The sequence below is a fragment of the Myxocyprinus asiaticus genome, chromosome 24 (assembly GCF_019703515.2).
Source record: "Myxocyprinus asiaticus isolate MX2 ecotype Aquarium Trade chromosome 24, UBuf_Myxa_2, whole genome shotgun sequence".
Classification (NCBI taxonomy): domain Eukaryota; kingdom Metazoa; phylum Chordata; class Actinopteri; order Cypriniformes; family Catostomidae; genus Myxocyprinus; species Myxocyprinus asiaticus.
Genome location: NC_059367.1, coordinates 36596283 through 36884640, shown reverse-complemented (window position 1 = coordinate 36884640; position 288358 = coordinate 36596283). Strand labels below are relative to the sequence as shown.

At 37.5% G+C, this 288358-nt stretch overlaps 11 protein-coding genes across 24 annotated transcripts in view; 2 read left to right on the top strand and 9 right to left on the bottom strand.

The window, feature by feature from the left end:
* Window positions 1-44201, bottom strand: part of LOC127415443 (intermembrane lipid transfer protein VPS13A-like) — an 81618-nt gene extending 37417 nt beyond the window's left edge. For 2 of the 3 annotated variants that reach the window (XM_051654166.1, XM_051654167.1), the window contains exons 1-47: window positions 43989-44201; window positions 42606-42649; window positions 41369-41411; window positions 40719-40814; window positions 37448-37549; window positions 37261-37370; window positions 36855-36914; window positions 34975-35034; window positions 34806-34886; window positions 34663-34720; window positions 34421-34548; window positions 34109-34215; window positions 33837-34008; window positions 31966-32028; window positions 31158-31290; window positions 30793-30887; window positions 28884-29026; window positions 28418-28619; window positions 28222-28336; window positions 26576-26712; window positions 26314-26446; window positions 25817-25934; window positions 25559-25703; window positions 23393-23477; window positions 23061-23230; window positions 22810-22966; window positions 22369-22448; window positions 22234-22293; window positions 21877-22063; window positions 20149-20265; window positions 19961-20064; window positions 19125-19292; window positions 18164-18471; window positions 17509-17656; window positions 16986-17127; window positions 15649-15773; window positions 15259-15428; window positions 14573-14799; window positions 13885-14216; window positions 11126-11479; window positions 6697-6798; window positions 6414-6566; window positions 5983-6241; window positions 2658-2818; window positions 2401-2504; window positions 1806-2088; window positions 1-15 (exon numbers count right to left, since the gene is read on the bottom strand). The exon at window positions 1-15 is cut by the window's left edge and continues 393 nt beyond it. In XM_051654166.1, the coding sequence (XP_051510126.1) occupies window positions 1-15; window positions 1806-2088; window positions 2401-2504; window positions 2658-2818; window positions 5983-6241; window positions 6414-6566; window positions 6697-6798; window positions 11126-11479; window positions 13885-14216; window positions 14573-14799; window positions 15259-15428; window positions 15649-15773; window positions 16986-17127; window positions 17509-17656; window positions 18164-18471; window positions 19125-19292; window positions 19961-20064; window positions 20149-20265; window positions 21877-22063; window positions 22234-22293; window positions 22369-22448; window positions 22810-22966; window positions 23061-23230; window positions 23393-23477; window positions 25559-25703; window positions 25817-25934; window positions 26314-26446; window positions 26576-26712; window positions 28222-28336; window positions 28418-28619; window positions 28884-29026; window positions 30793-30887; window positions 31158-31290; window positions 31966-32028; window positions 33837-34008; window positions 34109-34215; window positions 34421-34548; window positions 34663-34720; window positions 34806-34886; window positions 34975-35034; window positions 36855-36914; window positions 37261-37370; window positions 37448-37549; window positions 40719-40814; window positions 41369-41411; window positions 42606-42649; window positions 43989-44088 (6456 nt within the window). In that variant the 5' untranslated portion in view covers window positions 44089-44201. The remainder of the gene's footprint in view (window positions 16-1805; window positions 2089-2400; window positions 2505-2657; window positions 2819-5982; window positions 6242-6413; window positions 6567-6696; window positions 6799-11125; window positions 11480-13884; window positions 14217-14572; window positions 14800-15258; window positions 15429-15648; window positions 15774-16985; window positions 17128-17508; window positions 17657-18163; window positions 18472-19124; window positions 19293-19960; window positions 20065-20148; window positions 20266-21876; window positions 22064-22233; window positions 22294-22368; window positions 22449-22809; window positions 22967-23060; window positions 23231-23392; window positions 23478-25558; window positions 25704-25816; window positions 25935-26313; window positions 26447-26575; window positions 26713-28221; window positions 28337-28417; window positions 28620-28883; window positions 29027-30792; window positions 30888-31157; window positions 31291-31965; window positions 32029-33836; window positions 34009-34108; window positions 34216-34420; window positions 34549-34662; window positions 34721-34805; window positions 34887-34974; window positions 35035-36854; window positions 36915-37260; window positions 37371-37447; window positions 37550-40718; window positions 40815-41368; window positions 41412-42605; window positions 42650-43988) is intronic. The other variant, XM_051654168.1, reaches the window with a different exon arrangement.
* An 8532-nt stretch (window positions 44202-52733) lies between these two features.
* On the top strand, window positions 52734-57498 carry LOC127415457 (uncharacterized). Its single transcript, XM_051654216.1, has 2 exons — window positions 52734-53123; window positions 54880-57498. Exons 1-2 carry the CDS (start codon window positions 52929-52931, stop codon window positions 56566-56568), a joined length of 1884 nt encoding a protein of 627 aa, XP_051510176.1. The 5' UTR covers window positions 52734-52928; the 3' UTR covers window positions 56569-57498.
* A 597-nt stretch (window positions 57499-58095) lies between these two features.
* On the bottom strand, window positions 58096-81412 carry rnf122 (ring finger protein 122). Of its 6 annotated transcripts, none has more exons than XM_051654279.1 (7): window positions 81062-81412; window positions 75406-75480; window positions 73163-73319; window positions 68684-68729; window positions 68172-68213; window positions 67756-67838; window positions 58096-62004 (listed from the first exon to the last, which is right to left on the bottom strand). In XM_051654279.1, the coding sequence occupies exons 2-7, from the start codon at window positions 75425-75427 to the stop codon at window positions 61890-61892; spliced, it is 465 nt and encodes a 154-aa protein (XP_051510239.1). In that variant the 5' UTR covers window positions 75428-75480; window positions 81062-81412; the 3' UTR covers window positions 58096-61889. The 6 variants fall into 6 exon arrangements, with proteins under 6 accessions (XP_051510239.1, XP_051510244.1, XP_051510240.1 ...); XM_051654284.1 differs by having other exon boundaries at window positions 73163-73262; XM_051654282.1 differs by lacking the exon at window positions 75406-75480 and adding an exon at window positions 62115-62212 and having other exon boundaries at window positions 61866-62004.
* A 3528-nt stretch (window positions 81413-84940) lies between these two features.
* On the bottom strand, window positions 84941-89048 carry LOC127415483 (gamma-glutamyl hydrolase). The gene is made up of 9 exons (XM_051654264.1): window positions 88848-89048; window positions 88591-88705; window positions 86965-87015; window positions 86471-86555; window positions 86107-86245; window positions 85703-85809; window positions 85519-85612; window positions 85297-85434; window positions 84941-85214 (listed from the first exon to the last, which is right to left on the bottom strand). The coding sequence occupies exons 1-9, from the start codon at window positions 88948-88950 to the stop codon at window positions 85096-85098; spliced, it is 951 nt and encodes a 316-aa protein (XP_051510224.1). The 5' UTR covers window positions 88951-89048; the 3' UTR covers window positions 84941-85095.
* Window positions 89049-95877: 6829 nt separating this feature from the next.
* Window positions 95878-114472, bottom strand: LOC127415472 (DNA-directed RNA polymerase III subunit RPC4-like). Its single transcript, XM_051654246.1, has 9 exons — window positions 114337-114472; window positions 109223-109394; window positions 109073-109116; window positions 107156-107310; window positions 103379-103500; window positions 100929-101115; window positions 100372-100622; window positions 100013-100165; window positions 95878-96605 (listed from the first exon to the last, which is right to left on the bottom strand). The coding sequence occupies exons 2-9, from the start codon at window positions 109379-109381 to the stop codon at window positions 96489-96491; spliced, it is 1188 nt and encodes a 395-aa protein (XP_051510206.1). The 5' UTR covers window positions 109382-109394; window positions 114337-114472; the 3' UTR covers window positions 95878-96488.
* A 2828-nt stretch (window positions 114473-117300) lies between these two features.
* Window positions 117301-137390, top strand: LOC127415482 (phytanoyl-CoA hydroxylase-interacting protein). Of its 2 annotated transcripts, none has more exons than XM_051654261.1 (5): window positions 117301-117441; window positions 122988-123164; window positions 130679-130853; window positions 131252-131369; window positions 136394-137390. In XM_051654261.1, the coding sequence occupies exons 2-5, from the start codon at window positions 122991-122993 to the stop codon at window positions 136926-136928; spliced, it is 1002 nt and encodes a 333-aa protein (XP_051510221.1). In that variant the 5' UTR covers window positions 117301-117441; window positions 122988-122990; the 3' UTR covers window positions 136929-137390. The 2 variants fall into 2 exon arrangements, with proteins under 2 accessions (XP_051510221.1, XP_051510222.1); XM_051654262.1 differs by lacking the exon at window positions 117301-117441 and adding an exon at window positions 119585-119982.
* Window positions 137391-140660: 3270 nt separating this feature from the next.
* On the bottom strand, window positions 140661-142781 carry ppp1r3c2b (protein phosphatase 1 regulatory subunit 3C2, duplicate b). Its single transcript, XM_051654265.1, has 3 exons — window positions 142650-142781; window positions 142445-142524; window positions 140661-142341 (listed from the first exon to the last, which is right to left on the bottom strand). The coding sequence occupies exons 2-3, from the start codon at window positions 142456-142458 to the stop codon at window positions 141588-141590; spliced, it is 768 nt and encodes a 255-aa protein (XP_051510225.1). The 5' UTR covers window positions 142459-142524; window positions 142650-142781; the 3' UTR covers window positions 140661-141587.
* A 5548-nt stretch (window positions 142782-148329) lies between these two features.
* gins4 (GINS complex subunit 4 (Sld5 homolog)) lies at window positions 148330-164957 on the bottom strand. 2 transcript variants are annotated; one of them, XM_051654266.1, is made up of 7 exons: window positions 164610-164957; window positions 164030-164116; window positions 163809-163922; window positions 163570-163667; window positions 156845-156933; window positions 150676-150766; window positions 148330-150367 (listed from the first exon to the last, which is right to left on the bottom strand). In XM_051654266.1, exons 1-7 carry the CDS (start codon window positions 164706-164708, stop codon window positions 150271-150273), a joined length of 675 nt encoding a protein of 224 aa, XP_051510226.1. In that variant the 5' UTR covers window positions 164709-164957; the 3' UTR covers window positions 148330-150270. The 2 variants fall into 2 exon arrangements, 1 of the variants encoding a protein (XP_051510226.1); XR_007892941.1 differs by lacking the exons at window positions 148330-150367; window positions 150676-150766 and adding an exon at window positions 158230-158642 and having other exon boundaries at window positions 156849-156933.
* A 5249-nt stretch (window positions 164958-170206) lies between these two features.
* Window positions 170207-189102, bottom strand: arid5a (AT rich interactive domain 5A (MRF1-like)). Its single transcript, XM_051654217.1, has 7 exons — window positions 189009-189102; window positions 184265-184347; window positions 175645-175810; window positions 175011-175063; window positions 173068-173165; window positions 172650-172797; window positions 170207-172342 (listed from the first exon to the last, which is right to left on the bottom strand). Exons 1-7 carry the CDS (start codon window positions 189010-189012, stop codon window positions 171101-171103), a joined length of 1794 nt encoding a protein of 597 aa, XP_051510177.1. The 5' UTR covers window positions 189013-189102; the 3' UTR covers window positions 170207-171100.
* A 17111-nt stretch (window positions 189103-206213) lies between these two features.
* dbnlb (drebrin-like b) lies at window positions 206214-253803 on the bottom strand. 5 transcript variants are annotated; one of them, XM_051654225.1, is made up of 15 exons: window positions 253593-253803; window positions 246985-247040; window positions 238965-239077; window positions 236299-236373; window positions 235386-235532; window positions 232776-232853; window positions 232490-232645; window positions 231996-232046; window positions 225881-225970; window positions 225222-225336; window positions 221162-221254; window positions 215921-215992; window positions 215262-215380; window positions 214721-214796; window positions 206214-207825 (listed from the first exon to the last, which is right to left on the bottom strand). In XM_051654225.1, the coding sequence occupies exons 1-15, from the start codon at window positions 253673-253675 to the stop codon at window positions 207686-207688; spliced, it is 1464 nt and encodes a 487-aa protein (XP_051510185.1). In that variant the 5' UTR covers window positions 253676-253803; the 3' UTR covers window positions 206214-207685. The 5 variants fall into 5 exon arrangements, with proteins under 5 accessions (XP_051510185.1, XP_051510186.1, XP_051510187.1 ...); XM_051654226.1 differs by having other exon boundaries at window positions 225881-225952; window positions 253593-253802; XM_051654227.1 differs by lacking the exon at window positions 225881-225970.
* Window positions 253804-259711: 5908 nt separating this feature from the next.
* Window positions 259712-283627, bottom strand: ube2d4 (ubiquitin-conjugating enzyme E2D 4 (putative)). The gene is made up of 7 exons (XM_051654285.1): window positions 283367-283627; window positions 274994-275057; window positions 274741-274772; window positions 273474-273551; window positions 273257-273362; window positions 268426-268519; window positions 259712-264834 (listed from the first exon to the last, which is right to left on the bottom strand). Exons 1-7 carry the CDS (start codon window positions 283388-283390, stop codon window positions 264789-264791), a joined length of 444 nt encoding a protein of 147 aa, XP_051510245.1. The 5' UTR covers window positions 283391-283627; the 3' UTR covers window positions 259712-264788.
* Between the last annotated feature and the right edge of the window lie 4731 nt (window positions 283628-288358).

Below are 288358 nucleotides of genomic sequence, written 5' to 3'. Positions count from 1 at the left end.
AGAATCTTCATTGCCCTGTAAAATAAAATATTTTTTTTTTGTTAAAATATGTAAATATATATTTCATATCTGTTTTCATAAGCCTAAAAGCTTTAATCTTCATTTGAGAAACACCTTTTTAATGAAAAAAATTTACAAATAATATTATTATTTTTTAGATTAAAGCAAGGAATTAATTTTTTCCCCCTGACCACCAATTACAGCAATATTATAACATGAATTATAATAAATAAAAATGTTAAAATAATTAAACATTTTAAATACAAATCATTTCAGCTAAAAAAAACAAACATTGAACAACAGGCCATATTCAAACATATCAAAGCAGGCTATAACTCTTTGAAGCATTATTTTAAATGGATATATTTTGTAAAACTGTCTGTTACACCATGTCCTAGCCATGTGTAATTAGCGTGATACAGCGTTAAGCAATAAAACCTCTCTCTTTCATGTAAGACTGTGTTTTTGACTTATCCAGCTGTAGCAGTGTCAAGCAACATTTTGTTGATCGCTTGGTTTCTACTTCTGTGACGTCAATGGGCAACCCCACCCTCAATCTCATTAGTCTAAAATCCCACTCATGATTGTACATTAATAATAACATTTGATTGGCTTTGATTACATGCCGTTACGCAGCATCTTCGTTTACAGTACGACAAATTATATATTGTAAATGGAATCTTAGTTAGATGTCAACATTAGGCATTTGGTACTGTTTATATTTAGACACTGTTGTTGGTAGGATCTGCAGTTGTGATGGTTCGCCAAGTCTGGCGTTCGCCAGGTGGGACGATGGATTCTTAGATTGCTTTAATGTGTGGAATTAGCACCTTCAAAAATATAAAAATGTCAGCTAACCAGAGCAGGTGTTTATGTAATTAATGTGAAAGGTAGTATTGTCACAATACCAAAATTTCAGTAGTTAGTGCTGATATCAGTGAAATTTCATGGTTCTCGATACCAATTTCGATACCACAGAAAAAATATGCTAAGATGGTAATGTGCTACTGAACACACTCCTTTAGCATATTTAAACTTAAATTTCAATGTAAATAATAAATTAAAAGAAATGAGTGTTTCCTTGTGTTTCTCAATTATTATTATTATTTATATTAATTATTTTTATTAATATTACTACAACAGTGAATATTACATTTTACTATACAGTTGTAATATATTTCTGTTGCAATTTCTTCAATTTCAGGCATCTAGCTTTTATTTTGAATTGTTCTTTTATTTTGACGTGAGCTATGGATTTTGACGTGTGGTTTTATGGAAGCTTCACTTCTCTGAATAAACAGTTTGCTACATTTGCCAGTGTGATGGTTAAAGCGCAAATGCTGTGATTTAATTACATAAATACTGTATGTAGTCTACATGTGCTGCGTGCTTCACAGTGGATTAGTGCTCTGCTTTGTCATCTCATACAATCCGAATGATTCTCAATGTCTGTGGAGTTTCCAGTGTATGAACGCTTGGTTTCACACATTCAAAGCATGCAGCTCATGCAGACTAAGATTGCAGCCTTTCGCGATCTAATAATCACACTTGGACTTAGTAACAGAGCACATGCTAAAATAAGCGTGTGAGCATTTAGAAGTAGTCGCATATCAGTCAAAGAGCACGCAGGGACCGAATTATGTCGGTTTTCGGTACAACCGGTACTGCAGAAACACTGGTATCATGACATATTTTTTTTATCTTAGTACCGACTTGGTACAGTAGTACCGGTACTTTTGGCAACACTGGTGACAGGTCTAAATACAACACATCTGAGTCTGATGACAGGCAGGCTCATCTTGTACCTGTAACTTGAAGGTGATGGGGTATGGTAGCAGGTTGCGGAGGAGAACGCAGGGCCACAGGTGCAGAACAAAGGGCTTGTCAAACTCCTCCTCAGTGCTGTGTGACATCACAGAGTCTGGAAGAGGAACCATGTTGATCTTCATCATCCGAGCACTGTCTCTGTGATGGCAGGTCTTCTCCAGGCACTCTCCAGGTTTCTGAATCACCTCATTATAAGTGAAACCCTCAGAGTGCTTGTACTCCTCATCGCCTTCAACTCCAGGCTGCAGGTTTAGTTCAGCTCTGTAGGATAATAAAGACACAAAAGATGTCTAAAAACTGCAAGTTTATCTGTGTAAAAGTCATGTATAGATTAAAACCTAATTTTCAGTAGACATCCAGTAATAGCCAAAAAGGTATCATATGTTTTCAGAAGACTTAGTACACAAGTTATATGGGCTACTTTTATGGTGTCTTTTTGAGCTCAATAGTGGCACATAGCCACAGAGCTTCCATACTTGAATTGAAAAGAGCCGTAGGAACATCTCCTTTTGTGTATCATGGTTTGTCGTAGTATGAGTCCAAAGATTGAGTTAGTTGATTGCTGTAACTGACCTGTACGAGCCCAGTGGCACACAGAACTCTTCTGTAGGCAGAGAGACACCCAGGCACACTGAACCCTCATAAACTCGAAACGGCACTGAGAAGTGATTGATAATCTACAAAATCAATTCAAAACAATGACATCATGATCAATCTATCTGTCAACAATTATGTATTTATGTGTGTACTGTGTGCAGGTGTCATTGTCTGCAACAGAGTTTGTTTGCCTTTAAGCGTGTATGTGTTTGTGTGGTTGAAATAAAACCCACCTGGAAAGGAGAGCGGATCTTGACATATTTGCTCCCCTCGACAGTGTAAATCTGACAGACAAAGAAGCGTGTGACACCTGACTCTTGGTGCATGACGCTGTACATGCCCCGTCCCGTTTTGATTAGTGGGATGACACTTGCAGCAGTGTGACCAACTGGAGCTTGAGGGGAAAAAAAATTTACAAACTATTTTTTTTTCTAGCAATTTATAGGATTAAAATATACAAATGAAGACTAGATTTTTCCCGCAGAATAAAAATTGTACGTATGACCACTTAGAAAAGTAATAGTCATTTATGTCTTTTATCAGTAATAGTAATTTGTGATGTTCTATTTCATGCCTCCTGACCACCAGAGGGCGGCTCTGCCAATAGATATTCCTGCTGCGCATAGCGGGGAGCGAGACATAATACTAACAAAGAGACAAGTATTATACACCCCCCCAACTAAAGGGTATGATACTTGTCACTCCTCATCTTTTTCTACTCAGGTTTGGATCGAAGGCGGTACAGTTTGATAGAGCTTCATGTTTTTTTCCTTGACCTCTGTAAACTCCCCTAGAGCTTGATGACTGGCATATAGAATGCCCCTTGTGTCTCTGTCAAGAACAACTCCAGGAGGCCCCGTCAGCCCTCTGCACGCACTGCGCCTTCTTTGATGAATATGACACACTCTCTCATCTCCTATTCGCAGTGGATTCAGCTGTGAGTCAGTCAGGTGCAGAGCCCTTTTTAAGGGATGCGATCAGGTCGGCACTGCAAGGTTTGGGCTTGATAATCAGAGTTTGGACACCTTATGGCCATGCTTATACGAGCACAGCATAATGTATGGTCTGCTGAGGCACCCCTCTCGGATGCTTGTAGGTCCAACTACCTCTGGGAACTACCTCCCGTACATGGCCACATATTTAGACCCGTAGCTGCTGATGCTTTAGAAAGTCTAAACGGCAGCAGTTAGAACCTTGCAGGCTGGATAAATTTCCCCTGCAGGCAGATTGAAAGGGCCATCACGATCCAAGAAGGTGCAGGTCAAAGACTGCACCGATGGCTGGACTGTCCTCGAAACACCAACTGGCAGCATGGGCAATTGTTACCCGGGACACATGGGTCCTCTCTACGCTGACAGAGGGGTATCAACTGCAGTTCAGACATCTGCCCCCTCCGCGAACAAGGTTGACCCAAACAGCTGTAAAAAGTTCTGTTCAAAAGAAAGTATTAATGTCCAAAATTCATGCCCTCATGGCGAAAGGAGCCATAGAAGAGGTAGAATGTTCAGAGTGGATTGAGGGTTTCTGTTCAGTTTACTTCCTCGTACCGAAGAAAGACGGCGGTTTCTGTCCAGTGTTGGATTTGAGAGGGTTTAATTGTTACCTCAAGAAATTACCTTACACTTTGTTAAAGATATCAGATGTTCTCGAGATAGTTTCCCAAAATCAGTGGTTCACCATGCTCGATCAACGAGACGCGTACTTTCACATTCTGATAGTAGCGTCTCACCGCAAGTTTCTCAGATTTGCTTTCCAAGACCGTTTATTTCAGTTCAAAGTCCTGCCCTTCGGCTTATCTCTGGCAACAAGGGTATTCTCAAGATGCATGCAGGCAACCCTAACACCATTAATGGAAACAGGATTAAAGATTTTGCCTTACCTGGATCATTGGCTTCTCTGTTCTCCAATGCTGGCGTGCACTCAGGCAGACATCTCCGTGGTGCGCAGCAATATAAACACGCTGGACCTCTCTGTAAATATGGAGAAAAGCTCACTTGTTCCAAGCAAGTCCATTCAATTCATCGGCGTGGTACTAAATTCCTGTTCGATGACGCAATGCATTGGATCATATCAATTTACAAGAGCTGAGAGCAGTAATGTTGGCCTTGAGGCATTTTTTACCCCATCTTTGTGGCAAACAAGTCCTTGTGCAATCGGACAATGTGTCGATGGTGTACAATATCAATCATCAGGGCGTTACTCCCTCTATTTTGTCCCTAAAACTTGACAGTCTGCATTTTGTGCAGGGCTCTCCCGAAATAGCATCCTTGAGAGCTGTCCATTTACCAGGAGTGCTGAACATAATGGCGAATTTCCTCTTGAGATATCAGCTCGATCTGGTGGAATGGAGATTGCTCTCAGACGTGGTGTATCAAATTTGAGAGTGCTATGGCACAATGTCGGTGGACCTTTCTAACGCAAAGGAATCCACTCATTGTCGTATGTGGTTTTCCTGAACGAACGAAACTAGTGCATGAGTGGCAGAGAACTTTCTAAAAGATTATTCAGAATTTGCCAGATAAAACACCTCCTGTGTCCTCCTGTTCTCTCTTATTTGGAGGACTCCATGGCCTCTCCCTTTAAGGAAGGATTTATTGTCTCAGCTGGGGGGTCAGTTGTGGCACCCTCAGCCTCACAGTCTACAGCTCTGGGTGCCAAGACAGACTTAAATTTTTCGGTTCAGAATACGCTGAATAATATTAGGGCATCAACTAGAGCCTTGTTTGGGAATAGGTGGAAAATATTTTCTGCTAAATATCATCGCAATGCAGTGTTCAGTTGTGCTGATACTACAGTTTATGCAAGAACTGCTTGACAAAGGAACATCTTCTACGTTTAAAGTTTATGTAGCCGTGATCTCTGCACGACACAAAGGGGTAGGTGGGCTGCCCCTCGGGTCGCACAAACTTGTGTCTTCTTTCCTTCAAGGTGCGCACCGTCTTCGTCCATACCGAGCATTGTGCAGCTCGCAATAGGATTTAAACTCACTGTGTGTAACGCCCTTAGAACAGTTAACACAAGCTGAACTAAAGTGGGTCATGCTGATAACGGCTTTTCTGTTAGCGGTGGTTTCAGAAAAATGCACTGGGGAGTTTTATGCGCTTTCAGAAAACCTACAATGTTTGCGAAGGCGTTCGCAGGTACGACACTTTGGCCTAATCCATCTTTTCTGCATAAAGTATTGTCCCCGCAGTTAGTAAACCAAAAGATTTAGATGCTCCTCGTTCCTTGTCTCTCGGACAATGCTTGTTATCCGCAAGAGGTGGAAGAGGAGGAGTGACAAGTATTGTGCCCTTTTGGGGGGGCCTACCTCGCATCTCTTTGTTGGTTTTATGTCTAGATTATGCCTCAGCAGAAATATCCATAGGCTGAGCTGCCCTTTGGCGGTCATCCAGCATTCATAAAACCATAGTTACATTAGTATCTAGTTTCCATAGCAAAATGCAATTTCAGTCATTAATTTGTTTATTTTGAGAAATTTGTTATTTGTCAGGGTTATTATGGATATATGTTTTGTGTTAAATAAAAAAAAAGAAATGTGCTGTTAATCAGTCTTACTTGGCTTTATGTAGTTTTTGGTACTGAGGCTGGTCATGGCAGAGAACTGGTCAGTGGACACAGCTGTGAGGGTGTAGTCCATATTCAGACTCTCTCCATCCTTGAGCTCCACCACATGCTGTGTAGACTCTTTACCGATGGGCCTAAACACCTCGCTGTGCAGCACCGACACAGCCAAACCCAAATGATTCTTTACCACAAACGGAGCCTGATCTGTCTGAAAGCACTCTGCTGTCTGCTTAGTGGCCTCTGCAAATGCCTGCAAACCAACCAGAAGAAACAACTATCAGATACATTGTCTTTATTTAAATATACAGTGGGGTCCAAAAGTCTGAGACCACAAGTGAAAATGCTTCTGTTTGAAAAGGGTTCTCACTTTTTAACAACCTCAACATGCTGCGATCATCAATACAGCTAGTAAAATCTCTTACCATTCCTAGATTACTGAGCATGTGTAGGCCACACTTAGAGAGAGTGATGTTGAGCTGGTCTTTGCTTGTGATGCTGATGACCGTTTTATATTCAGGCACACTGCCATCCACCTCATCAGATATCCCAGAATACACTACTGGTTTCTTCTTCATCTGTGGTCATAAAGACAGAAAATTAGCATGCAAACTCTGAAAACCATTCATGAAAGCTTTGTAATTAATCAGAGAACTGCATAACTTTGAGTTTGTAATGAAGAGATTAAGAATGAGTTTAAAACGTAACCTTAAGTGCCAGTGTCCAGGGTCTAAACCCATCTTTGGCCTCATCATCAAGCGGTTCCAGCAGCGGCTCCCATAAACCCATCGTCTCATTATAATAATTCACCTACAGGAAACAAACAATATGTTACAAAAATATCCTAAAAATCTAATTTCAAATAATTTGTCCAGTGTATTATGAATGTGTTAGGACTCTACACACAACATGTAACCCTGGATAGTTTTTGTCTTTTTAAGCCTGGTTAAAGGCTCTCTTAGATTGGGATAAAAATCTGTACATTTTAAACAAAAACAAAAACACTTGTAATTTTGCTAGGGGGTTAGCAGCACAAATTTTAACCCTGGATTATGAAGCCCCCGTCCAGAGCTATGATTCTTTGCTTAAATGTAACAATGAGTGTGTTTCAAGTACATGCACATAACATGGTGATAATCACCCAAAATCCGAGCATACAAAAGAAAAAAAAAAACAAGAAAACGCTAGTTATGTACGTAACTGTGGTTCTGTGAATTCTGGATTACCGCCAGAGGCTGTGCTAAGCACTAGTGGATAATCGCAGCACCAGCTCAAGAAAATATAACAACAAAGTCACATCGTGACACAGACTGAGCTGCAAGGATATAAACTGCAGCAGTTCGGTGCCCAGCTTTGGAATGCTTTCTCGCACACTCCGAATGACAAGGAACTCTGGCGGTCATCCGGAATTCATGTTTCATTCCTCCTGACCGCCAGAGGTGCCCAAACTAGGGCCCACGGGCCATAGATGATGAAAAAAAAAAAGGACAAAAATTATAATAATAATAATAAATATATCAAGGGAGATGAACTGATCTCAATGACGGCAGTCGGTACTGAGACCATATGAGGATCCTGCAAGTTAGCTGTAAAGACTCGAGAGACCTGGTGCCGCCCTGATGATTCAGATGAAAAACCGTCAATGTGTTGTCGGATCGGACAAGCACATGGCGGCCTCAAATGACTGGTAAGAAATGTTGTAGCCCAAAATACACTGCATTCAGCTCGAGAATGTTGATATGCTCTAAGGCCTCTGTTGGCGACCAATGACCACCAATTCCCCTCTGGTTCCACGTTGCCTCCCATTCCGTAAGCGAAGCATCGGTTGCGATTACTTTCCGATGAGAAGGAACAACCCCCAGGGACACCCCGGCTATCAAAAACGGCAACCGATTCCAAGGTTTTAGCGCACGGACACAAGAAGGAGAGACAACAATCATTCGATGACAATGTCTTGCCGGGTTCAACCGTAAACTGTTGTTCCACCTCTGTAGGGGCCTGAGGTGCAAAGCTAAAGGAACCACTGAGGTGGCAGCCGCCAGCATTGCCATTAGCTGTAGAAGGACACCATAAGGAAGTTTTGCCCCCAGTCGGATTCAAGTGAGTAGAAGACGAATACTGTCTGTCCGAGCGTGTGACAATGTGGCAGACATCGTGAGAGAGTCCAGTGTCATTGCAATAAAGGTTATGGACTGCACTGGAACCAAACAACTCTTTGTTTCGTTCACAGTGAGGCCAAGCTTCTGAATGTGCTCTAGCAATATCCTGGTGTTGCATAGAGCATGCAGTCTCGTTGGGGCACAAAGCAACTAATTGTCTAAATAGGGCAGAATCCTCATACGAGCTCACAGATACTGTTACATCACATATCAGTTTCTGTTAGGATATGTGCATTCCTACTAGGACTTATTTAATGTTCAACAACGACAAACCGTGGTTTACAGCAGAGCTCAGGCAGCTTCGTCAGGCCAAAGAGGATGCTTACAGGGGTGGGGGAAAAGTCTTGTACAATCAGGCCAAGAACACACTAAATAAGGAAATCAGAGTGGCTAAAAGAAGATACTCTGAGAAGCTGAAAAACAAGTTTTCAGCTAACGACCCTGCATCAGTGTGGAGTGTCATGAAACAACTCTCAAATTACAGGACTCCTACTCTCAACCCTGTGGTGGACCAACAACTGGCTGAAGACCTGAATGTGTTCTACTGCAGATTTGAAAGGCCCAATATCACACCCCACACGCACTCTGACCTTCACTTCACACAAACACCAACACCTCCTGCAACCTCCCTCCTCCCCCCTCCTGCTACTCAACCTGCACTTAAGATCTGTGAAGATGATGTGAGCCGCGCCTTTCGGAAACAAAAGACAAGGAAAGCTTCAGGTCTCACCAGCGTGTCTTCGATCCTGTGTTAACCAGCTGGCCCCCATCTTCACACAGATCTTCAATAGATCACTGGAGCAGTGTGAAGTCCCATGCTGCTTCAAACGTTCCACTATCATCCCCATCCCAAAGAAACCAAAAATCACAGGACTTAATGACTACAGACCTGTCGCCCTGACGTCTGTGGTCATGAAATCATTTGAGAGACTGGTGTTGGCCCACCTGAAGAACATCACTGGACCCTTTCTAGATCCCCTTCAATTTGCTTAGAGCAAATAGGTCTGTGGATGATGCAGTCAACATGGGATTGCATCATATCCTGCAACATCTGGACAGACCAGGGACATATGCAAGGATCCTTTTTGTGGATTTCAGTTGGGCTTTCAAGACCATCATCCCAGCTATACTCCAGAATAAATTACACCAACTCTCTGTTCCCATGTCTATCTGTCAGTGGATTACCAGCTTTCTGACGGACAGGCAGCAGCTTGTGAGACAGGGGAAACTCACTTCCAGCACCTGTACAATCAGCACTGGTGCCCCCCAGGGATGTGTGCTCTCCCCATTACTCTTCTCCCTCTACACCAATGACTGCATTGCCAAGGACCCCTCTGTCAAGCTCCTGAAGTTTGCAGACCACACCACTGTCATCAGCCTCATCCGAGATGACGATGAGTCTGCATACAGACGGGAGGTTAAACAGCTGACTGTCTGGTGCAGTCAAAACAACCTTGAGCTGAACACGCTCAAAACAGTGGAGATGATTGTGGACTTTAGGAGGAACACCCCAACACTGACCCCCCCCCCTCACCATTCTAAACAGCACTGTGGCAGCAGTGGAGTCATTCAGGTTCCTGGGCACTACCATCTCACAGGACCTGAAGTGGGAGACACAAATTGACTCCATTGTGAAAAAGGCTCAGCAGAGGTAGTACTTCCTTCGCCAGCTGAGGAAGTTCAACCTGCCACAGGTGCTGCTGATACAGTTCTACTCAGCAGTCATTGAATCTGTCCTCTGCACTTCAATAACTGTCTGGTTTGGTTCAGCTATGGAATTAGACATCAGAAGACTAGAAAGGATAGTTCGGACTGCTGAGAGGATTTTTGGTTGTCCCCCGTGCCCCCCCTTCAAGAACTATACACTTCCAGAGTGAGGAAAAAGGCTGGAAAAATCACTCTGGACCCACACACCCTGCCCATTACCTTTTTGAACTGTTGCCTTCTGACTGATGCTTCAGAGCTCTGAGTACCAGAACCGTCAGGCACAGGAAGTTTTTTCCTCAGGCTTTCCATCTCATGAACAGTTAAATTGCCCCATTGAGCAATAACTGTGCAATACACAGTTTAATCTTTTTTATATTTATCCAACACATCCAACCTCTTCTGCCATTTCATTCCTCTGGGGAAAAATAAATAAATAAATCTGCACCGTACATAACAGATTTGTATTTGCACTGTACATAACAGATAACAGATTTGTATGAGATTGCACTACGTATGTGTATATGTATATATGTGTGTGTCTGTACGTATGTGTATAACTATTTTTTATTTTTTATTATTATCTATGTCTTGCTGCTGTTTTTGTATTGTTTTGTATGGTTGTACACTGGAAGCTCCTGTCACCAAGACAAATTCCTTGTATGTGTAAGCATACTTGGCAATAAAGCTGATTCTGAATAGTAACTATGTAACAGAAGATAAATACAAAAATAGTTGTAGGCCTTCAGGGAAACCGTTACCTAAGTGCGGTCAGACACCAGCCACCGGATAGTACTGAGAAGCACAGGGTGTCGCCAACACTAACAATCAATATAAAATAATATACACTCACGTATGATGAAAGATGAAAAAATCCATCCAAATAATGGTGTAAAGCGAGCGGTCACAGCTTGAGAGGGCGAATCCTCGCTACTCATTTAAACTGCACTGGACAGCGCAGAGAAGACAATGACCTATCATATAGCGAGAAAGTGAAAGAGGCTGGGTTTATATCCTTGCAGCTTGGTCTGCGTTACGACGTGACTTTGTTGTTATATTTTCTCGACCTATCTGGCTGGCGCTGCGATTATCCACTAGTGCTTAGCACCACCTCTGGCGGTCAGGAGGAATGAAACAGAATCATGTTTAAATAAGATATGAAATAATTAGATTACTCTATGCTGTTGATATCAAAACATAAACAGGCATGCATACAACACTGTTTCAATCAGTTTTTAACTATTTTAAGTGTGTCTATTTCATCATGATCTGACCTCCAGGTCCAGGTGGCAGTGGAGGTTAATGAGAGTGCTCCAGTTCTTCACGTCTCCTTGGAATAAGGCTTTGGCCAGCAGCATGGGCACTGTGCGATGACCCACCCCGGCCTCTAGCGTCACACAGATGGACTGGATATTGATTTTGAAAGACTCTCCTTGAGGGATGAGTGGAGTTATGGACTGGGTGACTTCCTCTCCTTCCTCCTCAAGGAACCAGAGCTTCAGATCTTTTAGGCTGCGACGTTCCCACAGATCCTGTGAAACAGGGCTCTCCAGCTCCTCAGGGGTCTCGGCTGCAGGGCTCACTGCTGACTGAATGGTCATGACTGTGTTTATGATGATGGGAGACACCTATGGAAAGAGGAAGACAGAGGTTTTCAATCTGACAGGACAGAAGTGGAGGCCATATTTTTCATAGCACTTAATTTTTTCCCCTGAAGTACACTTATGATGTTAGCAGGGCTAAACTAAGGAGTGAGAGAGAGTTTCATGCCAGTTGACGGAGTTGTCGCTTGCCCTATTGAATCTATTGCTTTGTTACTAAATATGATATGATTTTGGCTTTTGTTATGTATTTTAATGTCTTGCAAACTAAGAATAGTTCACCTAAAAATTTAAATTTTCTAATTACTCACCCTCATGCCATTCCAAGGTGTGTATGACTTTCTTTCTTCTTTAAGATTTTTAGAAGAATATTTCAGCTCTGTGGGTCCATTCAATGCAAGTGAATGGGGTCCAAAACTTTGAAGCTCCAAAAAGCACATAAAGACAGCATAAAAGTAATCCATAAAACTCTGGTGGTTTAATCCATTTTAAAAGCAACAAAATTCCCTTAAACTCTATGGACCCGCCGGCAGGTCAAAATGGGGGGCTATATCTCGGAAAAATACATGTAAAACGTTAAAGTATAGAGGTGTAATTTGAAATCTTAAAATCCAAACTTTTCAGAGGAAAATAACAAAATAAGATCTCAACATATTTGCGTTGAAAATTAGTTCCCCCCAGAGGTAATGGGGTAGAAATATTTATATAAAAATAAAAGTCCTTCACATTGCACATATATGGACAAGTCATATATTAAATGAAAGCTCTCACTCCCAGGAATGTGACTTTACTGTTCACTTTGTTGCCCTAATACCACAGTTTGAAAGATTTTCAAAAGAATCACAAAGTGAAATATTATTTCTGTAAGTCATCAAATACAAAGTCTTTTTTTTTGCTCCGATAACTGCTGCTGTAAGCCCCAAATAGCTAAAATATATACTTTATATCTGCTTTTACCTTAGGTAGTTCTATAAAAAAAAAAAAAAAAAAAAGAGCCTTTGTTTACATGTCTGCGTGCTTGCTTGGCTGAAAAATCCAATGTTACATCTTAGATTTCCAGAACAAAATATGCCATCCAGAAGGAAAAGCATGCAAAACAAATCATCACAATATATGTTTTCAACTATTGATGATAAAACACATTATAACATTGCAAAGGAGAGGATCTCAGCTTTCTAATGACACTTAAATTGAGCTTCTAGTCCACTCAGAGGTCGAGATATTTAATGAAACAACAAGGGTGATGTTTGAATGAAAAATTAGACTGAATGTCTTAGACGAGCACATCTGTGAGGGCTTAAATGCACTACAATGCCACCTACATTTCAGATCTGTATATTGTGATGGAATATGAGAGAAAATTTTTTTTTGTTCTAGTGCTTTCTGCTATCTAGTGGAATAAAATTAGATTTTTCAAAGTGAGGTAGAGTGAACAGAACCAGAATTACAAGATTACAAAGTTAGGACAAAAATCCTTAGTTCTTAATCATTAGATTATAAACACATACAATATTATTTATGAATAATTTGAGTCTTTTTTTATTTTATTTGGGAGATTCCCTGAAAAATGAGACAGATTTTTTGTTATTAGTCCACAGTATGTGTGAATGGTGAGCTTTTAAATTTGAGTGTAAAAAACTGTGGACGGCAGCCAAAAAAAAAAAAAAAACACCAGAGTTAAAGGGGTTAACTCAAATTTTCACTCTAAATCTTGACATCAGCAGTCTCCTTGGTTATCATGATTTCAAGCTGATTACACTTCCTCATGCCATCTAGTGCTCTGTGCATGTCAAGCACTAGTAAGTGTAATCGAGCTTGATATCATGATCATACCTCAAGACTGCAATTGCAAGATGTACAGTGAAAAAAAAGTTACTGTATATTTGGTCTGTTCTCACCCAAAATCAATTGGATTGCTTCAGAAGACATGGATTAAACCACTGGTGTCTTATGGATGACTTTTATGCTGCCTTTATATGCTTTTTGGAGCTTCAAAGTTTAGACCCTGTTGACTTGCACTGTATGGACCTACAGCTGAGATATTCTTCTAAAAATCTTTGTGTTCTGCAGAAGAAAGAAAGTCATACACATCTGGAATGGCAATGATAGCATTATTTTTGGGTGAACTAAGCCTTTAAAAATGTGGTTTTCTGTGATGTGTTGAACATTATTGTTTTGCGAATTCTGCCAATTTAAACTTTTCATCATGGTTATGTTATATGAGTAATAATATATGAGAAAGATAGTCTTGGAATCATCAGAAAGTATTAGTAAATAATTATAAGCCATTATAAGCCATTAATTTCTAGCAAAAGTGTGTAACAGAATTACATTATAGCTGCATAATTTCCAGATATTATTGCAAATTAAAAGCCAAGTAATTTCTTCTGTAAAGAAAACTGTTTAAAGGTAAATCACAAGTATGAGTTCACCTTAAGCGTGAGGGAGCTGATGGAGAGCTCGATGTTTTGAGGCTGAGAAGCTGATTGGCTGCTCTGGAAGAACACCTGACAGGGCTGCAGCACCGTCGTCACGTAGTTCTCACGCTTCTCTCGCAGGAACGGACACGCCACCACCTTCAGATCGGAAACGGCCGCTGTCATCGTCTGACCGCTGGGCTCGCTCTTCATCGTCAGCTCACACTGCGTCGTCATGACGAGAGCCGGAGCTTCAGCCCGTGTGAGGTCGGCCACAAACACAATCTCAGGATCTTTCACCACAAAGTTCATCTCAGACTTAGCAACCACTGGTGGAGCGGGAGCTGCTAACAAAGCCAAATACATAGCGAAGACAGACATTATTTTGATAACGATACAAATTTCCTGCATTTCCTGCGCACCCCTACACATATACACACCAGCGCAAAATAAATTATATTATCCTGAGTTTGCAGTTTGAATTGAACGTGATGTACAATTACTGATTATTTGTTAAGATAACAAAAGTCTAGTCAAAATGACACATTAAAAGTTTTAGTACTAAACTGTATTTATATATCTACAGTAAATGTTTCACATGACTGATTTTAAAAACTATTGGTAGATTTATCTTAACCTGTCCTGTATTGAACCCAAAACGATCCTTTCTTCTTCATTGTGGTGTAGATGAGCAATCACAAACCTGTGTCTTTAGAGGAACTGGCTGGCTGTTTGTTGCTCTTTGGAGGGCCTGAGAAGCCGTCTGCCATAGCTTTCCGAAACACATCAGCTACAGTTAGAAGGAACTCCATGCTGGCACACAGATAGAGGTCCTGAATCAAGGTGTCCAGAACAGTGCCGTCACGGCCTTGCTGATAACTCACGTCCACCATCACTTTGTCTTCTCTGCCCTGACGCATCGCCATCATCCTAAACCAGCAAGCAAACCAGCTGATCTAAACTATACTGAATTTTACTGAAAATGAGCAATAACTCTGATGTTAATCATATGGGGGAGAGGACATATGTTAGTACATGTTAAATTATATTTAAAGGGACTGTTTACTCAAAAATCAAAATTCTGTCATCATGTTATTCCAGACATGTATGACTTTCTTCCATGGAACACAAATGGAGATGTTAGGCATAATGTTAGCCTCAGTCACCATTCACTTTCATTGCATCTTTTATTCCATACAATGAAAGTGAATGGTGACTGAGGCTAACATTTTGCCTAACATTCCCATTTGTGTTCCATGGAACAAAGACAGTCAGGGTCTGGTTTGGAACAACAAGAGAAAAAAAAATCATTTTTGGGTGAACTATCTTTTTAACACAAAGTGTCTTGAGAGTGTTGAAAGGTTGTGATCTGTGTGTGATATACTGTACCTGGATGTGATCATTTTGACTGTATGTCTCTTGTCGTCCAGCAGGACGTTCGTAAGTTTGACGGAAGCTTTCATAGAGCTGTCAGAGAACATGTGCACTGCAGTGGAAATGGTGCCCAGTGTGAACTCTGCCAACTTTAAACTCTCATCATGGGAGTCTGGTAAATGGATCTGTACACAAACAGTTCACATAAACTCACAGCTGCATTTAAAGACAATAATATTGTAATAAACACGCCTTTATTATGAGTATAAAGACAGATTGAACCAGAACACAACACACATAAACTTTTTAATTAAACATGAAGCAATTACAGTATGCATAACAGAACCCATCAGCACATATAATCTAAAGATCAAACTCTAAGTTGAATGAAATGCATTGTGGTACCTCGTTGGTATCTGGGCTGTACAGAACCAGGGTCATGGAGTCAAACTTGAAGTTTAGTTTTAGAGTAGTCTTCAGTTTGCCTGTTTTATGGCCTTCCACCACTGCTGCGGTCACCACAGTGTTACCTACAAAACAGAAAAGTGTACTTTAAAAAAAAAATTAAAACTATGTCAAGTCCAGAATATCTGAAAACTGAATTGGGACATATGTGTAAATGAAAGATAACTATACTACACCTATCAGCCACAACATTAAAACCACCTGCCTAATATTGTGTAGGTCCCCCTCGTGCCGCCAAAACAGCACCAACCCGCATCTCAGAATAGCATCCAGAGATGATATTCTTCTCACTACAATTGTACAGAGCAGTTATCTGAGTTACCGTAGACTTTGTCAGTTTGAACCAGTCTGGCTATTTTCTGTTGACCTCTCTCATCAGCAAGGCATTTCCATCCACAGAACTGCCACTCACTGGATGTTTTTTGTTTTTGGCACCATTCTGAGTAAATTCAAGAGACTGTTGTGTGTGAAAATCCCAGGAGATCAGCAGTTACAGAAATACTCAAACCAGCCCATCTGGCACCAACTATCATGTCACGGTCCAAATCACTGAGATCACATTTTTTCCCCATTCTGATGGTTGATGTGAACATTAACTGAAGCTCCTGACCCGTATCTGCATGATTTTATGCACTGCTGCCACATGATTGGCTGATTACATAAATCGCATGGATGATAGTTGGTGCCAGATGGACTGGTTTGAGTATTTCTGTAACTGCTGATCTCCTGGGATTTTCACACACAACAGTCTCTAGAATTTACTCCGAATGGTGCCAAAAACAAAAAACATCCAGTGAGTGGCAGTTCTGTGGACGGAAATGCCTTGCTGATGAGAGAGGTCAACAGAGAATGGCCAGACTGGTTCAAACTGACAAAGTCTACGGTAACTCAGATAACCGCTCTGTACAATTGTAGTGAGAAGAATATCATCTCTGAATACTATTCTGAGATGCGGGCTGGTGCTGTTTTGGCAGCACGAGGGGGACCTACACAATATTAGGCAGGTGGTTTTAATGTTGTGGCTGATCGGTGTGTGTGTGTGTGTATATATATATATATATATATATATATATATATATATATATATATATATATATATATATATATATATATATATATATATATGCAAATCCATTTGGTGACACTAGTGGCACAGAAATTACACACTGCAGCTTTAAAACAGTGGATGTCCATTCCATTCAAGCATGCAAAGACTAGGTCACAGAAATTAACAGAAATTATGTTTTACTTAATCTACGCAGCACTGTGTGTTTTACCTCCAGAGCTCTGTGAATCTTTGGTAGAGACTGTGTCTTCTTTTTCAGAGCTGGATGAAGCTGGAAGATCATCAGATGTTTCTGACAAATTCTCACTCAGAGTCTTCAACACTATAGTCAGATCCTCTTGACTCAAGATCAGCTACAAGAAACACACAAACATATCAACGGACATTAGTCAGAGAAGCAGCACCATGTTTATTTTTTGGCGAGGAAAAAATGCTGTGAGGGATAATGTACAGTCTCTTTACAGTCGTTTAAATTGGTGTTGACATCTTTCCCAAAAAGAATTCCGAAGACTAAAACCTTCAGAAAACATGAGTTGTGAAAATGAAATGCTTTCTAAGACCTTTATAGAGTGCATGTCATTGTACAGACTGAAGTTTATCCCTCCCAGCCTCTTTTTCATCTGCGTAAAATTGACTATGGCTAAGGTTTTTAACAATATTGCTAAGGTTTATAACCGCTGCATACTACAAACTCCATCCCATACATCAATAATCACACACACATCTGCACTTACACTCATGGGTTTGAGGTGAGCACTGATCTGAATATCAGGGATGCTGTGATACCAGGAGGCAGAGAGATTGCGTTTGATTGACAGGTCCATATTGACTGGTTTGAGTAACTGAAGCTCACTTTTAAATTTTCCATCACTGAATGTGGTTCTGAGAAGAAAAAAAAAAGAAAAGACAATTAATCAAACAATAACAATGTAAAGAGGTGTTTCTTAGTGATGTTTCAAGCACTTTCACATGGATAAGAAATACTTTTGCAAAGTTGGCATATTCTGCATTTTGACATGGAACTGTATTCTCCATCTAGAACTATATATAAAAATAAAAAAATAAATAAAAAATAAAAAAACAGCATTTTGCCATACTTTTATAATTGCTATTTTAATGTAATTACATTTTATGACCTCTTTTTAGAGACAACATGGAATTTTTCGACTTATAAAAATACATTTGTCACATTGTCACACATTATATATATATTTTTATTATATTTTATTTTTTTATTTTTTTATGGTGACCAGGCTCAGCCCCTAAAAGATTTTACATTCATATAAATAATAACCTGAAATGTCACAGCACCTAAATATACAGTTTCCCTTATGCGTAACTACCCTTGTCCAAACACATAAAAAGCAAGATCTGTAATACTCTTCTAACCTGTACATTTTCAGATCACTCAGTCCCAAAGCCATGATGTCCATCACTGGAGGGATCTTCGTATGTGTTGGAGAGGTGACGATCTCAAAGTGGTTCTTTACAGTTACTAAACCCAGATCTGCCACAATGACATTGTGAGAAACAGAGGATTGTGGAAGGAAGACAACTGGAGCATTGATGTTTACATCCAGGGAGATACGAGTGCTTCTCTCTGCCAGCTCCAGGACACCTGTGGCTGCTTTCTCAGCTGCCTGAGCAGTCACCTCTGCCAAAGCATTTTTAGCCTCCTGGAAATTATTAATGAATGCCTGAATGAGGAAAAGACAAAGAAAGGGAGAGATAGAGACCATGAGAGAGATAAAAACATATGTAAACCGAGGCTGCATTTAATCTAATTCAAAACAGACATCTGTTTCTTCCACCCAAAGTCACATGATCCTTCCCACATTTGTTGCACTGTTATAAAGAAAAATGATATTTACTGGAAATCCAGATGAAAAAATAAATAAAATTGTGCCAATTCATTTCTATCACAATCATTGTCTGTTTCTGCATCACAGGGTGTACCCCAAAGTACAGTCTTTGGTCCTCTCATCTTTCTGAATTATCATTTATAGGGTATATAAAAACTCGTATTATTATCATACAGTGACCACATGATTATCTTACTTAATTGGACTTCTTTATACCATCTATTTGCATATTGAATTGCGACTGGTCTTTTCTTTCTTTAACCATATATTGCCACCTTTATACTACAAAGATGGCACAAAATCTGTTACATGAAACAAGATGTGTGCTGGGTTCTATGTAAATAGCATTTCATTTACACAGAACTAAAGCCTAAAATGTAAGTTTACCTAAAATGTTAACACTATTCCTTTATTATTATTAAACTAACTTTATTCAAATTCATAGTCAGGAAGTAAAATACAGTGGTACATGAGAGTGGAACACTCACCAGTATCGAGGACACAAACTTGTTGAGAAAAATGACCTGAATACAGCCCACAGTCAGAGCGACGCTAGTATCCACAATGTGCATGTCCGTGTAGGCGTCCCCCTCTGTGGCGTCCACATAATTCACCATGCGAAAATCAAACACCTCCTTGTCAGCGATGGACACTGCCTACATAACATAATCAATTAAACACATTCTCTCACAAAAAGTGAACAATGTCAGCTTATTTTTAATGATAAATTAAAACATTTGGACAGCTATGCTGTGAAATTATATATTTTTTTTAATTTTGTAACTTTTATCAATATTTAATATTCTTTAGGCTTTGATAAATTGTCATGATTTTCTTGGGAAATAAATATAGATATAAATATATATATGATAGATTTATAAAAAAAATAATGTAAATCTCATTGCTTAAAATATGCATTTAAGATATTGCCCTTAAACATCCAAGAAACTAATAGTAAAAACATACAAAATATCTAAAGCAATCTTTTTTATATATGGAAGAATAGTGGTAAATTGCTGCCAAATGCAGTACCATTTAATAAAACTTCAATTTCAGAGCGTGGACACAATGAAAAGGAATTTTAAAATATATAACGGATACACCATACAACGTATGTTTTTCTGTAATTTTGGCCCCAAAAATGAAATTTACTGAAAATGTGAAATTTAAATTGATGTGGTTAAAAGATTTCTATTTTTATTTTTTTTACTGTCTATTTTTGGTATATTATTTGTTTTACAGTCTAAAAATGTGTGCCAGTTGGCTATTGTGCCAATATACTTTCCATACTATGATTCGTTATTATAAGTTCAGCATGCTCTACCTTTTTGTATAAAGCCTCTTTGTCACAATCCAGAATGACAATGTTCTTCAGGTTAGCTAGAATCTCCACTGATTTCTTCATCATCTGAACTTCAGAAACCAGCCCTGATGTGAGAGACAAAATATCATTACATATCCCCTGTTTGTGTGTCTGTTGTGTATGAGTTTGTGTTCATGTTTGTTTATTACCCTCTATGCTGATCTCAGATATTCTGGCTTTCTCCCCTCTTATAAAGACCTTCAGACAGTTCATATCTGCTCTGATGTGCAAATTCACTACGTCCTCAAACTTTGACTTCTTACTGGCTGAAAGGAGAATCACCAAAAAGAGAAAAATGACAAAATGAAAGAGAAAAAAATTTTGTTTGAAAAATGAAAGTTTGGTTTTAAGCACTGCTATAATCCATGGACAGGAACATGGGAATTAAAGAACAATAAATGTTAAATGTTAAAGGGACAGTTCACCTAAATATGAAAATTCAGTCATTGTTTACTCACCCCTGTGTTGTTATAACCCTATATGACTTTCTTTCTTTTTAACACAAAGGGAGAAATTGTGAAAAATGTCCTCTTCAAGCTTCAAAAGAACACAAAAGTATAATTCGGAAGTCTAATAAATGATTCCAGGAGACTCATGATTTTTATGAAAGTATACGATAAGATTTGGTGAGAAACAAACTGAAATGTAATGTTTTGTTTAATGAAAATGTTCACTGAACGTTGATCTCCTTCGCGCGTTCACGATAGGGCACAAGATTAACAGTTCACGCAGCCCCCTCGCAACATTAGGGCATTCAAGCGAAAACTCATTTATATTTTTATTAAAAACAAGTCCGCCACAGCGATAGTGACAACAGAACACAATACAACTGCACACAAAACAGAGAACAGAACTTACTAAACATGTCTGAAGAGTTTGTAGTTGAAGAATTTATGCATTTCTATGCCCAGCCTTATTTTTTTGAACGTTTTTGGACCGGTGTTGGTTCACAGCAGACTGAGTTACCCACGCGATGCCGAAAATAGAAAACAAGTGATCGATAGAATGTACCGTCACTCGTCACTGCTGGTTAGGACAAAAACAATATATTACCATAGAAAATATATTGTACATTTTAATCGCATGTCATTTGCCGTCAGGTTAGGACACAGTGTGACTGTGGCTGCCTGTAGCCTCCTCTATGTTTTTGTTTGATTTACGAATACTCAGGAAGGGGTCATGACATGAGGAATAAAATTTTCCTTGATCTTTTGACATATAAGAGGTCATTGTACAATAAAAACATACTGCAAGTTTCAGAATGTAAAAAAATAAGGCTGGGCATAGAAATGCATCAATTCTTCAAAAAACTACAAACTCTTCAGACATGTTTAGTAAGTTCTGTTCTCTCTTTTGTGTGCAGCTGTGTTGTGTTCTGTTGTCGCCATCACTGTGGCGGACCTGTTTTTAGATAAACAAGTTTTCGCTTGAACGCCTCAATGTCACAAGGGGGCTGCGTGAACTGTTGCTCTCGTGCCCTATCATGAACGTGCACAGGAGATCAACGGTCAGTGAATATGTTCACTAAATAATACATAAGATTTAGGTTTTTTTCCTCACCAAATCTTATCGTATGCTTTCATAACAATCATGAGTCTCATGGAATAATTTATTAGACTTCTGAATTATACTTTTGCATTCTTTTGAAGCTTAAAGAGGTGCTCACCATAAACTGCCATTATATGGTATCACTGAGCATCATTTTTTTTTTTTTGCAATTTGTGTTAAGAAAAAGAAAGAAAGTCATATAGGGTTATAACAACACGTGTGAGTAAACAATTACTGAATTTTCATTTTTACATTCTAATCTTCTTTTAAATTATGGATGTACTCAGAGATTTTCATATATTACTTTCAATTAATAAATTCAAGTTTACTGGATTTCTCGGTAACAGCAGACTCCTCTAGTTTTGCCTCCTCTTCCTCTCCCTCTTCCTCCTTTGGAAGGACGGGCTGTGCTTCTTGCGCCTCTTTCTTCAGAGGTGGGAGGAGGTTATTCAAGAAATTTATAGAGTTGAGTAGCGCCTCAGTGTGCAGGTGCATGTCCAGTGAGGAGAAATTCACCTGTTACAAAGACCAAAGATAAATCATTTTCTTCAACCAAGACGACTGGAGATTCCTAGGAATTCCATTCTACAAAGCTTTGCTTCTAGTATCAGATAATTTTAAGCATATGATTGGCTGTCACATCAACTGATGAGAAATACTGAGGTCTAATTAGTGAACCAGCTTACCTTGATCAGCTGCTCTGTGTTTTTATACGCAGTTTTAAAATCTGGTGCATTTTTGTCAGCCTGAAAAAGAACAGAGTATCAGTGATAATGGGTATCTTTTTACTAATACTCGTCACTGTAACAGAGCAGTTTTACCTTGATATATTTCAAAGTAAGCAGATCTTCCACAGTGTTGTCCAGAGTGGTGATAAGGTTTACTTTCTTGTCCTCACAATCTTTACACAAACACACATAATTTGTCCATTTGAAATATATATATATATATAAATTTAGGGAGAGGGTGGAGGGGCATGTTTTTAGATCACCATCCTTTTTGCTCCTGGGACAACATCCCTATAATCTAATCTTTTTTATATATATACAATATACAGTTAGGCTTAGAGGCTTGAACACCATTTTTCATCAACCTATCATGTCCCTATGGTTTTAAGTGTAGTTGTTTTGTGGGTTGTGGTTGGAGATAGGGTTAGGACTCTATTTGACAAGAATGTTGTTTTGGGAGCAACAAAAAAGATATTGATCCGGGATCATGTCCGATTTACAGTAGCAAATCACAGTCACCATATGCACACTTACCCAAGTACTCTGAACACTCAAGGCAGATCTCACGGAGGAAGGTGTATGAGGACATATCAAAGGTGCAGAGTTTGAGTTCAGTCCCTAAACCATCAATAAACAAATGTAGAACAGTCACTTCCTGCCCCTTCGACAAGCGACACAGCTGAATGGAAAGCTAATGGGGGCAAAATGTGAGGGAAAGGTGTCACCTGAGTGAAAAAAATTCTTCAGATAATTTCAAATGAACCAAAAAGTTAGTCTTATCAGACCTTGTTGATCTCAAATCTCAGGAGGAACTCGGTCATATTCTTTTTGGGGTCTTTTAGCACCATGGAGAGACGCTTTTGAGAGGCAGAACTGAGCAGTGAGTCTGATGAAGCCTCAAAGAATGATAAATCTTCTATCGGTGAACTGGGAGCATCGAAAAACAACTCCTCCTCTGATAAAGACACACCAAAAATAAACAAATCACAATGCCGTAATATTGGATTTATAGGGTAGATTAACAGGGATTAATAGAAAGTTTTATGTCTTTCTCTGTAAAAACTGCACACAGAATGTTTGTATGAATACTGTATGAATGCGAGCATGTATGTCTGACCTGAGCCGTACATGATGGATGCACGCAGGTCATCTATGGCTGGTCTTCGGGGGGTGAGCTGAGGGGTGTTCCCTTGTTTGGACACCTAAAGAGAGCAAGTAAAAAAACATTACTCAGCTGTACACATACACAGACAGGTGCCCTCTTTAAATACCCAAACACAACAACACTGAATGGTCTGGTACATTTAAAATCTCATGTGTGGCCAAAACTAGACCTGGCAGAATCACAGAAATTGTGTGTGTAATAAGAGGTAATAAAACATCATGACGCTTCAGAATTAGTGATAGACCCATGTATTTTATAAGCTAGGGGTTTTCAAATTTTCGATGCAAAGAACCACCAAATATGATGATCCCCTTGCAAGGGACCCGCTTCCTGAAATATAAAAGCAGTTGTATATTTTCATGTATGAAGACACACGTATGTTTTAAACACATTGTTTGATTTTTTTTTTTTTTTTTTTAAAGTAAGTATCCATTGCAAGGAAGGAGAGATGAACATTCTATTTTTTTTCTTTTTAAATTATATACAAAACTTAAGTGCAGATTTGGCTTATTTCTTACATCTTTAAATTATCTAGCTGTCCAAAACAATCACAATTAATCTCATGATTTCAGAAAAAAACTTTTACTATTGTTCTTATTTTTTGTACTTTTTATTCTCACTTCTAAATTCACTTTTTCATTTTTTAAGGACACCCTGGTTTGAAAATCCCTAGTCTAAGCAGCTTAATCAGACGATATTTGGGCATTTTTTATATTATTGGTATCGGCTGTTAACCGTACCCTCTTGTTAGATTAAGAGAAATTGTAGTTCATTGTGTCATTTCCAAACTATACCGACCCCATTGTCAATGGATAATTCTGGTTCCCTTTTATAGAGTAAAATACATTTTATTTCAGCAACATCATTAATTTCAGCAGCACACCACATTTGCATTAATCACATTATATTACAGATAGACAGATGGAATCAAATTTTCCTTGATCTTTCCTTGATATTTTGACATATAAGAGGTCATTGTTCAATAAAAACATACTGCAAGTTTCAGAACTCAAAACTTCCTCCTCAAAGAGCATTTGTTGAAACCAAGCTACCAAAACGACTCGTTATCTACTTCCCCCTTGTGATGTCACACCATGGTAGACATTCGCAACTGACCACCTCTACAACAACACATCAAAGCTTAATCTACTTTATCACTTCTTTAATCTGCCCAGTAGAGGTGAGAAGTGACATGGCAAGAACAGAGCAGGTCAGTCAAGAGCAGAGAGCCAATCATAACAGTAGGCGATTACTGTCAAGACTTAAAGGAGAAGCAGCACCAAAACCAAGTGTTTCTGACAGACGGTCAGTATGAGGGTGGAAAATGATCACTTATACAAATATTTTTGGTGCAACATTTTTTTACTAATATTATAATTGTACCTCAATGAACATATTAAAATAATAAAATAAGGCATGTCATGACCCCTTTAACCTCTTCAACTCTGAAGCATTTTTGGGCCGCCGCCTGCAATTTTTCACACTCAAATTTAAATGCTCACCTTTTACACATACTCTGGACTAATTATTCATACATAATATTGTATATGTATACAATCTTATGATAAATATGATAAATGTAAAAAAAAATAACTTTGTAAGCATGTAATTCTGGTTCTGTTCACTCCACCTCCCTCCAAAAAGTCTTATTTTATTCCACTAGATCGCAATAATTTTTCCTCCATCACCTTTCATCACAAAATGCTGATCTGAAATGTAGGTGGCGCTCTAACGCATTTTATCCCTCACAGATGTGCTTGTCCATAGACATTCAGTCTAATTTTCAGTTCATGCAACACCACCCCCATTGTTTCACTGAATATCTCGGCCTCTGAGTGGACTAGAAGCTCAATATAGGTGTCATTAGAAAGCTGAGATCCTCCCCTATGACGTATAACATACAAGATTTGTTTAGCATATTTTGTTCTGGACATCTAAAATATAACATTGGATTATTCACACAAGCAAGCTCACAGACAAGTAAAAAATTGGTATTAGAGCAACAAAATATGTACAGTCACACAATTCAGTTCACAATGCCAATCTTGTCTAGGTGTGTCTATAAACTCAAGCCCATAAATATAAACACACACATTGTTGTGTTGGTAGTTGTTGTACCTTGGGTGTAACTTGTGGTGCTTTCATCTGTTGGGCAGGGCGACTCTCAGGAAGTGGAATACTGCTGAGCAATGCCAGCACACCACGCACTTTATCATCAGAGATCCGCAAAGAGAGCAGCGGGAGTTCACCGTAAATCTTAAACCTGAATACAAACAAAGACAGTAAAATTTTAAACAACCAATATTTAAAAACATTTTAACCACAAATCATATTATTTGAAAGAAACTCACAGCAGAAAGGAATACTCTTTCTTACTTGGGCATTCGCATGTCCGTGACCACCATGGCTCTGCTAAAGACCATCTTGAGGTCAACAGGCTCCAGAATGTGAAAAGCAGACTGCCTCAGTGGACGAGCCCTTTTCCAGTCACCACCTGATACAGCACAAAATGTATGTAACACATCCATGACATGTGTTAATGTGTGTGTTCCAAAATATAGTGAGCTGCCCAACTAGTATAACATTCTTAGGCATCATATGTGCCATTGCATTGAAATGATGGACTGGAATATTCATTAAACTTTTTCCTTTCGTGTTCTGCAGAAAACAGAAAGTCAGACAGGTTTGGAATGACATGAGGGTGAGTAAATGATGACAGAATTTTCATTTTTGGGTGAACTATCCCTTTCAACTCTATTGGAATTGACTGTGAGCTTTAGTCAAGTATGTTGAGGAGTGACATTTGTGTTTCATTTGGATAAGGATGCAGCTCACCAAGATTTGGGACAGAGCTATTGTGTGTGCCTACACACCTGCTTTGGTGTAGAGGAACTGTAAGCTGCTCAGCTTGACATCAAAGCTGTCGTAAGCTCGAGACATGATGTCCTCTATAGTGCTGCTACCCGCAGACAGCTGAGGCAGTCCAGCTCTGCTCTGACTGGACATCTACACACAACAAACACAGACACACACACTTTTTAAATGATAATGACATATACCACAGTATGGCCTCAATTCTTACACACATGCTAGAACTTAGAAGTGCGGTGTGCACTGCAACTGTTATACCTTTACCTGAAAATGACCCAAATCCAGAATGGCAAGGTTGTGTTTGGGGTCGTAAAAGCCGTTTTCTGGTACGATGACATATGAAGCCATTAGGTTTATCTTCAGATCAAGAACCTTTTGAGTCTCAATGATGTACATGAGGCCTGCAAACAATTAACAATGCTGTTTTGATACGAGCCACCACCTGATAACCAAAGATGAAAGGCACACTTTTGATAAATAAGAAATTAAACAGAGGAGGATAATCTGCAAATTCAGATATTTCGCTCTGTGTCGCAGGGCGTTTGGCCCAATTTGCAGCTTATTCTGGCCAAGAATCACCTACTTCGATGCAAGACTTAAGACCTTTATCAAGACCTGAACAAATAAAATTAATACCATATCCTATCCCCATACCAAAACAAACTCAAAATAAATCATGTATCACAGACTCTTACTTAAACAGGTAGGGGCACACATTCAACATGGCCTTAACATTGATTATCAGTAAAACAGGGCAGGCTATATGCAAGTACTCAAGACATGTTTTCCACATATATATATATATATATATCACATTAAAACTGGTTTATGTACCATTATATAAATAAATACAAATTAGAGTTTTTTTTTTTTTTAATTGGTAGCCAGTATTAAATGTTCTTAGATTTTTCTTCCTGTGATAGGGAGGGCCAGACAGAGGCTACAAGAGTCCAAATGTAATTAAATTCCAGATGCACTTTATGGTGGGGTTTCATTCATAATGTGGACTTTTTCAATTTAAAGGCACTTTCACTTTGAAATACACCGGTGACTCTTAATGTGATATGTTTGCGCTTCACTGCTTCCAGCTGCTCATTCAAAAAAATAAGGGATATAAAATGTGCACTCTGATAATAATCTAAAACGTATTACAATATAAACATTTTCATATTTCATCAACACTACATCATCATCATCAACAGGTGATCTTTAGTGATGGCTTGTCATAAATTTCTTCTTTTCATCTTCATCTTCTTCTTTTGTTTTTTGGCAATTTGCATTCTTCATGCATATCACCACCAACTGGGCTGTTGAGCAAATATGATTTATTTATTTATTTATTCTTTTCCTTTCATTTATCCCTCCTCATTTTATTTCTCATTTCTGCCCAGTAGGTGGCGATATGCACGAAGAAAGCAAACTCTTCTGAACTGTTTGAAAGTGAAGATTTATGGTAAAAAAGGACTTAAATATTGATCTGTTTCTCATCCAAACTTATCATATCACTTCTGAAGATATGGATTTCACCAATGGAGTCATATGGATTACTTTTATGCTACCTTTATGTGCTTTTGGAGCTTCAAAGTTTTGGTCGCAATTCACTAGCATTGTATGGACCGACAGAGCTGAAATATTCTTCTAAAAATCTTTGTGTTCAGCAGAGGAAAGAAAGTCACACATCTAGGATGGCATCAGGATGAGTAAATGATGACAGAATTTTCATTTTTGGATGAACTATTCCTTTAATTGGGTGAAACCTGGTTAGGAAAAATTAAACTGGATAACCTTTTATTTATAAATGTCAAATTTCACTTATAATTGCCTCAATTTCTACCAGTAAGCACAGGATGAGAATGTTCTGAGAAATGCATACTTTTCTATAAAAACTCATTGCACAGATGCACACCCACCTGTGGAGGTCTTGTCTCTGAACTGTTCCAGCTTCATGAGGGTGGCGTTAGTAAGTTCATCCAGTTGCAGGTCTTTAGGAGGCATGAAGAATGCTGACATACTATTCACTGTCATCTACAATAAATCACACACTTAAAATACACTTCATTATCTGTCCATGGGATAATACTCCTCTAAAGAGCCCCTAACACTTACAGCATCATAGATGATCTCCAGCGGCAGGGAATCTATATGCAGTCTCTGGTCTACACGCGTGTCCAGTGGGTTGGTCTCAAACATCAGGTTCAGAAGAGTCTTATCCTTCGCCTCCACCACATGACGTGGTGACAACAGGATGGGGGGCGTCTGGCCACGAGGGAGACCCGATACTTCAAACGATGACAGCTGGGCAGAGATCCTGACAGATAAACCAATACATTTTTTCATACAATATAATAGCAATAAATACAATTCATTCATTTACTGTTATCAAAGAATAATTCACCCAAACGTGATAACTTGTGATTGGTTACAAGAAGTCATACGGACTACTTTTATGGCATATTTTGCCCATTTTGGAGCTTGAGAAAATGTTTGGGGGGTGGGGGTGTATATTGTATGTAATAATATAGAAGTAAAGCAGTGATTATCAAAAATAAAGGTTGAGAAGAAAATACAGTACTTTATGGCCTGAGCTGCAGGTCTTTGTGTCAACATGGCTTTCAGATCAATGACGGACAGTTTGATGATCCCTGGCTTCTCTCGGCTCTCTTTGATTGACAGAGACAGACTGTGCATCTGGAAATGTATCTTCATACTTTCAAACTGCAAACACAAATAACAGCCAGAACTCAGGAGAGTGTATATGATTTAGTTATGAGATTGATGCTCCTCATCATAAACATTTTAAGTGTGAAGTGTCAATAGAATAAAAGAAGTAGGGCTGTCGATTTAACACGTTAATTCAGTGCGATTAATTATATAAAAAAATAACGTGTCGAAAAATTAACGCAATTAATCATGTCCCCAGACCGTTAATAAGGAAGATTCCTGAGCAATTCAATCTTGAAGTACCACCTGTTTTCTCCAGGGGGCAGTAAGCAAAACTTCAGCTGTATAGGCAATGCGCAGCTTTTACAGAGAACAAACCAAACCTTCAGCAGACAGATCAACACAAGGACGACCTAAAATCTGTGACTCGACGTAACCAAAGTGAGACGTTTCAAAAGCGTCCGTCTAATGCAGGTATACACTGATGGGTCCTTAGACAAGCCCTCATAATAAATCTCGGACTGATTGACAAATTCAATTGTAAAATGGATAGCTGTGAACAGAAGGCCAATGGTTGGCTTATGTTCAATAATATGCAAATAAACAATACATTGGATTCTAAAGCCACTTTTTGTATTGTCTTATTAATTCTTAACTCTTAAATATGTGCTTAAATATATATATATATAAATTATTACATCATTATATAGTGAATTGTTGTTATTTGAGGGGCTTTCTCAGCAAATATTTATTCATGCGATTAACTTCAATTAATTTAATTCATCGGCACACCATGTAATTCCATGTATTCAATTACAAATTTTAATCGATTGACAGCCCTAGTAAGAAGTTATATTTTCCATAAATCTAAGTGAAGCCTATTTTGGACCATTAAAGTTTTAAGAGGGCTTATTTTTTCCATTTTGCATTTCACATTATTTTCCAGACAATTATTTCATGATAATGACATTTTCTCCCCAAATGCTCATTATGCAAAAAAAATAAAATAAAAACCCATTACAGATTCTAAAATTAAATTAAAATAAATGTAAATGAAATTGAATACTTTCCAATTTAAATAATATACCATTACTATTATTATCAAGAAATAAGCTTTATTTTCTTTATGTAAAATATATAGATTTTTATATTTATTAAACTCGCATTGCTCTTACGTCATCCTTGAGGCATGCACTCGTGTCAATTGTTTGTGTCGGTCTCTCGCAACCTCGGGAGCGCTTCGCGTAGCGCTCGCTTTGCGCTGCGTGTCTGGGTCGCGATCCATCTTCATGTCTTAGGTGCCTGTTTCTTTGTGGCTGAACTCTCACGCAGATGTCCCATCTTGTTTTGTTGCCTGTTGCGTGCATCGCGCGGTATTTGCTTCGCGGTGTACGCTAAGGCTTTGTCTAGTGTGCGAGTGAATGGCATCGCTTTGTTGGCGTTGCCGTGCATTCTCGTCTCGTCTGTCGTTTGGCACGAGCGCATGTTGCCTTTTAGTTTCATTCATTCGTCTGTTCCTGTTGGTCATGTTCTCCTGTTTGGATACGTTTTTGATTTGTTCTGTTTGTTTTGTTACTTTTTGTTGTATTTAATAAAACCCATTCTCTGCATTTTTGAGTCCTGCCCTCTTCCTTGGTTCATGCGGAACGCAAACCGTGACAAACAGAGCCTGAATAAATGTCCCACAGACTGCATACAAATATTATCCATATAGATAAATCTACTGTATAAGATCATATACGAGGACTGACATTGACTTTGACATTGACTGCTTACAAATGTATTTATTTATATGTGCTCAATGATTGAATAACACTAACATGTTTTGGCAGGTTAGGATTGACGGCTGTCTCACTGTATCCGATGGCAGCGTATAGTTTGGCTTTCTCTGCAGGAGTCATCAGCTCATCAAAACCTGACAAATGTGAAACAGATGGATCAAATATATAACAGAAACAAAAATCTGTAGAATGGATTAAAGTGGTAAAATTCAGAGCTGAGAAAACTACAGTCTTCTTAGTGGTTCTTGAAAGGATTGTGATATTATGCCAAAATATTTAATAAAACAAAATAGTACATGAGTACAAAATGATGAGCACAACTTCATAAAGCGTTTGAATTCTGTGCAGGTCCAGTTATAAATAATTAAATAGTGAATGTGAGCATAGATTGAGCGTAGACAAACCTCCTGTTTTGATGTCTTTGTTTTGTGTACCGCTATCTCCAGACCAGTTCCACATCCAACCGAACCAGCCCTGTGACTGCTCTTCCTCCACCTTCACCCCAGGACGGCATATCCGCAGCCCCGCTTTTGAGGCCTACAACAGCAGTGATAAAATATGCAAAAGCCAAAAGGTTTTATTTGACCAAAATTATAAAAACAAACAAACAAAAGCATAGACAGGCTTAATACTTGTGATTCAGATATCACATAACAGAGGCTTTATTTACATTTATGCATTTAAAAGACTATCCAAAGCAACTTGCATTACATTCAAGCTGTACTGTAAATTTATCAGTGCATGTTTTCCCCAGGAATCGAACCCATGACCTTGCCTCTACCAGCTGAGTTATAGAAACACATTTCCAGTGATAAGAGCCATGGGCTACATTTTATTAAAGAAAAGAGATGGATACAATGATTTATACAATGATTAAAGTCTTCCTGTGTGTGTTTTCTTACTTAGCTATAATTTTATTACTTAGCAAAATACAAATTTGTAACCAGAACTGATCATAATCGGATAAAACCTCCCTTTGGGAACATTTTGGGACATCGTTATTTGGAAACAATGTATTCGTAAATTAAATTATGATTTTTACATTTTTACATTTTAATAATGCAAATACTTTCTGTAAGGGTCAGGGTTAGTTTATAGTAATTACAGTTAGCTTTCTATAAAAACAATACAAGTCTAGGGTATGTCCCTATTTAAATAGCTGAGCAAACGTGTGTGTGTGTGTGTGTGTGTGTGTGTGTTATGTAATTTCACCTCCATCTCAGCTTGCTGCCTTGCCATTGTGATGTTGAATATATCCAGAGTTTTTTCAGTCTCCTAATGGATAAACAAAATGAAAGCCATGTCAGTAACAAGATAATACTCAAAATAGAAGGAAGAAATAACAGCATGATGTTCTGGCTTAACCCTTAAGTTCTGTTCTGTTATATTTGACCGATCTGAATTTGTATTTTTTTTACATCATCTTTATATCATTCATCTTCACTTGTACTGTTCATGGTCAAATTTGCCCGACCATTGATATGAATGGGAAAACACAGAATCAAAATGCAGAACACGCACTCAAACATGAATTGTTCTTACTTTAACACAGCCACAGTGCAGAACACACCCACACCTATACACACCTACCCACACACACACACACACACACCCAGACAAACACACACACAAAAGGCAAAAATAAATGGAAATTAATGGGTGTTAGACTGACACAGCCACAATACAGAACACACACAAACACTTACAAAGTGGAAACCGTTTACCCTTCCGGATAAAACACTTCTTGTCATAAACAGTTCTCATGCAACACAAATAAAACAAATAGCTAAACTTTGAGAAATAATAGTCTTTTATAATGTCTCAATATATATCCAAATGCATAAATTGTGATAATATCTAGAAATTAAAGTTACAGCATTGAGTTACAGAGACCAAGAAAAAATAAAAGGAACACTGAGGCCACCTATAGGCTATACTTGTCACTGCTATGAATGGCAGCAGATTACCCTAATGCATGACACAAAAAATTGATAATAACTATGCAATAAGTTAGTTAAGAGGTGTGATACACAAAATGTGTAAAAATAATATATATATATATTATATGTACAGGAAATTATTATATGTACTACTCGAACAGTACAAGTGATAGCCCAGTATGAACAGAACTTGAGGTTTAATAAAGGCTGTTCAAATGAACTGTGATCTATTCTAAGTAGAACACGCCTCATTTTATACTATTAAAATTATGTATATATGACAATATAGTTAAGCTTAAAAATAATGTCTATCTATAAAATAACAAGGTGGTAATACCTATTTTGTATAATCCAGTAAAATAAGATCCTTCTCTTTCATTTTTTTATTTTAAAACTTATTTGGAACTTGATGGGCACAAACCAAAAGATATAATTTTTCATAACAAATGAATGATAAACTGGGCATCAATGCAAAGGCAGCTTCAAAAGACTCAAAACAGTAAATCTAACAGTGTAAAATGCATAGTTGTGACCCTAAATTCTGATTGGATGAGCCAAGTACGAAGTCGATGTAAAACAAATGTGAACGCACACCAACTGAATATATTAATGTGCCAAGATCCTATGTTGCTTGGCTTCTTTTATTAATCATGTATTTTATTTTATTGTTTTGTTTTTTTTGGTTTTTCTCCCCTTTTCTCCCCAATTTGGAATGCCCAATTCCCAATGTGCTCTAGGTCCTCGTGGTGGCGTAGTGACTCGCCTCAATCCGGGTGACAGAGGACAAATCTCAGTTGCCTCCGCGTCTGAGACAGTCAATCCACGCATCTTATCACATGGCTTGTTGAGCGCGTTAACACGGAGACGTAGCGCATGTGGAGGTTCACGCTATTCTCCGCGGCATCCACGCACAACTCACCATGTGCCCCACCGAGAGCGACAACCAAATTATGTGACTCTACTAACTCTAGCAACCGGGCCAACTGGTTGCTTAGGAAGCTTGACTGGAGTCAATCAGCACACCCTGGATTCAAACTAGCGACACCAGGTGTGGTAGTCAGCGTCTTTACTTGCTGAGCTACCCAGGCCCCCTAATCATGTATTTTTAAGGTCTCTCACTGAGCATGCTCAGTGCTCACCAACCTCAAGTTCCTTCAGCAGCCCCTCTCCAGGTTTCTTGGTGGTAATCTTGTTCTTATACAGCTCTCTGTACTTCTTTACATGTTGCCGATGACGACGGATGTGTTCCCATGACCACATGTGTAGGCTGGGCTTGATATTTACCTCCAAAACACCCGTGATCACATATCGCCACCTATGATGACCACATGTACATCAAGAGCTAGTAGAGGGGTTAAACAATCTCAATAGGAAATGCACTAATGAGAAAGACCACAAACTCCCAATGTACTTACCATCGATGAGCATTAGTGTGAACTGGCACATAGGGACGATACTTTCTGTATGGAAGGTTACGAGTCATCATATCCACTGAACCCAAAAGTTCCAGAATGCTGACGTACTAGAAAACACAGAAAAGACATATGGGTCATATATTCAAAAGAGATTGTAAAGGCAACATTTTGTTTCTTTTGAATAACCAGCACTGTTGAATTGTACACAATAAGAACAAGATTGTGTATTGAGAAATTAAACAGGGCCATTTTGGTTTTATGTTGAATAATAGTCTCAGGATTTAGCCACTTCAAAGCTTCATGCTTCCACACCTGTGGTCGGCTAAGTTCAACAGCCACCTCAGGCAGGTTGACCACTAGATCAACTTTCGGCGATGAGAAATCCACCTCTGAGCGAGGATTCATACGCAGCTTGGCATTTGCTGATATCGGACGAAAGACTAAAGAAGCAAAGCACATAAAAGTAAAGGTGGTTCAAATAAAACTCTTATTTCACTGATTAATCGCTATTAGATACACACTGAATTTTTAAATGAAAGAAAAGAACAACTCACTGAAATGATAATCCTGAGGGATTGAATTCTTGACATCTACACTGTGTTTCAGGCATCGCTATGAAAAATAAAAACATAAAAAAATGAAGATGGACCTTTTCCTGTGCCTCGAAGACTGATGAATTCTTGATTTTGAGACTCACCAAGGCCTCATCAGGGCTGTGGTTGGAGTAAAGTTCTGAATTCACATTCCAGTATGCAAACAGACTGTCCAGACGTACAAGCTAAACAAAATAATAATCAGTATTAGTCAATAACACCTAACTTTGCTACCGTGACATAACTGTAAAAGTGAAATGGAAATTTTTTTACCTTAAAAAACAACTTGGCCTTCTCGTCCAGAAGACAAGGGTTCCAATTCTGATCAGCTGTCTGGAGATTTAAAACGAAATGATTGCTATAAACAGACAGTTCTGGCTCTAAAATCTGATTGGATAATCTACATTCCAAAGCATTAGCTATTACATCGTAAAATGTCTCTTTTCATCATGACTAACAACATCATTGTACTGAGATAAAATCACTGTAATGTACAGCCTGCTTTTATTTAAATAAAACAGTCTATCTGGGTGAATCTCACAAAAACATGTCTAGGCTGCATTTCACCTTAAAATCAGAAGGAAAGAAATTATATTATATTTTGCACAAAGAAAATGAAGGCTATTTTTAGGATCACAAAGATGTGTATTCATTGTGGCATTATTTCCATTATAATTATTAAACAAATTCCCTCTAAATTCTTATTATCGTAATGAGTTTTTGTAATCCCCATTATTCTCAATAGTGATTCTCATTACTGTAATACAGTACATTTTCACTGCATTACAGTAAAGAATTACTGTAATACAATAATGTTATTATTTAAATTTATATAAAGTATAGGCAGTACAACAAATACTACCTTGATTAATACATTATAATTTAAACAACATATCATATAATTTTTTGCCATTACAGTAATAAGACTTTTTTTTCATTACAGTAATGAGATGACATTTCTTATTGTCGTGAAAATAATGTCACAATCCAAAAAATCTGACTGAAAAATCACAAAAAAACTTGAGCACAAAAATGACATTTTTTTCTTATTTGACATTATACAGATTATTTTAGAGTGTAAATAAGGAAGCTCCGAAAAATCACGTCAACTGTAACGAAGTAAAATTTTGTGTTGATACGACAAAGCAATCAAAAGTTATAGCATTACAAATATAATTTATCCTAGTGTTCAAAAATGTCTCCAAGTGTCTAAAAGCCTCTCCAAACAAATAAAACATAATAACTGTACATAAGAATTAATTACACATGCAAGCACAACAATGACTAAAGGTATGCTCTCTCTCCAAAGCATGCAGGCATCAGTAACGAGATCTCATTCAGCTCCATTCTGTGTCATTTGAGTCATCATTGAGTCTGTGTCATGTACTTGGTGACAGCTCCAGGTCACCATTTGTAATTATAATGAACGATCCTCTCTACTTGTATTTGGATGACTTCCACCTCTGGTTGCAGCAATCTGAATCTTAATACGATTGGTTTAGTGTTCCATGACGCTGGACAATGTACTAAATAATTTCCGATTAAGTCATCTGATCCAGGAAAGCTAACGTGTTTTTAGTCAGATAGCACATTGTGCTTCGTGTGTGTTCTCTAATGACCTATGGATTCGATTACGTTATTTATGGTATTGTTTTAAGGGGTAATGGTATGTGATATTTTATGTTCTATTTTTCGTGGAGTTATTAGCGAAAATGTGGCTTATAAGCAACACCCGTTAACGTGTAACATTTATGTCAAAGACATATACTGAGCTTTCCAATGACATATGACACATGGCTATTTGATCAGTTTGTTGTGTTTACCAATTACAGTAATATGTACAGTGCAAAATTATTAATAAATTATCAAAATGGAACACTTCTGATTTGTCTGCAAATTATAGTAGAGCTTCTAAGCTTTAAAACTATACCTATTTTGTTTTGGTCAAGACTGTAGTTATTAAGATTTTTTTTCTGTGCGGGCTCGGATTTGCTGGCTGGCAAATCCAAGCTTAAAGGGTTTTAAAATAGATTTTCTTCTGATTTTGGGGAGAAAAATGACCCAGACATGATCTTGACAAGTTTTGTGAGACTTACCCATATAGGTGATTTATTTGAAAAATAAATATTTCAAACATGAAATCTTTGAATTACCTGTAGACTGAGGTTCTGCAGGGACACTCCGAATGAGAGTGGAGCGTTTGGATTGGTGACCTGAATATACAGTTATGAACAACATTGAGAGAGTAGCAAAGGGCAAATTAAGAGGGCAAATACTGAGCAAATATGTATGTTAAAAAGGTGTTACAATATGTATAAAAACATAGGCAGACAGACACAAATGAACTCATATCACAGATATCAGTATATAAAATGCTTAAGTTCAAGAACCTGTAGGACAGTGGTTCTTAAGTTAGCTTTTAAATCATTTTTTTTAATGTGACTCGTTTTAAATCAAGTAATCTTGCAACCCCCTTAGAAGTTATCTGAAGCCCTCTAGTGGGTTCAGGAACTCTGGTTGAGAACCACTACTGTCAAGAATTAAAATCAAAGTACTCACGTCATCCTCATAGCGGACATGTATGTTGGAGATTTTCACTTGCAGGTTTTTGATCACCTGTGTGACCAGTTTCTCCACAAATGTATCCTGCTTCTCTGCCTTTGGATTCTCTGAATACAAAAAGACATGCAAATTTACAAACATAGACATCAGTCTCAGAGGAAAAATAAAATGAGCATTTCCCCACCTTTTTCTGCTGCTTTCTGTTTGGTCTCCTCGATTCTTTGCAGCTCTCTCTGTCGAGCTTCCTGTAGCTGTCTATCCTCCTTCTCAGCGTCATATTTTATACCTGCATAAAATTAAATTCATAGAGTCTGTTATAACAGAAAACTGTCAACATTACAAGCATGCAGTGATCCTGACTGACAAGTTTCTTTGAAGCCTGCCAGAGTGCCAGTCAAATTAAGAAGCCTTATTCTTAAAGTCAACATGGAAAGCAGTGCACAACCCTTTTTACTTCTAAATCTGACATATTTTCGAGTGCGATAGGATTTTCAATGAGACAAAACTTAAGGGCGCTGATCTAGTGTGCATAACAAGTGTATATTAAGTAAATATAAAGTATAGCAAAAAACGTAAATGGGGTCAATATTAATTTCACGATAACTTTAAATAAACATGAATATTATTTGAAACTGAAAGGTTGTTACTGATCATACAAAACAAATATTAATAACATTGGTTTTATTTTCTTTGCTGGTTACGCAGCCCGTAAGTTACTTCCTAAAAAGAGGTAGACCTTTATATAGTTTTTTCAGATTAATCGGTGCCGACGGACCTTTTCACACTTCTGCGTTTGGTAAACTATGGCGGTGATCGTGAAGAACAGTAATAAATAGTGCCACTACAGTGTGCCATTTTGCACAAATTGTAAAAGAAAACGTCTGGATTTGTTTTTTCACGAATTTACAAAAGATGTTGAACTTTGTACGGGCTTGGTGGGTTCAGGCAGTTAAGCATGAAGGAGATAACTTTATTAAACGAGGAAGCACTTTCATCTGTGGATAGTATTTTCAAGATGAGGACTTAGAGCAGTCGCTCACAGGTGGAACTGTAAAACGCTCTGAAATCTGAGCTGTACTGTCACGGTTTCAATGGAATGATTACACATCAAAACCGACACGACAGTGTGTGTTTGACAGGGTTAGAAGTCCATAAAAGGGTCCATGGTTGCTTTTTGAAACTATCGGTTATCAGCAAAAATAGGGGGCATGCAAAGAAAAATGCAAATATAACCAATAAATTGATTTTAAATCTATCGGCCGATTAAACGGTTATCGGCCTTTACCACCAACTTAGTTATAGGTATCTGTAAAATCCACTATCGGTCAAATGCTTCCTAAAATGGTGCTGACTGAGCACAACTAGGGATGCACTGATCGATCGACCACCAATCTAAATCGGCCAATCTTAGTCAACATCTTGCCTAGGAGGCCTGGGTAGCTCAGTGGTAAAAGACGCTGGCTACCACCCCTGGAGTTCGCTAGTTCACTAGTTCAAATCCCAGGATGTGCTGAGTGACTCCAGCCAGGTCTCCTAAGCAACCAAATTGGCCCGGTTGCTAGGGTGGGTAGAGTCACATGGGGTAACCTCCTCGTAGTCGCTATAATGTGGTTCGTTCTAGGTGGTGCGTGTGGTGAGTTAAGCGTGGATGCCACACGCACTATGTCTCCGTGGCAACGCGATCAACAAGCCACGTGATAAGATGTGCGGGTTGATGGTCTCAGACGCGGAGGCAACTGGGATTCATCCTCCGCCACCCGGATTGAGAATCACTACGCGACCATGAGGACTTAAAAGCGCATTGGGAATTGGGCATTCCAAATTGGGTGAAAAAGGGGAAAAAATACCCCCCACCACAAAAAAAAAAAAACATTGTGCCGAGATTCAAGGCCGATATTTTTTTCATTGCAGCACACACAAAATGACACATACACTGCTACTCTAATGAATGAGCACTTGCTCAGCCCTCGAAGCATTATGTTGCGGCCACTGGAGGGTGAATTGATGGCAATTCTAAGCATTAGCGAATTTACACTTTAAGAAATGCTGTAATTCAGATGAATATGCGGATTTGTTGTGTATGAATTGCATCAGGGGCTTACATCACAAAGTGTGGCCCACAAAGGACTAGAATGTGGCTTGCAGGATGATTTGAGGGGGAATAAAAATACTTAAACACATTCACGTTAATTTAGTTATAACTTGCATCATTGGTGGAATTTCTTTTAATTGCGCTCAACATTAAGCGCTCACAGATTCACGCCTATCAGCAAACGCCACGCATGTCTTCACAACTGTGCCATGACAACCCATCCCACTGTGAAGTTTGTGCAAGTCTCTCGTGGCAATAATGACAACATGAACCCGCATAAAGATAAATATTAGAGGTAATAACTTTTCGGTTATTTCCAGAATGATTGTTTTTACTAAGCAGGTTTGTAATTGAAAGTACAAACAGATTATTTGTGTTACTGTTCGATTTTAGATGATTTGCTCAAGCGTCATAACAAAAGAAATTAAAGTACTGTGCAAAAGTTTTAGGCACATAAGATGTTTCACAAAAACATTTGTCTTAAGATGGTTATTTATATCTTCAGCTTTAGTGTGGGAATAGGATATATAAATGTTAGACTCCCAAACATTAATTTTGGAAATAGAATAGAATAGAAGAACAGGGAGCCCTGCAACAAATGTCATGGCCCCCATAAAGCCCCCCACTGAACATCATGTCAGTCTGAGATTACATAAAGAGACAGAAGCAATTGAGACAGCCTATATAGATAAAAGAACTATGGTGAATTCGCCAAAAAGCTTGGAACATCCTATCTGCCAACAACCAAGAAAAACTGTGTCCAGGTGTACCTAGGAGAATTGGTGCTGTTTTCAAGGCAAAGGTGGTCACACCCAATATTGATTTAGATTTTTTATGTTTACTGGACTTTGTATGATATTAAGTGATAAATGAAAATTATTTATGGCATTATTTTTGAAGACATCCTCACTATGCAACATTTTTCACAAGTGCCTAAAACTTTTGCATAGTACTGCATATTTTATCCAAGTTTTGATTTTTGCAGTTAAAAATTACAAAACAGCATGCCTTTCTACTTCGTTGTGTTTGCTGCGCTCAGAGCCAATGATTGAATCTTATGAGCTGGTACTTTCAATGAATTTCTCCAAAGATTCGCCACCTCACGAGTTATTGGTTTGAATCCATCAAGTTAAAACATGTATTAACAGTTTGGCCCTCATACATTGAAGCTTAGTCCAATCTGGCCCTCGACCTAAAATGAGTTTGGCATCCCTGAATTACATGTATGAACATTAAGGTGCCCATTCTAAAGAGTTATTACTGTTATTTTGAGTTTTATTTAAGTGGTTGATTGAAGCTCAGAAGATGATGTGTAAAGAAAATAGTTCTGCTAGTACTGTTTTGCAGGTGCATCAGCTCTTACTAGCAGTAGGTACGATGAGCAGGTAGACTTCATCCAGTGTGGCCTCTACAGACTGAGCATACAAATTCTTCCAAGGGATTTTCAATTCCAAACAACCTGAAAAAAGACAGAAACACACAACCAAATTAGTTCAAACAAATAGGGTGAATTCCGGCTAATCAGGCCACTTTTTGACATTTATACTATATATGCATTCAAAAGTGGCCCAATTTACCTGAATTCACACTATATTAAACAATATTAGTGTAGTTAGTACAATGCCACACATGTCGCTTAAAGTCCTGGACCTCGAAAGAGGTTATTCCAGTAACTGATAAATATCTAAAAGTTGCTAGCTAAAATGTTTACTGAAAACAGTCAACACTCAGGGTGATGCACACTTAAAGCTAAAGTGTGTCATTTTCAAAAATGTATCCCAAACACAACCCCTATCTGCCACTGGTCGAAAAAAACAAAAAAAAAAAACAAAAAAAAAAAAAAAAACAGACTGTCCCAGCCTACACTCATGCCTTTGGTCATGCTTTGGAAAATCAACCAAAACATTGTTTACTTATCGTTTCTGCATATTAAGCTGAGATATGAAGAAAGAAAAAAAAAAACATCAAACACTTCAGCTTTAAACAACTGTGAATAATTTGTTTTTAGCTTACCTATGTGTCCTGCCCTGACTTTGAAAGGAATGTCCAGTTGACTCTGATTCAAAAATAAAAGTCAAATTAGGCAACTTAAACACAACTTCAAAAAGCTTAAATGAATCTTACAGTCAAAATAAAACAGCATTCACAACCAATTTTACTTCTGTAAAGTGAAAGAGTAGAACAGGATATTCAACAAGAACAAAAATGTAGGACAAGAACTGACTGCATCGTAACAAGTGGGCTTTTCCATACAATGGTAAAACACCACCTAAATATCTATTTGACAATCATTTTAGTGGCAGAACAAGCTTTTACATTTTGATGAAAAATAACGAAAAAAAAAAAACATTTCTTTGGAATAATGCACTCTGTTAAATCGTGCACAATTAGACCAGAAAAGAGTATTAAAGGAGTAGTGCATCAAAAATTATTCTCTCATCATTGACACCTTTATAATGTCTCAAACTTGTAGGACTTTCTTCTGCAGAACACAAAGATATTTTAATGGAGACATGATGTCTGTTTGTCCATACAATGCAAGTTAATGGTGACCAAATTTTCAAGCTCCAAAAAGCACACAATGCCCACATAAAATTAATCCATACGATTCCAGTGGTTTAATCAATGTCTTCTGAAGTGATCAAATCGATTTTGGGTGAGAACAGAATATAATTTTTTTCACTGTAAATTTTGTCGTTGCAGTCTCTAGGTTGATCATGATTACAAGCTCGACTACACTTCTAGTGCTTGACGCGTACTCAAGAGTGCTAGATGGTGCTAGGAAGTGTAATCAAGCTTGAAATAATGATCGCCGGAGGAGATTGCTGATGTCAAGATTTATAGTGAAAAATCAGACATATTTTGATGATTTGGGTTGCTTCTGAACATATAGGTTTAACCACTGGAGTCTTATGGATTACTTTTATGCTGCCTTTATCTGCTTTTTGGAGCTTCAAAGGTCTGGTCACCATTCACTTGCATTGTATGGACCTACAGAGCTGAAATATTCTTCTTAAAATCTTCATATGTATTCAGCAGAAGAAAAGTCATACACATCTGGGATGGCATGAGGGTGAATAAATGATGAGATAATTGGGTGAACTATTCCTTTAAGGCCAAGAATGTGTATTAAGAAAGTAAATAGGGTAAATGTTGGTTTCAGGTTGACTTTAAAACTCCTTTAATAGATATCCCATATAAAAGCATGACACTAAACATAATATTTGAAATGTATAGTATAGTCACATACCAAGGCATTTTCTTTGATTTCAAGGTTTCTCAATATTGCATCACCTGCAAAAATATTAACACAACACATATTTCTGTTAGGCCTTTCTCTAAAATGACACTGTGCAAAAATGTACATGGTATAAACTTTATCAGTGAGATAATGACTGAGACGCGTAGTATATCAGTGTTGTAAAGGGATAGTTCACCCAAAAATTAAAATTCTCTCATTATTTATTCACCCTCATGCCAAACCAGATGTGAATGACTTTCTTTCTTCTGCTGAACACAAACAAAGGTTTTTAGAAGAGTATTTCAGCTCTGTAGGTCCATTCAATGTAAGTGAATAATGGTCAGAACTTTCAAGCTCCAAAAAGCACATAAAGGCAGCATAAAAGTAATCCATACGACTCCAGTGGTTTAATCCATGTCTTCTGAAGTGATATGATAGGTGTGGGTGAGAATCAGATGAATATTTATGTCCTTTGTTACTATAAATCTACACTTTCACTTTCTTCTTCTGTTGTTTTTAGCGATTTCATTCTTCATGCATATTGCCACCTACTGGGCAGGGAGGAGAATTTATAGTAAAAAAATGACTTTTTGTGCTTTTTGGAGCTTCAAAGTTCTGACCATCATTCACTTGCATTGTATGGACCTACAGAGCTGAAATATTCTTCTAAAAATCTCTGTTTGTGTTCAGCAGAAGAAAGAAAGTCATACACATCTGGAATGTCATGAGGGTGAGTAAATGATGAGATAATTTTCATTTTTGGGTGAACTATCCCTTTAATTTCAGTTCTCCCTGCTTTCCACTGGACAGTATGCAAAATATGACTATATTAACATAATATGAAGCCAACAGTATATACAATTGCAAACAAACACTGATGATGCCAAGGACCTTTTTTAAAGTAGCGCCATCTTTAATTTTTGACTGGAATGAAAAGCTGTGAGGGAAAGGCTTGTGGTCTTTTCAATGGGTTGTACTGTTGTTTAAAGTGTTTTGGATCATTCTGCTGAGACACCTTTCCAAAAAATTTCAGTAGACAAAAACCTGTATACAGTGAATTCCACTGAAGACACATCTTTCCCTCACAGCTTTTCATTCCCACCAAAACTCAAATATGGCGCTACTGTGAATAAGGTTTATGGCTCAGAAAGCTTATCATAAGATAATACCAAGGTACTGAATGATTACCACATTTGTTTATCGATGTATTAGCATGGTACTCCAAGGTACTTCCCAACAAAATCGTCAGAGCAATATAAGCTTTTCATGCAAGTTCAGTATGATCAAAACACCCGCTCGAGTTTACACAAACACACTGTGAGCCTTGGATGTCTTATGTAGCAAGAACTATAAGCAAATGAAGCATTTGGTTTTGACACCTGGCACATTTACCTCCCCATATGCCGAGACTGAGCTGCGAGCTGTCGAGGTTCACCACGTAATCACCCAGAAACCTGTTTAAGACATCGACCACCACAGACTCGAACACCATCTTTATGTCCTATTCATGCAGCAGTCACCATGCTTTCCTTCGTCTGCGATTCGTGGACAACCCCAGAGTGTGGTTGTATTTACTGACTGCCCCGTTTCTTGAAATTAAAAACACTGGAGTATCTGGGAGGTTCTTCACTGCTCTCCCGGTGCGACACTACCCTCTGCTGGTAAATAAGTTCACTCGGCCGTCATTTTGGGTCGTGTCAAAGTCTCTCTAGCAAGTCAGTCCACTTCCGGCCATCTTTGGAACGCTCTCGGGAGGCTATTTCAGTTCATGACAGTGCAGCTCCTATCTACCTGAATGGAGAAAGACCGACATCTCAAAAATCATTGGTCAAGATTACGATCAAAGAACATATTTCAAATCAGCAATAAAATCTGACAATACTGGTATCATAAATTGTGATTCTCTATCTCATATTATGTAAAAAAAAAAAAAAAAAACGCAATTTTCCCAGCTTGTATAGCTAATACGCATGCGCGTTCTACTGTTGATTGACAGGTGATGTCTGTTTCTAAAAGGTGATTGGCTCTTTTAACTGTAAGGTGAGACTTCCTTTCTACATCCGTTGACCATTGAGCGCTCAGAGCTCCTTGGTTAAGCGTTCCAATTTATCCCGTTTATTTTAATAGAAGTGGCCCATCTCTGCTAAATTATCTCTAGTCGTGTATAGAAGGGATCCCTCTCTCGTCAATCTCGCGAGATTCTTACACGGCGGTAACTTGAAGTCTCACAGCAACGAGGAGCGCTCGTAAAAGATGATTTTAAATCGTCTGTTTATATGAACAGTCAGGTTTGATGATCAGTCTGAAATAAATATTTCACATAATACATTTGATAACTTTAGCTCTACGTCTGCTACTTTCGGTCATGAGATATTATTGGTCACTGGAGAAACACATGAATCAGTTCTGTCTTTAAGAGTTTGGCTGGGTGGTCTAGTGGTAACTAATTCGCTCCTTGTGTAAGGAACCCCGTGTATTAATCAGCTCAAATGTAACTTTATAATTGAATAAACAAAGATTTTTCGATTCGACTAAAAAGAAGCGCGAGCTGCGGAGCACAATCAAAATCTCCACAAGATTTGTTTGACATTTTCCAGTCCTAAAAGAGATAAACGTCTTTAAATAGCAGCTAGTTTTTTCACCACAAACACATTTTAATTAATGAATTACTATTAATATCAGTTAATTAAGTCATAATAATAGAATCTAAGATTTAAAGTAAAAATGTGCCTTAACGTGAACTTTATCAAAATATTACTGTATCCTAGAAACATGGGATGCTATGAGATTTCAAGAAGACAACATGATTTCTTAATAATAATAAAACATAAATACATAAGGCAGAGGCTATTTGCACTATATGTGTAAATATTAACATCTTCTTTGTACTAAGTGCAAATAGTGTTAGATACTATTTCCACACCTAATTAAATACTAACAGGGCATCACTGCAGTGTGTTTATTTAGAGTCCCACAGACACCCTACACCAATCTATAACCCTAAACCTAATCCTAAATGTCCCTTACAAAAATTAACCATGGTTTTAATGCATTAAGCATAGTATCACCATGGTATTTTATAGTAACCACTAAAACATGGTTACTATGTTAACTGCATATTTCTGTAATAACAAAAATGGTTAATTTCATTAAAACTATGGCTTCCGCTACTATGGCAATTACAGTATTACTTTAGTAAAACCATGGTTTACCCGGATCAAACCTTTCTCTCAACTCTCTGACCTTCATTGTGACCAAATCAACATTTATATTCATTATTTATTATTCTAAGTTGTATTCGGTGCTGGGTGTAGGCATGAGCAGGGGTGGGCTGAGCCCACCCAATTAAACATTTTGGAAACATGGTTTTAGATATATACACTACCGGTCAAAAGTTTTGGAACACTTGACTGAAATGTTTCTCATGATCTTAAAAATCTTTTGATCTGAAGGCATATGCTTAAATGTTTGAAATTAGTTTTGTAGACAAAAATATAATTGTGCCACCATATTAATTTATTTCATTATAAAACTAAAATTATATATATATATACGTATACTGTATATACAGTTGTGCTCAAAAGTTTGCATACCCTTGGAGAATTGGTAATATATGTACCATTTTTAAAGAAAACATGAGTGAGCAGGAAAAACACATTTCTTTTATTTCTTATGGGATTCATATTCAACTGTAGGTTATAACAGAATGGCACAATCATAAAACAAAACATGGCAACAATGAAAAAAATGAAATGACACGTCTGCATACCCTTAGTTCTTAATACTGTGTATTGCCCCCTTTAACATCAGTGACAGTGTGCAGTCTTTTGTAATAGTTGTCCATGAGGCCCCAAATTCTTACAGGTGTATAGCTGCCCATTCGTCTTGGCAAAATGCCTCCAGGTCATGCAAAGTCTTTGGTCATCTTGCATGAACATTTGAGATCTCCCCAGAGTGGCTCGATGATATTAAGGTCAGGAAACTGTTTGGCCACTCCAGAACCTTCAACGTTTTCTGCTGTAACCACTGGAGGGTCAACTTGGCCTTGTGCTTAGGGTCATTGTCGTGCTGGAAAGCCCAAGAGCGTCCCATGCGCAGCTTTCGTGCAGAAGAATGCAAATTGTTTGCCAGTATTTTCTGATAACATGCTGCATTCATCTTGTCATCAATTTTCATAAGATTCCCCGTGCCTTTAGAGCTCACACACCCCCAAAACATCAGTGAGCCACCACCATGCTTCACAGTGGGGATGGTATTCTTTTCACTATAGGCTTTGTTGACCCCTCTCCAAACATAGCGCTTATGGTTGACACCATAAAGCTCTATTTTGGCCTCGTCACTCCAAATTACAGTGTGTCAGAAGCTGTGAGGCGTGTCAAGGTGTTGTCGGGCATATTGTAACCGGGCTTTTTTGTGGCATTGGTGCAGTAAAGGCTTCTTTCTGGCAACTCGACCATGCAGCTCATTTTTGTTCAAGTATCGTTGTATTGTGCTCCTTAAAACAACCACACCGTCTTTTTCCAGAGCAGCCTGTATTTCTCCTGAGGTTACCTTTGGGTTTTTCTTTGTATCCCGAACAATTCTTCTGGCAGTTGTGGCTGAAATCTTTCTTGGTCTACCTGACCTTGGCTTGGTATCAAGAGATCCCCGAATTTTCCACTTCTTAACAAGTGATTGAACAATACTGACTGGCATTTTCAAGTTACATTACCTTGTTACGCAGGTCTTTTGACAGTTCTTTTCTGCTCCCCATGGCTCAGTATCTAGCCTGCTCAGTGCATCCACATGAGAGCTAACAAACTCATTGACTATTTATACACAGACACTAATTGCAATTTAAAAAGCCACATGTGTGGGAAATTAACCTTTAATTGCCATTTAAACCTGTGTGTGTCACCTTGTGTGTCTGTAACAAGGCCAAACATTCAAGGGTATGTAAACTTTTGATCAGGGCCATTTGGGTGATTTCTGTTATCATTATGATTTAAAAAGGAGCCAAACAACTATGTGATGATAAATGGCTTCATCTGATCCTTAAATAAAAGACAGTTTATTTGCATGATCAGTCATATTTTCAAAATCAATGCCAAAATTTCACAATTTCTGCCAGGGTATGCAAACTTTTGAGCACAACTGTATATATATATATATATATATATATATATAAACATTTTATTTTTCCAATTTGGCATTGGTTAAAAGCAATATGGGGGCGGGCTGTTTGTTGCAAACATTGAGGGTACATTGTAGACTGCCCAACCAATCACAAAACAGCACAAGAAATGTGTAGCATTTTTCTATTTTTGTCATTGGCCAAAAGCAACAACACACTCAAAAAGCAGCTGCAATAATCCGGAGAGTCCGAGACATCACTCGAGCGAGAAGGGTAATAAGAGATACTTTTGTGTAATGTATAGGTTTTTAGTGCCCATATAGAAGACTGATGCTGTCTCTGTGTGCAGTAACCATGTCAGACTCCCTCTTATCAAATATTCTCCCTCCACACCACAGGTAGCAGCTTGTGAGACAGGGGAAACTTACTTCTAGCACCTGTACAATCAGCACTGGTGCCCCTAGGGATGTGTGCTCTCCCCACTACTCTTCTCCCTCTACACCAACGACTGCATCGCCAAGGTCAAGCTCCTGAAGTTTGCAGATGACACCACTGTCATCGGCCTCATCCGAGATGACAATGAGTCTGCATACAGAAGGGAGGTTGAACAGGTGGCTGTCTTCTGCAGTCAAAACAAACTTGAGCTGAACACGCTCAAAACAGTGGAGATCATTGTGGACTTTAGGAGGAACACCCCAACACTGACTCCCCTCACCATTCTAAACAGCACTGTGGCAGCAGTGGAGTCATTCAGGTTCCTGGGCACTACCATCTCACAGGACCTGAAGTGGGAGACTCACACTGACATTGTGAAAAAGGCCCAGCAGAGGTTGTACTTCCTTCGCCAGCTGAGGAAGTTCAACCTGCCACAGGTGCTGCTGATACAGTTCTACTCAGCAGTCATTGAGTCTGTCCTCTGCACTTCAATAACTGTCTGGTTTGGTTCAGCTACGAAATTAGACATCAGAAGACTACAAAGGACAGTTCGGACTGCTGAGAGGATTATTGGTTGCCCCCTGCCCCCCCTTCAAGAACTGTACAATTCCAGAGTGAGGAAAAAGGCTGGAAGAATCACTCTGGACCCCACTCACCCTGCCCATTACCTTTTTGAACTGTTGCCTTCTGGACGACACTTCAGAGCTCTGAGCACCAGAACCGTCAGGCACAGGAACAGTTTTTTCCCTCAGGCTATCCATCTCATGAACAGTTAAATTGCCCCACTGAGCAATAACTATGTGCAATACACAGTTTAGTCTTTCTTATATTTATCCAACACATCCAACCTCTTCTGCCATTTCATTCCTCTGAAAAAAAAATTTTTTTTACACTGTACATAACAGATTTGTATTTGCACTGTACATAACAGATAACAGATTGTATTAGATTGCACTACCCATGTGTATGTGTGTATGTATGTGTGTTTCTGTATGTATGTGTATAATTAGTTTTATTTTTTATTATTATCTATTTTTGCTGTTTTTGTATTGTTGTACACTGGAAGCTCCTGTCACCAAGACAAATTCCTTGTATGTGTAAGCATACTTGGCAATAAAGCTCATTCTGATTCTGATTCTGATCAGCTACCCAAAATCATGCTGCGGGTGTTCATGAAATACTGGACCTGAATTATAAAGCAGAGGTCTGTGCGGGATGGATTTTACAGACCCGCTCCTGAGAGATTCTGTCCCGCTCCTGCAAAAACAAATGTAATATTTTACATTTCCAGCTCCAGCCTGCAAGCACAGGTAGTGGTCTGCGCAAATTTTTCAGTCCCAGTCCCGTAAGATTCTGTCTTGCTCCGGTATCAGGCTTTATTATTATTATTATTATTATTTTTAACTATTATTTTTTTTTTTTTTACAATTCCCACCCGAAAAAAGAAAAAGAAAAAAAAGAAAAAAGAAAGAAAAAGAAAAAAGAAAGAAAAAGAAAAGTGTCTTACATCTCTTATACATCTTTTTACAGTGCTGTGATAGTTTGTTGTTTATTGTTTATCAGTGCGCTTTAAACTACTCTATTTTTGCCATGAAAATAACTTTTGGTGCTTACGTGTTATTACTTTCCATCCATCCAAATTCCTGTGTTCCCCAACTGACTTTACACATATAGTTTCACTGGTAAACATATCAATACACTTTGTTACCCTACAAAGGCCATACTCATTAACTAACATTGAAACTGAGAAAAATGGCTTGAATTATTTTGATGTGGATTTTGTTGTTACTGCATTTTCACACAATTGTTTCTCTGAATTTCAGAATATGAGACAAACTTGTCTGTCACCGGACAAATCATAAGAGACCTGTTTCAGTCAGAACTCAATTTTGTGTTTTGCCTTTGTAGGGCAGTATCATTGCTTATTACATTTCTGTCAAACAGAAAGAATTGTCATCATTTAATATTATATAATTACTTCTTTAAGCAGTTCCCATCTGTATCAAACTGATCTTAATCTTATGTTATTGATCTCTCCATCTAATATATTTCCTTTCACTCCATCCTTATTTTCCTCCTTGATATTATTTATCTGCACTCCATCCTTGCATTCTTGGGGACTCTGATTTGTCTTTGTAACTTGCTTTAAGGCTGTAATTCTAATTACTCTGAAAGTGTAAATTTGTCAAGGTCCACTTCAATCTTATGATTTTATCAATCAATCAATCAATCAATACTTTATTGCCAAACAACAACATAGTTGTCTAAAATTTTTCCCGGTGAGCTCACAACAATAATAACATACAATAAATAGAACCCCCCCCCCCCCAAAAAAAAACAAAAACAAACGGAGAGTATCATCATTAGTGCAATAGCAAATCAACATCACGCACCACTGGGTACAACATAAGAAAACAGCCCATCATTGTACGGTATAGGTACAGATGTGTGAGTCCTGGAGGAATTGAGAACATGAACAATCCTACAGTAAGTACTATTTAGGAAGCGTGTGGACTTAGCTTTAATTGCCTTGAGGTGTCTACCTGAAGGTAGAGTTAACAGGCACTTAGCAGGATGTGTGGGATCTTTCAAGATTTTCATTCCTTTACTTTGCATACATGACACATAAATATCAGAAATGGCAGGAAGATCATGACCAATCATTTTTGAGGCAGATCGTACTATGCCACCGATCTGCCTTCTCTGCTGAGCAGTGGAGTTGCCAAACCACACTGTGATAAAGTTAATGCGCTTTCTATCACTGCTCTATAAAAATTGGACATACCATCTTTTGATACACCATAGCTGTCTTAAAAAGAAAAGTCTTTGATGGGCTTTTTTGATAATGCCTGTTAGGTTATCATCCCATTTCAGAGATGCAGAGATAGTAATTCCCAGGAACTTGAAGCTTTGTACATTTTCAATATCCTGGCCATTGATGGTAAATGGCAGAACAGCACTTTGTCGCCGCCAGAAATCAAATACCATTTCCTGTGTTTTTAAGACATTCATCTTGAGATTATGTGTACAACACCATTCAATCAGTGTAGACACCTCCCTCCTGTAGTCTGATTCATTATTATCTGTTATTAGGCGGATCAATGATATGTCATCTGCAAACTTGAAAATATTAACAGAATCACAGTGTGAGATACAGTCATTAGTGTACATAGAATATAGTAAAGGTGACAGTACACAGCCTTGGGGAGCACATTATATACAATGTTTATCAGTTTATTTATTTCACTATATTTTTTAATATGAGGAAAAAGTGTAAAATATAGTTATACTGGGCCTTATGATCTTGACAATTACGCTATATCACGTCAATTAAAGACATTAAATTCGTAGGCTGAGTAACCCCTCCCCCATCCCAAATGCCCACCTATGATATCTCCCAGCCCACCCTAGCATAGCTGCCAGGAACCAGCCCTGGTTGTATTAAGGAAAAAAATTAAGAGTGGAGACAGGAAACTGGATGGGGAAAATTTGGTCTAAAGGAGGATTAGAATCCAGATCATACGCAAGGAAAATAGCACATCCACAGTGTCTTAACAGAGCACATTGTCTTTAATTGATATGTTTCCAGATTTCAGTGCAACCTGTCACACTGTGTGGCAGGTAGGCCTATTTACACCTAGTGCAAATAGTCACTACGTAATAATAATAATAATAATAATGTTATATTATTGATATTATTTAAGTTTGTAATGCCATAGAAAGCACAGGCGAAAGCCTCATAATAGAATGCGCATGCGCGAGAACTTAACGGGAGAGGGATACCTTCTAGACACGACCGTCATCTTGGGAACGATACCGTAAACTGACACTTACCTGTCGCAAAATTGTTCGTGGCTCCTTTTATAAAACAATTTTATCGTAGTAATCTCCACAAATAGTTCACTCCAAAAGGATTTTTTTTATTTTATTTTTTATTATTCAACTGTAAAACATGTTGAATATTAGTGGAAAGGTGGCGAATTCCTTAAATTATGCGCTGTTTACTCACAAAAGCAGTTTATTCAGCGTATTGAAGCATCTCCTCCTAAAAAAGAACGGCCTCTGGTCTCCTCGCCAGTTTACCGCTGCATTTAGTGCTTTGTTTTGCTCACCTTGGTAGAATGGTTCTGGCTATTTTCTTTGAATACATGCGGGAGAAAAGTTCAGCTCCTCTTTATTAGAATGGGGAATAGACAGAATATCTCCAAAACGGTTGGTCAAGATTAAAATCAAAGAACATATTTCAAATCAGCAGTAAAATCGGACAACAATGGTAACATAAATTGTGCTTCTTTACCTCAGGCCACGCTAAAAAAACGCAATTTTTCAGGCTGGTCTCGCTAATGCGCATGCGCATTCTCAAATTGACTGACAGGTGATGTCTGTATCTAAAAGGTGATTGAAGACTGTTCACTTTGGCATTGTTCTAATTGAATACACATTTCTAATTGCAAATTAGATGGTCAGCATAATTTTAAATTGGTGCTGTGTGCCGTGCTGTGTTGGGGGGTAGTAAAGTATTGATTGGACCGTAAACGGTAGGTGGCGGTATGTGCCTAAAGCGCTTCAGTCTCCTGTAACCCAAAGAAGAAGAAACCCCGTTGTTTCACAGTAAATGCACGTTTTGTGTAGGGGTAGTAACGCACTACGTTTAGATTACGTAATGAAATTACAAAAGTCAAGTACATGTAGTTAGAGTAGGGTACGTTTTATTTTACGATTTACACGATTACATATTAACAAGGTAACGTAACTTACTGATTGTGCCCCTAAATTGAAAAGAGATGTCCGTGGCAGAGCCTGGTCTGAAGATGGAGGGGATTCGTATATCATTGGACAAGTGGATTTACAAACAGCATTTCACATTCAGGGAGGAAAGGGGGAGAAACATAACTGTTCAATGCAATCTCTGCCTTCCAAAAATTAGGATGTTGTCCTCTGCAAGAAACTCCACATCTAATCTAAAGAAGCACTTAGAGGTATGTTTTATAAAGATGGTTGGGAATCGAAATCCTTTCCATTAAAAACTATCTGAACGAAACTCATACATTTTTATGATGTCCGTTTGCTTTAATGGCTCACGAAGGTGCATTCTTCCGCCAATACGGTATAAATACCGTACCTGTCCGATTCTCGAACAAATGATTCTTAAGAATCGGTTATTTTGAATCAATAGCGCGACCAGTGTCCGATCCTGAACAAATGATTCTTATGAGCAGATGTTCTTATTAGTGAATCAAAACACTTTCAAATCATGCCCGACTCAAAATGAACAAAGAATTATTACAGTGTGTACTAAATGACTATTGCCACCCTATGGTAAGAAAAAAGGGAAACTTTTTATTTTTCTTTCTCCATTTGGCAAATATTTTTTCATGTTTTAAGCATAAACCTTTAAATATAAAAAAATAGATTTCTCTATTTAAAAAAGAAAAAGAAATGTCTAATCTAATGTCTTCCTGCAAGTAATTTTTTCTTGTTTTTTTTAAGAAAAGGAGGGAAAAAAGACAAAATGCTCAATCAGAAAATATTTTTTGCAGTATAACAGCTCTGTTGAGTTTTGAAATGATCTACATTTGATAATAAGCCACTTAAGGTAGTAGATGCAAAGAGACCCGTATTTCATATTTTCAAATATTTATTTCTAAAAGAATTATTAAGAAGCCAGAAAAACTGGAGATGCATGACTACGGCACAGATTTGTATCAGATCTACATAGGTCATATCGCTTTCTACATCAGAAGTGATATGAATGGTGTGTGTGAGAAACCGATCAATATTTAAGTGTGCAAATGGCCAAAATGTTAAAGAATCGAAAGATCTAATTTTTTTGTAATCAGAATACCCAACAGTTGGTGTTTGTACCAGTTTGAGTTGTAATAACCTGGAAAAAAAAGAAAATTGTCCAAAAAGACTTAAATTCGCTTTAAAGGGATAGTTCACCCAAAAACGTGTATGAATTTCATCTGCTGAACACAAATGAAGATTTTAAAAAGAGTATTTCAGCTCTGTAGGTCCATACAGTGCAAGTGAAAAGTGGCCAGAACTTTGAAGCTCCAAAAAGCATATAAAGGCAGCATAAAAGTAATCCATAAACTCCAGTGGTTAAATCCATGTCTTCAGAAGTGATGTGAAAAGTGTGTGTGAGAAACAGATCAATATTTAAGTCCTTTTTTATTATATATTCTCCTCACTGCCCAGTAGGTGGCGATATGCATGAAGCGTGCGAATCGCCAAAAACAAAAGAAGAACTCTTAGGAGAGATCAGCATTTAGGAGGGTTGTTTGACAGTGGAGATTTACAGTAAAAAAGGACTTAAATATTGATCTGTTTCTCACCCACTCCATATTGCTTCTGAAGATATGGATTTAACCACTGGAGCTTCAAAGTTTTGGTCACCATTCACTTGCATTGTATGGACCGACAGAGCTGAGATATTCTTCTAAAAATCTTCATTTGCGTTCAGCAGAACAAAGAAAGTCATACACATCTGGAATGGCATGAGGATGAGTAAATGATGAGAGAATTGTCACTTGCGGGTGAACTGTCCCTTTAAATGTAACATAATGAGTTAATGTCATGAAAAAAAAAGCACTTTAGTGTGTCATGACCCCTTTAAGTGCTTTAGTTTCACTCAGCGACTGATAAAATAGCACATTTGAACACAGATAACAAATCATTCTGATTGTTTTGATTGAAGTTTTCTTTATATCTTGAATCTTCTTTGCCTTCCAGAGAAAGCATGCTTCGCTGTGTGTGAAGACCGAGAGCAGGGATGGAGAAAGTGATTCTGAATATCAAACTGGAAGACCACCTGCCACGAAACATTCTAAGCTGGATCACACCATTTATGACACATCGCAATCAAGATTAAATGCCCTGGTTTTTAATTTTATCGTGGAGGATGTGCAACCCATTTCGATTCTAGAGCAACCTGGCTTCAGGAAGTTGATCGAAGTGTTAAGCAGAGGCAAAAAGGTCATGAGTCGCAAGGCTTTTGTTTCAAGGCTTCAAGCTGCATATGATAAAATGAATGAGGAGCTAAAAGTCAAACTCGACAAAGTGCAGTCAGTATGTACAACCGCTGATATATGGACAGTGAACAGCAGAAGCTACTTTGGAATGACCTGTCACTGGCTTGAGAACAGTCTCGAAAGGAGGTCTGCCGCTCTCGCCTGCACACGAATCCAGGGCAGACACACTTGTGAAACAGTTATAGCTAAAATTCAAGAAATTCATGCTTTCTACAACATTGAGAGCAAAGTTCGAGCTACTGTCACTGATAACGAAAGTCATTTTGTGAAAGCCTCCAAAGACTTCTCATCTGAGGATGACCGTGAAGTGGAAGAAGGTCACTTTGAGGATTTGGGCAGCATTCTTTGTGAGGAAGAAAATGGTGGAGGCTTCTTTCTAAGCTATTTCTTACCACCCCACCTACGGTGTGCTGAGAAAACATTGAACTTGATTGCCTCAAAGGATCTAGCGGATGCCATCTCAAAGGGATGGACTCATAAAATTCACAATAGTTCGACTGCAAAATGTACAGCAATATGGCACAAGGCCTGTTGCTCGACTGAAGTTGCTGACATGGTGGAATCCATCACAAATATGAAATTCAGTGTTCCTCGCATGAATCAGTGGAGCTCAGAATATTTTGCCATTCAGAAAATAATGTCACTTACTGATTCACAACTCACAGAATTGCTCGACTTCTTAGATGTCCCACATTTTACGCCTGATGAAGTGGCTTATCTCAAAGAATACACAGATGTTTTCAAATCAGTGGCTGTTGCGCTTGACCTTTTGCACGGAGAACAAAACTGCTTCCTTGGCATTGTGCTACCGACATTGTTAACCCTTAAAAGGAAGCTCCAGGAGAAGAAGCCAAACACACACTTTTTCTCGGAGGTCATCGACAACACCGTTAAAGCTATCGACACTCACTTCAAGCAGGTGTTTGACAGTCTTGATGCCAAATTAGCCACTACCACCATGCCACAGTTTCGATTGTGGTGGTTACCAGAAGGTGAAAGACAATCTGTACGAGCACAGTTAGTTACTGAGGTTTCTCAGGTACAAATAGGGAATGAGGAACTCGACACTAGTGGACAAACTCTTCATGATGATGAATTCTTCTCATATGGACCTGGATGTTCTGGAAACAGAGATGGGAAAATGGGAGCAACTGAAGAGGTGCGGATGTACCTGGAGGGCGCAAACAAAGATCTGAAATGCCTAAATGAATTTCCTCGTGTGAAAAAAGTATTCATCAAGTTCAATACAACTCTGCCCTCGAGTACCCCAGTAGAACGGTTGTTCAGCCATTGGTGCTCCTCAAAAAGTAACAGTCTCACTGATGAAGATTTCGAGCATGTACTCCTTTTAAATTACAACAGCAAAACATGCCCCTTGGCATTTCTGTAGTGCATGGACCAGGGTTTCTGTTTTCAAAAAGCTAATACGGTTTTTTGACTTAAAGCTGAAGTGTGTTATTTCTGCAGCACTAGCGCCACCAAATGGAATTAAAAAATAAACATTGTTTTCAAAACATCTTTCTGAATACGCCCCCCTTCTGCCACTGATCGAACAAACAAATAGTCGCATCCCCCAACTCATGGCATTTGTTGAGTCAATGATTTTGTCTCTCTTGAGTCACTCAAAACAAACAGAGAAATTTTCATAGCACCACAGAGACACAGTGTTTACAGTTTTCCATAAAATTAACCTATGGATGGCTTACTTATAGTTGTCTCTGCATATTAAGCTGGGATAGGAGAAAGTATTTTAGCACACTTTAGCTTTAAAATGGCCCAATGTTGGCAAATTCGAAAACGGACGACACAATATCCGGTGAAAATATTAACAAAGAGAAGACAAGCCTAATTTTTGTTTTAAAGAGAAAGGACTCGAGAGATATTCCCAATTGTACAGCGCATCTCATGAAAACAGTGCTTCGTGGCTATGGATGTTTAAATTTTTTCAGACAGTTTGCAAAGTCCTGATCCACAGCTAAATCAAGTTGGATGCAGAGTGGGCAACACTGGCAAGTAGCATTGGCATTGGCATTCTTTAGCATATATAGAGAGATCTAGAGTGCTTCTGTGCCATGAAGTTGAAGTTGTTGCACTTAGAATAAATTAGTCTATGTGATAAATTATTTGAAATAAGCTAATGATTTAGTCATTTTTTATAGTTCTTTCTAAATGAAAAGATATGTCAAGTTGCAGTCTTTTGGGTAGCTTTGCCCTCATATTTTGTGTTGATTTTTTTAAAGATGCTATTAGATGCTTATTCCAAGACTGACTTTTTTATTTTGAATGTTGTGGAATATTGAATAAACATTTATTCATTTGACTTGATTGTGTGTGTGTGTGTGTGTGTGTGTGTGTGTATATATATATGTATGTATGGGTATATACACACACACACACAAAAACACACAGATGAGCTAAAACATTATGACCACCTGCCTAATATGCTGTTGGTCCTCCGCGTGCCGCCAAAACAGCACTGACCCACTGCTGTCATATATATTGATACTGTTGTTTTTGTTTTGTTTTGTTTTTTACAACGTAGGCGTTACTTTTTACACAGTGTTATCACACACTATTTGTCATTTATCAGTATGTATACCTTTTTGTTGTAAAATTGAAAAGCATTTGATGTCCTCTTTTAACTGAAGACTACAAGTGACTTTGGCTTATGTATATATATATTAGAAGTAATGTACAGTAATAAATAAATAATAACATCAACAACATCGACAACAACAATAATATTAATAATATTATTAATAATAATAAATGCATGAATATTTAAATCTGGTGCATTTTGTGTGTAGTTTAAGACTAGATTTAGATTTTAAAAATGTACTGTAAAGGAATACCAATGTTTTTTTATGCCTTAAAAAGGACACTTGTTTTGGAAATTATTACAATATGACAAAAGTATTACATTTTAATTAAGTGTTTTTGGTGAGTTCATAATGTAATAAAATTCTCATAATATAAAAACTATTACATTATGAGCTCAAGATATAAGTTGAGATTATTACATTATGAATATTTTATTCCATCAATAATGTAATACTTATTACATTATGTGCAGTTATTACATTGAGTTGCTACATATTCCAAAACAAAAATCCTAAGAAAATTGTATGAAATTACCTTGTTAAAGGAATACTTCTGGGTTCAATACAAGTTAAGCTCAATCGATTGCATTTGTGGCAAAATTATTACCACAAATTGAATCGTCCCTTCTTTTCTTAAAATAAATTGAAGTTACAGTGAGGCACTTACAATGGAAGTGAATGGGGCCAATTTTTGGAGGGTTTAAAGGCAGAAATGTGAAGATTATAGTTTTATAAAAGCACTTGTAGCTACAGTGCATCCGGAAAGTATTCACAGCGCTTCACTTTTTCCACATTTTGTTATGTTACAGCCTTATTCCAAAATGGATTAAATTCATTATTTTCCTCAAAATTCTACAAACAATACCCCATAATGACAACGTGAAAGAAGTTTGTTTGAAATCTTTGCAAATTTATTAAAAATAAAAAAAAAAAAAATCACATGTACATAAGTATTCACAGCCTTTGCTCAATACTTTGTTCAAGTCTTTTTGAGTATGATGCTACAAGCTTGGCACACCTATTTTTGGGCAGTTTCTCCCATTCTTCTTTGCAGGACCTCTCAAGCTCCATCAGGTTGGATGGGGAGCGTCGGTGCACAGCCATTTTCAGATCTCTCCAGAGATGTTCAATCGGGTTCAAGTCTGGTCTCTGGCTGGGCCACTCAAGGATATTCACAGAGTTGTCCTGTAGCCACTCCTTTGTTATCTTGGCTGTGTGCTTAGGGTCGTTGTCCTATTGGAAGATGAACCTTTGCCCCAGTCTGAGGTCCAGAGCACTCTGGAGCAGGTTTTCATCAAGGATGTCTCTGTACATTGCTGCATTCATCTCTCCCTCGATCCTGACTAGTCTCCCAGTTCCTGCCGCTGAAAAACATCCCCACAGCATGATGCTGCCACCACCATGCTTCACTGTAGGGATGGTATCGGCCAGGTGATGAGCGGTGCCTGGTTTCCTCCAGACATGACGCTTGCCATTCAGGCCAAAGAGTTCAATCTTTGTTTCTCATGGTCTGAGAGTCCTTCAGGTGCCTTTTGGCAAACTCCAGGTGGGCTGTCATGTGCCTTTTACTGAGGAGTGGCTTCCGTCTGGCCACTCTACCATACAGGCCTGATTGGTGGAGTGCTGCAGAGATGGTTGTTCTTCTGGAAGGTTCTCCTCTCTCCACAGAGAAACGCTGGAGCTCTGTCAGAGTGACCATCGGGTTCTTGGTCACCTCCCTGACTAAGGCCCTTCTCCCCCGATCGCTCAGTTTGGCCGGGCGGCCAGCTCTAGGAAGAGTCCTGGTGGTTCCAAACTTCTTCCATTTACGGATGATGGAGGCCACTGTGCTCATTGGGACCTTCAATGCTGCAGAAATGTTTCTGTACCCTTCCCCAGATCTGTGCCTCGATACAATCCTGTCTCGGAGGTCTACAGACAATTCCTTGGACTTCATGGCTTGGTTTGTGCTCTGACATGCACTGTTAACTGTGGGACCTTATATAGACAGGTGTGTGTCTTTCCAAATCATGTCCAATCAACTTAATTTACCACAGGTGGACTCCAATCAAGTTGTAGAAACATCTCAAGGATGATCAGTGGAAACAGGATGCACCTGAGCTCAATTTTGAGTGTCATAGCAAAGGCTGTGAATACTTATGTACATGTGATTTTTTTTGTTTTTTATTTTTAATAAATTTGCAAAGATTTCAAACTTCTTTCACATTGTCATTATGGGGTATTGTTTGTAGAATTTTGAGGAAAATAATGAATTTAATCATTTTTGGAATAAGGCTGTAACATAACAAAATGTGGAAAAAGTAAAGCACTGTATTCTTTTGTTCTATTCTATTTGAACTGTAAAGTTGTTTAAATTGTCATTTTAGGGTTTGTTGACATTGCATCATCATGAACAAGTTGTAAAATTGGTTATAACTTTACACAGAAAAGGTTAGTAAGTGATTGTATCACATTAAAATCATGTTAACATGCACATCCTTTATGTCTTGTGGCTATACTTTTGAAATAGTGAGTATCTGAACGTTTACGGATTGGTCCCATTCACTTCCATTGTAAGTGCCTCACTGTAACCCAGATTTGTGCTTTTTTTTTAAAGAAAAGGAGGGACTAGTCTAAATAAATTTTTGCTAATCAATATTATGCCAGAAATGCTGTTAATTAAGCTTAACTTGTATTGAACGCAGAATAATCCTTAAATGTTAGTTTGACTTCTAGAGCACAGACACATTCTGTCCGACAGTGATTTAAACCACTGCGATGCTTGAACATAATGGAATATAAGGGGAAAAAAAGTCATGTTCTATCACATGCATTATTAAACTGGTATTTCTGAAGCGTTAAATGCTTTGTTTAGCTTAAAGTGTGTCTTGTTTAAAAGACAAATAAAGGCAGATTCAAGACAAGGCAGGTCTGCAGTGGAACACAAAATGAAAAATATTGAAGAATATACTAGTCGCTATTCCAAGCAAGAGTCATTTGCACTACTTTTATGGAACTTTTGTGGTGCTTTTGTGTCCTTTTTGAAGCTTAAAAGCTCCAGTCACCATTAGACATGACATAATGCTTTGAAAGCCTGTCTAAAACACCTTCCAAAGGAGGTACCTTCATTAAAAATAGTTGACTGTTAAGTCATTGACTGACTGAGCACCAAGGTAACTACCTTTAGTTTCAGACACAGTCATAGACAAGCAAAAAAATATACTGCAAAGACAAATTCCATCAAAAGGCTTTTTTTCCCCATGTGAAAACACTGACCTAAACACTTCAGTAACAATGGCAACCAGGTTACAGTGAACAAACACAACAACTTGAAATACAAAAGGAAAGCCACTTGTGTTTTCACCGGCAGTCCATTTCTAAGTGTCCTAGAACTGTGGTAGTGTTTGCTTAAAATCTCTTAAGACAGTCGATGATTTGTGCACATACATTCCATAATGGACAAGACATCTATTACTACAAATGGTTACTGTACAAAACAGGCACTCTCTCTTACATACACACACCACTGTGAAAAAGTTATTTGGGCCCAGTGCACTTTGCTGCTGTCTGTCTCCATTGCAGCGTTCAGACGTTCAGGTGTTGGAATGCTATTTAGTGCCATTCAGTTTAACTAATGGCATTCAATGATAAATTAATTAGAGAGATGATAGGCTTGTTTTCTAATTGAAGACAATGTCTAATCCTGTATTTAAAAGTGTCTTCATTCAAGAATCTTCAGTGACAGTATGTTTTAGCAGGGCCATAGCTAGTGGGGTGAAAGTTGGTAACGATTCTAGGAGCCCAAAGGTCCAGGGGGCCCCACAACAAATTCTAAACTGTATGTTTTAATAGGAAAGGGGCCCAGAGCAACATACAGTCACGGGGCCCAGATTACCTTGCTATGGCCCTGTGTTTTAGAAAAGGTTTCGCTTACTCTGGAATTGAGAAAACTTGCCCCTTCGTCTTCGAGCTAAAGGTTTAACCTGACTTTACATAAGGTTAGAGTCACAATTAGACCATAAAGTTGCAGAGAAGTACAGTCCAGCTGTTTATGTATGTAAAAATCTCCAGAGAGGTGGAACACACATAACGTCTGATGCCAGTCCTGTCCCTTTTCCAGAAGCATCCAGTGCTACACCAGCTCGTCCAGTAACGTGCCTATGCTCTGGTGCTGCTCGGTGGATCCAGAGACGGGTTTATTACACATGGGACAGACACAGCGCACCTCCAGCCACTTCACCACACACCTGCAACATACACATTGTAGGTTTAGTCCACCAATATACATCAAGATCTATTTCACTTTCGGAAAAAAACTCTAAATTTTTTCCAATGTGATGATATGCAAAATTCAAACCTCAAATGCTATTGTAGGTTATCTCATGTCATGTCAAAGATGGTATAAAATTCTTTGACAAGCACCGTTTTCTTTCCTGTGTTGATATACTGTATTTCCTATTGAGGAGATCAGGAAGATGAGGCAGAATATATCAAAGGGTTTGTCCCTTTTTTTAAAAAACCAGCAGACTTTAAAGGAATATTCCGGGTTCAAAACAATTTAAAGGGTTAGTTCACCCAAAAATGAAAATTCTTTCATCATTTACTTACCCTCATGTCATCCCAGATGTATAAGACTTTCTATCTTCTGCTGAAAACAAACAGAGATTTTTAGAAGAATATTTCAGCTCTGTAGGTCCATACAATGCAAGTGAATGGGTACCAACAATTTGAAGCTCCAAAAAGGCAGCATAAAAGTAATCCATACGACTCCAGTGGTTAAATCTATATCTTCAGAAGCGATATGATAGGTGTGGGTGAGAAAGAGATCAATGTTTAAGTCCATTTTTACCATAAATTCTCCTCACTGCTCAGTAGATGGCGATATGCACGAATAATGCAAATCACCAAAAACAAAAAAATGGCCCTGGGGGATCTAACACTGCCAGGCTGTGACTTTTTAAATTCCCCACGGACTTCAGGGCGAGGAGGTGGCATTGCCACTGTTTGTAGAAACACTTTTAAATGCAGGACACTGTCTATGGACATGTATTCCAGTTTTGAGGTCCAACTAATTAAGATTGACATCTTGGGTCCTGCTTTCTGTGCACTTGTGTACAGACCTCCCAGATTTAATAAGGAATTCATCCAACAACTTTTGGAATTTCTCCCTGGACTGGTGTCTTATGGTGACAGACTCCTGATTCTTGGGGATTTTAATATTCATGTAAGCTGTCCATCAAAACCTCTGGTAAATGAATTTATCTCCCTCACTTTCTTTAAGTCTTTACATTTTGTATGACATGTCACTGGTCCTACTCACGATATGGGTCATACATTAGATCTTGTGTTATCTTATGGTCTTTCTGTAACCAACTTAAAGGTCTTAGATATTGGCATTTCTGACCATTATTCAATAATATTTGAGTCTATGTCTACGTGTCCTCTCCCTACTTTTTCTCAGCCCTTACATCACTCCCGGTCCATTCACTCATCTACTGCCAATCTTCTTTCAGAATTGTATCGAACGCATTTCACAGATGATGTCTTAGCTGGACTCTACACTGAATCATTGGTTGAAGCTTTTAATAAATCTTGTACTTTTACACTTGATAATGTCGCTCCGCTTAAGCCAAGGAGAGTTAAATGTGTTTCACAGCCTTGGCTAAATGATGTCATCAGCGCTCTCAGACAAGAGTGCAGAAAAGCTGAGCTGAGTATCTTATGACATTTTAAAGGAGTGGTTAACGAACTATCTGTAAAGAGCTGTAAAGGAAGTGAAAGCAAAGTTTTTCCTCTACATTAATCACTGATAACGCAAATCGACCAAAACTATTGTTCAAAACAATTGATTCTGTTTAAACCCAACTACAAATGCTTTTCTGGATGCCACCCAAGAGACCTCTGAAACATTTTTAAACTTCTTTACTCACAAAATTGGGCAGATTAAAGGTACGATTGTACCTTCACAATTTGATCAACCACTAATTCCTTCCCCGTCCAGCTCCCTGACTCACTTGAACCAGTTTCGTCAGCACATGTAGTCTCTAAGTTGAAGCGTTCCAGTTACAAGCTGGATATTCTTTCTCCACACCTCCACAAGTTTTCATGACTATCAGTTCCAGTGTGACAGCTATAATTAACAGCTCATTAGCAAGTGGAGTTGTTCCAAGTAGTTTTAAACTTGCAATTCTACATCCTTTGTTAAAAAAACTTTTTTGGATCCGGCAATACACAACAATTACAGACCAATCTCCAAACTGCTTTTTATTTCCAAGATTTTGGAGAGAGTTGTTTATTTGCAGCTCTACTCCCATCTAAATACATTTAATATTTTAGACACATTTCAGTCTGGTTTCAGACACTTGCACAGCACTGAATCTGCATTGTGAAAGTCACTAATGATATTTTACTCTCCATGGATTCAGGTTCACCTGTCATCTTAGTTTTATTAGATCTCAGTGCCGCGTTCGACACTATCGACCATAATATTCTTCTCGATCGTCCAGAATGTATGGTTGGCATCCAGGGTACAGCCCTCCAGTGGTTTTCCTCCTATATAAAAGAAAGAACCTTCTCTGTAGATTTAGGTCTACGTCGGCTCAATTACAGTGTGGTGTCCCTCAAGGGTCGATTTTAGGACCTTGTTATTTTCACTGTATATGCTTCCTCTGAGCTCTATTTTTAATAATTACACCATATCATATCACTGTTATGCTGACGATTCCCAATTTTATTTCCCAGTGAGTGTAGGCAAGAATTGTTCATCTGAGAATGCCCTTAATGGCTTCAAAGATATTAAACATTGGCTGGCAAACAATTTCTTACAATTAAATGAAAGCAAAACCGAAGTTCTGATTTTAGGTTCCTCTATGTCCTACTTACCTGGCCTGATTGCCCAGTTAGGTCCTCTGACGTCAAATGTACAAGATCATGCAAAGAGTCTTGGAGTGATTTTAGACTCCTTGTTACTTTTCAATAAGCAGATCAGTGCTGTTGTCAAGGGTAGCTTTTTCCACCTGAGATCTATCGCTAAAATAAAAAAAATGTATTTCCCATAAAGACTTGGAAATTGTGATCCACTCACTTATTACATCAAGGTTAGACTACTGTAACTCATTGTACATTGGCCCCAAACTGCGTTATCCCACCTACAGCTGGTTCAAAACACGGCAGCTAGGCTTTTAACAGGATCAAGAAAGAGGGATCACATTTCCCCGGTTTTAGCATCTCTACACTGGCTTCCTGTGAAATACAGGGTCGATTTTAAAATTCAGATTTTTGTCTATAAGGCACTATCTGGTCTCACACCCCAATATATCAGTGACCTTCTCCTCCCTTACTCCCCCACCAGAGCGCTCATGTCTTTTGATCAACTTTTATTGAAGGTTCCTAATTGCCGCTATAGACTTGTATTTATGGATCAACAGAGCTGAGATATTCTTCTAAAAATCTTTGTTTGTGTTCTGCAGAAAAAAGAAGGTCATACACATCTGGGATGGCATGAGAGTGAGTAAATGATGAGAGAATGTTCATTTTTGGGTGAACTATCACTTCAAGCTCATTCAACAGCATTTGTGGCATAATGTTGATTATCACAAAAAATAATTTAGACTTGTCCCTCCTTTTCTTTAAAAAAGCACAAATTTAGGTTACAGTGAGACATTTACAATGGAAGTGAATGGGACACATTTTTGGAGGGTTTAAAGTCAGAAATGTGAAGCTTATAATTTTATAAAAGCACTTACATTAATTCTTCTGTTAAAACTTGTGTATTATTTGAGCTATAAAGTTGTTTATATCTTCAATTTTACAGTCGGTTTAGGGGTTTGTTGACATTACATCGTTGTAAAATTGGCTTTAACTTTACACAGAAAAGGTTAGTAAGTGATTTTATCACACTAAAATCATGTTAACACACATATTGTTTATGTCTTGTGGCTATACTTTTGAAACGGTGAGTATTTTAACATTTATGGATTGACCCCATTCATTTCCATTATAAGTGCCTCACTGGAACCAGGATTTTTGCTTTTTTTAAAGAAAAGGAGGAACGAATCAAAATTATTTTTGTGGTAACCAATATTATGCCACAAATGCTGTTGATTGAGCTCAACTTGTATTGAACCCGGAATATTCCTTTAAGTGTTATGTCATACTTCACAGCTTGTACAATGGACAAGGAAATCTGACCTTTTGTACAAAGAAATTATTTGGTCAGTGTCACAAATGTGCTTATAAGTGACCAAGAAATCTTATGTATTTCTTCTTTATTTTACATCATAACTTTTTTGTTTGTTTGTTTTTTCAAAATTCACTATGTCTAGGTCACTAATTAAATGTCAGCAAAATTGTAACATTTACCGATTTCTTTGCTTGAATTGAAGCTCACAAGATTGAAATTGCACCAAAATGAAATTCTGAAATTAACGTAAATATTTCAACCTTAAGTCAAATTGTTTTGCTGATAGTATAATTTGTAATGAAAATATTTGTGTTCAATTATAAAACTATAGAAATAGAAGCATTTTCTCTTGTGGACTTTTGCACCCCACTCTATGGCCCCGATTTACTAAGATCTCAAATAACGGTGCTAATTTGCTTATGCAGTCTATGAAATTGTGTGTGCGTGGCGTGGGTGTTTTGCGGGTGAAGAAAAAACGCACAAATAACTACAAGTGCAAATATGTTGGACACACCCTCCAAAAGGAGGCTTTTGCGTGTGGTATTTGCACTAAATGCAATTACATTACAGCTCTCACTAAATACTATTTTATTTTTATTCAATATGGCATTTATATGTTTATTTATAAGATTGTATGATATCACCAGAAAATCCCTGCTATTTAACAAGTGTAAGAGTGGTTGATGAAAATGCACCAACACTCTTCACTTGAAATGTTCATAATTCACACAGAAAATACAATATTATGAACACGTTAAGCCATCGCACCACTGATGTATACTTAAATTAAATCTGAATTTCACACCGCTATTACCTTGACCATGGCAATGTTAGCTGCACATGAGAGAGACACAGGAAGCTGCACGGTACAGAACTGGCGCTCCCTGTTAGTTTCACGGGATCAAGACGAAACCTGTTTGGCGTACAGGTGCGTATGGGCCTGCCTACTGGAAAGAACTGCCACTTAAAATATTTTACAATATTTCAGCAGTTAAAAACAATGTTTAAAACATTAAAGTATGACATCACTTGGGCATAAATTGTTAATAGACGTATGATGTTATCAGTTATGATATCGAGTTTTAAAATAACTGAATAAAACAGTTTTTTCATGAGTATTAATTTGCTCTCGTAGCTTTGTAAATCACTTTGCGGGTGCAATTTGAATAATTTGCATCTAGACCTCACTTTATTATGCGCATTTGGAGGCACGCCTCTAAATTGCACATTCATTTTGGGGAAACACAAAAATTGTCAAGACGTGATACTTTGCACATCTGAAAGACGCAGTCTTTAAAAGACTACATTACTAGATCAGCTCGGACCTTTTTTTAGTGTGCTATCAAATTTGCACATGTTTTTATACACGGAAACCTTTAGGAAATCGGGGCTCATATGTGTTAAATAATATACTATTATACAATAGTATATGACCTTAATATACTACATTTAATACTGTTTACATATAATCATATAATAAAATATATAAAATGTTATATGTTATTATATTATATACTATTATTTATGCTATATGTTACCATAGAGAATGCATAGTGTATGTTACTATGTGATCCAGGATGCAAATAGCATCTGCCTTAAAAAACACCCTGGTGTATATAAAACGGTCATCAGTATAAAAAGGCCCTGCATACAAAGGGCAGTAAAGAGAATCAGAGCAGTGTCTATAGCTGTAATTTTTGATTCAGGATCAGACCCTTCACCTGTCTACATTCACAGTGCTGCTAACAATAGCAGGCTCCAGATCAGCACTGCTGCTTTATAAACACCAGCTGTTACACACCAGCTTATTTCTCACCTCCTGTGAAAGGCATGTTGGCATGGCAACACTCCTAGCTCATCTTTCACCTTAAAGTCCTCCAAGCACACGGCACATGTCTGCTGTGGAGGAAACAAAACAAAGACACAAAGGTGTGGAGACACAAATAAACCAGGAGAAAAAGTGAAAACATGTGGGTAGGAGACAGAAATACACACTGAGAAGGGGAAAAAAAATTAATAGAAAAACTCTTTAAAAGCTTTTTTTTAAGTGACGAATAAAAATAACTTCTATACTATTCAAAAAAACAATTCTAAGGTTACTGTTTAAAAACACATTTTTAAAAAGTGTTTGAACAGAACTATTTAATCATTTTAAATCTAACAAACTCTTTTTAATTACATGCTTTAGTATAGCCACCTAAAAAGCACAGAAGACTAGTGATCTCTTCTTACCCCATGAAGATTCAGCTTCTTGGGGTCTCCTTTTAAGATTACCTGCAATGTACACACAAGCAAGTAAATAGTTCAATACTTTGAAGAGGAATGAATACCACACCCATCGATCTTATTCAGATTACCTCATTTAATCATCACAATACATAGTCCAAATCATTTCGATTTTTTGCTTAAAGGAGTGATATATGTGATGAAAAATCGACTATACATTTCCTTTTCCCTTTTGAAATAAAAGAGTTCAATGTATTATGCAGACATGCCCAGACTTTCAGATCTCAAAAATCCCTCCCCAGTTCAAAAAGACCATAAATTGAAACAGAGCTAGAAAACCAGAACTCTTCATTCTTGTGTCACCGACTATATTGGACCTGGTGACCTGACAGCAAATCTGAAACTGTTACAAAAGCAAGCATTTTTCCTCATTTCACATGCTGTGATGTTAGCCTAGATAAGTAGAGTGATAAAAATGTAGATATATGACAACTTTAATCCATATCGGCCACTCTTACCTCTCTGTATCCAAAGCGTTCACTTTGGGCTTGGTGTCTTAATTTACTATTGAGGAGAAAGGGAAAATAAATCATACAGTTATTGAAAAAGGACATGAAATATGACATCCATACAATGAAAGCTAAACCACAGCATTTCTCTAATAGCCTGATGTGATCCAGTGGAGAGCAGTCTCCACAATAGGTGAGGAATCCTGAATAAACTGAAAAATTAAAACAGTTAATGTGTCTATATCTGTCGGACACAACTAAATGAATCATAATGATATATGCAGGCATGAGTCTTTTTCAGAGCCAGGATTACAAAAACCTGTGTTAAATTTGACTGATGAATCACTGATTTGCACAGCAATAGAACAGAGAGAATTTGACATCATTTTCTGCTCACGACACAAGCTCTGAAGTGTCTGGAATGCTAATTCACACACAACACTTGAAGGGCTATAATTTTCATTTGACATGATTTACATGTTGTCCAATAGACACTAGACAACTACCATGAGAGAGACTCTAAAATGATCATAAATTATAGGGCTCCTCTTGCTGCACTTAGCATTCTATGTAAGCTAATGTATTTTGCCATTTTTTCACAACAAAAAGTAAAAGATCCAGTTGCACAGTGATATAATGATCCATCACACGTACACCAGAATAGAATAGAATGGAATAGAATATAACAGAAAAGGAAATGTCAGAGTAGAGAAGAGTTGAGTAGGAAAGGGTAGGATATGATAGAATAGAACAGGATAGGGTGGAGGAGAAGAGAAAAGAAGAGAAGAGAAAAGAAAAGAAAAGAAAAGAAGATTAGAATAGAATAGAATAGAATAGACAAGGTCAGAGTAGAGTAGACTAGAGTACAAAAGAACAGAGTAGGATAGGATATAAAAATGACAGAGTACAGAAGAGTAGAGCTGAGTAGTATAAGGTAGGTTACCATAAGATAGATTAGTATAGGAGAGGGTGAAGGAGAGATGAGAAGAGTTACAGTTGAAGTCAGAAGTTTACATACACTTAGGCTGAAGTCATTAAAATTCATTTTTTAACCACTCCACAGATTTCATATTAGCAAACTATAGTTTTGGCAAGTCGTTTAGGACATCAACTTTGTGCATGACACGAGTAATTTTTCCAACAATTGATTACAGTCAGATTGTTTCATTTTTAACTGACTATACCGCAATTCCAGTGGGTCAGAAATTTACATACACTAAGTTAACTATTACTTTAAGCAGCTTGGAAAATTCCAGAAAATGATGTAAAGCCTTTAGACAATGAGCTTCTGATAGGGGGTGCACTGAACTGGAGGTGTACCTGTGGATGTATTTTAAGGCCTACCTTCAAACTCAGTGCCTCTTTGCTTGACATCATGGGAAAATCAAAAGAAATCAGCCAAGACCTCTGAAAATAAATTGTGGACCTCCACAAGTCTGGTTCATCCTTGGGAGCAATTTCCAAAAACCTGAAGGTACCTCGTTCATCTGTACAAACAATAGTATGCAAGTATAAACACCATGGGACCACGCAGCCATCATACAGCTCAGGAAGGTAACACATTCTGTCTCCTAGAGATGAACGTAGTTTGGTGCGAAAAGTGAAAATCAATCCCAGAACAACAGCAAAGGACCTTGTGAAGATGCTGGAGGAAACAGGTAGACAAGTATCTATATCCACAGTAAAACGAGTCCTATATCGACATAACCTGAAAGGCTGCTCAGCAAGGAAGAAGCCACTGCTCCAAAACCACCATAAAAAAGCCAGACAACAGTTCGCAAGTGCACATGGGGACAAAGATCTTACTTTTTGGAGAAATGTCCTCTGGTCTGATGAAACAAAAATTTAACTGTTTGGCCATAATGACCATCATTATGTTTGGAGGAAAAAGGGTGAGGCTTGCAAGCTGAAGAACACCATCCCAACTGTGAAGCATGGGGGTGGCAGCATCATGATGTGGGGGTGCTTTGCTGCAGGAGGGACTGGTGCACTTCACAAAATAGATGGCATCATAAGGAAGGACAATTATGTGGATATATTGAAGCAACATCTCAAGATATCAGCCAGGAAGTTAAAGCTCGGTCACAAATGAGTCTTCCAAATGGACAATGACGCCAAGCATACCTCCAAAGTTGTGGCAAAATGGATTAAGGACAACAAAGTCAAGGTATTGGAGTGGCCATCACAAAGCCCTGACCTCAATCTGATATCAAATTTGTGGGCAGAACTGAAAAAGCATGTGCGAGCAAGGAGGCCTACAAACCTGACTCAGTTACAGCAGTTCTGTCTGGAGGAATGGGCCAAAATTCCAGCAACTTATAGTGAGAAGCTTGTGGCAGGCTACCCAAAATGTTTGACCCAAGTTAAACAATTTAAAGGCATTGCTACCAAATACTAACAAAGTGTATGTAAACTTCTGACCCACTGGGAATGTGATGAAAGAAATAAAAGCTGAAATAAATCATTCTCTCTACTATTATTCTGATATTTCACATTCTTAAAATAAAGTAGTGATCCTAACTGACCTAAGACAGGGAATGTTTTCTATGGTTAAAAGTCAGGAATTGTGAAAAACTGAGTTTAAATGTATTTGGCTAAGGTGAATGTAAACTTCTGACTTCAACTGTAGGTAGGACAGAATAGAATAGAATAGAATAGAATAGGAGAGGGCACAGTCGAGAAAAGTAGAGTAGGGTAGAACAGAGTAGAATAGGATATGAGAGGATTAATAAAAAAAGAATAGAACTAAATAGAATAGAATATGAGAGGGCAGAGTAGATAAAGGTAGAGTAGGATAGGATAAAGAAGAATAGAATAGAATAGAATAGAATAGAATAGAATAGGAAATGACAGAAGAGATAAGTCAAGTGGGATAGGGTGTAGGATACAATAAGACAGAATAAAATAGAAGAGGGTGAAGGAGAGGAGAGTTGAGTAGAATAGAACAGAATAGAATAGAATAGGAAATTACAGAGAAGAGTAAAGTCAAGTAGGATAGGTTAGGAAACCATAGGACAGATTAGAATAGAAGAGGATGAAGGAGAGAAGAGAATATTTGAGTAGGAAAGGATAAGATAGGATAGGATAGGATAGGATAAAAGAGAAGAGAAGAGAATAGAAGAGGACAGAGTAGAGTACAAAAGAACAGAGTAGAATTGGACAGGAGAAGATAAATAAAAAAAGAATATAACAAAATAGAATAGAATAGAAGGCAGAGTAGAGAAAAGTAGAGTAGGATAGGATAGGATAAAGAAGAATAGAATAGAAAACAATATAATAGTATCCTAGTCAAGTAGGATAGGGTAGGATACGATAGGACAGAATAGAATAGAAGAGAGTGAAGGAGAAAAGAGTTGAGTAGGATAGAATAGAATAGAATAGAATAGAATAGGAGAGGGCAGAGTAAAGTAGGGTAGAGTAGGACAGGATAAATAAGAATAGAATAGAATAGGAAAGGGAGAGTAGAGAAGAGTAGAGTGGGATAGGATTAAGAAGAATAGAATAGAATAGAACAGGAAATGACAGAGAATAGTAAGGTCGAGTAGGATAGGGTAGGATACGATAGGATATAACAGAATAGGAGAGGGTGAAGAAGAGAAGATTTGAGTAGAATATAATAGGTTAGAAAAATAGAATAGAATAGAATAGAATAGAATATGAGAGGACAGAGTAGAGCAGAAAAGAAAAGAGTAAGGAAAGGACAGGAGAGGATAGGATAGGAGAGGATAAAGAAAAACAGAACAGAACAAAATAGAATAGAATAGAAAATGACAGAGAAGAGAAGAGTAAAGTTGAGAAGGATAGGGTAGGATACAATAGGATAGAATAGAATAGGAGAGGGTGAAGGAAAGAAGAGCAGAGTTGAGTAGGATAGAATACAATAGAATAGAATAGAATAGAATAGGAAATGATAGAGAAGAGAAGGGTAAAGACTAGTGGGATAGGGTATGAAACTATAGGATAGGATAGAACAGGAGAGAGTGAAGGAGAGAAGAGAAGAGTTCAGTAGGATAGAATAGAATAGAACAGAATAGAATAGAACAAAAAAGAAAATAACAGAAAAAAACAGAATAGAAAAGGAGAGGGCAGACTGAGTAGAGAACGAAGGATGAAGAAGAATAGATTAGAATATAAGAAGGCAGGTTAGAATAGGGCAGGAAAAGAATAAAGTAGAATATAACAGAACTGAAGAGATAAAATGTCAGACAGGGGCAGATTGTTCAGATATTTGAAATGGTTTGATTTGCTTTGTAATACAACAGTTGCATTGATTTCACACGATCAACATCACACTACCCTCAACATGCAAACATCTGCCTGCCTGTGTGTTTTCAATACAGCAATTTCCTGTCACATTTCACTACATTCCTGATAACACTCCTCACCACCTGCTTCTATTGTCCTACAGCGAATCATATATACACCAGATATACACCTGTTTATGTTTATTTATGTGCTTGTGTGTGTGTGAGTTCAGATTTACAGTACCTTATGAAATAGCAGCAGAATATGAGGCTGAGTACGAAGACAAAGATACCCGTGCCGAAGATAACCATATAGATATTGAGAGGCAGATCCTGGAAGGTAACTGATGACATAGTGCAGTTCTTAATGGAGTATATAAGTCCCAAACTGCAGAAGCACCCTACACATGCAGTGATTCAGAGCACACAGTAAAGTACATTAACAAAACAATAAAATGTCAAATTAACACTGATTGAACACTTAATTAAAACAGAACTACTCTGAATTACAAAACAGATTTCTGAAAGAGAAAAAACAGTCAGTTCATCTTAGAACAGACAGTGTGAATACAGATAAAGTGGGACACTTATATTACAGTTCATTTCCACATTGGACAAGAAACCAGGACCAACTGCTTAATACTGATTGAGTGTAATTTCCCTCCTTTGAATAATCATAGATTAAGAACAGCTGGTGGAAAGGAAATTCCACCAACAATTTCATTTCAGGGCCACACTATGACACAATGCAGCCTGGTTGTGCAGTCCAAGCACACAGCATGATATTGCATTCTTTAGTAATACATCTGTGATCTGTGACTGGACGAGTGCCCAGTTTAACTTCCCCACGTGCTGTGTTCACATTGTGCAAGAGCAGAAATGCCTAATAACTAATAACAAATTGATGCCTGTGGATCATATACTGTAAAACAGCCTAATTGCAAGATGGATTAAACTCTATTAACTCTATTATCTCAAAAGCAATGTCTGAAAATGATTTCTAAATTGCTTTATGAATTTTATGAGAAAATGCAGAATTGTATTTTGTCCTTGAACATTCTGTTCAACCCTGTTATGATGTGTAATACATTTCCCACACTCAAAATAATGCTTTGACCTTTCTGCCATTATATGAGGGAGTGAAACCGTAAGTCTTTTTGACCACATGGTTTAACCACAACATAGTCTTTATCAGTATTTACACTTGTATTGGCCTCTGACTCTTGGTGCAAAAAAGTACAACATTTTGACAGAATAATATCATGTGGTGTAACGGTATGTGCTATTTAAGCAGTTAAAGCCACTTTTGAGGTACTGACCTTCAACCCTGTAAGGCTCCATTGTTTTTTTGCTTTTGTTATAATGTGTGATTGCAAGGCACACTGTAACTTACAATCTATTCAAATTATAAGTATCTAAATGTACAAATAATGTAGCATTTTAGGATCAGGCTAAGGCAAGGCCTTAACCACATATTTAAGATTGGGGGTTTAGTTTAGCCATTGAAATCCCCAAAACATATACAGCCCTAAAATTAATGATAACTTGGCCCATGGTATTCTGGTTCCATAAACACAAGCTATTTCATTTTCTGCAGTCTCTGGCATCACTTCACAAGTTACCTGGAACAACAGAAATCAATAATACTGTCACTTAACATCATTTCTACTGAGAGGGAGCCACCTCCCCTTCAAGTAGAGTCGGAATTTCAAACAGTGGGAAATCAATACCAAAGCAGTATCGAGGTCTCTGTCTCTCTCCACTTCATTCTCATACTCCTCACTGATAAAGTCTTTCTTAAGGGGGTCGCACACTGGACATGTCTGGCAGACAATACAGCGTGTTCTAAAATTCAAAACAATTGGTTCCTCTGAATGTACACACACCGCTGCCGACAGACTGCGAGTGGCCAGTTACGACTCCGGAGGCTGCTCAAAATTCTGCAGTGCCACGGAGCACCTCTCAGATAGTTTTCCATTAAATTCGACCCAAATCATTATTAAAGGATGTAGATTATTTAATCTACCAGTGATTGGATGATATATTGTGTATACTGTATGCATCCTTCATATAGCCTACACAATGTATTTACAGTTACAAGTAGTCTTTTTATGGTTTGACAGCCCATTCAAGGCTACATACTGAGAAATTGCATAATGAACTTCGCCATTTCTAATCGTTCAGTTTGTGCCGTTGCAGCTGTTTCATACACTAACCTGCAAACTCGTCAACGTCACTTTGTTTATTCTTGAAGAAGTACAAAAACCTTCATAATTTTTGTGTGTATGGTGACTAGATTCACAAATTTCAACTGCCACTGGCACGGCATGTCCTGTGTGCGATGTCTGCTCCTTTGTCCTACCCGCAACACTGTGCTTCTACGGTGTGCGACCGGCTTAAATGTGTTCAAATGATTATGTTCATGTTGATAATTAGTTTAAAGGAATAGTTCACCTAAAAATGAAAATTCTGTAATAATTTACTCACCCTCATGTTTTTCCAAACCCATATGACTTCTTTTATGCCGAACACAAAAGGAGATGTTTTAATGAATCACTTGCACTGAAGAAAAAAACAAAATGTTGTGGTGAAGTAAATATAGCAGAAAAGATTATGTACTTTCTAAATTGAATAAGTTAGTTTAAGTGTGAACTTGAAAATATTAAGTAAAATCTACATTTGCACTTAAATTCAAACATGTAAAAATAAAGTTCTAGCTTATAAGTAAATATTATTCATGATTGTTTGTGATCTTTACAATGCATCATCATGTATCAATCTTATTTATTTGCTAATTTGAGTAAATTCTACTGGTAAATTAAATAAGTTGATTTTACTTAACATTTAGAAGCTGGTGTACCCAGCATCCACTGAGCTTGAATAATTAATTAGCTTGCATGGTTTCACTGTTTGCAAGTTTATTTACACCATGTTTATTGTTGAACTGAAGTTGTGTGAAGCCTGATGTTTATTTTCTATTCAATTTTTTCATTTTCATTGTTACGGTCATTGTATTTTGCGCACCAAGTGTTGAGGACTTGCACAGCCCTGATTCTATCGCAAGTAATGCAAGGTGATGTTGTACAATAGACTACATAGCATGCATTAAGCTTCCCTGTGTAAGGCTTGTCATGCCGTACACAATTAAACATGTGTTTATAAGGAAAGTTCAACATGTGAAATGATCATTTAAATTTTACTACATGTACATCAGATTTGTAAGTAAATGTTACTGTACTAACTGAAATGCTTAAGTTAAATTTACTCATTCACTTTAATCAATACTATGTCATGAAGTTATGTAGATTTTTGCTTAATTTTATACCATGAAAATTTACTTTGAAAAACTGTGTGCAAAAACTGGCTAAATAAAAAATTAAGTAAATCTTACTAGTTATTTTTTTCAGTGTGGTTTGTCTTTATAATACAATGGCAGTGGTTAGTGCCTCACTTTATAGCTTCAAAAACACCCAGAAGTATTATAAAAGTAGTCTATGTGACTCGTGCATCGTATTCCAAGTCTTCTGAAGGCATTTGACAGGTTTTGGTGAGAAACAACCTAAAATTAAATTTTTCAGAAAGTCATTTTTTAAATTAAAAAAAATCTTGATGTCCGTTGCCCGTTCATGAGTGCATGAGAGAAGCACATTCACAGTAGCTGGGTTTCCATCCATGTATGTTTATGCGCATTTTGGGATATCGCATAAAAACTGCTGGATGTAAACACCAAAATGCGAAAGAAATCTCCAAAATGCACATAAAAAACGTACACGCTCGCTTGAGGTGGATAAATTTTTTATTCAATAAGAAGAAATGTGCATAAAATATGATGAAAACACATTTACAGAATAATCTCCTATTGAATTTACTAGATATACAAGATGCGCATCAAAAAATTTGAACAATTGAACAATTAATTCATATTTGGACTAACAAGCGGACCAATCATTGTATCTTAACTGAAATAACGTTGTTCTGAAAGTCCAAAGCCTGCAATGAGTTTGCAAAGCAAATAAGTCGAATACAAACTTGAACTGTGCCGAAGAGCAGGTTTTTATAGATTTTATAGATCCGCACGGCAAAGAAATAAGGAAGAAGGAACGCACACACATAGTGCTCCCAGAACTGTGTGATGCACTGTCGCTCCCAGATATGAGATAAGTTCTTTACAGTGTTTTGTCTGCGTGAGTATTTTATCAATAAAAGATTCACAGTGGCAAAATATTCTTCGGAAGTGGCGATTTTGTTCTTTTGAACACATGGGATGGAAACGCAGCTTTATTCACACATTGTTTTTGCGAAATTATGGGTTTTTTTTGCACAAATTAAATTCGCAACTTGGATGGAAACATAGCTAGTGACATGCATGTTCATATGAGAAATTGCATTGTTTTTAGAGCTAAACATCTTTTATGTTGTCATTTTGGGGCTTGACATCCCAAGTCCTGTGAAAAAGAGTGGTCAGGATATTCTTCAAAAATTCACCTTTTGTGTTCCACGGAAGAAAGAAAGTATTACAGGTTTGGAACAACATAAAGGTAGGTAACTATTTACATTTTGGGTGAACTGTTCCTCTAAGACAGGAGGCAAATATGAGGAGGTGTGAGGAAAAGACATACATAAGCATACAGAAAAGAGCACAAAAGCAAACTAGGCCACTATAGTTGCTTGCCAATTTACAAACACATTTCCTTCACTAACAGAACGCTACAGAAAGCCATGTGCGGGGGCTGTCCCTCGGGACCAACATGAGGTTAAGGGTCTTTCTCAAGGCCATAATAGTGATACAGCAGGGCTGAGTCACCCCAACTTGGGATTTAAACTGTGTTGTTTTATATTAGCAAGCCGGATCTTTGACACATTTGTTAGTGGAGCTTTTTGCAAACCTGCTGACCTATATTGAAAAATGCACCAATGCATTTCCAAGATGACAATGTGAAATAGATGGGAACTTCCTGTTCTACGATTGGCTGTTTAACATCAAAATGCAATGGCAACATATCAAATTCTTCAATGAATTGTCTTTGATCACAAACAACTGCCTGTCAGGTAACCTTAAAATGTGTGTTATGTTTATGTTTTATTAACATCAAAAATATTATTTAATACAACTGAATCAACCTGATTACACTTGGTTACACCAAAAAAAGTTTTTTTTAAGTTTAGATCAGGTAGAAATAGCTCCTTAAAGGGATAGTTCACCCAAAAATGAAAATCCTCTCATCATTTATTTACCCTCATCCCATCCCAGATGTGTATGACTTTATTTCTTCTGCAGAACACAAATGAAGATTTTTAGAAGAATATTTCAGCTCTGTAAGTCATACAATGCAAGTAAATGGGGTCCAAAAATTTGAAGCTCAAAAAAAGCACATAAAGGCGGAATAAAAGTAATCCATACGACTCCAGTGGTTTAATCCATGTCTTCAGAAGCGATATGATTGGTGTTGGTGAAAAAGTTAATTAACACCTATTTATTTATTTATAAGGCTATTTTCAAACATTCTGACAGTAGGACATCTTAACTGATATTGATCTTTCATCAGGCTCCATATTATTGAATTGACATTTTCCATTAAAGTTCATTAGAACTAAACATATTTACAGATGATAAAACTCATAGCTTCAACCTTAATTCACAGGGTTCCGGCTTTAAAGCTACCTTGTTAAATTCTCCTTTGTTCTGGCCCTAATTTACCACAGTTTTTCCATAGTATCCAGAGTTTAACTGTGGTATTAGTAAGTTCATGGTAATCACAGGTAAAACCATACTCCTCATTACCATGGTTAGATGTAATTTTGGTTTCTAAAAAACAAACTATGGAATTTGTAATGAAAAACAATATCCATGTAGAAACTATAAAAAAAAATCGACTGCCTTAAAAGTGACTTATCTTCCCCTAATATACAATATTTAATATAATTATAGTAACATTAATTACATATAAATACAATATTTCTGCCAAAACATCATAGTATCTACAGTTAATTAATCTGGTTTCAACAAGCTTTGCATGGAGCCTTAAGGTTTCCATATCTGTGTTTACCACTGAACTGTGCAGAACAAGCGTAGCACCGTTTCATCACACTTTTGGAGTATTTGATGTTTTCCATGCGCAGCAGTACATGGCAGTGGTTAATAAATAAGAGTGGGCGATATTGTAGTTGCACGAGTGGAAAAAACGGCTGCAAAATGCAACCAGTTAGTCACATCAGCCTACTACTCGACCGGCCCACTGGGAAAAGTCCCGGTGCTCCCGATGGTCAGTCCATGCCTGCCAGAAGGTGGCAATATGCAAAAAGAATGCAAAATTGACATAAACAGAAGAAGAACTCTTAGGAGAGAAGAGTGCTTAGTATGGCTGTTTGAAAGTGGAGATTTATAGTAAAAAAAAGGACTTAAATTTTAATCTGTTTCTCACCCACACCTATCATATCGCTTCTGAAGACATGGATTTAACCCCTGGAGTCATATGGATTACTTTTATGCTGCCTTTATATGCTTTTTAGAGCTTCAAAGTTTTGACCCTGTTGACTTGCATTGTTTGGACCTACTGAGTTTAAATATTCTTCTGCTGAAGAAAGTCATACACATCTGGAATGGCATGAGGGTCCCTTAAGGCTACAACTTCACTGTTTCACTTTTTATTGTGAGTACAAAATATACAGTACTGTATATTTTAGGCACTTGTGAAAAATGTTGCGTGGTGAGGATTTCTTCAAAAATAATGACATAAATAGTATTCATTTATCACTTAATGTCATACAAAGTCTAGTAAACATAAAAAAAGCTAAATCAATATTCGGTGTGACCACCTTTGCCTTTTAAACATCACCAATTCTCCTAGGTACACCTGGATACAGTTTTTCTTGGTTGTTGGCAGAGAGGATGTTCAAAGCTTATTGGAGAATTCACCACAGTTATTTTATCTATTTAGGCTGTCTCAATTGTGTCTGTCTCTTCGTGTAATCTCAGACTGACACGATGTTCAGTGGGGGGCTCTGTGGGGGCCATGACATCTGTTGCAGGGCTCCCTGTTCTTCTATTCGCAAAAGTAAAGTTTGGGAGTCTAACATTTATATTTCCTATTGACACACTAAAGCTGAAGATATAAATAACCATCTTAAGACAAATGCTTTTGTGAAATATCTTACGTACCTAAAACTTTTGCACAGTACTGTATAAAATCTACAACTTACAACCATAAATAGCTTGTTGCTGTTGATAACTGCAGTATAAATATATAAGTACATAACTTTAATTAATTGAATTTTAATGCTTAATTATAATAAAGATCTGGTGTTCAAATGAACATAAAAAGGTTATGTAATTTTTTTCCACTGCTTGGAGAAATTCTGAAGGTGCAATCTGATGAGAGAATAATAAAAATACACAGCAAAACATCAAATACTTCTGTCTGTTTCAAACACTGAATATCAGTCAGATATTTTTTTTAAATGCGATAACATGAAAGTTCATGTGTGTAAATGTACTTATATTGAAGTAAAAAGAGCTGCTTTCTTATTGAAGTTCTCGTACCAAAAATGAATGTGCATTTGAGCACTTTTTCAGAGTTTTCCATAAAATATTTAAAAACCCCAGAGATTAGAAGGCTTCTCATCTATGAAGCGCTTTCAAGACAAATATGGAATGATCTACAAATATGGAACAAGGGTGTAATGACATATTTTCAATGAATGAGGAGAGTAGCTAGATTTATCTAAGAATATGCCACATCTTCATTGTTTTGTGGAAATATCAATAAAGGGGTGACAAACTGTAATATGCATTTGATTGTCAATATTTGTTTATATATCATGTTGTTTGTCTTTCAGGCTATTTGTCATTTTAAATCTGCCAGTCTAATTGAAGTGTCACACCCTCAATGACACTGAACATTAAGAGTGGGTGTGAGGTGACAACAAGCTGTCAATCAAATGATAAATGCCCTTTTATAAAGTGTATCATTGAACAAAGAGTGTATTAACTGAAGACATATCTGGTACATGGCAAAAGCGCATTATCATAAACACGCTCTTTGAATATGTAATGACTCCCATATTAACCCTTTGTTTTAAGTATAATAGGCATCACAATGACATCACAATTCCACACTATTCCAGAAAATGTTTTGGTTCTTACCGTTGCACCACTGGTATGGGCGCATTAATCCACCCGTTAGTTTTCTTTATGTGACAGGATGTGTGTTTATAAATACAGAGATGATGCCCTCTGTCCGACTGGCCATTCAGCGCATCTGGATTCATTTGACTAAAAGCAATCCTCCTCACACGTCTTTACAGCGATGTTAAGTTGTGCTCAAGTCATCGGGTCACGCGGTGGACACATTCAAAACATCCACCGTCAGTCGTTCGCTTCTATTTGTGTGTAATGCAGAGTAAACGTCCTTCGTTTTACATTTGATCGTGTGTCGTGGCTGTGAGCAAACAAAGATGTTGGCATCCACTGAGAACTAAACAAAAGCGAATTAAAGTCCCTCCCAGCCGGAGTGATGGGCGCGCGACTGAGCCAATCTTCTCCAACACATATTTCTGTTGTCATCTGTGACTCGCGTATGAAGACACAAACAAGACGATAAAATACACTTTACATTACAGTGTTCATATTAGCTACATGTTAATACGAGTAATTCCCATACAAAATAATAATGTAATTGGTAGCTGTTTCAAAAATGAGTAAATATTATTGACATGTTCTGGAAAAACTTTAGAATAAGTGCCATTCGTTAAAGAGATAGTTCACCCAAAAATAAAATTCTCTCATCATTTACTCACCCTCATGCCATGCCAGATGTATGACTTTCTTTCTTCTGCAGAACACAAAGATTTTTAGAAAAATATTTCAGCTCTGTAGGTCCATACAATGCAGGTGAATTGGTACAAAAAAAAACAAAAACAAAAAAAGCTCCACAAAGCACATAAAGGCAGCGTAAAAGTAATCCATACGACTCCAGTGGTTAAATCTATATATTCAGAAGCGATATGATAGGTGTTGGTGAGAAACAGATCAATATTTAAGTTGTTTTTACCATAAATTCTCCTCCCTACCCAGTAGATGGCAATATGCATGAAGAATGAAAATCACCAAAATTAGAATGTGAAAGTGGGGGTTTATAGTAAAAGAATATGACTTGAATATTGATCTGTTTCTCACCCACACTTATCATATCACTTCTGAAGATATAGATTTAACCACTGGAGTCGTATGGATTACTTTTATGCTGCATTTATATGCATTTTTGACCTTCAAAGTTTTGGTCACCATTAACTTGCATTATATGGACCTACAGAGCTGAAATATTCTTGTAAAAATCTTTGTTTGTGTTCAGCAGATGAAAGATAGTCAAACACATCTGGGGTGGCATGATGGTGAGTAAATAATGAGAGAATTTGTATTTTTGGGTGTACCTTTAACATACATAGGTATCATGAACTAACAATGAACAATATGTTTTTTTACAGCATTTATTAATCTTTGTTATTTCTAGTTAATAAAAATGCAATTGTTCATTGTTAGTTCATAGTGTATTAACTAATGTTAACTAATGCAACTTTTGATTTAAAAAATGTATTACTATATGTTGAAATTAACCAAGATTAATTCATGCTGTAAAAGTATTGTTCATTGTTAGTTCATGTTAACTAATGTGAACGAATGGAACCTTATTGTAAAGTGTTACCCATGTTCTTTATATGTATGGCATTTAATTACATGTGTAATTACACTTTAATATGAACACTAAGGTAAAGTCAAGGCTACTTCAGCCGTCCAAAGAGACTAAAATGTCCCTAAACCTTTGTGTTTTTTGGAGAATCTTTGAAGTTTGACCCTTATTATTTATTTTACAATTAATTTATTATTTTTTCTAGCAAACTGTTATATTCACAAGTGTAAATTCTCTCAGAAAAGCCTTAATTGCCTTAAATTTAGTTTTTATTTTCAAGAAAGATGTTTAATTATATTTAAATACTCTAAGAAACTCTAAAAATCTGGTAGCTCTCATTGTGTACTCTTTATAAGAGGAGTATAATGTGTTTTTTTTTTTTACCCTCTTGGATTGTGTTTTATTTTTTGTTGTACATATCTCAATTGTCTTATATTATTAAATAAATAAATAAAAAGGCTCAAAGAGATCACGTGCTCATGTCTTAAATCTGGGATACAATGAATAAAGACATGCTTCTGGTATTAATTTAGTTGCATGATAGTATGTCGTATCAAACTCTAAGAACCATAGGTTAATATTAACACAATTCCTGTATAATAGGCCATATAGAATTGCTTAAATGTTCTATAATAGTAAACACAGACTGTGTTTTTGCTTATTTTCCACAGGTTTGTAATTTAATTCATTAGAGAATGGATTTCATGATGGAATAACACACAGAGAAAAAAAAAAAAACACTGAAGACTGGGAAATTTGTTTTACATATAATATTAACAAAGTACATTTGATTTAAAAGCAAATTTAATGAAATGTATGTGTATTCTTCACCTTACTTTAAAACTACTTCTAAAAGGCGATTTTAAAATCTTATAATTGAAAAGAAGGCAAGAAAAAAAAAAATATTTCAAATTGTGCCACAAGGTTTTTCTATGTCAGTGTTTGTTCTTCAAAGCCAAATAATGCCCTGTTCTGGCACAGTAGGAGTAATGCATCTTGAGGAAGTGGCGTTTCCAGTGGAGGCTCCAGGATTGATTTTTTTTTTTTTTTTTTTTGCTGGGGGTGCTAGGTGGAGGGCTTAGTAGTTCAGAGGGGGTGCTAATAAAATACTAAAATGGTGTAATGAATGCACAAACTGCAGCTGTAAACTCGCATTTAAACAACATGTCGTTTCAGCCATAGCATTGTTTAGAAACAGCACATATCCTAAAAAAGACATGCTGTGCATGAATTTTTCTCAATGGTACTCAATTTTGCCCAGCTCAGGACACAGCCTCAAATTGTTTTCTGATGGTAGTATATGTACAACTGCATCATTTACTCACCCTCATGCCATCCCAGATGTGTGACTTTCTTCTGCAGAACACAAACAAAGATTTATGGAAGAATATTTCAGCTCTGTAGGTCCATACAGTGCAAGTAAAAGGTGACCAGACCTTTGAAGCTCCAAAAAGCATATAAAGGCCACCTAAAAGTAATCTATATGACTCCCGTGGTTTAATCCATATCTTCAAAAGTGATACAAGTATGGGTGAGAAACAGATCAATATTTAAATCCTTTTTTACTATAAATCTCCACTTTCACATTCTTCTTCTTTTGTTTTTGGCGATTCCCATTCTTTGTGCATATCGCCACCTGTTGGGCAGGGAGGAGAATTTATAGTAAAAAAGGACTTAAATATTGTTCTGTTTCTCACCCATACTTATTATATTGCTTCTGAAGATATGTATTAAACCACGGGAGTCATTTGGATTACTTTTAAGTGGCCTTCATATGCTTTTTGTAGCTTCAAAGTTCTGGTCACCATTCACTTCATTTGTAAAAACCAACAGAGCAGAGATATTCTTCTAAAAATCTTTGTTTTTGTTCAGCAGAAGAAAGTCATACACATCTGGAATGGCATGAGGGTGAGTAAATGATGAGAGAATTTTATTTTTGGGTGAACTGTTCCTTTAAGTCCATGGTCTTTTGCTTCATATTAGATAGTGTTCCATTGTGATTTGTTTTAGACATATACACTTACATTTTAATTTTTATTAATATTATTTATTATTTATTTTAAATTTTAATGAAAGTGAAAGTGAAAGTGAGGGTAAAAAAAATTGATATCTTTAGGAAATAATGGAAATTTAGTAAATTTCTGACGGGGCTATAGCCCAGGCAAACCCCACCTTAGCGCCGCCACTGGGCATATTTACTAACATTGATCCACTTAAAGGACTGAAATATGTATATTGTAAATGTCCATTATATTAATGACTGATATAATAATTAAGATACAACGGATACAATGATTGATCAGTGAATGATGATATAGAGAATACTATGTATCAAATAATTTAAAAACAATGAATTTTATTGTCTTTCAGTGTGTAAGTGATTATAACACCTGTTGAAAAAAGTTATAAATATAAAATATTTGAAATCTAAAAAGATTTAAAAAATTTTATTATTGGTTTTCTTTCTCAGTATCCTCCTATGTTGTGTCTCTCAGAAGAAATAACACTTTTCATATGAAGAGATATTTCCCACATACACAGGGTTGTAGTTGTATATAAGTGCTCTGCTCTCTTCTGCTACCACACTGAAGTGGTGGGAACTTTGCCTGCCTAAAAAGAGAGTGAAAATGTGGTTTGTTCTCGACAGACAGATAGATAGATTAAAAATAAAAAGGTAGGAGATGTTAATTACCCTCATTTACGAAGAACTGAGCCAGTAAGGACGACACATGCACTGCATTGTTTGAATGAGGGAAGTTGTAACGAGGGTTCCACTGAAAGCAGTTCACTTCTGGGTGCCACTGAACACCATAGAAAGGGTATTTCCTGCCTGCAGACCAATAACATTTAATCCACAATGCATATGAGTGCTCATAAGTGGTTATTTTAACTGCAAAAGAAACCTTTTTGTTACCTTCCATGGAAGAAACAAACACAGCTCCATTTTCTGCTACATTTGTGGACAGTATTGAAAAGAAGCCATTCAATTTTTCATTACCCATAAATGTCTGGAAAAAAAAAAAAAAAAAGTTCATTGCTTTCTGTTTGTGATCTTAGAATGATTTAAATGAATATGCTTTGTTTATCAACATGTATACCTCTTTAGTCACTCCGTAATGGTGGAAATTTCCAGTAAGTGGTTCCTCGGACAATGCTTTACGAAGATCTGATGGAAAGCCCTTAAACATGCGACTGGTTGCGGCCTCTGTTAATGAACATGAAAGTGAGTTTAAATTAAGATAAGGATTATAAATATATTATATATTATATATTAAGATATTATTATTATATCTACATGTTTTTATAAGAACATGTTTTAACCACTATATCTAGTAAATTCAGAAGTGCATGTTAAAGTGTATAATTTCTGTTCCACTAACATCACTTAAAAAAAACATTTTACATGAGGTTATGGTCTACAGTGAGACTAATTTGTAAATAAAATGCATGCAAAGGTGTGTGCTGCGAATATGTTGTAAGACTATGTGTTTAGACAAAGTACCTGAGCTGAAGTTTAGTGGATATGCGACATTCTCTGCAGTAGTTTTACTCAGCAGGTTTTCTCCAGCCACTAACACAGTAAGCAGCTGCAATCCCAGACATGTTCCCCATATGGGAAAGTAGTCACCCACATCGTTTGCCTGAGTTAGCAAAAACATCTCTTGACAAGCCTTTCAGTAAAAACCAGTGTGTGGTAATCTATTCCCATTATTTTATTTCCTAAAAATACATTCAGCTTAGTTTAGGTCTGTGTTATTAATGATACATGAATGATAATTACCAGCTATATCCAAACAATGTGCTGTTGCTAAAGAACAACTTTAAAAGATTGCAAAAGAGGCAAACGTAGAATATTATTCACGTACCTCAAGGGCAAGTCTAAAGTACAGTCCAGCGGTGTGAGCAAAGTCAGATGTCTCCAGGTTGGCTGTGCCCCCAATGAGAAGAAGGCTGATTGACACAGAGAGAAGGAACCATTTCTGCACAAGTTGTCTATATATTCATTTATATGCAGAATTATTACTTTACAGTGAATCATAGCAGTTCAAATTCTACAATTCAAACATTGATGAGGCATTCTTTAGTGCATAAAATCAGGTCTGCACAATCAGAATAATACTTGTTGTGCTTAATTTACTGTATTTTGTAGAACAAAACGTTCACGTACCCCAGACCTTGTTTTACTCATAAATCCAAAACTGCCATTCTAAAAACCCACAGGAAAATCCTGAGGGAACCCATGGCATGAAAATGCTAATTCTCTTCCAGATTTTTGGACTACAACCTAAACAGTTCTATAGACTGTTACTTTGACTTACGTTGAGCATACAGTATACTGCGAGAAAGATGAAGAACATACCCATTTATTGACCTGAAGATTTTTTCATGTTCTGCCAAACTCTGGTTTAGCCTGCAACATGAAGTGTAATGTATATTACAATCTGGATACTAATTCACCCATTTAATGAAAGTCTACAGTGTTTTATTTAAATGTATGATTCTAATTATAATTTGTGATGACAAAACATTTTAAACAGACAGACAGATAGATAAGAGCAGAAAGAGTGACAGACAGACAGACGATGGATAGATAGATAGATAGATAGATAGAGCAGAAAGAGCCATAGATAGACGGTGCAGAAAAAGCGATAGATAGATGGAGCAGAGAGAGAGATAGATTGATGGAGTATAAAGAGTGATATATAGATGGAGCAGATGGAGCAGAAAGAGTGATAGATAGATAGATAGATAGATCAGAAAATGTGATAGAGCAGAAAGAGTGACAGACAGACAGAGTGATAGATAGATGGAGCAGAAAGAGTGATAGACGGAGCAGAAAGAGCGATAGATAGAAGGAGCAGAAAGAGCGATAGACAGACAGAGCAGAAAGAGCGATAGACAGACAGGAGCAGAAAGAGCGATAGACAGACAGAGCAGAAAGAGCGATAGACAGACAGAGCAGAAAGAGCGATAGATAGATGGAGCAGAGAGAGAGAGATAGATAGATAGATGGAGTAGAAAGAGTGATAGATGGAGCAGATGGAGCAGAAATATTGATAGATAGATGGAGCAGAAAAAGTGATAGATAGATAGATAGATAGATAGATAGATAGATAGATAAGAAAGTGTGATAGAGCAGAAAGAGTGAAAGACAGAGAGTGATGGAGCAGAAAGAGTGATAGACAGATGGAGCAGAAAGAGAGATAGATAGATGGAGCAGAAAGAGAGATAGATAGATGGAGTAGAAAGAGTGATAGATGGAGCAGATGGAGCAGAAATATTGATAGATAGATAGATGGAGCAGAAAGAGTGATTGATAGATAGACAGACAGATAGATAGATAGACAGATAGATAGACAGACAGACAGACAGATAGATAGATAGATATCTATCTAAGAAAGTGTGATAGAGCAGAAAGAGTGATAGATAGATGGAGCAGAAAGAGTGATAGATGGAGCAGAAAGATTGATGGATGGAGCAGAAAGATTTATAGACAGATAGATCAGAAAGTGTGATAGATAGAGCAGAGTGACAGACAGACAGAGTGATGGAGCAGAAAGAGTGATAGATAGATGGAGCAGAAAGAGTGATAGATACATGGAACAGATGGAGCAGAAAGACTGATAGATAGATGGAGCAGAAAGAGTGATAGATAGATGGAACAGATGGAGCAGAAAGATTGATAGATAGATGAAGCAGAAAGAGTGATAGATGGAACAGATGGAGCAGAAAGATTGATAGATGGATATATAGACAGATAGATAGATAGATAGATAGATAAGATAGACAGATAGATCAGAAAGTGTGATAGATAGACAAGCAGAAAGTGTGACAGAGAATAGAGTGACAGACAGACAGACAGACAGAAAGAGTGATGGAGCAGAAAGAGTGATAGATAGATGGAGCAGAAAGAGTGATGATAGATAGATACATCTGAAAGAGTGATAGATAGACAGAGTGAGTGAGTGAGTGACAGACATTTTACCTAATTGGTGTAACTCTAGCTCCCCCGGATTCTATGTAGGACACATAAGATGAAGGGATGTAGGTCTTGCCAAACCTTTTCATATAATCATCATCAACCTCTTGAGTCAGAATACCTAGAAATAAGTTTAACGTGAGACATTTGTCTGTCATTGCTTAAAAGTAACACAAAAAATAAAGAAAAGAAAAACGATACTGCTCTAGCCAAGCGAACAAGTCGCTCCTTATGCTTGTTATATAAAGACAATTGAGAAATACCGATGATCGGTCTGTTGTTCTCTTCATGTCTGTGTTTCAGTAAAGGACCTGCGCTGCACAACACAACAACAGACGCGTACACGAGTGCACTGAAGTCGAGCATTGTGACCTGATAAGAGTCCTGTCGGAAACATAAACTGACACACTGTTGGATCCGTTACATGATATGTTCACTGTAATATTGTGTACGGACTAATAGAGGGAAGTCATGGGATGGGCGGAGTTTGTACTTTTTTTTTTGGAGGAAGGAAAATAAGTTTATTGCAGTAAAACACCATCTGTGTGTTATTGGAAAAAACGGTGTGGAGACAGTTCCTGTTGAACACCGGCCACAGTCTCCACACAAGGAACTTTTTAAATCCTTGTCGTGCGAACTTTTACCACAATTTTGTCGTGACTTCAGAAATATCTACAAGGCGTTATAAGTTTTGGCTGACCTCACCTGCCATATGACTGAGTCTGCTACACTCACAACGAGAACTGCAGCCGGTTCTTCAAGAATTTTTCATAAATTACACAAGTGATTTGTCCTACATAGGAATTGGTAGAATGGCACAAACTCAAAAAAGTGTGAAAGCACATAGACTTGTATTACAAGGGTCCCAAAATGTTCTTTTATTTTTTTATTTAAAAAATCTATTTATGATTATTTTAAACCAAAAATACACGTCAATGCATTTTTAAATGCAAAATAAAATATTTTACTTTCTTTTCTTTTGTTTTTTACATGTTTCAATGTTATCTGAATTTTAGTCAACTTTGCAAAGTCTTTTAATAGTGTTTTTAATAAATGAATGGCATAGTGCATGTTTATATGATGAGACAATACACGTCATCCATTTGGGTGTACACCAGACTAGTTATGTTTGAATAAATGTATCTGCACAGAGCTGGTACATTAATGATGAAATATTTTAAGGAAATCCTTTGTTATGATTAAGGTCATGTGGCAGAGACAATAGGCCTACTTTGTTAGTAATACATGGGCAGGGTTGGGAGGATTACTTTTGAAATGTAATCCACTACAGATTACAGAATACATGCTGTAAAATGTCATTCATAACGTATTCCGTTAGATTACTCACGGTCAGTAACGTATTCTAAATACTTTGGATTACTTCTTCAGCACTGGTAGATTTTTTCACTTGTTTTGACTATAAAAACTCTGTCAGTACAGTAAGACAAAATACACGTTAAAAATACATTCTCTGAAAAACCTAAATATCTTATGCAGTGTTGTTTCTAAAACAAGATCAATCAAATTGATCTTGTTTTAAGGATTTTTAGATATTTTTACAGGAAAACACAAAAATTATCAAGAATAAGATTTTTGTCCTAATATCAAAGGTCTTACTAGAAAAAAAGAAATTATGATCCAACATGAATTTTCTTGATAAAAAAAAAATATGATCGTGCCTGGTAACATGTGCATGTAAAATGGCTAGAAATAGCATTTTAGCTTAGCGTAAAGCTGACAATTTACACAAGTTTTATTTCTGTTTCTTCTGCTCCAAACTTACTTCAAACTTACTTCTCTGTCTGCTCGTATGAATGTAACACATCATAAGAAAGTGTTTCTGTTGAAATACACTTTGGATCGCATCATTTATATGTACAAATGTTTTCTATCTGAAAGGACTAAATATTAAATGGAACAAATGACAATAAAATGCAAAGTAATCTCTTCAGTTATCAAAGTACTTTGAATGTAACTGTATTGTAATTACCAATGATTTAAATTGAAACTGTAGTGGAATACAGTTACTTATATTTTGTATTTTAAATACGTAATCCCGTTACATGTATTCCGTTACTCCCCAACCCTGTACATGGGCAATGTCTCCCTTGTATTATATAAATATATTTGACAAGCATTTAAGTAACTAATGAATTACATTTCTGTATGTAAAATTTCTGTTCTCACAGAAAGCAATAGAATGGCTTCAGATAACTTGGAATATATCCCACGACTTGTACGGACTACCTTTATGGTGCATTTATACCGTTTTTTTTTTTTTTTGTCAACAGCACTCATCCTCATTCACATTCACTGTGTGAAAAAAAGCAATGTGAAAATTCTGCCTGACTTTTGGATTTCTACAAAAGAAAGTCATCTTTGTGTGAACTTTTCCTTTAACTCTTGTGCATTGTTCATTTTAGACTCACACTTGTATTGTTTGCAATCAAATTTGACTGAAAACAATAAACTGTATTTTATAAAATGTATTTTTTATTTTATTTTTTTTATGAAAGAAAAGTAGTAACACTAACTTCACTTAAAAGCAAAAACATTAAAATGGTTCATTTTGGGGGTGATTTTATGCTAATTAGATATAATCTAACTTTTCATTTCTCAATTACACCATTAATTTGCATATGCAAATAAGCAACTTTATGTTTATTTCAGTACAGTAAAAACTTACACCTCTATAAGTTGAAACAAAGAAAATATGAGAATGTCTCATGTATAGGGGGCAGATTGTTGCCATCTGGTGCAAAAAAAGAACAATTACATGACTTGAAAATCATATCATGACAAAATATAACCAGTATAAGGCTACAGAGATTCACTAATTCATTCCTGGTTGTAACAAGCTACATATGCTGAGTTCGGAATGGCATACTACCTATACTCTCTTACTACTATTGCCATATGTGTCTATGGCAGAAATAGTATGAGTAGTATAGTAGTATGCCATTCCAAACTCAGCCATACACTCACTGAGCACTTTATTAGGAACACCTGTACACCTAATTATTAATTATCAAATCAGCCAATCATGTAGCAGCAGTTAAATGCATAAAATCACACAGATACGAATCAGGAGCTTCAGTTAATGTTCACATCAACCATCAGAATGGGGAAACAATGTGATCTCAGTGATTTCAACAATGGCATGATTGTTGGTGCCATATGGGCTGGTTTGAGTATTTCTGTAACTGCTGATCTTCTGAAATCTTCACACACAACAGTTTCTGGAGTTTACTCTGAATGGTGCCAAAACCAAAAAACATCCAGTGAGCGGCAGTTCTGTGGATGGAAATGCCTTGTTGATGAGAGAGGTCAATGTAGAATGACCAGACTGGTTCGAGCTGACAGAAAGGCTACGGTAACTCGGATAACCGCTCTGTACAATTGTAGTGAGCAAAATAGCATCTCAGAATGCACAACATTTCGAACCTTGAGGCGGATGGGCTACAACAGCAGAAGACCACGTCGGGCACTTTATCAGGACCATAGTGTTCCTTATAAAGTGCTCAGTGTGTGTATATGTGTGTGTTTGTATGTGTTATGGTCTCATACATTCATTTTGGTGTGTGTGTGTGTGTGCTGCATTGTGGCTGAATTATTGATTTTTATTTGAGAAATCCCAAAATAAATTGCTCTGTGTTATAGTCTCACCCATTCATTTCTTATTTGACCGCGAACAACACGTTTTTTTTTTTTTTTTTTTTTGTCAAGCGGCCTAATCTCATCAAGTTCAGTCCACATTTTTTAGTTTTCAGATGGCAAATGTAGGAAAAGTAACCAAGCATTTAGCCAATCAGATGAAGTTTACCAATTTTATTAAAAAAACAAAATTGATTTTGGTCAAAAATGACCTAACAGTGCACAAGGGTTCATTGTTTATTTTCATACTTTAAGATGAACAATTCACATGTTGTTAGCCTTAAAGTTAACATGAGATCAAAATGGACCCTATATACTTTATAAATACATGCTTGGTCTTATTTTTGTCTTTTGATTGGTCCACATTATTCCAAAGAAAAAATGTTGGTCTTCGTAATCTTTAATGAAAATGTAATAACTCCTTTAAAACGACTTTCCTTTTTCAGCTGATATCCCCTCTCCTCCAACTGCCTGTCATTTACAGACCACTTTTCATGATTCAATCAACTCTCAGTGAATAAAATCAAGTCCCACCCTTTTCCCATTAAATATCCTGCTTCACTTGATAATACACCTCATCACAGAAGTAAAATGGGTAGCAAACACCATTTCAAATGGACTTAAATCCCAAAACAGACAACTACAAACAATGTAATCAATGTTTTAAACAGATTTCATATTAAACTGTTAGACTATATTCTTGGCTGTGTCCACAATGAGTTTGGCATGATCATACTATACATTTTTACTGTGTTTGTGCTGTGTGAGTCAAAGGTTGTATTCTGTTGGATATCGCTGTATGTGTTTGGAACTGACTGTGATTGAATGCATAGAGGAAAGGGTCGAGGCAGGCATTCACAAAGGAAAATGCTATCAACAAGTCCCAGCTGTCCTTACATGTTTTAGTGCCTCTAAATCTGCTGCCATAGCAGTCAGTGACAGCCCATTAAACAGGTGCAGTGGCATCCAGAATACGAAGAAGACCACAACTTTACTGGTGACCACCTGTGTCATCCGAGTGTTGCTGCTGTTATGGAGTGTGCTCTGCCTCACTCTTTTATGCAAAGAGAAATATAAAGATGCCATGGTGGAGAATGGGACTACAAATCCCAGCATGCTCTGCTCCAAAAGAACAAAAGTTTCCTCCAAAGGGCCACGATAATCCACTACACATTGTGAATTGACTCCAGAATTAACTGTCCAAACAGAGAGTGTAGGTGAGGCGATGCAGCCTCCAAGTGCCCAGAATGCTCCAAGCAACACCCTCAGACCAGTAAGCCGCAGTCTAATCCAGTGTTGAGGATACAGCACCTGTAGAAATCGCTGCATTCTTAGTAGAGTCATATTGAACACACTGGTATTCAGGCTCCAGTATACCAGGAAAAGCAGTAGCTTACACCAAAACAAGCCCAGAGTCCAGTTATGGAGAAGGTTGTACATCAACACGGGCAGCAGGAGCAGAGAAAGCAAGTCTCACAAACTTAATATCAAAGTTAGCGTGAAATTCTCCCGCTGGCTCTGAAAACATTTTACAATCACGCTCACTACTGCCAGATTACCAGGGATGCCAACCAGGCAACACAAGCCCATAACTACACTTGGAGCCACTCGTCTCATATCCCAGGGATCGATGTCTTGCAATCCTAAACTCTGCAAAGACATCCACACCACAGTATTTTACCAGAGTGTCTGCCTAGAGTAATATGTTATTTAGTTTCTGTGCAGTACAACAAAAGGTGTTTAAAAAAAATTATGGGCATGCCCTGTTCTTGATTAGAATTTATTGCATGTATGATAACATTAGTTACACAAGTATGTTATGTAGTGGCTCCCTGCTGTTTTGAATGTGTTGTTTATTTGCTTGCTACTGTAGATACAGGAGCACAGGAGTTTTATGTTTCAAACCCATGAATTCTTTCTTCCGTGGAACACAAAAGTGCAAATTTTCAAAAATGTTCACACTGCTCTTTTGCATAAATTGAAAGCCCCAAAAAGTACATAATGTCATCTAAATAGTCCATATGACTCAAATGCTATATTCCAAGTCAAACACTTGATGTGAGGAACAGATCGAAATTTAAGTCATTATTCACTGAAAATCTTCTCTGCCATAGCTCTCAAATCTCATTGCGCATGTTCATATTCAGCATTGATGTGTCGTGATTCATTCCGCAAAGTTTGATGTTATTGGACAATTGTGAAATTTCGTTGGGTTTCGAAGAAATATCAAGTTGTAGTATCAACAGCAATCGGCATAACAGCGAAAACAAATTCCAAAGGGGAAGCGTATATAAGGAGAAAAGCAAAGGCCCTAAAACTGATCCCTGTGGCACTCCATACTTAACTTTAGTTTGAACTGACAATTCCTTGTTCACACAGACAAAGTGTTGCGTTCAGATATATAGGACTTAAACCAAGCTAATGCCTGTCCACAAATGCCAACATAATTCTCAAGCCTATCCAAGAGAATGTCGTGATCTACATTGTCGAAGGCAGTACTAAAATCTAAAAGCACTAGAAGAGAAATGCAGCTGCGATCAGATAAGAGCAAGTCTTGACTTGATGTTTCAATGTATTAATGGTTCTGTAAGCGATTTTAACGGTTCTAGAACTTAATGTAGCAAAATAGCATTTTCAAGCTTAGCGAGTATTGACAACAGTCAAATTGATTTAAGGTGTTATATTTTATTTCACCCATTTCGTTTATATTTTTTAGGGAATAGGAGATTACAAAACTGGCATTTTTACCTTTTCTCAAGCAGTTCCAAGGACCTTTGACACCAAATATTAGAAACACGCATCAAACACTGTCATCATGCAAATGTTAAAACTTTTAGTGTTATTGCTGTGCAGAAGTGCCATAAACATTCAAAAGCAAATCATGTTTGCAATGCATGTCGTATTTGTGTATGACCATTGTGTATGTAAAGCTGTGAGTGGAAGAGTCGGTGTACCAGGTGAAAATAGACTATGGAAACATGTATATCTTATGTTTGGAAAATAGACAACTGTGCAATGTATACAAATGGGCTATGGACCATATACTTAAATTTTCTCCTCTGCAACAGGTGCCTGAAACATCAACTTTAGATAAACAGGAAATACAATTGCCCAGGCGGGTTATTGGCAGAGTGTTTTGTGGATTTTGAATGTTCATTTGTAGCCCTCCCATTTTAATTATTGATGTGATGTCATTTATACTATACCAATTTGCCAATAGAAATATGATGTAACATGAAGTCTGTTTCTGTAGTCATTAAAGAAAATGTGGAACTCATCAAATGTGGAGACAGGTGGCAAGACGCCATCAATATGTACACTTACATTGTTTAGCCTTGATGCTATAATTTTACATTAATACAAAAAATAGCTCATTATATATTTATAGTTATAAAACATTTTATGAAAAAATGTGGCATTTTAAGTGCAATCACTTACATGAAAACGAATACAATATTTACAGTAATCACCTCATAGATGCAGCAACTGATTTGAAGTAGTAGGGAGCATTATTGCACTTCTACTGGCGTGATTCACACCGCTTCTCACGTGAATGGAAAACGCCTGTACAAACTAGAAACAGCAAGATCACAAGCGAAGCCTGCTGCACATCGCGTCCTGTGTAAATCCATCTTTACACAGCAAAATTCTGCGGGTGAGGAAGGTGTGGGTGGATATTGAGCATGTGTGAAACCAGCTTTTTAATGCTGCTATACACTGTGAGAGTGAAGTTAAAAAGAAACTCGCCGCTAAAATCATATCCTTGTCCATTGTGTGAAGCATCGCCCACACAAAGGTCACTGCCAAACCAAGCAGCTTCCTATTGGTCAATGCAGCATCAATGTGATTGATTTTATCCTTGGGAATTGATTGTACCAAAATAAAGACAGGTGAAAAAAATATTTTCATACAAAACAAAAATGTGGACTGAAAGAACAGAGCAATTCACGCCAGTTTTTATTAACTTAATGTTTCACACTCAAACCAGGATTTTTACAAACTTTTTTATACTGACCCATAATATTTACAGGTGTGATAGTGTCTCATATACAGCACACTTGAATGTGACTTCATTTGTAAATTCTTCAAATAAACTTCCGTATATAGAATATAAATAATTTTCTTTAATTTGCTCAATGTTTTCCATCTGTGACAGTATATGAGAACATTGTCTCACAAAAGGATATAAACTGCTCTGAACATGCAGAGATTATTTCAAGTGAAATGTTGGCAGTTCCAGCTGCAGCTCCTTAAGCTCGGTTTTCAAGAAGAGCCTGGAAGTCAGGTGAACACACTAACTTGTGTTTAATGTGGCCCAATACAGACATCTCTCCCCTTCTGCCCTCTGTATTTACTAATACCAATTCCTAACAAAAAAAGAAAGAAAAATGAAGAGTAAGTGATATCATAGGACAAATAAATATATACAATATATAATATATGAGTAGTATACAGATTAAGTTTGTAACATTGGTTTATAGAGATCAGCCAATGCATGGAGCACTGAGGCCATCTACTGGTAAAAATCGTTATTTCATATCATATTTATTTTATTCCAGCAGATGGTCCTAATGTGCCAGATATTTTTTTTTTTTTAGAAGTGAAGATGAAATGTGCTTATTTTACAGTGCATCCAGAAAGTATTCACAGTGCTTCACTTTTTCCACATTTTGTTATGTTACAGCCTTATTCCAAAATGGATTAAATTCATTATTTTCCTCAAAATTCTACAAACAATACCCCATAATGTCAACTTGAAAGAAGTTTGTTTGAAATCTTTGCAAATTTATTAAAAATTAAAAACGAAAAAAATCACATGTACATAAGTATTCACAGCCTTTGCCATGACACTCAAAATTGAGCTCAGGTGCATCCTGTTTCCACTGATCATCCTTGAGATGTTTCTACAACTTGATTGGAGTCCACCTGTGGTAAATTCAGTTGATTGGACATGATTTGGAAAGGCACACACCTGTCTATATAAGGTCCCACAGTTAACAGTGCATGTCAGAGCACAAACCAAGCCATGAAGTCCAAGGAATTGTCTGTAGACCTCCGAGACAGGATTGTATCGAGGCACAGATCTGGGGAAGGGTACAGAAAAATGTCTGCAGCATTGAAGGTCCCACTGAGCACAGTGGCCTCCATCATCCGTAAATGGAAGAAGTTTGGAATCACCAGGACTCTTCCTAGAGCTGGTCGCCTGGCCAAACTGAGCGATCGGGCGAGAAGGGCCTTAGTCGGGGAGGTGACCAAGAACCCGATGGTCACTCTGACAGAGCTCCAGCGTTTCTCTGTGGAGAGAAGAGAACCTTCCAGAAGAACAACCATCTCTGCAGCACTCCACCAATCAGGCCTGTATGGTAGAGTGGCCAGACGGAAGCCACTCCTCAGTAAAAGGCACATGACAGCCCGCCTGGAGTTTGCCAAAAGGCACCTGAAGGACTCTCAGACCATGAGAAACAAAGATTGAACTCTTTGGCCTGAATGGCAAGCGTCATGTCTGGAGGAAACCAGGCACCGCTCATCACCTGGCCAATATCATCCCTACAGTGAAGCATGGTGGTGGCAGCATCATGCTGTGGGGATGATTTTCAGTGGCAGGAACTGGGAGACTAGTCAGGATCGAGGGAAAGATGAATGCAGCAATGTACAGAGACATCCTTGATGAAAACCTGCTCCAGAGCGCTCTGGACCTCAGACTGGGGCGAAGGTTCATCTTCCAACAGGACAACGATCCTAAGCACACAGCCAAGATAACAAAGGAGTGGCTCCGGGACAACTCTGTGAGTGTCTTTGAGTGGCCCAGCCAGAACCCAGACTTGAACCTGATTGAACATCTCTGGAGAGATCTGAAAATGGCTGTGCACCGACGCTCCCCATCCAACCTGAAGGAGCTTGAGAGGTCCTGCAAAGAAGAATGGGAGAAACTGCCCAAAAATAGGTGTGCCAAGCTTGTAGCATCATACTCAAAAAGACTTGAGGCTGTAATTGGTGCCAAAGGTGCTTCAACAAAGTACTGAGCAAAGGTTGTGAATACTTATGTACATGTGATTTTTTTTCGTTTTTTATTTTTAATACATTTGCAAAGAATTCAAACAAATTTCTTTCACGTTGTCATTATGGGGTATTGTTTGTAGAATTTTGAGGAAAATAATGAATTTAATCCATTTTGGAATAAGGCTGTAACATAACAAAATGTGGAAAAAGTGAAGCGCTGTGAATACTTTCTGGATGCACTGTATATGAAAATTAAAGGAGTAAGTTATAAATTTAGATGTAAATTAGGACAAAAAAAGGGGGGGTCTAACACATTTGATATTTTGGGTCAAATTTGACACGAACAGTAAAACTGTTAACCACTAATGAGCAGTGATTTAGGGTTAAGTAGAATGTGTGTATAGAGTGGTATCCAAAAAGTCGGAGACCACACTGAAAACCTGGATTTTTTTTTTTTTTAAATCAAAGAAAAAGGGGGACATAGCAAACAAAAGAAAAAAATTATTATATATATATATATATATATATATATATATATTTACATTTTCTCAATATTTCTTTGTACAATTGTTATGCTGATTATATAATTTTATGTTTTTTATCAAATTAGAAAACAAACACATTTTTTACAAGTGGTCTCAGGCTTTTGGACCCCACTATGTGTGTAGTATTTAAGCAAAAACAGGTTATGTTCTACAAAAACATATGGTTTATCAAATGTATATATCTGAGCGATGTATAAAAGTATTTGTGATAAATGTTGTGTACAGTAATCTGGTACAACTTATTCAAAAACTAAATAGGGTTTACATGCAGTTCAAACATTGGGAAAACCCAGCTGAGTTCTGCCATGATGAGACATCCCTACTTTGTTTAATCATGTGATTATTGAACATATTTTGTTACATTGTACTTTGGACCATTTGGATGTACAGGTGCTGTGAAAACCTTTTCACACCAGCAGTTAGCACCAACAGATTTCCCCACAAAACGACTGATTCAAGGAATAGTTCATCCAAAAAAAGAATTCTCTCATCATTACTTGCCCTCATGCCATCCCAGATGTGTATGACTTTCTTTCTTTTGCTGGACACAAATGAAGATTTTTAGAAAAAATCTCACAATGCAATTGAAAAGTGGCCAAAACTTTGAATCTCCAAAAAGCACATAAAGGCAGCATAAAAGTAATACAATACATACTAATGGTTAAACCTATATATTCAGAAGTGATATGGTAGGTGTGGGTGACAAACAGATCAATATTTAAATCCTTTTTTACTATAAATTCTTCTCCCTACCCAGTAGATGGCAAAGAATGCAAATCGACAAAAACAAAAGAAGAATGTGAAAGTGGAGATTTATAGTAAAAAAAGAAAAAGGACTTAAATATTGATCTGTTTCCCACCCACACCTATCATATCGCTTCTGAAGACATGGATTAAACCACTGGACAAGTATGGATTACTTTTACGCCGCCTTTATGTGCTTTTGGAGCTTCAAAGTTCTGGTCACCATTCACTTGCATTGTATGGACCTACAGATCTGAAATATTCTTCTAAAAATCTTTGTGTTCTGTAGAAGAAAGAAAGTCATACACATCTGGGATGGCATGAGGGTGAGTAAATGATGAGAGAATTTACTATTCCTATAAGCCATTCCGGTGAGGTCAACATTGAATGGCTTGTGGCTTTAGATTAAATTCTACCTGACATTCAATGACCTGGAATGATGAATGAAAACCTTAACAGCCATACTGATGAGGAATCTAACTGACCTGGAGGAAAGCACAGGGGGTTCCAAGGGCCACATCCAGGGTTATGTTACCCAGAATAAGCTGCACTTTGCCAGACTTCCTTACCAGCATCTTCCCAACCAAACCCTCCTGCAGTTCCTTAAGACAACAGCTGTTCTCTTCTTGTGACTCCTCCTGGCAAACACATACAAGAGAAGAACAACAACATGAGTACATGCAAAAATGGACAAGCAAATTTACTCTGTTCACAAACTTCTGTAACCTAATGTAAAAAAAAAAAAAAAAAAAACATAATTAAGACCATACATTTAAAAATAATACGAGGCTTGCTAGGTGGAGATTTAACCAAATTATAAATGTCTTCTGCAGCAAGTGCCAACCTGTGTCTCAGTCTTTTGCATCATTGCCTGTCCATCACTTGATTGCACCTCTGTTTTGGTGGGCCGTGCATCACTGGTCGGTGGTTGCCCAGGCAGAGCATCAGGCAGCTGCATGAAGAGAAGCTCCTCCTCTTTACAGTGATTCCACACCTCCAATAAATCAGGCAGCAGATCAGGCTCAGGCAAGCGTGGCAGTCTGAACGAAGGCTCCACCTTCTTTTGTTCAGGAACTTCCAAAGGCTCCTGCTTGACTAAAGAGGGACATTAAGATGCAAAAGTGCTGTTTGGTTGCTAGGGTGTTCAAGGTGGTTGCTAACCAAATTTTTATTACACTGTAAATCGCTAGACATGGCTTGGGGCCTTGCTTAAACGTAAATCTTGGAATTTTTCATCCAGCAGGCGAAAACCAGAATTCTGATTGGTCTATGCTTAAAGACCAGAATTAAATACTCCATGTTTGGCCTCTGTTCCAGGACAGCGCTCCTGGTTAGACACCCCACTCATAACACAAAATACTAGCTAGTATATGCTATAACACATCTAAAAAAAAAACATACCCTTCACTTCAGCTCCAGTGCTGTCAGTGTTCATTAATTCAGTATCTGAAGAGTTCTTCTCTGATTTTAAGTCAATGTCCTCAATCTCTTCACTAAACTCCTCTTTGAAGACCCAGCCAGACACAGCCAGTGGCAGCTGCACAGGACAGCTTTCTCTTTCACCTTTCAGGTGAGGGTCGTCCAGAAACTGCGGCACACATAACCGAAGGCTTGTAAGTAACAGATAACAAAGACTCTCTGGCATAACTTCCTCAGTCAGGCAACTGGTATCTGCATTTAGGTGAATCTCACAAAAACATGTCCACGTCATATTTCTACAGAGCCCCTAAGAGGACAGGCCAAAAATTGCTTTCCTGAAATAGTTTTGCTTGCCCTCGCAATAGTTTGAGTTTCCTTGCAATAGTTTGCTTTCCTTTGTGATACGTTTTATGTTCCCTCACAATAAATTTTGTTCCCACGCAATAAATGTATGGTTTTACTACAGTTACCATATTTTAACCTTGCTATTCAAAGTGAAACCATAGTAATAATACAGAGAAAAATGCATAATTTTGTGGTTATTGTTTTACTACAAATACCGTGGTATTTGTAGATAACCACAAGATTAACCATGGTTATTCCATAGTTAAACCATGGTTACTATATGTATACAGTATACTGTATTAAAAAAACAAAAACAAAGACCTTGAGAGGACAGGGTGGGAATTATTTTTTTTGAAATAGTTTTGTGTTCCCTTGCAATAAATGTGTGATGGTTTTACTACAGTAACCATATTTTAACCATGATATTCATAGTGAAACAATAGTACTAATACAGGAGAACGAAAATTGTGGTAATAAAATTCATAATTTTGTGGGTATCATGGTTTTACTAAGCAAATACCAAAGTTTAACTATGGTTTTAATAGGGGCCTGGGTAGCTCAGCGAGTATTGATGCTGACTACCACCCCTTGAGTCGCAGGTTCGAATCCAGGGTGTGCTGAGTGACTCCAGCCAGGTCTCCTAAGCAACCAAATTGGCCCGGTTGCTAGGGAGGGTAGAGTCACATAGGGTAACCTCCTCGTGGTCACGATTAGTGGTGCTCGCTCCCAATGGGGCACGTGGTAAGTTGTGCGTGGATCGCGGAGAGTAGCATGAGCCTCCACATGCCGGGAGTCTCTGCGGTGTCGAACAACAAGCCACGTGATAAAATGCGCGGATTGACGGTCTCAGAAGCAGAGGCATCTGAGACTTGTCCTCCACCACCTGGACTGAGGTGAGTAACCGCGCCACCACGGGGACCTACTAAGTAGGGGGAATTCGGCATTCCGAAATTGGGGAGAAAGGGGATAAAAAAAATAAATAGAAAAAACTATGGTTTTACTATAGTAATATTTTAGTAATACTTTAAAATAAGGTTACATTTGTTAACATTAACTACATTAGTCTTGTATCACCCTGAAGGGGTTTATTTTGCAATAACAACCAGCTGACTGTACATTATCCCTCTTATTACACGACTACTAACCAAATAAATAAATACATGGACATAAAATATTGATTTGCATTGAAATTATGTAATTTGAGATGAAAGAAAATCGCTGAACAGCTGAAATCAACCTCCAGTTTGCACTGGAGTTTTCTGTTGGTTGTTGTATGCTAACCATTATTTGATTTTTTGATTTTTTTTGATGAAAACTATGCTTTTAATACAGTATACTGTATCCATATAGTAACCATACTATAGATTACCCATGGTTAATCTTGTGGTTACTATGATTTTACTAAAAATACCATGCTATTTGTAGTAAATTCAAAATAACCACAAAATTATAATTTTTATTAACATTGTTTTTGTTTTCCTGTATTAGTACTATGATTTTACTACAAATATCAAGGTTAAAATATGGTTATTTTAGTAAAGCCATGGTAAATTTATTGCATGGGAATGCAAACTATTTCAGAAAAAAAATTCCCGCCCTGTCCTCCGAAATATCAAAAGAAAACAAATAAGAGATTTCATTTGGCAATGTAACAATATTTTCATTACAAAATTCTCATTACCACATTGTGTCAGGATGTTTCACTTCTGGGTTTTTTCCACATTATTCATTATTAAATCAGCATAAATTAATGGCAGTACAACAAATACTATCATGATGTATAATTACTTTACATTTTCTATAATATATACAATTTATACAATATGCGATTGCTTATTTGTTTTTATTACAGAATTGAGAATAATGGGGGGTGGGGGGTGGAGGGGGGATTGTCATGTAAATAATGTCACAATGCAAATAATCTTAATGGTTCTAATAACTAGTTTTAATTTTTTTAAGCAAAATATATTTTATTATTTCTCTCTTGTTTTTTGGGTGAATGTTCTTGACAGGTTTGGTGTGATTCACCCATTTACAGTAACTTAGTTTGCCAGTAAATAAGCTATTTCTTGCTTTTGAAAACACACCTTTTCCTTCTCAAGTTTGCGCAGAATTTCTTTAGTCTCCTCTTCTGTCTCGCGCTCCTTTTTGATGTTGATGATGGGTGAAGGGCCACTGCTTGGTGTTTCTCTGGCATCATCATATAAACCTAATCAAATGAAAAAATATTGTAGGTTTAACACAGAAGTGATGTCTTTACAGATAATGCGAAGTATCTTTAATGTAAAAAAAAAAAAAAAAAAAAAAAAAAAGCCTGCAACCACCAGACATTGAAATGCCCTAATATTCTGAATCAGAATGAGCTTTATTGCCAAGTATGCTTACAAATACAAGGAATTTGTCTTGGTGACAGATGCTTCCAGTGCACAAACAATACAACAACAAGACAGAGATAATAATAAAAAATAGAATAAAAATAAAAATAGAATAGAACAAGTATATATTCAATATACAAGACAATATACAGGTGCATCTCAATAAATTAGAATGTCGTGGAAAAGTTCATTTATTTCAGTAATTCAACTCAAATTGTGAAACTCGTGTATTAAATAAATTCAATGCACACAGACTGTAGTAGTTTAAGTCTTTGGTTCTTTTAATTGTGATGATTTTGGCTCACATTTAACAAAAACCCACCAATTCACTATCTCAAAAAATTAGAATACATCATAAGACCAATAAAAAAAAAATTTTTAGTGAATTGTTGGCCTTCTGAAAAGTATGTTCATTTACTGTATATGTACTCAATACTTGGTAGGGGCTCCTTTTGCTTTAATTACTGCCTCAATTCGGCGTGGCATGGAGGTGATCAGTTTGTGGTACTGCTGAGGTGGTATGGAAGCCCAGGTTTCTTTGACAGTGGCCTTCAGCTCATCTGCATTTTTTGGTCTCTTGTTTCTCATTTTCCTCTTGACAATACCCCATAGATTCTCTATGGGGTTCAAGTCTGGTGAGTTTGCTGGCCAGTCAAGCACACCAACACCATGGTCATTTAACCAACTTTTGGTGCTTTTGGCAGTGTGGGCAGGTGCCAAATCCTGCTGGAAAATGAAATCAGCATCTTTAAAAAGCTGGTCAGCAGAAGGAAGCATGAAGTGCTCCAAAATGTCTTGGCAAACGGGTGCAGGGACTTTGGTTTTCAAAAAACACAATGGACCAACACCAGCAGATGACATTGCACCCCAAATCATCACAGACTGTGGAAACTTAACACTGGAATTCAAGCAACTTGGGCTATGAGCTTCTCCACCCTTCCTCCAGACTCTAGGACCTTGGTTTCCAAATGAAATACAAAACTTGCTCTCATCTGAAAAGAGGACTTTGGACCACAGTTCTTCTTCTCCTTAGCCCAGGTAAGACGCCTCTGACGTTGTCTGTGGTTCAGGAGTGGCTTAACAAGAGGAATATGACAACTGTAGCCAAATTCCTTGACACGTCTGTGTGTGGTGGCTCTTGATGCCTTGACCCCAGCCTCAGTCCATTCCTTGTGAAGTTCACCCAAATTTTTGAATCGATTTTGCTTGACAATCCTCATAAGGCTGCGGTTCTCTCGGTTGGTTGTGCATCTTTTTCTTCCACACTTTTTCCATCCACCATATTCTAGGTCAGGAGAATCTATGGGGTATTGTCAAGAGGAAAATGAGAAACAAGAGACCAAAAAATGCAGAGGCATGTCAAGTTGTTGTCGGGCATATTGAAACTGGGCTTTTTTGTGGCATTGGCTTGTTTCTGGCAACTCGACCATGCAGCTCATTTGTGTTCAAGTATCGTCGTATTGTGCTCCTTGAAACAACCACACCGTCTTTTTCCAGAGCAGCCTGCATTTCTCCTGAGGTTACCTGTGGGTTTTTCCTTGTATCCCGAACAATTCTTCTGGCAGTTGTGGCTGAAATCTTTCATGGTCTACCTGACCTTGGCTTGGTATCAAGAGATCCCCGAATTTTCCACTTCTTAATAAGTGATTGAACAGTACTGACTGGCATTTTCAAGGCTTTGGATATCTTTTTATATTCTTTTCCATCTTTTTAAATTTCCATTACCTTGTTACGCAGGTCTTTTGACAGTTCTTTTCTCCTTCCCATGGCTCAGTATCTAGCCTGCTCAGTGCATCCACGTGACAGCTAACAAACTCATTGACTATTTATACACAGACACTAATTGCAATTTAAAAAGCCACAGGTGTGGGAAATTAACCTTTAATTGCCATTTAAACCTGTCTGTGTCACCTTGTGTGTCTGTAACAAGGCCAAACATTCAAGGGTAATGTAAACTTTTGATCAGGGCCATTTGGGTGATTTCTGTTATCATTATGATTTAAAAAGGAGCAAAACAACTATGTGATAATAAATGGCTTCATATGATCACTATCCTTATATAAAAGGTAGTTTTTTTTTTGCATGATCAGTCCTATTTTCAAAATCAATGCCAAAATTTCACAATTTCTGCCAGAGTATGCAAACTTATATATATATATATATATATATATATATATATATCTCACACACACATACATATGTATATGTATATATATACATAGTGCAAATACAAATCTGTTATATACAGGTACGAGGGAATGTAATGGCAGAAGAGGTTGGATGTGTTGGATAAATATAAAAAGACTAAACGTTGTATTGCACATAATTATTGCTCAATGGGGCAGTTTTAGCTGTTCATAAGGTGAATGGCCCGAGGGAAAAAACGGTTCCTGTGCCTGACGGTTCTGGTGCTCAGTAGCATCGGCCAGAAGACAACAGTTCAAAAAGGTAGTGGACTGGGTGAGTGGGGTCCAGAGTGATTTTTCCAGCCTTTTTCCTCAATCTGGAAGTGTATAGTTCTTGAAGGGAGGGCAGGGGACAACCAATAATCCGCTCAGCAGTCCAAACTGTCCTTTGTAGTCTTCTGATGTTCGATTTCGTAGCTGAACCAAACCAGACAGATATTGAAGTGCAGAGGACAGACTCAATGACTGCTGAGTAGAACTGTATCAGTAGAGCCTGTGGCAGGTTGAACTTCCTCAGCTGGCGAAGGAAGTACAACCTCTGCTGGGCCTTTTTCCACAGTGGATTCAATGTGGGTCTGCCACTTCAGGTCCTGTGAGATGGTAGTGCCCAGGAACCTGAATGACTCCACTGCTGCCACAGTGCTGTTCAAAATGGTGAGGGGGGTCAATGTTGGGGGTGTTAATCCACTGACAGGCTGGTAATCCACTGACAGATAGACGTGGGAACAGAGAGTTGGTGTAGTTTAGTCTAATTAATGGTCGACCAATATGGCGCTCTCAATGACCCATTATTTAAATAGTACCTTTGGTCCCAGTATATTTGGTTACATTCTTGCCTACTGTAATCAAATGTATCTTATAAAAGGGATATTTCTGGCTCTTAAATCAAATTGAATAAGGGTCTTATATTACTGTGAAGGGGTTTATTTTGCAATTGTATATTATCCTGCTTATAAGATGGCTACACACCAAATAAATAAATAAATACAAAGAGATGAAATATTGATTTGCATTGAAATTATTTCATTAGCTTAATTGTAGAGACCATGAAGTGATAACAGAGACAGACACAAGCAATACAATTCAGGAAACATAGATCACCCAGAAGACAGGTCAGTTATACAGTGTTGTGGACAACGGTCATTAATCAGAAATATCTGACCAATGAATGGGCCGATTGACCAATCAGAGTCAAGAATTCCTGAAAGCAGTGTAATAAATGTCACTAATTACATACCCGACTCATTTAAAAATAATCATCCTAATGATTATTCTAATTTCATACCCCAGAAACCTGCTGTACCTTTTCTCTTGGCCATCATCTCTGCTGGACCCTGCTCAAAAATTGAATGTGACTGGATGACCTCAGGACGACCCCGGCCTCTTCCCCGCACATCCCGTTGTCTGCCTCGATCTACATCTTTCTTATCTCGTCTCTGTCTCTCATCAGTTTTCAAACTGTAAAAGCAAAAAATAAATACATAAATAAGCGTGCAAATTAAAATAACCCCATACTGCAAGCAGAGAACAATGAACATGTTTAAATGTACTTCATTTTCTGATTGAGGTCCATATTCTGGTTAAGCTTTTATTCTGAAAAAGACGTTTACATGCTTCACCACTCTGGAAACAGACTTCTTGAAATGCTCTTGTTATTTATTACGCTGCGTTTTACAGTGGCAATAAAAAGTGTGAACCCTTTGGAATTAGCTGGTTTTCTGCATTAATTCATAAAATCGTGATCTCATCTTCATCAAAGTCACAAGTATAGACAAACACAATGTGCTTAAGCAAACAACACACAAACAATTATAATCATTCATGTCTTTATTGAATACATCCCATTAAATATTCACAGTGCTGTGGAAAAAGTAAGTGATCTCTTGGATTTAATAACTGGTTGATCCTCTTTTGGCAGCAATAACCTCAACCAAACATTTGCGGTAGCTACAGATTAGACTTGCACAACATTCACATGGAATTTTGGAACATTCTTCTTTACAGAACTGCTTCAGCTCAGCCATATTCTAAGGATGTCTGGTGTGAACAGCACTCTTGAGGTCATTCCACAGCACCTCTATTGGGTTCAAATTTGGGCTCTGACTGGGCCACTCCAAAAGTCTTTTTTGAAGCCATTTTGTAGTGGATTTACTTCAATGTTTAGGGTCATTGTCCTGCTGAATCACCCAACTTCTTCTGAGCTTCAGCTGGCGCAGAACAATCCTGACATTATCCTGTAGGATATCTTGAAAAACTTGGGAATTCATCTTTTACTCTGATTGCAAGCGGTCCAGGCCCCAAAGCAGTCCCAAATCATGATGCTCGGCTGGACGGCCACTTTTAGGGTGAGTAGCCACAGTTCTAAATCATCTCCATTTATAGACAATTTGTCTAACTGTGGACAGATGAATATCTAAGCTTTTTAAAATAACTTTGTAACCCTTTCCAAAGCAACAATTCTCGATTGTAGGTCTTTTGAGATCTCTCTTTTTGAAAGGCATGGTCCATGTCAGCAGATGCTCCTTGTGAACACAAAACTCAAAATGTTGGAGTGATTTTTATAAGTCAAAGTATCTCTAACCCACACCTCCAATCTTGTTTCATTAATTGGATCCCAGGTTTGCCAACTCATGACTCTAATTAGCTTTTGTTGACTTCATTAGCCTATGGGGTTCACCTACTTTTTCTAACCTACACTGTGAATGTTTGAATGATGTATTCAATATGTACAAGAACAATACAATAATTTGTGTGTTATTAGTTAAAATAGTTTGTGTTTGTTCATTATTTTAACTTAGATGCAGATCAAACCAGATTTAAGGACAAATTTATACATAAATGCAGGTAATTCCAAAGGGTTCACATACTTTCCTTGCCACTTTAGTAACTTTGGACAGTAATGGCAGTAAATATTCATTTAGGATGGATATTATGATTAAGTTGTGTACATGACCCAAAATTCTGATTAATATAGGAATATACCAGCTGTCTTAATCAGATTTCTAGAAACCAGAATATTGGTTTAGTCTAGTTATGGCTATCAGGTTAATGAGTTTACATGGCACTTATATAATCAGAATATGACCAAATTCGTATTAATATCTGAATATTCTTGTGCATGTAAACGTAGTCGTTGAAGCATTTATAATATCAGCAATTAATTATTGGTTAATATATTACTGGTAAATAGACGACAGTTATAAAACAATTTGTCACTTACTCCTCTTTAGATTTTCGACCAATAATATTGGGGGTGAAGGTTTTCTGCGGGGGGAAAAAGAGAGCACTTTAAATTGGAGTGTAATGCATCTAGAATTTATGGTACTGACTAAACTGTATTCCATGTGTTCAGCTGTGTATGTAGGATTACCTTTTTCACACCCCCTAAAGTGAGGTCTCTAGAGCGCATCATGGGCAGGCGTCCTGGAGTGATGGATGCAGGCAGCCTGCGACCCACCGGTAACCCTCTGCCTCCCCCTACAGGTGTCTGTGGAGGCCCGCTGGAGTCTCCAGAGCCTGACATGTCCATTCTTCCTAATGCACTGTAACATGTCATAGACAACACAAATGTGGTAACATTACATACACTGCCTGGCCAAAAAAAGTACACAGTATGTACATATACACTGATCAGCCACAACATTAAAACCACTGACAGGTGAAGTGAATAACATTTATTATCTTGTTACAATGGCACCTGTCAAGGGGTGGGATATATTAGGCAACAAGTGAACAGTCAGTTCTTGAATTTCATGTGTTGGAAGCAGGAAAAATTGGCAAGCGTAAGGATCTGAGCGATTTTGACAAGGGCCAAATTGTGAAGGCTAAATGACTGGGTCAGAGCATTTCCAAAACAGCAGGTCTTGTGGGGTGTTCTCGGTGTGCAATGGTTAGTACCTACCAAAAGTGATCCAAGGAAGGACAACCGGTGAACCACCGACAGGGTCATGGGCGCCCAAGGCTCATTGATGTGCGTGGGGAGCAAAGGCTAGCCTGTCTGGTCCGATCCCACAGAAGAGCTACTGTAGCACATACTGCTGAAAAACTTAATACTGGCCATGATAGAAAGGTGTCAGAACACACAGTGCGTCGCAGCTTGCTGCATATGGGGTTGCTTAGCCGCAGACCTGTCAGAGTGCCCATGCTGACCCCTGTCCACTGCCGAAAGCGCCTACAATGGGCATATGAGTGTCAGAACTGGACCATGGAGCAATGGAAGAAGGTGGCCTGGTCTGATGAATCACGTTTTCTTTTATATCATGTGGACGGCCGGATGCTTGTGCGTCGTTTACCTGGGAAAGTGATGACAGCAGGATGTATCATGGGAAGAAGGCAGGCCAGGGGAGGCAGTGTGATGCTCTGGTGAATGTTCTGCTGGGAAACCTTGGGTCCTGGCATTCATGTGGATGTTACTTTGACACTTACCACCTACCTAAAGATTGTTGCAGACCACGTACACCCCTTGATGGCAACAGTATTCCCTGATGGCAGTGGCCTCTTTCAGCAACATCATGCGTCCTACCACACAGCAAAAGTTGTTCAGGAATGGTTTCAGGAGCATGACAAAGAGTTCAAGGTGTTGACTTGGCCTCCAAATTCCTCAGATCTCAATCCGATTGAGCATCTCCTGTATGGGATGTGCTGGACCAACAAGTCCGATCCATAGAGGCCCCACCTCGCAACTTACAGGACTTAAAGGATCTGCTGCTAACGTCTTGGTGCCAGATACAAAAGGACACCTTTCAGAGGTCTTGTGGAATCCATGCCTCGACGGGTCAGAGCTGTTTGGGCAGCACGAGGGGGACCTACACGATATTAGGTAGGTGGTTTTAATGTTGTGGCTGATCGTGTATGTCATATGTCTTAGGCTGCTGCATTGTCTCTCAATGTTCCAACATCTATTCATTAACATAGGCTGTTATAATGTAGTCCGTTACAAAAAGTGCAAAACAGAGCATAATCAAAATATACTGCATGATATTTTGTCATTTTGTGAAGACTCGCTGGCCAGTTCTTCCTTCTCTGTTCTTCCTTCAGGTTACCATAATAAGCTTAGTAAATGCACACTACTGTTTCTGAACCGTGTATCTGCAAACCATGCTTTCCGTGATGCCATAATCATCGCGTTTTTAAAACGCATTGTTAAATTGAAAATAGTTTTGAAGACCCTGCTTTCTGTAACATTCAGCTGTGCTCCATCTAGATGTTTGAAAGAAAGATTTCGCCTTGTGTGTGCATGCGCTTCTCCAGAGTGTACAGCGTCGTCTCTGCCCCGTAGAGAAAGTCACGCTGCACTCTGTTGGAGTTTGTTGCTGTGATGATTCATGCAATGGAACGCCACTTTATGTTGGACTTACAACTTGTGCTGAAATCTTCAGCTCTGATTTCACTGAGATGCGACATCACACAAACATGTCGGCACTGAGGGAGATTTACAGTCAATGATAAAACTTCAAAAGTCAAAAGTCAAAATTTCAACATTATATGACAATACAACCTGTTTAGCAAAAGTGTGCAGAGACAGATGTTCAAAACACAATCCACCATTCTCAAACTTTATTTTGATTATCGCAAACCTGTAGAACAAACGTTAGCATTGCAGCATCATTTATCAGTTTGGTTGTTATGAGATGTCTCTGTTGACATTCAAGGTACCAATGACAATGTAATCAATCTCAAAATTAAAAATAAGGCCCCTCTTTGATACGTAGTGTAGTTATCAGGTAGTTGTCACCGAATTAATTTTCAATCTCATTTTCATTATCGTTCACTGCTGTCACTTCTAAGCAATCAGATACTCAAGTACTCGTGCCCATCCCTAGAACTGACCAACTGAAGCATCCCCAGATCATAACACTGCCTCCAGAGGCTTGTACAGTGGGCACTGTGCATGACGGGTGCATTGCTTCATGCGCTTCCCTTCTTACCCTGACGCACCCATCGCTTTGGAATAGGGTAAATCTGGACTCACCAGACCACATGACCTTTTTCCATTGCTCACAGTCCAATCTTTATGCTCCCTAGCAAACTGAAGTCATTTTTTCCGATTAGCCTCAATAACAAGTGGCTTTCTTGTGGCCACACAGCTGTTTAGTCCCAATCCTGTAAGTTCTCGTCACACTGTGTGGAAATGCTCTTACTTTCACTATTACACATAACAGTGAGTTCTACTGTCGATTTTTTACAATGTGACTTCAAGAGTTTTAGTGATCTCTGATCACGATCATTCAAGATGTTTCCGACCACATTTCTTTCGCGAAGCTGATGGTTCACCACTATCCTTCCAGGTTTTAATAATGCGTTAGACAGTTCGTAACCCAATTCCAGTGATTTCGGCAATCTCCTTAGTTGTTTTCTTTGCTTGATGCAGGCCAATAATTTGCCCCTTCTGAAACACAGTAACATCTTTTCCACGATACGTCTTCCGACATTGTTGTTTAAGAAATGAGAAGCTACACACTGCATCAGTTAGGGTTAAAAGAATTGTTGCCAGCTGAAACACATTAATCACTGCAATATTGATCCAGTCATAGGCTCTTAAAGCTACACTATGTAACTTTTGGCCCTCTGGCGGTTAAAAAATAAAACTGCGTCTTGCGGAAGAACATTGTTTTGGTAATGACGCAAGTAGAGCTTCAGCTCTGCTCCTCTGCGTGGATGAATGTGGTTCGAGGCACCGGTGTACACACTGATATAGGACATCTTATCAGAGTGAACGAACAAATAAATAAAAAAAGGAAAAGATGGATATCTGAAAACATGTCTTCTAAGCAGGTAAGTGCCATATCTTATGCTGCTGTTTTGACTTATTGGAAACATTGATGTTTTGAAATAAATGACGTTACAAAAGTTAGGCAACGTTCGTTAACATAGACAATGATTGCTAGTCTGATAAAGTCAAATGTTGTAGATTGCCATTGTTACCAACCAGTGGTCAACATCATTTCAAGACTCACATGTCCTTGGCAAGCCTAGGACTAAAGGATTTATTTATAGAAATTATTGCCGTTATAAAGAAAAAAAACACACGTGTGCTAGCAAGTTAAATGTTCTGCACCAATTACAGTATAATTATTGTACTTTATTGTATTGTAAATTAATATTATATACAGAGATGTGTGTGTGATTACACAATTATACATAAACCATATCAATAAATGATCTACCTGTTGAGTAGAAAAAAGCCATCTCTGGGTCGCCTTTAAATCCTTTCAGATCTCGGAGTTGTCACCACCACTGAAAAGCCAAGCTAATGTTGATTCGGGTTTTATTACGGACTGAATGATCCATGATCAATTTATCTCGTTGTTGTGACAACAAACTTTAAGGTTCAAGCTACTCCCACACCACACAGTAGCCGGAGCTTATTTTCTCTGTGTACGGATATGACGTGAACATGCACGGGCGAATGACGTATGCAGGGCCGTCGCTTGTGGGGTGAAAGGTGGTAACGATTCTAGGGGCCCAAAGGTCCAGGGGGGCCTACAACAAATTCAATACTGTATTATTTTAATAGGAGAGGGGCCCAGAGCAATATATAGTCAGGGGGCCCAGAATTTCCTGCTACGGCCTTGGACGTATGTATGCAATTTTCCGAGAAATCGGTCCAGACAGCTCTAAAATATAAATCATTATTATAGATTATAGGTTTATCAAAGTGTATTTGGGTAAAGACATGGTTTGGAAGATGGATTTTTGTTGCACTCTCTCATTAATAACATTTTGTTATTTTTTAATAACAAATAAAAGTTACATAGTGTAACTTTAAGTATCTGCTAATTTAAATCCAAACGGCGACTTTTAATTTTTTGGACAGGCAGTTTACAGTAGACCACAGACATAAGGGATCACTGTGTCATTCTGCGTCATTTTCAAATCACTGCAACTGAGTCTAGCAATGTAAATGTAAAGCCCGATTTGACATGTAAATGCAATTGACCCTGCCTTTGTCAAAAAGTTCAAATGAAATTCCGGCAGGATCTAATTTGACTTCTATTGGATACGATGTGTTTAAAGCAATATTACAGGTTCAGTACAAGTCGACATCATTTGTTGCATAATATTTATTACCACAACTAATAATTTTTTGACTTGTCCCTACTTTTCTTTAAATAAATAAATAAATAAATAAATAAATAAATAAAAAACACAAATCGAAGTCACAGGGAGACACTTAGAATGGAAGTGAATGGGTCAATTTCTTGGGGGGTTTAAAGTCAGAAATGTGAACCGTATAATTTTATAAAAGCACTTACATTAATTCATCAGTTAAAACTCATGTATTATTCGAGCTCGTAATTTTTTGTCATTTTAGGGTTTGTTGACATTCATGGCAACGAAGTTGTAAAATTGGATATATCAGTCACACATTTATATTTAAATGTAGACACGACAGACCGGCACTTTCTCTCTAAACACATGGCAACACATGGCATGACAAACAGACTGGGAGAGAATGAAACAGGCTCATGACAGGACACTTACCAGCGCGCTGACTCTGGGTTTGGATGGTCGTCAACTACAGTCTTGCAAAAGAAACCAAACTAATATTCAGTTCAAGTCTAAATCGATATTTTAATGATGATGTGCTTTCAGGGCGGAGTTCCACGCGCAATGGTACTTTGACCTGAATGACGACACGATGTTGTCTCCGAACGTCAACACTGCACCACCACATGCGCAGACTCAAATTCAGTTATTTATATATTCACCACTTTTTTATTGAGAACAATTCAGATTCTTCAAAAAAACATATTTAAACAACAGTAACAGTACATATTTAAAATAAAATGTTAAAAACATTGTTATAAAACAAACATGTCAGGGTGGTCCGTGTAACGCTTTACAATTCAAATACAAATACAAAATACAAATATAAAAAAGGCTCAGCAGAGGTTGTACTTCCTTTGCCAGCTAAGAAGTTCAACCTGCCACTGGAGCTGCCGACTCAGTTCTACTCAGCCGTCATTGAGTCTGTCCTGTGTACATCTATAACTGTCTGTTTTGGTTCAGCCAGCAAATCAGACAGTCAGTCAGGACTGCTGAGAGGATTATTGGTGCGCCCCTGCCCACCCTCCAAGACCTGTACGTCTCCAGAGTAAGGAAATGTGCAGGTAGAATCACTCTGGACCCCACACACCCTGCCCACTCCCTTTTTGAACTGTCGCCTTCTGGCCGGCGCTACAGAGCACTCAGCGTCAGGACAACCTAGGGTGACCATACGTCCTCTTTTTCCCAGACATGTCCTCTTTTGCTGACCTTAAAAAAAATCTATTTAGTTGCATTATGATGTGCATCTGATCTAATACTTCATTGTGTGTGTGCGCATGTTTGCATTGCTTTAACCCCTCTTTGTAAGTCCCGCCTTCTCGCACACCAATTGGTCGATTATAAGAGGCTTGCAGCAACTATTGGCCAAATTCCTGCCTGTCAATCTCTCCACGAACGCGCAAAGCACTGTTGTGTTCGGCATCAAACAGTTGCTTGACAGTATCAGCAAATGACAGCTGAGTGGAAATAATGCCCAAACGAAAGTGCAAATTTACAGAAGAATTGCACCTAAAATTCCCATGCTTTCGTCCAGCTCGAGATCCGTGGGAAGCAGAATGTATGACATGTAAAGCTGGTACTTATGTGTCAGTTGATAATAAAGGTGCAAGTGATTTAGAAGCACACATTAGCTCTGTGAAGCATAAAGGGTCAGCAAAAGGTGAAAGTTCATCAGGTAAATTAACTGACTACTTTTTGCGACCAGGTAAAATTGTTATCACATTGCTTCATTTTCCATGGCCATTCAAAATAATACTAATAGTTAATGAAGGTACATTCATGGCATCAAATATTTTATTTGAGTACATGGACATTCAAAAGAATGTTGGAAATTTTTATTTATTTATATATATTTATGTTATGCTAATAGAGTGTCTTTTTCACTGTATTAAAGTTTGCATTCATAGTATCACTGTTTTGAACCCTATTATTCCACCCCACCCCAATCTCCTGGAGATGTACGTGTGCTATCTGGGGACTTATAAATGATTTTCTGATTTGGCCATATCCACTTTGCAGAAAAAAAAAACAAACAAAAAAAAAACAAACAAAAACAAACAAACAAAAAAAAAACACATAGAGCATAACATAAATCTTTGATTCTGTCCTTGCATGGCTGTTAGGGTAAAATGACCCATTGCATTTTAATTACACATCAGGCTATGAGAAGGCAAGTCATCTTCAAACCATCCAAGTGTAGCTAGGAGTCCTGGTATTGGGTGATAAATAACCCACACACAAGCACATAAAATCAGTCACAGGCACACAGTTTACAATGAAGAACCTAGTATCAGAAAACACAGACTTGAACATTTGATCTTCAGAGCACATCTGTTCTGGCAGTCTGAAGTCATTGTGCTCTGAGATATTGTGTCCTGTTCAGTGATTTGTGAGGTGATTCTGAGGTGCTGAGTTTGCAGGGGGATGCACTGCTTGTGACCATATGGTGCAGCATTTGGTTAGTTCTTCTATAGGTTGTGACTTCGGAACGTCCTGTCCTTGATTTACACCATGCAAGAGTGAACAGTGATATCATTAATGCATCCAGGGAAACATTTATTGGAGTGATTGTCCTGTTACAATGAATAAAATTAGAACCAATGCAGTGGTGACTCCACTTATATGTGTGTGTGTGTCTGTGAGTGTGTTGATTTACGAGGACATTTTTTTAGGTTACAAACTGGTAATTACAAGGGTATTGCTATAAATGTGGTTTATGAGGACATTTCTAGTGTCCCATAATTCAAATCGCTTAAAAAAACATACTAAATAATGTTTTTTTGAAAATGTAAAAATGAAAGTTTTTTGTGAGGGTTATGTTTAGGGTTAGGGTTAGGGGATAGAATCTATAGTTCGTACAGTATAAAAATCATTATATCTATGGAGAGTCCTCATAAGGATAGCAGCACCAACGTGTGTGTGTATATGTTTATACTACATTACTAGGATAGTAAAACCTGAGATTGCCTACCTTATGGGGCCCAGCCAGCGGTCCCCACGAGGGAAATTTCTGTAAGGGTTAGGTTTAGGGGTAGGGTTAGGGTTGGGGGATAGAAATTATCATTAGATCTGTATAAAATCCATTAAATTCATGGAAGTCTATGGAGAGTCCCCACAATTATATAAAAACAAGTTTGTGTGTGTGTGGTGATGTGTGAGTTGGATTTGGCTGTATCATGAATGAGTAGTTTGGTATATCACTTTTACGGTTCATTAACACTTTACTTTCACATGGCTGTTAATTTCCCTTTGGCATACAGCTGTAGGAGACATGGACACAGAGTGGAGAGTGTAAATGTGATGTTAAGGAGAGAGAGAGAGAGAGAGAGAGAGAGAGAGAGACGATGAGTGAAAGTGGGGGCAAACGAGAATTCCCTCTCACTCAGTTTTCATCCTCATTTAAGGAGCTTGCAGCATTGAGAGAGAAAAGAGGAAAAGACGTAGAGTCAAAGCCGTGCTCATTCTCACAGCCTCTATCTGCAAAAAATAAAAAAATAAAAATAAAATCCTCTTTTGTCACAGCTGGTATTGCACACAGAGGTGAGTCTTTCCTTTTTAATCATTGTGTGTGGAGTCGTCACTGTGTAACTATCAAACTGAGTATCATGCTCTTTAGAGGAAGACATACTCTATCTCTCTTTGTGCAGTATGAATCTGACTAATAACATCAAAAAGCACAATTAATCTCAACCTATTTTAAAAAATATTGTGCAATCTGCAAGTGAATTTTTTTATGTGACAGATGTTGGCTCCATATGTAATGAACAACAATTCAATTAGTTATTGTGTCCATAAATAACGTTTTCAGTACTTGCTGACACAGCACTTGTATTTTAATATAATATGATGGTATAGTATGGTATGGCATGGCATGGCATGGCATGGCATGGTATGGCATGGTATGATAAGATATGGTTTGGTATGTTAAGTTAAGATATGTTATGGTATAGTATGGTATGATATGGTATGTTAACATATGGTTTGGTATGTTAAGATATGGTATGGTATTGTATGGTATTGTATGGTATGGTATGGTATGGTATGGTATAGTATGATAAGATATGGTTTGGTATGTTAAGATATGGTATGGTATAGAATGGTATGGCATGGCATGGTATGGTATGATAAGATATGGTTTGGTATGTTATGGTATAGTATGGTATGATAAGATATGGTTTGGTATGTTAAGATATGGTATGGTATAGAATGGTATGGCATGGCATGGTATGGTATGATAAGATATGGTTTGGTATGTTATGGTATGGTATGGTATGGTATGGTATGGTATGGTATGGTATGATAAGATATGGTTTGGTATGGCATGGTATGATAAGATATGGTTTGGTATGTTAAGTTAAGATATGTTATGGTATAGTATGGTATGATATGGTATGTTAACATATGGTTTGGTATGTTAAGATATGGTATGGTATTGTATGGTATTGTATGGTATGGTATGGTATGGTATGGTATGGTATGGTATTGTATGGTATGGTATGGTATGGTATGGTATGGTATGGTATAGTATGATAAGATATGGTTTGGTATGTTAAGATATGGTATGGTATAGAATGGTATGGCATGGCATGGTATGGTATGATAAGATATGGTTTGGTATGTTATGGTATAGTATGGTATGATATGGTATGGTATGGTATGGTATGGTATAGTATGATAAGATATGGTTTGGTATGTTAAGATATGGTATGGTATAGAATGGTATGGCATGGCATGGTATGGTATGATAAGATATGGTTTGGTATGTTATGGTATAGTATGGTATGATAAGATATGGTTTGGTATGTTATGGTATAGTATGGTATGGTATGGTATGATAAGATATGGTTTGGTATGTTATGGTATGGTATGGTATGGTATGATAAGATATGGTTTGGTATGTTATGGTATGGTATGGAATGGTATGATAAGATATGGTTTGGTATGTTATGGTATAGTATGGTATGGTATGGTATGATAAGATATGGTTTGGTATGTTATGGTATGGTATGGAATGGTATGATAAGATATGGTTTGGTATGTTATGGTATGGTATGGTATGGTATGATAAGATATGGTTTGGTATGTTATGGTATGGTATGGAATGGTATGATAAGATATGGTTTGGTATGTTATGGTATAGTATGGTATGGTATGGTATGATAAGATATGGTTTGGTATGTTATGGTATAGTATGGTATGGTATGGTATGATAAGATATGGTTTGGTATGTTATGGTATGGTATGGAATGGTATGATAAGATATGGTTTGGTATGTTAAGATATGGTATGGAATGGAATGGTATGATGTGATATGGTATGGTATGGTATGGTATAGTATGGTATGGTATGGTATGGTACGGTATGATAAGATATGGTTTGGTATGTTATGGTATAGTATGGTATGGTATGGTATGGTAAGGTATGATATGGTATGGTATGGTATGATAAGATATGGTATGGTATAGCATGGTATGGTATGGTATGGTATGGTATGGTATGGTATAGTATGGTATGGTATGGTATGGTATGGTATGATAAGATATGGTTTGGTATGTTATGGTATAGTATGGTATGGTATGGTAAGGTATGATATGGTATGGTATGATAAGATATAGTATACCGCCCCCCAAGTTGTTTACATTTTTAGTGTATTTTTTACTAAATTAATCTGGCAACCACAGCTGCCAGTTTTTTTTTATTTTTTATTTTTTTTTTAACTACAGGATTGTTTTTTCACAGTGTAAGGTATAGTATGATATGATATGGTATGATATGATATGATATGATATGATATGATATGATATGATATGATACAATATAAAATGACATGGCATGGTATAGATGATTGAATATAATATAATATAATATATAATATAAAAGAATAGAATAGAATTGAACAGAATAATTACATTTAAAATTGTATTTTTCAAACTCTTACCCCATTTTAATTTTTTCCTTCAAATTGCAGTTTTCTCTGTACTGCACTGAATTCAGGTCAGAGCTGCCTTGTAGACTTTCACCATCCCAGACCATGATTTGAAGAGAGGGCACAGATAATCAGATTAGTACATTTTGAACCAAGTGTGTTTTCTTGCATCTAAGATTTTTACTCTTTTGTTTTGTGTATAGTGTTCATCTATCAGAGTCTATATGTAGAAAACTGTTGCTGTGCGATTATGTTGGCTTTTAATAGTTTTCACTCCCACCACAGCAGGTCTGCATTGCAGATACATATAGGATTCGCTTATGAAAAGAAATCTGAACCATGACATAGCCACTAATATACCTAGAATCAACACAAGCTCTGCTGCTCTCAGACAGCTCATTCCAGAGAACAATTCCTCAATGAATCAGTCACCATATACATTAATTTGCACTTGAGACCATTCTGAAAAATCACGTGTAAATATTCCTCACTCCTCAGTTTATGACACAATGAAAAGTGCTGGATAGGCATGTATTTTTTTTTTTTGTCTATATCAGTCATCGAACACATGTATTTGTTATTTGTTTGTTTTTTTGCATTGTGACATACAGTACTGTATATTTTCATTGCAATTAAGCACAATGACTCCCCCGATTCTCATTACTATAATATATATATATATATATATATATATTATTCACAGTAAAGTAAGTATTAATACATAATGGAAGTATTTGTTGTACTGGCTTTAATTTATGCCCTCTCTCTCTCCCTCTCTCTCTCTCTCTCTCTCTCTCTCTCTCTCTATATATATATATATTTATGTATTACAGTAATAATTGAATAATTATTAAATAAATGGTAATAATTGAGAATACATAATTTCAGATATAATCATTTATATCTTTTATTTATTTTTATATATAAAAAATAAAGTCTCAACTGGACACATTATGGTAATGAGAATTTTGGGGAGGAAATATGCCTGACTGTCATGAAAGATTATTTAGAGATTATTTTTTTCTTTTACTTTTGAAAAAAATGTGACCTGGAAATGTTCTTGTGCAGATTCACCATCTTCATTGCTTAGGTTATGTGATACAGTACCTTAGACTCGTGGAACACTAGAGCAAAACTCCAGTGTTCAAAGGTTTTCTAAAATAGTAAGTGATAGTGAAGCAGAGGTGTGTGTGTGTGTGTGTGTGTGTGTGTGTGTGTGTGTGTGTGTTTTACAACTTTGATGCAAGTCCTGTGAGGATATTTATCATGCCCTACATTCCCTTTGAATTAAAGGCTGCAATCTGGGGAGCTGATGTATTTCCATGACATTAACACAGTATTGCTTCTGTGCTGTTTTAATATCATGCATGATGTTGCATATGCACTGAGAAGAGAGAATGAGGATGGGCATTTGAAAGCAGGTTCTAATCTTAAATTAATTTTTTTAATTAATGTTACATCTTCCATCATGGAGCACACCAGATGACCATTTCAGACCACACACTCACACATACACATATGCCATATGCCTCTGAGCGAACGCAGTCGTGTGTGAAAAACTCACTGTAAAACATATTCTCATTTTCTGGCATGCAAATTAATAAGCCCACACATTTATGCTGTCCAACACTTACATGCCAGTATTGCCACTGGACTGAGAGAAAAGACAATGTGTCAGCTAACAGTTCATCCGGGAAGATTTAAAGCAAATTATAGGCAAAATCCATGACAATTTAGCTTTTTCATCTTGTACATTAGCAATAAAGGAAACACTTAATTTACTCATTATTTGTCAGTTCAAAAACTGAAGCACAGTGTGATTTTTAAAGGTGACGTGCGTAATTTCTCTGCCACTAGCATCACAAAAGCAGAAATGCAAAATTGATTATTTTCAAATTGGTTTCCTGAGCACTTCCCCTGTCTGCCATTTTTGTTCACGTTCCTTGTTTCAGTTGTAAACGATTTTGTAATTTTTGACTAATCAGTTACATAGCATAAAAGACGCTCATTTGTCGCCACCTACAGGCGTAAAGTTGTAATCTCCAGAAATGCTCACTAAATGAATCTAAACAAATATTTTTCGAGAACAGATTCAAAAGACTTGAGTCACTGGGATAAGTCAAAATCCCCACCACTATTTGCAAAGACGCGACAAGCGGAGTGATACAAATAGTGCAACCTCCAAGCAGGGCAGTAGCTAGTGGGGTGAAAGGTGGTAACGATTCTAGGGGCCCAAAGGTCCAGAGGGGCCCACAACAAATTCAAAACTGTATTATTTTAATAGGTAAGGGGCCCAGAGCAATATATAGTCAGGGGGCCCAGAATTACTTGATACGGCCCTGCCTCCAAGTGCTGTTATACTAAATATCATTACTCTTGGAACGGTGCTTGGCAAATCAAATTCGAGGACTGGACCTAACTGGTGTAGAAAGTGTCAAAAATACTGTGACAACTTGCTTTAAAGCTAAGAGACCATGAAGGACAACTTTGGACAAAAAACTGTGAAAGGATTGTGAGGGATATGAGCTGTGGGGTATGAAAGGAGGAAAAAATAGAGAAGTGCCCATAAAAAATACTACACTCTCTCTCTCTCTCTCTCTCTCTCTCTCTCTCTCTCTCTCTCTCTCTCATTCTCTCTCTTTCTGCCAGAGTTATGGGGTCTTTTTCAGAGTACAAGGGCAGATAATAGCTTTTGTGACTTCACATTACATGAGGATCACTGATTACAGGAACAGGAAATTGACAGCTAATCAAACACAGCAGCCTGACTCATTCACTTCACACACACTCACAGCAATAATCACACACTCGAGGCAATGAACAGTGCCTCATACCAGCATTTGACCAAAAAAGATGAGAGAGATTTTGAATTTTGCTCATTATCCCTCCTCTGGGATGCAATATTTGGTGCACTATTTGTACATAGAAAATATACTTTTTCCTCTCAGTCTTTTTCCTCATTGGAGAGACAGATTAGTTTATGGATTAATGAAAGCTGAGAGCAACATAGATACTGAATGGGGGGAGAGGTCTTTGTAACTTAACTAAAGAGCCATCTGTCCGTAGGTGAATTGATTTTAGATGGGTTAGTAGATTATGTTTTGTCTTGCCTCTTGTAATTTTTCATTGCTTGAAAGTTTTTCTTTTTCTTTTAACGTAGGTGATGGCTGAGGTGGAGCTCCTCTCCACACCACATAATATTCAAATCAGCGAGGTGACCTGTGACTCCTTTCGGATTGCCTGGGAAATGGCCCATGAGGACATGGCCCGAGTGACGCATTACTTCATCGACTTGAGTCGTAAAGAGGGCAGAGAGCACAATCGCTTTAAACACAGAGTCAGTATTCACTGTTATTTTCTCATCTCTGTTCCACCCCATTACACTCCCTGCAAAGGCAGCTTTACAGAAAATTATGCTGTAATATCTTAAATGTCTTAGAGTCCTCATTGAGCAGTTTCATTTAAAAACGTCATTGAAAATCATGCCTTAAAATTTTTTGTCTTTAAAATAATTTGTCTTTAGGCCCCCAGAGAACAAGCCAAATGTGACTGTGGCAAGGAAACAAAAAGATCCTTAAGATCTTTAAAAAAAAAAATAAATAAATAAAAAAAAGAACTGGTGAGAAACCAGGCTTAGCTGGGGGAGCCAGTTCCCCTCCGGCTATACAGCATGGATATAATGCCAATATCAGTTAGCTATATGCAAGGCCATAACCATGTCTTGAACTTTGTGGGGGACCAAACCATTTTGGGGGTGGGGGGTCACGGGTGTTGAGGTCACAGATATAATAGTCCTCTTTGGTCCTTTAATGGCACTTAATGCAATAATTTTCTGAATAAAAGATTGAAATGCAAAAAAGACAAACACTGTGTCTGAATTGCTAGCAATTTGCCTGTTTCAGTCATCTTTTCTTTCTTTTTTGTGCTGCCTCAAAGAAAAGATGAATATAACTAATTTCTTTTAATCATTTATGTATGTGTAAAATTACATGACTGTGTCAGCTGGCTAGCAAAAAGAAAATACACAGAATTATTTACTGCCCTCAAGATGTCCCTCATAGTTTTTTTCTTCCCAGTAGAATCTTAACACAATATTTTCTTCAAGAATCCTAACGCTGCTCTTTTCCATACAAAAACAGTTCATATTGACTACTACTGTCAAGGTCCAAAGAGAAAAAAAAAATCATTATAAAAATATATTAAAAGTAGTCCATACAACACATAGCTTTTTACTGAACCTTTAATAGTTCTTTATAGTATTTGTCCTCTTTGAATCTTGACAGCTCCTGCTCACTATAAACTGTTATTCTATGGAATAGAGCTGCTTAAAATATCTATTTTTATGTTCCAAAAAAAAAAAAAAAAAAAAAAACCTGACGAGACATACTCGAAATAAAATGGTCTCTTTTAAAAGTAGACTCTTAGGAGAAGCTGTACAAAATTCAGAATTAATTAAGAAATTATTTAGAAAATTTTATATATGACACTCTGTCCTTGCCAAAAACTAAAAGCACAATAGAAGTCACAAGTCATGTCTTACCATGTTCTAGTTCTAATCTGAGGGTGATAACGCTCTACTTGTTTTTTTTTTATATAGATAATTTTCTTAGACAATGTCAAGAGAATTTTCTGAAAAGCTACTTCAAAAGGTGAATAGTTTGCACCCTTGGAAATAAATGTCGGTTGGTACAACATTTTAATCATAAAACAGTGGTCAAATATTGTTAGATACTTACATCTCACATGACACAAACAATCAATCTGGCCATATCTGATTATTGGGGGGGTATCATTTCATATCTGAAATTATACTTGTCCCCCTCAAAGTATATTGTGGTTACGGCCCTGGCTGTATGTAATACAAGCCATGTGTTAATTTAGTAAGCTGAGTAAATTCTTTGAAGTCCATCACGAATTGACTGCGGGAGGGATTTTGTAGATTTTGTGTCATTAGTTATTTGGCTCATAAAGTCTTTAGTTGGCAGTAATTTATTGTCTATGTATTCAGAGAAGTGTTATCGCTGTTTGATTGTATTGCGGTGTGCCTTGCAGTCCGGTTTGAAGCTTGTGGCAATTCATTTTCAGTAAAGTCCATTCTAAGGCCTAAGTCCATCGAAGTAGACTGAAGTGATGCAGACCATCGAAACACCCCCTTGCTGTCTGAATGGCACAGGCTACAGTTTGTAGTAATCGCTCAGCGACACATAGCGGTAGGAGTGGGACATCGGGTTGGACCAAAGCTGGATATGGCGGGCTCTGGTAACCTCGGGATATGAATATAAATATATCTGTTTTTCAGAATTGAGTAGAAGGAAATTTCTAGCCATTTAATTTTTGATATAACTGATATCACAAGCTTGATCATTTGATATCACACTCGCCAACTTGGATAATTGGGAAATTTTGTCAGGTCTCGAGGAAATAGAAAGCTGAGTATCATCGGCATAACAATGAAAACTCATTCCGTTGTTCCTGACAATGTCTACTAAGGGAAGCATATACAAGGAGAAAAGTAGAGGACCTAATACTGAGCCCTGTGGCACTCTATACTTAACTTGTGTTTGATCTTACAATTTCTTGTTTACACAATCAAAGTGGTCGCGGTTGGATAAATAGGACCTAAACCATGCTAATTCCAATCCACGAATGCCAACATAATTCTCAAGCCTATCCAAAAGAATGTCATGATCTATGGCGTTGAAGGCAACGATCTAATAGCACTAGAAGTGAGATCCAGCTGCGTCAACTGAATGAATGCTTGGAGACCTCAATATTTTAGTGCTGTGGGTGGAATTTTTAGACAGTCCCTTACATGAAAGTGTATTTGAGCATTTTCAGGCAAAATTCTGCAGCTACCACAAGTGTTAAATATTTTTGAGTACAACATTTTATGCCCATTTGATATAGTTATCTATTCTTTAACCTAACTGTGGTAATGATATCTTTGTAAAATTGTCCCCTTCAGAGAGTGTGAGTAGGAGCAACCGAATGTCCAACAAATACCAAACCTACAACTTTAACCTGCTCTTGGGATATTGATGAATGTATCAGCGTTAGTTCAGCATCTTTGGACTTGACAGTTTCTGCTTCCATTTTACTTAATGTGCGTTCTTTGTGCTGGTTTATAGAAAACAGGTTTTCATCAAAAGAAGAACAAAAAAGGAAGATTACTTAAATGGCACGATTTCTCACATTATTTTCACTAAATCCTGTCTGTATCGCAGAGGTTCTCACACAAATGAATGCTTGTGATCCCATCTTGTTTAAGACAGATCTTATCTTGGCAAGAGTTCATTGTTTTAATAGAGAAAATATGTTTCCATGTGTACTGTACATTTGTTGGGTTTTCATTTCTGAAACAACATTTACAGAATAATGATATATATAATTTTTGCCAAACATTCAACTTCACTAACTGTATGTTTGCACTGTAGAATGCAGCTGATATGATCAGGCTATTTAGTTTATGGGGCTGACACAAAATACTTTTGGAAACTTGGCATGTCCTGTGTTGTGATATGTCAAACATCTGTGGTGTGCTATGCCAAACATAATTTTCAACAGCATTTTCTAAATTTTGTGTAATTATTATGCATGCAGCAGTTATGACCTATATAGTAACTGAGACAATACATGGAACACTATTTGTACTTTTAAAATTTATTTTATTAATTTGTTACACTGCAGGACCATTTCAAATAAAGTTAAAAATGTGCCTAAAAATGGCTACAATCTTAAAAGAAATGGTGACCGTTTAAAAGACCTGTACACGTTCATCTATAATTTATAATAATAATAGTTGCCCCCCCTACAAGCACACCCGGCCCCAGCCTGGCCCCCCATTTAAAATGGTCTAGAACCGCCACTGACTCCCTGTTGTTCTCCCAAGATGAATTTTTTTAATTTACTTTATTTTATTGTTACACAACCAGTGCAAGTGGAATTTGTTTTCACGACTTTGCTACAGTGTCAATTAACTTATTATAAGGACAATGCTCCAATCTGAGGTTAAGCACCACTCTCAAGTGCAAATAAATTTTAGCTCACTCCTTATCAATCAATCAATCAATTTATTTATAGAGCACAATAAAAACAACAGTAGTTGACCACTGTGCTGTACAACCATAATAAAAGAAATATCACAAAAATACATCTCATAAATACATCATCAACATACATCAATACAGCTATGTTGTACAAACCGCAATGCAAGATAAAGAGGTATAACACAGCACATATATAAGTTTACACCTTTGGACTCTAAGGACAATCGTAAGCCTTTGCAAAAAAAAATGTTTTTAACTTTGATTTAAATTCTGATTCTGTCGAAATTTCTCTAAGGTGTATTGGTAAATTCCACAGTTTAGGGCCGGCAATGACAAAAGCACGGTCACCCTTCGACTTCAGTCTAGACCTAGGAACCATCAATAATCTCTGATCAGATGACCTTGTCCTACAGATGTCTAACAGATGTATTTGCACTCAGAAGGTCAGAGAGATAATTCGGTGCCAGTCCATTCAGGGCTTTAAAAACATAAAGTAGGATCTTAAAATCAATTCTGTATCGGACTGGCAACCAGTGTAAAGAGAATAAGAGGGGTAATGTGTTCATATTTCCGAGTACAAGTCGAAAGTCTAGCAGCTTATGGGTACAACCTTCCAGTCTTAACCACTATACAACACCACACCAAAACAACATGAGTTTATTTCTATTAATAATGCTTTATCACTATCACTAAATTCCATTTAAATCAGCAGTAACTTAGATTCAAAACAGGGTTGCTACGGCAACAACACAGAGTCAAGAGCTAGAGGATCTAGCTAGAGCAGGGGTTTCACAAACCTGAAGGGGAACTGCATGGGGTTTATGAGATTGTGATTCAAATACCAATGCCAGACCAAAAAGCAATTTTTATTTGTTATTTTATTTAAATGTAAAACAGTTAAAATATAACACTTAACATTTTATAAATATAATACTCTGATCTAGTATACAACAATGCTAAATTAATAAATTAATTATCATTATTATTAATATATTAATTTAATGTTTACCATAAATCTATTATTCATCAAACTTAATAAAATGATTGGAAAATTACTTGAATCTCTTAAATAGTTAAATAGGTTAAAAAGGTTCAGCTGACCAAAAAGTTTGGGAACCCCTGACCTAGAGGATGGTAGCTTCTCTAATGCTTTATGATGGTTTAAAACCTCTGCATTTTAAATACATTTAAATAACTTGTTTTATACAGAACAAAGAAACATACAATTTACTTTTCAGTATAATTAATTATAATTTATATATAATTTTTTTATAATTGTATTTATTTATCACACATTATACATTTGCACATATATAGTGAAAAAGTTTTTTTCACATATCCCAGCTAAGCTGGGGTCAGAGTACAGGGTCAGCCATGATACAGCACCCCTGGAGCAGATAGGGTCAAGGGCCTTGCTCAAGGGCCCAACAGTGGCATCTTGGTAGTGCTGGGGCTTGAACCCCCAACCTTCTGATCAGTAACCCAGAGCCTTAACCATTGAGCCACCACTGCTAGCTTATGAATCATCTCATGTTTTAAGAGACATAGGCCTTTCTCTCCATCTGTTTTTATATTAAGATTTGTTTTAGTTGGACATGTCCATGTACTCTGTCGATTTTCCTAACCTTATTATTATTTATTTATTTATTAACTTTATTAATTATTTTGCAAAGCAGTGATAAGGTTAAATTAAGGACATACAGAAAAAAGGGCAACAGAGAGGCAGATGGCAGAGGGGTAATGGGTGGCTGTAGGTGTGTTGGTAAAGAGCACATCTGACAGCTCAGTGCAGGACCTTCAGGGGTTACTGTGATGTTCTTGTCACTTCTAATACAAGAGCATGGACAACTCATAGGAGCACAAAAACCGCTGTGAGCCAGTAATGACTCATCAGGACATTTATTTCCTCCCCAATAAACATCCCAATCCCCCAAACAGCAAATGGTCACCTCCCTCTCACACAATTAAAACATACAGCTTTGCAAACAATCTAATTTAATGCATTTTTGTTGTCATTTACTCACCCTCATTTCAGATTGGTATTAATTTATGTTTTCCATGGAACACAAAAGGAGGTGTTGGGGAAAATGCTAGGGACTGAACAGCGAGTAAATTACAAGAACATTTTTATTTTTGGGACCATGTAGTAGTCAATTTATTGTGTTTTTTTGCAGGTCATGAAAGTATACTGAACAGAGAGGAATTTGACAATAGAGGGCAACTGTTAGAGATTTTAACAATAATGTATAAAGTCTTTCAAGACAGACATCCTTGGAGTGGGAGCAGGGGCATTGTTGTTGATATATACTTTGTACAACCACAATTCATTATGATTTCAGCTTCAGTTTCAAAGAACTGTTTAATTTTTACATTTCCTGGTTGAGAACTACACTACCCATAACCCTGGAAAGAGATCCACCAATCAGAGAAGTGGCTGTTACCATGGAAACAGAAAACGCACCAAAAGAGCTCAGCAGTGGAGTCTGTATCCCTACACTCTGAAGTTGTATATGACTCATTTTGTTATAAACTTAAGCTATATTAACCATAGAGCCGATTGAACTGATACCTCAAACTGTAACCAGGTTTTTGATATGATCACCTGATTTCATTAACAATATTCCTTAAATTATTCCACTGGACTACACTATCTCTTGTTTTTCTCCCCAAATCCTCACTAACATATCTCTTCTTTTCTGTTTCCTTTTATAATTTTATGCTATGTAGAAAAAATGATTATGCTATGTAGTGTAAGAGCAGTGCAAGTCTCTCAGCTGTCATTCTTTAGTATTCATTTGTGGTAAAAATTCCAGGCATAAACTGCTGATAAATGCTGTTCAAATTACATCTGATTCTGTCACAGATCTGATATTACATTTCAGAGTAAAAGACTTGCTAAGGGAGTTGCTATGGTTATGCCCCTTTGAGCATTTCATAATTGGTTCCACTTGTCAGAAGCCCAAACCTGCACAACAAGACTAATTAACTTTGATAGAGCTCTTATATGAGAGGAGATATCTTCTACAAAAGTACATTTAGAAAAAGTCTTGCACCTGTCAGAAAGAAGGAGAATACTGTAGGAGTATGATCACTGCAGAAACTGAATGTTACAGAGAATCAGAAATCTGACTATTGTGGCACTGCATACATGTTTATGTTAATGGCATTAAGTTATACTTATCTGCATAAGGTGGATGATATATTGTGTACTGTATATGCATCTTTAATATAGCCTACACAATGTAGTTTCAGTTAGAAGTGTGGCTTTTTGTGGTTTGACAGCTTGAATGAAACCTCTTCAAAGACACATACAGAGAAATTGCATTATCATTTCTAAGCATTCAGTTTGCGCAGTTAAACCAGTTTCATACACTAACCTGCAAACTCATCAACGTCACTTTCATTCTTGAAGAAGTAGAAAAACCTTTGTAACTTTTGTGTGTATGTGTCCATGCATGGAGCTCTAAAACACCCTTCCTACAGTATGTTGTGATCCCTGTGCCTTGTGACCTGCTTCAGTAAATGTTATATCACCCCCTTGTGGTCTCCCATCGCTATTACGACATAAAACAGAAGCTTAACTGAGTGAATTGGAAAGCGTGCAAATTAGGCTTCTAATTTATATTTAAAAAAGAGTCATTAAATGTATAATTCTTTATATTTATGATAAATAAATTCCATATTCTTTATACTCATTGAAAGCTTAGAACAATGCTTAAAATCTGAGCTGGTACTACAAGTAAAAAATCACAACCCTTTGAACCAACAAATGACTGATAGCACCCTCTTCTGTTTGGCTTATCAGGATGTCCGCACCAAGCTTGTGGCGAAGGCAGTGCCTCTGCCAATGGCAGTGAGAGGCCACTGGTTCCTGAGCCCTCGAACTGTGTACTGTGTGGCTGTGCAGACTGCCATAAGACAGCCTGATGGAGACTACATAGTGTCTGAATGGAGCCAAGTAGAGGAGTTCTGCACTGGGGGTAAGAAGAGATGGAGTAACAGAGCTTAAGAGTAATTTTTGTTGTTAAAATACTTTCTACTCTCTATCAGCTTGGAGCCAGATGTTGGTATGTTGGGCCACTCAAACGAACAGAGCAATATTTCAATATTGCCACCGAGCAATACTTTTGTGCAAATCAACCTTTAAGAATGGCGTACTTATAGTTGTCTACGCATATAAAACTGGAATAGGAGAAAGCATTTTTACAGAATGACACTTGACAGCTTAAAAGGTATTGTAAGGTAACACAACTAATCACAACACGTCTACCATTATCTTGCCTGCAATGTCACAGTAGACATTACTCACTAAAGGTTTTCTGAGGAAGCACTTTTACAGAGGAATAATGGTTTTAAATGGGTCCTGTCCTTTTTTCAGATTATTCCATGGATCATCTAAAGCAGCTGTTGGACAAAGCTCAGACTGCCACTGGAAGACTGCTCAGGTTCTCTGTGTTCTATCGCAATCAGCATCCTCAGTACTTCCATTATGTGAGGTTAGTGTCATCTATCACCCTCAGTCTCCGCTTTCAACACATTTCTTTCTTTGACACCCGTAAGACTGCACCATCTAATGTTTTGCTCTGGTGCATGACTTTGATATGTGAACGCGATTCAATGCCTAATGGACCCTTTCCCAGTTCGATGGCATATTTCTGTAAATCATGCAAACTTTTTTTTGCCTCTTTCAGAGTACATTATTAATGTTTTTACCATGGCCTATTCACATGCTCAATTCTGATTGGCTGGAATGCATGCGTTAAAACCATTTAATGCACAGGTAGTTCCAGTTAGTTTAATCACAGCTCTATAGTAATGCATCTAGCCGCCTGCTCTGTGAGTTTTATGCCTCTGTTCAAATTACCTCCGGACGCAAATATAGTGTAGGAAGTCTGATGAGTCTCAGAGCTGGGGTTAACTATCACATCACAAAACACAACATCAAGTCATGCAATGCCGTTTTTCAATCAACTATGAAGTGCTACAGAAAAAACGGAAAAGACACCAGCGTTCAGTGTGGGGTGGAATCAGTGTTCACACTGATAGGGCTCGTAAGGAAAGTATTGTTTGACATTCAACTATGTTTTACTTGGAGGGGTCAGGGGGAGAGAAGGAAACTGGGACCTGTCCAGTGTGTCAATCTAATATTGCTGCATTGCTCAACATGTCCCACAAATACCCGCTAGAAGGCACCACTTGATCATGCATCGCTGACTGAAGCGCTGAATGAAGACTTTTTTATAAAATGCAGCCTTTTGTAGTTTAGTAATCGTGCAAGGCCCGCTGGTGGGCTCACGAGAAGAAAATAATTGTCAAAATATAAATAACTACAGTCTTGACCAATACAAAATAGGTATCGTTTTAAAGCTTTGAAGCTCTACTTTCCAATGCATGCAGGCATTATGACCAAAACTGAACAAGTGCTTTGAAATATACAGACAATCAGAAGTGTTCCGTTTTTATTTTTTATTTTTATTTTTATTTTTAAATGGCACTGGGGCCTGAGTAGCTCAGCGAATAAAGATGCGGACTACCACCCCTGGAGTTCGCGAGTTCAAATCCCAGGGTGTACTGAGTGACTCCAGCCAGGTCTCCTAAGCAACCAAATTGGCCCAGTTGCTAAGGAGAGTAGAGTCACATGGGGTAACCTCCTCGTGGTCGCTATAATGTGGTTCGCTCTCTTTGGGGCGTGTGGTGAGTTGTGCGTGGATGCTGCAGTGGATGGCATGAAGCCTCCACACGCGTTATGTCTCCACGGTAACGTGCTCAACAAGCCACGTGATAAGATGCGTGGATTGACGGTCTCAGATGCGGAGGCAACTGAGATTGAGGCGAGTTACTATGCCACCACGAGGACTTAGAGCGCATTGGGAATTGGGCATTCCAAACTGGGGAGAAAATGGGGAGAAAAAAAATGGCACTGTACATATTATGGCAATCAGTAAAAACATCAAACTGATCAAATAGCCATGCGTCATATGTTGTTTGAAAGCTCACAATGATTAGAATACAACCAGCCTATTTGTTTTACTCACAGACAAAAAATATAGCGAGTAATATCTAAGTATATATCTTTGACAATTTTGTTGGTGCTTATCTAACGCGTTTTCGCTTATAACTTCACGAATAATAAATGGAACATAAAATATCATTACTTAGAGGAGGTGATTATCTTTCAAACGAGCCCACACACAAGGTAATCGGATGCATAGATAATTAGATAATCCACATGAAGCACAATGTTACATATGGCCACCAGGAGATGGCGCCAAGTACATGACATACCATGACACAGACTCGATGACACAAATGGCACAGAATGAAACTCATTCTGTGAAATCTCATTACTAAAATCATGTCTGCATGCTATGCAAACCTTTAGTCATTGTTGTGTTTGCATGCTTAATGTGCTCATATGTACAATTATTATGTATTATTTGTTTGGAGAGGCTTCTGGACACATGGAGACATTTTTGGACACTATGATATATTATATTTGTAATGCTATAACTTTTGATTGCTTTGTCTTATAAACAAAACATTTTTCTCTGATACAGGTGACATGATTGGGATCAAAACAAAAGCAGTTTTTTGGAGCTTCCTTATTCACATGCAGATATATATAATGTCAAATAAGAAAAATAAGAAAAGAAAAAGTAAATTCTTTGGCTCAGTTTTTTTTTTTTTTTTTTTTTTTTTTTGATTTTTCAGCAGTTTCTTAGGCTGAGAGTCTCAGAATGTATCACAATCTATATCATGAAAACAATATAAAAATTGTTGTTTTTTAACAATGATACCATATGCTTGACCCTGCTTGTTTTTTTTTATTTTTTTATTTATTTATTTATTTATTTTTTGCTTTTTTGATTTATTGTCAAGTTATAAACTGTTAATTTTGGGTATGCCACTGAAACAGGAAATCTTTAAAAACACTTTCAGAGTTGAAAGGGTTAACTGATACCATACCATATCATATTCCGCTTCGCGTCGCGTCGGGTTGTTCTTCACCTCCACGTTGTGCATTAAAATCTTTCAATGCACACCTAGCTGTGGATTATCACGTACATATTTATATCTTTAAATATATATATATATATATATATATATATATATATATATATATATATATATATATATATACATATATATATATATACACACACACACACATGCACTGGCGGCCAAAAGTTTGGAATAATGTACAGATTTAGCTGTTTCGGAAGGAAATTGGTACTTTAATTCACCAAAGTGGCAATCAGCTGATACAAAGTATAGTCAGGACATTACTGATGTGAAAAACAGCACCATCACTATTTGAAAAAAGTCATTTTTGATCAAATCTAGACAGGCCCCATTTCCAGCAGCCATCACTCCAACACCTTATCCTTGAGTAATCATGCTAAACATGCTAAAAATTTGGTACTAGAAAATCACTTGTCATTATATCAAACACAGCTGAAAGCTATTTGGTTCATTAAATGAAGCTTAACATTGTCTTTGTGTTTGTTTTTGAGTTACCACAGTATGCAATAGACTGGCATGTCTTAAGGTCAATATTAGGTCAAAAATGGCAAAAAAGAAACAGCTTTCTCTAGAAACTCGTCAGTCAATCATTGTTTTGAGGAATGAAGGCTATACACTGCTTGAAATTGCCAAAAAACTGAAGATTTCATACAAAGGTGTACACTACAGTCTTCAAAGACAAAGGACAACTGGCTCTAACAAGGACAGAAAGAGATGTGGAAGGCCAGATGTACAACTAAACAAGAGGATAAGTACATCAGAGTCTCTAGTTTGAGAAATAGACACCTCACATGTTCTCAGCTGACAGCTTCATTGAATTCTACCCGCTCAACATCAGTTTCATGTACAACAGTAAAGAGAAGACTCAGGGGTGCAGGCCTTATGGGAAGAATTGCAAAGAAAAAGCCACTTATGAAACAGAAAAACAAAAAGAAAAAGGTTAGAGTGGGCAAAGAAACACAGACATTGGACAACAGATAATTGGAAAAGAGTGTTATGGATCTTAACCCCATTGAGCTTTTGTGGGATCAGTTAGACTGTAAGGTGCGTGAGAAGTGCCTGACAAGACAGCCACATTTATGGCAAGTGCTACAGGAAGTGTGTGGTGAAATGTCACCTGAGTTTCTAAAAAAACTGACAGCTAGAATGCCAAGGATCTGCAAAGCTGTCATTGCTGCACGTGGAGGATTTTTTGATGAGAACTCTTTGAAGTAGTTTAAGAAGTTCTGAACATTTTTTTCAAATTGTAATAGTAATTTTTCACGTTATTAATGTCCTGACTACATTGTATATGACTGACACATTGTGATCAGCTGAATGCCATTTTGGTGAATATAAGTACCAATTTCTTTCCATAAGAGCAATATCTGTTCATTATTCCAAACTTTTGGCCACCAGTGTGTGTGTGTGTATATATACATATATATATATATATATATATATATATATATATATATATATATATATATATATATAATTTTATTAACCTGGCATTTATAAAAAATAAATAGCAAACTAGTTAACACTGTTGCGATTGAGTTTATTGCCATCTTTATACAGCTTTCCTAAAACTGGCCTGAGTGACATTTCCAGGATTATTTATAAATATTAAAAATGTTAGCAGTAAAAAAAAAAATCTGATTAAAGAAAATAATACAAATTATTTTCCGTGGAGTGCAACGTAAGTAAAAATCCTATACATTTTCTCCATAGACAAATTGATTTTTAACGATAACTTATAAACCTTTAAAGACAGACGTACCATGAGCTCCGAGGTTTTAAATCAAAGGTATACGCTTCTGTTAAAGTCATCAGTCTTTCAAATTATTTCAACTTCATTAAAAAAAAAAAATGTGTTCATTAGCGGAATTCCTGGTGAAGAACTACACTACCAATGAATCCTGAGAAAGATCCACCAATCAGAGAATTGCGCACAAAGCACACCAAAAGGACCCGGATGCGACCGCCCACTTCCATGATGCACTGTGAATGATGTAATCGAGTTGGCCTCCCTACACTCAAATTACTTCTATATTTGTATATATCTTAATATTTTGCAATAAGATTTAAAAAACATTGTTTCTATACTTATAATCAACCACTTTGAATCAATAGTTTTATATTTTCCCATAATTTTTAACTCAATTATGTCATTAGCAATGCTTAATGGTTTTGTAGTTCATTCCCTCATGAAAGACGTTATGTACATAGTCTTGTACCTTTATCTTTTTGTTCGATTTTTAAATACTTCTCATCTTCAAATATAATGTTGTGATTTACCTTGGAGCTTGTTGGTTTGGTTCATGGCTTAGAACTCTTTTATAAAGGATTTTATGAAATCCCAATGGAAAAAATGAATAGGAAAAATAGTGGGCGGGCATCTGCTTTCCAAACCTGGAAATGTGAAAAGGGTCCATACATTTCATGGAATATAAATTCATTTCAGTTTTGTGTTTAAAATGGTGGACTGTAGATTATTTTAAGTTTCTCTCCCTAGGTCAGAGTGTGGGGGTGCTATGCTCCCGTCTCTTAAAGACAACAGTGGAAGTCACGGCTCTCCCATCAATGGCAAACTGGGAGGGGTCTTCCTCAGCTGCAACACAGAATTTGACACAGGCCTCCCTCCTAAGGACTCTCCGTACGGCCCCCTGCGCTTCCAAATCTACGCTGAACGTCTCCTCAACCTGAGTACTAACCTTTACTTTGCTGACTTCTACTGCATGTACACAGCTTACCATTATGTAGTCCTGGTGCTGGCCCCTGCTGGATCGGAGGGGGATAGCTTTTGCAAGACCCGCCTCCCATTACTGGACCTAACAGCCAATCCCTTCCTAACATACACCCCCGGAGATGAACCAGTGTTTTGTCATGCCAGTGATGTTATACTGGAGGTGTTGTATACAGAGCCTTTGCTTTTGGAGCATGGCACCCTGGCACAGATCAGCGGCCACCACCAGTTAATGAGCCTTTCCACTGCAAATGCCAAAAAAGACCCAAGCTGTAAGTTGTGTAATATCAGTGTGGGCCGTTGAACTGCAAATGAAAGCCTGGATGTAGTTACTGGAACTGAAACCAGACAACTGGACCAATCTTGCTGGTGGTCGTCTGAAAATTGAATATGCTGAAACATCAGATTCTCATCAGAATCAGAACAAATATTCACATTATATAAAAAGGGGTAATTCATTTTAAAATGTGTAGAAGGCATTGCACAAAAAAAGATAGGAAAAAATAAGTGTGAACAATGTCATTTATGAGTAAAATTGTTATTTGTTAGACTGAGGAAAGTCATGGTCCTAAAAATCTGGGTCTAGTGATGATTTTGTTATGAAACCAAGCCATAAGTCGTGCAAGTCAAATACTAAGATATACTAAGAAATGCATGATACATCCAAAAATGGTATAGGTTTATAAAATAAAGGATTTGTGTCCATACAACCATGTCAAGTTAACTGAACAGTTGAAGTAAAAATAAACACTTCCAAGGTACTGTCTACTTTAGCAGGTCATTTTTTCTTTATGTGAAAAATGTTGGCATTTCAGTCACTCTTAAAATGAGCTCTCAGTACACCTCATCCATTCTCAACAACAACTTCCCAGGTCATTTTGGTACATGAAATAGGCCTATTAAAAGAGATGTACACTGGCCATAAAAAAAGTTGTTTGGATTTAAATAAGCACGTACTTAAAAGCCTATGACTGGATCATTATTGCAGTGATTAATATGCAGCTGGTAACAATTCTTTTAACCCTAACTGATGCAGTGTGTAGATTCTCATTTCTTAAACAACCATGTCAGAAGACGTATCCCGTGGTCGTGGAAAAGATGTTACCGTGTTTAAGAAGGGGCAAATTATTGGCCTGCATCAAGCAAAGAAAACAACTAAGGAGATTTCTGAAATCACTGGAATTGGGTTAAGAACTGTCCAATACATTATTAAAACCTGGAAGGATAGTGGTGAACCGGCAGCTTCACAGAAGAAATGTGGTCAGAAAAAAATCTTGAATGATCGTGATCAGAGATCACTAAAACATTTGAAGTCACATTGTAAAAAATCGACAGTAGAACTCATGGCTATTTTTACTATTGAATGTAAGACCATTTCCAAACTCACAATGCGACAAGAACTTACAGGATTGGGACTAAACAGCTGTGTGGCCACAAGAAAGCCACTTGTTAGTGAGGCTAATCGGAAAAAAATACTTCAAGTGGCTAGGGAGCATAAAGATTGGACTGTGAAGCAATGGAAAAAGGTCATGTGGTCTGATGAGTTCAGATTTACCCTATTTCAAAGTGATGGGTGTGTCAGGGTAAGAAGGGAAGCGCATGAAGCGATGCACCCATCATGCACAGTGCCCACTGTACAAGCCTCTAGAGGCAGTGTTATGATCTGGGGATGCTTCAGTTGATCAGGTCTAGGCTCAGCAACGTTATGTGGCAATAAAATGAAGTCAGTTAACCACCTGAATGTACTGAATGACCAGGTTATCCCATAAATTGATTTTTTCTTCCCTGATGGCACGGGCATATTCCAGGATGACAATGCCAAGATTCATCGGGCTCAAATTGTGAAAGAGTGGTTCAGGGAGCATGAGGAATCATTTTCACACATGAATTGGTCACCACAGAGTCCTGACCTTAACCCCATTGAAAGTATTTGGGATGTGCTGGAGAAGACTTTACGGAGTGGTTCGACTCTCCAGTCATCAATACAAGATCTCGGCCAAAAATTAATGCAACTCTGGATGGAAATAAATGTTGTGAAGTTGCATAAGGTTGTCGAAACAATGCCACGACGAATACATGCCATAATCAAAGCTTAAGGCGGTCCAATGAAATATTAGAGTATGCAATTTTTTTTTTTTTTGGCCAGGCAGTGTATTAAATGCGGTACTACATTGATATCATGGACCAACACTGTTATCCCTGATGTTGTTTTACCCCAAATAATTTAAGTACAATAAACATAAATCCTAACATAAGTGTTTTGAGTTAGGTGGATGATTTTCATGATTTCTCTCATTCTACAGGAACTTTTTTAGTTCAATTTATCTGAGCTTGTTTTAGTCCGTTGCCAATGGCAAGATTTTTTATATCATATGAAAGTGCTTTTTTGAGTTGACACAACTTAAAACTTTACAGTTCATGTTATGCTGTCATTGTATCAATTTGTATACTTAAGTTGAATTAACAAGCATATTTGCCACCTCAACTCAAAATATATTTTTTGAATCAACTACATTCGGTGCCAGGTAACTTCACATCATTTGTCGGAAGATCTTCTATACTAAGAAATTAAATTACTTTGAATCTAAACACGTTAGACTAACAATATCACCCTAAATGTAGCCCCAACTAGCTTAACAAAGTTGTCTGAACAAACTATTTAATATTGAACAATGTTGCTGATTTGCCAGATCCCAGCATGCATTGTGGCATGAATACATTTTTTTGTTTAGTGTTATAGGCATATTTTTTGCTGTTTGCAAACTTTATCTTTGCTGTTGTTGTTGTTTTCATTATAACTGTTAGTTAATGGTTGTGTGGTGATGTTCAGAACTCATCTTTTTACCTAATGATGTTTTTTGATTGTCACCATTTTTGAGGTTTGTGTGTCAAGTGTTGAGGTCTGGGCTTCCATAACTTGATATCTCACACTGCGTACTTTACATAAAGCATACAGATAAAGAACAGTAGGATTAAAAACAAGTTTAATTAATTAAATATATTTAGTTATTTGATTTAAACAGAGCAGCATTTCTCAAAAGCATTGTAAATCTAAGTAGATCGTAGAAACCATTGGCACCAATGGTTTCTACGATGCTTGCGATGCTTTTGGGAAATGCAGCCCAGGTCAAGTTTACATTACTTAAATCAAACAGTTTTTTCAGTTGTTTGATCTGTTGTCTCAACAAGACTTCTTAAGTTGATTTTTTTTATATATTTATATATCTATATGTAACTTGAGTCAAAGCAGAAGCATAACACAACTAAGTTGAGTCAACACAAATTCTTTACCTCAGAAAAATTAACTTTTTTCCGTACAATTTTGATGTTAAATTAACTTCCTTTCATTCACATCTCTATCATTGCTTAATAGAAAATGAATAGTAAAATTCCACTGCAGCTTCTCAATATCACTGCCAGCAGGGATTATTGCTAACTTCTGTATGGTATTTCAACATGGCATTAAGATATACTACAGGGTCAATCTGTGTCAACGTAACCGAAGTCCCTGGTTAAATTTTGCTCTTGATATACACTCACTGAGCACTTTATTAGAATACTATGGTCCTAATAAAGTAACTGATGTGGTCTTCTGCTGTTGTAGCCCATCCGCCTCAAGGTTTGACATGTTGTGCATTCTGAGATGCTATTCTGCTCACTACAATTGTACAGAGGGGTTATCAGAGTTACCGTAGCATTTCTGTCAACTTGAACCAGTCTGGCCATTCTCTGTTGACCTCTCTCATCAACAAAGCATTTCCATCCACAGAACTGGCACTCACTGGATGTTTTTGGCACCATTCGGAGTAAATTCTAGAGACTGTTGTGTGTGAAAATCCCAGGAGATCAGCAGTTACAGAAATAGTCAAACAAGCCCGTCTGGCACCAACAATCACGCCACAGTCCAAATCACTGAAATCAAATTTTTTCCCCATTCTGATGGTTGATGTGAACATTAACAGCAAAACTTAAGGCCAAAAAATAACTTTAGAAAGGTGGCAGTAAAAATATTTTATTTTTACACAGAGATGGGTAGATCTATTCCTAAAATCAGTTGACTTCAGCACCCCAATGGCAAGAGTCCAAAACTTGGAAAAAAAAAAACAAAAAACACCACTTGTGTTTTTCCAAAGTTGAAGAGCCTATAACTCCAGAAGGATTAAATATATCTTAAAATCATTTTAGATTCTGGTTCAGAACAAACTCTTCTATTGGCATATTATTAAAGGCATCTATGGTTAAATTTCAGTGTGGCTCCATGCAAAAATGGTAAAATGTTACACATTTTCAATGGTTGAAAAACCAAATGTGGGTCACATAGCATGAAGCTATATAGAATTTTTTCTCCTCTGTTTTTTGGACAAGAAACATTTGCCTCATACTTGGTGACCCACATTTGGCTTTCATCATATTTATGCTTCTCTTTCTTCAGAAAAAGCATTGATAAAATCAAAAATTTCTGCCAGAAAGTTTCTAAAATTTGGAACAACCCAATAATAATAACAGTAAAGAAATTGATGTTCAAATTCATAGCCTGCCAATAGTGTATGTAACGTCTCCTGTGTAGTTTAATTCAGTTAGTCATCTACTGACCTGAAAAAATCATTACATAGGAAGTGAGGCAAATAGGCCTATTACTTAAACACTTTACATTTATTTGATAAAATAAAATGACAAAAATAAATTTGATAAAATGTGAAATAAAACTCACTAAATTACATTATCCCGTTTATTTAAGATTTTTAGTGCTAAATACAAGCAAATGTCAAGTTCCTAAAATCATTTCTTAAACACTGGGGGAAAATACTCAGAATCCTCTTAGTGATCAGGACACTTCAAATCAGTTCTTTGTGCTAATCAAGTCAGCATGTTTGTAACAAAGTGCAAAGTTAGTCACCCTGATGGGTTTATACACAGAAAAAAAGTGCATAGCTGTATTGAAGACAGCAGGTAGTTTCAATACTTAAGCGTCACAAACATATATACAGTAGTTTTTGGCATAATTATTGTCCCACACAGCATCACTAAATCCACCGGGTAAGTATGACACGCAAAATTCAACCCATCCTCGGGGGGTTATTTGTTTAGGAACGGTGATGTTAAACTCGAACACATCTGTTCCAGGCTCACCATAACACTGATCCAGGAAAGTACACGGCACGTCCAGGTAACTGCGCCAAGTGTCGAAAGTAATACGAATATGAACCGCTTTCTCGAAGCAGACATTTCTGACGCGCACGGTGCCCATGACGGAGTGGTTGGTGACCTTACAGCTCTCCAAAAGCACCATGTTTTCTTGCATGCGACTTCTGAACGACTGGAAATCGATGCAAGGCTGGTCAAACCCCAGACGCAACCTCGGCGTCACTTTAACACAGTTCAGCTTCTTCAGCCGTGGCATTTTCAGGGGTTCGCATGGGATTGTCTCTTCTTTCTCGGAGAACAGACGGACCGTGATGAGAGAAAGCCCTTTGGAGTCGGCAAACGCGACGCGCTTCCTCCTGCGGCTGGTCTTGGTTGTTGTTATAAGGGCTGTTGATGGAGAGTGGCTGTACTCTAATGCTGGGTGACGGGCGATACAGGGCCGCAGAGGTTTGGGAGAGGACACCCGTAGCAGGTGGTTGAAGTTCGGTGAGTTTCTGCACCTGAAGCCGATGGTCAAATCCATAGACAACACAGTGACGGGCATAGCAGGGCTGCCCAATCTCGACATCACACTTTGGGGGGGATAAGACAAATGCTGATTTACATGCTTCTAACTTCACATCTCACTATAGTCATTTTACTTAACTCAGACCAGCATAATAGCGTTAAACTTACTTTGCACATGTCATGTTCACAACAGTCGGAAGAGGTTTATTATTGGAAGTTCTTTTTTTCTAAAGTCCTCACGTTTTACGCTGTAAAAAATCGTAAAAAAATAAATAACGATTTTATAAATAATAATAGCCTAATAATAAGTAAAAATAAGTAATGTAAATAAAACCTTTTCTTTATGCTCTATAATTAAAAATAAAAATCTTACTGTGCTTTTATTGTGACCACTGAATAATCCGATGAAAATCTCCAAATATCTTGTGTTCACGTAACCTTTTGATTTATTTTTCATTTTAAATGAGAAGAGTGAAGACGTTCGTTATGACTTTGTCCGCGCGCGTCACTCCATCTTTTATAGTAACTTGATCCCTCCTCCAAACTCCAGCCAATCAGCTTGACAAAGACCAGACACGACTTATCAGCTAATAATGACCTGATCTGTCTGAAGAAGAGTATGAGAGGACAAAGGTATTTGGGTAACATTCACTTTTTTGCTTTCAAATCATCTAGATTTGAGGTGACTTTTAGTCAACACACACATATATACTTTATACATACACTCACTGAGCACTTTATTAGGAACACTTGAAAACCTACTTATTCATGTGATTATCTAATCAGCCAATCGTGTGGCATTCAGTATCATTCAGATACGAGTCAGGAGCTTCAGTTAATGTTCACATCCACCATCAGAATGGGGAAAAAATGTGATCTCAGTGATCTGAACCGTGGCATGTTTGTTGATGCCAGATGGGCTGGTTTGAGTATTTCTGTAACTGCTGATCTCCTGAAATCTTCACACACAACAGTTTCTGGAGTTTACTCTGAATGGTGGCAAAAACAACAAACATCCAGTGAGCGGCAGTTCTGTGGAAGGAAACGCCTTGTTGATGAGAGAGGTCAACAGAGAATGACCAGACTGGTTCGAGCTGACAGAAAGGCTACGGTAACTCAGATAACCGCTCTGTACAATTGTGGTGAGAAGAATATCATCTCGGAATACACAACATATTGAACCTTGAGGCGGATGAGCTACAACAGCAGAAGACCACATCGGGAACTTTATTAGGACCATAGTGTTCCTTATAAAGTGCTCAGTGAATGTATATATAAAGGTATATCCTGTAGTTAAAAATGCATAGAGAAAGAAGACTCAATTACAACCCTCTTATACAATTGTGATGAGGAGGAGGACGTGGCCAGGCCGAGAGGATGCACGCCCAGCGCTGAGTTGCCCAGTCAGCGGGAGAGAGGTAAAGGGGGAGCAGGGGATGCCAGAGAGAGAGGGACGCACGCGGCCGCTGTGTGTGTGTGTTTGTCAATCTGTTGTTATGTTTTCAGTTCAGCATTTGTGTTAATTAAAGTCTTGTTAATTCGGTTCCCGCTTTCTCCTTTCCCGAACATCGTTACACTGGTGCTGAAACCCGGGAAAGGAAGATGCGGGAACCGGAGTCACAATCAACAAGACTTTAATTAACACAAATGCTGAATTGAAAACAAAACAATAGATTGAAACACACACACACAGCGGCCGCGTGCATCTTTCTCACTGGTGTCCCGGGCTCCTCTATCTCTCTCCCGCTGATTGGGCAACTCAGCAACGGGTGTGCATCCTCTCGGCCCGGCCACGCCCTCCTTCTCATCACAACAATATTGAAATAACCAATAATACAGTCAAGACTAATCACCTTTTTGCTTTTTTTCAGTAGCCTACTACCTAGTCCTGCCAACTAAGACAATTACTTTTTAAAAGTATATTTCATGTAGTTTCTCAGTTAATATAAGGTCATAAAGGCATGTATAATAATTATAGAGAAATTAGAATATGTTGTTTAAACTGTAGGATACACCATTTCATATCATCTACCCATTAATAGCCTAAATAAATCATCCGAATGTTAAAGGCCGAGTAAGTTTGCTCTTGACAGGAATTTCTTTAGGTGAAACTTTTTTAGTTTCCTTTGCTCCAATATATAATGAATGTACACTGTAGAAAAAACAAACAAACAAATGATGTAAAATTTATGCTAAAATACTGTCAGCTGTGGCTGCCAGAATTTTTATGTTAAAAATACGGTGACCATGTTTTAGGCTTTACAGGATGTATTTTTTTTTTGACAATAGTTTACCATAAAAACTACATGTATTCTCTTGTTAAACCTAATACCAAGTAATATTTTCAGCCACTCCACATAATGAGATTGACTTTCTATCCCTGTTTGGTGAAGAAGGCGGTGATGAGGTTTCTATTTGATGTGATTTTTTTAACAGAGATGTTAACATAATTTTGCCTTAGAACAGTGAGTAAAAGCATGAAAACTCCTGAAGGCCAGTTACCCATCAAAGAAATCAGTGAGCGTGGTTTTTAGCCTCATTAGGCTTCATACATTCTTCATGCTTGAGTTTCCTTCATTCACAAACAGTGCGAGAGTGAGGGAGAATAATACCATTACTGCCACAGAGAAAGGAAGAAAATCACAATTACTGCCATGTTAGACCTGCAGTTCAGCACGTAGCACGGATGAACGTGGTTTGAGCTCTTGCCAATCGATGCCTCAAACACAGAAGTGGCAAACTGACTTGGTTATTCTAAGTTTAACTCACTGTAGTTAAAAGCAAAACTAATCAATCTGACACATCTTAAATAAAATAAGAAAACATATTTCCTCAGTTATCTGTCAATCCATCCATCCATCCACATTTTGATTTTTTTTTTTTTTTTGGAACAATTACAGATGTCTTCTTTGTCTCCAAATAAGTGGTCAGGTTAAGGTGTGACTACTTCCTTTCCCTCAAACGAGGCATTTCACTCTTTGTTCCAGTATTTGTACACTACATTAGGCAATAGCTGGATTGTGACCTAGTTTTAAGACATCAGATGAGCAGTTCTCTTTGATTCATGCCAGAGATTATGATATGCAGTGTGGACTTCCTATGGCACTAAGGGATTCAAAGAAAGCCACTGTAAAATCGGAAGCTGTGACAGGAAGTTGAGGCTATGACAGGATGCTAAAAAAAAATCATTTTCAGTGGAACTGATGGTAAAGATTGAACTAGTGACATCAGTTAATTCTTAGTAAGAGTGCAATGTGTTTGTAGATAGAAAATGGTTGTTTGAAAAAGTAGCCAACAATAATAAGCCAATTTGAGCAACTCTAAGTGATTCCAGAGACAGAGCAATTTTTACATTTTGATGAAAGGTTATGAAAACAAAATTTTCTTTGAAATAATGTGCACCAATTAATTGCTTACAATACGGCCAGGAATGTGTATTAAGAAAGCAAATGGGGTCACTTTTGATTTCATGCCGACTTTAACCTTCCTGTTCTGTTCGGTCATTTTTGACCAATATACATTTTTTGACTTTTCTTCCACTAGCTATCTGAACACACACAAATAATTCAGACTTCATTCAATAAGTCTCAGTGGAGATGCAGAAAATGCAGGAAAAAAACACAGAAATTAAGGGGTGAGACTTTCACAATGCAGAGTGCAAAATATACACATCAACTACAAACACACAAAAATTATCTGGTGACATTATAACACAGAGCAATTTTTGTACATTTTGTAAAACAAATAAAAAAATAAAATAAATCTATAAATCGGTCACAATTAGGGTTGCCACCCGTCCCGTAAAATACGGGATCATCCCGTATTTAAAGATAAAATGATGCGTCCCGAATCTAATCAATTCGGGACACGATTTTTCCCGTATTTAAGCTGGTCAGATGGCGTCACGGTGAAATCGTTCCAGATCGCTAATTTAAGTTGGAAAATTTGCCTATGGTGGATAAGGGACCATCTGAAAAGTCCACACATTGTGCTAAAACATGCTAATACTGTGGAGGGTGTGGTAAGGGACCATTTGAAAAGTCCACAAATGGTGCTAAAACTGTGGATTTTTTTTTTCTATATAAATGATTTTTTTCAAGCACAAAGAATAAATGTCGACAAAACGGGTTCATCCAGGCCTGTGATATTCTCCACCAGGAGGAAATTCATTTTAAACTTGAATCACTAAAATCTGGATTAACATAATTCTGATACCAGGTTATGTTATAATTTAATTTTCTTTGCATCTAGAAAACGGTAAATACGAAACAAGTTTCCAGGAGCACATCACAGCATTGAACTAAGTAACTGCACTGATATAAAGTGATTAATCAAGCTCTTTAGGGTTCTATATGTAACCTTGTGTATACTATGGGCTGATTACACTCTGTTATTGTAATTTATGATTTTGTTATTATAATTTTTTATTCCTTTTGTAGACTAATTAAACAAAACCAAAAAAAAATCGCATGACATGTTCTTGGAAAATTTCTCTACATGAACTCGCTAATAACTCTACATGTCGGTGTGTTCTTGTTGAGTGATTTTGACTGACTGAAAAACATAAACAGAATTAGCTGTTGGCATCAAGGTAGGTGGAGCTCCAGGACACACACCTACAGATGACATGGACCAATGGCAGTAAGATGTTTAGCAGTCGCTAAGAAGTTTTCCTAAAAGTTTGCCCAGGTGAGCTGTTACGAACCACCGAAACAAACACAAAAACACCTTCTTTTGAGGCAGATTTAGTTCTAAATGATGTCATACCCGTTTGTTCTTTCTTATGAAGTATATTTGGGCCTTTAGAAGAAGATAGAGCTCTGTCATGTCCTTTTAATGGAAGTACATGGGTGCCAGAATTTTGACGGTCCCAAAGTCATATTTAGGCAGCATAAAAGTAATCCACACGACTCCAGTCGATCAATGAATGTCTTCTGAAGCGAATCGATATGTTTGTGTAAAAAATAAATAAATAATTAAAATGTTATTAACTTTTAAAAAGCACTTCCTGCCAGCAGCTGATGTGAAGCGTGATGTAAGCACATCAGCGAGTTCACATGAGAATTCGGAAGCGACGATTATTTACAACAGAAGAATGAATAGGCTCATTTGAGATGCCTAATGCCTCGCCTTGAAAGTAGACGAAAGTATACGGCTGCAGTCAGGGGAGGAGTGAAATACGTACTGTCAAGTCGGACAATTCTCACTTCTCATACTGGATCAGACACCTTCGAGATCAAAGACAGATATCACGGGATTCACGTTCATGCGCTGTTGCTGATAAAGTGGATATAATTTAAAATCTGTTGCTTTAAAATGAAAATAAATATGATGACAATGACATCCAAAAAGACACGTATTTTAGATATTTCAGAAATATGATACCAATCAATAACCGGTGATCGGTTCTGCGCAGAACATGCTCATCTCAAACGAGCCTAATGTCACGCGAGAGTTCGGCTATTTGGAACTGCATCAGATCCCTGGATGGAAGCGCAGATTTAAAGTTAAAAATGTTTTTATTATCGACTTGTTTCTTACATAAACCTATCGATTCACTTCAGAAGACATTCATTGATTGACTTGATTCGTGTGGATTACTTTTATGCTGCCTAAATATGACTTTTGGACCGTTAAAGTACTGGCACCTGTGTACTTCTATTATAAAGACCTGACAGAGCTCTATCTTCTTCTAAAAATCTTCATTTGTGTTCTGCTGAAGAAAGACAGTCATACACATCTGGGATGGCATCAGGATAAGTGAATAATGAGAGAATTTTCATTTTTGGGTGAACTATTCCTTGAGGGGGTAAGACCATAACACACCAACAATGCAGCACACACACAAAAATAAATGTGAGACTAACACATCCAGAATGCAGAACACAGAGACCAAGAGTCTTCTGTTTTATACACTAATTGAATGTTCAGTGCATTGCTTTTCATTTGTTTATTACTGTTCATTTTCTTGACATTATTATTAATACATTTTAAGTTATTACATTTTGATGTTTGAAATAAATGATTGGTAACAAACTGATTATTTTGTCTTCTCTTTGTAGCACCTGATCAGGTTTGACTGTAAGCATAATGTGACATTATTGCAAAAACTGACACTTCAAAACAGTTACAAAAACAAAAGCTAAACTTTGACAAATAATAGTTTGCAAATGTTTAAATTATAACTTGTGATTAAATTTAGGATTACTACACAGTACGTGGCTGCATGGAACACTGCAGCCATCTATTGGCTATTATTGTCATAACATGATTTTGAAGTCATATTTTTCTTTTTTCACCAGATGGCAGCAAGCTGCCCTCAATACAAGACACATTTTCATATATTTTCTTTTTCAGCTAGGTTTTTACTGTTGTGAAGTTACATACTGTAAATTTGCTAAATTGCATATGCAAATTAATGGTGACATTGAGAATTTATATGTGAATAAGTTCTAAAAACCATAAAATTCCAAAAAGAAGTGCATCATTTTATTGTTTTTACTTCAGATAAGAAGTACATTTCTTAAGAAAATAAATAAAAAAAAACACCTGTGCTGTGTCCGGTCAAAAATGACCAAGAACAGAAGAGTAAGCACTTGATCAGAATAGGAGGGTTAAATACTTTGATTTTACAGTACATAAACTCGATTTTATACATGCTTTAGAGTTCTTGGTTTAGTCGGCCATTTCTTTGACAATAGAGGTTTATCTAGATGTGAGTCATGACCCTAGACAAGACTGTGTCAATGTGGACTTGGTGATTCCACCTATTTCATAATACTGGAGTAAGAACGATACCGGTTTTGACTTGCAGATAGAAGTTTCATTATGTGAACCTTTCAGACATAAATACCAAGTACACAACTCAGTGGAATAGAATGCTCACGTACATGCTCAATATTGCAAAAGTCATCCAACACAGCTGTTTTATTGTGTTTCTCACAGACATGGCAGAAGTCACGTACAACTGCTGGCATGAGCTGTAATATAGTGGCCCCAAAAAGTCTTTGGACACTGTTGGATATTTAAGTCACACTTAATGTATTAATTGTATTGCATTAGATAACAAAATATCAAACCAAGTGTGATCTACAAACAAATGATGCTAGAGCTTTTCTTATTTTTTCACTTTATAAATCAACTGATCTCAAGGTGATTTTTAGCAGATGTAAAGTCATTAATTCTCAAGGTCACACAGGAGTAACCACAGGTGTCGTCCATTAACTATGGACACATTCCACTAATGTTTGACAACCAGAAAGTGACCAAATAACCAGTTCTTGTCAAAATTGGTTATAATTAATTTTTTTAATACACTTATTTTTGTAAAAATCTGTGATTAAAATTTCTTATATCTTTCTTTAAAATAAATGCCACTTGGTTGATGTTTCCTTATATAATGCACAGACGTGCATACATTTGAAATGTGGCCAAAACTAAAGCCAGACAGCACAAGCATGATGGCGCAATATGGAAACATAAATAATACAATTTTATTTTAAACCAGCACAACCACGGTGATCATTTAAAAAAAAAAAAACATGTATATGCAAACCAACAACTACCCATTAACAGAAAAAAAAACAAAAAAAAAAACACAGCTTCTGACTGAATTGTTAATTCTGCAATAACTGAGCAATCAATAATTGATTAAATAGTCGCAAGAACAGAACCCAAGTCAGTTCAGACTGTCTTAAGCATTGTCCATAGGAATACTGCAGTGTGTTGTTTTGGTACATGTCTATTTGTCAGAATGCTTTTTAAGCTCAGTAATAAGATACCTCTCTTTCATGACAGTTTTGTGATGCAAATTTGCCATTTTAAAAAGATCAATGCTTTTTGAGTCAAACACAGGTGAATGTTCAAGGTCCAAATGATAGCAACTTTCTATTGTCTGTACAGAGTTGGGCATCAGCTTTGCATCCGTCACGTAAGGGGCCAGAGTACAGAGATGATATGTTCCTCTGTGGCGTCCTCATTCTGTTCCAGAGGTTCTAAATAAGTTGCACTGCACCGTTGGCCACTAGAGGCGCTATAGTGCGATAACGCATCAGATGCTGAGAACCTTCGTCCAAGTCCACAACATACTCCCTGAATAGAGAGACAGAAAAAAATTAAACATCAGTAAAAGCTATCTCAAGAAATACTGTGAAGAGCAGCTACTGATTTTATCCATCGGGAATTCATTGGATCATGAAAATAGGTCTGACACATGGTTGTAGGGGATGGGATGAAAAAATAAGAAGTCCTGGTGATATCAGCCAAAAAGGAAAATCAAATTAGATGTGGAGCAAGTTATTACATTTTAGAAATGTTACATTAGAGACAGCTTTCGCATCGGTACCACACCTTAAAATGCTGTCTTTTTTTATTTAAATGAAAGGAACAGATGATAATACCTTTGCTCATCGGTCTCAGGTTCCACAAGGATGTTGTCCTGCCTCTCCTTCACTCTCAGGAACACAAACGTGTCCAGACATGGCTCAGGAACTTCATGCCACACAAACATACACAAATTTACCAATAAGTCAATCATTGTAGTCTGCCATTGAGACAAGCTCAAACATTCATAGATAAACAACTTGTTGAACTAGAGTCCCAGTTTTTTTTCTGGTTGACAAACCTCAAAACTCTCTATATACAGTGCTGTGAAAAAGTATTTACCCTCTTCCTGATTTCTTCTATTTTTGTGTATGTTTCATACTAAATTGTTTTAGATCTTCAAATGAGGTACAACATAAAACAAAGGCAACCTGAGTAAACACAAAATACAGTTTTCAATATATATTTATATATTGTTTTTTTTTATTGAAGCAAAGAAGTTATCCAACACCACTATCACCCATGTGAAAAACTAACTGCCCCCTTAAACTTAATAGCTGGTTGTGCCACCTTTAGCGACAACTGCACACCAAACGCTTCCGATAACTGGAGATCAGTCTTTCACAACGTTGTGGTGGAATTTTGGCCCACTCTTCTTTGCAGAACTGCTTTAGTTCAGCCACACTGGAGGGTTTTCCAGCATGAACTGCCCATTTAAGGTCCTGCCACAGCATCTCAATCAGGTTCAAGTCAGGACTTTGACTAGGCCACTGCTTCTTTTGAGCAGAGGTGGATTTACTCCTATGCTTTGGATCATTGTCTTGCTGCATAATCCAGTTGTGCTTGAGCTTCAACTCACAGACTGATGACCGGATGTTCTCCTTTAGGATTTTCTGGTAGAGAGCAGAATTCATGTTTCCCTCAATTATTGCAAGTCGCCCTGACCCTGAAGCAGCAAAGCATCCTCACACCATCACATTGCCACCACCACGCTTTACCGTAGGTATGATGATCTTTTTGTGGAATTCTGTGTTTGATTTACGGCAGATTTAACGGGACCCATCTTCCAAACAGTTCCACTTTCGACTCAGTCCACAGAATATTCTCCAAAAAAATTTGTGGATCATCAAGGTGTGTTTTGGCAAAATTCAGACGAGTCTTAATGTTCTTCTGGGTTAGCAGTGGTTTTCACCTCACCACTCTTCCATGGGTGCCATTTTTGGCCAGTGTCTTTCTGACAGTGCAGTCATGAACGGTGACCTTTGATGCGAGAGAGGCCTGCAGTTCCTTGGACGATGTCCTTGCCTTTTTTGTGACTTCCTGGATGAGTCGTTGCTGTGCTCTTGCAGGAATTTTGGAAGGTCGGCCACTTCTGGGAAGGTTCACTACTCTGCCAAGTTTTATCCATTTGGAGATAATGGCTCTCACTGTGGTTCTTTGAAGTCCCGGAGCCTTTGAAATCGCTTTGTAACCCTTCCCAGACTGATGTTGTCTTTTGCCCTTGCTACAGTATATAGATCACCAGGGCCTTACTCTGGTTTCCTTGGTGAATTTTTCAATTTTTTGTATCTGATCTAGTAGTTAAATGTAGATAGAGCTTTAATTGTTGGTGACTTCAACATTCATATAGATAATGAAAATGACACATTGGGATTAGCATTTATTGATATTCTCAACTCTCTTGGAGTCAGACAAAATGTGACAGGACCAACTCATCACCATAATCATACGCTAGATTTAATTTTGTCATATAGAGTTGATGTTGATTCTATAGAAATTCTACTGCAGAGCGATGACATCTCAGATCATTACCTAATCTCGTTTGTTGCGATCAGCTAATGTCACACAATCTACACCATGCTATCGTAGAACTATTTTTTCAACCACTAAAGACAGCTTCACTAATAGTCTTCCAGAATTGTCTTACATACTCAGTAAGACAAAAAGTCTAGAAGAACTTGATGAAATAACAGAAAATATAAATACAGTTTTCTCTAGCACTCTTGATAGTATTGTCCCCCCGATTAAAGAAAATTAAAGAAAAAAGCCCTGCACCGTGGTACAATGATCACTCATGCTCTCAATAGAACAGCTTGGAAAATGGAGCGCAAGTGGAAGATATTTGTTTGTTTGTTTCTTTCATTTTTTTACACCATGCCAGCTTCTATGGCTATATTCATGGCGGGAACCAGGTTTAGTTATTTAAAATAGTTAACTAAGTTAAATGAGGTGTTTAAGATTAATTTTTCCTAAAAACCTTAAAACTAAATTTGGATTCACTTGATTAAAAACCTTTTCAAAAGAATCAACTGAATAATACAGGTTCCTCAGATGTGTAGAGGTACGACAGTCCAGTAAAATATGTTTAATGGATAGTGGGTTCTGACAAGATGAGCACTTTGGTGAATTTTCTCCTGATAGTAAAAACTGGTGTGTGAGTCTTGTATGTCCTATTCGGCATCGTGTATAAATGACTTGATCCCAGCGATTATTAAAAGGGAACACATATCTTGTTCCAACAAGATTTATTTCTCGTAATTTTTTGTTTAAACATTGATCCCACTCCGACTGCCATTTGTTTTTGATATATACATTCAGAGTTGGTTTCAGATCTGTGGAAGGTATAGGGCATTTTACTGGTTCAGTAGAAAGTGCTTCTCTGGCAGCTCTGTCTGCTTGTTCATTACCGGAGATTCCCGAATGTCCAGGTACCCAGCAGAAAATAATATTAAAACTCTTTGCTTCAAGAAATAACAGTTTGATTAAAATCTTCACGATTGTTGGGTGATTATATTTATTGTTGGGTGATTTAAAATAAATAAATAAATAAAAAGTTGTGGAGCAGTCTCAAACTTCAGTGCCAGTAGTGGAGCGTTTGCCTCTGCAGTGAAAACTGAACTTTGGTCAGGGATTCGGATACCCTGACACAGTTGGTTTGTTGCAAAAGCTGCTGCCACTTTATTTCCAGATTTAGATCCATCTCTGTATATTGGGATATGTTGTGGGTATACTGCTCTTATGTCCAGAAGTTGATGGAAATCATTCGGATGCGTTTTGGATTTTTGGTTCCTTGTTAAATCCAGATGGATTTTAGCCGTCGCAGCACAATAGTAAAAACTTCATACATTTTTTTACTAATAAAATTGAAATAATCGGAAATAAAATTGGAACTATGCAATCAACTGTCACAGCACCTCAGAAAACAGTGTCTCATAATTTTGCCCACAAGCAACTTCAATCCTTCACTGTCATAGGTCACGAAGAGCTAACAAAACTTGCCACAACATGCATGTTAGATCCAATACCAACTAAGCTCTTAAAAGAGGTATTCCCTGTAATCTCAAAACCTCTTCTTAATATTAACTCCTCGCTATCCTTAGGACATGTCCCAAGAAACTTTAAAATGGCAGTTATCAAACCGCTTAAGCCACAGCTTGATCCTAGAGAATCGGCCAATTACATTTATATCTAAAATACTAGAAAAGGTAGTGTCCTCCCAACTATGTTCATTTCTACAGAGAAATGGAATATATGAACAATTTTATTCAGGATTTAGGCCCCATCACAGTACAGAGACTGCACTTATCAGAGTTACAAATGACTTGCTCTTATCATCTGATCGTGACTGCATTTCTCTTCTAGTGCTTTTAGATCTTAGTGCTGCCTTCGACACGATAGATCACGACATTCTCGTGAATAGGCTGGAGAATTATGTTGGCATTAATGGACTTACATTAGCATGGTTTAGGTCCTATTTATCAGACTGCTACCACTTTGTATGTGTAAATGAGGAATTATCAAATCAAACAAAGGTTAAGGAGTGCCACAGGGATCAGTTTTAGGACCTCTGCTTTTCTCCTTATACATGCTTCCCCTGGGAGATATTATCAGGAATCATGGAATAAGTTTCCACTGATATGCAGACGATATCCAACTTTATATTTCTTCTAAACCCAACAAAAATTCATTATTCTCCAAATTAGTGCATCAATAGAAATTTCCTTCTACTCAATTCCGACAAAGCAGAGGTACTAATGATTGGACCACAAACCTCTAAAAAAAAGCTGCTAAAATATAATTTGACTCTCGATGGATGTACTGTTACATCATCTTCTTCAGCAAAGAACTTAGGTGTTATATTTGATACCAATCTGTAGTTTCAAAATCAAATTTCCAATGTTTGTAGAATAGCATTCTTCCACCTGAGAAATATTGCTAAATTACGACTCATGCTCTCTGTTGCTGATGCCAAAAAATTAATTCAAGTGTTCATAGCCTCAAGTCTAGATTATTGTAATGCATTACTGGGAGGATGTCCAGCAAGTTCAATAAATAAACTTCAGTTGGTTCAAAATGCAGCTGCCAGAGTGCTGACTAGAACCAAGAAATATGATCATATTAGCCCAATTTTATCATCGTTACATTGGCTACCTTTTAAATTTCATATTAATTAAGAAATTATGTTAACTACATACAAAGCTTTGAATGGTCTAGCTCCACAGTACTTAAGTGACCTTCTGACATGCTCCAGTATATTCCGTCATGTTCATTACGATCACAAAATTCTGGCTTGTTAATAATTCCAATAATATCAAAATCCACAAAAGGAGGTAGATCATTTTCATATTTGGCTCCTAAACTATGGAATAGTCTCCCTAACACTGTTCAGGATGCAGACACACTCACTTAGTTTAAGTCTAGACTAAAGACTCATTTATTTAGCTAGGCATACACCTAATTTATCCTTCAACTCACAATTAGGCTGCTTTAGTTAGGTCTGCCGGAACCAGAAACATCCATCATGATCTATAACTCTGCATTAAATAGAATAATATTAGCATAGATGCCATTCAATTTGTTTCCATGTCTCAACCTCGGGATTCATATCCGAGGTTTCCAGAGCCTGCCAATATCCAGCTCCATTCCTGCTTGGTGTCGGACTCCACTGTTACGTGTCGCTGAGAGATGACGACAAACTACAGCCGGTGCTAGCCAGACATCATTTCAGTCTTTTGACTTCAGAGGATGAACTGATGTCAACTCCAACTGTAAGACATCGGATACTTCATATGTCTTTGCCTGAACCTTAGACCTAGGATGGACCCCACCGAAATGACCTGCCGGTTGAACTGCGATGCACCTCATAATTTACCTCTGCCTGCATCACCTTTGTCTATCGATGAACTACACTCTTGAAATGGAATACATATACTATCATTTAATAGCCAACAAAAGCCTTCATCAGCCAAATAACAAAGGATAATGCATCTATGTGAACTTCTGCAGTTAATCCAGGATGGACTTCAAAGACATTAGTCATTAATTTTCGACTTCCGAATCTAAGTTCATAAAAAAATATTTTAGTTTTATTTTTAAAACACTGGATTTACTGGATTGAACACGCTTATTGAATTTACAAATTTAAAACCATGACTTGCACTGCACACAAAAAAAACAAAAAAAACATATATTGACATTATATTCATGTTGTTAGCCAGAGGGGAACTGGCCCCCACAGTGAGCCTGGTTTCTCCCAAGGTTATTTTTCTCCATTAACCAACATCTTATGGAGTTTTGTGTTCCTTGCCACAGTCGCCTTCAGCTTGCTCACAGGGGTTCTAAATACAATTATTTAATTTCTATACACATTTCACAATCATATTTAATCAAACTACACAATGATCACTGTAAGACATAGATATTACAATTTCATTTTTTTTCTCATGCATGATTTTCTGTAAAGCTGCTTTGAAATGATGTGTGTTGTGAAAAGCGCTATACAAATAAAAATGACTTGCTGAAAAAGTTCAATTTAGGTGTAGATTTGATTGAAAAAGGCTGGCAGTAATCAGGCCTGGGTGTGTCTAGTCCAGCTGAACCCCATTATGAATGCAGTTTCATCGATTTGGGAATTTAGTAACTAAGGGGGCCCAGGTGGTATTGGATAACTTTTTTGCTTCAATAAATAGCATTATCATTTAAAGTTTATTTTGTGTTTACTCAGATTACCTTTATTTTATGTTAGATTTTGAAAATTTAGTATGAGATACACAAAAACAGAAGAAATCAGGATGGAGGAAAATACTTTTTCACAGCACTTTAACTGTAAATATAAGCTTACATTTCTTAACTTCTTATTCCCCCTTTTTTTTTTTTTTTTTTTTAAATGGACAGGATTATGTTCAGAAAGGTTGGTTAACTTTCTACACAAGTTCAAAACAAAATGTATTTCTCAATGTCTCTTACCAGCCTTCATCGTGTCAATGCTCTGCAGGTTTGGGGGCATGTGTTTCAGAGCCACAGCTCGAAGGTACACCTCTGTGTTGGCCAGATACCTAAACACACAAAACGTGACTCTTTAAACGTGACTCTTGTTGCAGTTTTTTGTTTGTTTTGTCTACAATTCTTATGCTTTTCATCTTGGATGTCATCTGCCTTATTGCCTACGATAGACAAACACTTTTGGACAATGGATCTTCAAACTGCACACCGAAAACCGGACCTTAAATACCTCAATGCCGACCTGCTGTTTTCAAACACGTCAGCGGAGCCCTTTGTCTGTGCTGCCCGGCCGCGTAAGCGTAGCCGGAAAAGGGGAAGGAGAGCCGGCGTTCTCGTCAGACTAAGACGTCGCGCAAATCGACCCCCGCTACCCAGCATTCTACTGGCAAATGTTCAGTCTCTGGACAACAAGCTCTGCGAGCTCAGAGCTTGGATCTCTTTCCAACGAAAGACAAGGGACTGCTGCATTATCTGCCTTACAGAAACTTGGATGTCTGCGGAGGTTCCAGACTCAGCCATCGAACCTGTGGGGTTCTCAGTCCACCTAGTGGACAGAATGAAAGACCTCTCAGGTAAAAGCAGAGGAGGTGGTGTATGTTTTATGATCAACAAATCCTGGTGTGATCAGAGGAACGTACATTCTATCAAGTCTTTCTGCTCTCCTAATCTGGAATTCCTTATGCTTCTGTGTCGGCCATTCTGGCTACTGAGGGAATTCACAGCGGTCATTTTCACAGCTATGTACATTCCCCCACAAGCGGACACAGACCGGGCACTCAAGGAACTGTATGAGAGAGTATAAGCAAGCAGGAAACCGCGCATCCTGAAGCCACGTTCATTGTGACCAGGGACTTTAACAAATCCAACTTGAAGTCAATCACACCAAAATACTTACAAACACATCAGATGCAACACAAGAGGGTTTTGGACCATTGCTACCCTACCCTGCCCACAATTTGGCAAACTGGACCACTCTTCCATTCTGCTTCTGCCCACTTACAGGCAGAAAATGAAAAAGGAAGCACCCGCCCTCAGAATGTGGGTGTAACCCAATTCTTTCCGACGGGTGAATATACGTAAAGCCGCGGGTCCAGACGGCATTCCATGCCGTGTCATCAGAGTGTGCGCGAACCAACTGGCTGGTGTATTTACGGACATTTTCAACCTCTCCTTGCACAGTGGTGGACGTTTTAAAGCATGTGGGAACCACGGACCTGTACTGAAGCAATCCAAAATCACTTGCTTAAGTGACTGACGTTGCTCTGATCCCCATCATTGGAAAATGCTTTGAGAGACTAATCAGAGATTACATCTGCTCTGTTCTGCCTGCCTCACTGCAGTTTGCTTACCACAACAACCGCTCCACTGATGATGCCATTGCACTTACACACTGCTCTCTCCCACCTGTAAAAAAGGAACACATATGTGAGAATGCTGTTTGTAGACTATAGCTCAGCATTCAACACCATCGTACCCTCCAAGCTTGATGTGAAACTCCGGGCTCTGGGTTTAAACAGCTCTCTGTGCAGCTGGATCCTGGACTTCCTGTCAGGCAGACGCCAGGTGGTCAGAATGGGTAGTAACATCTCACCACTGACCCTCAACACTGGAGCCCCGCAGGGCTGTGTTCTCAGCCCACTCATGTGTACAGGAAATACAGATGACTGTGTGGAAACATACAGCTCCAATGCCATCATCAAGTTCGCTGATGATATGACGGTGGTAGGTCTGATCACTGTCATGACTGCTATGTTGCTCGGAACTGCACCCAAGAATTTCACCCACTGTTGCACTTGTGTATATGGATGAGTGACAAAGTGATTTGATTTGATAAAGAGATTGTTCACCCAAAAATGATCATTATCTCATCATTTACTCACCCTCATGCCATTTCAAACTGGTATGACTTTCTTTCTTCTGCGCAACAAATGAAGATATTTTGACGGATGTATGAGGTGTTTTTGTTAATGCAATGTACTGCAAGTCAATGGGGTCCAAAATGTCAATTTCCGAAAAGGACATAAAGGCATCATTAAAGTAATCCATACGACTCGAGTGGTTTAATCCATAACTTCTGAAGCAATGTGATCGCTTTAGGTGAGAAACAGGTCAAAATTTAAGTCCTTATTCACTATAAATTTTGACATCCGAAGTCTCCTTGGCGCGTTCAAGACAGAAGCTCATTTACACACCTCCTCGCACCTCATGCACGTGCGGAGCGCTGTACAAACCACAAATAGTAGGGATGTCCCGATACCACTTTTTTGAGAACGAGTACCGATACAGAGTCCGATACCTGTTTTTTTTTTTCTGAACTCAGTATCAGCAGTTTTTCAATTTTATCATCAAAATTGTGTTTAAAAAAAATAAACTAATTAAAACTTTAAACAAATGAAAGTATAACAATTAATTTTCAACATAATATTGTATTATTTTTTTTTATCAAATGAAGTGCTTATATACAGAACCTCACAGCACAATCCTAAATACAACATTGGAGTCATTTTTGTCAAATAAAGTGCTGCATAACAGAGCATCACAGATGTGAGATATTGCTTAAATATAATACAGTTACTATTGATTTATTATTAGTAGTATTAGTAGTAGAACAGTGAATATTACATAACTATATTAGTAGTGATATATTTCTGTCATACTTTTTTCATTTAAATTTAGCTTTTATTTTGGCGGAGCTTTTATTTTGAAGTGTTTCCGTGTTGATAGACCAAGGAGCTCTTAAGTAATGACGGCAGATTCCCAATCCGGAAAAGCAGGTCACTACGTGAATCACAGTAATTATTAAACCGCAAAAGGCTACTATATAAATAAAGATGTAGTCTGTATATGACTCGTGCTAAAAAGTGAATAAGCGCTCTGTCTGCTGTCATCTGCTACAAACAGAGCATGCGATGCTCATAATAGTGTTTTCCGTGTATGAGCAGTTTGTGTCTCTATGCCTGCGCAACACCAGCTGCACACATTCACAAGCACTCACATTTAAAACGCTGCATGTGCAAACTATATCTCATTAAATCGCAGCTTTTGTTGTTAAATAATCTCACTAGGATATGATGTCATTTTAACATTTTAATTTAATGTTAAGGTAATAACATTCGTACATCAGATGGTATCAGTTTTTGGTATCCGAGCATTTTTATGAGTACGAGTACAAGTATTTGAGTGTGGTATTGGACCTGATTGCGATACCAGTATCGGTGCATCCCTAACAAACAGTGTTGTCAGGTTATCCGTTTTCACAGATTTCTGTTTTAAAATGATAAGAGTTGAGATTTTTGGGATACTTTAAAAATGTACTGCGGTCTGCAAAAGGTTGATGGTAAACACTAGAACATGAAAATGCAATGTCTTATTGATGTATAATGATACCAGGATTGAGGACCTGGCAACACTGTGCAGCGTCAAATAATCACCATCAGTGTGTTCAAGTCAGGCCGGATGCCAAGATTTATAGTGAAACGTGACTTAAATTTAGGACTGTTTCTCACCCAAAGTGATCGTATTGTCTCAGAAGACATGGATTAAATCACTTGAGTAGTTTGGATTACTTTTATGCTGCCTTTATGTCCTTTGAGATGAAAGTGTTGGACCCCATTGACTTGGTATGAAAACAACTCATACATTCTTCAAAATATCTTTGTTCCTGTTCCACAGAAGAAAGAAAATGAAACGAGTTTAAGACAGCATAAGGGTGAGTAAATGATGTGGGAATTTTCATTTTGGGGTGAACTATCCCTTTAACACCACACAAACACTTCACAATGTGAATTATAAGACAGTGACAGTGATTAAGCTCTTTATTTCTGTTCCTAAAACAGTTGTCTCATTGTAATTAAGACAATTAGGGGTAACACTTTACAATAAGGTTCTATTTGTTAACATTAGTTAACATAACATTGAAAAATACTTTTAAAGCATTTATTAATCCTGGTTACTGTTAATTTCAACTAGAGCTTTTAAAATTAGCATTAACACATGTGGTTATTTTTTCTAAATCACTACTAAAGCATTTACCATTAATACAACATAAACAAGCATAAACACTTGTTTGAAGGGTGGAACCTTTGTAAAGTGTCCACTTGGAGTCATTACACTGATCTGCACACTTCACAACACACCCAAACAGCGCTTCCCTGTCATTGATAAAGTGATGTGGAAAGGAGCTCTTAACGCTATTTGATGTACAACCCCAATTTCGAGTTGGGACAGTATGAAAAATGCTAATAACAAAAATGAGTGATTTGTAAATTATATTGACCCTTTGCTATATTGAAAGCACTACAACTACACATTATATGATGTTTTACCTTGTGAAATGTTTTTTTTTTTTTTTTTTTTTTAAGTACAGTAATTTCAAATCAGTTTATTGCAACACTCCAAAAAAGGTTGAAATGGTCAATTTAAGACTAATAACAATTTGACGAGTTGAAATAAGGCGATGTGAATCAGGTGATGTTAAACAGGCGAGGCAAATGTGTCATAGTACTGTACACTGTATAAGGAGCCTCCAAAAACAGCCTAGTCCTTCAAGAGCAAGGATCATTCAAGACTAGTCAATTTGCCAACAGATGCTTCAGAAAATAATCCAGCACTCTGAGAACACTGTTCCCCAAAGACAAATTGGAAGGATTTTGGGAATTTCACCCTCTACAGTGCACAATATAGTTAAAAGATTCAAGGAATCTGGTCAAATCTCGGTGCGTAAAGAGCAAGACAAAAATCACTTCAGAATGCACATTATCTCTGATCCCTCAGACATCACTGTTTTAAAAAAACGTAATTCGTCTGTAATGGATATCATGAACATGGGCTTGGGATAACTTTAGTAAACCTTTATTAGTCAACACCACTCGCCGCTGCATCCGAAGATGCAAGTTAAGACTTTACTGCGCAAAGCAGAAGCCATACATCAACACTGTCCAGAAGCTCTGCCAACTTCTCTCGGCTCGGTCTCATCTTAGATGGAAAGTAGGAATAGTGGAACTGTGGACTATTCGGACCAAAAACACATTTCAAAAAGTTTTTGAAAAACAAAGCCGTCGTGTTATCTGGGCCAAAGAGGAAAAGGACCATCCAAGCTGTTATCAGTGTCAGGTCCAAAAGCCAGTGTCTGTATGGGCCAGGGGTGTGTCAGTGCCCATAGCATGGGTAACTTGCACATCTGTGAGAACACCATGAATGCAGACAGATATGTAAAACTTTTAAAGCAGCATATACTGCCATCCAGCACCATCTTTTCCAGGGATGTCCTGAAATTTTCAGCAGGACAACTTCAAACCACATACTGGCCGAATAAGCAGAGAGTGTTGGCCTGCCTGCAGTCCTAAACTGTCTCCAATTGAGAATGTGTGGTGCATTATGAAGCGCACAATATGGAAATGATGACCCCGTACAATTGTGCAGCTGAAGACCTACATAATGGATGAATGGGGGAAAATTCCACTTTCTAAACTTAACAAACTTGTGTCTTCAGTGCCCAAATTCTTAAGTGTTATTAGAAGAAATGGTGATGTTACACAGTGGTAAACACTCGACTGTCCCAAATTCATTGGAGCGTGTTGCAATCATCCGATTTGAAATTGCACATTTAAAAAACAAAAACAAAAAAAAAACAATGAAATTCACAAGGAAACAAGGAAAAACATCATATAATGTGTAGTTGTGCTTTCAATATAGCAAAGGGTGAATATAATTTACAAATCACTCCTTTTTGTTTTTATTAGCATTTTTCATACTGTCACAACTTTTTCGGAATTGGGGTTGTACAAACAAGCCCAGATGGGACTTGTGATAGAAATCAAGTATTTTCTAGCCTATGTAAGGCACATTTTAATTACCACAGAAGCACGTCAAGTCTTAACTATCACCTAAACACAGATTGAGCCATTTTTGTCTGCAAGCGCTTTTCATGTGGAGTTCAAAGCGGCACTTGACGTTGGTGTTAACGCCCTGACGCGAATCATGAACGTGGCTTCACGACTGCTGTAGAAAAGCGGATAGCCAGTCTACAGGCAGATTAATATTGTGGAGGATGAGAGTTTAAGAGATTTAATGCCCATTACAATGAAAATACAGCCCATGTGCGGACTAGATCTTTCAATTAGTCAAACTCCCACTTATACTTTGTGAAACATTTAATGTTCCTTGAATTGGTGATATTTGAGTGTATTTCTATCTTTACACTGTGGAAGGCTAAATGTTAATAAAGCATTATTTTGTTACATAGTGTTTCTTTTCTTTCCTAAGACGGAAATAAATGCATTTTGACAGCAAAAGAAGTACATATAATTTTAAATTTCAGTTTTTTTTTTAAATATGCATTTAACCACAATCAACTATGAAAAATTATGCGATTTATTGCGATTAAAAATTTCAATCGACTGACAGCACTAATTTCAACATATACTAATACATTTTTAAAATCAAAAGTTGTGTTTGTTAACATTAGTTAATGCACTATGAAGGAACATGAACTAACAATGAACAGTTGTATTTTTATTAACTAACTAATAAATACTATAAAATAAATGTATTGTTCAATGTTTGTTCACGTTAACTAATGCATTAACTCATGTTAACAAATGGAAACTTTTTGTAAAGTGTTACCCAATTTGGTTCTCCTACAGGTTGGTATGGACTTTATGGAAAGGGTTCAGAATGAATTCACTGACTCTTTAGCAAAGGCAAACTCCTCGGGAGACAAAAACGAAGGATCCCCATCTGCACGTGACTTTTCCTTTTCCAAAACATGAGGGAAAAACTTCTCTATCTGAACAACCAGGAAAAGACAATACTCATATAGTACATGTACATACAAGCTCTTAAACAGAAGAACTGGCCATTGACATTAAAATGTCAGTAAAATGACTGATTAGTAAATATTTTGGTCATTTAATAAAGAATCGGTTACCTTCTGGAGTCTTGAGCGAAGATAGCTGCTAAGAACAAAGCGGATACGATCGATCTCCATGCGGTGAATGCTGGCCTTCACATCACCTTTCCTCACCCTCTGGAGATTTTCCTCCTCCACACACAAATTCAATTGCAATGTTACAACAAACTGAAAAGAGAACATTTGTGACACTGATCACTATTTTCATTCTGTGCATCTTTTCATTTGTTCACACCTACCATGTGTGTGAGCTGCTCCATCACACACTCCACCAGCTCTGATTTGTTCTCCAGCAGTTCTGGAGAAAACTTCTCATTCAGCCAAGCCTGAAACACAAGGGATGACAACTGACATCCATCACTCATATCATAGACAGCATAATGACTCACAGGGCAGTGGTGGCTCAGTGGTTAAGGCTCTGTGTTACTGACCAGAAGGTTGGGGGTTCAAACCCCAACACCACCAGGATGCCACTGTTGGGCCCTTGACCCTACCTGTGCTATGGCTGCCGCTGCACTCTGACCCCAGCTTAGCTGGGATATGTGGCAAATAATACATTTACATGCATCTAATTTAGTGTTTTGTTTTCCTAATTTATTAGTGTGCACCACCCTGTTCTTTTATATTGTTTATTTTTTCCCCCTTATAAACTACCAATGCCCAGAGGCAGAGCACACTAACTTATACTTTTTACTTAACATATAACTTATTTAACATAATTGCTGAGCTTGTAGTAAATTATTTTTCTTATAAACAAGTAATGCTGTATGCCGTGTTGTTAATGTAGATCTGTAAAACACAGTGAAGCTCATCTCTCACCTCCTCCAGTTTGGTGATGAGCTCTGCTGGGGTCATCACATCCTCTTGACTCTCCTCTCCTCCACTGAGATCACTAGCATCTGACAGAGCATCTGCCATTGTGATATACTGTAACAGCCTAACGAAAGCTTACAACAAACCCAGTATTGATTGCACACTAAAGTTTTGCCAACTGACAACGGAGTGCAAGTCTAGTTGTGTCGTCAGTGAACAAACCCAGCTAAAAACGACACTCACGGTGCAGTTTTGTCCTTACTTCATAAGAAACCTAAAACTGAATTACTGTCTTCGCGCTATTTATATTATACGGAAAGAAACCTGTGGAATTTCGCGCCAAAAAACGACAACATGACTGGATGATGACGCCACCATGTGCTCAAGCTGGTTAAAGTCGCGCATTTCTGCGCAATAAACGCCAAAATAACAACAACAAAAATAAAAAATAAAAAATAAATAAAAAACAAGTTAATTCCAAGTGCGTGTAGGATTTATATCAGAAGGGTTTTTAAGTTTTTGGTTTAAAGCATTTTTAGTTTTCTAGCGTAGTTCTATTAATCTGAGGAACAACAAATTTGTTCAAATAACTGAATTTTAAGAAATTTCTGATTTTGTGAAATCAGGCAGCACATGAATTCTGTTAGAAACTCTTTTAAGATCTTAGAAAATATTAAGATCTCAGTATTTAGAATTTTATGAAATGTTTATGTGAGTTATTCTTCCTATGCATTTTTTTTTTCTTGTTTTCAATCGGCATTTTTTCTCTTTTTCTTTGCTGTTTTCTTATTTGTATTGTATATTTTATAAATGTTTTATACCTTTTATTTAAAAAAAAAAAAAAAAAAAAAAAAAAAGGGGTATAAACTTCTGTATTTTCAACTTGCGTTTCAGCACGCCAGACGTCCAAAACACTAGATGTCAGCATTGCGCTTTTCCTGCGCAGCTCACATATAACAAACACACTGACGCACTTAAGACGCAGCCGTTCCCGTGACGAAGTTGCTATTAGTCGGCAAGAATTGCATCAAGACTGCTCGTGAGATCAGCGGCCAGTGATTTTGATTAGTCACAAAGTACATTAATAGGGTGACCATACGTCCTCTTTTTCCCGGACATGTCCTCTTTTTCGGACCTTAAAAAAGCATCCGGCCGGGATTTCTAAATTTGCGAAAACGTCCGGGATTCGGCTTTAGTTGCATTATGATGTGCATCTGATCTAATACTTCATTGTGTGTGTGCGCATGTTTGCATTGCTTTAACCCCTCTTTGTAAGTCCCGCCTTCTCGCACACCAATTGGTCGATTATAAGAGGCTTGCAGCAACTATTGGCCAAATTCCTGCCTGTCAATCTCTCCACGAGCGCGCAAAGCACTGTTGTGTTCGGCATCAAACAGTTGCTTGACAGTAGCAGCAAATGACAGCTGAGTGGAAATAATGCCCAAACGAAAGTGCAAATTTACAGAAGAATTGCACCTAAAATTCCCAAGCTTTCATCCAGGTCGAGATCCGTGGGAAGCAGAATGTATGACATGTAAAGCTGGTACTTATGTGTCAGTTGATAATAAAGGTGCAAGTGATTTAGAAGCACACATTAGCTCTGTGAAGCATAAAGGGTCAGCAAAAGTTCATCAGGTAAATTAACTGACTACTTTTTGCGACCAGGTAAATTTGTTATCACATTGCTTCATTTTCCATGGCCATTCAAAATAATACTAATAGTAAATGAAGGTACATTCATGGCATCAAATATTTTATTTGAGTACATGGACATTCAAAAGAATGTTGGAAATTTTTATTTATTTATATATATTTATGTTATGCTAATAGAGTGTCTTTTTCACTGTATTAAAGTTTGCATTCATAGTATCACTGTTTTGAACCCTATTATTGCTGTTATCCAACTTTGTCGCGGTTGCACTTGCACGAGAAACTGTTTATTGCATAAATAAAAATTTCAGAATTAAAGCAATTTTGGTTCTAATGGAAATAAGTGTTTGCAAAGTAGCAAGTAAATTGGTAGTTAGAAAAGTTGTAAAAAGAAAGAAAGAGATTGACAGTAAAGTGATATATACTGTATATACACACTGCCTAGACAAAAAAAAAAAAAAAAAATGCATACTCTAATATTTCGTTGGACAGCCTTTAGCTTTGATTATGGCCTGCATTCGCCGTGGCATTTTTTCGACAACCTTATGCAACGTCACAACATTTTGTTCCGTTCAGAGTTGCATTATTTTTTGGCCGAAATCTTGTATTGATGACGGGAGAGTCGAACCACTCTGTAAAGTCTTCTCCAGCACATCCCAAATACTTTCAATGGGGTTAAGGTCAGGACTCTGTGGTGACCAATTCATGTGTGAAAATGATTCCTCATGCTCCCTGAACCACTCTTTCACAATTTAAGCCCGAGGAATCATTGTCATTGTTAACATTGTCATCCTGGAATATGCCCGTGAAAAAAATCCAGTGATGGGATAACCTGGTCAATCAGTACATTCAGGTAGTCAGCTGACTTCATTTTATTGATGCATAACGTTGCTGAGCCTAGACCTGATCAACTGAAGCATCCCCAGATCATAACACTGCCTCTCAGAGGCTTGTACAGTGGGCACTGTGCATGATGGGTGCATCGCTTCATGCGCTTCCCTTCTTACCCTGACACACCCATCACTTTGGAATAGGGTAAATCTGAACTCATCAGACCACATGACCTTTTTCCATTGCTCCACAGTCTTTTTCTTTATGCTCCCTAGGAAACTGAAGTCATTTTTTCCAATTAGCCTCACTAACAAGTGGCTTTCTTGTGGACACATATCTGTTTAGTCCCAATCCTGTAAGTTCTCGTCACATTGTGCATGTGGAAATGCTTTTTTACTATTATTAGCTGCTGTTCACTGGCTGCCGGTTCAGTACAGGATTGAATTCCAAATTGTATTACTTGTTTTTAAAGGACTCTACAATCTGTCTCCCCATTACATTGCAGACCTCCTAAGCCTTTATACTTCTTCCAGGCCACTGAGAGCTGCAAATTAAATGCTCCTGGTTGTCCCTCTGTCCAAGCAAATGTCAAAGGGCGATTGGGCATTCTCTGTAATTACCCTGAAACTATGGAATACAATGCCCTTTACACTTGTTTGTCTCCGACAGTGGAGTCTTTTAAGTTTTAGCTGAAAACATACCTTTTTACTCTGGCTTTTAAATCTGGGGAATCTTGAGTTTTGTGGATATTTGCTCTGCTATTGATTGCACTCCGTATATCCCGCCTTTTATCAGAGTGTATAAACTTTTTATGTGTGTATGTGTCTTGGTAGTTTGTCAATTTGCTCTTATATATATATATATTTTTTTTTTTTTTTTTTTTTTTTTAATTGTGCAGCACTTTGGTCATCTCTTTTGTTTTTATAATGTGCTATATAAATAGAGTTAAGTATTAAACATAGCTGTGAGTTCTACTGTCGATTTTTTACGATGTGACTTAAAGCATTTTGGTGATCTCCAATCACGATCATTCGAGATTTATTTTCTGACCACATTTCTTCCTCGAAGCTGATGGTTCACCACTATCCTTCCAGTTTTAATAACGCGCTGGACAGTTTGTGAACATTAACTGAAGCTCCTGACCCGTATCTGCACGATTTTAAGCACTGCACTGCTGCCACACGATTGGCTGATTAAATTATCGCATGGATGATTTTTGGTGCCAGACGGGCTGGTTTGAGTATTTCTGTAACTGCTGATCTCCTGGGATTTTCATGCACAACAGTCTCTAGAATTTACTCAGAATGGTGCCAGAAACAAAAAACCCTGTGAGCGGCAGTTCTGCTGATGGAAACGCCTTGATGATGAGAGAGGTCAACGGAGAATGGCCAGACTGGTTCGAACTGACAAAGTCTACGGTAACTCAGATAACTGTGTGTGGCAGAGCGGAGGGCGGGGCCGGGTCGTGATTCCGCACACCCGGCCCCTAATTGGGCTGATTAGCCAGAGAGGGATAAAGGCCAGCTGGTGACAGCAGTGCGGCAGAGAGAGAGAGATACGGACAGCTGTCCGATACCTGTTTGGGTGTGTCTTTTGGTTCAGTTTATTATTAAAACATTTATTTATATTATCAAGCCGGTTCTCGCCTCCTCCTTTCCTTCTACCTTGTTATACTGGTGCCGAAATCCGGGAAAGAGGAGGGATGGCCATAGTGGAGTTCTCGCCCCTACCATCCACCCCAAAGGAGCAGCCGCGGCCATCCGCTGGAGGACAGAGGAGCCTGGCCGCCTGGAAGCGGAGGAACGGCCGCCGATCGCGAGGGGGAAGGGGCTCCCAACCAACTGCCTGGAGCGGTTACCGCTGCCAGGGGCGGGGGAGACCCCTACCGTCCACCAAAAATGCGGCGGGGCGTTCCATCTGCCAGGGGCTGGAGGACTGCCTCTGATCAACCTGGGAGGCATGGCTGTCATCCACTAGAGGGTGGAGGAGTGGCCGAGGACCGGGCTACAGCGTATCGGAGTAAATAAAAAATTTTTCTCTCTCCCGCTGCCGCTCCGTGTTGGCCTTTTCCCTCTCTTTTTAAATGTTTTGTTAACTTGGCACGATCGGCGTTACGGCATGTAGGTGCCACCTTTTTTTTTTGTTTCCCTCCCCTTGTCCCCTCCCCTGATCCAGGTAGACGGGGATGAACTGCCGGCAGACAGGGCGCAAGGCATGCCCCCCGGGGGATGTACGTCATGTGCCTGAGAGAACGGGGGAGCAATAGGAATGTGGCAGGGTGGAAGGCGGGGCCGGGTCGTGATTCCGCACACCCGGCCCCTAATTGGGTTTTAGCCCGAGAGGGATAAAGGCTGACTGGAGACGGCAGTGCGACAGAGAGAGTGTTATGAACAGCTGTCTGACACTTGTGTGTGTTCATCTTTTGATTCAGTTTGTGCACTTAACCGCACAGGCAGGCAAAACACTCCCAACTGACCCATACAAACCATAGATGCCTGGCTTATACACAACCCCCTTTGCTGTTGCTGTTTGCTGTCTCCTGTTCTGTTGATATAAACACGTATTGCACTATAGGGGCCTAGCTAGTTCTTTCCTACCTCATTTGCTTCTCACGAACAGATAAAGCAATGTAATATCCCGTTTCAGAAGGCAACAGGCTGCAAATTTGAAATATTGGCTCCTGCTGTGTTTTCCTGTATGTGAATGTGTTTCATTATTTTAGGGTGAATCGTCATGTATAATTTTGCTTGTTCAGCATTAGCTACTTGAACATTCCAAATGTGCCTAATAAATGCAGTACATGTCTTGTACTCTTGCATACGAAATATTCATACAGTAGCTGTTACTTACAATCTGGGACTTGAAGCATTACAAATATTTGCATTTTAGCAACTGTGATGACATCTACCAAAGTTGTCTCTGCTTTGAACAAGATGTTACATTCTCCATTGTGTGAGACTCAAAATATGTTCCATTTACTTTTGAAAGTCTTGAATTTGAATTTTCCCCTTGTTTGAACATCCTTTAAAATGAATGTGATGGTTCAACATGTATGGTGTCTTGCACTGTCTGTGCATCTTCATTCTAGAATCTTTGCAGTTACTACTTAACTAAGTTAAGACTTTACACGATCATGAGAAATTGATTTTATACAAAATATTTTTTGCACACAATATACAGTTTAACATTACAGACAAATATTTTTCACATCATTGGTGCTTTATCAAACACAATCTTCAGTCCTTGAAACTGGAATATATGGTTTAAAAATTAAGTAAACCATAAAAACAAGATTCATTTGTAAAAATGTGGTTTTGTAGATGTCCTTTTTTACACAAACATACCCATTTGAGCTAGACTAGCCATGGGAATGTTAAAGAAAAAGCAATCAAGTTCTCTGGATGCTGAATCATATACTGTAGTAAAGCTATTTGTATTCTTGAAAAGAGTACTGTGGTTGTGTGCTGATTGTTTCTACCTATTCTATATTAAATTAAAAGTTATTCTCTGTTCACATAGCTACATAAATAAACTCATAAAATATGTAATAATCCTCCAGTTGGTGTCAATCTTTAAAGTCAACATGAAATGATATTCGCAACCAATTTTACTTCCATAAAGTGGCATATTTCCAAGTGTCTATTCAATGAGACTTGATTTTATCCATCAAGTATTGATTGGATCATGAAAAGTGTCAGTTCCATACCAGATTTTGCCATCAATTGTAGACCCTACCAGCATCCTGTTGATTGAAACCTACAGTAGGTGGCCTCGGTGACATCATCCAAAAGGGGAAAGTTGGTACAGAGGGGAAGGACATCATTACATTTTGATAAAAGAATAACAAGACGAACACCTTTTCTTCTGAATAATGTGCACTGATGAATCACGCACAATAAGACCAGGAGCATGCAAGAAAGTAAACAGGGTCAATTTTGATTTCATGTTGACTTAACTCATAGTCCAGAAGGCCCTATAGAAGTCTAGACAATAAGGACCAATAGTTTTGCATTAGGTCAATATGGCTGTAGCCCTGCCATGCTGTACCCAGCAGGTGGATGCCAGAGCGGTAATGGATAAGGGTAGGAGGGCAGAGCAGCCTCATAAGACCCAGGGAAGGGGTTTCCCACTGGTGGGCAATGCATAGAGTGAGTCTGAGGTGGAGGGATGGTTAGATGGGTCGGAAGAAGGACTGGCTGTAGAGGTAGAGCTTTCAACTGTTCGGCTAAATCTCCACGAGGCCTCTCTAAGGCTGGCAGGTAGGGCATTGTAAGACTAGCATGGGGGTGATAGAGATACTGCTGGGTAGGCAGAGGCTTGGGGAACACTGTCTTTGACTTCTCTTTCCTGTCCATAATGCGAAGTGAAGATGACATTGGTATCTTCTTTAAGTAGGTTTCATCGGTGCTGGACCTCTTTAGGAAGTGCTGGTGGTAGGAGATGTGCGGTTTATATGCGGGCTGTAGTGACACAGACCTGCAGGGATCACGGGGTAGGACTTTGGAGAAGCTGGAGGCATGAGGAATCCAGCAGGCTTTGGTGTTGTACGAAGCAGGGGAGGGGAGCCTGAGGGATGTAAGTCTGCTGCTGGATTTGCCATCCGAGGTCCATGCTGACAGACTCCTCTGGGACTTTTCAGAATGTGGCAGCCCTGCAGGCAAGAAGTCCCTGTAATGGTGGCGATAGTTCATGAGGTTTTTGCTGGTGGGGTAACAACTGAGAGGCCTGCATACTCCGGTGCTTCCGACCTCTGATGTAGGGAGAGAAGACAAGCTAGAGGATGTCCTACTCTCAGTCTCTGCGACAGGAGACTTCTGAGTCGTCACGGCTATGCAGTCCTCAGATGAAATGGAGTATGGAGAGGGGCTACGGGAGAGGGAGGCAGAGGGAGAAGAGACAGGAAGGGGTGATCCATCGGAGGAGTGGCGGGTGCGAGAGGAGGAGGGGCAGGCGGGAGACTGGGAAGAGTTGGAAAGCTGAATAACTGAGGGTCGCTCCAGTTCTTGTTCTTCTATGGTCCCAGAGGTGGGAACAATGAGGCTAGCCTGGGCAAGTCGCTTCTTCTTCTCCAACGGAGAGATGACTTCGGCTGGGGTGGAATTCTGAAGGAGGGGTTTTTCCCCGGAGCAGGTGCTAGGATGAGGACCATGGACAGGGATTGTTGATGACTGATCTGCGACTGGGTGATCAGAAGGTGCTGACCATCTGTGATGGGAACATACTCCTCTCTCGCAGTGATGATCTGATCCAACTTTTACCTAAAAACATAAAGCAACACACGTGCTGAACAACAATCTTGTGGAGCACCTTTTGCATGAATCTATTCCAAATTATCTCATCATTTGGTAACGGTCAGCTGAGCGCAGTTAATTGCATTTCTTATTTACAAATATTTCTTCCTCAAAAGTACTTAAAGAATCATTAATGGAACTATTAAGGAACTGGAATCATTAAGAGGAATCGGAACCGGAATAGTTAAATTCCTTCATTCACAACCCTACTAAGGAGTATATTGTACATCTGACAAAGAGGTGTTTTGATGTAAGCACATTTCCTCCTGCTCACCTCGCACTCTTCTCTCTCTATCTTCCTCTTCCTCTCTGGTTTACTTCCTCTGTTCTCAGGGCTTCTCTTGTACTGTTTGCGAGGTTTGGAGGGTGGCAGTGGTTTGTCCTCTTCTCCTCTCAGCTGCCGCTCAAAGGGCAGCACCAACCTGCACAAAGAAAGCGTTAGCACACTTGTTCTGACACAATGAGTCGGTTCCAGTACAACTAACAAACAACAATACACAGTTACGTGTAACTGTGTATACTACACACAGTTACAACACACTGTTATTGTTACACAGTTATCGAATACTGTATATACTGTACACAGTTATGTAAAGGAAATACTGTCAAGCAGTTATCACTTCCACGAACAGGGCTGTCTGGTACATGTGCATTTCGACAATTGCAAGCTAACAGTTTAAAAGTAATCTTACCTTTCGTAGTGTCTGCGTGTGCAGGTGGCTGCACTTGTACTGCCTGGACTTCCACCCAGCTCGTCGTACACATTCTTCCATAGTCTCCGTGCTGTTACCTGTGAACACAGACACAGATGCAAAGTTATTATGCAATTTCAGCTGCAAAGCGACCTAAGAAATCTGTTCTTGCTTAGTCATTTAGTACATCTGTACTGTACTGATCTTGTACACAAAGTGTTCAATGGACTCTTGATACACCTTTAGGCTAGAAAATAGAAAACTAGGTATTTTTTTACGTTATCTAATGAAAAGGTGAATGATGCTTGTCTGTACTAAACCTGCCACCACAATGGTTGCCAGGGCATTGTTATCTTGATTGCTAAAGTGTTCAATGTGATTTGTAATATATTGCTATGCAGTTGCTAGGGTATTGCTAGGTGGTTGTTAGGGTGTTCTGGGTGGTTGCTTAATGTCTCAGATTAAAAGATCCCATCTCCAAAGGGGGGGTTTATCCCCTTTTCTCCCCAATTTGGCATGCTCAATTCCCAGTGACTCGCAGTGACTCGCCTCGGTCCGGGTGGCAGAGGACAAATCTCAGTTGTCTCCACTTCTGAGACAATTAGCCCTTCCGTATCTTATTTCGTGGCTTGCTGAGCGCATTACCGCAGAGACCTAGCGCATGTGGAGGCTCACGCTATTCACCGCGGCATCCACCCACAACTCACCACGCATCCCACCGAGAGCAAGAACCACCTTACAGCGACCACATGGAAGGTAACCCACTTGACTACGCACCCTAGCAACCGGTCCAGTTGGTTGCTTTAAAAGCCTGGCTGGAGTCACTTGTGATTCCAGGGGTGGTAGTCATTACATAGTGAGGGTGGCGTCTTTGCTTGCTGAGCTACCCAGGCCCCCGACAATTTTTACCTTTTTGCCCATTTTATCATCCACCAGGTGATAATCAAAAGTCCAATTTCTTAGAAAAGTAACAGCACACGTTGATTTGTTTAATTCATGCCTGTAGTACAAACTAGTTAGGAACTAGTTTCATGCTAAAGAGTAATACTAAGAGTAATAACCCCAAATGCATATTTTGTTTTCTTGACAACATATGTGAGTATTGTGTGCACTGCATTATCAGTCTGATCAGCTTTTGTCATTGTGGAACTTCATGATTAGTCACTCGTTAGTTTCAGTGGTCACCTTACATGTCTCTAAGCATATACCCCGAGTTTATTTTCACAGGCTGATAAAGTTTTTTCAGCTTTAAGATGCTAATACCAGTCTCACTGTCTGAAAAACTGCTGAATTCAGTTCATGGAAAAGTTACTTTGAATTAACAGGTGCCACTCTTCTTAAGTCTATGATTAAAGACGTCCGGTTGTGTTCAGTTGTGTTACTGGAATAGTAACGGCTGATGCAATAATGGCCTTTCTTTCCAGCACAGCTCTTTTTAAAGCATGTGGTCATACTTTCCACTCCCAGACCCAATTCGCATAGAAACAAGACCCTCTTCGACCAACACTGAAATCACTTGCAGACAGATAGACATAGTTTTGACTGACCACACACACACATTACAAACACTTTAGCACCTCAGAGTAATGGAAACTTGAGGGTAAGAGAACAAAGCTTTGTAGTAGCAGGTTTGGGCAGAAAGAGCTCTATAGCAGATGGACCCCTTGTTCTCATTGTGGTCATAACGGTCACTGCCGTACACATGGTGTGAGCTGCAGCCACCATAGTTTCCACTGTGCAAGATCAAGAGACAAATGCACAACCTCCTTCTAAACTTTCTCATTGGGTGCTGAAGTGTTGGGCAGTTGGCAAAAGTAGTGGCATACTTCCACAATGTTTCGGCAAGATAATGCTATCAAGAGCATATATTAGAGATTATTTTAGAGATTAGGTTAGGTTGCGAAAAACTGTCTGGAGGTTTGAGGTTGCATGTGGACACTTACTGCATCATAGCCTCCCAGTGTCTCCACAGCTTTGTAGATTTTCCACAGGTTGACTGTTGAAAAAAATAAATAGAGACATGCCTAAGTCAACACACATTTAGTTTAAAATCCGGATAGCAGGTTGAGATAGCTTAGGTCGCGGACAGCAGGAAAAACAATGCTAAATGCAAATAATAAAATGCAACAAATATATAATCGTGCCTAGTTAGGATAACAGAGGAGGAAAAAATGGCACATTAAAGGCCAATCGGATGGTATATGCAAACACGGACAGGTTGCATGACAAGCCCTCATCCTCAAAAACCATGAACCAAGGTAAAATTAAAATATGAACCAAACTACTTTAAATACAGGTTCATGTGCAGCTACGATAAACAGTTCATGGTTCATGAATTATTGGCTATCAAGGGCATGAAACCATTGTAATTCAAGAAAAATGTCTAAGCTAAACAATTCGTAATTTTGCATATTAAGTCTATGCAGTTATTGGTATATTAATAGATGTTAATGTTGTCCACTTTTGTACAATAAACAGTTTGGTACTGTGTTGGATCTTCAAGTCTAATGTAAAATCAGAGTCATGGCAATTAAAAAGAAACACTGCATTAAATGGTTTGCAAAGCTATGGACTCACTCTGTTTAAAACCAAGGTGAGGAATTCTCTCTATAGGTGTCCCTCTGTCCTTCATAAAGCGGTACAGATTGGTCACAAAGGTCCTCTCTTCACTCTCTGATTGGTCAGTTCTGGACCCCTCCTCACTGCTATTGGTGGATACCAATGTCTCCATCTCCCTGATGGTCTAACGACAAAAAAAAAAAAAAGGTGCTTTAAATACATATTTCCTGAACAACTGGTAGTTTAGAATAATTTTACATTCAGTATGGTATTTAGTAGACGTTCCTATCCAGAGCGACTTTAAAAAAGTGCTTTAGCTTCACAGGTGAGACCATGGTCAACAAATGACAAGCATGCAATTCAGAAAGTCTATCTTTAATGGAAGCAGAATCTATTCAAATACAGTAGAGCGCAACAGTGACAAAATAACAAAGGTACGAGACTGTGTGCTTCAGCTTTAATGTGGAAATGAACTTCGTGAACTATGAATCGTAGCCAACAAATCATGGCAAAAGACCTCAGCAGCGTCTGCCCACTTCCCTGAAGCATTGCGAACGACATACTTGAATTAAAAGCGATTGAAAAAAATAAAACTGCTGATCTAAAGTTGTTGATTATAAGTATAGAATAAGTATATTTTATTTTTCGCAAAATATTTAGATATATACAAATATATAATTAGTTTGAAAGTTTAGGGAGACGACTCGATTGCTCCAGTCACAGTGCGTCATGGGAGTGGGTGGTCACGTGGGAGCTCGTTTGCCATGTGACTCTCTGATTGGTGGATCTTTCTGTGCAGGATCATGGGTAGTGTAGTTCTTCACCAGGAACCAGGAAAAATATTTTTTTTAAGTAAGTTAAAATAACACAGACTGATGGCTTTAACAAATGCACATACCATCGATTAACAATCTTAGAGCTCAATGTAGGACTGTCTTTAAAGCTTTATAAGTTATCTTTAATAATCAATTCCTCTATGGAAAAAATGAATGTGATTTTTACTTCCTGAACCAGACTGTTGCGCTCTGTAGCTAAGTGGTCGAATTTCAATAAAACATGTCAAGAACATGTCCGAGTCATATTTCACCCTAAAATCAAAATAAATTAGAAATTATATTTGGTCTAAAGAAAATGAAACCTTTTATTAAGATGTTATGCATTTTAGTATTTATACATAATGGTAGTTTACCTTTAATTTAATGCTGATTTGAAAAATGCTATGTAGTAAAAAAAAAAAAAAAAACTACTGTGTTACAGCACTGAAAATCTAATGAGAATTACCTTTGATAATAATGGGAATTTCTTTAGGCAAAATATCACTGGAGTGAAATGTTACCCGGACACATTTTCATGATATTCACTCAAGTCCAAGCGATGTGATGAGAATTATATCTCATATTCTGTCCAATCCAGTAGTTCCCAAAATAAGAGTTATAAAAAAAATAAACAGAGTACAAAATATAGCCAATATATGAGTATACGTGGGCGAGTTTGTCATTTACAGGAAGCAGTGTAATTTTGCGTCGAACAACCTTCGAATTTCACTTTCACACAAATAGTCTGATAAATCTTCTCACTGATTCATTTTCTCAGAGCCTCATGCAAAATAGCAGGTGAAATATGTGTTCATGCAACTTTGTTCAGAGACCAGTCATATTAAGAGTGTGAGACTGAAAACACAACAGCTTTGGCTTTCACCACCACTTTCAATAAGTAACCAGACATCCTGTTTGAAGGGAAACTGAACCACTGGTGGGGTTTTCATGAAGGGGAGAATGCAGTGCTGTACTACAAGCTATGATAAAGAATTAAATGCTGCAAACATGAGAAACTTTGCAGTTACTGCAAGAGAGGGAGGCAAAGGGTCTGAGTTACTTTTGTGGCTCCGCAAAACTTGGCTTTGAGAGGAAAATGAAAATAAAAATTGGAGAAATTAATGACAAGCTAACTACTAGCTTTCTTACTTACTTAATTTTTTTCAATGTTAAAATACTTTCTCAGTATTAATATAAAGCATAATATAAAGAGTCAACTTAAAGTAAGACATTTGTATGGTAATTTCCCCAAAAGTTGGCTCTGTCAAAACACTGCACTCTTGAGAATCCCGATCAGCCCAACACAGCAACATTGACTCGACCAATGGCGTGTGTTTGGGGCAGGACTGTCTGTTTGTCGACCAATGGAAAAAGGGGAAGCGTTCAGGAAGCCTGTTTGAAAACAGTCATCATTATTGCAGTTCTGTTTCTTGACATTTGTAGCACAGAAATTACATGTTTCAGTTTAATTAAGATGAAGTGAATCTACTAAAGCAAATATACAATGAACGACAGCTAAAGCTTTTTTTTTCTATTGTACCAGTTGATAAGCATAACTGAACACACCTGGAGCACTTTTACACAATCTATCCTTTTTTAATGCATGAGATGTAACAAATTTTACACATAATAACACTTTCCATCATCTTTCATGGCGACACGCCCCTTTCAACTCACCTAAAATTCAGAGTTGCCCACTGGTATATACCACTTCACGTGGTCATTTATGTGCCCGGAACTTGTAATTCTGATATTTCTGGCTCTACCTGAAGGTCGCACATGATCCCTTAGAAAAGTATTTGCATGCCTCACAAGCCGCATGATTCGAGGCATCATTCATGTCCGTAACATAATTGGTGCGGGATGAGTGCGAGTCCAGATTTGTTGAAATCTCTAACCCTCGGTATGAACAATAGTAAAGACGACAAATTAAAGGTTAAAATAGATTATCAACACCATATAAGCCTTGTAGATGTTCTTGCAAAACAAGGGAAGGAGGAAACAGGGAAGTAAACGAATGTTATCTTCAGAAAACAAGCATTGTCACCTTGTGTGGCAAAGTGTTGAGCTGATCAGATCAAAGTGAAACTGCTAAGAAACAACGCACAGGCACACAGGACAATGACCCACTGTGAAGACATGCCACAAGTGAGAAATGAAAGAGTGAAGGCATGCAGAAATAAACACCAGCTGTCACAGGATTGACCACTCAGTAACAATACACATGATTTACAGAGAAGTTGGTAAACTCCAGAAATCAAGTTAAAGGGATAGTTCACCCCGAAATTTAAATTGTCATCATGAAACCGCGTTCACGACCATTTTGCTTCTATAATCTGACACATTTCCATGTTAAACAGGATCTTCAATGACAAAAAATGTAGGGTGAGACTTGATTTATCCATCAAGAATTAATTGGATTGTGAGCTTTAATTGGACAGTGGGCTTTACATACCAGAATAGAGCACAACAGTCTGTAGTAAAAATCCCATTCATTTTTTCCATAGACTAATTAATTTTTAACGATAGTTTAGAAACATTTAAAGACAAGCCTACTATGATCTCTGAGGTTGTTAAACGATGGTGTAAGCTTCTGCTGAAGCCATCAGTCCATGTAAGTTTACCTACATTTTTTAGATATCATGTTTAGTAGCAGAATTCCTGGCAAAGAACTACACTACCCATGATCCTGACAAGAAAAATCCACCAATCAGAGAGTCTCGGACAACAAAGCGCACCAAAAGAGCTCTGCAGTGACCGCCCAGTCTCATGATGCATCATGAATGATGCAATCAAGTTAATCTTCCTACACTCTCAAACTATTTGCATACTTGTAAATATCGGAATATATTTAGCAATAAAATGTAAATATATTGTTTCTATACTTATAATCACCAACTTTAAATCAGTAGTTTAATATTTTTCGATAATAAATCGATAATAAATTGTTTTTAATTCAATTACGTCATTCACAGTGCTTCATAGGATTAAAGTTCATGCCCTCAAGAAAGACAGTAAGTTTTATTTTTTTTTAATTTGTTATTTTTTTTTACGTCAAATCAAAGTTTGTAATGTTGTGATTCACCTCAAAGCTGGTTGGTTTGGTTCATTGCTATGAACTCTTTTATGAAGGATTTTATGAAATCCTTGGGGAAAACTATGGCTTTTGTACTCCATGGATCCAGGCGGTTGGAAAGGAGGGGTTGAAAAATAAGAGGGATTGGTGATGTCAGCCAAAATGGAAAGTTGTTTAATTTTGATAAAAGTTTACAAATTTACATTTGTGGCATAATATTCTTCTTCTTCTTCTTTCGGCTGCTCCCATTAGGGGTCGCCACAGCGGACCATCCATGATCTTGTGGTATAATATTGATTACCACAAAAAATTATTTTGACATGCCCCTCCTTCAAAAAAGGAAAATCCCTGGGTTCCAGTGAGGCACTTATAATGGAAGTTAATGGAGCCAATCTGTAAACATTATAATATTCAATATTTCAAAAGTATACCCACAAGACATAAATAATGTGTATGTTAACATGATTTTAGTGTGATAAAATCACTAGCTAATCTTTTCTCTATAAATTTATATCCAATTTTACAATTTCGTTGCCATGACAATGTAATGTCAACAAACCCTAAAACTTAAAACAACTTTAAAAATGATGATTTAAACAACTTTACATCTCAAATAATAAATTAGTTTTAACAGAATTAATATAAGCACTTTTATAAAATTATAGACTTCACATTTCTGACTTTAAACCCTCCAACAATTGTAAGTGCCTCATTGTAACTTCAATTTTTGCTTTTTTATTTATTTATTTATTTTTTTTAAAAGAAAAGGAGGGACGAATCCAAATAATTTTTTGTGGTAATCAACATTCGATTGAGCTTAACTTGTATTGAACCCAGAATATTCCTTTAAGTGTTTGTGGAAACAAATTTTGGATCATCATATTTACCAGCCGAAAAAGTATTTGGTACACAAAGAGAAAAACAATTTATAACAGCTTTGCAGGTGAGAAGAGAAATTCCCCAATGAGTATACACAGAAAGCTTTGGATTTCCTTTTGACGATTTTGGTGGTTGAGCTACATGCTGTATGCTGCCGAAGCAATGTTCAGTCATTGAGTTTCACACTGAATCGAGTTCCCCAGAGAGGGTGACTTCTTCCCAGAATAAGGCCTCTGCAATGACTAACATTGTTCATATAGGCCTTTATTCTAACCGCTGAGTAATACAGAAGATAAGAGGGCCCCATTCAGTGTATTGAAATGAGTAAACATCAAGGCCTAAGTGTACATCTCTGCTGTAAGGGAATAATATTGTACACAAAGGCCAAAAAGCTGGGGCAACCTAAAAAGTTTTCAGGCCTGATTCATTTTTCCCCTCTCTTCAGTTGAGAATGCAACAGAGAAAAATTGAAACATGTCTTTTGCTGTGGGCACTGCTGATCTCCAATCTGTCCTGAGTTGAGTCATATTCAGTGAAATTACATATACAGGTTTATCTGATTGGTATCAACCTAAACACTTCCTGTTATATTGACAACCCTGATAACCAGCTTCGAGGAATGGTGTGTTAGAAAATGTTCTTGGAATCTTGGTTATCTTTTAATCAAGAGAAGAAAAGATTCCTCTTATTTCAAAGCAAAGAGCATTTTGAAAATGGACCTGAAAAGACATGGGCAACATTTCAATCTGCTATTCATGTCATTTTCTTTCGCAAATGGTTTACAATTCTTTGTTTTAAAACATGGTCCCACTTTATATTAGGTGTCTTTAACTGCTATGTACTAGCATTAAAATACATACAATACAATGTACTTATTGTGTGACTACACATTGTTCTGCTAAATTTTCACAAGATTCACATTTCCTGCCACTAACGTTGAGGTACAAGTAGGTTTAGGGGTAGGGTTTAGATTAGGGTTTAGGGTAAGGGTTGGGGTACGGTTATGTTTAGGGGTTAGGGTTCAGGGGTAAAAATGAGGGTTGGGGTAGCATTAGTTTTAGGGGTTAGGGTTCAGGGGTTGGGGTTTAGGATAAGGGTTGGGGTAGGGTTAGGTTTAGGATGAGAGGTTAAGGTTAACTACAGATGTAAATGAATGCCGGTACTTTAAATGTAAGTACAATGCAATAACATGTACTGTATGTAAATAATAAGTACATTGTATCAAATGCATAAATATAGTATAGTAGTTAAAGACACCTAATATAAAGTGAGTCCTAAAACATTTAGTACACCATATTCAACTGATATATTCTCTTGTATTTTGTATTTTCTGCTATATTGTATTTACGATATCATTCTTTGACAACAAATTAAAAGGAAAAGGAGAGGTGGTCTAACCCTTGGAATGCACATCAACATTTTTTAAAAGTGGTATAATTAAACTATTGAGAACACTTGATATATAGCAAACATACTGAACACTACCAGTCCAAGGTTTGGACACACCTACTTATTCTTTATTATTACTATTTTCCATATTTTCAAATAATAATGAAGTAATTAAAACCACAAAAAAAAAAAAAAATGGAGGTATAAGATTCAGGTCCAATACATCCATTTAAAAATACATTATTTTTAGACAATTCATATTTGTCTAAAAAAAATTATTTCAAGTATTTCAGCATTCGATTTTAGATAGTTTAGAAAGGTTTTTAAGATCACGAGAAACCACAAGTCAAGTGTGTCCTAAATTTTGACTGGTAGTGCATGTAAAATCATTCGTTATATTTAATACATTCATATCAAAACCACAACAGGGAAGAGCTTAGTTCTTAAATGCTACATTCAAGTTTCAAACAGGAAGAGTCGAGAGCAGAGACCCGTCCTCTCTAACCATGGCTAAAAGTAGCACAGACCCCAGTGTGAGAGACTTGCTTCGAGATGTAACTCTTAAATTTCCACCTCATTCAAATTTCGGAAAAGTGTGTGGGTTAGTTTGCTGTGGACGTGTCAATAACACTCTCAAAACGAAAGTTTCTACACGCTCTTGAAGACGCAGTGGCATGGCCAGCGCTTGCCACCAAAACCACATGGCTTTCAACTGCTGACGCCACGCTGAAAATATGATGCATCTTCGCAACAACATACTTAAATGCTGTTTTCAATTACCAGAAGTGTGTGAGAAAGAGAGAATTTTTTTTTGCGATTGTTTATATGTGTATCCATGTGCGTGTAGCATAAAAGAAATGACTATACCATGGCTTTACAATGTGACACTCAAAACTCAATTATTCACTTGTTATTCTGGTGTATTGCTGAAATAGGGAACTGAAAACTGTAACCACCAAAACGGTCATCAAACCGGTACCAGGGGGTGTTGAGTCAATACATGTAAATATACTGGAATACAAATTTTTCTGCACACATCAGATAAAAAAAAAAGACTGACACGGTCAAATGTCATGTGACTGTTACTGTCATAAGCATTTCTCTGTAACTGAAATATTGCGATAATACCAGAGAAGCATTTGGCAACAGTCATTAGATTGAAACGGGATGTGAGATGTTATTTTTGTAAGCAAAACTGCCACATAAGAAAGATGGCATGAAAACATATTTGGCTCATGACATCTACCTACACTCTTCTGTTAGGTTTGAGGAACTGAAAAAATGGATCAATGGGGCCTGGGTAGCTCAGCGAGGATTGACGCTGACTACCACCCCTGGAGTCGCGAGTTCAAATCCAGGGCGTGCTGAGTGACTCCAGCCAGGTCTCCTAAGCAACCAAATTGGCCCGGTTGCTAGGGAGGGTAGAGTCACATGGGGTAACCTCCTCGTGGTCGCGATTAGTGGTTCTCGCTCTCAATGGGGCACGTGGTCAATTGTGTGTGGATCGCGTAGAGTAGTACGAGCCTCCACATGCTGGGAGTCTCTGCGGTGTCATGCACAGTGAGCCAATTGATAAGATACGCGGATTGACAGTTTCAGAAGCAGAGGCAACTGAGACTTGTCCTCTGCCACCCGGATTGAGGCGAGTAACCGCGCCACCACGAGGACCTACTAAGTAGTGGGAATTGGGCATTCCAAAATTGGGGAGAAAAGGGGATATTTTATATATATATATATATATTTTTTTTTTAATGGATCAATTATGTGAAAAAAAAAAAAAACATTTCAATGTCAAAATCAAAAATTTAAACTGTCATGTTTATAGTTAGGTTGGGTTACAAGAAGGGACACAGCAACCCTTTTTAGAAATCTCTGTTTGTTCGTTCAGGAGTGACTCCTGTACTCTGTACAACTGGTGGCCTGTGGGACAAATCAGATCCCACAATAATTTTTATCCGGCCCTCAGAATGATTTCTATAAAATTGCTGCACTGCCTGTTACATCAATGGTGAATTTAACAACACTTAAAGAGGTGTTTAAAGGAATATTTCGGGTTCAATACAAATCAAGCTTAATCAAAAGCATTTGTGGCATAATGTTGAAATTATTTAGACTGTGATAGACTTACAATGGGAGTGAATGGGGCAAATTTTTGGAGGGTTTAAAAGCAGAAATGTGAAGCTTGTAATTTTATAAAAGCACTTGCAATAATTCTTCTGTTAAAACTCGTATTATTTGAGCTGTAAATTTGTTTAAAACGTTTTTTATGGACGTTTCAGGAAATAACTTTACAAAGAAAAGGTTTACACCATATTTACACGCATATTGTTTACGTCTTGTGGCTATACTATTGAAATAGTGAGTATTTTAATGTTTACGGATTGGCCGTATTCACTTCCATTGTGAGTGGAAGCCCGATTTTTGCTTTTTTTGAAACATTATGCCACAAATGCTAACACGTGCTGGTGCGTGGTTTTACCTGGTTTGGTGAATTCTCCTCCTGCTCCCTTTCAGTAGCTATTTGTTCGTCACCAACACTGACCTCTCCACGAGGGTCCAACACTAAAACAAAGGCCAGCATACTAGTTACACACAAACAGTGAGTGCTGTACAAATATCCCTGATATGATTATGTTTCACTTTGTAAAGAGACTCTTCCGGAGAATGCACACAAAAGGCAGTGATGAATTTGCAATATGCTTAGGAAAGCAATGGGTAACTACAGTATTACTTAAGAGCATTTTACACAACTCTCACCTTCATCCTGTCAGTGACCGTGACATTAAATATTGAAACCAACTGCTAATTTCACTTCAATAGACCTATTCTGAAATTTTGTTTTGATAGTTTAAAATTTGCATTTCTTTCTTAACTATTGAATTAAATGAGTGTGAATGTGTGTGAGAAAGAAAGAGAGAGAGAAAGATAGAGAGAGAGAGACAGAGAGAGAGAGAACATTCTAATATGAAACCACATGATTACAACACTACTTCCTGTCTGTACGTTTAAACCACAGCTATGTGATACTCGTTGTAATACAAAAACAATTTTGTAAGCTGTCTACTACAATTTATCCTCTGGCCATCATAAATAAAATAAAAAAAAAATTCTTACAATTTCATCATCTCATACTATTGTTTCGACTTGTTATAAGACCAGATTGTCCTACCAGATCGTTGGGTATCTAGAAAACCTGTTTGAAAACCAATTATCCAATTATGTTTCACAATTCTGCTTTGTGACACGTGTTCATTTTCAAACTGTTTTTTTATTTTGGTTAAAATTTTTGTCTTTTGATGAAAATGTCCTTTAAATTTAGTCAAAATTTCATCAAGTTATATAAGTTAATTTTACTGTGACTTAAATCAAATATAAGTTTAGTCGACAAAAATAACATTTTATTTGAAAGTAGATTACGAAATGAATTTAATTTATCAAACATTAACAGATCAAACTTGAACTCAAATATTCAAATATTTTGGAAAATGTACAGTATAAGCTATTTCAAATTATTAAGACATTTATTAAACATATTCAAAATAAATATGTTTAATATGTCAAATTAAGCAACATGAGAAAACTGTCCTGAGAACCTCCTGAATTAACAGTATATAATGAATATACTGAAGTATTAGCTACTTTTAGAAATCACTCTGTTGTGAATTTCTCACGTTTAGACAGTTTAGGATATTGCAATTTCACAGCGCATGTACGCATTCTGAATAGTTCAAGTTCACCTGTTCATTAGCTTCATTGCCTGTGCAGATGTAAGTTATAATACACTGTAAAAAATTAGCTTGCCTTTTAGTTATCATAACTTAAAATGTAGAGTTAGAATAACTAACCTGAATTGATCTTGTTGAAACAACTCAATTTTCCAAGTTTTTGTTATAAGTTAATGAGCTTGGAAAAAATATTCAGCTGAAATCAAAAAGTCAAGAGAACTACGCACATCACGCTCACCTATTTGAAATCCCAGCATGCGCTGTGGTATGAATAAATTATGCAAATTGCAGTGTTACTGTCTTTTCTTTTTTTGTACTGTTTGCTGCTTTATTTATGTTCTTGGTTGTTGTGTTTGTTGTCACTTTCAGTTATTTGTCATGTAGCAACAATTTAAAGCTAATCTTTTCACTCATTGATGTGTTTTTATGATTGTCACCATCATTGTGATTTGCGTGTAAAGTGCTGAGCATCATGCATGTCTCCTTGATAAGTTTAAGTCTGAATTTGATCAAGGGATCATCAATTAGCCATTTACCATCAGCAGTTTATTTTCACACTGATAATGAGATAGCAATAACTACATACATGGTTATCAATCTTTTTTTGTTTTGTTGATTTTCTCCACTTTTCTCCCCAATTTGGAAAGCCCAATTCCCAATGTGCTCTAAGTCCTCATGGTGGCGTAGTGACTCACCTCAATCTGGGTGGTGGAGGACGAATCTCAGTTGCCTCCACGTCTGAGACCGTCAATCCGCGCATCTTATCACGTGGCTTGTTGAGCGCGTTACCGCGGAGACGTAGCGCGTGTGGAGGCTCACGCTATTCTCCGCAGCATTCACGCACAACTCACCACACGCCCCACCGAGAGCGAGAACCACATTATTGCGACCATGAGAAGGTTAACCCAACGTGACTCTACCCACCCTAGCAACCGGGCCAATTGGTTGCTTAGGAAGCCTGACTGGAGTCACTCAGCACGCCCTGGATTCGAACTTGCGACTCCAGGTGTGGTAGTCAGCGTCTTTATTTGCTGAGCTATCCAGGCCCACTGGTTATCAATCATTTAAAATGCAAATTGAGAAATTCTATATATTCAGTTTGAATTGAATTAGAATGAAATTGAGTTTAGAAAGTCAAGTTTACTTAAAAGACATTAAGCTCATTTAACAGGTTCTCTCGATTTAAGTCAAATGTAATGTATGTTCTGTTTAAACTTTCCCCTTTAAGTTGACAAAACTTAAACTTTGAAGGCAGCATTAAAACTTACTTTAAGTTGAAACAACATGATTTTTTTTCTTACAGTGAATGACGTTTATTTTTGTGGATACAGTAGCTGATAAATATCACATATTTAGGATGTGTTTGAGTGAGGTAATTAACCAATTAGTTAATTTTACAGGTGTTCAGCAGGGAAATCCACAACATTTGTTTACATCAATTCTTTCTAGATTTCCTTTCTTTAAATAAATAAATAAATAAATAAATAAATAAAGGTTTAGTGTATTGTTAATACCTTGCGGTATATTTTTTTTTTTCTCGTCATATTTTCTTCAACAGTTTAATTATGGTCATGATGCATCTTTCTCGTTTCGTCGTCGTTATCGTTGACAAAATCAAAACACCCTTTGTCAACGAACATTTTCGTCAATCATTTTGTATCGAGATTAACACTGGGTGACTCCAGTGGTGCAGAAAAGTAACTGAAGCTTGGAGGGTAATATGCAAAGATTGTATTTTTAATAGGCTACATGCAAAAATGCAAATATTTTTATTTCACACTGAACTATTTCTGAGGCCAAATTTCAAGTCCGACCAGCACCTATATCAAGAACTCTACCATTCAAGCATTTGGGGTATGAATAGAACAAGACAATATAACCATAAAGCAACCTGACAGCTATCTTATTTACAAACCACACAAGCATTGACTTATAGACTCACTCTGGGGTAGCCTCTACCTCAAAGCCTCCACTTCCCTTTCTCATAGCCTCCTCACCACTCTCTACACTCATATCTCTGTCTGTAACATCCAGCTACGCTTTGCTTTCGAGATCAGACATTTCCTGTGCCAAGGCACAGAACAACCTTCTGTCATTTTACTTCCCCTTCTGAGCCACAGTGCAGAAAGACTGTGACAACTTTGCCTGATATTATCACTGCTGTGAGTTTTGCATTGTCTCTGAGAGGCTGATATTGTCCGTATCTAGCCGTTAGGGTTATTTGGCACTATTTTAATTAGTCAGTTTCAGGGCTGTGACCACTATAGACATTGATCGGGGGGGGGGGGGGGGGGCACAGATTAGTGGTGGATCAAAATGGGGTTTCAATGACTGATTCGTTGTTTAATTAGTCACAGTTGAATATTTGGTTACATCCATAGTCTGTTTAATTGGTATTTTATTACATAAAGCTAGGAGACTTTAATATTGACATTTTGTTAAGATTAAAGGGGCGAAATTCCTTTGTACGTGTCAACCACAAATCTGTTACATTCTGGATTGACCACATCTTTCGTGTCACAAAACAGTGATAACATTGTGATAATGTCAAAATCATTGCATCACATTGCAAGACGAGTGCACATGAAAATAGGCTAAATAGTCATTTTTAACCAAGAAAGGCATATTTTAGGCCATTGATAAAGCGTCCTAACCAAAAAATGCCCTGAGATGTTCTGTAATTATTCTTATCTGCCCCTTTCGCATCAGTATGCCGTGAAATGATCAGATGAGGGGTTTTACGCTTCAACAGAAATGTGTTGCTATTTCTCTAAACCACTTCCTCAAACAGCAGAACTTGTTCATATCTAGTCATTACTCATTACTGTCACTCAAATTACAGAAATATGTATTGCCATTTGAATGTAACCACTTGTTATAACTGTAATCAGCCATTTTTTCCATTTATTTTGAGTGACAATAGATGTTTTAAAAACATCTGGTTTAAAAGTAGACAAGTTTAAGGATGTTGTCCCATGTGGTTGTTTAATTCATGCTGCTATTTCTGGGTGTTTCCTAAGAAAAGCATCCAGCAACTTGGGTGGAGGGTGGGCAAAACCCCTATAGGAGTTTCTATATAGAGATGTGTGCCCAACAGTCACTATAAGTTGCAGTATATTAAACCATATAATTAAAAATCACAGTTCTCTTACCTATGTTCATAATCATAATTGTGCAAATAATCATATGTAAGAAAAATATGGTCTTTAATTAGTTAAGGACAATGGCACCAATGTAGGCTATATTTTAGAAATTAAATCTAAAGCTCAAAATGTGGTATGGACATGCATATTATTAAAAGAGAAAAACGATTCCTCTACTGCCCATGTCTAGAAACAGAGACGCCACATCTTGTTTGAATGCTCAAAAGTTTGTTGTAGTGCCCCAAATTTGATACCAGATCTCATTAACTGGCAAATGAATAGATTCTTGCCCAAATAGTCTGACTCATTAATAGTAGCAGTTAATAGCAATATAATCGCTAGTAAAGAGACTTACCCATTTTAGAAACTGTGCTCTCTTCTTGACACTGATTGACAGCTCGCTCTTCAACGCACGCGCTTGCACGGCGCACAACAATAGTGCTTTCGAAATCCAGTGGCACTCATAAGATTGAGCTCACTGTCTCTCATTGGACAAACTATTTCTTGCAGCACTTCCTCACTCTGGTCAATGAGGAACCTTGGGACTTGAAGTTTTCTGGCGGGTGTTTTGCTTTTGAACGGGTATCAAGACACCAGCGTTGTGTTTAATTCCTACAGCTGTTAAAGGAATATTCCGGGTTCAATACAAGTTAAGCTCAATCGACAGCATTTGTGGTGTAATATTCATTAATTTTGACTCGTCCCTCCTTTTTGTTTCTTTACAAAAAAACAACAACAACAAAAATCTGGGTTACAGTGAGGCACTTACAATGGAAGTGAATGTGGCCAATCCGTAAACGTTAAAATACTCACTGTTTCAAACGTATAGCCACAAGACATAAACAATATGTTTCTTAACATTATTTTAGTGTGATAAAATCACTTACTAACCTTTTCTGTGTAAAGATATAGCCAATTTTACAACTTCGTTACCATGACAATGTCAACAAACCCTAAAACCCTACAATGACTGTAAAAACAATTATTTAAACAATTTTACAGCTCAAATAATACATGAGTTTTAATAGAATAGTTCATATTAGTGCTTTTATAAAATTATAAGCTTCACAATTCTGTCTTTAAACCCTCCAAAAATTGGCTCCATTCACTTCCATTGTAAGTGCCTCACTCTAACCTCAATTTTTGCTTTTTTTAAAGAAAAGGAGGGACGGGTCAAAATTAAGTTTTGTGGTAATCAATATTATGCCACAAATTCTGTCAACTGAGCTGAGCTTGTGTTGAACCCGGAATATTCCTTTAACAGCCCCTTAGATTATGTTAGTAGTACATAGTTGTTTTGTCTGTTCACTATGCTACCAGACTTTATCTGAAAAAAATAAATAAATAAATAAATAAAAAAAAAACACTTTGATTCAAAGGCTAAGGCTATGCTTAAATGCTTGAAAATATCTTTGTAGACAAATAAAAATCATACTTATGTATGAAGGAATAGCAGTCAACAAAATAAGATAAAAAAAAAAAGCATATACTGTCAAAACAGAATTTCCATACTTCCATTTGTGTTATTTTACAGTTTGGATGACTTTAATATAATTCTAAAATATTAAAAAATAAAGAATGAGTAGGTGTGTCCAAAAATTTTGACTGGCAGTTTCATTATATTTTAAAATCATCATCAGTTATCAGACACGTATATACTGGAAAGTGCATGAGAAAGGGGTTTGCCCTGACGTAGAAGAACCAGTGAAAGTATTGTTCTCAGTTTTTCCCCTTTGTATTTGTTGTGAAAATGATAACCAGGCAGAACTATAGTGCTAAGCAAAACCTCTGAAACTGTAAAAGGGGATAGAACTATACTTTAGCATAACGAAAAGTGTGCATCTCTGTTGTCCAAAAAGAGCTGAGAAACCAAAAACAATTACCGAAACAATTTTCATTACGTTCAACAATTTTTCTCAGTAGTGCAAAGCCAAAAATAAATGAGTATGTATAAAAGTTTTGATGCTTTTCAAATCAAGTGAAATCACTTTATTGTCACTCCATTCCATATACCCAAGTGGAAATGTTTTTTAGAGGAACAGACATGAATAGCAAGGCTAAGGTACACAAGTTGTAGCCAATCATAAGTCGTTAGCTGTCATTCTCTGTCATTTATTATATTAAAAGAGTGAACTTTTAGATATAGCAATGTTTAAAACTGAATGATAAAAAAGATAGAAATGAATCCTTTCTCTACTATTTTGAATAAACTAAAGATTCATGTGAAATACTGCGGACATACTGCATGACCCTGGACATAAGAATGTGATGTCACAAAGTGGTGGAATTGTCATAAATTGACCATAATTATACTGTATAGTGTGTGTGTGTGTGTGTGTGTGTGTGTGTGTGTGTGTGTGTGTTTATTATATTGAACATGAATTATATAAAAGAACACTGGAAAACCCCATTCAAAATTTAGAGAAGAAAAAAAACATGTCTTTGTTTTGAAGTGTCAGATGTTCTTTACTGATGATATTCTGAGCACGATGGTGATGTGAACTAGTCGTGTTGTTATAAGTTTCGGATGTCTCGTTTATGGATGGGGCCTCTATCTTTCACCTGCCCGGATAGTCCCTGACATTTAACCATTTTTAACCTTTAAATGTCACAATAACAGTGTTCAGCCCAGAGCCAGTTGCTCTGAGGGAGTTTCTCAGGTAAAATTTTAGACAAAACATCCGTATGTGTTATTGGGAGTTATACAGTATGCACCTCCCAGCCTGTGTCTACATACTTCATGCCAAACTAAGACACTAAAAGTGTGAAATTAGCCAATGTTGATATCAGACGAAATGGAAATTAGGGAGTTTATGATTTGTGTTTTCATATTCAATGTGAGAAGTTCAGGTTTCAGTCAGTCTGAGATCACACCCGAGTTTCAGAATACCTCAGGTGGTTTTCTTTCATAGCTTCTGTTCTGTATCAGATGGACATAGACATCTCAACTAAAAACACATCTCACGTTTGGCGCCACCCTGTGGGCATTTCAACTCAACAACACTTCCAGCTTCGGCCAGTAGGGGCAGTGGTTCGAATTTCGGTAAGCACAGATGGATTCAACGGCAGAAATTTTAACCTCCTTTTGCCTAATTCACAGTGTGATCAGTATGATTTGAACAAATCCTAACTATTACATTTTCGAAGCGTAACTCATCCTGTACTGTTTGTGCAACAGACATTAATGAGACCTGAAATACTGCAGCTTTTGGAAGTGTGCTTTTACTTTTTTACATGATCAGATTTATAATTCCAGGAAGAAGTCTAATGGTCTGTGATATGACGGAAAAAGAAACTGTTCAGAAAATAATTACAATGACTGAGGGATCCGAACCATATAGGCACCATGCCCAGCAAACACAGAATGTTCACCTAACGTTAGCATTTGGTTTCATTTTGGTTATTTTTTAGGAAACCAATTCCAAACGTTCTAGGAAGTTCTCTTTAGGTTCTAATTTTGTAGCCATAAACTAATGTTCTCAGAATGTTGCAGGGTGGTTTTTGTGTGGCAACCTAAAAGGAACCTACACAGAATGTTCCCTAATGATTATTTTTAGGTTTTATTTTTATAACCATAAATTAACCTTCCTAAAAGTTGCATGAAGTTTTTTTTTTGTGTGTGTGACAACCTAATAAGAACCTACACATAACGTTCTCTAATGGTTATTTTTAGGTTTTATTTCTCATTCACATTTTTTTATTTTAATTTTACATATGATTTTTTTTTATAAAGGTTGATACAACAATGGCTGAAATTAGTGCAGTACAGTGTTTAATAAAATGTAGAAGTAAAGATCACAGTGTATGAGATTTGAACAACACACTCTCATGGCGAAATCGTCAGGATTGATACGACTTTTCTAAATTTGGCTAATTTGTATGATATCGTGCGACTGCACTTGTTTGAATTCCTATAACTTTTACTACAGCCAATGACGTCGCTGGACATAATTTCCATCTAATACAGATAAGGGGTTTTAGGCATTATATTAATAAGTATGTCTTTAACGCCTCGTGCGCGGAACTTTCGCGTCCACGTTAAATATCCGGGAATTTGCAAGTGATGAAGTCGTACGAGTTTATGCAAACAACATCGTGCCAGACTATACGAAATAGCCAACTCGTAAATTATGTACGACTTTTCATGAGATCGGGTGCATATAAAGAGATATGAAAAGCAAACATAATATACATGCCTTACCTTCGCTGCTCCTGATACATCCGCACACGCTTTATTCCACTATCTGCACGCTCACTCAGTTTAAAAACGAACGGTCATTCCGATGGACACTCACTGACTGACATTCTTTTATAGATTTCCTCAAGAAATAATTCTTTCTAAATGTGAGATTAAATATATATGTTACTTTTTTGATAAAGATTTGACTCATATAATCAAAAAGAACATGACGTAAGAGATTTTGAAATGAAGAAAAGCAGGTGTATCCGCTAAACTGGACACTTCAGTGGTAAATGTTTGCCCTTTAAGGTTAAATTTTTTAATGTATGTCAGTACATTTCTTTTTTTGGGGGGATTTTTCCCCTTTTTCTCCCAATTTGGAATGCCCAATTCCCAATGTGCTCTAAGTGCTCATGGTCGCATAGTGATTCGCCTCAGTCCGGGTGGCAGAGGACAAATCCCAGTTGTCTCCGCATCTGAGACAGTCAACCCGCACATCTTATCACGTGGCTTGTTGAGCGTGTTACCACAGAGACATAGCGCGTGTGGAGGCTTCACGCCATCCACGCTCAATTCACCATGCGCCCCACCGAGACCTGGCTGGAGTCACTCAGCATGCCCTGAGATTCGAACTAGCAAACTAGCGAACTCCAGGGGTGGTAGCCAGCGTATTTTACCACTGAGCTACCCAGGCCCCACGTCAGTACATTTCTGACCCTCGACTGTGTTAAAGTCATTGGATATTTGGAATAATTTACCTCAATATCTGCATAATAATGTCCGGTGATGAGGCAGGTGAGCAAACTCAAAAAATCAAGTCTCAGTTTTCAGTGTATGGTACAATGTTGAAAACAAAAAATACATGTTTTAAAAAATATATACGGGATACGCTCCAGCACCCATTGACCTGTTTCAGTGAAGTCACTTTTCCCCACAGCTGCCATCAGCGGGAGGAAACAATGGTGGTGAATTGAAAAACATCCTTAAAACGATTTTAAGAAAAACATCAAAAAACCCTTTTGATCCATGTCAAGTCCCAGGAAAGGTGAATATACATCTGAGGTCAGCACAATATTGCTAAAGTTGTCTTTTGCGGCCATTTAAATATATTTTATCCACGATTTACCTCCATAAGCTGGTGTATGAATGTAAGAGCTGCTTTAAAATCATGAAGAATACACAGAAAGCATCCAAGGCAATATGAATATGAGAAATATGTTAACATTGTAGTCTGGTGGTGTAAATAAAGTCTGTGCTTCATGATCTTATGATGTGTTGTTAATTGACTGACCTTAGTATATACACATTAAATATGGACTATATATTCACAGTGCTTTTTTATTTATTACAATGTGTAACGATTATGACATAACTTTTATACTGTCTGGGTGTTCCAGTTTACTTGTATCCGAATCGATGATGTTATAAATATGACTGACACGTGTACGATTAACTGACATGTCTGAATAAATGAGCAAAGACTCACAAGTGTTTTTATCCCTTCTCTCCCCCTTCATTGCTTCTTGACTTTGGCGAAATGAAGCTGTCACTTAAAAGTTAAAACTTTATTGAAAGAAAAACTACATTTTGGATATGGTAATTAAACAGCAGTATTACCTCTTCATGATTTATAAATAGAAACAAAAATTTTGCAGACTTTTGCCTCATCCCACAGCACAGCACAATGAAGAAATATGGAATTTCGGTCACAAACATGATAGTATGGTCAAACAGTGACATCGCATGAAACAGGTCAATAGGCTACATAGGATAACCATGTAAAAAAAGGTGGATGGATGGATATTAATTTATCCATCACTCCATATTATGTGATGTTATGTTTAGCTTATTTTAATAATTAATTAAACAATGGATCAGATCAAGACATGGATTGTAGATTTATTGACGTACAGCAGGGTTGCAGAAAGGATATCGATATACACCGATGAACCACTCACAGGTGAAGCGAATAACGTTGATCAAGGACTCAAGATGGCGCCGAGTATGGCTGCTGCGTTGCGAGCTCCGACACAACATAGCAATGTTTTGTTTGTTTTGTTCACAATTCTTATGTTTTTTGTCTTGGATGTTGTCTGCCTTATTGTCTACGACAGACAAACACTTTTGGACATTGGTTCAGCGATCTCACAAAGAAAACCGGACTTCACATTCCTCAATGCCGACCCACTGTTTACAAACACGCAAGCAGAGCCCTTTGTCTGGGCAGCACGGCCGCGGAAACGCAGGAGGAAAAGGGGAAACAGAGCCGGCGTTCTCATCAGAGTAAGACGCCACGCAAATCGACCCCCGCTACCCACTATTCTACTGGCAAATGTTCAGTCTCTGGATAACAAGCTCTGCGAGCTGAAAGCGCGGATCTCTTTCCAACGAGAGACGAGGGACTGCTGCATTATCTGCCTAACAGAAACTTGGATGTCTGCGGAGATTCCAGACTCAGCCATTGAACCCACGGGGTTCTCCGTGCACCGAGCGGACAGAGCGAAAGACCTCTCAGGTAAAACTAGAGGAGGTGGTGTATGTTTTATGATCAACAAATCCTGGTGTGATCAGAGGAACGTACATTCTATCAAGTCTTTCTGTTCTCCTGATCTGGAATTTCTTATGCTTCTGTGTCGACCATTCTGGCTACCGAGGGAATTCACAGCGGTCATTATCACTGCTGTGTACATTCCCCCACAAGCCGACACAGACCGGGCACTCAAGGAACTGTATGGGATTATAAGTGAGCAGGAAACGTGCACCCTGAGGCCACGTTCATTGTGACCGGGGACTTTAATAAAGCCAGTTTAAAATCAGTCGCACCAAAATATCACCAGCACATTAGTTTCAACACATGAGGGGACCGGGTTTTGGACCATTGCTACTCTCCGTTCCGGGATGGCTACAAATCCCTCCCTCGCCCACCATTTGGCAAATCGGACCACTCTTCCATTCTGCTTCTGCCCGCTTACAGGCAGAAATTGAAACAGGAAGCACCCACCCTCAGAACGATCCAGTGCTGGTCGGACCAATCAGACTCTATGCTACAAGACTGTTTTGATTACACGGACTGGGAGATGTTCCGGTCCACCTCTGATGACGACATCGAGCTTTACGCTGATAGCGTAATGTGTTTCATCAGAACGTGCGTAGAGGAAGTGATTCCGACCAGAACTGTACGAATCTATCCGAATCAGAAGCCATGGATCAATAGCGATGTTCGCACGGCACTTAATGTGTGGACCTCCGCTTTTAATTCCGGGAACGCGGAGGAGCATAAACAAGCCAGATATGCCCTCCGAAAACTATCAGAACCGCAAAACGCCAGTACAGGAGCAAGATTGAAGGACAGTTTAACACCACCAACTCTAGAAGCATGTGGCAGGGAATTAACATCATCACAGACTTTAAAGGGAATAAAAACTCCGCCATGAAGGCCGCTGCCTCTCTACCGGATGAGCTAAATACTTTTTATGCTCGTTTCGAGGGAAATAACACCGCCCTCGCGGAGAGAGCTCTCGCGGCTGAAGCTACAGAGGTTAGTTCACTCTCCGTCTCTGTAGCGGATGTAACCCGATCCTTCCGACGGGTGAATATCCGAAAAGCCGCGGGCCCAGACGGCATTCCGGGCCGCGTTATCAGAGCGTGCGCGAACCAGCTGCCTGGTGTTTTTACGGAGATTTTCAACCTTTCCCTCTCTTTGTCTGTAGTCCCCACATGCTTTAAAACATCCACCATTGTGCCTGTACCAAAACAATCAAAAATAACTTGTTTAAATGACTGGCGTCCTGTTGCTCTGACCCCCATCATCAGCAAATGTTTTGAGAGACTAATCAGAGATTACATCTGCTCTGTATTGCCACTCAATCTTGACCCGCTGCAGTTTGCTTACCGCAACAACCGCTCCACTGATGATGCCATTGCATCTACAATACACACTGCTCTCTCCCACCTGGAAAAAAAGAACACTTATGTGAGAATGCTGTTTGTAGACTACAGCTCAGCATTCAACACCATAGTGCCCTCCAAGCTAGATGAGAAACTCCGGGCTCTGGGCTTAAACAGCTCGCTGTGCAGCTGGATCCTGGACTTCCTGTCAAGCAGACGCCAGGTGGTTAGAATAGGCAGCAACATCTCCTCATCACTAACCCTCAACACTGGAGCCCCGCAGGGCTGTGTTCTCAGCCCACTACTGTATTCCTTGTACACACATGACTGTGTGGCAACACATAGCTCCAGTGCCATCATTAAGTTTGCTGATGACACGACGGTGGTAGGTCTGATCACTGACAATGATGAAACAGCCTACAGAGAGGAGGTGCACACTCTGACACACTGGTGTCAGGAGCACAACCTCTCCCTCAACATCAGTAAGACAAAGGAGCTTGTGGTGGACTTCAGAAGAAAAGACAGAGAACACAGTCCCATCACCATCAATGGAGCACCAGTGGAGAGAGTCAGCAGCTTCAAGTTCCTGGGTGTCCACATCACTGAGGAACTCACATGGTCCATCCACACTGAAGTCATTGTGAAGAAGGCTCATCAGCGCCACTTCTTCCTGAGACGGCTGAGGAAGTTTGGAATGAACCGCCACATCCTCACACGGTTCTACACCTGCACTGTAGAGAGCATCCTGACTGGCTGTATCTCCGCCTGGTACGGCAATAGCACCACCCACAACCGCAAAGCACTGCAAAGGGTGGTGGAACTGCCAGACACATCATCGGAGGTGAGCTTCCCTCCCTCCAGGAAATATATACAAGGCGGTGTGTGAAAAAAGCTCGGAGGATCATCAGAGACTCCAGCCACCCGAGCCATGGGCTGTTCTCACTGCTACCATCAGGCAGGCGGTATCGCAGCATCAGGACCCGCACCAGCCGACTCCATGATAGCTTCTTCCCCCAAGCAATCAGACTTCTGAACTCTTGATCTCCCACGATCAAATACATCAGCACTGCACTTTATTACCCTTACTCTTATATCTCACACCGGACTGTCATAAATTATATTATTGTTATTATATTATGTTCTCTCTTAACAACTGACTATCAACTGACAGCCTGAATGTCAATACAGTACAATACTATACATTCTATATATATATATATATATATATATATATATATATATATATATATATACTTTTTTAAAATATATTTTAATTTTTAATTTTTATTGAATAATGTGTATCTATATAGTAAAAAAAAAAAAAACAGCGTATTGTATACTGTACAGTGTATGTTATTATTTGTATATTGTTGAGTGTAATTATGTGTATAACAGATGTTTAAATTGTGTTGTGTTAATTTGATATTATTGTAGATTGGTATATGTCTCATCACTGTCACGACTGCTATGTTGATCGGAACTGCACCCAAGAATTTCACACACCATTGCACTTGTGTATATGGCTGTGTGACAATAAAGTGATTTGATTTTGATTTGATTTGATTGATTTGATCATCTCCTAACAAGGCCACATGTCAATGTCTGGGTAGATTAGATGGTAAGCGAACAATCAGTTCTTGTAGTCATCGTGTTGAATGCAGGAGAAATGGGCAGGAGTAAAAACCTGAGTGACTCTGACAAGGGCCAAATTGTTATGGCCAGACGACTGGGTCAGAGCATCCTAAAACGGCAAGGCTTGTGGGGTGCTCCCAGTCAGCAGTGGTGAGTACTTAACCGACAGTGGTCCGAGGAGGGACAAACCACAAACTGGCGACAGGGTGTGGTTGGGCTCCCAAGGCTCATCGATGCGCAAGGTTAACGAAGGCTTATGTCAGTTCGGACGAAGTCTGCATAGCTGCAGACCGGTCAGAGTGCCCATGATGACCCCTGTCCACCAACAAAAGTGCCTAAAATGGGCAAGCGATCATCTGAAACTGGAAACTGGAAATGGATCTTGGAGCATTGGAAGAAGGCTGCCTGGTCCGATGAGTCCCATTTTCTTTTACATCACGTGGACGCCGTGTACGTGTGCGGCGTTGACCTGGGGAAGTGATGGCACCAGGATGCACCATGGGAAGAGGACAAGCTGGTGGAGGGAGTGTGATGCTTTCGGCAATATTCTGCTGGGAAACTCTGTGTCCGGCCATTCATGTGGATGTCAATTTGACACGTGCCACCTACCTAAACATCATTGCAGACCAGGTACACCCCTTCATGGCAATGGTATTTCCTGACGGCAGTGGCCTCTTTCAGCAGGATAATACGCCTTACCACACTGCACACATTGTTCGGGAATGGCTTGAGGAACATGATGAAGAGTTCAAAGTGTTGCTTGGCCTCCAAATTCCCCAGATCTCAATCCAAATGAGCATCTGTGGGATGTACTGGACCAACAAGTACGATACACGGTGGTTCCACCTCATAACAGGACTTGTGAGGATCTGCTGCTAATTTCTTGGTGCCAGATACCACAGGACACCTTCAGGGGTTTATAGAGTCCATGCCTCGGTGGGTTGGCACTGTTTTGGCGGCACACGGAGGACCAACAGCATATTAGGCAGGTGGTTATAATGTTTGGCTTATCAGTTTATAAGAGGTTAAGAGAACATTAGGGGGATGTTCTACAAACCTGCAGGGAACGTTCTATTTCCATAAAGAAAAGTTATAATGAGAAAACGTTAGAATATCCATTCTGGGAACATAAAACGAACACTCCCAGAATGTTCTGGGATCCAAAAATTGTTAGCTGGGATGGCTGGGTCTAAGGAGGGGCTGGGAGATTTTCTTTCAGCATTAGACTGAGTTGAAATATCACATGTTACTCAGTCAGGAGGTATTATACATAATATGATTGTGACTAGAATCTAGAGCTGAAGGCTAACAGTTGAGCAGGCAGATGAGAGTGCCATGAGAGAACATTTACGTTGAACATATATGCAAGTGAGTCACTTAAACGAACACTCAAGTCAGAGCTTTGAAGGAGAGTGGAAGATAAGAGATTTGAAGAAAAGAGAAATTCCCCGTTTATTCATGTCAGAGAGAGAGAAATAGTGAGAGATAGAGTCAGAAAGAGGGGTAACATGAAAAATGAGATGTGGAGGGGTACTAGGCCAGTCCAACAGAAAACAGACGTTAGAGTTAACAAGAAGTGTGACAGGTTTGTCATACTGGTCTAAAGCTATTGAGTGTGATTTGACTCATCCTCATGGGAACATAAGAACAGATTTTTGTAGTGGATGTTGCTCTGATTGCATTGCACACAGCATAATACAATTAACTCATGCAGTATGTGCACATGAGAGAAATGTCAGATAAAAGAGAAGATGATTCAAATCTAAAGTCACTAGCAACCTGCTACCAGTGTTGTTGGGCGAATCTTACAAAACCTGTCAACAATGTCTGGGTTTCACTCCAAAATTAAAAGAAAGAAAAAATGATGATCGGCATTTTTAAAGGAATATTCCAGGTTCAATACTAGTTAAGCTCAATCGACAGTATTTGTGGCATATTGCTGATTACCACAAAAATTAATTTTGACTTGTTCCTCCTTTTCTTTAAAAAAAAAAAAAACAAAAAGCAAAAATCTGTGTTCCTGTGAGGCACTTAACATGGAAGTAAATGGGGCCAATCCGTAAATGTTAAAATACTCACTGTTTCAAAAGTATAGCCACAAGACATAAACAATATGTGTGTTAACATGATTTTAGTGTGATAAAATCACTTACTAACCTTTTCTGTGTAAAGTTATAGCCAATTTTACAACTGACGATGACAATGTAATGTCAATAAACCCTAAAATGACAATTTAAACAACTTTACAGCTCAAATAATACACAAGTTTTAACAGAAGAATTAATGTAAGTGCTTTTATAAAACTATAAACTTCACATTTCTGCCTTTAAACCCTCCAAAAAATTTGCCCCATTCACTTCCATTGTAAGTGCCTCAATGTAACCTCGGTTTTGTATTTTTTTCCATCATGTATTGAACCCAGAAAATTCCTTTTAAAACAATTACAATTTTTGCATTATCACATTATTTTCATGATAATCAAGCACATTTTCCTTAATGCAAAATAACCCTTTTTGCATAATTTCCGTAATGTAAAAAAACAAAACAAAAAAACATTCTCATTATTGTAGTGAAATAATGATTAAATACAATGTAACCGTTCTAACAGTATTGTTTGTTACTGTATTACAGTAATAAGAATCTAATGAGAATCATCAGTAGGAATAATTTTTTTTTACAAGTAAAATGTAAAATATACAAACGCACAATGGTAATGAGAATTTGAGAGGGAAATATGCTTAATTGTCATTGAAATAATGTCACAATGCAAAAAAAAAAAAAAAAAAATGTATTTTTAAAACTTAACCTACTTTTTTTGTAGTTTCATTTGAATATTCCACTCTTTTGCTATAATTTGCAGCTTTATAAATGTAGATAGCAGATCAAATGTTTTCACACTGTACTTCAAGACTATTACACAATCGTACATATTCACATATACAGTACATATACTGTATATATATATATATATATATATGAATATACACTGTCCTTTTTAATATATAGTCTTTCCTGTTGAATTAATATTGTTTATATGTATGTTATGTGTGGTGATGTTTCCATCATTCTTAACCTCTTAACTGTTACTAGATTCTTGATTGTGAAGCACTTTGGTCAACAAAGTTGTTTTTAAATGTGCTATATATATATATATTATTATTATTATTATTATTATTACACAAACAAATAATGCATTTTGCTTATGTTATGCTATGATGGAAATATCTACTATAACAGGCATACTACAACTTTTCACAGTATATCATCACATTATATTAGGCTGTTTATGGTACTGGTATGATACATGTAGGCTAGCTATGATACTGATATTGGCATAAGAACATAATGCCCATGTTAGGAATTAAATGAATAACTCATAAGCAAGCTAATGTTGTGTGGTTTTGCGTGACTCGATTCAGAAGTTCTGTTACCGCAATTAAGAGTTTTACATTGAGTGTGTATTCCAGTTCAGAGAACATATTTGCTTGCAAAGTCTCATGGGACTCATGGCACGCCATTGTCTCTCTTAGCAGGCCAAATAAAATAACAAATACAAACACAAAACAAATGAATACTTTTGAAATCAATCAAAACAACTTTTATCAGAATATATCACACTTATATCACAATATATTACATTAATTTACAAAATGTAATAATTAATTATACTGTTATTGATGACATAATTATCCATTTTAAAAACTATACTGTCATATTTCTTTGAGACAATCATTGAGAAGCTCCTAATTTATAATTTAGGATTTGTTATCTTTTCCTTAACAAAGGAAGAGCTTTGCTCAGTATGAAATTAGCTGACAATTACGCCTCATAGACATTTGCTCTGGGTCAGCAAAGAGTTCCGCTGCTACTTTTGCAGAAGTGAGTCAATATTTTCCGTGAAGACATTTCTTACTTCCCTTTTCAAAATAAAGTTAATATTGTGCTAGAATGCCTCATCTCTCTGTGCCCAAAAGTTACCTCAACATCTATAAATAAAACCAGATCTCAGAGCAATGTAGATGGGATAGGGGATTAGAGGTAACACATCAATGGAAAAAGCAAATATAATTGATAGAAGAAATGTTGTCTGATGGATCACGAAACATCAGTTAGACTTTCAGTTAAAAAACAAGATTGTGATCTCTGAAGAAGGGGGAAAAGTACAGTCTCTTTTCTTTCTTCTTCTGATAATGAAAGTGGGGGTGATCAAGCAAAAAAAAAAATAAAAAATCCCCAAACGGTCATTTTGATTTTTCTTATTCCAGGAAACTCGACAGTGAGTGTGACACATGCAGGTCAAAGATCACTAGAATTGTGACTTTTGCCAAAAATGACAAGGGAATCACAATAACAAAATACTCCAGAGTAGTAAACATAATTTGTTTACATTGGATTTAAGAAATGTATTATGCACTGTAAAAAATTTTTTGTCAGAACAACATTTTTGTTTCCATCCATTTAACATGTCACAATAATTTCTAACACCTCTACTCAATTTTATAGTTTTCAGAGTTTCAACTTGATTTTCTTCATCAATCAATAAATTCAAAGTGGTTGACAAAGTGCCATTAAAGGGATAGTTCACCCAAAAATGAAAAATTTCTTCTGCTGAACACAAATGAAGATTTTTAGAAGAATATTTCAGCATTGTAGGTCTACACAATGCAAGTAAATGGTGACCAAAACTTTGAAGCTCCAAAAATCACATAAAGGCAGCATAAAAGTAATCCATTCAACGTGGTTACATCCATGTCTTCTGAAACGATATGATAAGTGTGGGTGAGAACAGATCAATATTTAAGTCCATTTTAGTATAAATCTTCATTTTTACTTTCACATTATTCTTCTTTTGTTTTTGGCGATTTGCATTCTTCGCATATTGCTACCTGGACAGTGAGGAGAATTTATAGTAAAAAAAAGAACATAAAAATCGATCTACTTCTCAAATTTTAGAGACCTAATAAATTTCAGTATTAATGCAGTAGCCTATATACTGTAAGTGCACTCTGTTCAGTAAAAAGTGCAGTTGAACCAAATAAATAAACTTGGCAAAGGAAACTCAGTGGAAGGGTTTAATTTTAAATTTACAAAAGTTTTTGCGCTTTCAATTATGAAATGGACAAAACTGTCAGTACCTCATTCCCATGATTATACAACAGTACGTTTCAGTCCTTGAATCTGACTGGCATTTCAAGAGTGCTGATATTTCTTAACTCGGGTGGTTCACTTTTTGTGTCACTCATTCGTGGCATTTCAGACTATAGTACGAGACTGATGAGAAGTGGAAGCAGAACAAAGAGTGGGATTTTGAAAATCAGGCTGCGTCCAAAAAGTGCAAATATTATCCCAGTGTTTCCTACAGAATTCAGCTCTTGCAGTGGGGGGAAAGGAAGGATTTATCAGACTAGGGCTGCAACTAATGATTATTTTGATAATCGATTAATCTTCGATTAATCGGCTAAACAATGACATTTACTGTATTTTATTGTTATTTTTTTAAGAAACATAAATGATAAAGGGCATAAGGATTTGGTTTGGTTTATTGAACTGAACGATTCTATACTCTCACAAAACTTTGAACAAAGCCTGAATAGTTATGTTTAATTTTTTATTATAATTCTTATTACTTTCAGGAGATATTCAAAACAGTTCCTTTCCTGTACTGATTACATGTTTCTAAAGTATTCTTTTCAAAAATAAATTTTTAAGGGTAGTGCTGCTTATTCAGCAAATCTCTTATTATTTTGATATTTCAACCTCAGTTCCTATAATACATCTATATTACACTGTGTACACAAAATAGTTACACTCAGGACCTTCAGGACAAAAATGCCCCATTGAAACCCATTAAAATATTTAATCCCAGTGCCATTAAAGCATAAAATCATGAATTCTATGATATTATGCTTTCATTCCGGAGCCCTGGATTTAAAATCACCAGATGGCACCATTTTTTTTTTTCATATTTAGCCTATGGAGCAAATACATGCTTTTTTCCTATTTTCAGTTTGCTGTATTTTAGAGCACTGCAGGCCAACTGAATAAATGACACAACTAAAATTGTGTGGGTGTGTTGGTATGGATGTCAGAGTGTCTTTTGTAAGTGTGTATTGAGAAATGGGGGGGATTTACGCACTTTGGGGGGTGGGGGTGAAATAAGATTTGTAATATTAATACATCTGAACTTTTACAGCAGTCTCACCTAAATATCACAGGGGGCTACATTTCTCAATGCTTACCTCAAGTTTTATTCAGACAGAATGATTATTTTAAGTATAAAGTCTACATTATGGCCTTTTTCTACAGTCACTTGTTTCCCAGCAAGACATGATGCAATCATGTGCTGACTTACATATTGTTCTTGGCAGATACAATAAACAAATACTTTAACAGGTAGTTAAAGGGCAGTTCACCCAAAAATGAAATTTCTGTCATTATTCACCCTCAGGTCTGTATGAATTTGCCTCTTTCATGGAACACAATAGGAGATGTTAGGCAGTATGTCTCTGTCACCATTCACTGTCTGTACCAGCATCTTACTTTCCATACAATAAAAGTGAATGGTGACTGAAACTCCCTATAAATGTCTCCCTAAAATCTCCTTTTAAGTTACACGGAAGGAAAGTTTGCAACAACACGAAGGTGAGTAAGTGATTACAGAAATGTCATTTTTGAGTGAACTATCATTTTAAGAGTAACATATTACACAGTTTCATACCTCAAATGTGAATTTTGAAGCCGCTGTTCGTTTTTTTTTTTTTTTTAAGTAATTCAATATGGCTTCAAAATTCAAGTTTGAGGTATGAAAGTGTGTAATTTATGTTGTAGAACAAAACATCCATGTATCACAAAAGTAATGTGTACCACAGACCTTATTTTTCTCATAAATTCAAAAACCCCATTTTAAAAACCCACAGGATATCCCCAAGGAACCCATGGCGAATTCTCTTCCGGGTTTTTGGATTACAAGCTGAACAGCTCTATTAAGCACTGATTCAGTTATAAACTAACTAGTAGTTACTAAACCCTTAGTTTGAACTTTACATCCCAGTTTATGCGAGACGTCTATACCACATCTAGTGCAACCCTACACTGATGCACAATTTTTATTAAACTGTTATAAAGGAAGAGAATAATATTGAACACTGCCGATCAATATTAAACATAATATCCCATGACTGACACTTGCTGAATTTACTAGTGTGTTAGGTCAGGGTTTTTTAAAAAAATTTTGATGCCAAGGACCCCTAAAATTGATCTCCTTGCAAGGGACCCCCTGTGTAAGAAAAATAGTGAACATGATATATATAAAAATAATAATAATTATTTCCATTCTGCTTAAGCCAAAAGAAATTAAAATATGTTAAATATTAAACATTTACTTCCTGTTGTATAGCCTAGCTTTATGCTGGATTAATGTTAGATGTATAAACCCGATGAAATGTTTTTAATTCAATTAAAAAATATATAATCAAAAAATATTTTGTTTTAAATATTTATATTAATTGTGAAAAGTGGTATATAAATCCATTACAAAAAATTGTTTCAAAGCAGCTTTACAGAGTATATATTTCTTAAATGGGTTGTACTGTTGTTTAAAGTGTTTTTGGATTGTTCTGCTGACGAAACATTGAAAAAATATCTTTCCAAGAAATTTCAGTAGACACAAAACTTGGGAGCTTTATACAGTGCATGTCATTGAAGAGGTGTTAAGTATCCCTGTTGTAAAGCAACGTGACATCATAGGCATCTTATTAACCTGTTTTGACCTCAGCATCTGTATTAAACATCTTTGGCGTTAGTAACTATCTTTAAAACTAATCTTCGTTCCTCTAGGAAAAAACAAAGTAACAACTTGCATTCTTTTTTAAAACTCTTTATTTATTCTTTTAATTAAGGTTACAACATTATCCAGACTTGTTAGATATTCACAATGACTACATGAACTACACCACTGTTGAATGACTTTGAAACATTAAAAATGAAACCTCGAAAATGTCCTCAAAATTACTTTTCCCCCCTACTCTCCTATTGGCACAGCACAGACAGTAAAAGTGTGAGTTTGAACAGTAAAACAATGCAAAAGTCTAAATAAATCACAGTTTCTTTAAGCCTCAGTTAATCCACACAAAGGCATCACTGTCTAAATGCACAGTGGACTTAAAGGCTGGACTTAAAGGCTTAAAATTCTGTCACCATTTACTGATCCTCATGTCATTCCAAAACCGAATGACAGTCACCATTCACTTTCTTTGCATCTTTTTTTCTATTCAATGAAAGTGAAGGTGACTGAGGCTGCCATTCGAATTAACATCTCCTTTTGTGTCCCTTGGAAAAAAGAAAGTAATATGGATTTGGGAAAACATTTTTTTGTTAATAACAGAATTTGGATTTCTTGGGTGAACTCTATATTTTCACCTCCATCTGTGACCCAAAGGCAAGAAGATGAAAAAATTATGGTTCCCTGAAACCTAAAAAAAAAACAAAAACAAACAAAAAACAAAAGCCACAGTATTAATATTCTCCACATTTCGGAGTAGATGAGAAAGCTGAGGTCTCAAAATTACTTCCCACCCCGGTCCCGACTGATTTTAAATCACTCTTGATGTTATCACTTCAAGAGAATAAAGAATAAAGTTGTTGCTAAATCTGGCAAAAGAGAGCACAGCAAATAAACTCTATTTCAGTCCAACCTCGGTAAACTTTATTGCAGCAAAACATTTGTGCTATGTTCCTCAAGAAAGCAAGGCAGTCAAACTCGGTTTTGTGGAGTAAAGAAGGTAAAAATACAAGGCAAAACAGGAGCATTGCGTTCCAAATACTATAAACGTAGCTGCACCAAACAATAATTACTTTTTTTCATTTAAAAGTTGCAGCTTGTTGAAATCCAAACATTTGAAATGTTCAAAAGGAAAAGGTACAAAAAGGATACTTCAATGCCACAGGAATATCACCACAAGCACATCAATTTTAACCATTCAATATTCCAAGGGACGTGAATGGACACAGCCAGATTCCTGGATTGTCTATTTTGGGGCATCTGCCAGCATACTTGAAATCAAAGTGTCTGAGTATTGTTTTGTAAAATTTGTGGACCACTTGAAATAAAATAAAATTACCAAAAGAAAACTACCAATACAGTATGGAATATTGTTCTGAGATTTGAAATACCCACTGGTCACATGATTTCCACTCTTTTGGTCCATGATTTAAGTTTAAGTCTCTTAAGTCAAGTATACTGGACCCATTTTGTTCAGAAGGCCAGAGATTTGTTGAATCTACGCAGGGCAAATCGATGTAGCCCGACTCTGATGGGGGGCGTATGCTGGACTTTATTGGAGAAGTTCGACGTAATTAGCCGGGAACATTCCAAAGTGTCCGTCAGGGCTGTATCCTCTCCACCATCCCTCATCAATCATCTCAATGCCGGCAATGATATCATCAGGGTCAAATGAGATCTCGGTGTCATCAGCTGAGAAGACAAACACAAATGCAGAGTTAACGCATAGCACCATGACCTTTCACAACCTCAGTTTAAACAACCAAAGTGAAAGCAGATATCGGAGATTGAAATATATCCACTGAAAAGACCAGATTTAGAGGCTGTTTACAGAAAACCTTTTTTTTTTGCATCCATATGCTCAGGCCTTGCCACATTAAAACGTTTTCATTTGAAAACGCCTCTTCTTCTCTATGTTTTGGCCTTCAGTCCAAACTGAGACTGTGTTTTTGACAGCAAAAACTGAGCTTTTTGAAAATGCTTTCTCAAGTGGATACATTTGAAAACGCCATCTTCGCATTGTGGTGTGGACAGTGATGTCTTTTCTTGTGACGCAGTCATGTGATCCATTTAACTCAAAACAATTAAGATGGTGGTCCATGTTGTAGCGCCGTTGTTGTGCCTGTTATTCACTTTGATAGCATTGTTAAAGATAAATGTTACTTTGTTCAACCTTTACACTGTTTTTCTTCAAAGCGACAGGAAGTTTACTTGGAATTGCTGTCAAGCGACATACGTAACACAGACAATTGTGTTTCAGACCGTACATGGAATGATTCAAGCATCTTTATAAGTTTCAGTGTGGATAAGCAACTATTGGAAAATGGCAGTGTGGACAGAGAGAGCGTTTCGAAATCGAAAACACTGTTTTCAAATGTATCTGGATTAACGTGGATACAGATGGACAACTTTGACTATTTCACCACTTTATGCTGTTTTTAGGTGTCTTGCGTAGAAGTGCCGTGTTTAAAGACACTGTGTCAAATAAAATAAAAACTACAGAGACACCTGCGTTCTGTTCCATTCATTGCACTGTGTCTAGCTCAAGAACATGTTTGTTCTAAACAGCCTCTTAAGGCCTATTCACACAAAGACCAAACGAGCTTTTGAATAGGAACAACTGATTCACATGGTGCTATTCACACCAGATCCGACAAATCGCCCACCGACAATACGAAGGTTTTTTTATATGGAGCGGTCCGATTAGAGGTCCAGCCATTCGTTTGTCTACACTCATAGTTTGGACTAAGCTCGTAGTAAAATATTACATAAAAAGACTCTTTACATGCAATACCTCACTGCTATTTTTATTGCAAGTAACACAAAGTATTCCTGTAAAGGTGCTTTTTTTCTCACCACACACAAGAAACCCTGAATTCAATACAAATATGCAATAATTAAATAAAGAAAAGACCATGAGGCTGTGTCTTCTTTTATATTCTTTTTAATGTTATGCATCATATTTGATGCTATACTCATTTTACCTATTGTACATTACTCCATGTGTATTTATCTCACTATACATTGTGTTAAATTATCCAGGCACTGAAAAAAAGAATATATTTCTAGCAAAATACATGCATAAATACAAAGACAGAAGACGGTGCTCTCTACTCCTCTCAATTGCACAAAAATCACAGACTCTATATTCCTCTAAATGCATAAAAAACATGGAAAGAACATAATGAAACATAACATAAATGCCTTAACTGCATTAAATATATTTAGAGTATCTTATGCATTGACAGCTGAATGTTTAAAAGAGCAATACACCAGAATAAATGTTTGTAGAACAGCGCCGCCCACTGTACAGGGGTGAAATTGTTTTTCATTTTATTTGTGACAGTCTCGGTGTGAATGGACCTTTCGTCGGCAGTTCGTCTCTCAAATTCGTCATGAATTTGGTGTGAATAGGCCTTCAGACTGGATAGTAAAGAAAGAAGCTGCAGTCTTGCTATGGACCTTAATCAGGTAGGATGCCATATTTAATATGACTTGATGAGAATGAGATTTTTGTCCACTGGAAATATTTAGAAAGATGTATTTTTAATGTTTTGTCAGCTGAACAATCGACACCTATGTATACAACAGTACAACCTATTGAAAAGTTTGTACATCTATCCCTCTCAGCCTTGTTGTCAAATTAATTATGAATTAATATTAAATATGCTGTCCATAAACTCGACATTTTAACACGCACATGAATATTCAAATTTGAATCAGACTTGGGTCATATTCCGAATTATGTATGTGTCATGTAAATATGTCTTAACCGGTTTGCCATAACCCAATTAAGACAATATTTCTGTTACTAGAAATCCAAATGAGACAGCTGGCATATGCCGTTAATCAGGATTTTGGGTCATGAAAACATCTTGTTCAGAATATCCATCGTAACTGAATATTCTATTATATTCGCTCATGTCTATTAAATAATTTTGGGTGCTATGTGATACAGGGAGTTGTGAGATATCAAACACACTAGGACTAGGGATGTGCCATCGTGGTTCACTAATCGACTAGTTGTCCAACAACTGACTATTCTATTAGTCGGGTCGAGTCCTAATATTCTTAGAGAGCGTTTTTGCATGATGTTAGATTGCTGTGCTTAACAGTGATTAATAGTCAGCACAGTAAAACCCTCTGCAAGAAGTTTAATCCCTTTAATGCTTTAAGTTGAGTCCTTTTATGCACTGTTGCTGTTACAGCCAAAGCACCGAATCTGCAATACATTTACGTCAAATGTATTGACGTACATTTATGTCATCCGTCCTGATTCTGCTGGACCTTTCTGCAGCCTTTGACACAGTCAACTATCAGATCTTACTCTCTACCCTCTCCTCGCTGGGCATCACAGGAACTGTGCTTGACTGGTTTAATTCCTATCTCTCAGGTAGGTCCTTCAAGGTAGCCTGGAGAGGTGAGGTATCCAAGCCACATCAGCTACTTACTGGGGTACCTCAGGGATCAGTGCTTGGGCCACTTCACATCTCTATATACACAACATCACTGGGACCCATCATTCAGGCACATGGATTCTCTTACCACTGCTACGCTGATGACACGCAAATCTACTTGTCTTTCCAGCCCAACGACACCACAGTGACTGATCGAATTTCAGCCTGCCTGGCAGACATCTCGGCCTGGATGAAGGATCACCACCTGCAACTCAACCCAGCCAAGACTGAACTCCTTGTCTTTCCAGCCAACACTGCTGTTGAACACAACATCACTGTGCAGCTGGGTGCAACTACAGTAACGCCTTCCAAATCAGTCAGAAATCTCGGGGTAACCATCGACAACAGACTAAATTTCACAGACAATATCTCAAAGACCACAAGATCATGTAGATTTACACTCTACAATATCAGGAAGATAAGACCCTTCCTCTCTAAACATGCCACACAACTGCTTGTCCAGTCACTTGTCATAACTAGACTGGACTACTGTAACGCTCTCATTGCAGGCCTCCCTGCATGTGCAATTAGACCCCTGCAAATGATCCATAATGCAGCAGCACGTCTGGTCTTTAATGAACCAAAGAGAGCACGTTACACCACTCCTTGTCTCTCTCTCTCAACTGGCTGCCAGTTGATGCACGTATCAAATTCAAGGCTCTGATGCTGGCATACAGAACAGTCACTGGGTCTGCTCCAGCATACCTAAAATCATTTATGCAGAGCTACGCGCCCACTAGAAGCCTGCGTTCGGCTAAGGAACGTCGCCTTGTTATACCAACACAAAGAGGCACCAAAACACTTTCCCGGACTTTCAGCTTCATCATACCACGATGGTGGAATGAATGATGTTCCCAACTCCATCCGTGAAGCTGACTCACTCTCTGTCTTCAAAAAAACGACTAAAAACACATCTTTTCCATGAGCACTTAACCAGTCATTAATAATAAAAAAAAATAAAAAATTTAAAAAACTTTTTGCACTTTTAATCTGATTTGAATACTATTCTGATGCTAGTGAAACTTTGTAGTATGGCACTTTTCATACCACTGTCTCCTTAAGATGATTCACTTTTGTTTTCCTCTTTTGTAAGTCGCTTTGGATAAAAGTGTCTGCCAAATGAATAAATGTAAATGTAAATCACTGACAAACGTTAAATCTTCTGCTGTTACTGAGTAAAATTCCCATATTTGTGAGGTGATGTGGAGAGATCAAAAGTCGGACACTGCTAAAATAAATATTTGCAGTATAAAGGTTTAACTTGCTTGATGTTGTGAACTAGATGCGTATCTGCTATATCATCTTGCAGTTCTGCATTTTTGAATGAGCAGCGAGGATCATCCTGAAGCACTCCGGTTACACTGAAGCGTGTCATTTTGCGTTCAGGATGTGCATAAGCGGTTTTGTGCCGTTCTGTAGAGGAGCTTTTCTTATTTATTTTCTAACTTTGATAGTTTTGTGCAATAAGATGTTATAGTTATTTAGCCTATTTATGTTTTGAATATCCGTTAGTCACCATGTTGCACTTAGTGTCCATATATCTCTCTTAAAGGCATCTGATCAGGGTCACGTGAACATAACAGAGCCTATTTTATGCATTATTGTCCTTAACACAATCAACCAATAATGAAATAATGAAAATTGGTAGTTTTGCACATCCCTAATAGTTGCCAAAAAAGCTTCCAATGGAAGACTAAATCCAAAACACCAGATGGATGGGTTTGCTTCAGAATTAAAGCAAATGCTTAAAATTAACTAGAGAGATGTCTCATTTTTAGTAAATAAAACATCAAATATTTTTAACAATAATTTATTTATTAATAAAGTTTTTTAAATTGCAATGGACATACCATTAGCCTACTTTGGACATCGTTTTAAATAATAAAAAAAAAGGAACTTTCTTTTTTCAGAAGTTTTTGAATCACTTTTCTTCAAAATATTTATTGTTATTGACCAAAAATTGCAAGAATATCACTATAAATTTGTTTGCTTATATTGCCCAAACCTATCACATGGTTATTTAATATATAAACCCTTTTTTAGCTTTCCAGAGAAAAAAAAAAAATTATATATATATATATATATATATATATATATATATATATATATATACACACACACACACACACACACACACACACACACACACACACACACACACACAGAGTTGTGCTCAAATTTGCATACCCTGGCAGAAATTGTGAAATTTTGGCACTGATTTTGAAAATATGTCTTTTATTTAAGGATAGTGATCATATGAAGCCATTTATCATCACATAGTTGTTTGGCTCCTTTTTAAATCAGAAATCACCCAAATGGCCCTGATCAAAAAATTACATACCCTTGAATGTTTGGCCTTGTTACAGACACACAAGGTGACACAGACAGGTTTAAATGGCAATTAAAGGTTAATTTCCCACACCTGTGGCTTTTTAAATTGCAATTAATGTCTGTGTATAAATAGTCAATGAGTTTGTTAGCTCTCATGTGGATGCACTGAGCAGGCTAGATACTGAGCCTTGGGGAGCAGAAAAGAACTGTCAAAAGACCTGCGTAACAAGGTAATGGAACTTTATAAAGATGGAAAAGGATATAAAAAGATATCCAAAGCCTTGAAAATGCCAGTCAGTATTGTTCAATCATTTATTAAGAAGTGGAAAATTCGGGGATATCTTGATACCAAGCCAAGGTCAGGTAGACCAAGAAAGATTTCAGCCACAACTGCCAGAAGAATTGTTCGGGATACAAAGAAAAACCCACAGGTAAACTCAGGAGAAATACAGGCTGCTCTGGAAAAAGACGGTGTGGTTGTTTCAAGGAGCACAATATGACGATACTTGAACAAAAATGAGCTGCATGGTCGAGTTGCCAGAAAGAAGCCTTTACTGCGACAATGCCACAAAAAAGCCCGGTTACAATATGCCCGACAACACCTTGACACGCCTCACAGCTTCTGGCACACTGTAATTTGGAATGATGAGACCAAAATAGAGCTTTTGGTCACAACCATAAGCGCTATGTTTGGAGAGCGGTCAACAAGGCCTATAGTGAAAAGAATATCATCCCCACTGTGAAGCATGGTGGTGGCTCACTGATGTTTTGGGGGTGTGTGAGCATAAAAGGCAGGAATCTTGTGACAACTGATGGCAAGATGAATGCAGCATGTTATCAGAAAATACTGGCAGACAATTTGCATTCTTCTGAACGAAAGCTGTGCATGGAACGCTCTTGGACTTTCCAGCATGACAATGACCCTAAGCACAAGGCCAAGTTGACCCTCCAGTGGTCACAGCAGAAAAAGGTGAAGGTTCTGGAATGGCCATCACAGTCTCCTGACCTTAATATCATCGAGCCACTCTGGGGAGATCTCAAACGTGCAGTTCATGCAAGACGACCAAAGACTTTGCATGACCTGGGGGCATTTTGCCAAGACGAATGGGCAGCTATACCACCTGCAAGAATTTGGGGCCTCATAGACAACTATTACAAAAGACTGCACGCTGTCATTGATGTTAAAGGGGGCAATACACAGTATTAAGAACTAAGGTTATGCAGAATTTTGAACAGGGGTCATTTCATTTTTGTCTTTGTTGCCATGTTTTGTTTTATGATTGTGCCATTCTGTTATAACCTACAGTTGAATATGAATCCCATAAGAAATAAAAGAAATGTGTTTTGCCTGCTCACTCATGTTTTCTTTAAAAATGGTACATATATTACCAATTCTCCAAGGGTGTGCAAACTTTTGCGCACAACTGTATATAATATTACTCATACAGTGAAATAGAATTCTGGACATATCACCCACCCCTAAAACACATTTTAGTAGTGAGGAGCTAAAGATTTTTTTTAAACACATTAAAAGAAGTGAACATAAATCAATAGGACTGGCCTATGTTTTTGTTTTTTTAATTATCAAGCATCAAGGCATAATTGAGAATTAATACAATTATGAAACTATTGGATGCAGCATTATAAATGGTAAGGAGAGAATTGTGAGACAGTAATGTTCATGTCTTTGTATATTCAGAATAAGCGGTTTATCATGTATACCTGGGTTTGCATGTAAACATGGTCACTGAATTTGTATAAAAAGGCACAAACTAGCATTCACCCCAAGAAATACTCACCAGCCTGGTAGTCATATAGAGCCCTGGCACAGATACCACGATCACCTGCCTGCTCATATATGTTCTGCTCCTCCACCTGTAATAGAATTTCAGCTCAATCAATTAAAAACCTGCACTGACCTGACCATTCAAATCACATCCTCTCCACTTAAAAGATTCATCAATTCAACAGTGTATATTAATAAACAAGAAATAATCATTTGTTACAAAATGTAACAAAAATGTAACAGCTCTGCCTCTGAGACAACTTTTTCCTGCTGATTAAGGCCATGTGGTTGAGGAAAAAAATAGTCTTACATCCACAATCCAATCATCTCCTTGTGGATAAAATGTCCAACCCTGCATTATTTAACTCATAAATGGGTCAAGTTACATTCATAGTAAATAATATTTCATTACCTTAATGACTTATAAATATCCCATAGGAAAAAACTCAGCAAATGCATGTGTTTTGTAATATTTTGTCTCTTAGAAGTAATACCCAACATTACACAAAAAATATTCTGTTATAAATGCTGTAATTACACGTGACATCACGTACCTGTGCTGCTTCCTCATAGATGGCTTCTGGTTCTACGACGGCCTCATACTGTGGCTGCTGCTGCTGTTGTTGTTGTTGATCTATGTGCGCTTCATAATGACCACCAGCTGTTTGTACATCTGAGAGGTGAAAGACAGCAAGAGAGACAGAAGTTACTAATATCATATGTGATTCCACTGCAATAACATGTCTTCCCCAGTAGGTGGTGCTGACAATCAGCTGATTGACCCAAACAACATGGTATAAATATAGACAATGATAAAATGATAGGTTGAATCTCACAAAAACACACCCAGGTCACATTTCACACCACAATAAAAAAAATAAAAAATAAAAATAAAAATAAAAATTGTATTGTGACATTATTTTAATGACAATTTAGCACGCCACAGAAAAAAATATCACATTACAGTAAGAAACTATTCTTAATTGGCATCGTTATAAAAACAGTGTCAAAATGCAAATGAAAATCACAATGGTCCTTAAAATTGGCTTTGCTTTCTTACAGCCAAATCTAATTTTCTATTTTTCCTTTTGATTTCGTGTTAAAATATAATGTGCACATGTTCTTGACAGGTTTCGTAAGATTCACCCAATAAGGAAATGGGACAACTTAACAGTGAAAGTGAAGGAAGCTGAAAATGTGTTTGTGTCCCAACCTTCATACTCTGGCTCAGGTTCTGGCTCTGGTTCCACATATTCTGATCTGGGCTGCTCCTCAAAACTGGGCTCTACTCAAAACACACACACACACACATGCATGGAAACACACATGCATGGTAACAAACACACACTGGGAGCACTGGATTTCTACTTTGACTCAGTAGAGATGGGCGGAGTCAGAGTATGAGCTAGGGATGGGCGGTATACCCAAAATCGTGTATAGCGGTATGAGTAAATTTATATTAAGTCATAGAATCTGTCATACCACCCAACCCTAGTTTGAGCCAATTAGCAACTCCATTAAGTGCAAACAAACACACAGTAAGGCATTCACACTGTGCACACAGCAACCTGGGAGTGAGAACCAGGAACTTCACTTCCAACATTGGCAGAGGTTGCACTACGAATAAATCTTTTTCTGTCACTTTATCGGACTGGGTTGTAAATTTTCCGCCATGCTCTAATTTGATCTGTTAGTAGAATATTGTAACATTTGGGATTTTTAAAAGAGCTTTTTTTAGTCTTACCAAGCACTGTAGCGGGTTCTTGGTTTTTCTTGACAGCAAACTTAGCAGTTTTCACTGGGGAACTTTAAAACTTTATTTTCTCCCTGTTCCATCACTTCTAAAAAGGGCAGTCTGCTTGCATGGTGAAAGCAAAGCGCTGCAGGTTCACACAATTACGCAATTCCAAACATTTGTACATGCGTGTTATATTATATCATACAGGGTTTCTGCAGGATTTATGAAGCTAAATTAAGACTTTTTAAAGACCTTTTTAAGACCAACTAAAGAGCACATGGAGTAATATTTATAACAACCATTACATTTTAACTCAATCTACAAAAAGTATCTTAAGGCTTGAATACCTCTGCTCCCAACCACCAGAATGCGGAAATAACTTTTACCTTCTGATCAGACTCATTGCATCAGCTATATTCCTCTACGACACTGCTGTGTCACTTACTGACAGATGAGGTACTGCCCTGAAGAAGCTATTTCACATAACAGATCCTCACATATGTTCCACAAGACAAAATAGTAACTGAATTTACACACATGATCCTGTTCAGAAGTCTACATTCCCTCGGTTCTTAATATGATGGATGTGTTGCTTCCTCAATGATCAATGACTGTTTGTGTAATAAGATCTAGCTTTTGACACTAGGGACAATTGAGGGACCCATACACAACTATCACAAAAGGTGCAAACAATTACAGATGCTCAAGGCAACAAGAAGATCCAAGATGCAAACTTTTTAACGGGATGATTTGTCTAAATAAGAGTAAATTTTGTGTTATGTAGCTTTTGAAGGGCAGTACTACACAAAAAATATAATCTTTTATCTCTTATAGGCTATTTGTATACATTCTGTAAGGGGTGTGGAAACTTATAAAAACAAAAGGGGTATGCAAACTTCTGCACTTACTGTATAGACTATATGGACCATTTTAACGAATTGGTGCATACTCAAAGAAAAAGGTGGAATCATTAAAAAAAAAAAAAAGGAGAGTTGTCAGATCCCATCATTTTGAAGTAAATGTGCTCCAAAGACTGAAAAATCAGTGTGTAACTTTAAGAATATCACTACCGAAACACATATTAAAAAAAGTTTAAATCTAAAATAATGTTTTTATGTTGTAAAAAACTGTTCAAAGCTTATGACTGTTTCCTTAATAGTTGAAAATAACATTTTGTGTCTACTGAAATAATCACAAAACTTCATCATACTGGATGTCTATGTATATGTTTTGGTAGTGACAATTTTAGCAAATTGAGCATAACTTCAATACATTTTTAGGTTTGTAATCTTAAATGTTATGTTTTATGTATGAGCATCTGCTCAAATCTTGAAATTATTTCCTTAAAATGAGATGTTGAAGATAACATTTTATCACTGCTTAAAATAATCATGACACTACCGAAACATTATTATGTTTCGGTAGTGACTGTTTTAGCTAATTAAAATTTTTGCTAATTTTAGTTTATGATTATTAGGAAATAATCATATGTTTTAAACAGCTGAAGAATACTTCAATTAAAATCCCAAAAAGTTTATTTATATGCAGAGAATATGTGTTTCAGAAGTGACATTTATTTTATTTTTTTTCCTTTTTCTCCCAATTTTGAAAGCCCAATTCCCAGTACGCTTTTAAGTCCTTGTGGTCGCATAGTGATTCGCCTCAATTCGGGTGGCGGAGGACAAATCCCAGTTGCCTCCACGTCTGAGATCATCAACCCACACATCTTATCATGTGGCTTTATTGAGCGCGTTGCCACGGAGACATAGCGCGTGTGGAGGCTTCACGCCATACACCTCAACTCACCACGCGCCCCACCGAGAACGAACCACATTATAGCGACCACGAGGAGGTTACCCCATGTGACTCTACCCTCCTTAGCAACCAGGCCAATTTGGGATTTGGTATGCCCTGGGATTCGAACTAGCGAGCTAGCGAACTCCAGGGGTGGTAGCCAGTGTCTTTTACCACTGAGCTACCCAGGCCCCAAAGAAGTGACATTCTTAAAGTTACACACTGATTTTTCAGACTTTAGAGCACATTTACTTCAAAATTATGGAATTGAATGACTCCCCATAGGGCCATGATGGGCAGAGATGCAGTCTCACTTCCTGGTCCAAAATTCAGGGGTGTGGCTAGAATCAGGCTCAACCAATGGACTAAAAAATGATTTCGGTAGTGCCATAAAATTAAGGGACAGCATTTTTAAGCAAAGTTTAATTATTTAAAAATTCAACCATCAATAGAATCTAAATAATTTCCTTTAACTTTAAAAGAAATGAAAAAGATATTTTAAAATATTGTCGAAAAACAATTGAAAAAAATGTTTAAGGGTGAGGGTTTGGGACAGCCACCTCCTAACAGAAAGTACTGTATAAATTATGATTTGTGTATATTTAGCTTATTATTATCTTAATAAATGCCTTGGGTTTTAATGGATCATAACATATTCTTATGACATATCTAATATCAGAATTCATATATATTTTTATAATGGTTATTTTTATTGTGGGACCGCAGTTTGCACCAGTTCGGTAGAATGGCCCATATAGTTTGTGAAAATGTATATTTTATTTAAGATTTAGTTTTTTCACGATTGAACCACATTAGCTTTTTTTAAATGTACAAATTCCATGGAGCCTATTCTATCCATATGATGTCATATTGCATGTGTAATTATGAAATAACTTGTCATGTCAGGAACACATTTTAACACCAAATTCACAACACTGTAACCTGAAATTCAAAATACAATCCCCACACCTTAACATATAAGTGCTTGTATGTAAAAAGTGCAGTATATGTCTGAATGTGACATTGTCTGATTTACCTCAGTCCTCATGGGGAAATGAACATTAACAGTGACAGAAAAGTGCTCGCTTACATATTCACGTGTTGCACGAAGAAATGGATCGGCTTCTTTCTGCTTGCCGTTGAAAAAAATTTTTATTGGCGCATTTCAAACTTGCACTGACTGACAGCACGACAAAGAGCGCGAGCACTAAGCACATGACATCATTGCCATGTTAACCAGATACATTTCAGCGGATTTGCTGAAAGATTAGAATGAAAGTATCGTCAAATCAATCGTCAAAACTTCTCTTCTCTGCAAACGATACCAAAGAAAATAGCAAGAAGGAAAATTAGTACAGTAAATGTAATTAGAAAGAAAAAAAAAAATCAGTGAGCGTACCAGCTAAAACTGGGACAAAATTACATTAAGAGAATTGTTGGGACAACGGGACACACCTCTTAAAAACGGGACGTCTGGTCACCCTTTAATGCCATGACCTTATGAAATTAAGACTTGTTGCTCCGATTTAAGACCCGCAGAAACCCTGTCATAATATTCAAATGGGCTCCAAAAAGTGAGTAAACTTGTAGTTTTTCACACCCTGTTCATAAGAAAAAAAAAAAAGTAAATATTGCTTTTTATGTATTGGTGCATCTAAATAAAAATGGTTAAATATTGTTCTTCATTGTGATAATTTAGTGAAAAACTCTGGAAAACATGCCTTCATTATTTTTAGATTTTTATTTCATGCATTAAAGGAATAGTTGAATGAAAATGAAAATTGTCTCATTTATTCACCCTCATGACATCCCAGATGTGTATGACTCTCTTTCTTCCACAGAACACAAAGATTTTTAGAAGAATATTTCAGCTCTGTCGGTCCATACAATGCAAGTGAATGGTGATCAGAACTTTGATGGTCCAAAAAGCACATAAAGGCAGCATAAAAGTAATCCATAAGACTCCAGTGGTTTAATCCATGTCTTCTGAAGCTACATAATAGTTGTGAGTTAGAAACAGATGAATATTTAAGTCTTTTTTTTTTTTCTACTATAAATTCTCCTCCCTGACTAGTAGATGGCGATATGCACGAAGAATGCGAATCACCAAAAACTAAAGAATGTGAAAGTGAAAGGAAAAAAAAAAAGACTTATTGATCTAAATATTGATCTGTTTCTCACCCACAACTATTATGTCACTTCTGAAGACATGGATTAAACCACTGGAGTCTTATGGATTACTTTTATGCTGCCTTTATGTGCTTTTTGGCCTTCAAAGTTCTGGTCACCATTCACTTATATTGTATGGACCTACAGAGTTGAGATATTCTTCTAAAAATCTTTGTTTGTGTTCTGTGGAAGGGTGAGTAAATTATGAGAGAATTTTCATTTTTGGGTGAACTATCCCTTTAAACATTTTGAGTATGATTCCTTTGATAAAAATAAAACAAAACAAAAATACTTTTAAATGGCAATTCAAAACAAGTACATAATTATCGAGATATACTGTATATCGAGTATCGTCAATAAGCTGAAAAATATCTAAATATAATTTTTGCAGCCATATCGCCCAGTCCTACTTCTAATAAATTTTAGCATCTTTTACAGTGGAAATGTTTCTAAAATAGGGGAAAGAAATAGACCAGATACATCTGTCAAAAATCAGAAAAACTGTCTTTAGTATCAGTCAATGTTTTTAAAATTTTGTAAATGGCCGAAAATTTGCAGTATACGCAACCTCTTGATGTAAGGTAAAAGTTCACGGCAAGCACAAGGAAAGTGTGATTGATTTGGTTAGATGTTAGTTTGGATCCATAAAAGTGCCAAAAAAAGAGAAAGATAAAAATGCAAGTATGGAGACAGATAACACTCCAGACCTTTCCCAGTGTGAGATAAGGAATGAATGATAAGGTTTATGTGTACCTCTGGCTTGTAAAGGTGAGGCCTGACGCACAGGAGAGCGAAATGGCTCTGGATCACAAGACTGCTTGGACAGAAAAGGGCTGTTCAATCGCCCTGAGAGAGACACAACACAGAACGACAAAGAGAGAAACCCAAGCTGACAGATGGCTGACGGGTTATACACAGCAGAAGAGACCACAAACATTGGTTTAGACAGAAGAACTGCAGGATGTCTAATGACAGTATCACATTTCAGACAGCCAAAAACACAGTTGAAGTACCCAGAGGACAACGAGACAGAACATTAAAAAGTCAGCTGTTGCATGCACAGGAAAATACCTTTGAATCAGAGAAAAAGCCATTCCAACTCATACAGTGCATTCATTAGAATGTGACTTGACTTTGTTAAACACAAAAAGGGAAGCTAAATATAGCATGCAAATACAGTGGCATTTTAATAAAACCCTTCCTTTAGTGTAAATCATGGTAGTAGAGATCTTATCAACACCCCTCTGATCGGTAAACTGATAACATGCACCTCTGAGATCAGACTGTATGTGATTCATAATATGTTTATGAGAGTATATTCATAAAATACATGATATTTCATATTTAGAAATAGAGCATATTAAGAGGAGCGGGCAAACAGAAAATAATTATTTAATTATAATAATTTATTAAAACATTATATAATTATATCAAAATATTTATACATTTAAATTAGAATTATATATTCTAAATATATTTAATATACATCTATATCTATCTATATCTATATCTATATAGATAGATATCTATATCTACAGGTGCATCTCAATAAATTAGAATGTCATGGAAAAGTTCATTTATTTCAGTAATTCAACTCAAATTGTGAAACTCGTATATTAAATAAATTCAATGCACACAGACTGAAGTAGTTTAAGTCTTTGGTTCTTTTAATTGTGATGATTTTGGCTCACATTTAACAAAAACCCATCAATTCACTATCTCAAAAAATTAGAATATGGTGACATGCCAATCAGCTAATCAACTCAAAACACCTACAAAGGTTTCCTGAGCCTTCAAAATGGTCTCTCAGTTTGGTTCACTAGGCTACACAATCATGGGGAACACTGCTGATCTGACAGTTGTCCAGAAGACAATCATTGACACCCTTCACAAGGAGGGTATGCCACAAACATTCATTGCCAAAGAAGCTGGCTGTTCACAGAGTGCTGTATCCAAGCATGTTAACAGAAAGTTGAGTGGAAGGAAAAAGTGTGGAAGAAAAAGTTGCACAACCAACCGAGAGAACCGCAGCCTTATGAGGATTGTCAAGCAAAATCGATTCAAGAATTTGGGTGAACTTCACAAGGAATGGACTGAGGCTGGGGCCAAGGCATCAAGAGCCACAACACACAGACATGTCAAGGAATTTGGCTACAGTTGTCGTATTCCTCTTGTTAAGTCACTCCTGAACCACAGACAACATCAGAGGCGTCTTACCTGGGCTAAGGAGAAGAAGAACTGGACTGTTGCCCAGTGGTCCAAAGTCCTCTTTTCAGATGAGAGCAAGTTTTGTATTTCATTTGGAAACCAAGGTCCTAGAGTCTGGAGGAAGGGTGGAGAAGCTCATAGCCCAAGTTGCTTGAAGTCCAGTGTTAAGTTTCCACAGTCTGTGATGATTTGGGGTGCAATGTCATCTGCTGGTGTTGGTCCATTGTGTTTTTTGAAAACCAAAGTCACTGCACCCGTTTACCAAGAAATTTTGGAGCACTTCATGCTTCCTTCTGCTGACCAGCTTTTTAAAGATGCTGATTTCATTTTCCAGCAGGATTTGGCACCTGCCCACACTGCCAAAAGCACCAAAAGTTGGTTAAATGACCATGGTGTTGGTGTGCTTGACTGGCCAGCAAACTCACCAGACCTGAACCCCATAGAGAATCTATGGGGTATTGTCAAGAGGAAAATGAGAAACAAGAGACCAAAAAATGCAGATGAGCTGAAGGCCACTGTCAAAGAAACCTGGGCTTCCATACCACCTCAGCAGTGCCACAAACTGATCACCTCCATGCCACGCCGAATTGAGGCAGTAATTAAAGCAAAAGGAGCCCCTACCAAGTATTGAGTACATATACAGTAAATGAACATACTTTTCACAAGGCCAACAATTCACTAAAAATGTTTTTTTTATTGGTCTTATGATGTATTCTAATTTTTTGAGATAGTGAATTGGTGGGTTTTTGTTAAATGTGAGCCAAAATCATCACGATTAAAAGAACCAAAGACTTAAACTACTTCAGTCTGTGTGCATTGAATTTATTTAATACACGAGTTTCACAATTTGAGTTGAATTACTGAAATAAATGAACTTTTCCACGACATTCTAATTTATTGAGATGCACCTGTATATATATCTATATATATATATAGATAGATCTCTCTCTCTCTCTCTCTCTCTCTCTCTCTCTCTCTCTCTCTCTCTCTCTCTCTCTCTCTCTCTCTCTCTATATATATATATATATATATATATATACATACACACACACACACACACACACACACACACACACAGTATACTGTATATATATTCAAATTTAAACATATTTACTACTACAAATTCAAGATTTTCACTTTACAATAAGATTGTAATATTTGTTAACATTAGTTAAACCTTTAAGTTCTGAGTACTTTTTTAAAGATTTCCTGTTTCAGTGGCATACCCAAAATTATAGGCTTATAACTTGATGAAAAACAAAACAAAAAACAAGGAGGGGCAAGTGTTTGGTATCATTTTAAAGAAAACTTTTCTAATGTTTTAATGATATAGATAATGATAAATTCTGAGTCTCTCAGCCTAAGAAACTGCAGAAAAATCACGCAAAAAACTTGAGCCAAAAATGTACTTTTTTCTTATTTTTCTGATTTGACATTATACATCTCAGTGTGTAAATAGGGTGGCTCAAAAAACATTTGATCTCAGTCATGTCACCTGTAACGGTGTAAAATTTGTGTTGATATGACAAAGCAATCAAAAGTTATATCATTACAAAAATAATTTATCCTAGTTTCCAAAAACCTCTCCAAACAAATAAAACATAATAATTGTACATAAGAACTAATTACACATGGAAATACAACAATGACTAAATGTATGCTCTCTCCCCAAAGCATGCAGGCATGAGTAATGATATCTCATTCAGCTCCATTCTGTGTCATATGAGTCATCATTGAGTCTGTGTCATGTACTTGGCGCCATCTCCTGGTGGACATATGTAATTAGCGTGAACGATCCTCTCTGCCCATATTTGGATGACTTCCACCTCTGGTTGCAGCGATCTGAATCTTAATGCGACTGGTTTAGCGTTCAATAATGCTGGACAATGAACTACATAATTTCTGATGAAGTCATCTGATCCAGGTAAGCTAATGTGTTTTTAGCCAGATAGCACATTATGTGCTGTGTGCACATTGTGCTTCATGTGAATTATCTGATGATCTATGTAACATGTATGTCAAAGACATGTACTTAGCTATTACTCACAGTATTTTTGTCTGTGAGTAAAACAAATAGGCTGGTTGTATTCTACTCTTTGAGAGCTTTCCAACAACATCTGACACATGGCTATTTGATTAGTTTGATGTTTTTACCATTTACAATAATAAGTACAATGCAAATGTTTTAATATATTATCAAAACTGTACACTTCTGATTTGTTTGCAAATTTCAAAGCATTTGTTCAGTTTTGGTCATAATGCCTACATGCATTGTAAAGTACAGCTAATCTTTAAAATGATACATATTTTGTGTTGGTCAAGACTGTAGTTATTAATATTTGTATCATTTTTTTCTCAGCGGGCACATCCGAGCTTATGGGGTTAACATGAACTAACAATGAATGATACTTGCACAGCAATTAATAATCTTGTTTAATGTTAATTTTCTACATATCGAAATACAATTTTAAAACTAATGTTTACGATTAGACCCTTATTGTAAAGTGTAACCATTATTTCTTTTTGGCCTCCCATAATGTGTGTTCTCCCAGTGAAAAAGTGTGTGTGTGTGTGTGTGTTGTGTGTGTGAACAGAAGAATGGTACCTGGTTTTGGACTGGACTGAGAGTTGTCTGTGCAAGCAGGGGTCATGCCCATCTCTCTCTGTTTAAACATTTCTCTGGGATTAACTGATCGCTGCGAGATGAGAGACGCGGCTTCCTGTTACAAATACACACACACACATATACACAAATATTAAAGCAGGCAGGAGTAGCAACACTGATAACACTGAAGGCAGTACACTGAGTCTTCAGAAGACAAGGACAGATCCAGAGATCCACAGTAAGTCAGCAGCACACTAAGAGAGGAAACCAGAGTGATATGAAGAGAGAGAGAGACCAGGCAAGAGAAAAAGCCTCTATCCGAATTCACATATTGTGATGTTGTACCACGTCATAAAACTGGTGTACTGGCTCACTTCATACAAAAATACATACTTAACTATTGCCAGTGCTGTGCATAAGGAGCAAAAGTCTTGCAGAGGAATTTGGCAAAAGATAAAACAGAAATTCAATTCAGCCAGGACTGCTCGTGTAGAATCGGGCAAATTAAGAAAGATAAAACAGAATAAAAGATATCAGTCAGCTCCAGTAGAGGACACAAGGACCCCACTGCATTAAGACAACAGGGAGAAATGTTAAAGATAGTCAAAGTCCTGCACTTCAGGGGCCAGAAGAGATGTTTTATACTTCCTCTCACTCACGTTGGCTTTCTCCACTGACTCGCCACGTTTAAAGGGTTTCTGCTGTGCTGCATGCTCCCTCTCCTGCTCCTCCTGATGAACATTAACACACTGTATAATTTACAAATGTTTTAATAGTTATTACTTTTTATTAGGGCTGTCGATATAACCTGTTAATTTGGTGCAATTAATTATACAAAAAAATAACGCGTTAAAACAATTACGCAATTAATCATGTCCCTGGACATGAATAAGGAAAATTCCTTACATATAAGCAATTCAAGCATGGAGTACCACACAATTTCTGAGCACAAGATGAGAACACGTTCTTGCATACAAACACAGCTTGATGGAGCGCAAATCCGAACGCAGGGATCTCAAGACGTGTTTTTCTAAGTTTCAAACTTCATTAAACTTGACATAGCGACCTAAAAATTGTATGTTTATGATGTGACGCAACTGAGACACTCCAAAAGCATCTGTCTGACACAGCTGTACACTGATGCATCCTTATAAAAGCCCTTATAATAAATCTCAGACTGATTGCCGAATCAGTTGCAAAATGGATTGCTATGGACTGTAGGCCAATAATTGTATTAATATGTAAATAAAAATGCATTATATTCTAAAGCCACTTATGTATTGCATTTTAATTATCTGTAATTTTTTAATTATATATATTTTATTTATAATTTAAATATAACCATTTATAATTATTTAACCATTATATATTGAATTATTGTTATTTGAGGGGGTTTCTAAGCAAATATTTATGTATGCGATTAATTAACCATTTTAATCGATTGACAGACTTTTTATATATATTTTGCATAATAAATAATAATTTACAATAATAATAATAATAATAATAATTATTATTATTATTATTATTATAATACAGTGCATCCGGAAAGTATTCACAGCGCTTCACTTTTTCCACATTTTGTTATGTTACAGCCTTATACCAAAATGGATTAAATTCATTATTTTCCTCAAAATTCTACAAACAATACCCCATAATGACAACGTGAAAGAAGTTTGTTTGAAATCTTTGCAAATTTATTAAAAATTAAAAACGAAAGAAAAAAAACCCCAAAAAAATCACATGTACATAAGTATTCACAGCCTTTGCCATGACACTCAGAATTGAGCTCAGGTGCATCCTGTTTCCACTGATCATCCTTGAGATGTTTCTACAACTTGATTGGAGTCCACCTGTGGTAAATTCAGTTGATTGGACATGATTTGGAAAGGCACACACACCTGTCTATATAAGGTCCCACAGTTAACAGTGCATGTCAGAGCACAAACCAAGCCATGAAGTCCAAGGAATTGTCTGTAGACCTCCGAGACAGGATTGTATTGAGGCACAGATCTGGAGAAGGGTACAGAAAAGTTTCTGCAGCATTGAAGGTCCCAATGAGCACAGTGGCCTCCATCATCCGTAAATGAAAGAAGTTTGGAACCACCAGGACTCTTCCTTGAGCTGGCCGCCCGGCCAAACTGAGCGATCGGGCGAGAAGGGCCTTAGTCAGGGTGGTGACCAAGAACCCGATGGTCACTCTGACAGAGCTCCAGCGTTTCTCTGTGGAGAGAGGAGAACCTTCCAGAAGAACAACCATCTCTGCAGCACTCCACCAATCAGGCCTGTATGGTAGAGTGGCCAGACGGAAGCCACTCCTCACTAAAAGGAACATGACAGCCCGCCTGGAGTTTGCCAAAAGGCACCTGAAGGACTCTCAGACCATGAGAAACAAAGATTGAACTCTTTGGCCTGAATGGCAAGCGTCATGTCTGGAGGAAACCAGGCACCGCTCATCACCTGGCCAATACCATCCCTACAGTGAAGCATGGTGGTGGCAGCATCATGCTGTGGGGATGTTTTTCAGCGGCAGGCACTGGGAGACTAGTCAGGATCGAGGGAAAGATGAATGCAGCAATGTACAGAGACATCCTTGATGAAAACCTACTCCAGAGCGCTCTGGACCTCAGACTGGGGCGAAGGTTCATCTTGCAACAGGACAATGACCCTAAGCACACAGCCAAGATAACAAAGGAGTGGCTATGGGACAACTCTGTGAATGTCCTTGAGTGGCCCAGCCAGAGACCAGACTTGAACCCGATTGAACATCTCTGGAGAGATCTGAAAATGGCTGTGCACCGACGCTCCCCATCCAACCTGATGGAACTTGAGAGGTCCTGCAAAGAAGAATGGGAGAAACTGCCCAAAAATAGGTTTGCCAAGCTTGTAGCATCATACTCAAAAAGACTTGAGGCTGTAATTGGTGCCAAAGGTGCTTCAACAAAGTATTGAGCAAAGGTTGTGAATACTTATGTACATGTGATTTTTTTACCGTTTTTTATTTTTAATAAATTTGCAAAGATTTCAAACAAATTTCTTTCACGTTGTCATTATGGGCTATTGTTTGTAGAATTTTGAGAAAAATAATGAATTTAATCCATTTTGGAATAAAGCTGTAACATAACAAAATGTGGAAAAAGTGAAGCGCTGTGAATACTTTTCGGATGCACTGTATACAGTGTGTTTCTATATTTGTATTTTATTTTTTTTTATAGTTTTTACTTTTTATATATACATATTACATAACTCCCTTTCTCTCCCCAATGTGGAATGGCCAATTCCCTAAGTCCTCGTGGTGGTGTAAGGACTCGCCTCAATCCGTGCATCTTATCATGTGACTTGAGCACATTACCACGGAGATGTAGCGCATGTGGAGGCCCATGCTATTCTCCGCATCATCCACGCACAACTCACCACGCCCCCTCCAAGAGCGAGAACCACACATTATAGCGACCACGAGAAGGTTACCCCATGTGACTCTACCCTCCCTAGCAACCGGGCCAATTTGGTTGCTTAGGAGACCTGGCTGGAGTCACTGGATTCAAACTCACGACTCCAGGGGTGGCAGTCAGCGTCAATACTCGCTGAGCTACCCAGGCCCAGGTCCCCATCCCCAAGTCTTACAGATTTGAAATGATGACCGAATTTTCATTTTTGAGCAAACTATTCCTGTAAGCATTAAGGCATCATATTTGACTAAGCTGCCTTTTTAAATATTAGGTGCATCCCAAACCGCACACTTCCGCACTATTCTGTGTCAATTTGTAGTGCAAGTAGCATGAGTAGTATGTAAACACTGAAAATGCAACAAAAAGAAGTGTACTTTAAGTACCCGAGTAATGCACTTCTTCAACTGTCAAAACGGAGTGTGGAATGTTGGACACTTCATGCACTCAGTGCTTGCGGCTGGAAGCGGAAAGGGCGGAGTTATCTGGCTGCGATGCTAGCCTGACAAAACAATAGTAAATAATGAAGAATGTAGCAGCTAGTGAAACTTCAGTGGATACAGCACCTTACAAATGTAAGTGAAATGCTTTACCATCAACCAAAGCTGTGTGAAATGTATGTTGTTTAAGATACAAGTGTTGAACTGAGGTTGGCTAATGCGCTAAAGCTAGCCGCAACACATCACGTGCGTTTGAAACGTCACTTCCGTCAGTTGTTAACCGGCGAATGCTTCTGTGTAGTAAAATAAAATGATAAGTGTTCCTTTTGGGACAACACTACACTTTGAAAATGTATACACTACATGGCTGAGTGCATAATGTATATTGTAAGTGCATAGTGTATAGTCCATCATTTGGGACACAACGATCTTATTTAAAACAAGTTCCTCTCACATGCATCCTTTCAAGATGGCAGATGAAGTGAGAGAAATGTTCATTTAAATATACACATAATACGCCCAATACCGAAAAGTCTATTAAAACAGTTCAATCGAATTAAAATGGACCATTCAGTCAGTTGTGACCCTTGAAGATGTGTGAGAGCAGTCCTGGAAGAACTGTGCACATTGCCTACATACAAACCACAGATGCTGAACAACATTTATCATTTCTGTCATGGCTGCTTGGTTGGGATGTATATTTTGGGAAATATGGTTTGAAGATAACCTAAGTGAAGAGAGAAGTGTTAGCATGAACTTGTGAGGTAAAACTAACTAAAGACAACAAAGTGGGTACAGAAACCACACAGTGCTAGAAAAAGGGAAGTGATGTTCAGTGAATTAGATAATGATTTTCAGTTAAGTGTTGAGTCTAGTCTGTTTAGGGGGTCAAGGTGCAGAAGTTTATTTAAGTCTGATGGCAAAGAAAATTGTTTAGAGTACGTTTTTATGAGGACTAACTAGTCACTGAATTTGTAAAAATGTGTGTACATCATTTGAGATACTAAACATCTAATTAAAAATAGGTTTAGTTGGCTGCTAAACATGTCAAATCAGACATGGTTTTTAGACAGGAAAGGCTGCAAAATGAACCATGCTTACAAAGTGTTTCCAGAACTAAAGGGCAAGTAGTTCTTCTAAATGCCATGTTTGCTTGATTTGACTGCTGATCAGCCTTGTCAATGCTACACAGCAGGAATTCGGTCAGGTCTCAGGGTATTCGACGAATTTTAACATGTTCACACCAAACCGTGATGCAAAATCAGCATGAAACAAAAATAGTCATGTCTGCTGCAGACTAGGGCTGAAATGATTAGTCGACGTTATCGACAACGCCGACAATAGAAAATTGTCTACAAAATTTTTTGTTGTTGAATAGTCGTTTGATCTCATTTAACGTAACATGAGATCACATTAAACTCTAATGATGACGCGTGAGAGCAGCACTGCAGCTCGTGCCTGACTGAGGAGAGGAAGAATTACACAGCTCACAGTCCAGATGCACTCTAAACTTTCACAGCTTCAGCTGATGTAAATCGCAAAGTATGATGGAATGATAATGCAAAAATACAAAATAAGTAAATACAGAAGCACTCTGATTGTGGAATAATGGAGCTGGAGCTGATGCTCGGCTTAAGCAAAACTTGCATGTCGAGCGTCTTAAAGGAAACACCCCAGCGTTACATCTTAAATGCAGTTATATTTAAAACGTTATAGCTTTAATAAAGTTCAAATAATAAGGAAGCAGATCATTTCTCTGTGTGGTCAGCGCCTCTTCTATGAGTTGCGTGAAGTGTCTCGATCTAAGAGACTGAAACTGCACCCGGCTGATGCACACTCTGTCGTGGGGACACTCATCCCTCGAGTGCGCACGCTTAATGCAGCTAGATTATAACGCAATGGCAACTTATTGAATCATAATATATGTCACTGTGCATTTCTTAATGAAAAGAAAATTGGCAATACGCAGCTTTATTAATAAGAGAGAGTTTATTTTTGGGAACAGAAAGCTGAGAGAGGGTAGTCTTCGCCCCATTATACACTGCAACAAAATAAGTTTTTGGTTTGCTTTTGTTTTGGCTTGTTTTCCAATATAAATATCTAAAACTCCTTTAAAACAACATACATTTTCTTTAGCAGCTATACTGCAGAAGATAAAAATTGTTATCTGAGAATGCTGAATCTAATATTAAAAATGCAAATATTTTAAAATACCTAAAAATCCTTAAAAAAAAAAAAAAAAAAAAGATGCATTCACCTGAGAAGCAGCATATAAGATATTTAGGCTTGCTTTTAGAGAATAGATCTTGAATAAAAGTATATTTTGTCTTTACTGCGCTCGCAGAAGTATAACCAAGTGAAAAAATTCACTTATATACAAAATACACTTATATTTAAGATACATTCTCTAATTATCATATATGTTGCTTCTCAAGTAAATGTATCTTGTTTTAAGGATTTTCAGACAATTTTAAAATGGAAAACAAGACAAAAACACTTGATGACAATAGGATTTTTTGCAGTGAATTTCTTTACTGAATTAAACTTAAAAGTATTTTTACCCTTTAATTCAGTGAAAGTCATTGAGGTATTTTTAAAAGATGATTTTGTCCTCTTTATTGTTAGTAAGCACGTTTAATACAACCTTTTAAGTCGGGGCACAAGCTGAATAATCGGTTAAAGGCTAATGATTAATCGTTGCAATAATCGCCGAATAGTCGAGTAATCGTTCTAATAATCATTAGATTAATCAATTATCAAAATAATCATTAGTTGCAGCCCTACTGCAAACATACTGTGCTGGTTTTTCCACACGAACTGTGTCAGAACATGTCCAGAGTGCTGTTGTGGGGATTAAAGAAGTGCACAGGTATGTGTTTGTTGCTCACCCTTTGCGGTTTCTCCTGGGCTTGACTCTCTACTTCCTGCTTTTGCTGGTACTTCCTGTAATAAACATATAGGGTCCAAAATTAGCATCCGCCAAATGCCAATTGTGAGTTAAAATTGGCTTTGGGGAGTTGGCTGGTAACTTTATTAGGAACGGTAGCGTAATCCATTTTATTATTAATAATGCTAATCTCCCTTTGGTAATATAATTGGTGTGTGTGATTCTCTTTTTTCATCAGAACTACATGTGACGATATTCAGCCACCAAAAATATTCTTTACCAAAAATGGGTCAAAATGACACAAACACAACAGAAGAGTATTTTCTTTTAAATCATGCAAAATACAGTTATGGGCAATAAGAAATATTTATATCCAGTTTTATTAATTCACTCACTATTAGCCACCGAGAGTTTATTTTGGACCCTCCAAATACATCATCATCTCAAACACACATACAGTACACTCAGACAAACGAGACGCTGTGCAAACAACACTGGCCTCTGTTCATCTATCTGTGACGCTTTCTCCTTTGCTCTCCTGTCCCGTAACTCTGCCTCCTTGACCTCTCTGTCCTTCCTCTCTTTCTCCAGCTTCTGTCTCTCCTCCTCTGCCTTTCTCTTCTCCTCCTTAAGACGTTTTTCCTCATCTTTCTGTGAAATAGACAAAAGCATCGAGCAAAAATTTAGAAAGTTAACAGAAAGTTAGATGAAAATTTATTTTAAGACAGAGTAAATAATGAATGAGCAGGGACATGTAAATCACAAGGAGGAAATGTTTTACCTCTGCTTGGGCCCAGAAAGTGTCTTTATTAGTCCTTTTTATTTCAGACATGGCATTAGTCTTCTGGTAAACAGATCCCTGTATGAAAAAAAAACAATGAAATTATGGTAAATTATGACTATTTGCTAGCCAGATTTGAAAACAAATGCAGTTCTGTCATCATTTATTCACCCTCCTGTTTTTCCAAACCTGCATTACTTTCTTTCTTCTGTAGAACACAAAAAGAGAAATGTTGAAGAATGCCAATCTTTTTCATATTATGAAGCAAATAGTGAATGGGGATTTTTCAAGCTTCTAAATGACCAAAAAAGCAACATACAAGTTTCACCTGTGCAGTTCATCTGACTTGAGCACTATATTCCAAGTCTTCTTAAATCATACAATAGCTTTATGAGGAACAGACCACCACTCGTCATCAAAATTTAAAAAGGAGCCAAACAACTATGTATAAATGGCTTCATATGATCACTATCCTTAAATAAAAGGCAGTTTTTTTGCATGATCAGTCATATTTTCAAAATCAATGTATATATATATATATATATATATATATATATATATATATATATATATATATATATATATATATATATATAATGTATATGGGAGTGCATCTATTAAATAAAATAAATGCATATGTATGTGTGTGTGTGTGTGTGTGTATATATATATATATATATATATATATACACACACACACACACACACAGAGTTGTGCTCAAAAGTTTGCATATCCTGGCAGAAATTGTGAAATGTTGGCACTGATTTTGAAAATATGACTGATCATGCAAAAAAAAAACAAAAAAAAAAAACTGCCTTTTATTTAAGGATAGTGATCATATGAAGCCATTTATTATCACATAGTTGTTTTGCTCCTTTTTAAATTATAATGATAACAGAAATCACCCAAATGGCCCTGATCAAAAGTTTACATACCCTTGAATGTTTGGCCTTGTTACAGACACACAAGGTGACACACACAGGTTTAAATGGCAAATAAAGGTTAATTTTCCTGTGGCTTTTTAAATTGCAATTAGTGCCTGTGTTTAAATAGTCAGTGAGTTTGTTAGCTCTCACGTGGATGCACTGAGCAGGCTAGATACTGAGCCATGGGGAGCAGAAAAGAACTGTCAAAAGACCTGCGTAACAAGGTAATGGAACTTTATAAAGATGGAAAAGAATATAAAAAGATATCCAAAGCCTTGAAAATGCCAGTCAGTACTGTTCAATCACTTATTAAGAAGCGGAAAATTCGGGGATCTCTTGATACCAAGCCAAGGTCAGGTAGACCAAGAAAGATTTCAGCCACAACTGCCAGAAGAATTGTTCGGGATACAAAGAAAAACCCACAGGTAACCTCAGGAGAAATACAGGCTGCTCTGGAAAAAGACGGTGTGGTTGTTTCAAGACTAGATGGCCCAGACACAAAGACTACAAGAGTGCAAACTGAATGAAATCCCAGATGCAGTTTATTGTGCTACTCCAATACCAATCAATAATATCCATGAATAAAAAGATCTGGTACATAACACAGGAGTTTTAATTATAAACAAGCCTGAAATACACATGGGACTACTATTTTGAAATGTCTGCACTCCCAGTTGTGAGCTCACTGACGGCTGATTCGCTGAGAAAGTGACTCGAATTCAAACTGCTAACCTGAGCTACTGAGTTCAAATGAGCTTTTGTTGGGTGATTCATTATACAGACCCAGTTCAAAACAGTCATTTGTTCATGAATCGGACATCATGGATCGTGCCGTGTTTGTTGTTGCGTGCGGTGCAGCAAGCTCATATCATCAATAGAAAGGGTGAAAAGTGGCGCACTGGCACTCTAAAGACGTATTCAATAACTCACAAGATGATATCTGACGAAACTATATATGAAAGCACACATCCCGACTCTTGCCAATGGCGACTAGATTTGTAATTATTGTCACAATCATTTATTTTTAGTCGTATTTGTGACCATTATAGTCGCAGTCTGGAGTTCTGCAACAGCTGCACACCTCCAGATAAGTAGTTCGCTAAATGGCCTATTGTGCTTATTAAACCGCAAAAGGCTGCGATTTGATTATATAAACATAGTCTGCATGTTCGCACTTTAAGGGTAATGGATGCTCTGCTCTCTGTCATCTGCTACACACAGAGTGTGTGTGATGCTCGTAATCAGAGACTATTTAGCCTTGAAAGGGACTTTGCTCTTGATGCTATGACCGTCTTCACACATTCATTTTGAAGCATGCAGCACATGCAGTGTGTAAATTTATTTAATTAAATCACAGCCTTTTGTGGTTTTATCATCACACTAGGACATATCATGATTTTAATTTGATTATTTGTGCATTGACTCATTTAATCCCAAGTATGTCAAATTTCCTGACATTCCGCATTTCATAGTTATTTTCATTTTTATGACTGGATTCCGCAATTCCGTCTTTGTTTTCTGCATATGAAGTCATATTACATGACCATTTTCCACTCTCTTTCTCTGAACCCTAGAACTAAACAGGCTTTCTTTGCAACTGTGCCTTCAAGACTTCTGTATGTAAAGGACCTATGCCATGATTAGCTAACCTCTGCATTCAATAAGTGTGTGTAAGACACTGACCACTGGCCCTTGGGGGCCGGCATCTTTGAAGCGGTTGGACTCTTTGTGAAAGCTGTAGTTTGCTCCTGAGGCTTTAGCCACTTTCTGCATGATGGCATCAGGCTCCACATCTTCTTCTGCCCGTGCGTTTATCGTTACATGAGCTCCCTGCAGAAACAGCACCGCACAGTCATTTTAGTCCAACACACTAATACAAAACACATCTTAAATAGCCTACTCATTTTAAACATGCATATGAATCCAGTAGACATAAGTGTCAAGATTCACATATTGGTTTCAGATGAAACATGCCCACGCATGTACTGGTAAATGTGCACTTGATTTGTTTATTAGCAACCTTGCTCTGGCTGTGTGCAAGCCCTTATCGAACATAAACACAACAACAAACAAATAAACAGCGCAATTGAATCACACATAGCTAGCTCAGCTACATTGCAAACAAACACCAATACATGTAATTAACAAGTCCCTGAATGTGTTCCTGCAGCAAACATGGATGTTGTTTTAATACCAAGTTTTCGGGGTTTGTTCAAATGCCTAACCCTAAATATAAGCAATATTAAATGTAAAGTTCGTCTTAGGAAACACTAAGATTTAATTACTGAGAAAACATTTTGATCAGATATTCAGAAAAGACAAACATCAGCAGTTAATAAGGCTTTATGTGTTTAGCTGAAGTAAATATCAATCTGCCATGATTCTAGATACTGTTAGAGCTTGTGGTTTGATAAAGTCAGCTGCCATTAAAAAGTGACGGCTGACATCACATCCTGAAAGTGAAATGTCTTGCTTGCAGATCACAGCATTTTCAGTCACAGAGGAAGTTCACTGATTGTCAGCTCAATCACACAACAAAACACACACAAATAGATGTATTCACACTCTCAAAAGAATAACAAAATAGCCAAGTCACCTTAAGAAAATTAGCCATGGCGCTCACGTGGTTTGCGCACTGTCCTTTCCTGGCATCTTTCACACCTTCGCCAGTCTAAAAACACAATTTTAATTAACTAAACATACTGAAGAAAACAGTTCACTTCTTTATTGCATTTGATGGATAATAAGCTACAAGTTTATTAACACAGTGTGGTCCAAAAGTCTAACACCAGTACAAATGTCAGTGTAAAGTTTACAAGAATTTCAAAATCTCTTTGTATTTGGTATGTCCATTATTTTTTTTATGGCAGCATGCACTTGGGCTGGCATGAATTCCACAAATTTGTGTAAAACCTGATGATCCATGTTTTCCAGTATTATCTGAGAATGTTCCAAAGAGCATCTTGTGTGTGCTTCATTAGAAGCAAATCTGCAAGATAGTGACATTGAGATAATGCTAAATCTGAAATATTTCTCCTTCATTTTTATGTTTCTTAACTATTTTAATCCTTTAAGGATTAAAAGGTTTAAAGGTTAATTTTTTATTTTTTTTTTAAGATTTCCTGTTTCAGTGGCATACCCAAAATTAAAGACTTATAAAAAATAATAAAAAATTAACCTTTAAACCTTTTAATCCTTTTTTAATGATACAAATATGATAAATTAGACTCACAACCTAAGAAACTGCTTAAAAAATAAAATAAATAAAAAAAATAAAAGGGTTAGAGTTCAAAAACTCTGAAAAACTCCTTTGTTTTGTTCCCAATCATGTCACCTGTAACATTTTATAAGATTTTGTGTTGATACAACAAAGCAGTCAAAAGTTATAGCATTACAAAAATAATTTTGTTTCCAACAATAAAAATAAAACATAATTGCACATAAGAACTAATTACACATGTAGATACAACAATGACTAAAGGTATGCTCTCTCTCCAAAACATGCAGGCATGAGTAACGAGATCTCATTCTGTGTCATTTGAGTCATCATTGAGTCTGTGTCATGTACTTGGTGACATCTCCTGGTGGACATATGTAATCAGAGTGAACGATCCTCTCTGCCCATATTTGGATGACTTCCACCTCTGGTTGCAGCGATCTAAATCCTAATACGATTGGTTTAACATTCCATGACACTGGACAACATACTACATAATTTCCGATGAAGTCATGTGATCCAGGAAAGCTAACGTGTTTTAAGCCAGATAGCACATTATGTGCTGTGTGCTTTGTGTGGATTATCTAATGATCTCTGCATCGGATTATGTTGTGTGTGGGCTCATTTTAAACATATCACCTTTAAGTGATGGTATGTGATATTTTATGTTCGTTTAATTTTTCATGAAGCTATAAGCAAAAACGTGGCATATAAGCAATATTAACATTTTAGAACAGGGGGTGCTGCGGACCGTGGGGGTGATTGTGGGATGCGATGTTGGAGACATAAAATCAAACTTGTGCTATAATACCCTAGGAGAGCTCTTAAACCGCTATAAAAAAATGTGTCTGCTAAATATTAAAAAAAAAGTTAACCAATTATTAATACATTTCGAAAAATTTATAAACATTTATTGAAAGATTTCTACGAACATTTCCTCATGAAAACCTGCATTCCTGAAATAATAGCATCAAGTATAAAGTATTAGCATTATCTTTTTAGAAGTTATGGTGTTGTTATTCGTTTTAGGGACTGTTAATAATTTTCCGTGTTTTAGACAGGTGATTGGTGATCATCTTAATTCATGCAGCTCAAGATGGGATCACTATGTCTGGATTATTTAATACATTCTTTTTTTTATTATTCTTTTTGAAAACATTGTTAGTGCACTGTTAATTTCTTTCAGTATTATTTTTTTCTCCTCACATTTTCCTAGAGTAAAAGAGTTTCAATTAAAATCATTACATTTTTGTTACAATCTTCTTTTTCTTGTCGTCTTAGTTATCATTTCAGAAATAAAAATACCCCTATGCATATTCGTCATTTCTCTCATTAACGAGATTAACACAGAATACAATATTTACAAACGAATGAATTGTCATAAATTTTCCATGCATACACTGTTTTGACAGCACTTCACAGGGTGGGCTGGAACACAGACAGGGGGTGCTGCAGCACCCTCAGCACCTCTACTTCCCACGGCTCTAATGTAAGATGTATAAGACATATACGTAGCTATTACTCGTTATATTTTTGTCTGAAAGGAAAAAAAAAATAAAAATAGGCTAGTTGTATTCTAATCTTTGAGAGCTTTCCAATGACATGACACATGGCTATTTGACCAGTTTGATGTTTTTACCGATTACAATAAAATTTGCAGAGCAAAATGTTTAATAAATTATCAAAACCGAACACTTCTGATTTGTCTGCAAATATCAAAGCACTTGTATCGTTTTGGTCATTATGCCTTATGCTTAAGTTCAGCTTCTAAGCTTTAAAACGATACTTATTTTGTGTTGGTCAAGACTATAGTTATTAATATTTTGATAATTATTTTATCAACTTAAAGGTTCAACTTTTTGCTTATTTCCAGCTTTACATTAGATTTTAAATCAAATTTTCAATATGGTTTCAGACTTTTGGACCCCACTGAACATCTGAGGCTGTATTCTGTGGAAATAAGGTCACTAAATCCCAAGCACAACTTTTCAGGTACATACAGCAAAGAACCAATCAATGGAAAGAGTTACAAAAAGAGGATTCACCCAGTTGATAAGGACGTATTTGGGAAGGCCAGAGTTGGGGTCTTGTACGCGGCAGAAAGCATACATCACCTTCCCACTGTTCAGCTCCTCAACCAACTCCTCCAGACCACCATCTGAAAACACACACTGAATTATCACACTCACAAAATACTCACATAAAGAGCAACAACAGTTCATGCCATCCTGCAGCATTCAGGACTCAAGTGTAATCACAAAGATTTAATGTAAAATCATGCTTATGTAATTCTGATTGGATGAGCCACATCTGAACCAGTTTTAAAAGAGCCAATAACCCCTGAGACTACACAACAGGGCCCGTATTCACAAAAGATCTAAAGGCTAAAAGTAGATCCTAACGCAGAAATTTGGGAGCAACCCTTAAAAATTAGGGGCGTGTCATTCCTAATTTTAGGGCTCGTAAAGTTTTCATCTAAGAGTAATTTAATGCTAAAAGTAGCCACAACAGCTTAGAAGTCATCCTGAGGACTTCTAACTCCTTAAGAGTAACTCACAAACGATCCGAAGAATGGTTGCTGTCGTCAATCCACATTAAAAACAATGTATTAGAATATTATTATGACAATGAACATTTAATTCAGTATTGCCTGAATCACAATTGAGTCGATGTATTTTAATAATATAATACTATAAATATTAAAATGTTGACATTGACATATTGCCTGGATCGCGAGGGTGTTTTTATTATTGTAACCTTAATTAAAGATATAGTTACCTCTCCCACAAACTGAAACAACCCAATTACCTGGAGATAAAGGTTTTAAAAACTGTAGCGCGAATGAATTGGTAATTTCTGTAATTCGTCAGCAGAATCATCTATCTATCTATCTATCTATATATATATATATATACACACACACACACACACACACACACACACACACACACACACACACACACACACAGTGCATCCGGAAAGTATTCACAGCGCTTCACTTTTTCCACATTTTGTTATGTTACAGCCTTATTCCAAAATGGATTAAATTCATTATTTTCCTCAAAATTCTACAAACAATACCCCATAATGACAACGTGAAAGAAGTTTGTTTAAAATCTTTGCAAATGTATTAAAAAAAAATAATAAAAAAAATCACATGTACATAAGTATTCACAGCCTTTGCTCAATACTTTGTTGAAGCACCTTTGGCACCAGTTACAGCCTCAAGTCTTTTTGAGTATGATGCTACAAGCTTGGCACACCTATTTTTGGGCAGTTTCTACCATTCTTCTTTGCAGGACCTCTCAAGCTCCTTCAGGTTGGATGGGGAGCGTTGGTGCACAGCCATTTTCAGATCTCTCCAGAGATGTTCAATCGGGTTCAAGTCTGGTCTCTGGCTGGGCCACTCAAGGACATTCACAGAGTTGTCCCGTAGCCACTCCTTTGTTACCTTGGCTGTGTGCTTAGGGTCGTTGTCCTGTTGGAAGATGAACCTTCGCCCCAGTCTGAGGTCCAGAGCGCTCTGGAGCAGGTTTTCATCAAGGATGTCTCTGTACATTGCTGCATTCATCTTTCCCTCGATCCTGACTAGTCTCCCAGTTCCTGCCGCTGAAAAACATCCCCACAGCATGATGCTGCCACCACCATGCTTCACTGTAGGGATGGTATTGGCCAGGTGATGAGCGGTGCCTGGTTTCCTCCAGACATGACGCTTGCCATTCAGGCCAAAGAGTTCAATCTTTGTTTCTCATGGTCTGAGAGTCCTTCAGGTGCCTTTTGGCAAACTCCAGGCGGGCTGTCATGTTCCTTTTAGTGAGGAGTGGCTTCCGTCTGGCCTCTCTACCATACAGGCCTGATTGGTGGAGTGCTGCAGAGATGGTTGTTCTTATGGAAGGTTCTCACAGAGAAACGCTGGAGCTCTGTCAGAGTGACCATCGGGTTCTTGGTCACCTCTCTGACTAAGGCCCTTCTCCCCCGATCGCTCAGTTTGGCCGGGCGGCCAGCTCTAGGAAGAGTCTTGGTGGTTCCAAACTTCTTTCATTTACGGATGATGGAGGCCACTGTGCTCATTGGGACCTTCAATGCTGCAGAAATTTTTCTGTACCCTTCCCCAGATCTGTGCCTCAATACAATCCTGTCTCGGATGTCTACAGACAATTCCTTGGACTTCATGGCTTGGTTTGTGCTTTGACATGCACTGTTAACTGTGGGACCTTATATAGACAGGTGTGTGCCTTTCCAAATCATGTCCAATCAACTGAATTTACCACAGGTGGACTCCAATCAAGTTGTAGAAACATCAAGGATGATCAGTGGAAACAGGATGCACCTGAGCTCAATTCTGAGTGTCATGGCAAAGGCTGTGAATACTTATGTACATGTGATTTTTTTTTTCGTTTTTAATTTTTAATAAATTTGCAAAGATTTCAAACAAACTTCTTTCACGTTGTCATTATGGGGTATTGTTTGTAGAATTTTGAGGAAAATAATGAATTTAATCCATTTTGGAATAAGGCTGTAACATAACAAAATGTGGAAAAAGTGAAGCGCTGTGAATACTTTCCGGATGCACTATACATACATACACACACGCATTTGAAGTCAGAAGTTCACATACACCTTAGCCAAATACATGTAAACTCAGTTTTTCCACAATTCCTGATATTTAATCGTAGAAAACATTCCCTGACTTAGGGCAGTTAGAATCACTACTTTATTTTAAGAATGTGAAATGTCAGAAATGTCAGAATAATAGTAGAGAGAATGATATATTTCAGCTTTTATTTCTTTCATCACATTCCCAGTGGGTCAGAAGTTTACATACACTTTGTTAGTATTTGGCAGCATTGCCTTTAAATTGTTTAACTTGGGTCAAACATTTTGGGTAGCCTTCCACAAGCTTCTCACAATAAGTTGCTGGAATTTTGGCCCATTCCTCCAGACAGAACTGGTGTAATTGAGTCAGGTTTGTAGGCCTCCTTGCTCACACAAGCTTTTTCAATTCTGCCCACAAATTTTCTATCAGATTGAGGTCAGGGCTTTGTGATGGCCACTCCAGTACCTTGACTTTGTTGTCCTTAAACCATTTTGCCACAACTTTGTAGGTATGCTTGGAGTCATTGTCCATTTGGAAGACTCATTTGTGACTAAGCTTTAACTTCCTGGCTGATGTCTTGAGATGTTGTTTCAATATATCCACATAATTTTCCTTCCTCATGATGCCATCTATTTTGTGAAGTGCACCAGTCCCTCCTGCAGCAAAGCACCCCCACAAAATGATGCTGCCACCCCCATGCTCCAAGGTTGGTATGGTGTTCTTCAGCTTGCAAGCCTCACCCTTTTTCCTCCAAACATAACAATGGTCATTATGGCCAAACAGTTAAATTTTTGTTTCATCAGACCGGAGGACATTTCTCCAAAAAGTAGGATCTTTGTCCCCATGTGCACTTGCAAACTGTAGTCTGGCTTTTTATGACAGTTTTGGAGCAGTGGCTACTTCCTCGCTGAGCAGCCTTTCAGTTTATGTCGATAAAGGACTTGTTTTACTGTGGATACACAGGTGCTGGTCATATAATTAGAATATCATGAAAAAGTTTATTTATTTCACTAATTCCATTCAAAAAGTTAAACTTGTATATTATATTCATTCATTACACACAGACTGATATATTTCAAATGTTTATTTCTTTTAATTTTGATGATTATAACTGATGACTAAGGAAAATCCCAAATTCAGTATCTCAGAAAATTTGAATATTACTTAAGACCAATACAAAGAAAGGATTTTTAGAAATCTTGGCCAACTGAAAAGTATGAACATGAAAAGTATGAGCATGTACAGCACTCAATACTTAGTTGGGGCTCCTTTTGCCTGAATTACTGCAGCAATGCGGCGTGGCATGGAGTCGATCAGTCTGTGGCACTGCTCAGGTGTTATGAGAGCCCAGGTTGCTCTGATAGTGGCCTTCAGCTCTTCTGCATTGTTGGGTCTGGCATATCGCATCTTCCTCTTCACAATACCCCATAGATTTTCTATGGGGTTAAGGTCAGGCGAGTTTGCTGGCCAATTAAGAACAGGGATACCATGGTCCTTAAACCAGATACTGGTTGCTTTGGCACTGTGTGCAGGTGCCAAGTCCTGTTGGAAAATGAAATCTGCATCTCCATAAAGTTGGTCAGCAGCAGGAAGCATGAAGTGCTCTAAAACTTCCTGGTATACGGCTGCGTTGACCTTGGACCTCAGAAAACACAGTGGACCAACACCAGCAGATGACATGGCACCCCAAACCATCACTGACTGTGGAAACTTTACACTGGACCTCAAGCAACGTGGATTGTGTGCCTCTCCTCTCTTCCTCCAGACTCTGGGACCCTGATTTCCAAAGGAAATGCTAAATTTACTTTCATCAGAGAACATAACTTTGGACCACTCAGCAGCAGTCCAGTCCTTTTTGTCTTTATCCCAGGCGAGACGCTTCAGACGCTGTCTGTTGTTCAAGAGTGGCTTGACACAAGGAATGCGACAGCTGAAACCCATGTCTTGCATACGTCTGTGCGTAGTGGTTCTCCCCCACATTTTTGAATGGGTTTTGTTTCACAATCCTCTCCAGGGTGCGGTTATCCCTATTGCTTGTACACTTTTTTCTACCACATCTTTTCCTTCCCTTCGCCTCTCTATTAATGTGCTTGGACACAGAGCTCTGTGAACAGCCAGCCTCTTTTGCAATGACCTTTTGTGTCTTGCCCTCCTTGTGCAACGTGTCAATGGTCGTCTTTTGGACAACTGTCAAGTCAGCAGTCTTCCCCATGATTGTGTAGGGTACAGAACTAGACTGAGAGACCATTTAAAGGCCTTTGCAGGTGTTTTGAGTTAATTAGATGATTAGAGTGTGGCACCAGGTGTCTTCAATATTGAACCTTTTCACAATATTCTAATTTTCTGAGATACTGAATTTGGGATTTTCCTTAGTTGTCAGTTATAATCATCAAAATTAAAAGAAATAAACATTTGAAATATATCAGTCTGTATGTAATGAATGAATATAATATACAAGTTTCACTTTTTTAATGGAATTAGTGAAATAAATCAACTTTTTGATGATATTCTAATTATATGACCAGCACCTGTAGATACTTGTCTACCTGTTTCCTCCAGCATCTTCACAAGGTCCTTTGCTGTTGTTCTGGGATTGATTTGCACTTTTTGCACCAAACTACATTCATCTCTAGGAAACAGAATATGTCACCTTCCTGAGCGGTATGATGGATGCGTGGTCCCATGGTGTTTATACTTGCATACTACTGTTTGTACAGATGGATGTGGTACATTTAGGCATTTGGAAATTGCTCCCAAGGATGAACCAGACTTGTGGATGTCCACAATTTCTTTTTCTGAAGTCTTGGATTTCTTTTGATTTTCCCATTATGTCAAGCAAAGAGGCGCTGAGTTTGAAGGTAGGCCTTACTACATCCACAGGTACACCACCAATTGACTCCAATTAGCCTAACAGAAGCTGTTGGCTAATTGCCTAAAGGCTTGACAAAATTTTCTGGAATTTTCCAAGCTACTTAAAGGCACAGTTAACTTGGTGTATGTAAACTTCTGACCCACTAGAATTGTGATATAGTCAATTAAAAGTGAAACAATCTGTCTGAAAACAATTGTTGGAAAAATTACTAAATTGTTAATATGGATTATTATTATTGATATAAAAAAATTGGTATCCTTAATTACTGAAGTGTTACTTACGTGTTACAATGATTTTTCAACAGTTAAGAGGGTTTCCGCTTCATGGTCTGCCTAATAACATCCCTACATGTGGTAAAATCAATTCCCGATTTGTATGTAAATTCCGTAATAAGAAATGTTCCTATCACGGTGAGAAGGATATAGCTGCAGGCAGAGCTCCAAAAAAGGGGCGGGAGCTCCTAAAACACCAGCAAAGATATAGTGAGCCCCTAACCTAACCCTAACCGTGTGTGGAAGTTACGCCCCCTTTTGGAGTAACCCACCCTCTTTTTGAGATTTCATCCCCATTTGGAGATACCCAACCTGCAGTTACATGATCACTAGAGCAATTCAAGCTTAATGAACCACTTTGATGTGGCAGTAGGGGGCAGTCAGCTCCAGCTGTACAGGCAACACGCCTCGTCAAACCAACGAGAGAAGGCAGCATAGCCTGTGCTCAAAGACAGCTAGACCGAGCACAACCAAACGCAGGGATGTCAAGATGCATTTTTCAACATTTCAAACTACATTTAACTTGACACGCTCTAAAAACAGCGCTCATGACTAGAGACGCTGAAAACTAGTGAAATTTGATGCAACCAAAGTGAGATGCTTCAAAAGCATCTGTCTGATGCATGGGTACATGGAACAATTAAAAGTTGCTCAGATGGAAGTAGACCAATATTAGTGTCATGGACAATGATCTGGAAAAAATACAAACAATATTTTGACTTTTAAGCAACTTTTTGTATTGTAAAAAAAGGTGCTGTACGCAATTTTTTTTCATGGAAAGGTATGCAAAAAATGTTCCTACTCTTTGAAAGATATCACTGAAATAAGTCTCGTGAGATATCTCACCGGTCCCTGTGACAGCTCTAGACTTTGTAAACAGCAAAAGAAAAGTGTCTGCAGCCGCAGACTCTGACGATTTCTGCTTATCAATCATTTTGCATGTTCTCACAGTATTGTAGTTGTAATTATTGAGGCTTAATGCCATATTCTGGTTTATAATTTGTCAGCTGAGGGTGCTGTTTCGCTACTGTTGTGTTTGACAACCGTGGGAACATGCTTTGTGTCTGCTTCAACGGTATCGGTGCAGTCTTAGAAAGAGGGGGCATGGCTAAATCAACAGCTCAGTCTCGTGGAAGTTAGAATGGCTAAAATCAGTTACAGCAACTTTAACTTATCTGCTGACAAAATATATGTATATGATGGAATATATTTTAATTATCTGCATTCTAGAATGTATTATATATTACTTGTGTAATTATTTTAAATATTATAAGTTAACTTTATTTGGGGAACTTTCTAAGTAAATATTGATATATGCTATTAATTGCATTTAATTTGATTAATGAAATGGCACATCGTGTAATTAATTTGATTAAACATTGAATCGATTTACAGCCTTATAAAATACATGTACAAACAGTTAAATTATTATGTTAAATGTATTATATAAACAGTTACATTTATTATGAATAATAATCTGAATTATCAATTACTTTGTAGTTGCCAAGCAACTTGGCGCATTAATACAGAAGAAGTGGTCACAAGTTCGCGTTTATAATAATTTAACTAAAACTTCGAAAACAGTTCATCCACACAGAATTTAAGAGTCAGAACAATGACTAATATTGCTTTATTTACAGTTGGCCATATTCATTTTGATTTTCCATTACACATGCAGGAAGTAAATTTTATTTATCTCTAGATAAATATTTTGCATTTAGTTCAGTTGACTATCCAGCTAATTAATTCAAAAGAAGTGCTGTTACACACAGTACACCTAATGCATCCTACATACAACATTATACTAGTGTTAAAAAAACTGCAATTCACTAATAGTGACTTCATACTAGATGTAGACTGATATATCAGTTTTACCGATTAATTGGTACCGAAAACATTTTGCTTTTATAATATAGATAGATAGTGAAAATATAGACTATAACAGCTTAATTTTGTAAATACTTAATTACAGAGCATTGTAACAGAGCCTAGCCTTTGTAATTTCAAAATAAGAGTCCCCTATATGTTTTAGGCTTGTTTATAGTTATAAGTCCCACATTATGCACCAAATCTAAATTTTTTCTGGTCATTATTGGGATTTTGGTTGCACAATAAACTGCATCCGGGATTTTATTCATGTTGGACTCTTGTAGCCTCTATAAGGAAAGTCTATATTTGTTTTTTGCATTCTATAAATCGATTTTAAAAAATATCGGCACAATTAATCGGTTATCAACCTTTTCCACCACCTTAGTTATCATATTGGCAAAATCCACTATTGGTCAACCTCTACTTCATACTATTGGTGTCTGAGGAAAACCCACCTCCTTTCTCTGCCAATCGGATGTCATTAGTGTTGCCCTCATAGGTGAAGAGGACCCTGCAAAGAAATCAAACATTTAAAGTCAATCAATCCATTATACAACTATTAAAGACAACATGAAATCACAATTGACCCTATTGGATTTGTAGTGCATGATGCAACTATTCTAAATAATTTTTTTTTGTTTTCATTACATTTTATCAAAATGTTATAACTGAAAATGTAACTTTCTCCGTGCACCTCTGAAAGAAGTTTGCTTGTCTGCAACCACATGGGTAGGGAAAAATACTGACCAATAATATCATAACCTAACAGGTTTCATTCTCATTCTCTTCCCACTCTGAAACAAATCACATTTTGGAGGTTAAATACTAGTGATCGACCAATATGGGTTTTTCAATGGCTGATGTCGATACCGATATCTAGAGCGCAGGATGGCCGATAACCAACATAAATTCCGATATGGGTAATAAAATTGAACAACAGCAAATCAACTGTGCAGAAAATTTCTAAAGTGAAACACTTATTTTATACAATATTTACTTCAACTTCTATTGGTAGATTTTGGAACTGACACAAAGTTAAAACTTCAGTTAATCTGCCAAGTGAACATTGTCATCAGCCGATATATCGGTCCAATAAACCAATAAAAGGGCTTGGCCGATATATCGGTCTATCACTATTAAATGCACCGAAATTTCTGCAACTGAAAATATTCAGCCGAAACAGCAAAAAAAGGCATTTTCAGTTTTGGCTGAAATAGTTTTGGAGGGCTGAACCACTGACCGAAACTGTGACGTTTAATTAGCGCTTCTCTGATTACACGTTTTGACAATATCAGTGTCTCCTCCCAATTAGTGCACACAACGTGGTTAAGCTACAACAGGTAAACATGTCTGTAGTGTGGGTGCACTTCACCATGACCAAAAAGGATGCTAAAGTAGCAATATGTAAAATTTGTTTGTCTGAATTTGATTCTGGTATAAAGCAGCGGGCACATGAAATGATCAAAACTGAAATTGTTTTGATGGAGACCAAAGACATGGGACTCAGTGGACTGCCAGTTGAGGATAATGGATACTGTGCACACAACACAGAGAATTCTCCAATGTTCAAAAAGGCTCGTACAACGGATGAGGTGCGCACACCACCAATGCTGTATAACAAGTTCGACGAGATCATAAAAGAGAGCAACCCAAATACCAGACTGACTCCGAGTGCTACCACGCAACAATTTGATTGTTAAATTGTGGAACACTCCATCCCCAGAAGCGATAGCGCTCTTGCGTATTGGAGTGCAAATCAAGGCCGCTTCCCACACTTGGCACAGATGGCACGCAGATATTTCTCTGTCCCCAGCACAAGCGTGAGAAAGCAGAAAAGTTCCTGTTTCTGAAGAACCTGCCACTTTTCCTGAAGTAGAACATTGAGTTATTAGGCTACCTAAAAGGCCAGTGATACCTATGAGTTTACCCAACTGAGTTTTTTGTTTTGTAAGGCCTTCAAATATTATCAATATATTCTTTTTTCACAAGGTAGTGGAAAGACATTCATAGAACATAAAAAGAAAGGCAAATTTATTTTATTAAAATTACATTTATTTTAAAATAGATAATTTTTTATTTTTTTATTTATTGAGTTTTATTTGATATTTGAGGCCTAAATAATTAAAACTTATGAAGTGCACAGTATTCAGAAATAAAATCCACTTTCACCATTGTACTGTTTTTTTTTTTTTTGGGTAATTTTCTCATTGATAAGCTCAGAAGCTAAATTCATTGACTAAACACATTGCCACATAAATGATCAATCAGTAATTACCCAAACTTTATTTTCGGTTTCGGTATTCGGCTAAATGAAACTTTAATTTCGGTTTCGGTAAAAAATACATTTCGGTGCATCACTATTAAACACGTTGCAAAAGCCATATTATGTTGTCTTAAAAAGTTCCTGGTCACTGCAGATTGATGGACATTTTGTAATAAAGCAAAGACTGTATTCTTAATTTAAACATTTGGTGTATGCCAAAGCATAAACAATTCAATTCAAGTTGCCTAGCCTACTCATATCTTTGTCCATTTGGTTTAGCTTACAATTAGAACAAAGCATAAAACGAATTGTTGAACTTCAACCAACAAATTAATAATTAGACGACAACAAACACACAGGGGTTCTGAGTCTGTCATTCCAACCAATGGAAGAGAATATTACAAATGTTATAATGTAAACTGAAAAACACTGTGGTTTGTAGTCACCAAAAAAAAAAAAAAAAAAGAGGCTTCAAACACCTCTCTGTAGTAAATGTTTGTAGTATGAAGAAGGTTTGAGAGCACTTTGTGTGCATGAACTCTGCTTTGGTTCTCTCTAAGCAAAGAAACTTCTATACCAAGGAAGCTGGTCAACGTCCTCTTTGAAAAACTCTCTAAACTTTGAAACAGGAAGTGTAGTAATAAGGAACACAAAATGCAACACTCTTATTTCTGGTAAGGGTTACAAGTCAGAGTATTCTGTAACATTCTTTATTGTGGTTTGTCATGGAAATAAAGATGCATCTGTTTCTTTTCTAGCCAATGTTAAGCTGAACTAGTTTCTTTCTGACTCTTATGCTGACTAATCAAAACCATTCATTCCTGGTTAGGGTTTGTGGGTCAGTTTAGGAGCATTGTCTGTTCAAACAAGATTCTGATATGGGCCACATTTAAAAGGTCACGTGAACAATCTCACAAAAAAAAAAAAAAATCAGATTTGAGCAGAAAAATTGGATTGGGCCACTTCAGCTTGCATAGTTGCGTGAGCAAAGCCAATGTCCTCCAACAGCAACAGTAGCGCATCAATAACAGCTGTGTCTAGATGAACATCAAGTGTAACAAGCAAAATACAAAAGAACAGTATCAAGGTCGAGTGACAAAAATGCCTCAAAACAAACATTAAACAAAGGAATTAAAATGAGACAGCACAACTTCCCGTGCCTGTATTTGTATGATTTTCCCAAACGGCATCAAACCTCCTAAGATGATGAGTGCAATTAATGTAGGTCATTTATAATTACTCTTTCTAAACTGCACAGAACTCAACTCAAACGGCCCTTTTTAGACCATTTACAGTTGAAGTCAGAAGTTTACATAAACTTAGGTTGAAGTAATTAAAACTCATTTTGTAACTGCTCCACAGATTTCATATTAGCAAACTATATTTTTGGCAAGTCGTTTAGGACATCTACTTTGTGCATGACACGAGTAATTTTTCCAACAATTGTTTACAGACAGATTGTTTCACTTTTAATTGACTATAACACAATTCCAGTGGGTCAGAAGTTTACATACACCAAGTTAACTGTGCCTTTAAGCAGCTTGGAAAATTCCAGAAAATTATGTCAAGCCTTTAGACAATCAGCTACTGATAGGCTAACTGGAATTAATTGGAGGTGTACCTGTGAGTGTATTTTAAGCCTAACTTCAAACTCAGTGCCTCTTTGCTTGACATCATTGGAAAATCAAAAGAACTCAGCCAAAAAATTGTGGACCTCCACAAATCTGGTTCATCCTTGGGAGCAATTTCCAAACACCTGAAGATACCACGTTCATCTGTACAAACAGTAGTATGCAAGTATAAACACCATGGGACCACGTAGCCATCATACCGCTCAGGAAGGTAATACATTCTGTCTCCTAGAGATGAACGTAGTTTGGTGCGAAAAGTGCAAAATCAATCCCAGAACAACAGCAAAGGACCTTGTGAAGATGCTGGAGGAAACGGGTAGACAAGTATCTATATCCACAGTAAAACGAGTCCTATATCGACATAACCTGAAAGGATGCTCAGCAAGGAAGAAGCCACTGCTCCAAAACCACCATAAAAAAGCCAGACTACAGTTTGCAAGTGCACATGGGGACAAAGATCTTACTTTTTGGAGAAATGTCCTCTGGTCAAAAATGTAACTGTTTGGCCATAATGACCATCGTTATATTTGGAGGAAAAGGAGGCTTGCAAGCCGAAGAACCGGGGGAGGGGGGCAGCATCATATTGTGGGGGTGCTTTGCTGCAAGAGGGGGACTGGTGCACTACACAAAATAGATGTCATCATGAGGAAGGAAAATTATGTGGATATATTGAAGCCAGGAAGTTAAAGCTCAGTCACATATGAGTCTTCCAAATGGCAATGACTCCAAGCATACCTCCAAGTTGTGGAAAAATGGTTTAAGGACAACAAAGTCAAGGTATTGGAGTGGCCATCACAAAGCCCTGACCTCAATCTGATATCAAATTTGTGGGCAGAACTGAAAAAGCATGTGTGAGCAAGGAGGCCTACAAACCTGACTCAGTTACACCAGTTCTGTCTGGAGGAATGGGCCAAAATTCCAGCAACTTATTGTGAGAAGCTTGTGGAAGGCTACCCAAAATGTTTGACCCAAGTTAAACAATTTAAAGGCATTGCTACCAAATACTAACAAAGTGTATGTAAACTTCTGACCCACTGGGAATGTGATGAAAGAAATAAAAGCTGAAATAAATCATTCTCTCTACTATTATTCTGACATTTCTGACATTTACACCTCCTATCAGAAGCTAATTAGCTAAATGTCTAAAGGCTTGACATCATTTTCTATGATCATGTTTCTTGACATCTGTTTTGTGGGTTCACAAAAGCCAGCACAGAGCAGAAAAATGTAATCTGCAAACTGTCACAAAATGATAATCACTCATAATACAAGCAATCTGTTTTACCACCTCAAAATGCAGCACGTAAAAGAATATTACGAAAGCCAAAAGATGAACTCCACGTTAATTCTGTATTTATTTATGATATTTAATTTCTTCAAGAAGTGTTTATTTTAGTTGGATATTTTTTTACTTATGTTTTATTTTATTTGTAGCATTGTTTAAGAAGATCATAATTTTCTTGAAGAAAGTTTATAATAATAATAATAATACTGGTCAACATTTCAGACTGAAATGTGGCATACTGGTAAGGTTGATTTTTGAAAACAAGTTGATTTTTATTTATTTACTTATTTTGACATTGTTTGTCTTGTTCCAAATAAAGAGGAAGTAGATTTCATTTATAAAGTATTTAATTCACTGACTGGAGTTTAAAAAAGGCATTACAACATAGTTATTTAATATATAAATCAATTTTTAGTGAATTTCCAGAAATGTTTTACTATATTGTGATATACATCGTTATTGTGATATAATATTACTCATATCATGATAAGATTTTGGTCATATCACCCACCCCTAATATTTTGCATAAGAAAATGAAGCCTTTAAGACCATTTAGATTTTCTTTTTCATTTTGACTTTTTTCTTTTTTTTTCATGACAATTAATTTCATGGCATTTAAAAATCAAGCAAATAAATAAATACTGCAATACAGTGATTTTTTTTTAGAAATCAGCATTAAAGGAATAGTTCACCTAAAAATGAAAATTCTCTTATCATTAACTCACACTCATGCCATCCCAGATGTGTATGACTTTCTTCTGCTGAACATAAATTCAAGTGAATGGTGACCAGACCTCTGAAGCTCTAAAAAGCACATAAAGGCAGCATAAAAGTAATCCATATGACTCCAGTGAATTAATCCATGTCTTCAGAAGCGATGTGATAAGTGTGGGTGAGAAACAGATCAATATTTAAGTCCTTTTTTACTATCAATTTCCACTTTCACTTTCGGAAAGTGAAAGTGGAGATTTATAGTAAAAAAGGACTTAAATATTCATCTTAGAAATTCATGGTCCTAAAAATAGGCTTAATTTCTTTTTTTCAAAATATATTTTCTTATATTAACTTTTTTAATGTCAGGGTCGTATTTCAACCCACATGTTCTTGACAGGTTTTCTGAGATTCACACATCTTCTCCGTCATGGAGAGACACAATAATCTGCTCCTTACACTTCAAAGCACAAAGCTACTTTGCTCTAGTCTGAACCTGCCAAACATTACTGTTCTTTCTGTATGGGGGAGATAGTCATTATACAGGAAGTGGTTTGCTGATCAACATACTTTACTGTAATCTTAACACTCCTACTTGTGACTTGTAAGACTTGTCTGTGAGCATTCTCCAAACAGCAATACTGTTTTATTATATATAAAAAAGTGTGCATCAGGGTTTTGCATGTAAACTTGCCTGCGGGCACAAATACAGGACACTCAGATGAAGGGTAAAGAGTTCCCAACCCAGAATAAGGGGGCAAAAGGGAGTTTTTAAGCTAACCAACACTTCTCAAAATCTGAAAATCAAGTTAGGATGTTTGTGAATTGACCAAATTAACTGATCTAATATGTGAAAGTATGAACAACAGCATTGCACTGGGTCCAGATCATATTCGTTCATTTTATTTTAACTTTCAATTTGGCCTGGGAGCAACAGGAGCAACACTGTCTTCTAATGATCCAGTTCACTGGTTTTGAATATTAGGTTTGAATTGTGAATGATGAACACGCAGAAGATGTGCAGGGATACCATGATAAATGGACATTGCATTGATTCAGATAAACAGCAATGATTATTTAAGTGATGACCAGCACAAATAGGGCGTTTGAGAAGCCAAAGCAGCAGCTAACATGCTAAACATGATGTCAATGACTGTAACAGACACTACTCACCAGTTAGTCTCTGATTTCTCATCCACCACCTCGTTATAGGCCGCGATAAGGGCTGGGCCGTTTTTGCTCAGGTTCACAGCCATTACGGGGAAACCGGTGTATTTTTGACCGTCCGACTTCGGGGACAGACGCTGCAGTAAACTCCAGGGATAGATGGAGATCTCTCGGCTCTACGCAGACAGGAAGCGCGCGCACACCCTAACGTAACTCTCCACTTCTGGGAGCGACTTTACGAACCTTACTATGGGAAAGGACAAGCTCATGAATATTAATTACGCAATGTGTGGCTCACTCTTCTGATTTGCTGAAAGTCATAGGTTGGTATGCCAGCTGGCGAATGAAGGCTTGGCTTATGTAAATTAAAGGAATATTCCGGGTTCAAAACAAGTTAAAGCACTCAGTAATTTATTCTTCATTAAAAAGTTTAACTCCTAAAGACATGAATTGTAATTTTGCAATATATGTAGGAAATCATGACCACTCACATTGAAATGAAGACTCCAGTCATATCAGTAACCTTATAAAAGCTGTTTTATTCTACATGGAGAGGGTCCGCACATGGGAGCTGCCATGTTACAATCAATGACCAGCCGAATATTACTCGTTTAATCTCAGTAACCGTCCTGTTATTTGACACTTTCACTCATTTATTAGCCCTCTGGGGTCTGAGGGTGTTTTGGGCCCTGGAGAAGTTTTGCCATGCCTTGACATTTGTGCTTTTTTCAGTTGCTTAAAAACATATTAATGGCTAAAGTCTGATAACACTGTTTTCAGCACAAACTGGGCTACAGTAATATGTGAACAACATGTATGTACATGTTTGTATTTTTTTAAAAAACAACAATTTTAAATCACTGAAATAAGGCCATATAACACATACTAAACATTTGTTCACAAGATCTTATAGCCTAGAGTTTTTGCTACAAAAATGATGTGAAAACCATCCTGATCACTCATTCATACAAAACAATATAGTCATTTAACTTTTGTAAGACACTTTTAGTGTTAGAAAGTCCATATGCGTGGAGGCGTGGATGATCATGAATATTGATGTGATTCACACCTGAGGAGACAAAGACCCCTCCCCTGAGAGAGAATGAATGTGAGGAGACTTAATGATTGAATGTATTGTTTGTAGCTTATTCACAAAATCAAGTTTAAGTTAAAAGAAGTAATCTGACTATACATTTTCTTTACACAAAGACTTTACTTAAAAACTTTAGACCTACACTACCATTTAAGTTTTCGATCTGTAAGATTTTTTTATGTTTTTAAAAGAAGTCTCTTCTGCTCACCAAGGCTGCATTTATTTGATCCAAAATACAGCAAAAACAGTGATATTGTGAAATATTTTTACAATTTAAAATAACTGTTTTCTATTTGAATATATTGTAAAATGCAATTTATTCCTGTGATCAAAGCTGAATTTTCAGCATCATTACTGCAGTCTTCGGTGTCACATGATCCTTCAGAAATCATTCTAATATGCTGATTTTCTAATATGGGTATATTTACAGCACATTTTACACATTTACACCCGAACAGATATTTGCAAGCACAAGCTTCATTGATGATAATGAGGCAGCATAAACACTACTTAAAATATAATCTAAACATTATTATTTTTATATCATATTACATATATTTATATTATACAGCATACAATTTAATTACCTGCTTTAGCTGAAACAGCATTTAAATGTAACTAAAACTTGCCTATTAGGACATATTTCAAATTTCAATACTCTGAATCCTGGCTGGCAAGTCTGGAAATAGTCCAACTAGTAAAATATGTTCATGTTTATATAAAATAGCATGTCAACTAATGTAAGTAAAGACTTACTCATCCGAAATTGTATCCTCGGCTGGATCAAGGCGCTCTTCAAACGTTCATCGTCAGATGTCCTGCTCTTCTTCTGAGGAAAATGTGAACTCTTCGTCACTATCCAGGACCATCCGTAGAGCTTCCTCACCTGTGTAGCGTGCCATCTTCCAAACGCGCAGAAAAGTGAATGAACTTAATGTTTTTTAAGGCACTGTTGGGGCCGTTTACCATTTGCATTGATCGCCTCAGCACATTACCATATGAATAGCGCTCTCTGCTGGTGGGTGTGATCACATTAGGGATAATTAGCTGAGCCAGGAGAAACTGTACATCGCTTTGTTTCATACAGATTACATTGCAGGAGAATATTTGTTTTAAATTTGAATTGTTTTATTTAAAAGTAGACATTTTAAGCTTTCTTTAGACATATGTTTCATGTTTGTGTGATAAGAATTTGCGGAGTTTCAGTTCATTTTTGTGACGTGTTTCAGAAAGATGCTCGCGGAGACAGAGACGGCTGAAAGCGCACCCTGTTTATTTTCTTTATTTTACAAAATCACAAGATTTTGTTGTTATTGTGAGTGTACACAAATAAAAGTAGACCCTTTATAGTCTCTAATGATGTCTTACAGTTATCTGTATGCCCAAAAATGATGGAGTATTTTAAATTGTTTCCGCTGTTATTAGGAAAAAATCCAGCAGGACGCGCAGCGCGTCCGTCGACCCCAGACGGTTAAAGTAATCATGGCTGACTGTGAATAGTGAATTTTTAGAATGGCATCTGAAACTGAAAACTATTGATTTTTAAACTATTGACAAAACAATTGACCTATAAAGGTGCACTCAGTAACGTTTTGGTTTTTGTCATTTTGGACTTGCGACTCGTCCCTCATTTTCTTTAAAAAAAGCAAAAATCTGGGTTACAATGCGGCACTTACAATGGAAGTGAATGAGGCCAATCAATAAATGTTAAAATACTCACTATTTCAATAGTATAGCCACAAGACATAAACAACATGCGTTAACGTGATTTTAGTGTGATAAAATCACTTACTAACTTTTCTGAGTGTTTGCTGAAATGCCGTAAACACTAAAACTCTAAAACGGCCATGAAAATGATTCAAACAACTTTAAAGCTCAAATAATACATGATTTTGAACAGAATAATTAAAGTGCTTTCATAAAATTACAAGCTTCACATTTCTGCCTTAAAATCCTTCAAAAATGTATCCCATCAACTTCCATTGTAAATCCCTTCCATTGTAAATCCCTTTTTTTTTAAAGAAAAGGAAAGACGAGTCGAAAATATTTTTTGTGGTAATCAACATTATGCCACAAATACTGTCAAATGAACTTCACTTGTAGGCCAATTGACCCGAAATATTCCTTTAATTAGGTTGTGCAACAGGACGCTTTGGAGGGTTACCAAGCAACGTCAGCACGATTGAATTAATATTCATGAGCTATCGGACTCGTCGTAGTAGGATTCGTAAATGAAGAGCCAAGCAAACACAGAGCGTGGCAAAAACGACATCTGCTGGCCAGACATAGAACTGTAGACAGGGAATCATAGACGCACATGATTCCCTGTTATTTTAACTTTTTTTTTTATATACACACATATCAAACTATATAGCCTTTCTGGGTAACAAATAATTATAAATATTATATTACAAATCAAAGCTACAATATGTATCAAAATGAGGAATCTTTTATTCATTCAAAGTGCAAAGAGAAGAAAGAAGGTCCTGTGGAAGCATCAGGGTGGACATTCAGTTAAAATTAACCACTACATGGTCTGTGAACGATATCCAGGTAACATACTTGTAAACTTATAATGATGATTTTATTTTAGTCAACATAAATATGTTGACATTTTAAAATTACATTATGTCCCTATGTGTTTCCATAACAGGGTGGATAATATGTTATGCTTGAAGACATATGATTAACATCATAAAATAAAGGAAAAAATAAATAAAACAGAAAATTCACACACCTCAAATACCTCCAGCATTATTTTGAATTGCTGATGTCCACCTCCATTATTTCATAACATAGATCTTCAATTAAAGGTCACTTGACATAATGGGGTGGACAATCAAATCAAAATACACAAATAACCTCCACTATCAGTGTTAAAATTACACATTGACCACAAAAGAATTAATTCTATTACAGCTCTGGGCACATGAGGAAATGACATTAGTGCAATAAATTAAAATCATTGTAATTAATTCAAATTTGTTTTTGTTTTCAAGCAAATTCCCTTTCACAAATTCTCAGTACCGTTTTGCATTCATACATTTTGTACAGTAGTACCCCCGAATGGGACTTTAAAAAAGTCTCTGAAGTCATACATGGATACTTGTTATAATTCTGCACTTCAGTAACTGTCTGGTTTGGTTCAGCTACCAAATCAGACATCAGAAGACTTCAAAGTATAGTTCGGACTGCTGAGAGGATTATTGGCGCTCCCCTACCCACCCTGCTAGAACTGTACACATCCAGAGTGACGAAAAGGGATGGTAAAATCACTCTTGACCCCATTCACCCAGCACACTTCCTTTTTGAACTGTTGCCTTCTGGACGGCCCTACAGAGCACTGAGCACCAGAACAGCCAGGCACAGGAACAGTTTTTTCCCTCAGGCCATCCACCTCATGAACAGTTAAAACTGCCCCCAAATACTTTCCTTTTGTCAATACAACCATGTGCAATATTCAGTCCATCCATTCCTACTTATATCCATATTTCATTTATATTCTTTAACATATCCTACCTATTCTTCAATACATTACATCACCTGCACATAACTGTGTATCTGTATATAAAATATTCGAACAACATTATTGCTCTATTGTACATTTCTCTTTTTTCATCACAAAGTGATGTCATATATAACTAATTATTTTCTTTCCAGTACATTTATCAGACATTTACTATTAATAATAAAAAATAAAAAAATGAACAGTTTTTCTACTGTCGCAATGGCAAAGAATCACCCTAATGACTTGAAGGTGGCTACATTTTTCTGTATGAAGCTATCAATTATGAAATTACCAACCAAGAGATTTAACTTTTTTGTCCGTCTTTCCCCCGCATCATCTTACAACTGTTTTCGTTCTTAACCGCGTAAGATAACCATCCAATCAGAGGGCGTCGTCAAGCTGGTGACGTATAGACAACTTTCGTCCAGTCATTTGACGTCTAATCAAGGGCGTAGATTTGTCTTGAACATGGGGGGGGGGGGTTCCATTTTTCAGGGTATAAATATTGAGGGGGTTTTACTTGTTTTGATTACTGGGTTTACCTCCCCCCCATCCCACCGGAATCTACGCCCCTGCGTCTAATTATATCAATAGCGGGAGTTGGTGTCATGATAAATCGAGTTCCCATATGACATCACAGCGATTCCATTGGCTCAAAGAGCTAGTAATGGTACTCTATTCAGTGCCTGATTAAAAGTCTTACAAATTCACTTTATGGTATATGCAGTTTTAACTAGGCTATGTAAATATGACATTTAATGTCTTTTAAATCATATGTCAGACATAATAGTATATAACTGAAGTTATAGATTGTAAAATGAAACATGTGTCGTTGTTTTTCTGTTAACCTAGACTTCAATGACATGCTATCACGATAACATGATTTGACTTTTGATAACATAGGGACTCGATTTACTGGGCAGACTCAATTTATCATGACACCAGAATACGGGTGGGGGGGGAAATAACGTTCCAAGAGCGTTCCAAAGATGGCCAACTTGCTAGAAAGACTTTGCTGTTATGCCGAAAAAAAATTATGTATAATTCGAACTGTTAAGTAGTTGTAAATCATGGTAGAATTTGTTCTACTGCCTTAAATTTATGTTGATTTAAATAATAATAATAATAAAAAAAATCATGACGTTACATTAATGACAGTTTAATGAGAATCATCATTGAGAATTACGGCAAAAATAAAAACACTCAAAAGTAAGACATCCTGACATATTACGGTACTAATACGGTAGTAATAATAAAATCTGCCATGACAAAAGGCATAATACAAAAAAATCTTAATGGCCCTCAAATGTCTTCTTTACTTCACTTTAATTTTAGCTTGAAATTTAAACTGGTCTGGACAGGATTCACCCACCCATAAACAATAATACATATAAATACTGTATTTCATTATCCTCTGAACTGTGCAATGACTTAAACATATCTAGACTTTACAGTGCAGTAGACTGACAGAGTGTAGATTCAGAAATCAGCTGGTGTTGTTCATACAATAAAATCAAGAGAATGTCTTAAACAAAAGGAGCTTTATTCACTAAAGTTGACACCTTGGAGGTTAGCCTCAGCTGGACCGAGTCAGCATGGTTTCATGAGGAGAGAGCTGGTTAGATAACAGGGCTTTCTAGCACAAACACTTAGCAAGGAGAGGTCATTATGGCTCTGTGTATGTGTGCTACACAAAAAAAGTACTCAATCAATAAAACAGTAAGGTTGCTTATACATTGATATTTAAGGCTAAGGTTTTATTGAAGGTCTTGGGAGAGATGAGAAAATGGAGAGAAAGATCCCTGATATCTTGCAAATGCCTGCAGAAAAAGGTTGTAGACTATCAGAGTGCAAAGCATGCTATACTGCCTTTAGCGCAAATACCACACAAATCGACCACAACACAGTGTTGCACCTCGACTGACCCCAAAATATTTGGCCTTTAAAAAGCCACACTTAAAATGTATGGATGTCATTGCATTAGATAACAAAATGTAAAAACTATATGGCATTTATTTGAAGAAAGGTAGCACAAGCACACTTTTCAAGCAAAACATTTGACAGAAAGAAGTTTGTTCGATTTTAAATGATAAAACAATAGGTATATTGTTTAAAATGAACACTTTCTGGTTGTCAGACGTTACTGGAAAATGTCCATAGTTAATGTGATGAACTACACCTCTGGTAACTCTGCAAGGACACCTGTACAAACTGACTAAAAGTAATAGCAAAAATGGATGAATTAAGTTAGTTCTGAGGAAAGGTCTAGTATCATTTGTTTGCATCGTTTTGTTATCCTAATGCAATGGCATTCATACATTTGTAAGTATGGCTTAAGTGTCTAAATACTTTTTGAGGACACAATAAATTCAGGTTGACTGCATTTGAGCTGTTGACTGGAAGACGGCAAATAAATAGCAAATAAATAAATAAATTAATTAAAACGTTCAACTACAAGACGCATAACCAGCGAGCCACATACAGCCACATTTAAAGATGAAAAATTTTGCAGATATGAAGAAAACAGTACCTCAGCATTAGAGGAAGGTCAAGGTCAGGAAAAGTTGGCATAAAAGTGTACATTCAAAATTGAATTAAAAAGATACAGAACACCCTTGGTGGACAGAGTATCCCCCATTTGTGTTATATAAACATTTAAAGAGACAGTTCACTTGAAAAAAAAAAAATCATTTTTTACTCACCCTCATGTCGTTTTAAAACCCTATGACTTACTTTCTTCCGTGGAATACAAAAACTGAAAGTTAAGGACTGATAGTCTCAGTCACAATTCACTTTCACAGTATGGAGAAAAGATGCAATGAAGGTGAATGCTAACATTCTTTTTGTGTTCTACAGAAGAAAGAGCCATAACATCACAAGAGTGAGTAAATGATAGAATTTTCATTTTGGGTGAACTATCCCTTTAAAAACATATCCAAAGCTAAATCCAAGACAAACACCAATTTCTCTGTAGTGGTACAAAAACATGGTGCTAAACAGAATCAAGATAATATTTAGCCCTTTTCAGGGAGTCTTCGGCCAGTGAAATGTGGCATGGGCTTTTGAAGAGCAGCACCAGAAGGTGAGGAGATGTTCACACTTTCTTTCCCAATATGTAGCATTTCGGACACAAATTCCCAGTCGTCCAGTTCAAACAAGTGAAGAAAATTTCTCATTCTTCTTCTACCCTGCTCTGTGTAAACATCATGATCGTCCAATTCAAAATAGGCAGCCCAGAGTTGATGTTTAAAAAAAAAATAAATCAATTTACAGTAAAAGTATTTCAGTCCAGCACCTGTGCTGGTCACACATCAAACGTACCATCTTCTCAGTCAAAAAGTTAGTTATATTAGTGACTACAGGAACAAGAGTATATAAAGAGTATTAATGATTACACTCTTGCAGAAAGATTTGTAGAACAGAGCACTAAATAGCCAAATATTATTGCATTCATACGCTATGAAGCGCCCTTTGCCTGCAAATATGAAAGGGGCATAATCACATTTTGGCAGAAATGGTTTCCATGTGTTTTTTGTGGGGGTTATTTTACAGCGGTTCCACACCATTTTTTTTTTTTCCACAATTCCATTTGGTCAGCATTTTTGCTCCCTCATTGTCTACAAGCAAACTGGGTGAATTTTTAAGACACATATAAAAATCTGCTTCCTAAGGGGCTGTTCAAACCAAACACGTTTTTGCCTCCGTCTTCTGTTTTTCTATGTAAACATGCATTAGTCGGACGTCTTTCATCGTTGCGCGGCATCTCGCTGTTTTTTTTTTCTCTTCTTTTTCTGTTTTTTAAGGTCACATTCTCACTAATGTTTTTTCATTTGAAAACTCTGATATTACTTTGCAAACGTCATAGTTTTCCTATGTATGCAATAATGAAGAGCATTTTCGAAATTCTGTTTTCGGTGGAGGAAAATGCCGTTCTAAAGTGGATCACACGGAAAGTCGGCAAAGTTGTTGTTTCCTAATATTCCAGTACCCTGACATTGGCCCCATTATGCCAAGTTACTAACAAGCGCCATCTCACATAATTTTTTGCATCGGTTCAAGTTTTTTTTTTCTTTCTGTGAGGCGACTGATAGCATAGGATCCCGGGTTCTCGTCCCGCATTAAAAACCAGGAAGTATTTGCGTTTGCATAATAAATGACAAGTGCGATTCAGATGACATGTCTCTGCAGAACAAAAATGGGCTTTTCCCAATCAGTGGCTACTTTTCAAACCATTGAGATTCTCTACTTTCATTGGATATTTTAGAAACTTCCATCCTGGTTTAGAAACACCCACTGATTACTACACTGAGACTCCCTACTTTCATTGAATAGTTTAGAAACACCCATCCCGGTTTGAAAATGCCCACAGATTGGGAAACACCCATTCGTTTTCCCCAGAGAGCTATTCTATCGATTCGGAGGTTCCATTTTCCCTCTAACATTACAATTTGACTCCACTGACAGCTAGGTTTAGAGGTAGAGTTAATAAAATACGCATTCCTCTTTAATGTATTACAGCTAAAACAACTTGCTTTTGGCGCCCCTTTGTGGGCATTTCACCCAGGAACTGGAGCTCGCATGTGCCCATACATTCAAAAACACTTCCCACTTTTGCCATTGCGGGCAGTTCATCGAATTTCTGTAAGCTCAGACTTACTTTAAGAAAAGTCAACCTTCTGTTTCCGAATTCAATGTGAGATCAGTATGGAACGAGAGGTGCAAACGTAGCGAAATTGTGTTTTCAACACAAAACGTATTAGGCCACATACACAATAATCCGCTTTCATTTGAAAACTCATTTTTAGTATCCTAGCGTCATCGATTTCCAAAGTATGTGGTATTGGAGAGCTCTTTCGAAACGCTCCATTTTCGGTGCAGTTCTAGTGTGACTGTTAAACGGCATAAAAGTATAGCAAAATTAATGCATTTTCAAATGAAAACGCATTAAACTACATCCACACTACTCCGCTTTCATTAGAAAATGCAGTTTTAGTATCCTAAAGTCATAATTTCCAAAGTATATGGTAATGGAGAGAGTTTTCGAACAATTTTTTCTCTAGTGTGTAAAGTATTTCAAAAGGCTCCATTTTCAGTTGAGGAAAACGCTGTGGCTAGAGTGGATGAGAGGTGTAAACGCAGCGAAATTAAAGCTCAAGTGTGTACATTTTTCAGTGTTAAAATACTTTCTTCAATCCCAGCTTAATATGCAGAAATTACTATAAGCCATTCATAGCTTAATTTTCTCAAAAACTGTAAACACTATGTCTATGTGGCACTATATAAATTCCTGTTTTAAGAGACCTGCTCCAACAACGTTACTCAACAAATGGTGTGAGTTGGGGGGCGGGACAATCTGACTGTTTAAACAACTGCAGATGAGCGGTGTATTCAGAAAGCTGTTTTGAAAACAAAGTTTATTTTTGCAATTCCATTCGGTGGCGCTAGTGTCGCAGAAATGACATACTTTAGCTTTAATGCATTTACAATCAAAAAAATGTTGACGTGGCCATGTAAGATTAAGAAAAAAAATCACTATTGTCACTGTTGTATCTTGATTTTGTTTAGTGCAAGAACGCATTCGGTTTGAATGGCCCCTAAAGCAACTTTACAATACTTTTCAAAACAAATACTTAAACATCTGCCATATCATGCACATGTGGCTGAGGTGAATTAAAATCTGTTAAATCTGAAACTGACACTCCAGACTAAACAAAGAATATGTCAATAGGAGATTAAAACCAAATAAACACAATATATGTCTTATTTTGCTTTTTTTTTACAGCACAAAAATGTTCTCGCGTGATTTGTTTTATAAACCGCATTATTGTCAAATATTAGATCACATTTGCTCCGTAAGGAACACAACCTTTTGTTTCCTAATCACATTTATAGTGTTTTATGGAATAACACTGACATGGCACGAAGTTGGAAGGCAGACACTAATGCAAGTCTTTCTTCGAATTGGTTTCCATAATAAATTTTTTGATTCACAAAAATGTCTTCTTTACATTCTATTTCAAACAGAACTGGTTATATTCGAGTTATAACCTGAATAGACAAAGACATATCACTGTCAAATGTTTCAATCTGAGCAAACATAAAGCAATGTTTACCATGGGGACTCCAATGAGTTGGCCAATGGTTAAGACCAGCATTCCAACTTCAGCCTAACAATTCCTCATTTGGAAAAACATAATAGTGACATCAATAAGAGCACACTGACAAATGGAGATGACAAGTGTAAGAATAGCAACAGTAACACTGAGAAAATCACAATAATAATAATAATAATAATAGTAGAACTAACAGCAGTACAACTTCCTGAATTGTGGTACCCCAAGGTTTGTCCGGTTTGACAGTTTTCCTGAAGTATTCCAGGCTAGGCCGCTCTGACGGCGGTTCTGGGAGAATGGCACATGACAGCGGTTTCAGCACACAGCAGCGGCTCTCATCTCCTCACCTCTGGCTTCTGCCTTCCTTCCAAGGGTTTGTTGTTTAGTTGTCCCCACTCCTCAACATTCACTGATTTTTACTCCTCTTGTTAAAAGTAAAAACATGTTTCTCTGTCCGTTTGCTTCTGTAGAGTTAGTCGCAGGCACTCTCACATGGCATACTTTTGCGTCCATTCTCTTGCTAGTCTGTTGTACCTATGGGCAAATAAAAGGACATACTTATGTTGTTATTCTGGCCCAGCTGTCGTTGATATATTGAATATTGAATCATGAGTCAAACTGAAGATGTGTTTTGTTTGTTGGGATTTTTTTTATTGCTTGCATTGTACAGAGTCTTGGAGCATTAGATGTCATCAAGTTTAACTGCACAGTTAAAACATGCAGGATTTTGAGCAAATGTAAATAACACAAGTAGATGCACATGGCAATAAACCATTATCAGTATTGTTCCAATTGATAACATTTGTTTTAACACAATTCTTTCTAATCACCTCTCAGACTGTGTATACATGTTTATACTGCCAGTCAACCTATCCAGCAGGTGAATTAAAATAGTATGTGGAGTGTCTCGAATGTTTTCTTTTTCAATTAGCAAATCGACAGCAAACTCGTCATCATGTAGTTGATGTCATCAAGTAGTTCTTCTCATTCGTCAAAAAGGTGTGTTGCAATTCCAATCCCATTTTACCATCCAAATAACGGAAAGAGCGCCATGTTTGCGTGTCTCACTCAATTGAACTCCAGCCGACTCAGTGAGCCGCACCGCTGACCGCACTGAGTAAGTGCAGCTCCTGAAGAGTGTGTGGAGATTAACCACTTCTGAACAGGACTTGCTGTGATGCAAGCGACATTTCACACCAAACTCCCTCAGTGAACCAATTTTAGTGAATGCAAAGCACTCCGTTTCACTTTAATTTGACGATCATGTAATGGAAAATGTTATTTGTCATTGTGGGTTCACACAGTGACACAGAGGAGCTCCGTGTCACTCCCGAGATGATAGAATGAAGAAACACAGAATCTCAAAGGTCTTTCTTCATTTGAAATAAGGACTCATTCGGAGAGCCTTAAAGTAACATGTGAAAGTGAAGAATTTTGGATAGAAATTTTTTACTATTGCATACTTTAATGATATAATAGCTATTCAGGTAAGCTGGGTTCCAATAATGACAGTGTAAATGCAAAATGGACCAAGACTAAAGTATTTTGAAATGTTTAGAAATTCAAAATATTATTTGAATGTAATTCATAAGTTTTTAAGCCTTAAAGGAAGTAATGTAAAAGTTAAGTTATTCATTTATATGAATAAATGACTTAAGGTTTATGAAGCACACATACATTGGCAAGAAAAAGTATGTGAACCCTTTGGAATTACCTGGTTTTCTGCATTAATTGGTCATAAAATGCGAGCTCATCTTCATCAAAGCCACAAATATAGACAAGCACAATGTGCTTAAGCTAACAACACACAAACGATTATAATCTTTCATGTCTTTATTGAACACATCCCTTTAAACATTCACAGTGCTATGGAAAAAGTAAGTGAACCCCTAGGCTAAAGACGACAAGAAAAGAAAAAAAGGAGATTCTTAGAGTCAGGAGTTGGCAAACCCATCAAATTAACGAAACAAGATTGGAGGTGTAGGTTGGATCTGCTTTGACTTATAAAAAAACACTCGACTCTTGAGTTTGCTACTCACAAGAAGCATCTGCTGACGTGAACCATGCCTTGCAAAAAAGAGATTTCAGAAGACCTATGATAAAGAATTGTTGCCTTGCATAAAGCTGGAAAGGGTTACAAATTTATCTTGAAGAGCTTAGATATTTATCTGTCCACAGTTAGACAAACTGTCTATAAATGGAGATGATTTAGTACTGTGGCTACTCTCCCTAGAAGTGGCTGTCCAGCCAAGATGACTCAAAGTGCACACCGCAGAAAGCTCAATGAGGTAAAAACAAATTAACCATAGAGTGACAGCTAAAGACTTGAAGGAATCACTGGATCTGGTTAACATCTCTGTTCATGAGTCTACTATATGGAAAACATTACACAGGCATGGTGTCCATGGCAGGACACCACGAAGGAAGCCACTGCTTTCCCTCAAAAACATTGCTGTGCACCTGAAGTTTGCCAAAAACCACCCTGACACTCCACAACACTACTGGGAAATGTTTTGTGGACTAATGAAACTAAGGTTGAATTGTTTGGGAAGAACACGCAGCATTACATATGGCATTAAAAGGGCAATGCATACCAACATCAAAAACATCATCGCAACAGTGAAGTACGGTGGAGGGAACATCATGATTTGGGGCTGCTTTGCTGCTACGGGACCTGGAATGCTTGCCATCATCGAGGGAAAAATTAATTCACAAGTTTATCAAGATATCCTACAGGATAATGTCAGGGTGGCTGTGCACCAGCTAAAGCTCAGTAGAAGTTGGGTGATTCAGCAGGACAATGACCCTAAACATCAAAGTAAATCCACTACAGAATGGCTTCAAAAAAAGAAAATCCACCTTTTGGAGTGGCGCAGTCAGAGCCCAGACCTAAACCCAATAGAGATGGTGGAATGACTTCAAGAGAGCCGTTCATACCAGACTTCCAAAGAATATGGCTGAGCTGAAGCAGTTCTGTAAGGAAGAATGGTCCAAAATTCCTTCTGAACGTTGTGCAGGTCTAATCAGCAGCTACCGGAAACACTTGGTTGAGGTTATTGGAGGATCAACCAGCTATTAAATCCAAGGGTTCACTTACATTTTCCACAGCACTGTGAATGATTCATTGGGATGTGTTCAATAAAGACATGAAAAATTATAATTGTTTGTGTGTTTTTAGCTGAAGCACAGTGTGTTTTGTCTATACTTGTGACTTTGATGAACATGAGATTACATTTTATGAGCAATTAATGCAGAAAACCAACTAATTCCTAAGGGTTCACATACTTTTTCTTGCCACTGTACACCTATGACAAAAGCATGACAATTTGTGTGAATTAATCATCATAACCGTGAAAGCCCTAAAACAGGCAATTCATCGTCATAATCGCATTTATATGCTTGACAATTAATTGTCATATTTCATAACCGTGACAGCCCTAGTTGCGCCACTTACTGTACCTGCGAAAAACTGTGAATGGGCCATGTGTCGGCAATTCATCTAGATTTTTTGCATCGCATCTGGTGTGAAATGGCCTTAAAGGGGCGGTCACACTACACTTTGAGCATGCAAAATTATTTCGGACACAACAGACCAGGATATGAGGTCAAGCGTGAGAGCTTCTGTTTTTTATAAATAATACATTACAAATAGCAGATAAAATTATAAGAGGTCAGTGTATGACGTTTCGATGTTCTATTGGTCACGCGTGTTATCGTCATTCAGATTCACAGGTCAACTAATCACAGTGTGTCACAATATTTTTTTTTTTAAGATTAAGAAAATATTAATAACATCAATTTTATTAATATAAAATACAAATATTTATTCTCACTTAATTGATATGGCATGGCTGAGATATTAGTCTATCCCTAGTAAACAAAGTGACCAACACATTTTGTTACAATGCTAAACAGCTGATACTAAAACTCACGGTGGGTCCCACAATTATGTACCAAACAGCGAATGCACCACTATTTGGAGTCAAATAATACAATGTGAAAAGAAAAGAAAAACCTTGAACTACGGTTCTGTTCAATCGACCCATGAATATGAAAACCCCCTATAAAGAAACACAAATAATTATATTAAAATGTGTTACTGCAGTGTGCATTTAAGCCACTCACTTTTCTCTGTCTGCTTTATATGTATGTGCAATCTCAGGCACCAGCGGGTCATCTGGGTTCGGGTCACACAACAGGGAGCAGATGGACAACAGCACTAAAAAAAAAAAAAAAAAAAAAAAAAGAGCATGGGAACATATTAAAAACAATATAATATCAACACATCCTTATCTCTTACTGTGCAAGAGATAAAATAGCAACAGTAGTTCCTGGAGACATTAAATGTGGTGGTTAACCTTTTCAGTAGAAGATTTGAGGAATATGATATTATAACTTCTCTCACACACTCCCTGTGTTTGTTTGTCACTTAACACAAACAGCTTCCTGTTGACTGATCCAAACTGGGTCATTGCTTAGAACAGAGTAATAACTGAGGTCCAGCAGCCCACACTGGGATCAGCCCTGGGTGAGTGCTTTGGTATTAGTCATAAATGCCAAGGCTTTACAGTACATTAAATAAACAGTTCTTCCACCAAGTGCATCTGCTGCCTGAGATCATTTAAATTCCTCAGTGTTACCTACTTTAACAAACCTGACATCTAAAATATCAAAATGTGCAAAAATAATTTAAAATCTAACTGTCACTGGCAACAAACAGGATGCAACCTTTATTTATGTGTAAATTCAGTTTTGTCATTTTGTTTAATTAAATCTTTAGAGTGCACACGAACATCCTTCTGAAAACGAACACAGCATCACCCCTAATGTCAGATTTGCGAGCAAATTATTATTATTATTTCCTCCCCTTTTTCTCCCCAATTTGGAATGCCCAATTCCCAATGCACTCTAATTCCTCATGGTGGTGTAGTGACTCACCTCAATCCGGGTGGCGGAGGACGAATCTCAGTTGCCTCCGCGTCTGAGACCGTCAATCCGTGCATCTTATCACGTGGCTTGTTGAGTGCGTTACCGCAGAGACATAGCGCGTGTGGAGGCCTCACTCTATTCTCCGCGGCATCCACGCACAACTCACCACGAACCCCACCATGAGCGAACCACATTATAGCGACCACGAGGAGGTTACCCCATGTGACTCTACCCTCCCTAGCAACCGGGTCAATTTGGTTGCTTAGGAAACCTGGCTGGAGTCACTCAGCACGCCCTGGATTCGAACTTGCGACTCCAGGGGTGGCAGTCAGCGTCTTAACTCGCTGAGCTACCAGGCCCCCACGAGCAAATTATTTTAATGAGCTGTTTCTTTTTCATAAATCAGTCAAACAGGTTTGCAAATCAGTCTCGAACTCACATGCAAATTATCGGTTGGAACCGGATTTTCCAACACACTAGTTTAAAGGTAAAGTGTGTAATTTCCACGGTGATAGCATCTCTAAAAAGGTTTTAAAAAGGTTTCCCCAAACACTACTCCTGTCTCTCACTGGTCAAAAAAAACCAGACTGTCCTGCCTACAAACTTACATCATTGGTTGAGTCAACGTTGCTTTTTGGACTGATTGAGATGCTCAAACAAACAGAACAAAAAGTGACAGTGTTCACATTTTGGGGGGACCTACAAATGGCTTCTAATAGTTGTCTTTTTGCATTAAGCTGGAATTGACACCTTTTAATAACCATCTATATCAAGCAATTCTGTAATTTGGCAACTAAAAAAAGTAACTTGGCTACTAAATGTTTCATTTAAGGAGCCAGTGACTCTTTTTTTTTTTATTATTATTATTATTTTATTTTTTTAGTCCGGAGCTCTGAGGATTTTTTATTTCTTCAGAAAAAAATTAAAGATCACAGCATTCATTCTCAGTCAATAAGACTAGTTTTAATCTATGCAATATTAGGGATGTCATGTTTATGTATTTTGTTCTTGTTTTCATGTCTTTTATTTTCAAGTTTAGTTCCTGTTCCTGTCATGTGATTTCCTGTTCCCTCATGTGATCTTGTCATGTGTTTCCCCTGTTCATGTGTCTTGTTTTCATTGGTTCATTGTTTGATTACTTTCTAATTTGTCTTGTCTTTTCATTGGTTTAAGTTCAATTAGTCTTGTTATCTTGTTTATAGTTTAGTCTTGTAATTGGTTGTCTTGTTTACCTGTTACCCATGTCCTTGTATTTAAGCCCTCATGTTGTCTAGTGTCAGGTATTGTGTATGTAACTTTGTTGTATCTGGAAGTCAAGTCAAGCCTAGTTTAAGTCAAGTCATGTTTTGTTTATGTCAAGTCTATAGTCAAGTCATGTCAAGTCTAATCTAGTCGTTCATGTTTATGTTTTGTTTACGTTAGTAGTCAGGGTTTTTTGGATCTCACGTTTGGAAATAAACTGCACTTGGGTTCATCACTTCACCATCGTCTCTTCGTCTGCCTCTTTCCAGCATCGTTACAAGGGATGCACAAATATAATTTTTTTTTGTCCAATACAATAATGATATTAACCAAAACACTACAGACCAGTATTGATATTTTGACACTTAACTTGTTTTGTGATCAGATCAGATGCTTTGGAATAATTATTTAAAAATGTACAATGTACAAAAGCTAGTTTATTGTTCTAAAAATATTTTTTTTTCCAATATGTTACAGGACAAATCAAGATTAATACAAGATGCAAAAAAATAAAATAAAAAAATAAGAAATATATATAATAATTATCACAATAAATAAATGTGGAAATTAATACATTTGAAAATAAATAAATGTATAAATACATAAATACGGAAAGAAAAATATATATACTAATTTGTCACATTTGAAAATGTATTTATATGTAAATGTTTTTTTTTTTTTTTTAGTTATTTGCAAATGTATTAATTTATTTTTAATATTGGCAGACATGGCCCTCCATATTATCCATATAATCGTTTTCATGCTTATGACCGATATGTCGATGATTTTAATTTGGTCAATAATTGGCCAATACGTATCAGTGGCCTATGCAATATATTTTAGGAAGTAGGCAATTAAGTGTTTGATTCTACAACACCATGTAAAAATTATACATTTTAGTTAGTTTATGTTTGCAATATCCACCTACAGGTGCATCTCAATAAATTAGAATGTCGTGGAAAAGTTCATTTATTTCAGTAATTCAACTCAAATTGTGAAACTCGTGTATTAAATAAATTCAATGCACACAGACTGAAGCAGTTTAAGTCTTTGGTTCTTTTAATTGTGATGATTTTGGCTCACATTTAACAAAAACCCACCAATTCACTATCTCAAAAAATTAGAATATGGTGACATGCCAATCAGCTAATCAACTCAAAACACCTGCAAAGGTTTCCTGAGCCTTCAAAATGGTCTCTCAGTTTAGTTCACTAGGCTACACAATCATGGGGAAGACTGCTGATCTGACAGTTGTCCAGAAGACAATCATTGACACCCTTCACAAGGAGGGTAAGCCACAAACATTCATTGCCAAAGAAGCTGGCTGTTCACAGAGTGCTGTATCCAAGCATGTTAACAGAAAGTTGAGTGGAAGGAAAAAGTGTGGAAGAAAAAGATGCACAACCAACCGAGAGAACCGCAGCCTTATGAGGATTGTCAAGCAAAATCGATTCAAGAATTTGGGTGAACTTCACAAGGAATGGACTGAGGCTGGGGTCAAGGCATCAAGAGCCACCATACACAGACATGTCAAGGAATTTGGCTACAGTTGTCGTATTCCTCTTGTTAAGCCACTCCTGAACCACAGACAACGTCAGAGGCGTCTTACCTGGGCTAAGGAGAAGAAGAACTGGACTGTTGCCCAGTGTTCCAAAGTCCTCTTTTCAGATGAGAGCAAGTTTCGTATTTCATTTGGAAACCAAGGTCCTAGAGTCTGGAGGAAGGGTGGAGAAGCTCATAGCCCAAGTTGCTTGAAGTCCAGTGTTAAGTTTCCACAGTCTGTGATGATTTGGGGTGCAATGTCATCTGCTGGTGTTGGTCCATTGTGTTTTTTGAAAACCAAAGTCACTGCACCCGTTTACCAAGAAATTTTGGAGCACTTCATGCTACCTTCTGCTGACCAGCTTTTTAAAGATGCTGATTTCATTTTCCAGCAGGATTTGGCACCTGCCCACACTGCCAAAAGCACCAAAAGTTGGTTAAATGACCATGGTGTTGGTGTGCTTGACTGGCCAGCAAACTTACCAGACCTGAACCCCATAGAGAATCTATGGGGTATGTCAAGAGGAAAATGAGAAACAAGAGACCAAAAAATGCAGATGAGCTGAAGGCCACTGTCAAAGAAACCTGGGCTTCCATACCGCCTCAGCAGTGCCACAAACTGATCACCTCCATGCCACGCCGAATTGAGGCAGTAATTAAAGCAAAAGGAGCCCCTACCAAGTATTGAGTACATATACAGTAAATGAACATACTTTCCAGAAGGCCAACAATTCACTAAAAATGTTTTTTTTATTGGTCTTATGATGTATTCTAATTTTTTGAGATAGTGAATTGGTGGGTTTTTGTTAAATGTGAGCCAAAATCATCACAATTAAAAGAACCAAAGACTTAAACTACTTCAGTCTGTGTGCATTGAATTTATTTAATACACGAGTTTCACAATTTGAGTTGAATTACTGAAATAAATGAACTTTTCCACGACATTCTAATTTATTGAGATGCACCTGTATATTCAGGTATGTGGTTTAAGACTCTCTGTAAAAAACTAATCCCTTGAACTGAATACAGTAAAAGAGAGCAAAGCCAAATTTAGTCTACAGCAATATATCATTAGAGTGATTTGTGCTTCCGGGAACACACCATTAGATTCACTTTGACTGTGGTGGTTACCATGGCACCACTCTGAATGAGGCAGTGTAATAACATATCCTTTTTATATTCAACTCTCTTGTTAATTGTGCTTGTTGTAACAAGCTTGTTCTATCCATGCATTCATACGTACCTTTGGATACCGTAAGGGCAGGTGACCATTGAGATCGCAGGATGTCCAGACAAATACTACCATTACTGTTAATGTTAGGGTGGTAGATTTTCGTTGTGAATGCAACCTGCAAATCAATGCAGAGCATATTGTTACTACAACATTACAATCCACTTATCATAAATATGTATTTGACAAATGGTGTCCAAATACACCTAATTGTCTCAAAGATACTGGCCTTTGGTGGTTTGAAGGGATAGTCTGTGGGGAAATGAATTGTAAGAAAGAAAACCCCTCCTTGATAGGGACTGTCATTCTACAAAAAAATAAACAAAAGGAGGACAGTTTTGTTAATGTTCCAGTACGTAATGTATTTTGTAGTAGTACAACTGTCACCAAATAAACTTTTTTTTTATTTTTATTTTACATATGTTTACAGACAGACAAATAATAAGGACAAACACATAGAAGTCAGTGCTGTAATGATAATTTTTTTTTAACCAACAACCTGCTGTCATGTATTATAACTATGCTGTAACACACTGTACATTCTGTTTTTAAAGGGTTTAAAGGGAAAATACCATAGAAAACTGCATTTTGCTCTGTTGAAACTATGTACACAAACTCTTAGAGAGGTCAGTCAAAAGAGAGGTAATTTAAGTATAGAAATTTTAAAGCTACAGTAGGACAAAACACAGTTTTTTGTTTCTAAACTACTTTGACGAGGAGGAGGGCATGGCCAGGCCATGCAGGTGCACGGCCGGCACTGAATCAGCTGATCAGTGGGAGAGAGAGATAAAGGGGAGCCGGAGGCGCCAGTTCGAGAGAGAGAGAGAGAGAGAGAGAGAGAGAGAAAGACACGCGGCCACATTGCATGTGTGTCCTTATGTTTATGTTTGTTTTATGTTGAGTTTCTGATTAAACTTTACGTTGACTGTTCAGCCGGCTCCCGCCTCCTCCTTGCCCACCTTTACCTGTTACATTGGTGTCGAAACCCAGGAGGCTATCTGCCTGGGGAAGGAGGTGTCGCTGCTGGCTGCCGAGAGCCGGAGGAACCACTGCCGTCCACCGAAGAAGTGGAGGAGCGGTTCCATCCACCAGGGGCCGGAGGACTCGCTGCCGTCTGCCAGAGGGCGGAGGCGCGGTTGAGGATCGGGCAACAGCGCGTCCAGGAGCCGGCGAGCAAGTTCTTCTCTCTCTCTTTCTGTGTCTCCGCTCGCCCTTTCCCTCACCCCACACCTCCCCTTGTCTCTCCTCCAGGTTCACAGGAGGCGGGGTGGACCACCAGCTGAAGGAACGGCCGGAAGGGGGGCATCGCTGCATGTGTGTCTGTGTTCGTTTTTGTTTTATGTTGTTTTAAGTTAATTTATACCATTAAACTTTACGTTAATTGTTCAGCCGGTTCCCGCCTCCTCCTTGCCCACCTTTACCTGTTACAACTACATTAAAACTTTTTAAGTGTAGAATATGTCCCCTTTAAAAATAGTAAAAGAGCAGCTACTCACCGGCCCCATTATTGTTGCCTGCCAGTGAAACACTGAAAAACATTGTATTTCCATTATATGAAACCATATAGACAGTACTGAAGCAGATTAAGAGCGTATCTGATGTGTGCAGGTTGTGCTAGATAATGTTGCTTTATCTTAGTGGGAGCTCTATAGTGGTTTATTAGAGTCAATATGTGTGAATATTTTTGTAATGAATACAATTTATAAAGTGATCTGACAAATTCACCCCACTCATTCCTTATATACTCACAGTCCTCTCCAACTGGTCCTGCTGAACACTGGGCTGGTGGATCTCTCTGTAGGTCTGTCAATTCCTGAGGAAACAAAGTCACAGAAAACTGAACTACAGGAGCCATATCATGGAAAACAGGATTTTATAATAAATGTTTAACAAGCACATACGGGTGTGGTGTTCAGCTGACCACAGCTGAAACATATACCTGGCCATGCCTATTTAGTTTTTAACAACTTGGTGGCCCTGATGAACGACAGTATGAACTACAACGGCAAGCGAGGTTAGCCAGTCATAACAAGTAATTTACAATGGCAAGTATGTGTGTATGTGAACCCTTTGGAATTACACAGATCAGCCACAACATTAAAACCACCTGCCTAATATTGTGTAGGTCCCCCTCGTGCCGCCAAAACAGCACCAACCCGCATCTCAGCATTATAGAGATGATAATCTTCTCACTACAATTGTACAGAGCGGTTATCTGAGTTACCGTAGACTTTGTCAGTTCTTACCAGTCTGGCCATTCTCTGTTGACCTCTCTCATCAACAATTTCCATCCACAGAACTGCCACTCTCTGGATGTTTTTTGTTTTTGGCATCATTCTGTGTAAACTCTAGAGACTGTTGTGTGTGAAAATCCCAGGAGATCAGCAGTTACAGAAATACACAAACCTGCCCATCTGGCACCATCAATCATCCATGTGATTATCTAATCAGCCAATCGTGTGGCAGCAGTGCAGTGCATATAAATCATGCAGATACGGGTCAGGAGCTTCAGTTAATGTTCACATCGACCATCAGAATGGGGAAAAAAGTGATCTCAGTGATTTGGACCGTGACATGATTGTTGGGCTGGTTTGAGTATGACTTACATTAAATATTGTTAAAACTCATGTATTATTTGAGCTGTAAATTTGTTTAAATCATCATTTCAACAGTCGTTTTAGGGTTTGTTGATATTACATCGTCATGGCAACGAATTTGCATAACTGACTATAACTTCATACAGAAAAGTTTTATAAGTGATTTTATCACACTAAACTCATGTTAACACATATTGTTTACGTTTTGTGGCTATATTTTTGAAATAATTAGCATTTTAATGTTTACGGATTGGCCCCATTCACTTCCATTGTAAGTGCCTCACTGAAACTTTATAAAACTTTTGGTTTTATAAAGAAAAGGAGGTACGAGTCAAAATAATTTTTTATGGTATTCAACATTATGCCACAAATGCTGTCAATTCAGCTTAATTTGTATTGAACCCGGAATATTCCTTTAAGAGCAAATTTTACTATGTGAGAAAAAAAGTGTGATATTATAAAGATAACATGTTAGCACAATGAAATAGTTATATTGTCATACTAAAGCCAAAACAAATGAAGTAATCTGTAAAATATTATCTCCAAAAATATTTACTTTGTATTAAGTTTACAGTATATCTTTTTTCTTATCACCATATTTTCACTGTTAATGTTTATGTACTGTATAAACCAGAAGAGATACATTTTCAATTAATTTCAAATACGGTCAGCTAAAGGTTGATGAAATATTTTGTTTTATCACAAACTTATATTCAGATTTTTTTATTATTATTATTATTATTTAATATGGTTAAAAACTATGGCTATCAACAGAATAAGATAATCATGATTAATATCATTATTTCCAAAAAGTCTTTAGAATAAAGAATTAAACCACAATAATGTCAAATTATTGGCCAGACCCTAGAGCCCAATTTTTTCAAACCCCTGGCCTCAACAATATTTACAGTGACATGTTTGTCTGCTGTGCCTAATTTGTATCTTCTGACAAATAGTTAATGCTAGCTTCATGCAAGGATTGTTGTAATCAGTATTCTGACTCTGTGTGTCAACATTTATGTGTGGCATCAGGTAATTGTAATTAATCATTTGAAATATCTCATACTGTATCTCATCCACTCATGGCCATGTCTCCCCTCTCATTCACTCCTGGAGAAGGATTAGCCTAAGTATTACTAGAAGTTACTATCTGACTCACAGTGCATTTAAAGGCCTCCCTAAAGATAGAAGCAGAGTTGCCAGCTGTTCACCAACAGCACATTCAACAAAACACAAGAAGTGATGAAACCGTCCATATCTTACTCTGAACACAACCACTGAACACCATTAAACGTGACAGAAACACTACATTTCTAAAAGCTTCACAAATAGACTGCCACTCTTAGATTGCCAACTATCTGGCACTGTCAGCTTGCTATTTACTGATGTATTTTCCCTGCTAACTTAATGTTGACATTTCAAATTGCCCAGACATGATGAATTATGAATTGATTTGCCTTGAGGAATTATGTGTTTTACAGATATAATACTGACCTACAATAGATTACAATCTATCATTAGTCACTGACCACTGACAGTTTATGGGATCTGTTTTAATAAAACAACTAAAAACATGCATCCAACATTTTTATGAACGGATCTTCTAAGTAATTTAACACTGGTGTGACACTTGTGTTTCAGTCTACCCTAAAAGGAATAGTTTACCCAAAAATGTAAATTATGTCATTATATACTCACCCTCATGTTGTTATTATTTAGTCACCCTCATGCCGTTGCAAGATGGAAAATGAGATTTGAGAGCGGCACTTGAGAGCCACACTTTCAGTGAATAAGGGCTTACTGTGGTCTGGTCCTCACTATCATATGACTTTAGAAGACTTTGAATATGGCGCACAATTCATAGTGTTTTTTGGTTCGTAATGGAGCTTGACAGCCATGGTCACTATGAACTGTCCTAGAAAAAAGAGCTGTGTGAAGATTCTTCAAATTTTCTCCTTTTCGAAAAACAATAACGCCACGTGGGTTTGGAATGACATGAGAGTATAATGACATCAATTATGCAAAAGTTAGTTCTAGTCCTCGAATCTGAGTGGACGAGCGGTGTTCTGATATTTTGTGTAATACAGAGACTGTTATCCAGAGGCAGATCACTTGTATTAAAATGAATTAAAATTAAAATGAAAATTTGAAATTCGAATATTCCTCGAATTTAAGAAAAAATGCACATTCGAACGCTAAAATTGTGCATTTGATTTTTGGATGTGTGCCAAGAACCGACAGCGACTTCAGATAAATTGCATTCTTGCACTAAAAAAGGCTAGATACAGCGCAACAGATACGTACAGTTGAACAGAAAGCAGGTGTCTCAATATGCTTTTTAAATGTCTTTTTAATTAGACACAGCATCTAAAAAACAGCACTACTACACGAGACGGTGAATAAACAAAAACAAAGGGAAACAAAGATGTTCGTCTAGCACGTGTTTACATAGAAAAACAAATGGATGGTTGCAAAAGTGTTTAGTGTGAACAGCCCCTTACAGTTGGTGGAGGTACTTGGCTGTTGTGTCTTGCTCTCTTATAAGCGTTTCTCAGATTAAGCAATGAGTTGTTTAAATGCTTTGTCAGGAAAGATGTTCAACTTGGAAATGTGTGTCTCGAGATTCTTGCGTTCGGTTCCAGTTTGTTGTGTTCCATCTGTTTGAAAAGCCCCTGGCCTGGCCTCATAGTCTGAGCCGCTTCACCACCGAGTTCAGCCGAATACCACTGCTATCTGGGAATATTGCTACCCTACATGCACTGTAATGAATAAAAAAACAATGTAGTATTTCGCTGCTATTATAGCTTGTGTCTGAGGTAGTATACTGTGGCATCAGTGCTGTAACACCATGTGAACTGTCTATTGAATTATATTCGAATTTTGAAAACATTTAAGGTAAAAATTTGAATTTAGCTTCTCTGCTCAATTGACAGCCCAAATGGCGGATGTAGAAAAGGAAGTCCCACCTAACAGGAGAAAGAGCCAATCAACTTTTAGATTTAGACATCGCCTGTCAATTAATTTCAGTATGCGCATTACCTTGACCAGCCTAAAAAATAGCGTGATCTGAGCTAAGAAGCATAATTTATGATACCACTGTTATAATTTTGTGGTGAAGTAAATATAGCAGAAAAGATTAAGTACTTTCTACATTGAATAACTTAAAGTGAGAACTTGAAATTAAATAAATTCTACATTTGTATTCAATTCAAACATGTAAAAATGAATGCTCTAGCTTATAAGTAAATATTATTTATGACTGTTTGTTTTCTGAACAATTCGTCATCATGTGACAATCCACAAAGTAGAAAACCGTGTCATATTTATTCACTAATTTCAGTAAATTTCACTGGTAAATAAAATAAGTAAATTAATCTTAACTTTTCGAAGCTGATTTTCCCAGCACACGCCAGGCTTAAATGATTAATGAGCTTGTGTGGTTTCACTGTTTGCAAGTTTATTAACACCGTTTTTATTGTTGATTTTGTTGTTACGTTTGGTAACTTCTTGTTTTGTGCAGTCTAAAGTTCAATTTCTACTCAAAATGAACCATTCATAATCAAAAAATTATGTGTTGATTGGTCCCACCATCATGTTTTGTGCCAAGTGTTGAGTTCTGCGTGCACGTTTCTGTATCTTGTTTCTATTGCCGGTAATGCAAGATGATGTTGTCTGATAGACAGCATAGCATACAATAAGCTTCCCTGTGAAAGGCTTCCGTATGTCATCTACTACATGATTAAACATGTTTATAAGGAAAGTTCAAAATGTAAAATGTTCAAGTTTAAGTACCATGTACATCAGATATATATGTAAAAGTAGCTGTATTAACTGACATGTTTACGTTAAATTTACTCACTCGTTTTTATCAATATTATGTAATGAAATTAAGTAGATTTAAATTTTATACCATTAAAATGTACTTAGAAAAACTGTATGCAAAAACTTGCGAAATAAAAATTAAGTAAATCTTACTAGTCATTTTTTTCAGAGTACTGATTGGAAATACGTTATTTGATCGTAATCTTGGCTAACTGTTTTGGAGATTTTGATCTTTACCCATTTAAGTTTACAGGAGCTGTATTTTTATGCCACTTGTATTCTTAGAAAAAAGCTGCCCGGGAGCATTCCTAAGATGGCCGCTGAGTTGACTGACTTGCCTTGAAAGGGACTTTGGTGTAATAGCACTGGGATGGTTCACTTTTTCACTCAACTTCTCCGTCTTTGTGGCTTTTCAAATAGTGGTGAGGATTTATGATGCATCGTTCATTTTGATTGTTTATTCACTGATTTGTTTAGTGAGCATTTCTGGGGATTTATTATTTACACCAGTAGGTGGTGACAAATGAGTATATTTTATGTGACGAGTGAGTCGTTCAGTCATTGACTCAACGGATTTGTTAAAAAGCGCTGAGTTATTTATGACCAAAATAACAGAAGTGAACAAGATTTGTTTACTTAAAAGATTTGTTCAAAAACACTAATGTGTTCATGAATCAAACACCATTAGTTCAAAACCAGAGTATGAGAGCAGTGCGGAGAGCGAGTTGTGCTTAATGCTTTGGCTTCTTTTGGAACTACTTTTGCTAGTGGAGAAGAAATGCACAAACGAACTCTGCTGTTTTTTTGTCAAAAAGTTATTTCATATGATTTAGCCTACATGTTTGTTTATGTCATCTACCTACATCTTAAACATTTTTGGAAATGTTTTACTTGTTTCATATGCTAAGCATCACTTGGGATGTCCCGATACTTCCTTTTCTGTAAATGCGATACCTGTTTTTCGTTCAATTGATTCCATTTTTTATTAAAATTGTGTCTAAACAAATGAACTAATTAAAACTTTAGTAAAATAAAAATAGAACATTCAATTTTCAAGATAGTATTCTATTATTTTTTAGAGCTGTCAGAATCATGATTAAGAAAATTTAATCTTAAGATTAAGGCGTTAAAATGTTTTAATGAATTGCATGCGCTAACGTGTTAATTTTTCTTAATCATGATTAACGCATTTACTGTTAACACAGCATAAACACTGGTGTGAAGGACGGAACCTTTGTAATGTGTCCGACCAGAGTCATTACACTTACACACACACCACAGCGCCACAGCCCTTCTACCAAGAGAGTCTACAAGCTTAGCATAAAATAGCATAACGCGGCAATCCCATAGATATTCTATTGGCGGTACTGTCGTAACATGTTAGCTGAACGTTACACTCTCTTCTATGATATACAGCTGCGGAGGTTGTTATCTCAGTAAATAAAAGAATCTCTGACATCACTTCCCTGTCAGTGATAAAATGATGGAGAAAGGAGCTGTTATCGCTATTTGATGTACTAAACATGCCCAAATGGGACTTGTGACAGAAATCAAGTATTTTTCAGCCTATGTAAGGCACATAGTGAGTTCAAAGCGATGCTCTGATGTGATTCATGAACGCGGCTTCACGATTGCTGTAGAAAAGCGGATAGCCACAGTCTATCGGCAGATTAATACTGTGGAGGATGAGAATTTAAGAGATTTAATGCCCATTACAATGAAAATGCAATCTGTGTGGGGACTAGTTCTTTCAATTAGTCAAACTTACACTTAGACTTTGGCAAACATTTAATGTTACTTGAATTGGTGATATTTTAGTGTATTTCTATCTTTATACTGTGGAAGGCTTGGTTTGGAAAAAGTTAATAAAACATTATATTGTTACATATTGTTTTCTTTCCTAAGATGGAAATAAATGCATTTTGAAAGAAAAGTATATATAGTGTCAAATTTCAGCACTTTCAAAATCTGCGATTACTAGCAATTAACTACAAAAATTATGTGATTAATTCGTGATTTAAAAAATTTATTTTTTATAAAATTAAGTGCTTTTATACAGAACCTCACAGCACAATCCAAAACACAACATTGGAGGGGTTTTTTTTTGGCAAAATAAAGTGCTGCATAAAAAAGTATCATGATATGAGATACATCACACAGATGTAAGATAGTGCTTAAAAATAATACAATTACTATTGATTAAGTATTTTTATTATTATTATTAGTAGTAGTAGTAGTAGTGTTACAGTGAATATTACATTACTATAGAGTGGTGATATATTTCTGTCGCACTTTTTTCCATTTAAATTGAGCTTTTATTTTGGCAGAAGCTTTTATTTTGGTGTGAAGCCCTTTCCATTTCTGTGTGCTTTTGATGGTAGCTTCTCACCTACAGAAAAGCAGGTCCCTACGTGACCCAATGTGATTATTAAACTGCAAAAGGTTGCTACTTAATTAAATAAATATGTAGTCTGTATGTGCTGCATGCTACATTGTGAATTAACGCTCTGCTCTCTGTCATCTGCAACAAACAGAGCGTGCGATGCTCATGATGATGTTTTAGAGCTCCTTGGTATGAGCAGCCGACTAAACATTTACATTCATACATTCTTAAAACAAGATCTGTTTACTTTGAAGTGTGCAGCACATGCAAACTATACATTTATCTCATTAAATCGCAGCCTTTGCTGTTTAATAATCACACTAGGACATAACGTGATTTTAATTTGTGCGGCAAATGTTTACGCGATGATATTCGTACATCAGATGGTATTGGTTTTTGGTATCGGAGCATTTGGCATATGAGCATGAGTACAAGTACATGAGTGCGGTATAGGACTGATTCTGATACCAGTATCGGGACATCCCTAAACCACATTATCCCCTAAGAACATCCACCACATCAAGCGAAAAGAAGAAAACAGGCTTCTTAAGAATCTGGGACACTTCCGTGTTTATGAAAAGGTGGATGCAGAACAACAGCACTCTTGAGCAAGTGACATTGCTTAAATAATGACAGGACTTTAATTTTGGGGTGAACTATTCATGTAATATTAAACACTGGGACATAAGAAACAACTGAAGCTATCCCCAGATTCAATGTGATTGTTGTTCTGTGATTGAAGACGCCTGTTATGCGGCCAGGGTGGTGAATCTGTTAAAAATACCCTCCGCTGTCCTAGTGCCCTATTTGCCAAGCCATATATGGGCACACTAACTGACATTGGGGTTCAGATTTGGCAACTAGAAAGTCGCACTTCTCTTATTTATGATGACCGTCAACAGAAAGCATCGGTTATTTATGATCTTTAGAGTTCAAACGCATTTCTATTCCACAAATCATAATATCACCTGTCAAATCCTTCATCTTGTGTTATTGTGTGTACAGATCCTTATTATACAACATCGCATAACCACAACAGACAACGATGAGCACAGATTGCGCAAAACAAACACTGGCTATCAGCCTTATATAAAGTAACGGTGACTGTTTATAAAAGCACGCAGTGAAAATGTAAAACAAAGAGACTGTGACAGTCGAATGCATGCATCCACCATTGGCCATTCGTCTTTGTCTAAGCAGATGGGGACAAAATGAGGAAAGTGCGACTGCTTTACATTCACAAAGACAGACGGAGATGATGACAAATTATGAGAGGCTGTGAGGTTATGCGACCCACAAACGCACACAATAAACACTCACCTTTTGGATTCTTTTCAACGCCATTTGCTCGCTTTATCACAGCACACTATTTGATCGAGTTCAGACACTATTGGCCTGTACAGTTTGGATGGGATCGCTGCTGTTGTCTTTCCCGCAACAGGGTCACACGTTACGTTTGTAATAACACTAATGCAGAAGCACAGATTTTGGCATTCACACGGCTGTTTTAATGGCAGTCGCCGATTTGAGAAATTCTTATCCACTGTAACCCCACTGACAGTTTTCAGTACTGTACTAGACGGCAATATGGCAATACATTGCAAATTGCAGTAAATATCGCGATACTTGGGCATTCGATGGGATCTTGGGAATTGTAGTTCTGTATGCGTTCGAAATTTAACGTGAAACGGTTGAACGACGTTCTTATTGACGATTCAAAGCAAACACAAGTAAACCAGTAATTCAGACTTTAGTCAATTGTTACTTTAATTTACAATTATATTATGAAAAAAGCTATATAATTGTCTCCCACTGATTAGAATTTTATATTAATTAATACTATACATCGTATTTTATATATTTAGTGTCAAAACTTTTTTTTTTAAACGTTTTATTCTGAAAAGGAAGTGGGTGTTGAAGTCATGCTGTTGTGGTTAAAGCATTAAAGTTGGTCATCTCTCTATTCATAAGATGGCGAAGCTAAAACTGGGATAGGAACATTACATTTCAATCATGTTACATGAAAAGCACGTTACCAAATATATGAAATGTAATAATTTATTGCACGCTGTGCAATAAGTACAACGTATAAGTTTGGGTCTGTGCGGTAACAGCAGAGACAGTTTAGAAGAGAAGGACCACTTGTATTAAAGTTGTAACGGCCAACGGATGTAGCAAAGGAAGTCCCACCTTACATGTAAAAGAGCCAATCACCTTTTAGATAGAGACATCACCAGTCAATTAACTCGAGAACGTGCGTGCGCATTAGCTGAACCAGCCTGAACGGCGGTTTTTTTTAAGTGTGACATGAGCTAAAGAAGCATAATTTATTATACTATTGTTGTCAGATTATTTTACTGCTGAATTTAAGTGTTATTTGATCGTAATCTTGACCAACCGAAATTCCGGTCTTTCCCCATTCAGGTAGATCGGAGATGTACTTTTATGCCGCTTTTTCACATCGAAAAATAGCTGCCCAGCCTGCCCGGAAGCGTCCCAAAAGATGGCCGCCGAGTGGACTGACTTGCCTTGAAAGGAACAATAGAGCGCAGCAGTGACCGCCCACTTTTTCCTAAATTCCGGCCGGTTCCGGAAGTATTTTCCCCATTCATTTCTTCCATAGACTTTTAATAAAGTCCTTCATAAAAGTGTTGTGAACCATGAACCGAACCGAACCGAACCGAACCGAACCAACCAGCTCCGAGGTGAATCACAACATCACGAACTTTGTTGTGAGGCAAAAAAATGTATTTGAAAATCAGACATAAAGACAAAGGTACAATGCTGTGTATTTACCGTATTTCATGAAGGCACAAACTACAATCCCATAAAGCATTGTGAATGACTTCTTTGAATATAAAATTATGGAAAAATATAAAACTATTTATTTTAGGTTGTTTTTTATAAGTATAGAAACAACATATTTTATGCCTATTGCTAAATATCTCGATATGTACAAATAGATAAGTAGTTTCATGGTGAAGAGACACCAACTCGATTACGTCATTCACAGTGCGTCATGGGAGTGAGCGGTCGCTCCGAGCCACGTTTCGCGGTTTTCGTTGGCCGCGATTCTCTGATTGGTGGATATTTCGCTGATGTATCATGGGTAATGTAGTTGTTCACCACGAATTCCGCTATCAAACACGATTTTTAAACAATGAAGTTGAAATAACACGGACTGATGGCTACAACGGAAACATATACCATCGATGAACAACATCGGAGCTCACTGTAGGTCTGTCTCTAAAGCTGTATAAGTTATCGCTGAAAATCAATTCGTCTATGGGATAAATGAATGGGATTTTTACTTACAGAACCAGACTGTTGCGCTCTATGGTAACAGAGAGCAAATACACAGGGCCTAATTCAAACGTCAGACTGAAAACATTTAAATTGTCTTATGTGATACGTTGCGAATATGTATTTAAAGAAACACTGTAAATCTGCAAAAGCATAGTGCATGAAATGTCTAATTCAGCATAGTGATATTGGGGATAAAACATGAAAGTTGGTGATATCTCTATCCGCAAGATGGCGATATTTGACAATTTAAGCGACCCTTAAAATATATCGTTACAATTCAATCATGTGACGTGCAGCCCATGTCAACAAAAAGTGTTGAAATAATATTTAAATAAATATTTAATTAAAATAATAGTCAGACTGTTAAGACTCATTGAACTATAGTAGCAGCCATATCACCCTGTAGTTCAAGACCGTTTGCCAACTTGAAGCTAAGCAAGGTTGAGCCTGGACAGTACCTGGATGGGAGACCTCGTGGGGAAAACAAAGGTTGCTGTTGGAAGATGTATTAGGGAGGCCAGCAGAGGGTGCTCACCCTGCTGTCTGTATGGGTCCTAATGCCCCAGTATAGTGACAGGGACATTATACATTAAAAAGGCACTATCCTTCAGATGAGACATTAAACCGAGGTCCTGACTCTCTGTGGTCATTAAAAATCCCAGAACAATTCTCAAAAAGAGTAGGGGTGTAACCTTGGTGTCCTGGCCAAATTTCCCCCATTGGCCCTTCTCAGTCATTGCCTCCTATAATCCCCTTCCATAAATTGGCACTATAACTCTACTCTCTACCAATAGCTGGTGAGTGTACTGGTGCACTATGGCTGCTGTTGCATCATCCAGGTGGATGCTGCACACTGGTGGTGGTTGAGGAGAGACCACCTATACTATGTAAAGCACTTTGAGTGTAGTGTCAGAAAAGTGCTATATAAATGTAACATTCATTCATTCAACTCTCCTGTTTGATACATTATAAATACCCATTTATAGAAACATTGTCAGTCTACAATAATTTACGTACGGTACCAAATTTAGATGGCATGTTGTTGTGGGGAACATTTTTGCATTTTGGCAAATTATTTAACTACGGTGCTTCACAAAGAAATTAACAATACATTTTATTTTATCATCAAAAACTTGTAAAAATGTATATAATAGATAAATAATAATAAAGAAAAAAAATCAAACTGCTACTCAGTGATCAATTTCTTGGCCACATATATGGATATCAAATGGCCTTGTGAATCTGGTTTCAGATGTAGTAATGTATAGTAAAAGGCTTCATTTCATCTCAGGTTGATCCAATATATCTGTGACACTACTGGCTTCTCTGTCAGAGCCTGAGGCAGGATCTCTCTGAGTGAATTTTATTCCAGCTGTTTAACTTTGACTGCTCCTCTTCAGTAAATGTGTTCACTATTGTGTGGTTAAAGAAAGTTTTATTGGCACTTTAATATACATGAGAGTCTTCTTAAATGAAACGATATATTGTTAGGTCAGTAACGAAACGGCTGGCATTACCTCAGAAACATTTCATTATTTGGCTGTTCTAAGTTTTTAACATGAGAGACCTGGGCTAGATGTCACACTTTTCACTCCAGTGTATATTTTTCAGGGTAGATTAATTTCTGAAAGTCAGTTTCTACATAAAAACCTATCGAACATTACCACTGTTATTGCCTAGGAAAAAATACAGTTCATTTAACACACATTGACCTCTTGTGACAACATACCCATATAACAGGAAACCTACCAGTAAATAGCATATTATAGCATATTTCATGGCTTTTACAGACATATTTAAATAATAGCCTGCAACAATTATGAAGCAAAAAACAATTTCTTGAAATGTAATATATTATACACACATTTTGCACGTTAAGCAATTAAAATTTAAATTAATATTCCTCCTCCCCACACAAAACGTTGTCTTTCCCCAAAGAAAAGGTACAAAATATATATATATATATATGCAACATACACACACTATGGTCTTTCTAAAGTGCCCGACGTGGTCTTCTGCTGTTGTAGCTCATCCACCTCAAGGTTTGACATGTTGTGCATTCTGAGATGCTATTCTGCTCACTACAATTGTACAGAGTGGTTATCTGAGTTACCATAGCCTTTCTGTCAGCTCGAACCAGTCTGGCCATTCTCTGTTGACCTCTCTCATCTACAAGGCATTTCCATCTGCAGAACTGCTGCTCACTGGATGTTTTTTGTTTTTGGCACCATTCGCAGTAAATACTAGAGACTGTTGTGTGTGAAAATCCCAGGAGATCAGCAGTTACAGAAATACTCAAACCAGCTCATCTGGCACCAACAAACATGCCACGGTTGAAATCACTGAAATCACAATTTTTCCCCATTCTGATGGTTGATGTGAACATTAACTGAAGCTCCTGACCCGTATCTGCATGATTTTATGTATTACACTGCTGCCACACGATCGGCTGATTAGATAACCGCATGAATAAGTAGGTGTACAGGTGTACCTAATAAATTGGTCAGTGAGTGTGTGTTTCAATGACTAAAAATCCCAAATACCAATTTAAATATGTACATATAGGCTATATGCTTAAATATCGGAACTGTAATTATGTATGGGCATATATTAGATCTGCTGAACCTGTGTCTGTTTTTAAGTCTTGTTTAAAAACTCATTTGTATAGACTTGCTTTAATTACTATGTGAATGTGTTGTCTTTTACTGTGTGTGTTTTTGATTTTATGTTTTGTGAAGCACTTTGTGCTTAATCGCTAAAATGTGCTATATAAATAAAATTATGAAAAATTATTAGCATTAATATTTTGTATGGGTTAAGACAGATTTGAACTAAGTATTAGAATCAAAAACAGTAGGTTGACTGTTCTTTAGCTAAAGTCGGTCTGTACTTACTGAAATTCAAAACTCTGCCCCCATTGGCCAAAGCGGGAAGTGTTGTTGGGCGTATGGGTACATGTGAGCTCCATTTTGCAGGTGAAATATCCACTGAGCTGTACAGGCTGTA

Bases quoted from the DNA above. Each gene is read 5' to 3' on its own strand.
- LOC127415457 (XM_051654216.1), top strand. From the start codon at position 52,929: ATGTCCGTGGCAGAGCCTGGTCTGAAGATGGAGGGGATTCGTATATCA. The intron at 53,124-54,879 runs GTATGTTTTATA...TTTGCCTTCCAG, and splicing joins ATCTAAAGAAGCACTTAGAG to AGAAAGCATGCTTCGCTGTG.
- gins4 (XM_051654266.1), bottom strand. From the start codon at position 164,708: ATGGCAGATGCTCTGTCAGATGCTAGTGATCTCAGTGGAGGAGAGGAG. The intron at 163,923-164,029 runs GTAGGTGTGAAC...TTGTGTGTGGAG, and splicing joins TGGAGCAGCTCACACACATG to GAGGAAAATCTCCAGAGGGT. The intron at 163,668-163,808 runs GTAACCGATTCT...CTGGTTGTTCAG, and splicing joins TTCGCTCAAGACTCCAGAAG to ATAGAGAAGTTTTTCCCTCA.
- LOC127415472 (XM_051654246.1), bottom strand. From the start codon at position 109,381: ATGGACATGTCAGGCTCTGGAGACTCCAGCGGGCCTCCACAGACACCT. The intron at 109,117-109,222 runs GTAATCCTACAT...TTCCCCCCGCAG, and splicing joins CTTTAGGGGGTGTGAAAAAG to AAAACCTTCACCCCCAATAT. The intron at 103,501-107,155 runs GTACAGCAGGTT...TCATTTGATTAG, and splicing joins GATGATGGCCAAGAGAAAAG to GTTTATATGATGATGCCAGA.
- rnf122 (XM_051654278.1), bottom strand. From the start codon at position 81,086: ATGCGCCCATACCAGTGGTGCAACG. The intron at 73,320-81,061 runs GTAAGAACCAAA...CTGCATGTGTAG, and splicing joins CCCATACCAGTGGTGCAACG to GGTGCTTCTGCAGTTTGGGA. The intron at 67,839-68,171 runs GTAAGAAGAGAT...TTTCCTCCACAG, and splicing joins AGAAGCTGAATCTTCATGGG to CAGACATGTGCCGTGTGCTT.
- arid5a (XM_051654217.1), bottom strand. The intron at 175,811-184,264 runs GTAAAACCACGC...TTTTGTCGTTAG, and splicing joins AGGAGAATTCACCAAACCAG to ACCATCAGGGAGATGGAGAC. The intron at 172,798-173,067 runs GTAAGATTACTT...TTCTTTGTGCAG, and splicing joins ACACGCAGACACTACGAAAG to GTTGGTGCTGCCCTTTGAGC.
- ube2d4 (XM_051654285.1), bottom strand. From the start codon at position 283,390: ATGGCGTTGAAAAGAATCCAAAAG. The intron at 274,773-274,993 runs GTGAGTATATAA...AATGTTTTTCAG, and splicing joins AGGACCAGTTGGAGAGGACT to TGTTTCACTGGCAGGCAACA. The intron at 264,835-268,425 runs GTGAGTGGCTTA...ATTTGCCCATAG, and splicing joins TATAAAGCAGACAGAGAAAA to GTACAACAGACTAGCAAGAG.
- LOC127415482 (XM_051654261.1), top strand. From the start codon at position 122,991: ATGGCTGAGGTGGAGCTCCTCTCCACACCACATAATATTCAAATCAGC. The intron at 123,165-130,678 runs GTCAGTATTCAC...TTGGCTTATCAG, and splicing joins ACAATCGCTTTAAACACAGA to GATGTCCGCACCAAGCTTGT. The intron at 130,854-131,251 runs GTAAGAAGAGAT...TCCTTTTTTCAG, and splicing joins AGAGGAGTTCTGCACTGGGG to ATTATTCCATGGATCATCTA.
- dbnlb (XM_051654225.1), bottom strand. From the start codon at position 253,675: ATGGCTGTGAACCTGAGCAAAAACGGCCCAGCCCTTATCGCGGCCTAT. The intron at 247,041-253,592 runs GTGAGTAGTGTC...ATTTCTTTGCAG, and splicing joins GAGAAATCAGAGACTAACTG to GGTCCTCTTCACCTATGAGG. The intron at 239,078-246,984 runs GTGGGTTTTCCT...GTGTGTTTTCAG, and splicing joins CCGATTGGCAGAGAAAGGAG to ATGGTGGTCTGGAGGAGTTG.
- LOC127415483 (XM_051654264.1), bottom strand. From the start codon at position 88,950: ATGCTCGACTTCAGTGCACTCGTGTACGCGTCTGTTGTTGTGTTGTGC. The intron at 86,246-86,470 runs GTACGTGAATAA...TTGCTAACTCAG, and splicing joins ACTTTAGACTTGCCCTTGAG to GCAAACGATGTGGGTGACTA. The intron at 85,435-85,518 runs GTAACAAAAAGG...ATTGGTCTGCAG, and splicing joins GTTTGTTTCTTCCATGGAAG to GCAGGAAATACCCTTTCTAT.